Source organism: Strix uralensis, chromosome 11 (assembly GCF_047716275.1).
Source record: "Strix uralensis isolate ZFMK-TIS-50842 chromosome 11, bStrUra1, whole genome shotgun sequence".
Taxonomy (NCBI): Eukaryota; Metazoa; Chordata; class Aves; order Strigiformes; family Strigidae; genus Strix; species Strix uralensis.
In genome coordinates this window covers 5,524,631-5,812,988 of record NC_133982.1, presented here as the reverse complement: position 1 = coordinate 5,812,988, position 288,358 = coordinate 5,524,631, and the positions used below count along the sequence as shown (strand labels likewise).

The 288,358-nt window shown below is 40.2% G+C and overlaps 5 protein-coding genes across 12 annotated transcripts; 3 read left to right on the top strand and 2 right to left on the bottom strand.

The window, feature by feature from the left end:
* The first annotated feature begins 70,353 nt into the window (after positions 1-70,353).
* UBE2Q2 (ubiquitin conjugating enzyme E2 Q2) lies at positions 70,354-122,854 on the top strand. 4 transcript variants are annotated; one of them, XM_074880781.1, is made up of 13 exons: positions 70,359-70,817; positions 87,986-88,090; positions 95,398-95,502; positions 97,161-97,217; positions 99,321-99,461; positions 107,801-107,885; positions 113,158-113,218; positions 115,276-115,366; positions 115,685-115,743; positions 117,262-117,310; positions 118,224-118,319; positions 119,332-119,398; positions 121,181-122,854. In XM_074880781.1, exons 1-13 carry the CDS (start codon positions 70,632-70,634, stop codon positions 121,210-121,212), a joined length of 1,134 nt encoding a protein of 377 aa, XP_074736882.1. In that variant the 5' UTR covers positions 70,359-70,631; the 3' UTR covers positions 121,213-122,854. The 4 variants fall into 4 exon arrangements, with proteins under 4 accessions (XP_074736883.1, XP_074736884.1, XP_074736881.1 ...); XM_074880780.1 differs by lacking the exon at positions 119,332-119,398 and having other exon boundaries at positions 70,358-70,817; XM_074880782.1 differs by lacking the exons at positions 87,986-88,090; positions 119,332-119,398 and having other exon boundaries at positions 70,354-70,817.
* A 101-nt stretch (positions 122,855-122,955) lies between these two features.
* On the top strand, positions 122,956-130,378 carry FBXO22 (F-box protein 22). 3 transcript variants are annotated; one of them, XR_012630434.1, is made up of 8 exons: positions 122,956-123,144; positions 123,262-123,394; positions 123,641-123,728; positions 124,132-124,227; positions 125,239-125,403; positions 126,355-126,520; positions 126,655-126,786; positions 126,879-127,241. XR_012630434.1 is itself a non-coding variant. In XM_074880617.1 (7 exons), exons 1-7 carry the CDS (start codon positions 123,041-123,043, stop codon positions 128,159-128,161), a joined length of 1,182 nt encoding a protein of 393 aa, XP_074736718.1. In that variant the 5' UTR covers positions 122,956-123,040; the 3' UTR covers positions 128,162-130,378. The 3 variants fall into 3 exon arrangements, 2 of the variants coding, with proteins under 2 accessions (XP_074736718.1, XP_074736720.1); XM_074880617.1 differs by lacking the exons at positions 126,655-126,786; positions 126,879-127,241 and adding an exon at positions 127,732-130,378; XM_074880619.1 differs by having other exon boundaries at positions 126,655-127,241.
* A 2,498-nt stretch (positions 130,379-132,876) lies between these two features.
* On the bottom strand, positions 132,877-186,203 carry NRG4 (neuregulin 4). 3 transcript variants are annotated; one of them, XR_012630435.1, is made up of 9 exons: positions 186,084-186,203; positions 159,748-159,891; positions 155,290-155,354; positions 154,196-154,261; positions 150,034-150,127; positions 142,036-142,185; positions 137,502-137,581; positions 137,316-137,410; positions 132,877-133,997 (listed from the first exon to the last, which is right to left on the bottom strand). XR_012630435.1 is itself a non-coding variant. In XM_074880621.1 (8 exons), the coding sequence occupies exons 4-8, from the start codon at positions 154,203-154,205 to the stop codon at positions 137,394-137,396; spliced, it is 351 nt and encodes a 116-aa protein (XP_074736722.1). In that variant the 5' UTR covers positions 154,206-154,261; positions 155,290-155,354; positions 159,748-159,891; positions 186,084-186,200; the 3' UTR covers positions 137,160-137,393. The 3 variants fall into 3 exon arrangements, 2 of the variants coding, with proteins under 2 accessions (XP_074736722.1, XP_074736723.1); XM_074880621.1 differs by lacking the exon at positions 132,877-133,997 and having other exon boundaries at positions 137,160-137,410; positions 186,084-186,200; XM_074880622.1 differs by lacking the exons at positions 132,877-133,997; positions 155,290-155,354 and having other exon boundaries at positions 137,160-137,410; positions 186,084-186,200.
* TMEM266 (transmembrane protein 266) lies at positions 186,178-251,168 on the top strand. Its single transcript, XM_074880616.1, has 12 exons — positions 186,178-186,313; positions 187,507-187,607; positions 188,675-188,780; positions 190,987-191,175; positions 202,262-202,416; positions 208,919-208,992; positions 218,707-218,763; positions 220,551-220,689; positions 222,132-222,247; positions 231,909-232,095; positions 243,870-243,920; positions 248,337-251,168. The coding sequence occupies exons 3-12, from the start codon at positions 188,767-188,769 to the stop codon at positions 248,915-248,917; spliced, it is 1,563 nt and encodes a 520-aa protein (XP_074736717.1). The 5' UTR covers positions 186,178-186,313; positions 187,507-187,607; positions 188,675-188,766; the 3' UTR covers positions 248,918-251,168.
* ETFA (electron transfer flavoprotein subunit alpha) lies at positions 249,489-281,136 on the bottom strand. Its single transcript, XM_074880620.1, has 12 exons — positions 281,056-281,136; positions 275,084-275,233; positions 273,174-273,255; positions 272,992-273,074; positions 271,395-271,494; positions 270,112-270,222; positions 268,759-268,860; positions 267,897-267,965; positions 266,776-266,858; positions 254,163-254,228; positions 250,495-250,575; positions 249,489-249,591 (listed from the first exon to the last, which is right to left on the bottom strand). Exons 1-12 carry the CDS (start codon positions 281,092-281,094, stop codon positions 249,553-249,555), a joined length of 1,005 nt encoding a protein of 334 aa, XP_074736721.1. The 5' UTR covers positions 281,095-281,136; the 3' UTR covers positions 249,489-249,552.
* Between the last annotated feature and the right edge of the window lie 7,222 nt (positions 281,137-288,358).

Here is a 288,358-nt window from a genome sequence, read left to right as displayed (position 1 = left end):
AGTCACTGAACTGAAGATAGTCTGAGGTGGAATGCCTCCAGTGTCTGATTGCCACTGCTTTGCTTTCCTAGAGCTTTTAAAACATTCATATTCCTCTCTTGCTTAATCCCTCTACTTTAAATGATCACTTTCTGATACTGGGAGCAGGGGACCTGCAGTCATTTGAAATTCAGAGCTAGGTTGAGTATTTCTGCCTGCCCCTACCTCGGGTCATAGACATCTTCTAACTTGTTATGATTTTTTCTGTCTAAATACCATTTGGTTGAGGTTTCAGTTACTTCTAAGGGCAATTCATTTTTGTAACAACTGTCAGTGAGAGGTTATTTTTCACCTGAAGACAGCTACTGAATGCAAGCATTTGAGAGAAAGGTGAATCCTTTGTCATTAGAGCTGTGAGGTTTGTCCAAAGCACCACACACATCCTCTCAGCTCTCCTGGTGATCTGAGTTCCTTTAGTCCTTGCTTTTTAGAAGATTATGTGCCTACACTGCTGTCACCGAAACACAGAGCTAAAACAGTCTTAGAACATGAGATGAAAGGGGTTGGAAAGCAGTTTCTCCAGGGATCAGTTACACTGACTGAGAAAGGGGGAGAAACTTCCCAGAGAGTTTATAATGCTTGATTTTTTTATAAAGGCTAGATGTGTCAGGACAAAGAATTTAAAATGTCTTCAACATAAATGTTTTAATAAGAAAACGGAGCTAAAGACAGCTTAATCTAAGTTTTTCAACCATTTTGCATACAGGAATTTTAAGCATCCCCTCAAGAATACTTTTATGTCAGTAAAGACATACATACCGTAGAAGAGGATAGTGCTATACTGTTGATTTAACACTAGCTCTTTTCTTGTCCTTTTTATGGTATTGGAGAGGGGAGAAAACAAGTCTTCCTCAGGTGCAGTGGGTTTCAACACATTGACTGTGCAGGCAGTGGCTTTTACAGCTCCCATTTACATGGAGGGAAGGGAGAGAGGCTGCTCTGCACAGCTTCATCCCATGATGGTAAACGCTTCTTCCACAGGCCTGTGGCAGTAGAGGGATAATGTTCCCAAAGCCCAGGGTGTAAGTTTCTGCTTGGTGAGGTAACATTAAGGAGGGTATAAAGCGGATGAAAGAGTGTGCTGGTAGGTTGAGGAAACTATTTTTTTTTTTTCTGTGGCAAACATTGATGTGTTTTTTCGTTATTGAAACTGGATTTTGAAATTTGCAGAAAAATTGAAGTTCTTTTCTTTTTCTCTGTTAAAAAGCAAAAATGTTTTTGACTGAATCAGGTATCTTTAGCAGAATGGAAAGCTTTCAAAAGAGGTCATACTCCATCAGAAAAGTGTCTGCTGTTTATCAATCAGTGTAACTAACTTGTCTGGGTGTGAGTAGTACCTAGTGGTCTGTCCTTTCTGAATATGTGTCTAGCCTAGCAACATCCTGAGGTGGATTTCTTTCTGCTGTCTGTAAAAGTAGGTGAAAAATGTGAAGGAAAAAAATACCTAGGGCTTTAAAATAGGGGAGCCTTCCTATTTATATTTAAAATGTTTAAATTTAGTACTTTCTGTATTAAATTCAACTCTTTTGTAGACTGGAAAACTAAGGACCAGAGTGCAAGTGAAATGATTACTACAAATAATCAGGAGCAAGGTAGCATGGGACTTTCATTCTGGTTATTTTAAACTGGTTTGGACTTTCTGCACTTGTTCTTCCTACTGTAATTGAATAATTTGTAGTTTGGAGATAGGAAGCATAAGTGTGGTGTTTGTTAAAGACTTATCATCACCCTTCAATTTAAGATGTGAGAATAGCAAATAAAGAGGCCAAAGGCCTCTCATAGTTTCTCTAGCAATGCCAAGGGAAGCTAGCCTTGATAAAGTGTATCCTTCTAAGATTCAAAAACTTCTCTTTCAGATTAATCCCCTGGGATTAATTCTTGATTCTTACAGAAAAAGCTCTTTTTCTGATATGCAAAATTTATAATCCATTTATAATCAAACTGTCTTGTGTTTGCCTGAGGCTAGTGGTTCTTTCTGGCTTTGGACTACCAATGCTAAGATCAGGGAGGCTGTAGAAAGTGAGTGACCAGCACAGGAGAGCAAAATATGTGGATTAAAAATGGTACAAATATCTGTATTGAGAATGAAATTGGATTTTTGAAGCCAACAGAATTTCCCCTCTGCTCTCAAAGCAGAAGTGAGAAGTGTAGGCCTTTGTCAACTGGAGCCAAGGAGGAGAGAGAGAGAGAGGGAGAAGCTGTTCATTTGTGCACAGAGGCTTTAAAGAAGTGGCTTTGGGAAACTCATGTTGTATGGAACAGCTCTGCTTACAGAGGAATTATTCCAGATGTTCTGTGACCAAGTGGGTCTCTTGGTGAAACAGACAATTTTGGGGAAGGGTGGTCACAAGTGAGCACAGAATATGTGATACAGTAGCTTATTTTGACTTTTTTTTTTCCCTCCTTACATTCCTCTCTGGCTGACTGAAGTCAATTGCTGTGTGGTGGGTAGGGAGAAATATCACATTTCCCAGCTTTCCCAAGTTCTGCCTCTGCCACTTTGTACTCGGAGGACTCTCCTGGGTGATAGCTTACTTCCCACTACCCATCCTGTGTTTGCGTGGGTGCCTTTGCCAGGGACATGTCCAAAGCTGCAGAAGTAGGCTTGATCTGAGCACACACACCATTAGTGTGAAGTGCTGTTTATATTCCAGTTATTCTCTCCAAAGCACAGCTGAACTGAAAATGTCAGTCCAGCCCATTTGTCCTGACACTTGTGTAGTGTCTCAGCATAGGATAGTTGTGAGCCTGTAAGGAACTGCAGATCCCACAGGTCTCTTTTGTTGGTTTTTTTTTCCTTAGGCTTTGCCAAGCAATTATAATTGTCCCATTAAAGTTTATGCTGGCTTCAGTGCTCTTTTGTAAATTATCTTTAAGATGTTTCTTATTACCTTATTATGTGCGCTTGGAAAATACTTCAGCTAAAGCAGATGAGTATTTTATTAACATGATTCGTATCCAGACTGTTTTCAGGCAGCTGCCATAAGAAGAGATGGAATCTCAAAGAAAGTGGTACAGAGGATAAAAGACTTCCAGTTGGAAAGGTTATGCCTGATACTTCACTCTGTATTGCAGTTTTCACAAAAGACAGATTTGAACTAACTAGTAACCACAATGCAAAGCACAGAAATACTCTGGTGTGTTCCTAATCTTTATGAATGTTTGGTAAGTGCTGGAAACAATGCAGTACTTTCAAGTACATTTGAAGGGCTCTTTGTGCATGCAGTCAGTATTTCTGCAGTATTGTTTCCCCAGAAAGTTATTACTTGAGAAAGGAAACCTCATTATTTTGAGAGGTTTTTAACTGTATGAGGAAACTGAGGTGCAAAGAGGCTCAGGTGCCATCCTGACAGTCTTCTCTGCACAAACAGCTGCTCCAGGCACCTGCTCATAGCTACTGTGCCACCAGGAGCAGTTTGCAAGATGGGGATCTAAACGACTTTGCAATGTCTGCGAGTCAGACGGGTGTCTAAGGAGGCAGATTCCACAAAACTGTAGGCAAGCCAGCTTGTGAAGACATAAGAAGAGCATTTTTATAGCTAAGAGTTGTCAGCACAAAACTGAATACCAGAATGCCTGGGGGGATATGTGTGTGTATGCGTGGGAGCTTGTCTGGTGACTCTTCAAAGTATCTGAAAATTTACACAGTGCTTTGGCTGAGGTCTCACAATGAATCAAGGCCAGGCTCTCATTCCCCATGGTAGGTGTTTGGGTTTTTTTTAAATATAGAATAAGCCAGACTATTGTATTTGGGGTTAGCACCTGACTACATACAGTGTTAAATTGTGCCATACTCTAATTAGGGAGCTTCTACTGCCAAAGAACAACAAACCCCAGAAACTCAGGTACTTAGTTGCATTCTCTTTAGTGGCTTGGGTCATTCCAGAATTGCTTACAGTCACAAGTCAGAGTCAGGAACTTCAGAACTGCCTGAAAATGGAGTATAGTTTGCAAGGCTGTTTCTGGTACAGGTACAGTGGGATTTCTCTCCCCTGCTGATTGCCTGTCTGCAAAGATATTGAGGTGTTTAGAAGCCTTCTCTTCCGGTGAGAACGGCTTCAATAAGCTGTGAAGTTCTAAAGTTATTTGGGCCCAGTGGACAGGAATGTGATGTGTATATTTTCTCAGGACACAAGGATAGGAATATAAAGCATGAAGTCATCACCCACAGGAGTTAAGAAGATGGGCTTCTCTTTGTTGCTGTGACCCTGCTTTTACTTGCTTTTTACTCATAGGTTATGTTTTTTAATATTAGGACAGTACTTATATTGAATCTTATTTTCCCAACCCTTCCTGTTCCTCTCCTTTACATCTCTCAGCATTAGCTAAACTCAATGTGTTTGTGAATTAACTATCCACAGGACCCCTTTCACTGTTTAGTTTATAGACACATCCTTTCCTTCTCTCTCATCTTCTCTATCTTTACTTTTTTCACCTTTTTACTCTTCCTTTGCCTTTACCCACCTCCCTTTGCCTAACACTTCAGCTGTTTCTGCTCCCAGTTTTATCACACCAGTGGAGAACCAGCAAGTTGGCAATGCATGAAACCACTTCACTGATGGCTTTTAGTATGTTTGCCAGTAGCCAGCTGAAGAACTAAATGCTCTTAAGCCAGAAAGAGTCTAGTATCACTGAGCTCCTTATTACTATGAGATTCAAACCACCCACTCCTTTCCCTTGTGTCAGCTGGTCTGTTTCTTCTTACTCCGCTTACCAGCATTAGTGCTGGTTTTGTGCAGTTACTGGCTAGAGGAGACATAGGGTCAGTCTTGGTAGCTAAGCACGATCAGATGTTTTGTTAAGTACACCAGAAATCCAGAGCATGAGTTTAGCAGCAGACTGGAAGAGAAGATACGGGCTTCTGTGAACTCGGAGCTGAGCAACTGTAGGCTGTAGGTTTGTTGCACAGCATGTGGAGGACTTATTACCTGTGTATTCTTTATTATGTTATATGACAGCAACCCACAGAGGTGCAGCCTTTGGCCTAGGGCTCCCATTGTATGTGTGTGTTGTACAGAGGCAGAATAGAGTCTCAGCTTCTAGGAGTTGAGAACAGGTAAAAGAAGATGCCAAGAACAGGGTAACTGAGAGATAAAACTAGTGAGTCTGACTAGAGGTGGTTCAAGCACTGAGCAGGCACTGTGCTGGTGCAGAACTTAAGGGAGATGTTCTGTGGGAGCTCTTCACTTTCATTACTTGTAGATTTACAAGTGCTCTAAGGAGAGAGACTGGGTTCAGAAAGTAGCAGGTGCTGAAACTGGTAGCTGTCCACGTGAGGAAGGCTGGATTTCACTATTACTTAAACATTGATGATTTCTTCCCCCTCTGAGGTCAATTATGCTGATTCTGCAAACTCGGATCCTAACCTATGTAAAGTCTTCTTATTTTAGGGTCACCTTAATCAAGTGGGGTGAAAAATGTGTGCTGTAAGTCTGGCAATAAGATATTAGAATTTCTGGCTACTGGGTTGCTATTTATTGCAAGCATTATTGGTTTAAATAATTTTTTAAAAAATTCATGTGTGTTTTTATTTTTACTTCTACCACCATTTAGAAAACAATTTGGGTCCACATCAGGTTGCTGAAGGATACATTTTCTGATGAATGTAGCATAACAATAGTTGATCACTTTCGTAAGGCAAAAGACAAACAGCCCAGCTCCTGAGATGCGGCTCCAGGGCCAGCGTGTATTCTGGTAGAAAGATTGCTGTTATGGTACAGCTCACAGGGACGCAGTATTGAGCTGACTTCTGGTGCTTGTGTTGCAACTGACTCCTTGTGTTATGTGCCTCTGGGGGGGTCATGTCATGTGCTGCTCCTGTTTGGCTCATGATTGAGCAGTTTAATTTGGAGATATTTTTTTTTTTAAATCTTGCAGCAATTGAAAAATCAAGTTAATCTACCATTATAAAGTATGATTACCTGGCTGGGTTTTATTTCTGATAATTTAGTTAAGTCATCTAAATAACAGAAAGATGGGAACAGCCAAAAGGTGAGATGGTTCTTATCACTAATTTTTTGTTATATTCAGGAGTTTTGCCTTAGCAGCAGGAAAATAAGCCATTCCTCATAACTGAATCCAACAGTGAACAGAGTTGGTTCAGCTGGTTTCTTGATCTTTCATTAAGAGCATTTGGAGTAAGCCTGAGCCTTACTGAAGTTACTGGAGCTTGTTAGCAAGCAACCAGCAGTCAGAGAGGAGAGCCATGGAAAGAAATCTTGGTTTTGGCCAAGATCTAGATCATTGCGTGATGTTTCCTCGTGACTCTCCTCATGACTTCTCTTTTTGTATTGATGGTTCAGCAGGTGGTTTGGCTCTGTGGCACAAGCAGAGCATGCCCTGCACACAGAGCTTTGTATCTGAAGTCTGGGTTTGTTTAGGTTGGATCCATTCCTCATTCTTCTCCACATTTTCTCTGTGCTTGAACAAGTGACAGCTTCTTTCTGCTTCCTCACTGGGAAGCTGAGAGGATAAATGCCTTATAAAGCTGAGAAACTGTTAAATGCTGTGTTAATAGGGATCATATACATGCACTTAGGTAAACACACATCAGTAAAAATCCCCAGCTGCTGTTACAGTGGTTGTGTTACACCTTCCAATCCATATGAGGTGTTTTTGTTTGCACTTGCAGAAGGTGGCATAATAATGCAAAGTGGTACTGAGTCTCACAGTCATTTTGGAAGGGGAAGACTGCTATAGTGCAGTTGTGATTTACACTTCAGCAGGGTTGGCTTTTCTATCCCCAAAAAACCTGGAGCAGGTGATTGAGTTAATCTTATCTGTTTTTAGGAGTGGGCTGGGTGAGTTATGGTTACTTCCTCCATTTCTTAGTGAAAAGTCAAAGCTGTTCAACCAATTGCAGGTCCAGATCTAAAACCAAAGAGTAAGAAGACTGTAGAAGCATTTTTTTTCCCTGTTTCTCTGTGTTTTCCCCCTCCTCTTTCCCCTCTGCTCCTTCCACCTCCCTCTTCCCTTTTCCCAGTCTGATGCCTGTATAGGTCCTAAATTCAGTCCTCATAGATAACACAGCAAGGGCATTGCTGTATTATATTGCTAAATTACTCCTATTGTTTGTTCTTTGTCAATGTCTTGTATGACACATGGAGAAAGGAAAATGTTTAGAAAATAAGAATGTAAATCTGCCATAATTGCCAAATAATTAACGAGCAAGGTATGCCCATGACAACTAAGAGTTTACATATTATTACAGATTCCATATCAAGCATGTGGTGCCCCCTTTTCATGACAAATTAATGTGAACTATACCTATTCAGCTTGATTCATGTGTCAGTCTGAGCTTCACTCACCCAGGACATTCAGTTGCTTTAGAAGTACTTCTAAAAATTGCTTTGGTGGTGTCTGCTTCAGGCTAGATTTATGCAAAGGACATTTTCATTAGCCCAAAAGGAGCTGTTTATGGCAGCTGGAATATCAAGCCAATGAGATAAAGACTAAGATGCTTTGTATTTGAGGAGAATGGAAATCTCAACTCCCAAATGCAATGGGTTTACTGAAAGTTGGACAGAAGGTTTTGCCATCCCTTTTGAATCTGTTCTGCAGTGTGATTATTTTCTGACTCTTTAAGAGAAAATTCACAAATGTAGGCAGAGGAATAGAATAAAAAATCTGAATGCTGGACAGTACACTGTGGGAGTGTCAGCCCTGTGCAGCTGTGGGAGATTCAATAATTTAAGAGCCAAGTCGACATGGGCCGGAGAGCTCTGCTGGGGTCAGCTCTGTCCTGCGCTGGCTCAGAGAAGTGCCAGCTCTGCTCTGCGCAGGCCTGGAGTGGCAGCAAGGCTTTGAGGAGAAACAGGCCTTGGACGAGAGGTAAGAAACTGCCAGGCTGTGCTAAGGTGGGTGGAACTGTCTGATGGGAGAGAGGTTTGGTGACTGTCTAGTTGTTGATTTGCTTATTATGAAGTAAGAGCTTGGATGAGAGCATAAGTATGTATTACTGTAAGAAGAAAAAGAGAGGTTAAAGAAAATAAACAGCCCCTGTCCTGCAGAAGGAAAGAAGAACACTGTGACGTGGAATTATTTTGGCTGCTACAACTTACTACATCTTAGTACAACTTATTACATTACACCTTTCAATTATGATATTTTTGGATGCCTGCTCTGGTAAAGGCCAATTATTTTCCTGTATGTGATTGAGTCAAACTGGCAGAAAAGGGGTAAGAATGAATTCTAGTAAGGTGAGAATACTCAGTGAGTTATAGTATGCAGACCAGGCAAAGTGCATCTACAGGTAGAAGCTCCTGAGTCTGAATCTTCATGTAGTCAGCCTCCTATTAGGTTAATTAACATCTTATTCTATTTTGGCCATAATAATCAGATGGCCTTTACAGAAATTCAAAGTGAGGTTCGTTTCTTCTCTCCATCAGACATTTATCAGTTTATTACCAGTGTAGCCTGATAAAGGACTTGTGAGGATTGCAGTATTGACCACTTTCCTAGAGACACAGAAGAGACTTGCCCAAAAGTTGCACAGCAAGTCAGTGACTGAGGTAGGAGTGTGCTGCCCATGGCTCCGGTTAAAATCTTGTCATTCTGCTTATCTTTCTCACCTCACAGAGGGAGCATACAAGCAAGGTCTCTGTTTTGTGTATTGTTGGGTTTGTTCCTGCTGTGATAGGGAAAGAGAAGATTTTGTACTTCACTGTTGGTGTCCCTTTAGAGTCTCCTGCAGCTCTACAGAAGAAAGAGAAATTGAGGGGAAAATGCTTTCTGTCACTGCTGCTCAGAGTTGAAGAAGATGATTACTTCTCTCTTTGTGACTTCCAGAGCAGCAGTAGAACTCGCATTCAACATCATGACCTCTGAATAATACCTACATGCACACATTCTGGCAAATGTTTATTGATTTCAGACTCCACTCGTTTCTCCTGTGCTTGAAAGGCTTGTGTAGCTGGACACAGCAGGGACTATGTTCCTGCTGAGATCTCCTTCAAAGTCTATAGCAGCAGCATGTAGTGTCTTAAATCCCAAGCTGTCTCCTTTGGAGATAGACCTGCATAAGAAATCTGGGCAAGGCCATAATTTGGTTTACCTAGATCACTATAAATGAGGCTTTGAAGCCTGTCTTGCTGGGTTTGTCATCACATACTGTCTTTATTTTGGGTTCTGATGGAGGTGTATAATAAGAGAAATATTTTGGCATGTTTAACAGCTAGTGAGGTCATTCTCGGGAAGCATAGAGATGTACATGATATTGTTGTGTACACAGGAGGGTGAGATGACTGGGGAAGTAATTTTGGTTGTACTTAAGCAGTTTTTGGCAAGGGCTAGGTAAACATGAATTCATAGCTGAAAATAAAATCAAACCATCCCTTCCCTAGAAGCTTGTCTGGATTAATTTCTATGCCGTATTCTAACAGGATGAAGTCAGGGAAGCCTTTCTGCGCTTGTACGTGTTTTAAACACCACTCTTGTTAGACCCTTCTCTGTTTCTCCTGCCAACTGGCACGGCCTTTTTAAGTCATCACCATGCTATGCTTTGGGCAGAATTATCCTTGATATAATCTCACTGAGGTCAATGAAAAGATGAGTCTGGATTTCTGGAAATGCATTTTCTGCTCACCCTGCCTGTACTCATTTCTCCCCCTTGCCTTTGTCCATGACCTCACTCAAAAACAGTGTGGTTAATTCGGGAGTATTCTGGGACACTGGATTTGTGCAGCAGATGCCATGGAAGGCGCACAGTGCTGGATGGATTGTTTTCTCTAACTAATGTGTATGTTAAGTACTAGGCTAAATCCTTTTGGATTAGATAAGTGAGAGGAAGAGAGGCTATTTCTAGAGGGTATTTTCTTTCCATGCCCCTGATTTTTGTGTACTGATTTTGCTCTGAACTGGAATCGGCATGTTTGGCACATTTGATCTTTTCAATCTGTTCCAATTATAAAGATTTGAAGTAGCATCCAAAAAAAGTGCTGATTCCTTCAGGATGGCACTCAGCAGTCAGCACAGCACTTTGTCACAGCTCTGCTTGCCAGCATGCTGCATGCTATTTATATCTGTTCTTATCTTTCGCAAGTCCTGGCTGGAGGAGAAGCCCAGCAGACTGGGGTCTGCAGATAGACCTCACAGGAGCCCTGGTGCTCCCATTCACATGTCATGGGTCCTGCAATAGCAACAATGTCTTTCATAAAAATGCTCAGAGGTTCCTAAAACCAGCCACCTGGAACACCCAGGCCTTACTCCTTTGTGTGGTCTAAATACATTTTTCTGGTCCAAATATATTTTTTTAACTTTTTGCTATATGCAGACTCTTGCATATTTGAATCTTGCACCAATCTGAGAATAATCATGGAAGTCAAACATTATACCTACACTAGTGTTAAGTGTGCAGTAAGGGAGTGAGGCCCAGAAAATTCAAGACACTTCCCTTCAGACCTGTTTCAAGTACGCTAAGTCTTTGAAAATGCAGTGGCTGGAGCATATGTGCTATCCCTTTTGAGGCTTTTTGTGGGGAACAAGCAGTCTTGGATTAGATAAGAGATGAGACAAGTGGATGCACAGCAAGAGAGAGCTGTGAAGCTGGAGGAGGTGGAAATAGGGGCTGAAGGTAGAGAAGTTAGAAATCTGCCTGGGAGGGCTGTGCAGAGGTGCTGTTGCAAAATAACTGTGAGAAGAAGGCACCATGAGTGCAGGATCAGAAAATAGCTTATATAGACTGTGAAATAGAAAGATGGGGCTGGGGAGGCAGCTGTGAGACGACAGGTGGCCTGAGAATTGAGGAAGATGGGACTGAGCTCAAATGAGGGGAAGAAGGACATCTACAAGTAAATGTGGTAGTTAGGATCTCAGGATAAAATGATTGAAAACAATGTTGTGACTGTGAAGAGTGGGATTATCCTGCAGATGTGTCTTAGAAGTGGCATGTGTGGAAATAGACTTCATTTTACCTATAAAAGTCACCAAACTGAGAAGAATGAATGAGAGAGAAGACAAGATCAGCAGTGTGACCTGGGACTGTGAAGCAGAGAGAGGTGGGGCCTGGAAGGCAGATGCTCTGTGACACTGGGAAGGGGGTGTTGTGAACAGAGCAGGGACAAGGCCATAGGGACTTTGAAAGGGAGGGACTGGGGTTTGGAGTAGAGGCTAATCTACCTATCTAGAGGAAACAGTGTTTGACCCTTGTAAATGCAGTACTCAATGCGTGCTTTCCCCGTGGTGTTTCATAACAAATAGAACCTTTGCAGAAATGCCTTGAGATAATTTCAGTTCCCATGTTTCTTCTAGTTTTCTATTATTCTTTCTCTGATTTGCAATTCCAGCTGGATCAGCTTTCAACATGAGTGCCTAAAGTGACAAAATAGCTGCTAGGCTCACTTAACTGGGATTCTGCCTTTCCCCTTAGGAGGAGCCCCAGCCTTTTGCAAGAAGTAAGGACACATCAGAGCCCCAAATGTGCACTGGGGCTCCAGGCCAGTTCCACCTTTGCAAAAAGGAGCTTACTATAAACTGTAGGGTCTGTTACTGATTCTAACAGGGAGGAAGGAGTATCACGGCAAAGTCTCTTCTGTTACCTTTTTGACACTTCAATAAAATACCAGAACTACAATTCTAACTACACCCCTTTTTTAAAAAAAAAAAAAAAAAAACAACAAAAAACAAAACAACCCAGAAACAATTACTATTAGTGAGTAATAAATGATACAGGCTGGTGAATTTACTTTGTTAGGATGTTTAGCTCTCTTCTCTGTTTCTTCTGCCTTTGTAGGCAGTTCTGGCATGGTTGAACTTCAGCTTAACAGACACTTCAGCTGAAATGTGATGTGTACGCTGTACATCATCCTGCACTAGCTGCAGGATCAGGAATGAGTCTGTCCTCTCAACTTCAGTTCAGCTGAGGCTGGAAGCATTGTAAAAGCAACGTATTTGCCCTTGGAGAGGATGGAAGGTCCAGTTTGTACCATGCTTCACTGCTTGTTCTCAGCTGAGGCACAGCATTTGCTGACTGTGACTGTTTCATTTCACAGCTGCAGGGTGAGCATAGAAACAACAGTGCCTACATGAAGGAGCAGAGAAATGTAAGAGGGTAGGGGAAAAGCTGTTCCATACAAAGACATGGGCCAAAATCTCCAGAGAACATCATCCATCTCTAGTCTTTACCCCACACACTCAAATACACACATATGCACACATGCACAGACTGGGAGCCTTGATGCACAAATAAAAGGTACAAAAATCAATATGTTGCTGACATTAGGAAAATGTGCCTTTCGTGCTGGGATCAGCTCTAGAGTGTGTAGTGAGCAGAGCTGTTACTAATGCTTTGGAGCAGTAAAAAATTATTAATAATTAAATACATATGCCTTTTCCATTCCACTTTTCCTGAAATACATGCTATTATAGATCATGCTATCCCAGAGGCCATTAAGAAAATGGACACACTTAGTGTTGACATCCTTTTTAAAAAAAAAAAAAAAATTCAGTTTCTTTTACTCTTTCCTATCCCAGCAATGCTGGTAGAACTGTCATGCTGTCCTTATAAAAATTCTGAGATTGAAGATCTGACACCAAGAAAAATAATTTGTATCAAATAATGCTATCTCTCAGACTTTCACCTGTTTGCCAGAGCTCCCCACTGTCTGGATTGGAAAGTCTATTTCTGTATAGCAAATGCAGAATCAAAGCAAAGGGGTTTTGAAAGTTTTATATTCTCATGGTTTTGGGCTCCTGGCTTGCTCTGATAATGGAATTATTTAAGAAGTCACTGCTGCTTTTGGGATGTTAGGGCTTACAGGACATTGAATGAAAAGTCAATGAGTAGTGGAAATAGTGAAATTTACTCACTCTACAAATGCATTTAGGTAGTGGGACACTGTCCTCCTTTAAGATAATGGAAAGTGTTGCAAAAATAGAAGGTTCTGATTCCTAGAGTGATGTGTGCACCAGCCTGTCGATGAATTAGTGCAGGCCATTTATAACCATCAATGTAAAACGGTCACCAAAAAGTCCTCTCATGGATGATATGCACTTTTTGCTTATAGTGATATGTAGCAGGTAGTCTCTCAACGGAGAGGACTGTCTGTATAATATAGATCTTACCACCCTTCATAAGTACAGAAACCGATGAAGAAACTCAAGTGATTTGCCTCAAGCTCTCTCTGAAATGTGAAAATTGAAAGAGTTAATTCATAAATGAAGGACCAATAACTAAGGTTTTAGGACTAAGCACTGTAATTTTGTGTGGTATGAGATAAAAGAGCACAGAGGTGGATAAGGAACGGGAAGAGTTTCTCTGTCAGCTCTCAAGGCAGAGCAGGAAAAGCACAGTGGCAGCAGGAGATGAGTCATTTTGCAGGGAGGGACTTGCAATGGACTCTTTGCACATGGGGAGCTGGGAACAGTTGTAGTGTCTCCAAGGGCAATGGTTGAAAAGAATAGATTTAAAACCTGATCTACAGACCACAGAAATCACCATAATGATTTTATTTGGCTTCAGTTGTTTTCTCTTGTGCAGGGAGAGTTATTTCTTTCAGTAGCACCAATAACCTTAAGTGCTGCATTCCTGTATAATTGCAGGGGGACCTGGGTGCCTTCTGTGTCTGAAGTTCTTTTCAATGCAGTGTTTCCTGGTGCTAGGCAGTGAGGGCCAGGGGTATTTCTGTGGGCTCTCCTTGTCCATATATGAGCTCTCAGTGGGATGATATGACTGCTCTGCTGCCGCCTCTACACCAGCTCGGTCCTGCCGCATCCATGCAGTCATGGTGTGAGGGAGTGCGAGGGTGCAGCAGCTCATGCTGGGAGGGAGTGCTTAGCAAACACTGCTTACTCTGCGGCTGTACCCATGCAGGGAAACTAATTTGCTTCATCCTGAATTGAATTAATTGCTCTTTCTACAATAGTTGATTATTCTTTTTGAATCATTAGTTTTCTTAAACTTTGGGATTACAGACAACTTTTAGAATGCCAGACTTGGAGATAATAAAACGTAAAGTTGGATTTCATTATTTATTAGTTCTTCTGACACTTCTTTCTGTTATGACAGTCTTGAAGGTGTTCTCTCTGAACTAGTGTTAGTCCCACTTCAGCACATCTTTGTCCTCCAGACATATTTAGCAAACAGAGCATTTGATGTGCTGTCAAGACATGCTGTGACAGAAGAGCGGTTGGCAGGGTAGAGAGAGGTTAGCAGTGCTGCGGGGTGTTTGGGCAGAGCTGGGTTTGGATTCCATGTGACTGCCAAGTGCTCTGGGAAGTGCTGTCTAACGTGCCTTTTGTGAGAAACAGTGATAACTGCTTGGTAGTTTCTGCTAGGAGAGCTTAACTATATGCAGGGATTTAAAAATAAATAAATATTCAGTTTTATCTTTGTTAATCATAACTGCCCCAAAAACATAAGCAGGAGAAGGTGACTAGTAATTAACACATGGGTAAGAACAATCATGCTGGAGCAAACAAGGGTCCTTACACTCAAATACCTAATCTCTGATGATGGTTGGTAATGCATAAGATGCTTAGGGAAGAACATAAGAAACGGAATAGTACTCAAAATGCAGGTGTATCAGAGATTTCTGCAAGAGAAACTCATGTCTTCTGTTTTGCTTCAGCTTTTTAATAGTTCCAAACATATTTGCCTCTGAGTGTCTAACACTTTCACAAACCCTTTCATGATGACTCTCATATTACTTTCTTTAGGGATAGTAAGTAATCTCTTGATAAATATATATAGTTAGCATTGTTTTACCCTTGTGTGCGTTACTGTGTTTTAATATTGAATCTGAATGCTCATTCAGCGTTGTGGTATCTTTCTGAAACTCCTTGCAGTCACATTTAGATTTAATTACCCGAAATAACTTTGTATCTTTACCAAACCAATCAAGCAAGTTTCTTATTCAAGTCACTTAATTGTGTGACTGCAAGGCATTTTAGCTTTGAGAGAGACATTTCAAATGGATATATGTTTTGAATATAAATACAGATTTTCATGCTGATATTATTCTGCTAATGATGGCATAGCTTTGCTAACTATTTTTGCAGATTTAAATGTCTAAATAAAATGACCAAGGCTAAAGTCCAGGACTTTTAAAAATATGATTACACCTGTGGATAATGGGTAGGCAACCTCCTGTGTCCAGTATCAAATTTCACATGTGTGCACAGGGTCAACACAATCTACTTAGACTCCCTGTTCTTGTTAATGCAGTTCCTGCATTTAGAGAGGAATGCGTATTTCCCATGGAGATTAGGAAGCAATACTGAAAGAACATTTATTTAGATATTTAAAGTGTAGTCTTGATTTTACATCTTTAACTTTAGATGGCTATAGTTCAATATACTGAAGTAATTTAAATATTGTGGCAGTAAGTAGAGAATTGGTAATAGTTGATAATATAGTTGCTCTAGAATTATTTGCACTGATAAAATTGATTCCCAAAAAAGCAGTGCTGGGAGAGCAACCACAAATGAACTTCACAGGACAAGCTCGATATCTGAAAGTAGTTTTTAATCTTGTATGAATTTTAAAGCATAGCAAAGGCTTGATTAAATCATAAAGAAAGCAAAGTCTCCTTTCCATAAAGATGTAATAAAATAAGAGAGTAATAAAGCATTAATAATATAACTTTCCTTACAGACTACTGGCTTAAAATGGTTTCAGTAAGTATGAGCTGGGTGAAAAAGGCAAAATCTTTGGAGAATTAATTTCTTTAAAGGGAACTAGAGGTTCTTGCAGTAGAAAATAACAGATTTAAAAGGAAGCAAATTGAATGTAAAGGTGCCTCTCGTGGTCTATAGCCAACCGTAGCTGCTTTGGGATGCACAAACTATTTATCATGGGAGCAGCCATCAGTCAAGCCATTTTTCATGTGAAAGAATACACTCAAGACATCACACCTTTTACCTCAAACACTCCAGAGTTTGTTTGATATGAAGTACTTAGCCTTGCTGTGAATGAAGCCTACTGAATGTTTAATAGCTCATGTTGATAAAAACCTGCTTTGTTCTTCCCTGGTGGCAGCTGCATTGGAGGGCTGTATGCCTACTGTGGGGCTGCCCCTAGCTGCGCTGGCTGAGCAGGGCTGGTTGGTAGTTGTATGAGATTAGTTTGTGCCACTGTGTGTGTTCTTTGAAGCTGAAATTTGCATATACTATCTCTGGGGTTTCTTTTTGCATTGTAAGAGAAATATTTTTAATGAATAGCAAGAATGCGTTTCTTTAACCAGGGGTTTGCTTTTTGCACATGTAGCTGGTATGATCACAAGTGCAGATTTACCAAACAAACTTCAAAATTCTTCTAGAATATTTGGTAATTTCTCAAAAACAGACCTGGCTAAGCTGATGCCCTCTTCTTATAAATTCATCTGCTGACCTCTTCTACCTATGTTTTGGGATTATGAAAAATAGATGGCTAATATTTATAGGCATACACAGTATGCTGGAGCTTCCCTGCTAGAGTCTCTCAACACAGAGCCATCGTGCCTCAGTGCTGAGCAGCTCAAGGGCAGAAAATGCAGTGGGGTTGTGGCCTGAGAAAAACCAGGAAGGATTGTTTGAGACCATCAAGTTCTTAGTCACTTGATGTAAAAACAAATCAATTTCCTAGGATATGAAGTTAGTTCTGTAAGTCACTGTCTCTGCTTTGTCCTTTTCAATTACTTCATTTGAAAGTCAGTGGCTATTTAATAGGAGTTTTCAAAGGCTCCTTTCCAGTGCATCCCCAGGGAAAATGATTTGAGGGAAATGGAGAGAAGATGACTTGGCAGCACTAATTCACCATTAGCTACCAATTAGATTTGTGGATGGTCAATATCATACACAGAAATAATGCAGAATGACTTAGTTCTCTGCTTAATAATGCTGGCCTGCTTCCCTTTCTTGTTAGCCCACTTAAAAGCACTTAAAAGTAGAGAAGAGAGGAAGATACTAGCCAGCTCATTTTATGTTGGTTTTCTTTACCTTTGAATGCTTTACCTTATGAAGTGGGACTTGATTTTGCCTCCCAGATCCGGTGCAAATCACAGTCACCGCCTATCCAGGGGCCTTTTGACACAGGTGAGACAGGTGTGTTTTTTCTCAGACTGGTTTGTAGATGGTGCCTTCAGCAGTGAGGGCAGAGGGTGACAGGGAGCCAGAGAGGCCTCATTAGTGTTTATCCACAGGGATCTCACCTGAACTGTGGACTGCTGCTGTGTGTGCAAGACTGCAAGAAATTGAGCTTGCTTGACTGGAGAAAGCCATGATCTAGTAGTCAGTGTAAATAAGAACAGGATTAAATTATCACTGTGACATGATACTGGCCACAGTTCATTTTCAGGGCTAAGTCATACTCAGCTTCATGTCAGCTAACGCTCAGGACTGACATGCACTTGGCAGTGCTTTAAATTGCAAGAGATAAAACAGTTGTGACCCTTTGCCCTGCTTCTCTATGTGCCAGAGAGCTCAATGGGCCACAAATCAGCACCAGACGGGTTGTAATCTTTAGCATGGAATATCAGTGTGAGTCAAAATTGAATGCGGTTTATCTTAAAGTGCAAGGCTGAAGAAGGCAATGGTTTGGAAGTGGGATTGTGGGGAGTGGCAGTCCCCTCAGGCAGAGCAGGCAGCAGGGAAAGAAAATATATCAAGAGTGGCAGTTTAATCCACTGCTAATTGCATGCCATTTTATATTGCAGGCCAGAGAGTTTCAATAGGAAAAGAGGTTTCTTGCATATAGACTTACACTGTGTTTCTTAATTGAGAATAAAAAAGTGTTTCTTCCCTTCTACAGAAAAGGGTTTAGGGTTTTCAGCTGGCTGCAGTTCAAGAACATTTAATTCACATAATCTATTATAAAAGTTGTTACATGAGCTGTGCTTTATAGAGCTGTTGCACACAGGATTAAAACAAGTGTTTTACTGTTTGTAATTTTGCACATAAATATGAAAGAGCTGTCTTATTCGATCATCATATTCATACTACAATGACTCTCTTAATTTTCCATTTTCCCAGATGTGAAAATGACAATGTCAGAAAAGAGCAGACCCCCCCTGATTTTTACACGTGTGATAAGAAGCTGTGAGAAATGCAGTAATGTTGTTTTTTGCATTATTGGTCTGAATATTGGTCATTTGCCTAGTAGCTTTTCATGCAGCTGCTTGTATATTAGTCTGATTCATTGCAGTTTCTTTGTATACACTGTAAAGAGATGCTAGTTACTTAAGACATGCAGAGCAAAGGACATAAGGTAATTTCAGATAATTCAGCAGTTCCCTAATCCTGGTAACTTTATCCTTTCACAAATAAATGGTTTTAGCTTTTTACTATTTTTTCTTTATACCATATCTCTGGTTAAAAAAAATTAAAATATAAGTAGTAGAGAAAATAAAGAGACTTGAAAAAACTAAAACTTACTGAGGATGGAAAGATGTGTAATACATAAACAGTGGTGAATTTTACAAGAGTGAATACAAGTTTTCCAGGTATATTTGGAAGACCTTGGTTATAGAATGAAAGACTGCTTTTAATTCAGAAATTGCTTGTAAGGTGTTTAGTTTAATCCACACATGACCAGCTGAAGGAAGATTATGCAGTGAGTAATATCCTTTCAGGACTACTTGAACGAAGTCCCAGACACCTCTTGTAGAACTGACACAGATCTGCAGCATGATTTTGGGCACACTGCCTTAACCCCATCAGCTTACGTTTCCCCTCTGACCTTGGATATATCTTGTCTGTTTAGGATGCAGATGTATTTTAAGTCGGATTCCCTTTGATGAAGTGCTTGTGCTATGCAGTCATGATCTCTGCTTCTGAAATAATCTTTCATTAAATCTGCCTGGGTGAGGGGCCTCTCTGAGACCTCTTCTAATTTAGGAGCCATTTAAGACAAGCAGATCCTTTTTTTTCAGTGTCAATGATTTTTAATTGGAGCTGAATTTTCAATGCAATCAGAGAAATATTTTAATTTGCTTTGCACTGTTGTCTCCTCCTTATGGTGCATTAACATTGCTGGAGTAACTAATCTTCAAACAAGTTCCCCAGCCAGGAGCTCTGAACACTCCCCTAGCCCCTGCTATGAGGATGTTAGTGTCAAGAAGCCCCAGTGCTTTGCAGGGACTGTGGATCTGAGCTTCTGATCTTGTGAAGTGCTGAGTTACCCCAACCTGATTCTTAAGTCAGGCAGTAGCTGGATGGTGGGTTTTTTGGTTGTTTGGGGTTTTTTTTATTGTGAGTTCTTGGTTTGGGTTTCGGTTGGTTTTTGGGTGTGGGGTTCTTTTTTTTTTGTTGTTTTTGTAGTTTGTTTTCTCCCTGGGGATTTTAGGATTACTGTTACCTAACGAAATCCTAAAGGAATACTGAAAAAGATGACATTATTAGCCATGGTGGAAAGACATGTGCTGTACTGGGTTTGGTCAGGGGCTGTCAGAGGGGAAGAGAACTTGCTAATGAACAGTGAAAGGAAAAGCAAACAGAAGGTGCACTTTCCATTCTTAAAACTAGGTCAGTCTTCATTAGACAGCATTTTCATATGTCATGTAACAGATAAATCCCAGAGTTCGATACTTCTTTTCTGAATATAAATGGACTTGTGTTAGTTCTGTGAATGTGAGAGCCCACATTGAATTGTATTCTTATCTTAGCACTGATGTTTGCCCAGCTCCTGCAAATGCTGAATGTTAACTCTTTGGTGAAGTCTATGACTTGCCTTCAATTTGCTGTCTCAAGCACCGCAATCCTGATTAGGTTCTGCAACAAGCATGTGCAAATTGCTATGAGTGTTTCGAATGCCATTTTCATGCTTATAGCTCTTGGCTGCTAATCACTGTGCAGAAATGCTCTAACATTTAAATAGCTTTAGCAAAATTCACCAGAATTACTTGCTAAGAGCAAATTGCAACATTAAAGCTTCATTTCACTGAAGCTGCAGGCTTTTAAATGCCCACTCAGCTTTGACATGAACCCTTCAGATCTGAAGTTGCACCTGCTCCTAAGATGCAGACTTTTCATCATGTGCTAGTTTTGTTGATGTAGGCTACTTGAGAGTAACCCCTGGAGTGATTCTGAGGAGTAAAATGTCAGTAAGGCTTGGCATCCTTATGCTTTTAAGCCAGGAGCAATAGAGCTAGCATCTAATGTGTTTCTCTTCCTGTGTACTTGTTTGTTGTGGGGTGTTTTTTTTGTTTTGTGTATTTTGTTGTTTTTTTTTTTTTTTTTTTTTTAGCAGAGAAACCTATTTGTGGAAGTCCTGCTACTGTTTGTGCTGATCTCAGTTTGTGCTTTACTGACTTGTGAACACTGGACACATAACTGTAGCCTCTCTAGGTTTACTAAATGTAAAATGGGGAGGATCGTACCACATGGAAGAGCATTCAGATGCTAGTGGTTCTACTATATTTTAAAATGGCCAGTTGGAAAGAGCTTTGGAAAAATAGTTTCCATTTTATTGGATCTGTTTTGCCTTTAAGTGATAGCAGAAATAAAGAACTTGTCGTTTGCCCTCTTCAGTTTTCTATTTATTTGTACATTCTGTTTTTAAATGTAAATCTGTGAAGGCATTTAACAACTCTGTCATCCCATTTCATGTATAGATTAGCCTTGTTAATAAACCTTTAAGAAATATTCTAGAGCTTGGCAGAACAGTGAGAGCATGGCTTGTGAAGGGGGATGCTGGACATCTGAGTTCTGCCTGGTCCATTACCCTCTGACTTGTCAAGAGCAGTGTGGTGTTAGGGTGGGCACAATGCCATACCTTTCTCCCTCTCTCTGTTAGGCAGAATGGTTACTTAAAATCATTGTGTTCACCAAACAGATCAATACACTGGAAGTTAATTTACTGTCTCTGTTCTGCAGTGTTTATTATCTAACATTGTGGCAGGTTTTCTTGCGTATTTTTCTGTAACCAATATAGAAATTATTTTTGTATTCTTTGTACCAGATTGCACCTTTTTGCATGTGTACCTAATGATTGTTTTTCCTCCTTCCTTACTTATTTATAGCACCCTGACTTAAATTAGATCCCCGTAATTTTCATGTGGATCTCATGTGAGTGTAACTGAATTTTTGAGCATTTGTCTTGTGATAAGTAGTGTGTGTGGCTTACTTTGTGCTCATTTCACATGTGAAATGGAATTAAACTGTGCTGCTCCTGGTTCCTGTCACAGTCACCAAAGGTCTCAGAGAGGTAGTGTTGATTAAGTCAAAGTAAGAAGGTGAGCAGGAGGATGTCTACAAAAGGTGTCATGGAGCGGGTAAGGTGTCTCCCAAGAATGCCACAGCCCCTTAGTCCAGCCCCTGGGAGACACTTGGTGAATCTCCATCACCTGTGGAAGCCAAATCTGGTTCACAAAGAGGTTTTAGGAAAAATGGTTGTCTTTGTCTCCCAGAACATTCACAAACCCTAATAAAGCATAGCCAATGTTTTCATAGTCTCTTTCCTCCCAGAGTTTCAGAGTGTTTTGCAGACTGCTTTCAGTGACGTTTGGATCTGCATGATGAGGTGGTTCATGGTAATTATCTTTTCTCTTTATTTATTTTAAACTAATGGTAAAAATGAGGTCTAGATTATGCTCCAGAAGGCTTTGCATCTCCTCTCCTGGTCCCTTTGATCACATTTGTTCACTTACTAAAGAAAGAGCATGACTTTTATAAAAAAATTCCCACTCACAGGTTCAAATATTTCATTAATACCAATTAAAAACCTCAGAAACCAAATATATAGGCTTAATAAAATTTCCAGTTCCAAAATAGACTGCAGCTCTACATCAGCCTCTCACAGACCTGTACGGAAAAGACCACAAATAATTGAGTAGTAAATATATCTGGATTGGCTACTAGCATTAATAATAACTGTCCATAGTTAACAACCACCTTCAATATATAGTCCTTCAGTAACAGTTTGACAGCATGAATTACAGTGCTGTGATTCATGCTAGGTTTTCTGCTGGGGCCGTGGTTGAGAAGTAACTATGTACTACCCATAAATTACTGTTTTGTCATTCATTCCTTGCAGTGTCTTCCTGAAATATTTTACATTGTTATATTTGCAAAGGCACCACGTCTCAAAACAGCCACCTGAACATAAGTAATTCATTAAGTAGGGGAACACAGAAGCAGAAAGGAGTCTTCTTTTGATAGCCCAAGGCTGAAAACATTTGAGCACACGAAGGAGTTTTGTAATTGCAGCAGCACTTAGATGCCCCAGCTAGGAATCAGATGCTGCTGTGCTAGGCCTGTACTCACACACATAAAAAGTGACAACTCTTTCTTCAACTTTCTCCTTAGAACCATCAGGCTTTTGCTCACAGAGTTGGTGATGTTGCTTCAGGGCTTACCTTCCACCAGGTTCTTAGGGCCAGGGAAGGGAGAAGCACAAAAGCCCAGGCAGGTCCCTACTGATGAAGTTGTTGCTATTGTTATTACACTGGATTTGTCCAGGGCCAGTAGATTTCTTGATACTGTGCCAGAGGGAGATGGATGTTTCCTGTTCTCTTGAGTTTAAAATCTAAGTGCCACCTCTGTGAGCTGTACAGCCTTTTACTGATCAACTGATGCTTTCGGTTGTTTTTTGAAGACACACTAACAACAAATACCATTGCAGAATCTGATCCTTGCTAAGTAACCGGATACTAATGCACTGGAAGAGTCTGAGGAAAAGTTAATTTATGGGCATGATAGCTTGCTTTTTTATTTGGGGCTGATCTGAAAGCATTTTCCTGCGAAGTATTTGTCATGATGGATTTGAAGGAAGTAATGCTGGATTTGAATAAAGAGGTGACACCTAGTGCATGGAGTGTGGAAGGAAGTGAATGGTAAAAGGACAATTTTGGAAGAAAGCTGGAGGGGAAAGGCTGGTCAGAGCAGGTGCTGAGAGGAGACCCTTTTGTAGAAGAAAGGGGATAATAACTAAAAAAATGACCTATAGGCAGGCTCACAAAATAAAACAGAGGATGGAAAGTTTGAATTGTTGATAGAGGGAGCTGAGCCTTTATGCTTCTTGGTGCCTTTGAAAAATATCTTGCTTCATGAGTATCAGATTCCTTTCAGAAAGAACAATTCTGTTACCACCCAAAAGCCTCATCTGTGTCCTCAGTCTGCATTTGCTATGGTGCCATGGGAAGCCCTGGCTAATCCACCTGCTCGGTTCTTCACTGTCTCTCCAAAAGACCAGCCCTACAGTAGCAGTTGTCTTGCATTAGTCTTTGTCTACAACACGTTTCCTTTTGGCTCTGGGGCATTCCCCACAGCGTGGTAAATAATGTATCAGGACTGTCCATCTTCATCATAGCAGACACAGTGAAAACATGTTTGAGGAAACTGAAAACTTGCATTGCTTTCTCTGGATCTTGTCAAATTCTTCTGAGACTCACACATATGCTTATTTTTCTATGTGTGTGTAGTCATTAAAGCAGGATATCACATTCACCAGTATTTTTGGATATGAGGAATGGAGTTTCTTATGTTTCAACCTTCTTAGGAAAGGTCTAACCTGATTCCACCAACCTACTATTACTGTGTTGATTCCTGTGCAGTTCTGTAAGGTGAAAGCAGAGCAAGCAAAGGATGAATTTAAATCACAGAACTGTGAGGACCTTTCCTGGGCTTTTAAGAGCTTGCGAAGATATTTTCTCCAGTGCAATTCAGCTGAATTTTACGTATTATGTTAGCAAATAACTTACTCCTTCGTGACTCCAGTACTTGGAAATCACATCTTAGGGTCCTGCTCCAGTACATACTGATGTCCAGTTATTCCAGGGAGAACAGTTTATGCATGCAGAAAGCTTACCTAGACTAAGTTTATTTTTTAAAAAAAAAAAAAATAAAGTGCCAGACCATTTTTCCTTTTGTGTTAATGGCAAAATTTTAACTTTTGGAATATGAAGTTCTATCCCATCATATTAGGCTTTTTGGACCCCTTTCAAATGTTCTCAATTTGTCTATAACTAGGAATTTCTCAGGGGGAGGCCTCAAACTGGTGCTATGAGAAAGGGAAAATTATGAAAGAAAGCATCAGGTAATTTTGACTGGAGGGAGTTGATACCTACTAAATACACTGAATGTTTTAGAAAAAAGTTTATTAAAAATGTTTTCTGTTTAAGACCAACTGATTTCCACAGCAAATATTACTTGTAATACTTGAGCGAGTTGATCTATTTACTTGATTATTAGATCCCTGAGAATTTAGAACTAGTATATTTAGAACTAGTATGTTTAGAACTAGAATATTTTAGCCTCTCTTACCTGGTTTTTAGACTGAGATTGGGAGAAGAAAATAAACTTTTCAGATTTTTCAGTTCCTATTTCATTTTAAACTTTAAATTATAAAATAAAATGAGAAGAAAACATTTTTATGCACCTGCAGAAGAGACTACAGTTGTGCAGATATATTTATACTGAGCTTCTGAATTAATGTGCTCAATCAGCAGCCTCCCTCCCTTCCATGGTCAGTCAGCTGAAAACTTTTGTAATAAACATACATTGCTTGAACATATATTTTGCATTTAGTTCTAGCTCTTTTAATGAAGGTATAGTATTCTGAGCCCTTAACGTATGAAGTTTCTCAAATTAAATTTTAAATACTACTACTTTCAAAAAACATTCAGAAAATTCTGAACTTTGTATTATCGTGTAGTATCCTCACTATATTTTTTTAACAACATCCTTCATTTGAATTCCATTTGAATATGCTTTATTTGATGAATAATATAAATGAAGGTGCAGTATATGATATTAATTATACATGTCGGGAGAACTTGAAAAACTTAAGGATGGGGGGCCCTGCCCTATAACGCCACAGGGTCTGTTCAGCTGTGAGTAAACCAGAAGCTCTTGATCCAATATTGAGTGTAATCCTTGTTGTGCAGTGACCTCTACAGCTAGAGGGATGATAAAGGCTGCTTTTAAGCTGTCTGCTGGCCTGTGACTGGCACCTGCAAGTGCAACCCACATGTCAAAAGCAATCTGCCTAAATAGTGTAGAAAGACCCAAGGGGTTTCAAATAAAGTTAAACTTGTAACAACCTGTCCCCATTTTGTTACTGAATGACAATCATGAGATAGCTTACATGTGCTAATGACATCAGTGTTGTAAAAATACCACAGATACATTCTTGATAAAACCTGACAGAGGAAACCTAAAAATTTATAATGATGCAGAACTTCTGTATGTGCAATGTGGAGTTCAATATAGGCACAGTTATACCAGAAGCTTAGCTGTGGGTTGTTTTACTTGAAATTGTTTCTACTTATTACTGAATTTTCTTTGTTATGATTTCTTTCATTTCCTATGCAAAGATTCTAGGTCATGTCTTCTGGTGGGTATTAGTGCTGATGGTAGCAGAGATCTGTCAAATAGAAAATCAATTCACTGTGGCGTAGTGTCCACAGGTGATTGTTGTCATATATACTTGTTCTGTTACATACGCTATGACACAGTCTCAGGAATAGATTAAAATCAGAGCCCTGTTGCACTGAGTGTTGCTGTGCACACTGGGACATCGTCTCTGTTCCAAAGAGCATCCATTTGTGCTGCCCTACGTGGGTCACCTCTGCAAGATGGTCAGGGAGCAGCTTGGCCAACTAAAGCAGAAAGTCCGGTGCAAATAGTTTTGAATCCAGAGCTGGTGAACTGCATTGCAGTTGGTAACCTCAGCATTGTCCTCTCTCTCAAATATCAGGTTTGAAATTCCCCAGCATTACAAGGTTGTTGTAAATGAAACCAGTGAAGACTAACAAGAACTTCAAAGGTTTTAGCAGAATTTCTGGTATCTTTGAGTGAGGTGTGATTATATTAGGCTCATGGAATAAGCTTCTCTGTTCCAGGCTAACGTGATCGTATAGTTCCTGGTTGCAGCAGAAAGAGTATAAGGAGTGTTATAAGCAACCACTGCGCTAATGGTATGGCTCTTCTGTACCATGACTTCAAGCTTTTCTGTGTTCTCCTGGTCCACACACAAACCCCTCTGTCAAAAGGTTTGGTGATGCTTGGCCACAGATATGCTTGTCCAAATAGGTGTGTTGACTAAAACCTGATTTTTGCTTTCTCCTTTCTTGTTATCACGTACATTTTGCATGGTGCTAGTAGTACTTTGGTGCCTTTCCCCATTTCACCACAGCTAGAAAGGCAGGCAAGCTTTCTCACAATTCACATACAGTAGCATACTGGAATACAACAAAATGCAGGCCAGGCCTGCAGCAATCCTAACAGTGCACATAGCACAGAGTGTGTTGTAGGGCTCTCTGCTGTGGCTGCTTACACCTGGCTATAAGCTGATGTTCTCAGACATTTGTGCCTGTCAGACAACCTTAGCTGTGAGCAGCTGCTTCCTAACATCTTCCAAATCCCTTTGGAACAAAGCCTGGAAGTTTGGTAACAGAGACCCAAATGGCATTTAGAATGGCACTCCTGCTGTTTTGTGTTTCTCTCTTAATGATTAAAAAACAATCTTGATATGCTGTTAGTTAGCACTGACAGAGAAACAAGGAAATTGGCCTTCCCGTGAGATGTCTATTCATCAATTAAATATGAGATATCTCATTTTGCAGATTAAGTATCTAGAGTGTGTGACATGGTGTATGTTCTGGATCGTGTGCAATCAGTTGACAGAACAGAATGCTGGGTGGGCTCTGCCAAAAGGCTCCAGACTGCTCGGTTGCTTCCCCATGAGAAGGCTTATAAGTCTACTGATATACACAGGTTTATAGGATGATATGAGGTGAGCCTGGTTTTTGTCTTTCCAAAACCAGAAGCAATTACTGTTTCAACACAAACACTGATTGGTTTTTTGCTTCCAACAAACTTTGTGTAAAAACATGTCGTGAAAAATGAAAGTAGCAGCAAAATAGTGGAAATCAAAGCTGTTACCTGATATGCATCAAATGTTATCTACTTCTGCAGGGCTCCAAGGAAGCTCAGCACCTCTTAGTTTCAGGTCCCTCAATTTTTCATTCCCCAGAATGAAAAAACATATTTTTCACAGAGCAAATATAGCAAGCAAGCAAGAAGAGGGTCTGGTGAAGCAAATACTTGTTATAGTCAAGGGCTCAATTATGCATCAGTGGATTCAATTTATAGAGCAGAGAGCATCAGTCTTGGATGAAGTCAGTCTCCCACACAGAGCACTAAAGCATGCGCTGACAGAATGAATTAAATAGAGTGCTAGGCAGAAGTCACTCCTTCCAAAAGGTAATTTTATTCAGTCCTTCAGAAATTAGACTCCAGAAGTGGAATATTTACATCTTTTGTTTGAAATAACTTGGAATGTGTAGGGAAAAAAAAAAGAGCACATTTATTACTGGCTGGCTTGTTCTTGGGTGAAAACTTTTCTTTTGATACAGGCATAGTTTTCCAGAAGTAATCAAGTGAGAAAAAACCCCTGGTACACTTGGTTTACAGAATCTAAGCATCTCTGACTATCTCAGTGATAAATTTTTCCCAGATGTGTTTTGATACAAGTGAGCAGTTTGTGTGACATGTGGATAATGCAGGTAGTGTAAAATGCATATAGGACTAAAGAGTATCAAAAGCCATCTTCGTCTGCTTCTCTTAGTTACAGGACCAAGAAAACCTTCTTTGTGAGAAAGTGATGGAGTTCATCTCTGTGCTCTTGGTACTATATGCACTGCTTTAATGCGCAGAGGGTGTCATAAGAGATATAAAAGAACAGTGTTGAGGATCCAGAATGAGGCCAGTTGCATTCCTGTTTGCTTTTGTGTGCCAGTAAAAGCTTTTAGATGACTCTGGTCTGCCTACATATGAGCTTTGGAAATCAATAGACCTTATCCTCTGTTGTTGCAGACAACCAGATCTTAGTTCTCAAGTACTCATGTATGGGCTTGTACATCTGAACTGGTTAGGTTTGCTCCCATTACTCCTGTTGGAAGGAGGATTATCTTTCAGAACCACCCAACAGATTTGGAGGCTTTTGCTTTTCTATTGGAAAAAATTTTTTATAGAAGAAGAATGCATCAAGCAGTCAAAACTAGAAGATTTTTACTTCAAATGCAGAGGAGCAGAGCGTTGCGATCAAACTGTCTTGAGCCCTTATATTTGACTGAACCCTTGAAGTCCCATCTCAAGTCCTAGATGATGAAATGCTGGTTTACTGCCAAAAGAAGGGAAACAATATAATTTTATTTCTGTTGTGTTCTGCTAGGGAAGCTGCTATCAGTTCATGTTAGCTGACAGAGAGGTGAGCAGACACAGAGAGTTGTGGTGAAGGACTCTGTGTTCCGTCGCCTTTCACAAGCCTCACCCACCTAGATATAAAAGGCTTGGAGATGGTTTGGATCTTCGAAACACAGTGCTGCCTCTTCTTCTTTCCCCTACTTCATTCCATTAATGAGTTAGCAGCTCCACCTGAGGTTGGTGGACCCTGCAAAAATGTGTTGACATCAGACCTTATGTTGCTGTGGCCTGAGCAATCTCTTTGGCACATGATCTGAGGGTCAGGTTGATTGCAGTGAGCTGTACAGTGTGTTTTGCAGATATTTTTCACTCAGTTGTTGGCAGGGCCCCAGGCAGCTCACTCCATTGACTCTTTCACTTGCATTTCCAATTTTCTTTGCGTGAAGGCTCGATCTATCACAAGCAACCTTTCCACTGCCCATTAATTCTCACTGACTGGCTGATTGACTGGACTCCCATGCTGCATCACTTTGAAAGTTAATAGGATTACCAGAAATGCAAGAAACGGCTCACATGGTGATGTAAAAAAAAAAAAGGGGGGGAAAAAATGAGGTGAAAACCAATTTGTCAGGATTCATACAGTGAGTGAGTTCACCTCCTCTGAGTTATCCAAAATTGCATTTGACTGGTGGCAGCCTTAATGGACCAATTGTCATTTTGATTGACAACCCTACAGCAGAGTGTAATGAAGCTAGTATAAATTAAATGAAGACGCAATGACAGGGGTGGCTCAGGGCTGTCGTCAGGGTACATCCAGACTGCGTAGCAAGTGTGGGCCCAAGGCTGTGCTTGAGTCCAGCCCTGCCTGCGATTCCTCACTCCCTGCAAACAAGGCTCTGTGCTATCATGTATGAGACAGACTCAAGGCCACACTAGGAGGCACCATGGACTGAAATGCCTGCCTGCCTGCAGTGGTGAACAGGACAGATGCATCATGCCGGATGCACCGAGCACTGTGTATTTAGTCTGCTCTGCAAAGAGCATAACATCTCTGTGGAGTCCTGAGACAATGGCAGAGAGGACTGCAAGGCAAACTGAACATGTCTGCTCATATGATAATAGCCCAAGTCATAGGCTTTACACTGACAGCATAGAAGCACAATGAAAGGGTAAGGATTTACTAGGATAGAGGCCACTTTTTAGTCTAGACAACAGTCTAAAGCACTCTTGTGCCATGTTCTTATTGCCCCTAGACTAAAGAACTTAAAATCTGTGTAAAAGGCAGGTATGTTTTCCATTGCTTTTCTGATTGACATTTGCAGAATTGTAGTTTACATGCATTTTTTTAATTGGATACTGAGGAAGACTGGGCAGCAGAGAAGGCTTAAGTGTGTTCTACCTTGAGTTGAGAAGAATCTTACTTCCTGTTTCTCCCTGAACTTCCCTTCAATTCCTCCTTCTCCCAGTGTCCCATGTCTTCTTTTCCATCTCTAGAAAGAGCAGGCTTGGGTATGGTAGGCAAATCTCGTTACTGGTTCTCTCTAACTAGAGTGTCATGGAGAGTAAAGTATTTGAGATACTTTACTCTCTTGCTAACATTTCAGATATTCAGAATTTCCAAACATTTCCGCTTTCTTTTTCTAACTCTGTGTGCTGTAGTTCTCTATCAAGGCAAGAATTTCTTCAGAATCTGTTCTTCAACTGCTGAATTGGTATTGTCTTGTTTTTCTTCACTTGGGTTATAATCTTGTTTGAAGTGATTGCAGGGCTCGGTATTGCCTGAAAGTAATTTGAGTGTGGTACACAGTCCACATCAAACACTTCCCTGTGGCAAAAACAAGGGTGATTGTGTTCTTTTGGTAATATCAGCATTAAGGCCAAAGAATAAGGCTGAAGGACAGGATTGCTCATACCCCAAGAGGGATGTGTCTGTGGGGGGGGTTTGAAGAGAGCTCTTTGTGCAAGGGAGGTAGTTTCTTGTTGCCCTCCTTTGGGAACAAACAGAGGAAGTGTTTCCACTGCCTGCTTTTCCTCACAAAAACACTCAGCAGTTTAATTTTTGATAGAAGGGAGAAAAGACTGATTATTTCTTTCTCAACCTTTACTGTTGAGTGAAGTGTTCTCTCACGTTAATACTACTTTCTTTTTTGGGACAGGTTGACATCAGCTTTTATATCAGTGAGGCTGCTCTAATTCTTCCCTTCTGCTGATTTTGTGCAAACAGTTATGCATGATCCCTATGCTGTAAGTTGCTGCACCTCACTGCAACTCAAAAGGCAGTAGTACTTGTGAGATTTCCTATAGCCACATGAACAGAGCTGTTTCCAGATCAGTCTATTCATATAACACTACATGCCAGGCCCAGAGTGGCTGTAATCTTGTGAAAGTGTGTATCCTCACCTGTAATGAGAAAAGTGTTCGTGAGGGTGACAAGTGCAATTTTAAAATGAGGGTAACTACAACTTCCAGGACTGATAGTGGTAGCACATATTTTAGGAACCGAAGAGACCTCTCTGCACTCATAGGATTTTGTATCAGCAGAACAAAATCAGTGTATTGGTGTAAAAAAAAATATTGCTTTATGTTTTTACAAGTACATTTGTCTGATAAACTGATAGTTGTGCAATTCATAATTAATCTGGTTAAAATACAATCATGATTGCCTTTTTCAAATTAGCTTCCTGTACAGGAATAAGCCTTTCTAATTTAATCGTAGACATACACACTTGGGGACAGTTGCCTATATCTTAACAGGATAGCTAAAATGTCAAAACTTCTATGTATGAAAAAGGCTCGCACTCCATTTTGAAGTTTCTTCTTCTCTCTTTAATAGCAGCATAGCTAATCAAAGTAGTTCTTGCTGAGATTCCCACAGCCTGTCTTTTTCTCTCAGCTTTTTAAGCTAAAGGCATGGAGGTAAAAACAAACAAACCAACCAGCTCATCTGCAGGAATAGTAATAGGTCAGAAAACTATCATCTCTTACAATGCACAGCTCTCAGAGGAACTCTATTCTTTTCATTTATGAACAGGCAGAAAAGGATGTATTTAGAAAAAATGTGTCAGATGTTACCAAGTGAGAGAATCAAACACAGGTGCTGAAACTGAACTTCATTAATATATTTATTAGGGGAAGGAGAATGCATGCAAAAGTCTGTGTAGTTTCAGGGCAAAATGAGGTTTATATGGTTTCCTTTTGCACAGAAAAAAAGAGTAAGCATTTAGTCTCACCAAGAGAACAATAAAGACAAAAGAAAAGCTAAATCTCCAGGCAGGCAGATAGTGTGCATTTGCTCTCTGCAGATATGTGTATTGAGCTGACCAGGTTTTAAAGGTACTATTCAAAGAAAAAGGGCTACCACAGCTTTGCAGGTTGTTTGGGGTGATGCATTGCATTTACACATGGATTGAGGGGGATGAAAATTCATGTGGGTAAACCTAACTTTGGAAGGAAAAAAAAAAGAGTGATCCTTACAAACTGAAGTTAGTTATATACTCAAAACAATAGGTACTACTCCAAACCAAGCATGGAAACCACATGTGAGATTCAGAGACAGTCTAAAATTTGCATCTATATTGTGGACCAGACCTAAATGGTGAGTGTAAATATAATGTTGTACAGCGTGCATCTCTCTTGCAATCACAGCTGTGTTTGCAGTGCAGCAAAGATGTCAAATAAGCTGGCAGGTAGCAGTGCTGGTAATGCTAGTAGCTTGGCACAGCCCCTCCAACATGTCTACACTCAGCTACAAGCAGAATTATAATTGCTGTGTAGATACTCTGAATCAGCAGCTGCAACCAGCACACTGCAAACCCAATTTCAGTTGAACAGTGTTCTTTCCACTGCTCTATATTTAATTTAGTATCAAATTTATACTGTATTTAAGGACTAATTTCATTGACAAGACAGTCTATCTGAGGAACCTTCTTTCAGAGCAGTCAGAAAGAAAGACATATTAAGGAAAACGCTGATAAATAAGCATGTATTTAACCAGTGTGTCTAACCACTGTACCAGTCTTGAATTGGGTCACACTGTGATTTATGAATCATTTCTTGGATTTTTGTTTGCTTGGGCCCTTATAATTTGGAAACAATATGAGTCTACTTTTTTTTCAATAAACAGAAGAAAGGAAGTGAGAGCTCTGCTTTGCCTTCTACTTCCTTATGGAGGGCAAAGCAGCTGGTACTCTAACTGTATGCTGCTTATTGCAGAGCTGATTGTATTATGCCTGGGTGTGCAAGGCCTGCAAATTTTGTACCTGCAGAGCTTCCGATAATATTCTAATTTAGCAGCATTTTATGGTTTTTTTTGCCTTGTTGGCCTTCCACTGTCAACATACATTTTGTAAGAGGATTTTAAAAGGGTCTTTACATATTGCTTATAAAATATCTCCAAAGACTAGTAGAAAAACAGTTTGCCTTGCCAATGAATGTTGCCTCTATTAAGATAAAGTTTAATTGCTTTTAGAGCTGTCAGAGTGATTTCTCAGTGTCTGATTTATGGTGATGAATTATACTTTAAGTTGCTCTTTGTTATAAAAAACCACACATGTATACAGTGTTGAAACTTTTCTGAAACGGAAGGAGCATTATGTTGAGAAGTGAATTTGTGTTTTAATTATTTTTTGGGGGAAAAAAATGTCTTGGACAAATCTGTTTCCTGTCAAACACCGAGATTTTCCAAGATCACTCAAAAACTCTTTGCTCTCTTGAAAATAGGGCAACAGTGAAGAATCTTAAAGTAAAAAAAAATGGCACAGTAAAAGGTTTCCAGCTGTGACACATGCTAATAATATCTTTCATGGTTTTGAGCAGTTCCTTATGAGGTCCTGACTCATGTTATAAAACCATCCACTGGGAAGAATAGTACTCAGGTCTATAGCATTTATGAGCCATCTGAAAATCTGTGTCCAGTTCTGTACCCAGTTTAACTGAGCCACAGGGAGTGCTGGAAGATTTTAGCTCAGTAGATGACAGGTCCTAGGAAGCTTTCCTAGCACATTTGGAAAAGAAACTATTGGAGGCCAAAAAGCACTGAATGCCCCAGATGGACCTGGAGTGACTGGATCAGTTCCTGTTGGCTTGTCTAGTGGAAATAGTTGTTCTCAGGCAGATTGTTTTCCCTGCTGCTGGTTGAAATCCAGAACTTCACTCAGCTGGAAAGAGAACAGGTGAGATTCAAATGTGGCCTCATGGATTTACCCTGCAACAACTATCTATTTTTCTGGCAACATTTTAAAGCCCAAGGCATGGTAACTGCCTGCAGACTACAGCTTTGCTAGTGAACTTCCCCACAGCTGGTGTGTTTGCCATGGGAGCTCTTGTTCTCATTATGGCCCTTCTGGGTGTTGCCACGTCTGCTTCAGCAACACTTTACTAGATTGTGTTTCTGATCTTGGTTCACACCATGCAAGTCCAGGCTGTAAATTCAATGGAACTGTGCTGCATGTCTGCCTTTGTGAGCAAGATCCAGACACTGCCTGTAGTTTCTTGTAGATCAGCAAGCCTCGGATAGCAGCTACTAGCAGTTAACTGGCAGCCAGCTGCTCATGGAAGAGAGGAAAGAGTAGCAGAGCAATTCTAGAAATTCAAAAATAAAATTGTCCAAGGAGATACTGCTTTTTAAACACTTCAGAGGAGCAAGTAGCTGGATACCTGTCTCCTGGGAAATGCCGTTTCTGCTGCACTTGTGTCATTGGGGAAGGACAGAAAAGAACCTATCACCATCTTGGAGTCCATTCCTTTAACTGTTATTGTTTCCGTGTCCAGTACTTCTAAATGAGAGTGCAATATCTGCCTCTTCTTCCTAGAGCAGCTCCGTTTAGCAGTGTCTTCCTTTAGGGAGATTTTTATTGCCAAAATTTTCTATTTAGCTGTTTTCACTGTAGGTATCATGTAGAGCAGAAGTTTTTGCATATCCAGAGTGGGACTTGACATTTAGAATGTCAAGTTACACAAAGAAGAAAATGCCTAATTTGGTTTTTGCCTGCCCTGCTAGGGAAGTGTCTTTGTTAATTCTAGTAATTATTACATATTTTATTACAGTCAGTTGCATCTAATGTACTCTTTCCTGTTTTACTCCATAAGCTCTATAAAAGGGACAGGAGACTAAGTCTAGTCTTGTGCTTGAGTGGAAATTTTTTAGCGTGTGCATGTTCCCCCCCCGATCCCCCACTTTTTCTTTATCTGTGTTGAAACACTACTGACGTTCTCACTTATCAACAAAAATACTACTGTTGGCCTCACTGTGCACACAGGGTAGGAATGGTCTATGTCATCTCTTTCTTCCACAGTCTCTCTTGTTCTATTGTATCAAAATCTCCCTTTAGCTATAACCATCAGGCAAAACAGCACTAACAGCATTTTTGTATGGGTAATCTGTGGCCATGTCAGCTGAATGTGTCCTGATATGCTTCTCCGTGGCCCCAGTGACTCCTACAACTCTTTCCTCCTTGTTCTTGCCCTCCCTTTCTCACTTCAAAATGGGAAGCTTCAAAGCACTTAAACTGTATCTTCTGTGTACTAAGAAAAGGGTCAGGTTTTTTTAAGACCCATTAGTCCAAGAGCAGTGAGTCCTTACAGGCGAGAGGAGCTTTCTGGGAGACCTTCAATATATTAAATAAGCAGTGGTGATAGCGCCCTCAGGCTGTACCATGCAGAGTGAAGGATGGTAATACTATCAGCTGTGGTGTTTTATGTGTGAACCCCGTGTCAGGCCTCTGCCATCAAATTAGAAGAGAGATTGTTGTTCTTGGCTTCTCCAACTCCCTGCACACACATTCTCAGGCAGGAGCTGAGTGCCATGTGGTGCCTGAAATGAAAGCTGCAGCTTCTCTTAGACTTGGACCAGGCTGCTGGTTTCTGCAGTACTTCCCTCACAAGTTTCCATTCTTGAACATAAGGTCTGCTCTGAATTTACCATTCTGCTATACTGCAGTGTTACCAGAGACTTCACTGAAGTTGTTCCTGACTGCCATCACTTGAAGGCAGTGAGCTCAGTGGAACCAGAAGTAGCTCAGTAAGGTCATCAGGTTTGCTCCAGGATTCTGAGAACAGAACAACATGACCAGAACTCCTGACCATGATGATGCTTACCTGCTCTTTCTGTAGCTGCAGTGTTGACAGGCAAAGAGTCATTGTACTTTCTCTTATGCAGACTCGGTCCTGAGTCGTAGGTGTTGCTTCTCTCTGAAATACCTTCTTTTGCCAGAGGCAGCTGCCATAACCTATGTCTTTAACAGCTTGGGTAAATGACCTTGTCCCTGTTTTGCTCTTCCCCATATCCTGCTATTTCCCATTCTTTCCAGATTTGTGTTGCTGTCATCTTCTCTACTTCTATTCTGAATAGTCTGACAGAAGTTAAAGGAAATCGTTTTTCATTCTTATGTTTTTATTTAGCAGTTCCAGCTAATCTACAATAGAGCATTTGTGCATCAAAAATAGACAGGCAGGAGTATGAGCAATAAATAGCAATGCTCATTAATGCTATATATTTTCCTACCATGTGAATTCTTTCTCCTAATTATTTTTCCTTCTTCAGAGTCAATTAGTTTAATGTGGTAACAGGAATTTAAAATGGGGCTGCCAAGCCACATGTCTCTAGATCTCCATGGATTCCCAGCATGACATTTTGTTATGCACTGGGAAATGGCAGATGTGTAACACTGAAAACATTATTTAAACCTGTTCTGGTTTTATGTAGCTTTGGGCCAGGATCAGTTTAAAAAAATATGGGTTACCAATAACAGTACATATTTTGGGAGTTGTGGGAATGTACTTTCCTGTCCCTTCGACCTGCAAAGATTCCTGTATATTCTGGGGTCCAGATGCAAACAGGTCTATTTAACTTCCCAGGCCTGTTCATAGAGATAAGGATGAACATGGGAGTAAATCATGCAGGACTGGGACCTTAAACTTGAGTGGAACATGAGGATATAGCTGCTGTAGCACAATGTAACCTGGGCAGTGTTCTTGAGTATAGGGTGTGTGCTTTATAGAAAATTATGAAACATCTGTGATGCTCCTTGTAGCTCCATAGTATCAGGAGGCATTTCTGTATTAAAGGATATTTTTCCTAACCTTCTCCTGGCCTGGGTTCTAATAATCAGAATCTGGTATTGAGTATGGGGTTTTGAAAAGAAATACCACTCCCTCTGTAGATTGTTAGACCTGTGATACTGATAGATGTTATTATTTTGGCTCTGCTGCACTGTCAGCATACCACAGATTTTTGTCTGTATTGTGATCAAGATGTGCAGTGCCAGCTGAAACTGTTGGCAGCTGAATGGGATGCATTTGTGATTTTTGGCACTTGTACATGATGATTTGGGACTGGCTTTGAGCACTCCAGCTGACCATCTCAGTAAAATATTCAGCTGTGACATGATTTGCAATTTTAACCTTTCCATTAGATTTTTTTTTTTCTTCCCCCCCCCCCCCCGCCCCTTGGTTGAAATGAAGTAGCGACTGTTCAGGAAGCTCAGAGCTAGTGTCTGAAGCTATCTGGGATGTTAGAAGATAACACTGGATGTGATGACTTGCAGGATTTGTGATGAGGACTGTGCTTGAGTAACCTTGACAGCCGGGGAGCGCACTATTTAGTCTTCCATGTTAACTGTACAGAGACCTGTACAATGCTGGGACTTGCTGGGCTTTGGGCAGGAAATCTGTAAGGTTCAAAGTGCACCTCTGGCCTGCATGGTCATCCACAGTTGCACACTATGATGTGCATTGTACAAAGGCACCTTAATTTGTGTGGTACAGAATGAAATTCTCTCATATAGAAGGCTACCAGTCTCACCCTGACTTCAGTGGTTTGACTTTCTGCTACAACTCCAGCAGTGGTAGCGCACTGCTCTTTTTATGTATCACAGAATGTAAATACTTGTTTCCTTCCAAGTAATTTCTAAGGGATTTATTGACAAGCCCCTGTGCAGTAAGTTATTTAAGTCTGTGGTCTGTTTGAAGCATCTGTCTGCATACTTATGTGAAGCTGAATTTATCCTTGCATACCTTATTATGTCTTAAGCATATATATCCTATTCATATAGCAATTCCTTCCAGAGAGTTTGGAAGAGCAAATCATAGTTCTTGAATAATCATTCAAGCTTCAGTCATGTTTTCTATTTATATACCTGCTGCAGATGTTTTATCTGAAAATGCACAAAGCATTTTCTTAGCAACTTTCATGATGCTGTCCTTTCAGACCTTTACTGATGTTCTTTATTGATGGTGCTGCATCTGGGCATAAGTTTTTTTTATGGTTGGATGAAAGATAGTTATCTGGGCATTTGTCGTTTCAAACAAATCTTTTCTCTCCCTGTGATCAGTGGAGTGAATGTAGCTTTTAAAATCACCGCTTTGTGTTCACCACCTCCGCCCTTTATAGCATTTCAAATAACAGCTGGCCCAATTCTGCTATATTTGAGGCCAGCGGACAGTCCTGATGCATTAATTGGAATCTGGACTGAGACCAGAAAGAGGCATAAGAATCAGTTTTGTTTTGAGCTCTGTGCATCTAACTGCCCTCAGCAGTAGCAGTATCTATGCCTTAGCATGGGTTTATTTTTTTTTAAAAAGTTGCAATGCAGAATACATAAACAGATATAGAGTGTGCTTTGTCATATAATCATTTTGGACGATACTAGCACTGAAGAGGAGAGTAAGATTATTCCAAAGGTTAGTCAGAGGATGAAGTTTAAGCAAATGGAAAACTATGATGAATATCAGGGGAAAATAATCTGGCTATTGCAGGCAAGTGGAACAACGAGGAAATGGAAGGACTATTGATTGGGTTATTTCAAAAGGGGTAAGAAAAATATTTCATCAAGAACAATCTTTCCTTGGTTAAATCACCCAAGTGTTATTTGCCTTCTCAGATGGATGTAATTTGTAAATATAGCATTTGTTCCACCTGTGTTAGATACTGGTAAAAATGTTCACCCACTTTTGAAAAGTACTGAAGTTTGGACATATGCTTAGAACAAAACATCTGTTTAGAAGGTGTGTTGAATTGGGGTCTAAACCTTTAGGTGATCCCTGGGGAATTGTAAATGTTGTATTGCAGAGCATCCTTTCATAACAGTGCTTTGTATTCCCAACTACAAGCTCTGCTTGTTAGTGCTCTGCAGTGTTGTTAAGATGCACTCCTGCCTGTCTGGACTGGAATGTCATGACACAGGTAGTTCATATGCAGCCATATGTCACCTCACAAATGAGATCTGCTTTGTTCAGGTGTTATAATCTACTGCATAATAAACACTTAAATGCTAACACTAGGGCAGGCCAAAAACAATGAACTGCAAAAGTACTTGACTCACTTGATAGGCTTTATTGTTCATAATACACAGTATTAGTTTAAATTACAGTCTTTAATTCCTTATGTTATTTTGAAAAGCTGTAGAAGTTGTGTTAAAGCTGTCCCATTTTTCCTTGTGACTTCATTTTCAGAGGAAGCTGCCACATGTACTCTTGTTATAATTTCATGCTGAAAGATCATCAGTGGGTCTCTGCTGTATTGCACTAAAGTTGTTTTTCCATTGAAATCTTATATAATAATGGGATCCTAATGACTTTGCTAATAGACATCCAGGATGCAAATTGACTGTTTTTCAACTTTATAATATTTTTTAGAAGGAGCAACATAATAGAATCATCAAGAGGGTTTCAAAAAGTTCCTTCCCTGTTGTTTTTCTCTGGTAATGTAGTCTCCGACTACTTACATTTATAGCATGAGGTCACTGAGATAGTACTAGGAAACTAGATTTAGTGTCACTTTAAAAAAAACTGTGTATTTTATAGGTGGTGTAATTAGTGGAACAGTGGTCTAATCCTAAATGGAAATCCAAATGGCATTATGGGCACTCATGAAGTTTCAAGATTGTACAATTAATGATGATGGAGTTTCATTTTATCTTCTATACTTTGTAGTTGAAGCTGCAGGGTTGCAAGCAAGCATTAAAGTTCACTGAAAGAGATTTTCCCATGGGGAAAATGATTGATACTGATTAATCATCCAGAATTGACCCTAGCTGGGGTTTTTTAGGGCAAGTGCAAGGGTGATGGGTTGACGGTATGTTTAGGCAGAAGAACTATTAGAAAAACAACAATGGTTAAAGACCACTAGCAGTGACTAGGGCAAGTGTGGTGTCATAGAGGTTTTAGAACACCAATGCTGGATATGCCCATCATAAGCGTAGCTAAAGAAAATGTTTATCTGGCATGTATTGGGGCCAGGTACTCCTGTATATTGTGAGTCAGAGTAAGTCTCAAGTCCAGTTTATGCTTTCTCTGATTCATCATTTCTGTAAGGAGCTCTCACTCACAAACATTAAGTGATTCTTGAAGTTTCAACAGAAATCCCCTATAGCCATTTCTGTGCAAAAGCTGCGTGTTCATTCTCCTTGGAAGTCCATCCCTTACTGCTGTAAGGTTTTTATTTTTTCTCTCTTCTGATTCTACCTATTCAGCTTTGGCTCCCGGTGACTGAGAATAGCAACTACAAATGGTCTCTGGTCTTTGAAAGGCTATTCAGGTAGAAAAGAATTTGTGCTTTCCTTAGTTTCAGTGTCATTTGACTTTCCCACAGTTACAAGGATTTCCAGAGAAATTGTTTCTTCTGCTTCTCCCTGTGCCAAGGACTACAGAGGTGATATTTTTATCTTGGCTCAAATCTTTCTATTTATCTTGTGTTTAAAACTCATAAGAGAATTGCTAGTACTTCCTTCTGACTCCAGTGATACTGGCCTAAGGCCTGAGGCATGCTGAAGTCTGGCTAGTAAATATCCTAAACTTTGCTCATTAAATGCAGATCTCTCAGGCTGCCATCTCTTCAAGTCATAGAGTTACAAATTCCATTTTCTTGGCAGGAGATCACAGACCATTCTTTATGCTTCATTTATCTATTTTCTATACTGTTGCACAGAGGTTTGCCTTTGCATTTTCACCATCACTTCTATCTTGGCAAGCTTCCCCTGTTGCTGCTGGTGCCCTGATCCCAAATGCTGCTGTGTTCTGCATCACATGGCCAAACACAGTTTCTTAAATAGCTTTTACTCAGACTCCAATTTGGGACCTGGTAAGAAAACACAGATACCATAAGGGACTGAGCAAGGGATTCTGAGTTTGGATATCAAACTTACATTAATATCACTTCTGGCCACTTTTGTGAGTGGCCCAACAAACTTTTGATACTGCTTTGGCTATACGCTTCCCTCTTCCCCCAAATTCCCTACCTTGCAGCCTGCGTTCCTGTGGACCCTATGTCTGTCTTTCCTTTCCATCTTAGAACTCTGCCAGTGTCATTGCAGCACTAAGTGAAAGCACCTTTAAGTTAGTCAGCTTAAGAGCATGACATCTTCAAATGTCCCCCCTGTCATTCTTATTTATGTTGCCACGAAGGTGCACAGCTGAGTAGGCACCTAGGTACACAAACTAAACTGGGCAGTTCACTGTGGTTAATTCTCCCTTGTTGCTGGGCAAAAGCCATACACCACTGTTATGAGCAGGAATATTTCTCACTCATTTTTCTCAGGGGCTTTTTAGTGTGTGGATTTTGGAGACAGTAGATTTCATGTGCTAATATAATGTTGCACCCCCTTATAGTTGGGCTATGATTCTTCGCTCAGTGTGCTTCTGTAATGTTCCTCCTTCTGTGTCTGCTGCTGGTTGAATGAAGATTTCCTGCATCAGAGGGTTGGTAAGAGAATGGATGTATTCATTTTTGTGTTTCTGCAAGGCAGCATCTCCAAGAGAAATAAGAAAGCTTATGTTCTTTGAGTGGGCCCGGGGTATGGCTGTTGCCCTGTTGCTTTTTTGTATCAGGGACAACACTGGGAGAGAAGCTGGGACACAATTAGCCTTTCCCCTTGAGCCTAAATATCTGTAATGTCAGGATGCTTCTGCCTCAGTCCCTTGAAGCAGGCTGTCTCCAGGACCTGCCTTGGACCTGGGATCTTCTCAAGCCCCTCTCTGGACACAGCTGTAGCACTGGCTGCAGGTGGAGAGAAGTGACACAGTGTGGCTGGGCCTTTCAAACATTCTTTGCTTCTAGAGTTACAAGAAAAGCTTGATCATTAACTGAACAAATCATATTAAAAGGAGAGCTGGCTCTGAATGTTTTGATGAAAACTTTCTCATTGGAAAAGAATGACTATATCCGCATCTTACTGGAAACATGTCATTTTGTTCAAAATCTGTCAGGAGATTTCTGAGACACAAGACGGAAATTATTGTAAAAGCAAGCAATAATTAGGACATTAATTTTCAGACATGGGAAGTTTGGGTTCAAGACCTTAGTGTTTTAAGAGCAGATATTTAACCTTTCTCTGCAAGATTCCCAGTCTGAGCAACTACTTTTGAAATAAAAATGGTGATCTGAATGAGCATAATAGTCTTATCTGATTGTCTTGCTGTTTAAGTCGTGTAGTTTATAACCCAGTTATGCATTTCAGAACTGAATGAAGGGAAGTGATCTATCAGGAGCAATTTGTACAACACTTCAGAATCCATCTGAATCAAAGGATTCAGAATCAAAGGTTCAAGTTTCCCAGGTCTCACCTTCCCTTTTCTGCTGGTCTTTGTCATCAGAATCAGTAGAATCCCTTGGGACAGCATATGTTTACCTCCATGTGGTGTTAATTACATGTACTATATATAACATTTATTAATAAAAGTGCTTATTATTTAAATTTCTGAGTGAAAGACTTAACAAAGAGTGAGAATTAGGAAAATGTATGTACCTGGGGATTGGAACAAGATTTTTTCCCTTTCTTTGGAGAGGAGTAAAAAAAAAAATTATTTTTTTTTTCTCTTGGTTATTGTGAGATCCTCTTCCAAACACGGCAAAGAAACATTCTCCTTAATATTTTAGATAGGCAAAGGCTTGAATAATACTTGTAGCTAATATTTCTGAGGTTCATTTTATTAAAAATAAAATAAAACATCCACCTGTGCACTAAGCATATGCTTGCCTGACTGCATTCTTTTCTTGTTTTAAGCCTGGCTTATGAAAGAACAAAAATAGCATGTTCAGCAAGAACTCATGAGAGACTGACTTACCTGTGACCCTACTTCCACTTGTAAAGGTGCAACAATGTAAGTACCATAGCTGCTAAATTGCAGCAACACTAGCAATCCACGGGGTCTGTAGTATATTTGTGTTGTGGCTGTGCCTTTTCAACAAAGGGCTGAAACTGAAAACCATCATCGGAATCCATCCTGTATTAACCTCCCAATAAACTAGAGAGAAACTGTTTTGTCAGCCTGAGTTGATGCCTGCAGCACTAGATACCGAACCATTTAACTGCTTGCAAATGTCAGCAGTTCTAGCTTATCTCTTACAATGCTTCGCTGAATTTCAAACTACTGTCATGAAGTATGAAAATACTAATTTCTTTCCTATGTGAAGTAGGCCATCTGTGCATTGTTCAATGCAATACTATCTTCTCACTCTTTAGAACACTTAAATAGTGTCATAGATGAGTCATAAAATTGAGTTGGTCCACGCACTCTTATTATATAAAGTGTATTAGTATTCATGGTTTTCTTAATGTTCCTGCAGCCTAAAAAATAGACACGCATGAATTTCAGTTCAGATGCAATGTTAAAAAGTCTGCTGAGTTCACTTCTTGCACAGTGCTAGAGAAGCTGAGTGACAGTGTATGTGCATTAGATCTCGAAGAGATTGTGGATTCAGATGTGTTTATACTGCAGACTGCTCTGCAGCCTGTTACACAGCTCTGTAGGAGAGCACAGAGATGCCTGAGCAAGACATGGAATGAGAGGGGTCTTTCTCCTCAGGGAACATCAAACCAGACATAAATGTTGAATGGTAGGTGACAAAGTGAGCACCCACCAGGAACAGCACTGAATGGGGCAGCTTTTGGGGAGCAACTTCTAAGGAACCAAAGAGGCAGCAAAAACCACTGAGAAGCAAAGTTTCATCTCGGGTGCAGCCAAAGCTTTCATGGTCCAGTTCAGTTCTCTCCCAGCTTTGGGGATGGTGTGTCCTGGGTGCCAAAATAAACCTATCCCATAGGCCTATCCTAGCTTATGTGGCGTTGTGTACTGCTGTGGGCACCAAAGCTAGCTCATGGGAAGCTAGCTGAGAAAACTGCACTGCACCATGGCCTGCGCCATCAGTGTGCCCCATGAAACCAGTGCTGACCCAGCAGTAAGGGAGGTTGCTGTGCCCAGTTCAGAAACTTCTATATGCTTCTCTATCTGTAAAAATTAAGTGTGCTGATTCAGGGCAGTCCTGTGAGATGAGGCAGGTGCATGTAAAGAGCTGTGAATAAGCATAATGATGATAATGAGTATTGTCACTCTGCCGTTGCCCTGAAGAAACGAGGTGGAATGGAAGGGCAGTGTGAATTTTCCTGGAGGTAACATGAAGCTCATTCACCAAACTGCAGATGCAGCTTAGTTTGAGCCTTATGTGGCAGGGTGTTTTCTTTTGTATTCATATCTTGCACTTATCACAGGTATTCAGTGCCAAGAGGATTCATTCCTCTCTTTCAATTACTTTAGTATTTTCCTCTTGTTCATTCTGTTTAATCTCCCTCCACACACACTTTTGTTGTGCAAAACATCTATATATGTCTCTTCTACATAATAGAACATAGGTCATAATGGATATTTTTGCATGTGGAGCAAGGTGGTATGTTTTTGCACCCAAGTCAGTAAAGATTTTGTGTCCGTGGTTTAAAAAAAAAGAAAAGAAAAAGAAAAGATAGTTACCCTTAAGTTAGTGGATTGAGAACCAGGAAACTGGAATTGGTCCCTGACTTTCCCACTGTCACTGTGTGTGGCCATGGGAAATCTTGTCAATTTTTACACCTCACTTCTCCATCTGTAGCATGAGTATGATGCCACCTCCTTTGTTTCTGTCCTGTATGTAAACTTGAATCTAAGTGTTCAGATTTAGATACAGGTGACAGCCTAAATGAGAATTTCCAGGGGCTACTTAAAGTAAATTGTATTCCTCTGTTTTCTTCATGCTAGGATATTCACAAACAGTAAATGTGTATGAATAATGAGCTCAGCTAACATCGTTGAAGAATATATGGTATGTTGGCTCTTAGGGCTAAGAGTAGAGGTGGTTTATTGAGGGGAAGGAAAGGGGGTAGAACTGAGGTTTTATTGCCTCCTCCTGGCTGAAGAGTCAGAATCCAGACCAAGCTGGTCTGATTGACAGTAGGAATTTTTCTCATGCATGGAGCATTGAGGTGTGACATGCCCCTTTCTTCTACAGCTGAAACATGACTTAGGGCTCCTGCATATGGAAAGTACTTCTCATTAGCTACCGTCACCTCAAGTAAACAGTCTGACAGCTAACTTAAATATGAGTCTATTCTATTTTACACTCCTTGACTAGTATCTTATGAATGTTGTATCAAAGATGCCATCTGAGTACTCAGGATATTTATAACTTAAAGTTGGGTAAAATCATGAGAGATTTGATCTTGCCCAAGCTGGACTCCACCGGCTAGGTAGGCGTCATTCCCAGTTCACCCAGAGGAAAACAGCCACACAGAGTTTTATATACTACAATTGCACGAGGACTTTGTGTTCATTTTGCCTGAGGACAATTCAGTTTTAATCTCTTACTGTCTAAGCTCAAAATAAAAATAAAAATAGCAGTTCTAAATACCAGAGCTTCTATTGCAAAGTTGCTGAGCAAAGAGCTGTCATGTTACATTAAGAGCACAGTTACTGCAACTGATTACTTCATATATTATATTTGCCAGTCTGTCTCCTGTGTAATCATGAGGAATGCATTGACTTAGAATAGCTGCACATAAACAAGTTCTGAAAAAGTCTGGAGACAACTGAAAGTTTCTGTCATGATTGATAGTGTGGAAAAATATGCCAGAGCTATCAGAAAAATATTATCTTTTCATAATGTATTCCAAAACATATAGACCAGAATCGCAAGAATTCTTTTAAATATTTGGATAGAAAATTGACACAAGTAGTTACACTTGCTAGTGCTTAAGCTGGGGTCAATACACTTAGTCCAGGCAAATATCAATACATGGTATTGCCTGAAGTGCATTGCTGTGTTTTGTTGTAGACATGAGTTAAGAAAATAGCTGTTGAGGCTTGTTGTGGTCATGAAATACTGAATATTCCAATGGGACCATTCCATGTTTATTTCTTTTGAGAAAACTCAGAACTTAGCCTCTACAAAATATGTATTCCCTGGTTGTCCTACAGACTAAGGCACTTTGGCTTTGTCCAAAGCACTGAAGTATAAATATACTCACTGTCAGTTTCCTCCTATTTGGCTAGATAAAACCCAACCAACAATATTTTCAGTGACCTTGAGCAATTTGGAATTGCATCAGGAGAAAGAGCAACAGCTACTTAACGTGTACACATAAATCAATGTCAAGGTGCTCAGACACATAACTGTCCCTTTGAAACTCGGTGACTGACATTGATTCTCCTACAGGGTTTTGCCTTTAAAAAATCTTCTGATTTCTTTCTCTCTGCCATAATTCATTTTCCATCTTCTTTTTAGCTCATCAAGTCTTCTTACTGCCCCAAATTTTTTTTATTTGTCTCTTGTCACCTGTTGGCATTTCCATTTGTTAAAGGTTTTTAAGAAGGCTTGGTTGAGTTGTTTCAGCAAAGATTGGTTTTGCCAAAGATTAATTTTTTAAGAAAAAAAAAAAAGCTTTCTATTAATGCAGTTGTATTTCTGTCAAAAATGGAGGGGGGAAACACTCAATCTCACCTGTTTATAATTTGGCATTAAATAACTGTGGTTTGCAATGAAAACTCAAAACATTTCACAGGAAACCTTGTTTGTGTTTGGAAAACATGTAATAGAAATTTTTCTCTAGCTCTCCTTAATTTTGAATATTGCTAAATCTTTCCACCTTGCACTGCTTGCTAAACTGTCACTGCAAATATTCAGTGTACACCCTCCCTCCAGAAACACTGAATGGGGTCACAACAGGGTTTTTAGCTATTTCTCTGAGGAAGAATTGTGGTGCGGTAGCACTGTTGCATTAGCAGTTACAGAGGATCAGAAAAGAGCTCTAGGCCCATTCCTAAGCATGTGTTTTGTATGTATTCCAGATTAGCTGTGACCCAAAAGTTACCATTTAATGACCTTGTGGTTGCTTATCTGTTAGGCTATAACCATCATCCACCTCATAGCACCAATACATGTTACAGAGCTCTTCATCCAGAGGTGTCTAGACATCTCTTAGAGAAGCCTACTTGGTTTTACTCCTGTTCTGTACCAGGTAAAGCAGAGTTGCAGAGATGCTATAGTTTGTCCTGTATCTTGTGGTAGGTCAATGGCAGATGAGGCAACAAGAACCAGTATCTTCTCTGGTCTAGCAGCATGTGGGAGGTTCAAAACAGGGAAAAGAATATGAGGGTTATTGCAACATACAGTAAGCTGTGGAATTACTTCCGTAGGATTGCAGATGCCAAAGATTTCCATGAACAAATTTGTGGAAGAGGCATTCATACTTTCTAGGCACCACTAAATACCTTGAAACCAAGAAGTCTCTGAGCTGCAATCTGTAGAAGGGTATTTGGGGCTAGTAATTTCCATCTTGCTTTCTTCCCAGTGTATCTAGCTTGGTCACTGTGAGAGGCAGGATGCTAGGGCCAGAGGGATATTTAGACTGACTCTGTGTGGCTGGAGCTAGCATGTTCTCAGCTAGAAGGTGAGAAATGAATTAGTTTGTAAATGTAACTGTCTGATCTCTAAAGACTGCCCCCTGTAAAAAGGGCTGAGACACATCATCAGGTCAGTGTCACACAACATGATCTCCAGTTGCTTGGGCAGTACCTGCTCTGTGGGCAAATGTCAGGCTGCAGTTTTGAGTGCTGGCAGTCTGGCACCTTTCGTGAACACTAAATTAATTTTTAAAGTGAAAAAGAGCTGAACCACTGCCAAGAAGTTATGAGTCTTGGGAAGGTACAAGAGACTTGGGAGGAGGCTGCACAAAAAGAGCACTAAGTGGGAGATTCTTCCGGACAAGATCTGTGCTCTGAGCCGTATGTAACTGCACTGAACTGGAACGTGTTAAATGATTGATAGGAGATGTAGGCTGGCTCCAAGCAGCAGAGAGACCCCAGAGACTGGTAAATAATGAATAGAATTCTGCTCTTAGTGGTATGACTCATTGCTTGCTGTCTGTTTTAACCACCTGCTGTAAGGGCCAGAGGAAGACTGGGCAGTCCTTTAAACCTGGATTGCAAGAAAAAAACAGCTAGGTTTTGAACTCTCACTGCTACCTGGTCATTCCTTATCCACCTGGATGTAACAGATGCCAACAGCAGTTACTGGTAGAAGTATCCTGGGCTAGGAGGACAAATTCTGTCCTTCTGTGTTGTTTGGCAATGGAGGACCTGGATCCACAAGTTATTTGTCTTCCTTGTCTCTCCTAGAAACCAGGGAAGCAGAAAGGTGACAGTTGACACGAAGCTCTCCAGACCTGTCTCTCAGAGCTTCTGTTGGCAGGCAGTAGGGGCTTCCCTTTGTGCAAAAGCCCGGAAAAGTGCTGGGACAGAACCCTTCTGCCAAGGGAAAGCCCTTTGAATCACTGACCCAGATACCCAGCTGCTACATGTGGGTTGGTAGTGGCACTGGCAAAAACCTGATGCTTTGCCCCTTCGTTCTGTCCATTTGACCAGGCCCAAAACAGTCAAAAGTTAAGTCCTCAGTTTCCTCCCCCACCAACATTTAGATAACTAGGAGCCATTTCCACTTGTAATGTCACTGTCAAAGTTCATGCGAGTTCCACTGTCCAGTGTTAGGGGCAGCTCAAAGCTTCTTAGCAGTGTGTATAAAACCAAATTTTGTTGTAGCAACAGAATGGTGTTGCAGGATACCAAGACCAAGGAACAGGTTGCAGTGGTCCCTCTCTCATGCACCAGTGTCCTTTGCTTGCCCGTTTCTGGGTGTCTGTCTTCACTCACAAATGAGCAGGGTGAACAAATGCAGGTCCTCAGCAGCTTGGAGAGATTTTGATGCAAGTACCAACCATCAAATCATAGAGGAATATTGCAGATGGTGAGTGGAATTGGTCAACCTCTTTCCAAATCTGTCTGGAGCAGAGAAGAGGATAGTGAGAAAGATGAAACCTGTTCCTCTGGATGCTATTTTCTCCTACAGGGAGACCACTGTAGACTGGGCAATATATTTTTATTTTACAAGTGATTCAGCCAGAAATTGTGAAAAACAGCTTAGCAGACTATACTTCAGCTTATTATAAGTATAGAAAACCTAAGGCAGTATTTTGCAAACAATTTTTCCTATGTTTTGACTTCTAAAGACAGATTTAGGCACAGACCCACTGACCCGGTTGTCATAGCTGTGTTTTCACCTGTGATTAATTCGATCCACAGCTAATCATGTATGCCTGAAAACAGGATTTGACCTATTGCCTGAAATTCTTGAAAAGAGGTGGTAAGAAATGCCTGGTAATATGCTGGGAGAACATAACCGTGCTGCTTTGCATTTTCTTGTAGTAGGGAAGCTTTCTTTAAAAAAAAGGGATCAACTTCAGTAGTGTTGTAAACTTTCCTCTCCATTTTGAGAGTGCTTATTCAGACATATAACCAGAAGTTGTTCTGGATTAACTTTGACCTCAGATATATAAGATTTGTAGGTGATGTGGGATAAAAGTGAAGAGTAATAACGTAGTCGAATGTTTGTAATGTCATAGCACTGAGAGACCAGGCTCAGAACAGTCAAACAGAAGCCCAAGAGCTGCATGACTTTATTTGGGACATATTTATATCTATCTGTTTTGGGATCAGACTCTTGTTCATATTTCCTAGTATTGGCCTCTACAGCCTATGGCGGGGAGGTGTTTAGGCTTTTTTTTTTAAAGTGTGGTTCTCTGTTGCTCTATTTTCCTTTTTTACCCAGAAGCTATTGATTGTCTGCTTGTTGGTAGGAATGCCACTACTTTGCACCAACATCCTGCCTCTGTTTTCACATGCCAGACTGTTCCATATTTATAACCACCCCTCATCAATAAGTATTTTTCTCTGACGTATATCCACTTAATGAAAGGCATTGATAAGTTATTTCCCTGTTTAATCCTCTTTTCTTCTGCAAGAAATTTTCCTTCCTTCCTTTTTAAGAAGTTGTAAACAAAAATCCTTTGAGGTCATTGGGAAACTGGATCATTCCCTAGATCAGCCTCCACTATTTATTAGTTAGATCATTTCAGTGACTACACTGTCTGTCCTTGATCCACAACAGTGTGTGTCATATGTTAGTTGTCTGCCTCTTCTTAAGTGAATTTGATGATTGTAATGTGCGCTCTCATTTGCTTCTAGACATTCAGATAAGCAATCTTACTCATTATGAATTTTGCCCTTGACATGACCTTCTGACGGTACTTCTTGGGCCTTACCAGCTGAATGCTGTGGACAGTCTTGCAGAATAGCTCCGCTCTGCTTTCATGTTTTCTATTCTACTGCAGCTGTGTCTAGAAACCACACCTGTGATCTTGAATGTATTTATTGTAAGAAGAAGCCCTTGTTCTCCAGAGCTGGCAACCTAAATAAGTGAGACAGGTGACAGATGAAAATGAAATGGAGGCACCAGTAGGCTATGTGACTTACTTGACCTCATGTGGCTGTTGCAAGGTCCCACATGCAGGCCCTGTGACAAAACTGGAAAAATGATCCTGCTGTCTGGGTCCCCGTCTCTTTGGCACATCTTCTAGACCAGACAATCTCCCAAAGTATCAGGTAGTCAGATCTTACAAATAGTCTAACAGTGCAGTGTGGCTGTAAATCAAAACAGTGCAAACATTTGTCAACCCATGAAAAATTATCAGGAATAAGTTTATAATCAGTAGAGCCTTTGTGTCTTAAATGGGATTACTAGAGGTTTATACTGGCTTCTTTCAAGGGTAGCAGTGATTGAGAAATTGTGGAAATACCAGCGGTGATGCACTGACTTCTGTAAAGTACAAGATCATTCCCAGAGGGAGTGGTTACTGGGAAGGCAGCATTAAAGTTCCAGAAAGATGCCTGTGGCAATGAAACAGCCTGTCTGGGGATCAGCCACGCTGCTCCTGTTAATCAATAGGGTCTCAGCAAGAATGTTCTTTGACCAAAGTAGGAAACAATTGGACCATCACTCTCTTCAGGTTCCCAACTCTGTACCCAGCTATGCAAGGCAAGAACAAACAAGCACAGCTGGGAAAGGCAAAATCCACAAAAAGATGAAACAGCTCCTTTTAGAAAGGGGAACCTGAGGAGATTGCTATTTCTGCCAGCTTTTCCTTTGCCCAGTTACACAAGGCTCAAAGTTTTGGTTTTATGAGAGTATGCATAATATCAAGTCTATACTTTAGATATTGTGTTATTTATATTCTCATAGGTTCCCACCCCTAGAAACATGCTTTGACATCATCTGCTGAGAAGATTAATTTACAAAATAACTTTTTTACAATGCTGACTAAGACATAGCCAGCACCTGGTAAGAAATGGTGAGTTAAACTACTAGGGTGGTTTTTCCTTTGTTGTTGGGATCATAGGAGAAAGGGTACTATGGTAAGGAAACCAAAGAAAGTTGGCCAGAAAGAACTACAATATTGCTTTGGAGAGAGTTTTTCTAGATATTCAGCAGTGTTTTGTTAATGCACTAAGACCCAATACCTATTTTAAATCTAGTTGAAAGGCATTTTGTTACCCTCCCATTGATTTTGTATGCTATAAATTAGATCTAATATCAAACTAAACATTTGCAAATAAGTTCTTCTCAAAGGCTGTGATAAAGGCAGTTGGCACAAAACAACTCTGCATTTAAGGTATTGTTACCTGGATACCGCAGTAAGAGCGGATGCACCCAGTGCAAACTGCAAGGATGCACTCTCGTGGTAAAGAGGTGCTGTACAGGAAATAGGTGGAGTTGAAATAACCTTCTGCTTGTTAGGAAATCGAGTGCTTTCACACACAAATAGACTGAAGAGGTTATCAGCTATACTAGAGCATTTTCACTGCAGCAGCACTATACTGTATTAGTTCTCGGGTCGCTGAAACTTGTGTTTGCTCTGCTGGAGGGTGCATTTGTACTTCTGTTTTTCGGAACTTAGGGGCAGGTGCTATTCAGCATGCCTCCGTGTTTGCTCCCCATGTCAAATATTCATAGCTGCCTCCCAGCCAACTGTTTCTCTAGATGACTTACAGGAGGGGAGCTGTCAAAGGGCAAAAATCGGTGGAGACATAGCCAGCTGTCTCCCTGAGGCATGCTGCATGCTTTAGTGAGCCCTGCAAACCATGAAACTGTCCCTGCTGCCTTTTCTATGCTGACAATAGTAAAGCCCCACAGCTGAGGCTATGCAGGATTGTCTCCCACCCCTGCCTTACAATACTTTCAAGGTTTATTGGGGAGAGTGCCAGGAGAGGATGGCATGGGAAATGGCTGATGGCCAACACAGCTATGAAGCATTAATGTTAACCACTGAGCAGCAAAATCAGAGCTGGGGGTGGAAAACCTTATGGCTAAGAACTGATCAAGAATAACCACAGGTTGATTGTGGTGAGCCACTGGGGGACTTCGAGCCTGTGTTTTAAAGGTGCTTAGGTGCCTGCTGATATGGATGGAGTTTTGAACCTCCCCAGAGAAACCTACCTGGAGACTGTTTTCAGTTTTTCTTCTTGGCCTTTCTTCCTCCTCTGTAGCTCACAGCTGATCATGTGCTTTTTTCTCCCACTGATTACCTACCTTGTGTGTTCAAAGAGGGGGTTTTTTTAACTGTTTGCTAGTGTGTGATTGAAAAGTCTTTAGTACAAGTCTCCCATCTCATCTCTGCCATTTAGGGGCCCTATGCTACAAATACACATCTGTTACAAGAGTTTCCTTGTGGAGGAAGACAGGTGTATTTGCAGACTGTTTACGTAAGGTAGTGCTGCCAAAAAAACATTTGAAATGGTACGTAGTTAGGTCATTGGCATGGTGTTTTCCAAACATTTCTTACCACATTCTGCAAAAGAAGCAGTAGTCAATTGACAGCTAAATCAGTAATGTAAAAGGTTAATATCAAACAGATGTGAAGAACATTGTGGCAGTCTGCCAAGCAGTTGGCTTGATTATGAGTGTGACAGATGGATCCCAGGTACCAAAGCCAACATCTGATGTACAGAGGAAAACATAGTCTGTAACACTGCCTGCCTTGTCATATAATCTCCTTCTGAAGATAAGTGGCTCTGTCTAGCTTCCAAGAGACCCAAAGCTACCCTCGCAAAGTTAGTCAGAGCAGGACTTTCAACGACGCGCAATCAGGCAGCATCATCCCAAAGTGTCAGATGGGTTGAGGATGATCCAATGTAGCCAGAGCAGAGGAGAGAGCTTCCACTGGTTGTTGGACTTATTCTTCCACGGAGCTGGGCACCCTTTCACCTGTGTGGCCCTCAGTGTTCATGTGCATGACCAAATGATAGTGAGGGCAAGGGTCTGGCTGTGACTAACACTGAAGTCATTTGGATCTCTACAGATGGATAGAGTCCAGAAGGAGTAGAAGTGCCACTGAAGGTTGAGTAACTAACTGAAGTAGGTGACATTGAAGATCCCATTTTAACAGATAATGTGGAGCATTCACATAAAGCCCTTCTTATTTCGAGCATTTAATATATTAGCATGTATAAGATAGGGACATAGGGTTGATCAAGACAGATTTGAACAGTTTCCAGGATTTCTAGTTGAAAATGTGTTGGGAAAAGTGAAATAAATGGAATATTAAAAGGGGGAAGAAGTAATGGATAATTATTGAGTGTCACTGCTTCTCCAAACTATGAATTTTTCCCCTGTGAAAACGTGGCAGTTTAATCAAATGGAATAGATCAGCTTTGAAACATTAATGTGAACATATTTTCCTTTTACAACATTAAATTGTAACCATTGCCAGTGGATCTGCACTGGAAGCTGTACGTCAAACTGTGTCCTGTGCTACACTCAGATGGTAAAACTCTTCACCACAAGTCTGTGTGGCTATCATACAAAATTAATTCCCTGGTCCACGTAAGTCTGAGCCAAAGCAAATATTGGCAGAGTAAGGCTGTATGAACCTCAGGAAAAAAAGATTTCTAGATGCTTTTTCAGAATATAAAGCATGTTGTAGATTTTAAAGTACAAGTGAAATGATCAGAGACCTTTAGTCCCACACTGGAAATACCATGTGGTTTTCCCAAGATATTGAACAGGAAAATTGGTGTGATTTAAATTAATAGAAGCAGTTGTCTAGAAATAGTACTCTTTGCTTGAACTTTATAGTTCAGTTTATCTCAAGGTGTATTGCCTGAACTAACAGATCAGCTTGGTAGGAGAAGAAAAGAACCATGGCAACTCATAGGGATTATTTTTGCATGTCCAGATTTTTGGTCTCCTCTGGATGAACACTGAACCATAGCAGCTGCAGTGATTGAATATGAATGCTCCAGGTTTATCTGATTGTCACTGACTTCTTCTGTGGAGATATCTGCCAAAGAGCGTAGTGTTTGCACAGCCTTCTGAGAACCAACCATGATGTCAAGAATATTAAGAATTATTTTCTCCCTTCCTCTCCCAAAAGACTTTCAGTCCTTATTTCCTTTTTGTACTCATGTTTTACAGATTTTCAGAACATGTCAAATTTCCAGAGCAAACTGGATTTGGAGACCAAAAATATCCCTTTAATTAACCAGCTAAATCCACCATCTGTCCATGTGTCCCATTGAGTGGCACCTCCGCTGCTTTCAAGGCCAGCTCCAGCCCCGTGGGAGCTACTGAGTGGCTGGGAAGACAGGGTCCCACCATGGCTGGCTCAGCTGCAGTCAGCAGGCCACCGCCGGTGATTTTCTTTGAAAACTGTTCCTCTCACGCCATCTTCTGGTCAACTCTTTGGGATTAACTATACCTGGGTTTGAGAGATTCTCCTCCTAACCCTTCCCTGGCCTGCTGCCCACAAGTGAATCAAGATCATAAGATGGCCTTGTTTGGTGAAAGTATTACCATGCTCTTTCCTTCTTGTTCCTGTGGCTTTCCCCTGGCTTATGATGAACAGCAAACGTGATGCAGATGGCACTTGTTTATGAGTAAGTGTGTTGAAGCAAGCTGTTTGTATTAAACACCAAGTCTGCTCACAGATATAAGTATCACAGAAAATACTGTGAGCTCCATCCCCATCTAGATAGAAGCTCTACATGCACTGGACAGTTTCTTTCTTGAGGCAGGCTGATCTGTAAATGGTGACAAATATTAGCACCAAGGAGTTTAACGAGGTAATTTCTCCATAATTGCTCGCACTGAAGTGCTATGTAGCTTCATGTGACTCAGCTCTCAGACACAGCCTGTTGGATTAGACCAGTGCCTAGAGGAGCATCTTGAGCTGCTCGGAGAGAAAAGTTGAAAGTACTTTTCTTTGGAAAAGTACCTCTTTGGAGGGGTGCAGATCTTACCTTTGGGGACTGAAGCCCATAACTGATTAAACCAACAAAAGTAGAACTAAAGATCTGTAATTAGAGCTAATTACTAATTACTGGGAGAAAAAAACCCAAAGCCCTGGGTTTCTTCTTGTCTGGATAACTACATGGGTGTTTGGGGTTTTTTTTTCCATCCTAAAAAGGATAATGTTACCCAACTTTGTGTTTCTAAAACTGTAAGAACTAAGCAGAAGTTGTGTTGATCACTGTCTTCTTACACTCATTTAATCAATGTGGCCATGCATCATTTAATTAATAGAGATGAAATTGCGTTTCCTCAGCTGATTTTGAAATTGCCACAGACAAGTGGTAGTCTGAGAACTCATGCTCTTAACCTTTGTTACAGAAAGAGACTATGTCTTTTACAGCTAAATAGGGATAGTAAACTTGAAATGCAATCACTTTTTAAGAAAAGTTAGAGGAGTTCTTGGTACTACATTTTCCCCTGCCCCCAGCTGCTTCAAGTGGATTATAATCCCATTTTTCCTTTCTTTTTTTTTTCATGTTTTCCTTTTCTGTGTGGTGTGTGAAAAACCGACACAAACAGGGGAAACTGATTGATGGTCTTGGGGAAACAGTGAAACTGCAAAATGCTGCCAGGCACACAGAGCAAACTAACTAAAACAACAGGAAACAAGCAATTATTTTTAGGCAATATATGTTGTAATAGGAGCCAAAAGGATTCTGACAGATGTGTGATTTTTTTGAAACAAGAAGATGCTATCCCCGTCACAGATGAGGTTCTACTTCTTGATGCAAGGTTTAGTTTAAATGCTGCTTCTCACTTCACTATGACTGATGTGGTCCACTGGAAATTTCAAAACATCGGAGGGTGATGCAGCCTCCACAAAGTCTTTATTTGGAAGATGTAGCTATCTTTGGCTCACTTCCCTGGATGGGGACTGTAAGGCAGAGTTCTATGACTGAAGCAATGGAGAATTCACTGCCTCTGGGGACACTACCCTTTCAAAGTGTCTCTCATGCTGCTCATGGACCACAAAGCCTTTGTAAACAACCTCCAAAGGGATTTACAAACAAACAGACAAAACCTGGTGCTAACCACCTGGGCCAGCTGAGAGCTGGGTCTGTAGTAGCTATGGGGTCTCTTTGAGCTGTACCAGGACCAATAGGAATGGTGAAGTGCTATGGTGGCCAGAGTCATCAACCAGTTGGAGCCAGTGCAGAAAGCTCAGTGCTGTATCCCTGTCACCAACTGCTCCCCTGCAGCTGTTCCTGGCAGTGAGGAGCTGCTGCAGGGTCCATTCAGGAGCAGTCTGCCTCTGGGATCTGGGTGACCCTCCTTATCTGAAGAAGGCAGAAGAGACATTGGGCCTGAGCTGCAGTTCTGCAGCTTATGAATTTTGTTATGCAGGTACCGTCCTGGTGTGAAGAAAACTTCAGAAACCCAGCTTCAGGATATGTATTCTCAGCTAAGTCCCATCTGAGCTGTCTTAGCTGCATAAAACAAATTAGAAATTCAGACAGATGGGAACCCCTCAAAAAATATATGCTATTTTGTCTCCTAAAAGGATTTTGACAAGTTATTGAAAGCTATGCATCCTACTACCATCTTGGTCTGGTCTTTGAGGCATACTTCAAAATGAACTCATTAAAGTGTTGTGTTTCAACATGGGAAACTCAGAGTTGCCTTTTTGCATTTCTAGTGGTAACATCAGCAGCAGATAGCAGTGAACAGGTGAAAAGCTCTGTTTAGGTCAAGAAGCATTCACTGCCTAATCCTCATAATAGGCTATAAGCATGTGACAACTACTTCTAAGCTGAAAAAAAGGTATCTCTGTAGCTCCTCTAATGCATGTACAGTACCCATCAGTATTGCTTGGTACGTGGCTGCCTGGAGTTAACTTTCAGAGGAGACTCAGCAGTTGCATTTTGGCTGTGAAGTTCTCATGTAATGATGTAGGCATCAGGTAGGAGTGATTGCTTTTGCACAGGTATCTGCAGCTGCTAGAAAACCTACATCTACAGAATGCAGCAAATACAGGAAATCGAAGTGTTGGATTCAAAAAGGAGATTTGTGGATGAGTAAGTCTGAAGTTCAAGCATTTGCCTCATAGAAGGTTAACAAAGCTTTTAACGGACTTCGCAGTTTTAGTTGGGGTTTTTAATTGGAGTCAACCACAAAAACTCCACACCCCCTCAGAAACGTGTGTGGGCTTGTATTCCACACCGTCCTTCCCCTGAAGCAGGACAGGGAGAGGCTGACCTGAGAGATTTGTTTCTCCTGGACATGCAGTAAAGTTAGGCATTCAGAGAGATTTAGTATGGCTCCTGGGACTGTTTCTAATCTATCCCAGAGAACAGAGCAGGAACCTGATGATTGTAGCTACAGCTGCACCCTTTAAAGGAGAATGCAGTTCTCTGTTGCCCTGGGAGCTGCACAGTTGTCTGCACCTGCAGCAGAGTGAGTGGGGGCAATGCCACCGAAAAAGAACAGGGACACTACAGACCTAGTTCGTGTTAAATGATGACCTGCAGCTTAGTGTGGTGGTAAAATAGGCCCTTTTGATCATGTTACCAAGGCTATTCTGGGAGATGCTGTTCTGGCTGCTGCTGACCTGGAGTAAGAGCTTACTGTCTTTGGCTACCCTTCTCTCATCCCTCATGGTACACTGTGCTCTGCCAATGTAACTGCACATAGTCACTCCCTAACCTAGTTCTGTCAGAATGATGCAGGTTAGGTTAAGTATTTTTTTACATGGGAGAAGTAGCCTCAAGGCCAGGTTCCCTTGCTCAACTTCTATTACAATAATAGTATGTGACATTCATATTATGCTCTGCTCGAGTGTGTGTGATCAGCTCCTGATTGGACTTAATGCCTCTGTAAATAAAAGAAACACAGAACAAAAAGCAATGAGATTTTATAAGCAAATAATCCCTCAGAAATCTGGCTGGTTCCTGGAAGAGTTAACTCATTTAGAAACCTTTTAGTGTGCCATATTGATTACATGGATGTGTTCAGAGCAGCTGTGGATATTGCAGTAACAATGAACTGAGGCAGTTTATCAGTACATCAGTTATTTTACTGGTATAAAAAGAAGCTTTAATTGGACTAATGATGATAGGCTCAATCTTATGTTGAAGCTATCTGGCCATCACAAAATTATCTCTCAGTGAGCTCATCTGTTTTGCAAGGAAGAAACTCACAGTGTCATAGGATGGAAGATGTGCTGGCTATTTATAGTCACTGATTTTATTTGTAAGGAATATCATGACTTCACAAGTGCAGTGGCACTAATCTCCTTGGTAAAGCATTTATCCTAATCTAAAGGGAGCTGTTTGCTACAAAGCCAGCCATGTACTTAAAAGGGCCATTGAACAAATTTGCAACACTGGCTCTCATTTGCCTGTAAAAGCGGCAGGTGAATCAGCGTGTCCTGAATGCATAGCAGCCTGAGAGCCAGACGGCTCTCTGAAAATGAGAGGGTGAGAGAAGACAGTATTCCTACCCAAAATGGCTGCAACTAGCTGAGATGAATGGAGGCAACAGCGTACGAGCAGCTGGGAATGTGCTGCAGTCATCCGGCTGCTGGAGGTCTGCAGGTGTGGGTTTAATAGTTCTCAGTTAAAAAGCAGGCTGCTGTTATTACACCAAGGACAGTGAGAGTGTTTACTTCTTTGTGGGTATTTCCTACCCTGTTCCAAACTAGTCTAGGATAGCTTTTAGTACTAAGTAGTATGTATTTGCTGTTGGCACCTGCTCCTAAGGGATGAAAATACCTTCCTGGTTATGTTTGTAAAGATCACTGAGGTCTATGGAGGTAGCTGGAGGACATCTCCAAGAGATGTAACATGCTCTCAGAAGAGCCAAATGAAGAATGAGTTAATTGGAAAGCAAGGGTGGTGTGGAGTTTCTGCAGTCTTCGGGGCTGAGAGGAGCAGTGACCCAGCAGATCACTGCCGGGAGGGAGAAAGGAGGCTGTGGAGGTGAGACTTGCTTGTACTGGAGTTTTGTTAACAATTTCTCATGGGCATTCAAGTCTTCAACAGGATGTGGAGTCTACCCCATAGGACAGGTGGTGGGTGCAGGGAACAGTGCCAGGGCTGTGAGGGCTTTGAAGGGAGGGAGCCTGGGCTCACAGCACCTGCGCTGCCACTTTATCTGGCTCTTGGTTTCTTGCACTGCAGCTGCAGTATCCCTCAGCTATCAGCGAGCTCCTGGGCTGCAGCTATGCCTGAAAGGGTAGTGCAGCCCTGAGTCTGAATTGATTTTTTTTTTCTTTTTTTTTTTTTCCCCCCTCCCTGGAAGCTGCAGGAATAGAGAGGGGAGCAGTGTCCTTCACTCACTTTCAGCCTGGTCTGCTGAGGCCTTCCCTTTCTGGTCGTGGGCTCTGTGGTTCCACAAAGACAGGCAGATTGATACACAAGGTACGTACAGGGTAAGCTAGGACCACATCAGTTGAAAAGGCCAGATGTAACAGTGTTCCTTTAAATCATAATCCTTCATGTAATATCACACTTAGTTGTCATAGAGACCATGGCATCACTAAGACTTACAGCTCTTGATCCAGCAAAACAGTTGAGCATTTGCTTTTAATATAAAGTATGTGCTTAAATCCCAGTTATTTCTATGGCACTGTTTGTGTGCTTAGAACAAAGCCTAAACTTTAATTTTTTTCCTAGATGAGAGTGATGTGGCTCAGTAAAACTTTATGGTTGTTTTAGCTGGAAACAGTGTGCATGTTTCACAATCATCAAAACTGCCAGTGCAGGAATGGTCTAAAGAGAGTCCAAACAGAAGTTTTTAAAGAGAATATGTTGGAAGTTGAATGCTTGACATCACTGTCTCTGCTTCTGCAACCTGAAGAAGCATTAGAATAATGCTTTTCATAATTCCTTCCAGTACTTAGGACACTGGACATATTTTAATTCTATTGATTCTATGAAGAAAATAATGTTTTTAATGACTCTAGAAAATATGGAAGTTTGATCACAATTTCAGTCTAACACAAGCATTCATGCTCCCAAATTAAATAACTATTTTAGTATAGCTGCTCACATGGTATTTTGCATTTTTCTTTAAAGACTCAGTTTCTGGATTATGTATTTAAGAATTGCTGTTTTAATTTTAAGGTATGTTTTAGCACTCAAAGTGCCTGAGAAAAGTATGAAAATATCCTGATGTCTCCAAGAAAACAAACAAAAACTGGAGACAAATTAAGAAAATCCTACATGTATTGTAATTCAAAGATCTGGGGTTTTTAAAACATCTTTTAGTTGGGTCCATGATTTATGGCTCTTGGAATAGGTGTCAATGTTGAATATTCAGTTCCTGTTGCAAATCTGTTTGAAAGAGAACATGTAAGATTTTTCTCATTTACATTAACTACAGTCTTTTGTTCCCCAGATCATACTACAAACAAAATACTCGGGGTACCTGTTCAGTGACTAAATGTTGTCCTTCAGATAGAGCCTCATTCAAAGCTCACTGGACTTGGTGGGCAGGTGTCCACTGGAGCTCGATGGGCTGTTTACCAGAATTAGGGAGGTGGTTTAGTCTATATATTCCCAGCTTGTAATTCATATTTATTGGTCCCATGAGTTGTATGGAGTTGTTGCTATTGCTCTGGATGGCCAATTTGGGTAACAAGACAGTGAGAAGCATGAATTCAGTAACACCAGGTCCATTAAAAGTTAATGCTTTGACCAGTTTAAGCAGATGATAACTGGACCTACCCACAACTGTTACAGCTGTTCTGGAAAGTTACACAGTCACATCCTCTGTATCTGTGCCAAGGAGACCTGTTCTGCAGCTCTTCAACAGATGAAGGTGGTAGTAACTCCACAGTGAATTCAGTGCATTCATGATGTGTTCTGCCAGCAGAAAAACAGGAAGATCCCAAAGGCGTAAGCTTTTGTGGAAATGAAAGCAGAAGGTTAATAAATGCGGCTGAGTCACAATTCACTTGCAATTCAAAGAATGCTTGTGGACAAATCTTCCTGCTATTTAGTGAGCTCCACCAGCTGGTAAATGACTGTGTGTTTCTAAAAGCTCTTCTTGTAAAAAGTTAAAAAATTTGTGAATGGAAAAGGGGCTTGAAAATGTTACTGGCTCATCTCCTTGCCTGGAGAGGAAGGTATAAGCCTTTGTATAATTGCAAAGATAAATCAATGAATATGCTGTTGATTTTGCTGATTCTAGAGTACCTGACAAAAAGACAGAATCTCATCTGCAAGAACCTTTTATTAGATGGCATGATTAATGTGAAAAATGAATAAGAATTTATGGTCAGCCGTATTCGCTCACAAGGCCAACAGCCACACAGAGGCTAGTTCCCCAGATTAGTTGTTTGGGTTAATATTACTGTATAAATTTACTTAATTTAAATCCAGGTCAGATGTCAAGAAGCTGACAATAGGACAGGGAAAGGGAATAGTAAACCACTTTTCTCTCCTATGGGGCTTATGTTCAGCTTTGACACAGCTCACCTGAGTTGAAGAACTCGCACCGTTTCAGTGCATTTCCTGCAGTCCCTTGTAGGCGATGGATAAACTAGGATTGACTGTCCTGAATGCTTGAAAACAATTTCAGAGCATGGAAAAGGGCTGCTGCCTGCCTTTATCGGTATCTCTTATCTTCAAGGTTGTCGACATTACAGGGGCTTTTTTCTCTCGCTGAGCCTGTACCTGCTTCTCCTCCCACGTCAGTGCAGTCGGGCTGGCTGCACCGAAGGGCGCCGCTTGGCCCGGGAGAGCCCAGGAGCTGCAGGGACCAAAGTCCCTTTGGAGAACACTTGTGTTCAGTCTTCTTCCTGCAGGAAAATCGCTCGGCGCTAGGTGGTAGTGTGTGCCCGCTGAAAACTGCCGGGGTTGCTAACAGGACGTGACAGAAATCCTCGCTGAGCCCAGCCTTGTCAGGGCTGGCAATACTGTCAGGAGTGCAGGCGAAATTAAAACTGGGTTACCAGTGCGGCAAGACTTTGCTCTTTGAAACATCTGGGCCAGAGGAGGTTTCTAAGCAGTCTCTAATCAACATTTCTTTCCTACAGCTCACCTTATCCAGCTTGTCTTGCCACCATGAAATCACAGCCTTATCCCTTGACCTTGCCCATTGTGCCCACCTTGGGCCATCCTTGTCCTTTGGTGGCCACTCTTGGCAGCTCTTCTGCACTACGGCGTTGCTTCGGCATTGCTTCCTCAGAGATTTCTATAGTCTCTTACGTCACAGTGGCAGGAAGCTTTGAGCTAACATTCAGGTTGTGTTTTCTTGTTCCTGGTTTAGTTTTATTTTTCTTGTTTAAATCCCCATCTTCCTCTGTATATCAGTGCTAAATAGTCCCTCTCTTTACTTAGTGCTCGCAGCCTGCAGATACTAGGAACCAGAACACAAATGCAGGGCTGTGCAACTACCTGTACTGTTGGTTATATAATACAACCATGTGCTAATGCAGGAAGGGGATGATAAAGATCCTTTAACTCCTTCCCTCCAGCCCTGTTCCTCCCGTCCTGTCTCTGTGGGAAGCTAGTGTATCCTTATTTAACTATCCTTTAGTTAAAGTGCTTATATGAGACTGGTTCTTCAAGCCAGATAAATCTTCCTCAGCCAGGTAGGGGACAAGTTAAGACTCTTGTCTAGAGAAAAAAATCACCCCAGTGAGCATATTGCCACACGATGCATTCTTGTAGGTGTCACACAGATGCTGTGTTGTTCTGAGGTTGCTCTGTGTTGTGCCTGGAGCTAAAGTGAGTCCAAGTCACTTCTAGGATTGAGGGGTGTAAAGGAGGATCCTAATAGACATTGGCTGCATCTGAGAAGCCAGCTCTGGTGTTCAGTCCTCTTAAATTCCACTTCAGAAATCTGTCCTCCAAGTCCCACGCTTTGCTCTGATTTTTTGATAACTTTCTGCCAAGATCACAGTTGCAGTATTCTAGGTGCAGTTTTCCCTTCTGTGTTTATCAAGGAGCTTTCCATTCTTTATGAAATGATACTGGCAAACACCACTTAATGTTATACTGACCTTGCTGTTAACTGCTTCTTGAGCTTGTTGGACTGTTCAAATTTGATAGAAACATAGAGTAAAATATTACGTTCCACAAATTTTCTAAAAACCAGTGACTAACTAGAGGAAAGAAAGTGTTCGCCCATTTGGAAATATTGATAAGACCCCTGGTCTTACCCTGTCCACAAACCAGAGCTCATCTGCTCATACATAGAATATACTGGACAAAAAAACAGAATCTTATCTATAAAAATGTTTTTTTAAATAGACAGATTGAAGTAAAGAATACAATAGAATATACCAGGCAGGATAGATTCTGAAAGCAGCCACAGCATCTGCTCTGTCTCCCCTAGCCAAAACAGCCACGTGGCAAATGTGGGCGGAAATATGGAGAATCCTGTGGAAAGTAAGGGCTGTGGAGACATGGGAAGGAACTGGGAAAGGGTGAGGGGATTTATAGCATGAGACCAAGTGATAGGCAGTGTGATGGTGATATAAAAACATAATCTATAGGAAACCAGGATTCACTAGGTTTGTGGCTTATAGATGAAGGAGTTGGGTTTTTTTAATCATTTCTGATTTTTTGCACCTCTTAGAATTATTTCCTCGTCCTCATTGTTATTCAAAATGCCTCTTTGTATCATCTCATAATTTCATCAGTGATAGTCTCTTCTAGATCACTATGAAAGTCTCAATCTCAACTCTAACACAGCACTACCATGATCCATTTTAAACACACTAATTACCTTTCTCTGCTCAGTAATTTGCTATTTTTATTCCTTGTTCACAACTCTTAAGCCAATTCTCAAGCTATGTGGGTGCCATTATGTCAAGAAATGTGAATTGATGTTATATTCAGACTTTTGTGATTCAGTCTTTCAAATGTTTGCTTAAAGACAAGTATGTTGGTTCTGCTACTTCCCTTTTACTCACTGATGTTGTAAATCTATAGGAGGTTCCCTTCCTTATAAACTCCAAGGCAAATATAACTGCTTGTGAGTCTGTTATCCTTCATCTGTTTTAGTGTTTTTTTGTGCTTAGAATTTGTTTCTGGCAGAAAAAGAGTCAGACTTACAGAATGGTAATTCTGGGATCATTCTTTTCTGAGGTTTAATCTTGCCTTTGATTCTCTGAGACTGCTGTTTTCTGTGGCTTTTTCTCAGGCAACTCTTCATACTTCAAGTCATCTATATAATGGAAAAAATGTCTTATACTTTCTGTCCTTCTTTCACCCATAAAGATACGTGAGTTAGTTTTCCAGATGTACTTCACTACTTTTTTTTTTTTTTTTTCAGTGCTGTATCTTCCAAACTTGATTTTGTGTGTTTGGTATTTAAAAGTTACTAGATTGAGAGTATGTAAAAAATCCTACACCAGAGCTTGGTAGATCTTGACTAGTGGTCTATGGATCCGTGTGACCTCCAAATCAGAGAATGATTGAAAATCGCTCATCTAGGTCACCAGTATTTTAATTCTTGTGAGTACTGTGTGATCGCGGAAAAGCATAGCCTGTCCTGTTGTGGTGATAGTGGGAAAAAACTGCTTATGATGTGCACTAGGGAGCAACTTAAGATCTGAGATGAACTGATTCTCATACAACCTTCAGCATCAGCTCAAATGGATGTGCCACCTCTCATGCTGCTTCTCGAGGAACTGTGGGCCCTGAGCCTTCTTCCACCCCTCTGCTCCATGTCCCCTGTGAGCATTTGCAGCATAGAGGGGTGGACAACACCCAAAGTACTGGCTCTGACAGCTCCAATGGCACTTTGCCTGATCCCTTTGAGCAAGGGGGTGTTAGGATAGGATGGGACATGGCTAGACACAGTGGAGTTGTGACTATTTCAGTCCACAACAAGGCTGTGAACAGGGCTGCTGTAGAACTGGCCCCAGACTCAAGGTGTCTTTTCTCAGACGGCTGGGCTCTGTTGACAAACAGCACAAGCAGGACAAATCCCAGCACTGACACCAGCTCACTAGATAACTTCAATAAACTCTCTTCCAAGGCTGGGTCAGAAATGAAGTTAACTGAGTTACTGCAGTGCTAAATCGTGTTTGGGTTCTAAGATTGTCTATACACCCGGTTCTGCAATAACACTGCCTCCCAAAACGTGTCCGACTTCCCCACATATAAGATGAGGCTGCATCCTGTGCCTGTTTTGGTGTGACACTGGTGGGGTTAGGGTTTGTGCAGCACTTCAGACATTCTGTTGAGGGTTTGAACAGGGAGAGTACTGTCACAGGCACTGCTTTGTTCCCCAAAAATCTAAACTTACCTACAAAAAGTAATAAAAGTAAATGAGAAGCCCTGGATGGTACGGTTGCTGAGATGCGTTTGATTTGTTTTCCAGGCTAAGTGATGTGGTGATGTCTGGCTGTGCTTGCAGAATCTGAAACAATAACTCTGACCTACCCAGTTCATCTTGGTGCCTGCCAACTCAGATGCCCAGTGCTGATATTTAAATATAGACAAAGTTAACTATTTCACTGCCTATCAAAATGAAAAAGAAAGGGGATGAAGGAGCTGCATATTCAACTGTGATTAAGATTGCATCTCAGCACGGTGAGTACCTGACCTGGGGATCTGCCCATTTCCTTGCCTCCTGCTCCAGCCAGAGATGTGTTTAGCGGGACTGAACCTGGCATCTGACCTCTGCTCCTGTACATCCCTTTTAAGCTTTTGTGATGGCAAGGGAAGATAAGCTTGCTGAGCCCTCTAAGGCTTATGACCCTGTGTGGATCCCAAGGAAGGGGTGCAAGTCCTAGGGAGTCCAGGGAAGGTGAGTTATTGTGCTCTGAACAGTGTTCCATGCAGCAACCTCTTCCTTCGCCCAGCTGGTTTGGAAAAACAATATCAAGTTTTCCTTTTTTTTCTAGCTTGTTCTGATATTTTATTAAATGGCATGCCTCAGATATGGCTGCATGGTTCCTTATTGCTTTCATAGATGTGTGTTTCATCTGTTTTTAAGAAGCTATGTGAGCCATAAAGGAGAACACTAGGCATATTCCCTCACTGTGCATTTTAATGTACGCACAAGTTTAGTTTCTGATGTGTTTGTATGGTGGATTCTAATCCCTATCTGCAGTGTTGCAAGGCTTTGATTAACATGGCTTTGCTTTCCTGTGGCACCCTTCTGCTGATATATTAATTCCCACAATTTTCATATGGAACAAAAACATCATTTAACCTTGTTTTGCAGACGCTATTTAGCTTTTGACTGTTCTGAAATACATACTGTTCAGTAGTATATATAAATATAGCCAGAACTACAAATCCACAAGCAGGAAGGAAATCTTCACCAAAAGCTTATTGCTGTTTCCTGCATAGGATTACAGTGGCTGAGCAAAAACACCCTAAAGAAGGGACCTATTTGACTTAGTAGCTGACAGCCACAGGGATGGACTCAGAAGAATTGTAACTGAAAACTACTCTCTGACCATCCTGGGTAAAGCCAAGCTACTTTTTTTTTTTTTTAATTATTTTCTTAAAATGCTAAACTCATGGCCATAGTATTTGAGTGCCTGCGGGGACACCTCCTTGACCCCTATCCCTGAACATCTGGGCAACAGCATCGCTATCTGTCCAAAGCTGCTCTAGTATAGTTTGGTTTTAAAATGACATTCCTTAATTGTTAAAGCCTTTAAAAGTAAAGAGGTATTTGAGGGACTAAGCAATCCCATGTCCACTGCATGCCATGCTTCTTGAAACTGCATTGTCCAGCCATTTCATTTTATGCACTGCTGTATGTTTTTTTCTGAAATGCTTTGAAAGTTACTTCATTATTGAAGCAATGACTTTGATGCTGTGAGCTCAGAAGTTGATGTGAAAGCCTGGCTTTGGTGAGCAAGACAGCTTGGATTGTATCCTGGAAAAGCAGGATCCTCTTGAATCTTTCTGCCTTTGCTCAAAATTTCAGGGGAGGTTCCTGACTTATCCTCCTCTTTATGGGTATCAGGTATTATTTGTCTTTTCTAGTCTCAGGTTCTGCTGCTACTTGTGAAAAAGTTTAAGTGTCTGTTCTACTCCGGGATCAAGTATTATCAAACTGCATCATCCATCACAAAAACCAATTTACACTTCGTCCTATCTCGTTAACTTTATCATTTTCTTTCTCCTTCTGCTGGGGTTCAGGGTTAAAAAAGATCTGGGCCTTCCTTATTTATAAAATGGCAGTTCTTTCTTTGGTGCCTGCCATTTGTCTCAGGAAAATGGCATCAGAATTAAACAGAAAGACCCTTTCTAAGGGCTAGACTGTAAATGAGAGAAATGAGGTCAAAAAACAAAATCACAAACCATTCTCAGAGAAACAAATTAATCCTCTGCTAGGCACAGACATTCAGTTGAACATACAGGAGCTTCACTCAGGGGTAAAGCTGGAAATACAGCTGACCTGGAAAAGGCATTTACAGGAAGAAAAAGGACTAATATAAACTCAAATTCATCCGTGCTATGGAACATCCTTTCTTTAAGCCCCAAACAATTCTTGCTTTCATCAAAGCCTATTCATTCATTTGTCCAGAGGAGACCACGAAGATGATCAGGGGCCTGGAGAACCTCCCTTAAGAGGACAAACTGAGAGAGTTGGGATTGTTCAGCCTGGAGAAGAGAAAGCTCTGGGGAGACCTTATAGCAGCCTCCCAGAACCTAAAGAAGGCCTACAGGAAAGATGGAGAGGAACTTTTTACAAGGGCATGGACTGATAGGATAAGAGGTAATAGCTTTAAACTGAAAGAGGGTAGATTTAGTTCAGATGTAAGGAAGAAATTTTTCACTGTGAGAGTGTTGAGACACTGGCACAGGTTGCCCAGAGAAGCTGTGGCTGCCCCCTCCCTGGCAGTGTTCAAGGCCAGGTTGGACGGGGATTTGGACAACCTGGGCTAGTGGAAGGTGTCCCTGCCCATGGCAGGGGGGTGGGAACTAGATGATCTTTAAGGTCCCTTCCAACCCAAACCATTCTGTGAGTCTATGATTTCCGTCTTAATGGCTCATTCTGAACTTACCTTTCCTTCAGTTCCCTTTGCCCCTTGCTGCTGGCTTTTTATCTCGCTAGGGACATGCCTAGCTGATATGTTGGAGACAGAACTGGCAGCAAATGGTAATGGGAAAGAAAATTTTGGTCTAAACTGCCTCCTTTTTTCTTGTCAGTTCTACCCCAGAAAGCAATGAGGAATCTGCTGTTTTTTCTGAGAGATTCAGTTGAGGACTCTTACAAAAATTGTTATATTTAAATGAAAGTGAGGGAAAAGAAACAAAGAAGGTTATGAAAGTGTGTTATCTTCATAACAGAGAGGTTTGTCCAAAGTTCAGATCCCTGGAAGAGGAAATCTAGCTGTACGATAGATGGAGATAGGTTCCCATGATGCTGAAGATGTACTTGCAGGAAGAAAGGTAGAAAAAACTGGTGCTTACAGGCAATATAGATCAAGGGAACTTAAGAGCATCTAGTAATGACTAGAATATGACCCTGAGGGTCTTTACCAGGATTGATTTCCTTTATTACCCAGAGATGTCAGGTCTTCCCTTGTGTGCATTCATTTTGGTCTTTGGGAGACTCAGGATTTCCTGAGTCATCTTGTGACCAAAGTGAGATTCTTGTCAAAGTCCCATGGCAAGTCCATGAAGGAAAAAACAAGAATGAGTCAGATATGATGAACAACTCTTTACACCTCTGAAGCAGCCTCTGGATTCCAGAGAGTGAGGCAGCCCCAATGTGTTCTCAAGGTCTTATCACAGAAATGAATTCACAGGCAATGTCACAGCTTGCACAATGCCTACTAAATACAGAGAAGTGCAATAGAATTTAAAGGACTGGTGGCTGTGCAGCTGCGTGTTGCTTCTTGAAGCCTGCAACAAAAAGGCAGACTGAAGGAACTGGGGAAAGTTCTAGACCAGCCTTAAACAATGTATGGCTTGCAGGGCACACTTGGCCGATTAAGCAATTTGTTTGGCCTGCCAGATGGTCAGGAGAAACCATGTTTCGATCACTGGGTGCTTGAGAGGTTCTCCTGCCTTCCATGCTTGCCAGAAAAAATGGGGCGTCACAGTTAATGGAGGGGCAGAGGAGAGGGAAGGCAGATGAGAAGACAGGGAGGATGGAAGACCGGAGGTAGTGATAGATGCAGGTCTGGTAAAGTATGTCAAAAGGTGCAGTTTGAACTTGCTAAGCCTACCCACCTATCTGCTGCAGTGAGGTGTTCTAGGCCAAAATTCTATCGTATGAGGGAAAGAGGGCTGAGTCACCAAATTCATTCCTCCATTGTTTCATGCATCGCATCGTGTAATGCCTGACAAAGTCTGATTTGTTTAGTTTTGTCTCTGGTGTTCCCACAGAAAGGGTCTTCCAGGCCCTCCACTTCTAATAGGTATAGTCATAATTTTCTGCTGTTTAAGGGCAAATTAGCTATAAATATATTTAAATCTTCCCTTATCTCCCAAAGGTCTTTACCCTTCCTGTTGATGCATTGACAGACAAGTCATATTCACTTTGTCTTCACTTTGCAGGCCATACAGTCTGAGCCAACACACAGTCCAGCCCTTCTAGGAAAGCCGAGTTGCACACAAAGTATAATAGCAGCCTTTCAAATGATACCTGGAAAAAACAGGTCTTTCAACTTTCTGGACTTTCTGGTATCTTTCCTTCAGAGTATTTAACCAGCGTCAATTCTTCCTGGCTTCTTTTGTAGCAAAGTGTGTTCTTTGCAGCTCTCTTTGCTGGAAGGATAGGAGATTTCAAGCCCACAAATCAGTAAGACTTCCATATGCTTGGAGTTGGGCATGTGCATAACTGTTTTTCTGGATCAAGATTAGAGTTCTCACCACTTGACAAGATTCAGCTTGTGGTTTGTGAAGTGCTGCCAGTTTCTCTGGAATTAAAGATTTATATAAAATATCAATGTAAAAAAAAAAAAAGGCAAATCCCTATTCCAGGTTTGTGTGTGTGCATGTGTGTACTGCATTAATTAAAAGCTGGTTGGGAAATAAGAAGGATACTCTGCACCAGTATTACTTGTATCGATCGAGGTAATCTCTTTATGCCATGTGGGAGCTGATCTTTGTCAACTGTCTACAGACAAAACCAAGATGGAAAGAGACAAACAAAGGTGCAGAGCTAATTTTTCAGTGTCAGGAAGTGATAGAAATAGAGGCAGCATGTCTTGATCCCTGAATATAGTGAGTATTCACTTTACTCTGCTTTCATGCTTCGTAGTGCTTTTTCTGGAGGTAGAATGTTGTACAATTACAGAGGAACTTGAACGCAACACTAACAATTTTTCTTGGCCTCTGTACTGCTGCTTTCCAGCCTGCAAAGATCGACACCAGGTTTTATTTGTATTGATCCGTCAGAAATGCCGGGACAGGAATCCCCGGTTTGTGTTGGCTGACCTCTAGGAGTACTGGCGGACTGACAGGACGCCGAGATGACAAGCGCAAAGCCAAGCTGCAGTTTTTCTCAGCAGAAAAGAAGTGCGGTGAGGCAGGAAGACCGCGTGCCCTGTCGCAGGGCTGAGCAGGAGAAGAGGAGGAGACACACGGGTGAGCAGTCAGCGCGGCTGGGCACCGGGCTGCCGCGAGCGGGGCGCCGGCGGGCTCCGAGCGGCGGAGCCGAAGGCCGAGCCCGGGCCGGGGTCGGGGCGGGCGGGCAGAGCCCGGGCAGGGTGCCGCGGGGCCCGGGCCGCGGGGGCGGTCGCGGCGGCGACCGAGGGGGCTGGGGGCGGACGCGGGGAGGCGGGCGGCGGCCCCGGGGGAGGGGCAGGGGGCCGGCCCGGCCCTGCTGCGTGTGTCCCGGGAGCGGGGCCGGCCTAGCGGGAGGAGGGCAGGGCGAGGGCGGGGCGGCTGCCGGGCCTGGCCCAGCCCGCCGGGGAGGAAGGGGAAGGGAAGGGAGGAAGGGGGAGCGGGCTGCGCTGTTGCCCTTTTAAGCGAGCGCGGGGGTGCAGGAGGCTGGTACAAAGGCAGCTGCCGCCGCGCTCGCCGTCCCCCCGCCGGCTGGGGCTGCCCCGGCCTCCCCGCCCTCCCGCCATCTTCCGCCCCGCAGGCGCGGCCGGGGCCAGGGTCGGGCCGGGCTGAGGCGGAGGGAGGCGGCGGCAGAGCGGGCGAGGCGGCGCAGGCCCGGGCCCGGAGATGAGGCCAGGATGTCGGTGTCAGGGCTCAAGGCCGAGCTGAAGTTCCTCGAGTCCATCTTCGACAAGGACCACGAGCGCTTCCGCATCGTCTCCTGGAAGCTGGACGAGCTCCACTGCCAGTTCGTGCTCCTGCCGCCGCCGCCGGGCTCCAGCCCGCAGCCGCCGCCGCCGCTCACCATCCACTGCAACATCACGGTGCGGGGGCCGAGCGGGGCCGGGGGCGGCGGGGGGAGGGCCGGGGCACGGCCCGCCCTCGCCATTGTCTGCGGGGCGCGGGGAGGGGGCGCAGCCCCGCCGCGGGGGTGACTCAGCACCGGCGGGGGGCGGGGGGACACGACAGGGGCCTCCGCCCGCCGCGGGGGGCCGGGACCGGGGGGAGGGGGGGGCTCCGGGGCCCGCTCCCCGCCCCGAGGCTCTGCGTTTCCTCCCCACCGCGACCGTAACAAAAGTTAGGGAGCGGGCGCCCCCGGCCGCTCCTCCCCGCCGAGGCTGGGGCCCGGCAGCCCCTCCGGGGGGCTCCTCCGGGGAAGCGGCGGGTGCGGGGGAAGGACGTGGGGCCGTCGCGCCGCCAGCCGCCCCCTGCGTCGGGGCCGCGAGCCGGAACAAAGGGCAGCCGGGCCCGGGGCAGCGGGGAGAGAGCCCCCGGGTCGGCTCTCCGCCGCGGGGCCGTCCCCCGGGGCAGCGGCGGAGGGGTGGCGGGGGAGCAGAGGGAGGGGGGGCCCTGCCCGCCCGCCCGCCCCGTCCTTGCGGCGTCTCGGCGGGGCACGGGGAGCGTTTCCCCCCCTGCCCCGGGCGGTGGGAGCCCGGGAGGGAGGTGGGGGCGAGCGCTTTAGTGAGTGCGCCACACCGCCGCGGCCTGGAGCCGGGCGGCCCGCCCTGACCCGGGCGGGGAAACGCGGCACGGGCGGGCCTGGGTGGCGGCAGGGCCTTCCCCGGGGGTCAGCCCGGAGGCGCGGCGGGGGGGCCGCGGCGCTAGAAAGGACGGCGAAACTTTTCATTCGTGCTGTCATGGAGGGATAGCATAGCGCCTCTGGTCCCCTACCGAACAGCTGTTTATAGTTGTTTTATCGAAATAGTGGCACTTAAACTTGGGAAAGGGGCCCCGGGCAGCCTTGTCCAATCTGAGGACTTGTACTTGCGGTTTGCTTCGGGATTTCTCGTTTCTAAGCTTTGTTCCCCCTGCCCCCTGACTTAAATTCATTAAGGTTTGTTTGTTTTAAATGTGTGGGAAGGAAGCAGAATAAAATGGTCACTGTTTTGTGCCACGGTAAAAATCCTCTGTGTTTTAAAAAATTTAGGGCCTAAACTTGCCAAGGGATTTGAATATATCGGTGTCTGTGACTCATGTACAGGAAAGCGCTGGAGGTTCATTTTTGTCGGACTGGTTGTAGTTATAAGTGAGTTCAAATGCCTTATCAAGATTCAGAGGGTAAGAGTAGAGAATCAAAAAATTTTGCCTGGGTGAAAATGGGATTCGTATCTTTGGGTTTGAGGAAGCTCTGGAGCTTTTTTGTCTTTTGCCTATAAAAGGATGAAAGTTTCAAACAGATAGTGTAGAGGTAGAAATAGGTATCTAGGTGTAAATATTTGAGTACTGAAAGGTGAAAGTGTGCATGCAAACCAGGCAAATCCAGTAATGCTTGATTGGATCCTTATTTGCCTTAAAGTAACTTTATTAAATTAAAGGAGACTTGTTAAGAGGATCTTTCAGGTTTCACTGTTAATTGTCATGAGGAGTCAGTTTTGTGGTCGTGGGACAGGTGTTTGTTTTACCGGACACTTGTATATACTTGTAAGAGGTTAAGATGTTTTCTATGGTAAAATAAGCAAGATGTTTTGGTGTTCTTGTTTTCAGACATGATCTGTTAGATGATGGATTGTGTGACTTCCTTTAAATATTTTTTTATTCAGTAGAGAGTGTTTCATTGCTGAGAAGTCTGGCTCTTTGTTTCCACACAAGATGATCTAGTTCATAAGTCTCTCTCAAAAGAGTAAAATAAAAGATCTGATGATTGATTGTGCACCTTTAGTTGCCAGTTGAATTTGATGGGTTATTTCTTTGTCAAGGGACAGCTAACAGGGAAGCCAGTAGTGAGGCCACAAGTTTTTGGTGCCTAGGGTTTGTGCTGTGGTGTATGTCTACTTCTGAGGCTGCTTTTGACGTAGATGCTTTTGATAGTAATTCTTTCTTAACTTGCAAAGGAGTGTGCTCACTTACTTGCAGGCCTTTGGTGGAGGTGTGTCTCCGCAAGCAAGAAACAGGCTAAGGTCACTCTTGGCATTTTTATGTTATTAATGAGGAAACAGTGCCTGCAATCTGCTATTACAGTCTCTCGCCCTAAAGGTCAAGACGTCTTTCACATGCCATTAGAATTGTGGTATTATGAGCTTGCAAAAAGAACAGGAAAAGAGCTGTTTCAAACCTTAGAGCTGAGACTTCTGCTTTGAAAAAAAAGGCTGTGTCTGAGCTTCTTCAAACTTCTGTTTCACAGTTGTCTGCGAATAGGTTGGTGCTTTCCAATGTTGACTAATTTTTGGCTGAGGTAGGTGGTTATTTTCCCTATCTGTTAAAAATAAATGGGAGAGGGCAACCTGAAATACAGAGGTGGCTCTCTTCAAACAAGTGGGCAGAAGATGACAGAGCCAAACAGAGAAAGCTGACCTCTGGGCTTCTGTCCTAGTTTTTTGACACAAGTGTTAGAGCTCTTAAGTGTGACAAAAGTGTTTTTTCTCCCCACTGAATTGAATCTCTTGGCTCTGACTCCTAATTGACTCTTGTTTTTTTCTGTAGGTAAACTAGAAAGATATAAGTCTTGTTTACTGTGCTTCAGTGGATCTGCAGGTACTGTGGGAAGTAGAACTTCAAATGGCAGTAGTAGCATACAAAAGCTAGTAAGGCTATAAAGTTGTTGGTAAATATGTTTTCTTGGGGAGACTCACCCTCTGCATCAGAAGCTGCTATCTTAGTGCTCTGGATTTGCAGCGCGAATACGTAACTTCAGCTGTTTGCTTCTTCTAACCAGTTTAGCTCCTACAGTACTCATCAAGCCAGGCCATTTCCCTTGTTCAACTAAAGCTTACAGTAAATTGTACATCTGGAGGCTCAAGAATCCTGTTAAGGGGAAGAGTAAGCACAAAGCTCAATAATAACTTTTTTTCTTCGTGGTTCTGTTTACCTCAATACTTTACCTAAAGTGAAAGCTGTCCAGCAGTGTGTACAGATGCTGAAGTTACTGGATGGAGGAAAATCTGGTAGGGAAGGAAGCTTCCAGTAGCTTCTGCACTAAGTCTGAAAAGAGACCTGATAACTAAGTTGCTCTGATCTTCACAATGGATCTCTTTCTTTTCTTCAGTCTAGAGAGAGAAGGCAGAGGAAAGAGAAAACATTCTTCTGGAGAGGTGAGGGAGAGTGTCTGCTTAGGAACTGCATGGATCTCCCAAAGTTTTCTAGACTAAATTCCACAGTTTGATTAGAAGCCTGCCCTGGAACTTCTCGCAGAGATGACTTTCTGGTTGTCTGCAGTATGAGTTTGTAGAACTGTCAAAGTTAAGCATTTGCTGCAGCATCCTAGGAATGGTCTACCTGTGATACTAAGCAATGCTTGAAATGAAAGCAAGATACATTTTTACTTGATAGTTGTTCTGTTTCGTAAAGTGACAGGCAAGCTTTGTCCAAGTCTGTCCTTCATTATTTCTGGTAGTCACTGATATTGGAACTTAAATAGTTAATCAGATTATTTTAAGAGAGACACTTTAGGGTGGAGTCATCCCTGTCAGAAACATTGCTGCTTATTCCTGAGAACTGTCTAATTATTGAACTTGTTCAGGCTGTGTACCTTCACATTCCCATTTTGTTATGCCAACAGCAGTGTCTCTGTTCTGGAGTTTTATTTCTGTTTTTCTCAGATTTCCTTTTTATTTAGCAGCAGTATTCTAATTAAGTTCAATGAAGTAGTGTCTTTTACAAAGTATATGTATTTATCCTGGTCCTGTTCTGCATGTTTTTTGAAATTACTTAGAGGAGTGTGTTTAGTGATCATGACTTCAGGTAAGTGTCTTCCACGCAATTCATAGTTTCAGTGTGCTACCTTATGAGACTTAAATCATAGTATTCCGAAGTGTATGTTAGAATTATTCAATCTTTTCCTAGTTATTACAACAAAAAGGACTGATATGAACTGCTGTAAAACATAGCGTATTTTTTAATATAATCTCTTTGGAGATAAACTGGATATTAATATCTCTCCACCCATACACAAAACTACTACTGAAATTCTGTGTCCTCAGGTAGCACTTCAGGTAGAATGGGGTTTGCACCAGGTCTGAGTGGGAGCAAATTTTGCCCCAAACAGCTACTGGGCTCTGATGTGCAGTGATATCCTTCATACATTAACAATTCAATTCAGGTGATATGGCTGAATCTAGTATACTCTTGCTTCTCTGCTGGAAAGAAGTATCTTCTGCTTTTGCTGAAAAATACCCTGCTGCTAAATCGGAGTTAGAAGCTGCTATGAAAGACTTGAAAACGTTACTGTCTACAGATAACTGCAACTGATGGGAGAAGACTTTATTTTCCCTTCTAAACTAGAATGGATGAAAAGAGATTACCTGTGAAGCTTTTGACAAGTTGGGTATATACAGAAAGTGAGTGTATTTGCACATACAGTAGTCCTTCAAAGGGAGAAGATTTTAATATTAAACACACTCCTAGCTAATGCCTAGACAGCTGATAACCTTTTAAAAAGGTTATTTGTTTGTACACAGAACTAACCACATAATGAACGAGGCATTCAGTTCAAACCACAGATACCTTTTTTTTTTTTAAGATCACTAGACATTCTGTAGTGAGGTTGAGACCTTTGTCTTGCAGCATATGAATACCAGGACTAATCAAAGCATACACAGCTTTATCTTGATAATACGTACTTTTCTAGCTAGAATTGGATGTACTTGGTGTTTTAAAAAAGGCACTCATGTAACTATTATGAACCCTAACTTACGCAGTAGAAATTGAGGAGTTTGGTGGTGTTTTATGTAGCAAAAATAGAATATTGCAAAAAAGAGTAGGAGAAATCTTTTGTGTCTGGAAGATATAGGGCCTTACTTTCCGACACCACAACTTAGTTGTGCTGTGTGTGTGAAAGGCTGTAACAAGTACTTCAGGACTTTGCAGGCAGTTGTTCTGTGCCCTCTATAATGTATGAAGTGTTCCTAAAATATCCTAGAAAGCCGTAGTGGTGGGCTTCAAATATAAACACTGGCTTATGTTGAGGTTTTAGTGTACAGGAAATTGCACTTATTTCAGATGGGTTACTCATGTGAGTTAATGATATAATAATTTCAGAAGTGGGACTGGTTTGGTCCTCAAAAGAGCTCTCCCTGCACTTTGATAATTAAAAGAAGTTTATAAAAATAATTGTATTCTTTTTGCTCAGCATCCTTCCTCATGTTAACTGTTCAGGAGGTTTTTGTAAAGGACTGAAAGATACCTGGTAATTTTTGTATGTTTCTTCATATTCACTAATGTTTAAGAGATTAATTTAGAGCAGGGCTACTGTGTAACAGGCATTTCATGGTATGTGATGGATTCCTTTGTGTGCCAATGATACTTAACTTTGTGTCAAAATTGGAGGACTGGTAGTTGGTATTACAGAGACCTTTCTTATGCTACAAGAAGCAAGAGTATGTACCGCTAGTCTTGATTGGGGAGGGGAGGCAGACGTGCTAAGACACTGGCTTTTCTGTCAAAGCTTTTTATCAATGAAATTAGAAAAAGAAGGGAGTAGTGTAGAAAGTATTCTATTCTGGAAAATAAGGTTGCACTTGAAATTCATGTGGCATTCTGTCTACAATGGAACTCTGTAAAATCAGAAGTTATTAACGGAGTTGATCAAGTGTGTTCCCAAAAAAAGAGTAACTTCATTCTGTTAGATTAACTCAGACTAGAATGAATCTGCAGGGTTTTTTTCTGTGTTATGTCAGGGGATATTGTGTATTGATGACATGCTGGTATCCTCAGCATGAATTAACTGCAATTGCTAGGAAGAGCAAAGTGTGATTGTGTCCTGTGCACTCTGTAATCCTGCTGTTGCTTGCAGACCAGTAAAGGCTATGTGCCTTGTGAGGTGGCCAAAATTGAGTTTACTGGATTAAGGACCTGACTGGCATGTAAAAATTCTTTACTGGGTTATTGTTAATCTGGATCATTTCCCAGTCTGGTTCACTGCGTGGCTGCACAAACAGCTGTACCGTCACAACAGAGGGCATAGGAATGAGTGAGTGCTGGGGAAGACTGCTGAAGCCAGCATTGCTGACAGAGCTGCTTGCCAAGTGCTGGCTGAGTCCTCAGTGGCACTTGGGATTGCTCCGTATGGAATACCTGAGTCGGCATCAGCCCGGTGGGCCTTCGTGAGCGTCTGGTTGTTACAGTGACAGCTAAATAGAGACAACTGGACCAGACTAACTGGAAGTAGTTTGTTTGTTTACTTGTAAAATTAAATTCCTTTCAGGAGAATGGAAGATACGAAGATGGAAACAGTTCTCTAAATAGTGTTACTAAAAAAAAAAGGCAAAACTTCTGGATAGGAGCAAATGTTTGTAGAAGCTGATTAACAGAAATAACTACCATTTTAGTTATGCCTCGTTGTGGCCTACTGTTCAGTACTGTCAGGTTGTTTGTGTAGTTTTGAAAGGTTGTAAAAGCCTGAATTCCTGGCTGAAGTTAATTTTTTTCTTTTTTTTTTTCTTTAGAATATGAATGATAATATGCCATTTTTAAGACACATGATAGTTCATGATTTAGGAAGCATTCCACTGTATTTCTTCAGCTGCAAGCTCTGTAGAAGTGAAAATGACCTGTCACCAGCTCATAGAAGACAACTGGAAAATTAAATGACTGATTGTAGTAAGGGCGGGCTATTTAACATTTAGATCTTGAAGCTAATATGGTCAGAATAGTTCTCAGTTGATCTTTGCTGGAAACAAGCATACCAGTTAGTGTATGACTTACTGATTTCTCGCTTCCAGCTGTAATCTTTAAGTGTGGCATTAAAATAATAACCTTATGTGTTTTGTTTCTTTTTTGTTATGCATACAAGGCATCCTGGTGTATCCAGTACTGCAGAGCAGTTAGTGCATGATTTCTTGAGACTTAGTTTGGACTGTGTTCTCCTTTTTCCCAGATCTCTAAGTTTTTAACACCTCTGAGAGAAAGAAGAGTTCAGTATGGTTGCAGATCTTGCAATAGCTTTGTCAGAGATCTTGCAATAGCTTCTTCAGTGTGTATTCAGAAAGGAACATAAGCTCTGTCAGAACTTGTATAGTGGCATTAGAAAAAATTAAAGCGTTCCTGTGCAGTGGTGTTCAAGATACCACAGGCTTCCTTGAATTTTTGAAGTAGGAAATAACTGTGGTAAGAGTGTGGTATTTAACTTATTAACGGTAAACACTGGTTGAACTCTGTGGTACTGAAATTTGGGGAGGGACGGGGGGGGGGGACACACGGACGGGACGATGACCAAGTTCCATCTAAATGGCTCTAATCTGAAGGATAGTGACTAAGCAGCACTCAGGGCAGCTGTGTATGTGTTGCTGTGAGGGGAGAGCTTGGGAACCAGGTGGGTGGTGGCTGGGAGTGCTACTCAGGTGCTAAGAGCATAGAGCAGCAGGACCTCTGTTAGCAGTGGGTGAGAATGAAAAATCCTTCTATCTGTGGATGTGTCTGGGGCACAGCAAATATGTAAAGGGAAAAGGCAGAAAAGAGGAAAGTTGTTTTCAGAGAGGGGCAAAGGGTACAGTGCCTTTGGAGGGGGGGTGGTGAATGATTTGAACATTTGGAAGATGTAAATTCCTGAGGGTAAAGAGAATGAAGAGGAGGAGGGGGAAGCCTGGATTTTTGGGTGACAGCAGAAGTGACATCAGACTTTACATGCTGTGGAGTAACTGTATAAGTGATAAAGTCAAGAGCAGGTCTGCTAAGAAACTTATTTTTCAAGTTAACTCGGGGAGAGTGTGACATGTTGCAACTTATTTATAACCCCTTCTTCAGTTCTAGCCGTATTAGAAGCCATTTCTTGCTGCTGTGGCTCTGTGACACTAATGTTGATGATACCTTTTCTGAATGTACTTATCTGTATAGTTGCAGAAGTAGGTAATTAATAACTCTTGATGGTTAGAACGAGTTGCTAGTTTGTTTCAAGTAACCAGACTTCCTTCAGGAATTTGGGCACATACTGTGCTGCTGGTAAAGAAAGAGTATTGGAGAATCAAGATTTGCAAAATACCTTTCTCTTTAGCGCATGTGTCTAGCTGCTTATTAGATAAACCATTGCCAGCTTGAGTGCATGTGTAATGCATGCATTAAAGAAGAGAACCCCTTGTGGCTGAGGGCTCCAAAACAACCATCCTCTGACAACTGTCAAGATGAGAGTACAAGCACACAGTGGGGTTTTTGTGTGCGAGGAGCAATATAGGTTGATCTGGCTGCTGTGAGGTGCTGTGAGAAAACTCTGAGTTCTAGTCTCAGCTCTACAGCCTCCTTCCTGATAAGGAAAGTCTTCAGCAATGCTGTGTTCTTTGCTCAATTTTCAGTGTGGATGATCTGTAACTTTGTTTCTGTTAATAGTATTGGCAAGGAAATGTTCCTCAGCTCACTTAACTGGGTTGGCCCTTAACAACAGTTTTCATTTTCAGAGACTGCACACTGCTCTTGAACAACTGTCATTTGCTATGCTGTTAGCTAGACCATGCTTAGTGTTAATTTAGGAGTTGTGTTTGAACATGAACATTTGGTGATTTTACTTGGGGTCCATATGAAAGTGTTAAGAGTTCATCTTTTTTGTGAATTTCTTTGAATGGATAGATGGCATGCTGCATTATGACAATGACCTGGAGAACAAAATGTTGCTTCCCAGTGAAGATCAATAACTATGTTTTTATCAGAAAGGTGCCTTTTTTGCTTTTATGCTCAAAGTTTGTATTTTAATTCTGTGTAGTTGTGTTATACTCAACAACAGATAGCCTGCTGCCTTTTGTTTGGTAAGGGGAGTAGATGAGGTTGTGGCAACTGATAAGAGAGTCTGATAAACCTGTTTTTTCCAAGAGTAATGTGCAGTTTCACATATTGGAAACAACAGTTGGGACATTTTGTGTAAATTAAATAGTTCAAAGAATGGCTGTAAAAACTTGTCTGAAAGAACTTGACCGTAAGAAGTGTAGGACCTATGTTGCCATATCTTCATCCATGTTTGTGACCATTTGAAGTGGTGTTTTGTGCCTTTGTTACTTTGGTTGTGTGTGTTTTGTCTTATTCTAAGGTAATGACATTTGAGCAGTGAGAGATTTAAATGTGTGTATCTGCATAGAGACATGGAAGTAAAACAGAGAAGTATCTTAGATTATTTAACTTGAAATTATTGGCCTCTTGTATGTGCCTGTTTGAAAGCATCATTTGCTTAAGTCTTTTCCAGGATTTTTTTCTTCTTAAAATGTTATTTTCTGTCTTAGGTGTATCTAAAGTAAAAAAGTTGAAGATTCTGTAACAATTTCAAGAGAATTCTATGGGCCTGGGTTGAACAAATGAATTTTTGCAGGTGAAGCTGCAAATTACAAGCTGCTTGGGTTTTGGAATAATTTTTACACGAGTGAACTGCCATTGAAATACTGTCCCTGTTCATACTTACTTAGCTATGCTGTGGTCACCATCTTATGAACATTGGCACTTGCAGATGCTGCTGAATTTATATGTTGCAAAAAGTGTTCCATGCTCTAGGCTTTCAGTTAATTTAAAAACATGCTGTAGTCCCTGTGCACTTGTACAGAAAGTGGCTGTAGAAGGTGCAAAGTTGCAGACTGTTGCACGTATGTCTCTAAAAGCCTGATGTACAGGAGGGGAACTGCTTTGCTCTGCCCAAGAGGATGTCTGTTGTGAAGACAAAAGTAATGTCCATAGCTGTTCTGTATGCTTTTAACAGAAACGTTTCCTTGTGGTTACTTTTGTGGTAGATTTCTGCAATCAGCAGAACTTGCTTTACAGAGAACTATATTTTTGTTTGGGACAATTTGTGATTGTAGAGTGAATTTTACAGGCACCTGTAGAGCTGTGGTTTGTTATACTCTTTCTGTTCTGTGAGGCACATGCCTTTGACCCTGCCTTCTCTAACACGGCTGTATTTAATAACATAAATAATTCTAAACCAAGATACTCTGCTACACTTGCCTCATTCCCTGGAGAGCGTGCGGGAGACGAAAACCTTGACCCTGTTAGTTGTGTTGTTTTAATGCGCTCCTGAAGGTATTCAGCTCTGCAGTGATGAGCGTATTGGCAGAACCTACATAGAACAGGATTATGAGATTCTTTCAGCGACCTCCTGTAAAGGTGCAAGATGATAAAGCTCTTGCAATCTCCAGGGGTCCAACCAAAGCGTGTCACTTCACCTGGGATTGTCTTGTATAGGCTCTAGCTGTCAAGACAGTCATTAAACTTGAGGGTAGAATTGCAGTACTTTTCTATGTTTGAGAGATACATGTATTTTAGTCAGTTGAACTTGGTGCCTTACCAAATGCATGAGTTTTAACAAGTGTTCTCACTGAACTGACCACGTCAGGCTTTGATTTCAGGAGGAGCTTAAGAAAATTAAAGCTGATACAAACTTGCTTTCTGTTGTATAGAAACACTTAAAGATCTCCCTCTAACTGATCTCTAGTGAATAAAGATGCCCTTCTGTTTATATGCATTGAGCAGGTTAATAATGTGTGGTATACAATCTTAAAATTCAAAAGGAAAAGCAGTTTGAAGTTTTTCCCTTGCTCAGTAGAGGTGAGTAAAATTAACTTTGCTTCCTCCCTACTCACAATATTAAATTTTATTTGTAAATCCCCTACTGCATGCACTTTTCTTATCTTTTAGAACTCTGGATCACTCAACTGTTAGATTCTTAATGAAATGACAGTTCTTTCATATGTAAAAGTGCAAATTTTTACTTGAACTTGGAAATTAAATGTTAGAATATTTGTAATATGTTCAATAACTCAGTCTGTACAACAGCAAACGATAACATCTGGATATTTGAAAATACAAATTTTGGGGGTTTTATTAACTTGAGGTTTCTGGGAAATAGTTTTATTTGGATTGTTTCCAATGAAGTTTCAAAAAACCTGAGTTGAAAGTGACCCTTCATGCTTTCTTTTTTAATTATAAAGAATGGGATGGGAGGGCAGGTGACAATCTGCTGACTTTGAAAGGTTCTTAGCCTGTAGATTTCACAGGCACTCAAGTACCTAGTGGTAGAAAATGCTTACCTGCATTGTAAGCTGCCTTTGAAACGTTTGGCCCCTCGTAATGGGAAGCAGTCTGTCAGTTGTGTAATCACAACTAATACTCTTAAGAAGCTCTAAGTACTAGTGTTTTATGGTAATCAAGCTAAACTTGTAAGAATATCTTCTTAAGTCCTGGTATCTTTGTTAATATTAAGTCTGGGGTTTTTTTTTTCCTTTCCTCTAAAGGCATATTAGCACAGGTGAAAAATTCATGAGTAATGAATGACTAACAATTCCAAATAATATGTGCTAAATTGTAGCTAATTGTGTAGTTTAATCTTCAGTATTTTTTTGAATGCTTGTGTAAGATATGTATATGATCCCTAAACAGTGGGACTTGATTTTATTTTTTTAAATATAGTTCTGCTATTTAATTCAAATGAACAAATTTGGTAGCATCAAGATGTCTGCTGAGGGAAAGCCATTTATGATTTGAGGTCAGTTACCTGATGTGTGTTTATAGCTGCAAATGTATTCACCTTGAAAAGCCCTCTGAAATGGCTTGTTACATTAGGATTTACTTACTTCATTACCAAGATTTGTGTGAGCTAGAATGGTCTCTTGCTAGCCTTCTCAACACAATTAAGCTGTTTAAAAGATCTGGGGGTTTGATGTTCTGTTGTTCAGAAGTAAACAGGGGTGGACAAAGAAATTTGGGGACTCAGAAGATGAAAGGTAGAAGTGCTCTTATAAAAATCAGCTAAGTTTAGTTGTGTAAGAAGAACAGAACTAGGTTCTGTCGATTATAGAGATTTTGCAAAAACTTAGAAAAGAAATAGAGTTGGTTGAATTTTGTTCAGCCAGTATGCTAAGGAGTTATAAAAAAACCCCTTTTCTAATCTAAGATGATCTAGAAATTAAAGAAAATTAAGAACTGTCAGCATGTAATTGCAATTTTAAATCATAATGCTGAAGATGTATGTTTAAACGTGTTTTCCTACTATTTGTCCATGACAAAATGGCTGTTGTGTACAAGGAGACATGGCTACTCTTATCACCTCATAGCAAGCTGTGTGTACAGGTTGTTCTAATCTTAGGAATGTGAGCAAGATGTGTTGTTTTAATTTAGCAACTTCACAATTTCAACAGTATTATAGTGATTTAGAAATAGCTCCTATAAAAATCTCTTGCATCAAAATTGCATCGCTGTAGCTTTACAGAACAGGATAAAGATTGTATAACACTGCGAGTAAAACAGCCTTATTGTTAAGGATGAGAAAGCTTAGATAAGATATACTTAGATGACAGATTTCTACCCAGGAAGAGCTGTCTTTATATGTTCCTGGTATCTTCTGTCACTTTTTCCCTTTTTTTTTTTTGTGGTAAGCAAAATTGTTAGTAAAATATAAGTAGACCCTCTTACAGAGGATGCAACAGAATGTCTGAACAGTGAGATCCCGTGTTTATTCTTCTCATACGCTGTGGTTTTCCTAAATGATCTGATAGGTTTTGAAATTGTTCCAGTGCCAGGAGTGCGGGGCTTTATTCTCTTTGTATTTTGTATGTTTATTAGTAGGCTAAATTCTTTTGCTGCATTCTGTTACAGAAGCTACAGAAGCGTTTGTGTTGACAAAGCTCCCAATCTGTCCTGGTGTTAATACAAAGACTCTCTAGAAGCGATGATCCCATGAATTGTAATTGTATCTGGGTTGGCTGTAAACATTCAGCCTTTGTCCTCAGGCCTCAGTACATGCTAGGTGTGATGTCATCTCAGCCTGTAGTGTCTTACTGAGCAATTGCATTAGCTTTTCAAGCTGTACAGCGTGCATTAGCTTGTGAAAGCTGCCCAAATCTAAGCATTGTAGCCTTTGCTTTTACTTGTAGAGAGCAGGGAAATGTCGTGTTATAGCAGTTGCATAAAAGATCTCAAACACTTAGTATGGGTGATACCTGTGCAGCTAAATAGATTATACAAAACCACTGTACGTCAGCTTTGTAGTGAAAGGCCCAAAATAATGTTGTTTTTTAGCCACTGAGAATTAATAGTAAAATAGCTGCTATTCTAGGGTTCCTCTTGTGAAATGTTGTCTTTGTATTTGGGAAGCTTGTGTTCCTTACATGAGTTAACCACTCAAATCCATCTCTTCTCTCTATAGGATGCAGATATGGAAGAAAAAGCTGGCTTAATTCTCTCAGCAGAATTAGTTCATGTGGAGTTCAGTAGTTTGACCTTACAAACCACAAGCTTAGTCTTTCATTGCATGCTATGGTGTTACAAACTCATGAGCTTGTTTATAGCTCAAGATCAGAATGTTTGAAGTTTGTGTGTGAATTCTGTATTTAAAAATACGGTGACTCATATCCGCGTGAAACTCAGCTGTTCCAAAAATACGTATTACTTACAGATCTAGAGAAACTTAGTGCCATTTATGTTTTTAAGTTAAATGAACATATTTATTGGTAAGTCTGAAGAATTAAAAAGTGTTGCAGCAAACTGGAAGGTTGATTGAACTTGTATTTTAATATTAAGCATCTGTTGTGAAAAAGTTGGAATATGCAATTAAATATCCATATTCCAGAAGTCCAAAATTTGAAATATTTTCTGATACAGATGAGTGAGTATACTCGCACAGTATTTAAGAAAAGCCTTTCTGGTAAATGCATTGTTCCCATTCACATTTCAAAAGCTAAAGCAGACTAAAAATTTGAATATTTAATCAATTTTAGGGTATAATAATTCATATGTGCTATACACTAATCATGCAGGCAGTATCAAATCCTAGTATGTTTTCTCCTGTACAGCAGGGCCTACTTTCATTGCAAAATATGGAAAGAGCAAAACATAAGGACTGTCATTCAGTGCAGAAGGCATCAGCACATTCAAGTAGCCACTGTAACGTATTTAAACACATAGTGGGATTGCTTGATCTTCAGATCTGCACTATTAGTCGTGTCCCTGCCTGACAAAGGATTTGCTGCAAGTTTTTTGGAAGAGATTTTTGTATAGGCTGCCCAGACTGGGAATAGATACTGATTGCAACCAGCAAATGTCCTACTGTGGGTTTGTTCATTAAATCCTTCATTATTAAATCCTGCTGGTGGAGAAAGGAGAAACAGAATTGTCAGAAAAGAATATAGGTAGTGAAGAGTTGAGCTTCATTCTGTAAGCAGTCTTCAGATTCCAGATATGGTTTACAAGTGTGGACTGACAGATGTTTATCTTATATAAATCACTGCAATTAATAGACTTGCTTAGACCTGGACTAACACAATTAACAAATGCTTGATCAAAAAAAAAAAAAGGCTAAAAATACCTGTTAGGAGAATGTGCATACACAGCCCAAATGTTGGCTGTATCTGGAGAATATTTTTATTCTAATGAATCTGAGGATTTTAAGAAGCAGATGGCTCAATGAATCTTGGAACGGATTTTGCTTGTTCTTTGTATTTGCTGATGGGAATGTTGGCGTAATCTAAAGTCACAGTAGTAGTGTTTACCCTATTGCCTTTCTCTTAACTTAATGAGCTGGCCAGAGAAGTTCAGGTCTCAAAAATAGCTGGTTCAAACAAGTCTTCAGGCAATAGGGCCAGTGTCTCCCTTCTGATGTTCCCTACTGTGCATAAAGATCCAGTGTTGCAGTGTGAAAGTCTTGATGTAAGAATAATGCACAATTGCCAGAGACTTTAGAGGCAGGTTGAATGAAAAATGTCTGGGAGGTTATCAGTACAAAACCTGGAATATCTTTAATAAAGTGTAGCTCCTTAAAAAATAGTTTGGGAACCCAGGAGCAGCTGAGAATTCAACCATGTTTCTCCAGCAGTGATAGTGGTTAGTCTTTCAAGAGTGTCTTAAACTGAGGAGAAAATAGACTTTTCCAAGGTACTGTATTTAGTAAAGGAAGAAAGTGATTAAATCACATGTAATTACTTATCTGTTTGTCTTCCTTAGCCTTAAAATCTGGGCAAGCTGAGTACTGGACTTTCTTGACAGACATTTGAGATGTTAGGCCTTAGTTAATCAAGAATTAGATGTTCTAAGGTCTCTGCTTTGTGTATGGTATACTTCAGAGTGAAGCTGAAGGATGTAAACAGTTTGTCTTTTCATAAAGATGCTAGGAGTATCATGTATTCTAAGGTATTTTTAGCTGTGATTTTTAAGAAAATAAATATAAACTTAGGAGGGGATTGAGCTTGTTTAAAAATAAGTTTATGCAAAGGTTTCAGTTTACAGGTGGGAATTTTAGACCTCTGGAGCTAGAACTTCCTGGAGTGTGCTGCCAGGTGGGAACTTTGCTGTGATAGTCTTGTTTTGCCAAAGCTGATGCCCTTTGTCTAATCACACGCATTCTTTGATGAGGTTCAGCACTTCAGCTGGAAGGTTGATTAGAAAGTAAGCTTTATATTACTAAAAGACAATTCTAACATGCTTATATATTTCTCCAGTTTACAAATGGATCGTATTCTGCATTCTAATAAACCCAGTATCTATGAAATGACAGAAGCTAATTTAAATAAGGAAGGTCTGTTTTTTTTCTTACGGGACTTGTACTTTGAGAGCTTGCTTAGGCTAAGTTTGCTTGACCAGACAGTATCACTAACAGACAGGTATGATGTCTTCCTTCTCTGAAAGTTGGTACTGTTGTCTTGAAAACTATAAAGCCAAAAATACCCAATGCAGTCAAGAAAGGGTGTAAATTTGTAAGCATAGTGCACATTTTGGAGTCACCTATTAAAGTAGCAGTAGGAACCTTGACTCTTTAAGTATTGAAGAATGAAGCATGATTTGTTGTCTCTGGAATGAGAAATACGGAATTTTAAACTGCAGTGAGTAAATTTATACTGCAGCAAGAGGAATGAATGAAAATTCCCTCATATTATTTTGTAACACCTGGGGATATGAAGATAATATCTGGGTGATAAAACTGAGGTTCAGTAATTTGTCCTCAACTACTAGAATTTAATTGAATGGGTGAGAAGTGGAGAATGCCTCAAACAACTAAAACAAAACAAGAAAATCCAAACATGCCAGTGATACGGAGAGACGCCTACTGCTGAGTTGGAAGCTATGTGATTTCCACCATCCTCACAATGTTACCAAACCTGTGTTAGGAAAAAATTGGAATTGCTTTTTGAAACATCTAAACAAGAGGCAAAGGACTTCACCTTTCTGTAGCAAGGCTCTTCCTAGCACATTTTGAAGGGCTGCATGCTGTGGCAGCTTAGTGACAGAAAAATCGCTTGTCATGGATTGTATGAGCAGTTGTGGGCCACATCTGTTCTGTATGTTGTATGTGCCCTAACCATGGCTTGTTCTGGAAAATCGAGCACACTTCTGTGAACCCATTTGATCTCTGTCACTAGGATGTGTTTGTGCATCTGCCTAACAACTGTAGGACTCTATTGATGGAAGAACGTTATTCTGTAAGCCTTCTTGATAGGGTTGTATGCAATATATTGTTTGAGAAATCTTTCAGCAGTGAAAAGTCCTCTGTGAGCCGGGGTGGTTCAAAGATAAAATGCAGATTTTTGGCATTGTGATCTGCCTAACTTAACTTGTCCTCCCAGGCAGGAGATTTGAGCCATGTTGCTTCAGTCTGAGGGCCAGTGCTAGAACAGTTTGAATAATCCTATTTGAGGAGAAAATCTGAAGACTCCAGGTTTTGTTGTTTTCACAGCTTAAATTTGGAAGAATCTGTATTTTTATGTTAAATTGGCATCAATACAGTTTTATTCTTTGACATGTACTACTTGTGATTACATTTTTTGGTAACGATCACCTGTACTGCATTTCTAGTTTTCTCCCTCCTGCTCCACCTGCCCCAGGGTTTTAAACTTTTCAACACTGTTTCTTATGTATGTCCATCATCTAATCAAGATAAAAATAGGATGAAATACTAGAAGAACCAGCTGACTGGATTTCTTACAACTTCTTTTGTGTTGCCTAAAAATGCTGTATTAAAAGCTTCTATGTTACCTGGCTTAGAAAGTAAGATAAAAGGTGATGTTAATACTGTGATGTGAAATTTTTGGGGTGAATGAGTTTTAAAAGCTTTATGGGTTTTTTGTTTATTTATTTGTTGGGTCTTTTGTGTTGTTTTTTTTAACAGGAGTCTTACCCCTCTTCATCACCAATATGGTTTGTAGAATCAGATGACCCAAACCTGACTTCAGTCTTAGAGCGTTTAGAAGATATTAAGAAGAGCAATACTCTGGTGAGCCAAGTGTTTTGGTTGTTTTGGGTGTTTATTTAGCTTTGTCACATTAACAAGCAATTTAATTAGCTCAGTTTGGGGGTTATATGGGGGGATTTGTAAACACAAGTTTATCATCCAAAAAACATATGAACCTTCTAGTACTTAAAGGGGGCCTACAGGAAAGATGGGGAAGGACTCTTATCAGGGAGTGCAGGGATAGGACGAGGGGTAATGGTTTTAAACTGAAAGAGGGTAGATTTAAATTAGATATAAGGAAGAATTCTGGTCTTCACTGTGAGGGTAGAGAGACACTGGCACAGGTTGCCCAGAGAAGCTGTGGCTGCCCCCTCCCTGGCAGTGTTCAAGGCCAGGTTGGACGGGGATTTGGGCAACCTGGGCTAGTGGAAGGTGTCCCTGCCCATGGCAGGGGGTTGGAACTGGATGGTCTTTAAGGTCCCTTCCAACCCAAACCATTCTATGATTCTATGAAAAGTAGTTCAAAAGATTTGGGGCAAGGAGGGGAAGATTACTTAAATGCTTGCTTTTTGAAAGAAGTTAAGTTTCAGCCCCAATAATTACAGTTTAAAGTTTTCTGAAAATAATTAAACAGTGAAATGCATGAGAACCTAAAACTACTTAAGAAACCAGCTCTTCCAGAGTTTTCTTTGCACAGAGATCAATTACAGAGGCAAAAGCTTTCTGTTCTTGAGAATGTGTGTTCTCCAAAACATGGCTACAATGGTAACTGATACAAAGAATTCCTGGTTTCATTGAAGACAACTTGACCTGATTAGCTTCTGGTTCATCAGAATGTTCCTTAGATAGTGGTAAGTTTGAACAGTGTTGTGAGTTTGGATGATTGCTATTTAAAGAAAATTGTTGCACAGTTTCTAATGGTGGTTTTGTATTTCAGTAAACTATCAGGCATTATATCTTACTTGAGTACTCTGTTGGTGTAGTGATAGGAGCTCTCTGTGTGCGTGTGTGTGTATATATATATAAAAATTAACTTCTCATTTTATATAGGAAAGTAAGTGTCCTTGAATATTCCTTGGAGATAAGTTTCAGTACAAATATACTTTTTTCCATACTGAGCAGTATTGTGGCCTACTGACAAATTCAGTTGTTCCTCTCCAAATTCAGCTTGATGGATATTAAATAGCCCTTAAGAATGATCTTTATTAACAGATTATTTTAACATTTTTTTGTTTGTTTTTGTATACAGGAACACGTGCATGCACATCATACATACAAAACAAATCAGTCTGCAGAATACTGCTTATTGCATGGATTATATGCTGGCCTTAGTATTTGCCTGGTTTGTGAAAACTGGGAATGTTCTTTCTCATGAAATCACTTACCTGTAATATTTACTGGGATAATGTTAAGCATATTCAACCTTAAATAAGGATGTGTAAATTTTTTTTTCTAAAGAGTATTTAAGATGCATTTGACTTCTAGCAGAAATAATTAGAAAACTAACAAGCAAGTGAGAGTCTTTATGGGCCTTGCCATAATTAAAAACAAAGGGGCATTTGCAGAGGAGCATTACTGTTTTAATGTATTATGTTGGATCTCATTACAGGAGACACACCTATCTGTTGTGTATTTTCTTTTTAAAACCTAAACTTTAGACTAAACTGCATTGAGAAGAATGTTACAGATCTCCTAGTCTTTGTGATTTCTGCCTAGAAAGACGTACAACAGTATAGTAGCAGGAAATATGGCCAAATCAACTTTTTTCTTAAATACACTTTTCAGAAGGTTCTCCAGCTTGAAACTGGCGTGACTAGTAGCTTCAGACTAAAGGTTTTAAACAAGGTATTTCCTATGTTTAACTACCTACAGATTTGCTTGCAATAGGGTAGAAAGACTTATTGCAAACATTCATAGGATTTGCTGTCGTGAATTGCATATGCACAGAGACTGCTCATGTACATTGTAAGAAAACAGCTTCTGATATCAAGATTGTACTTGCCCATGTAAAAGCTGATGGGTTGATGTAATAGACACCTGTGGATGGCCCGTTGGTTTCTCAGGAATCCACCCTACATCATGTTATGCCAAGGTGAAGACAGATGGGAGTGGTTGAAGAGACAAATACTTGCACTACAAAGTCTGATTTCTCTGTTTTGCTCAAAAGGCTTGGTTTTGTGGGTTTTGGGTTTCTTTTTTCTCCGTACAACTTCTCCCTGTGCAACTCCCTCCCTCCCCTTCAAGGTCATTGGAGCAACACACACAGACTTCTTGGAATAGGGTAGGAAGGGATAAGGAACTACTTATAGAAATACAGAGATTTCTGATTTATCACGCTGTCTCCTAATAACTCAGTTCAATTTAGACTTTTAGAATGTTTCAAAGCAGTTTTCATTTAATTTATTGCAGCTAAAGTATCATTTGTGCCGTGTTGCTCTAAAGTCATAAAGTTATTGGAACAGTCAAATTTTGAATGGGAAATTGCATTGGACTCTTCCAGGAGCTCAGCTGAGCACAGTGAACGTCTGCTAAAAGCACTGCTAGCACGTGTACCCTGATTTAGTGTTCTTTGGTATTACTCTGCCCTTTCTACTTGCTTTGTAACTTTTGCCAGGTGTCAGCTATTTGTGAAACTGAAGAACATGCTCTTCAGGCATAGAAGTTTGACAGGGATATATATATATAGATATAGATATAGATATGGAAGCCTGGTCATTTGACATGGTAAAAGGAAAACTCTTTTACTATGTTAAAATCATGCACATGTTTACTGGAAAATTTTCTGTGGTTCTGAAACTGTGTTACTTACCTTGGCATCACCATGGTGCTATTTGCTATGAAAATTTGTCAAAACACTAAAAATGTTGAAAGATTGTAAAAAACATGATCAGCATAGGTATCATTAGGTTTGGAGTCTTACTGAGCAAGTTCCAGTCAGCAGATGAAGGGGCTGCAGAATTCTCTGTGACCCCTAGTGTCTCCTGAGTTTTTTCAGATCCTGAAAATCAGCATCACATTAGACTTGGAGGTACTTGCAACTGACAGCTGCCTTCTAGTGGCTGTGCCATGCAAAAGAGACATCCTCCAATTTCACTGTTCTGTTTAATATAATGGAAGTTATCCTTGCAAGTCTGAAGTCTCAAACCTTACTTCCTGGATTATTAAATACAACTGCACATGATTTGGAGGTTTGCTTTTTAAAGACAATAGTGAAATGGACTTAAATTCAGATGGGCAGTTCTAATTCTCACACTCTCCAAACCTTGAAGGCTTAAATTTGTTTGGAAGACATCAAAAGTGTAGGATTTCTGGCATAAGTATGTGTACAGCATGGATAAGCTGCTGTCCCTAAGCACACTGCTTCTGTATTAAGAATTTAGCTTTAGTCCCACGTGATGGTATTTCAGGAAGGAATGTTGGCTCTTGCAAACTACCAGTGTGGCAGCAACTAATTTTGTACTGGGGGTCATGGAGGCAAAATGCAGGAAGAAGCTTTACTTTATATTCTGAAACTGTCCAAGGCTGCTGGATGTGCATGAGGCTAGTTACTATCACAGACTACCTGATAGCTAAGTAGTGGTCACACTCCAAATGACAGTTATTTCTTCCCTCTGTTTCCTCTTGTATTCTTCTTCAGCAGTTTTCTTCAGTGGTAGGCTAAGATTTATTGATTAGTTTATTTTTATATAGATGTAGTGTGTATATATAAGTAGATAGATACATATAGAAAAATAAGTATGTGTATACTTACACTATACTTCGTAAGTCCATGTTTCTTGGTAATCAGAAAACAAGGTGCTTCATAGTAAACCCAGCAGTATATTAATACCATTAAAGGTATCCTAAAATTGTTAATACTTACAGCAGTAGAAAGATCTCTTCATGCATAAAAAGGCCTCCTAATGTAGGATAAGTTTCAGAGAAATTGTTCTAAACTGTTTTCAGATTTGTAAGATGTTAATACAGAAAACGTAAAATTCTAAGAGGTGTTTTTGTGTTCTAAAACGGCATTATGGTATCCATAAGAGCTACCAAGTTCTTGGAACTCCTGAAGCATTAAAAGTTCTATTACAGATATATATATTACATTTTTATGTTTTGTTGTCATTTTTATATTAATTATAATCAATATCATTAGTTTATAAATTTGTCACTTGAGCATTTACCTTATACAGGCTATTTATATTGCTCCTTTAATACCCTGTGGATTTTGCATTCTAGTTGCTGCTTAGTTTCTGCTTTAGGCAATTTGTATTTCAGAGAAACTATTAGTATACTGTTAGCCCACTTTTCTTCAGCAGCAGCAGCAAAGTGTGTGTTAAGCATTCATTTTACATTAGCCAAGCATGTGAAGTTAGCCTGGAAATACATTTAAATTATTAATACATGGCAGAAATCTGCTATCCCTTTCGATACAGTCTATTCATGTACCACTAACACATACCAAATCATGCTAGGCCCTGCTTATAGCAGGGGCTTGGATCAGATGACTTCCAGACGTGCCTTTCAGCCCAAATTATCCTATGATTTTTCTTACGTATGTGCAGATTGTAAGGTATAATGGTGATGGTGATCCATGGCAGAAGGATCAAGGGTATGAAATGAATTCCCGTGGAGGAAAAGCATAACAATAAGGAGAAGGGTTGTAGAGATGGGGTCTGCTTCTCGCTCTGCCACCACCTTTGCAGGTTGTAGAAACTGATGTCAAGTAAAACAACTTAGCTATAAAAATGAAACTGCAGTTTGACAGTTGCATTAAGCTAACCCCAAAGTGTAGACTGCTGCCAAAGAAGGGGGTCCTTGCCCTCAGCTGCACATTCCTGCCTCCCCCTTTATGGTGAAATTTGGTGCTTATGTGCTGAAGCACATCAGTAATTGATCTGCCACGAAGTTTGTAAGCTGCTGCATGGTTGTGTGATCTCTGGTGCCAGTGCATATGAGAAGGTGAAAATGTGCTGCTGGAGGCAGGAAGACACCTCTTCAGGCACAGCCAGTGTGTAATTTGGTCCAGGTTGTTCAGGAGCTTGTTGCTTTGAGAGTGCTTGTGTACCTCGCAGTGGTGCTGTGTTCAGAAGGAAGTGAGAGAAGCTTGCAATGTGTTAGGTCCTGGCTGCAAAGATTCCTTCTGAATTTCAATTCAGGTGACAGGACTTTTTATGGAATAGAGGAAGCAGGGCAGGAGCAGTTCTTAACCCTCTTCTCAGCTCTTACTGTTTCTTTCTGTGAGACACATCTAATACTTGTGTTCATCTGCTTTTCAAAGCTTTGGACCAGCCAAATGCCAGTGCTGGTATTCTTCCCCTGCCATTTAGATTTTTTTGTATGCTTCACAACACATGTAAACAGATTACTGGCTTGCCTAGCTTTACATAGCTATGTGAGAAAAATGACAATTCCTGAAATTTTATAGTTTCTGCTCCAACTCTCCATGAGAGCGCAGAGAAAAATTTTCTCAACAAAATGTGTAGTGGTGCAGCTTTAAGCATCTTATATGTGTTGAGAACAATAATTCTAAGACCTGTGATTCTATCTACCAACTAATTTATTGATTTATTAACCTGCTTTCTGCCTGCTAAGAGATTTCCTGATGTTTCAGATACCCAGGAAGGTTCAAACAGGTGTAGAGTCTTAACACTGCTGAGAAATGTGGTTGTTACAGAAAGCTTGTGGCAACATAAACTATTACATCTGAGGTATATACTCACAAGAAATGTGTTGCTGATACACCAGTTCTTTTGGTATCATCTGCTTTATTTTTGAGTTGAGGATGACTGTCACGAATGATGCAGAAACAGCAAAAGTGGTGTGATAGGAGAGAACATTGTAATTCTCGTAATGCAGGCTGGTATGTCAGTTCATGGCCTCCAATGAGTAAATAACGTTTCTATTGAACGTTGAATTCTACTGGAGAAGGAAAAAGCACCAAAGCTTTCAAGTAGCATAAGGGCAACATTTACTTATCACTGCTAGTGATATGGGCTTGGAAACGAGTTCTTAACCCTGGAGAGGCTGAATTTTCACTTGCAGTAAGGTAAGAGCATTTACACTGGCCAATAGCAAGGCTTTAGACATGTAGAGCATTTTGGGGTGACTAGATTTTTCTTAGATACTTTATTGTGTATTTTAAGAAATACAGTACACAAACACCAAGTAGTGTTGTAGAGGTATTATTCTTTTGGGATAATACAATCTATGCTGTACCTTGGGTGAGGCCACATTGCCTGAGTCTCCCTCCTTTATGGATAGGTACTTAAAGGGGAGTGGGGGTTGCCACTCTTAAGTGTAACTACTAGTAGTGCTGAAGGATATGTGTACAGAAATGGCTATCTTGCGTGCTAACTTCTACAAGTGGCAAGACAAGCTTCCTTTGGTATCTGGAAAAAAAGTCCATTCATGGATGTGTAATTTTTGCAAGCTTCATCTAGGGTATTATTCTGCAAATAATGAAGTGTTGACCATTTTGCAAACATATTGTGCAGTCCTGACACAGCTATGCAAAGACCTTGAAAAGTGAGGAAATGCAGTAGTACAGTCTTTTGTGGTCTTGGCCTTAACTCGGAGGAATCTGAGGCTGCCTAGAGAAAGTTAACAGCTATGGAACTCTACTTAATTAGCATGGTGATCAAGAGGCAAACTTAATGTTCCTCTGTTTCTGCAGAACTAAATTTATTTTCTGGTTAGCGTTACACTGAATGAAAGGTGTTCCATATTTTAGAGTTAACAGAACACAGTCAATGTAACGCTGAAAGTTGGAAACAGAAATCAGTGATAGTAACAGGTTGTGCCTCAACCTGATACAAGATATGGCAAGCAGACTACTTGGGCTCTAGCTCAGAGCTTGGCTAGTTTCTGTGCCTTGTATAGTGTGTGTCTTGCTTCTGGTGCCTCACTTGTGTGCCCTAGAAAGTGATTCAGAATGTGGAAAATCAGATTGTTCCTCCTTGGTTTTTTGAAGACATGGTCTTTAACCTAGGAAACTGGAATGGACTACCTTGTCTCATGGAATATGACCATTTGATTATTCCTTAGTGATTTGTGGCTGGGGCACCTATGCCGGGAATGGATGATGCTGCCAGAGCAGATTATTCTTTTGCTCATGTTTTTTTGCGCTTGACATGAAGATGAATGGGAGCCATCTTTAATTTGCCATGTCCTTGGTTTCTCATTGTGAGGATTTTATTACAATGACTACGGAGAAAAAGAGGCGTCTTTAAAATTTATTCCAATGAGTGCAGGTTTAAACGCTATACACTGACTGAAAGGTCAGTACCAACATATGAAGAAAATTCAAAATATATTGTTCTGTGCTTTGGTTTAAATGCATGTTTCCATGTTTTCTTTTTTTATAGCTTCTTCAACAGCTGAAGCGATTAATATGTGACCTCTGCAGATTATATAATCTTCCTCAGCATCCAGATGTTGAAATGTTAGATCAGCCGTTACCAGCTGGACAGGTAAATTAAAATACTGTGGACACTTTCTTACGGCAATGAAGGCGTTGTTTTTTTCAAATCCAAGCAACGTGATGGTGGGAATGATTAAACCTTGACTGAGATATGAAGTACTGTTGCTTTATGGTGTTCTCAATCTGAATTTTGTTTGCAGAATCCATTTAATAATAGTGTGATAATATTACACGATTTACTTTGGAGCTCCTGTATCATTGAAAGGTGTATATGTGATACCAGTCCTGTCAGTTTAATTCCCCCCTAAATGTTGTTCAAGCCAATCGCTGTGCATTCCTAGTGCTTCCCAAATTTTCATTTTTCCCAAAATGTAAATGTGATTAAACACTGTTTGCTTTTTGTTGAAGAGTATATGTTTTACAGTGTGCACTTGGATGAACCTCTGTTGATGTTTTCTTTCCTCTTCAATCCCTTGCAGAGACATGGGATATCAAGACCATATGCTACTTTGGGTAGGGAGTATCTTGAGGTGCCTTGTTTACTTTTTGTGCACTTGACAAATTAGGAGTTGTGAAGGGCTGTGGAATGTTCTGGTTAACTAAAATGTTTTGTATTGTGCTGAAAACAGAACTGGTAAGACAGTAACTGTTCATTTTTGTATTTTTAATAAGATTATGATGCCTTCTTTTGCTTATACATGTTAAGATGACATGCTTTCTAAAAACTCCTGTAGTGTAAACAGATGGTTTTCCTGTGGTGACAGTACTATAGTAATGACAAATAACTTGCTTAATTTTGGTCACGTGCCAAACTGTAATCCTATAGGTCTTTTCTCTCAGCCACCCACATAGCAGTGCAACTGTAAGGCAATAGGCCTGTGATATTAGGAAGCAGCTTCATTTGAAGAGCCTTGCTTATGCTCTGAAACTAAAAAACAAACTTGTGGAAGTTTTCTTAGCCAGAAATGTCAGATAATTTGTGGGTTAAGTAGGAGTGGCCTTAGTAAGTCAGGCTGAAGATCCATCTAGTCCCCTGCATTGTTTACAGCAGTGGCATTCCTTCTTTGCCAAAGGGAGAGTAAGCAGAGGGTAAGTGTATCAGAATGCTCCTGAGTCTTTATGCAGCTCAAACTTACTGAGCTTGAAGTGGTATCCTGAAATTGAAAGCCATGAAAAATGAGCTCAATATATTGTTCCGGTATTTTATCAAATAATCTAACAACAGTGGCTATATGATGACAGTAGTTGTTGCATAGAAGTTCTAGGTAGTGAGACAAAAATCCATTAAGTTTTAGAGGTCTAGAGTTTTTTCTTTTTAGATGTCTAGCACGTATATGGATTCTGGTCAGAGCTATGATCTGATTTCATGGTGAAGAGATCATGAGTTATAACCTGCTTGACTTTGTTTATGGCATTTGTCACTGTCCCAGAATAGGATATCCTTATCTGAATCTTAAGTTTCAACTTAGAACTTAATGTGAAATTAATTGTGACACTCTGTTTCTTTGCTTCATGCAAAAACCTCTTCACTGTTGTACTCCAGAAAAGCATCTTTGTATGTCTGTCACGTTAAACTTCAGTCCTCTGCAGACCTTGATAAGTGTAACTTTCATATATACTGCTTTCTCTTTTGATAGTAGACTTCCTGGTTTTGAAAGAAAGGAACATGTGCACAACTTATGCAGAAACCTCATTGTTGTATTGCAGAATGGGACAACCGAAGAAGTTACATCAGAGGAGGAGGAAGAAGAAGATATGGGTGAAGTATGTGTATATATGAGATTGCTGTCCTAATCTACTAGAATTCTGGCATTGTGCTCTGCAGTGGCTGGCTAGTTATTAAACCAGACTGTAAAATGTAGTCTCCCTAAAGTTCAGTAGAAAAGATAATTAAAAATTTGGATGGTTACCTTAATGTCAGCTTTCACTTCAACCACAAAACTGGTGAGATTTTCTTAAACCTGGATTTCAGCTGTGAGCTTACTTGGGTACGGAGAATTGTACATCTGTTTGTGCTTTAGTCAAACAGTACATAACACTGTGTGCCAAATCAGTAAGTTCACATTGTTAACTCCTATTTCAAGCAGCATATGAACTGGCTCTGATATGCTTGAAAGTGCCTCCCAAATTGAAGCTGACTGGCTAAGAGTAAATTAGTCTGCTGATTCATTAAACAGGGGAGCTAGTTTTTAACTACAATACATTGAAGGAAATGGAAGGACATCCAAAACAGACACGCTAAACTTTAAGGGGTTTATGTCACTGTCTGGCAACATGGTGCTTCTTTTAATGAGATTTTTATTGTGTGAGAACCACCCCTTTCAATTACTTGTACTGCGCGTTAGAATAGCTCTAAGATGCTTGCTTTTTAAACCACTATAGTAGCCTTGTTATAAGAGAACTGACTACTTCAGATTTAGATTTTTAATGAAGGAGTGTAGTGAGAATGAACAACTCCTATTCTGAATAAAAGGTCTTCCTTTAGAAAAGATCTAAATGTTACCCATATTCTGGAGTTAATTTGAAGCAGCCTATCTTATACCATACTTAGCCTGATCCAGACCACATTTGTTGGAGACACAGTTTCTGTAAAGGTAGTATGTATTCTCCAATATCCTGCTGCCACAAGGCTGTTGTTGCTTGTGGACTTGTAAGTAGCCCCTAATACTCTGTTCAGGTTACTTAGACAAAAAAATTGTCACGTCTGTCATTATTTATAAACTGTCAGGTGGCATAGTGAGTGTGGCACTGGTATCACCAACTTGTAATCTAGTCCAATTTCTAAAGTGAAAAGCAGCTCACTGTTCCTAGGGCTGTATCATTATTTTGAGAAACATGAGCATTTTAAAGAATACTCGATCTAAAATCTGTTACAGTCAGAGGAAACAGTATTGTCAAAGGCACCAGATAGGTGTTTTTTCTACTATGTAAGACATCCTTGAATTTGCATTTATGGCCAGGTTTTCCTGCCATGCAAACAGATGGTGCATAAAGAGTAGCCACAGGTGTGGTGGAGCACTGCATATTGGAGCATTCTGATAGTTGTGTGCTCATAGCTTGCTGGTGTGGCTGCTGTAGTGCTTCCTTTTTCATCTCAAGGCATTTACATCCTTCCCCTCCTCTCCACAAATAGCACTTGAATCGCCTTACAGGCAGTTGTCTTAAGTTCAGAGTGCTCCTCTGCAACAGGAGAATCCCGTCTCAGAATACAGAGGGGAGGATTTTTCAGTGTCTTAGTCTAGAACTCAAAACTGAAATGTTGGCTTGTGTGATCAGAATACTTGACTACATAATTTTGTCTCATCCTAATTCCAAGTTACTGCATCTAATCTTTAGCTGAAATGTTCACCTTGAGTAAAAGTACATGTAGCTTTCTAATACATAACTTTCTTGAAGGGTTGCTGTAGCCCTGCCGGATATGTTGGTCATTGTTTGCCAGAAGTGTAATATAGCTAGGATTCTAATTGAAAAGACTCTGCAATTAGAAACATCTTGGAGACACTCTAATGTTGGGTACTCTTGGATTCTCAAGCCCTGTTCAGAATGCCTTAACTTCTTGTTTTCTACCTACTTCAATGGGCTAATTCACTAGAATCTTAACTTCTTGTGGAGGTTTTATTGTGCTTGTTTCTGTGACCAGAAGCATGTTGTGAAATGTGGTCTCATTTGTATTGTGAAGGCTCCCTACACTTCCAGTGAATACTGTTGGCTGAGAGAGTGAAGTTAGAGCAAAATAGAAATGGCATCCAACAGTCACTAATACATAGTGCTGTGCAGTATGCGACTGTATCCCTAAATGCCCTTGGAGAGGGTTTCGTTGAACGAAGAGCACAGTTAAGTTACAGTGAATTTTCCTCTATCCTGTAGGACATTGAAGATCTGGATCACTATGATATGAAGGAGGAGGAACCAGTTGATGGGAAGAAATCTGAGGATGAAGGCATTGAAAAAGAGAACCTTGCAATCTTAGAAAAAATCAGAAAAAATCAAAGGCAAGATCACTTAAATGTGAGTTAATGATTTATGTTTTTTCTCTGTAATATTTCTGGCTGTACAATAGAAATGGTTTTCAGCAAATAAAGCCTACTGCTATGCACCTAGACATAAATTAGCGTGTAGCTGATTTCCAGCACATGTAAGACAAACATCTCAAGTTATGGGACCTAAATAGCTCTTTTTTTGGTGAAGTTTGAATAGGCTAGCTAGGATTCCAAGGTCATTTAGTAAATAGACTCATCTTTCATCAAAATCTTTGGCACAGGAAGTTAGTTGTCAGCCCACATCCCACAGAGGCACAGAAACTGCTTCAAAGCACTCTCATCCTGGGAGAATGCTATCATAATTTGTTTTGTCAAACTGGGTTGGGGTATTCTTGGCATTTTAGATGAAGAAACATCTTTTAGTTTTCTCACTAGAGTCAACTCTTACATGCAAATCCAGGTTTCACACTTGTTAATGATATTTAACTGCTTATCCAATTTACAGAGGTATCTATTTGGTTGTCCCTCTGTCTCTTTCTTGATGCCTTTGTTACAAATAGTAGTCCTCCTTGCAGAATCAGCAGAAAGCATCTAGGTTATAAGCATGACTTTTGTTGCTGAGCCCTTATTAAAATAAAGCCGTATACAAAACAGACTGCATTAAAATTCATGGGTGACTTAACATACTTAGTAAACCCAGGAATTTGTGCTTTAAATCCATTTTATGCATGAGTTTGTTTTTCAGTAATATCTACACCATGTGGAAATTACTGAAGGGTGTTGGGGTTTTTTGCCAGACATAAAGCAAGGGGCCTTCAGCAGCTCTGCAGCTTTATTATCACAGTTTTCTGAGTGATCCTGCCAGCAGGCAGTTGTAAAAAAACTGTTTGTTCTCCAGAGGCTTAGAAGTGTTTTGTCACAAGTGCCAAGTTTCAGAGAACCTTCTACTTCTCAAAGGTGCATGTAGGAGGGAATGATGATGTCACACAACCTTAATTTTATTTAGCCTGGCTTCCAAAGAAATCAAACTTTTGTTTCACAGAGGCTTAAAATGTGTAATGCTTTTGTTCATGACCAGTTTCAACCAAAAGTAAGGGTTCTAAAATTTTCGTAAGTCACCTGTACAGAAGGAAGGTGCTTGAACTGGTGCCTGCTACTGTGTGAGCTCGTAAGGTTTTTTTATATGTTGTTTGGCAAGTCAGCAGACACGTACATCGTGTCCAGGCACAAGATGTGCTATTTCTTATTAAGCTAATAGCTGAGGACGTGAGCAGTAGTTAGGTACCGGGGAGGGAACTGTATTTAGGGAAGGCATAAGATTTAGGAATTGGTATGTAGGGAACACATGGATTTTTGCCCAAGGAACCAGCTTTGTTCTAGTTCAAGAAAAATCTTGATGATCTTTCCAGTAAATATTTTCTAAAAAGCCTAAATTATATTTAAATTATATTAGATTCAAGAGAATTGCTGTTGTAAACCTCTTTTGATTTGTAGTGAGAACTATATATATTCGAAGGGCTCAGCACTAACCAAGCCAATCCACTTTTAATATTGGATGCACTCCTGGTAGATCTAGTTACAAGAATTTTGGGAAAAGGCTCCTTTAGTTATCAGAATCTTGACTATTTCTTGTCATGAATTACTGGCCCTGAATAACTTTATCTAGTTTAGAAAAAAAATTCTTCCTCTTAGTTACTGACACTTGAACATGGAAAAGAGTTTCAGTTTGTAGCCATCTGCTTTGCAAAGGAAACAAAATAGAAATGCTTCTGTCAGAGTTCAACTACAAGTCTTCTGCTCCTGTCCCAGTGCTGTTCCAATATGACTTGAGTGCAAAGCTGTCAAAAATACCTTAGACTTATGTTCTGCTGAAATAGGCAGCATGAGATAGCTGGCTAGAGGAGACTGCTCTGTGATTTGTGTATGAATTCAATAGTTACCTATCAGGTGGTCTGAAGGAACGTGTATGGTAGTGATCACCTGTTTAAAAACAAAACAACCCAAAACCAACAAAAAATCGAACGACAAAGCCAACCAGCCAAAAAAAACCCACCCCCAAACAAAAAGAAACCCAAACCTGATCGGTATTTCGGTATTTCAAAGCAGGTAAACATAAGGCGCCGAACTGCTTTTGCTGTATAATCAAGTCTGGTTTAAGACTTGACTAATCGTAAATACAGTGGTCAGTTATTGGTTTTGTTTAAACTCAAATGTTTGTTCAGAGTTTGAGAAGATGCTTATTGAGATTCTGTATATTTATTTATAATTCAGACCTGCTGGTAAAGACTTCTTAATTGTTAAGAAAAAATAAATCCTCTTGCAGCCATAAAGGCATGGTCTGCTTTACCATCATTTAAAGATCTGGTAGAACTGAAGAAAGGTTTTTGTAATGCCAACATTCTTCCTTGGTGCGGACAGCCTCTTAAACCTGCCGATTTTCTTTTGCTATCTGTTCTTTCCCATTTGGCAAATACTGCCTTTCCTATTGCTTTTTCTGTCCACATCTAGTAGAGCTGAAACGAACACTGCTGGTTTTTTGTTTGACAACAGCAGATTCAACTTACATAATAGCTGTTTCTCATGCCAAGACACTCTCGTTGACGCTGGTGCATAAACAAGGTCAGCTGAGTACAGGGAACAGGGTATTCAACTGCTGCTGAGGAACTGTGGTATTTTTGTGGGTCACCAGAAATAGCTGTGCTGCTTAAATAATTTCTCAAAGGATTTGTGAGGGTTTACTTTTAAGTGCTTGAGAACTGGAAACTATAGCTGCACTACTGACCTAGGAAGGAGCTAACCTAGTAGCACTTAAATGCCCCTTTATGCTGCCAAAACATGGGACTTTTAATAGAACCTGTTAAATATGATCTAAGATAGCAGAAGTTTGCTCAGTATCCTAACATAAAGCAAAATGTAAATCTGTACAGCCCTTCATAGTGGGTTTTCTTAAAGGACAGTGTGAGTTTCACAAACTTAAATGTAGTGGCTAAACATAGTTTAGTTTTCACACAAACCACACAACACTTTGTATACTTTCTCTTGGTATACTTTGTTTTCTCAACAGATGAAAGTAAAATAAAGCCATGCCACTTGCATGCTTGTTGTTGGATGAGAGAACATGAAGCCTAATGTAGGGCTTTGACTAGTGCCCGATGCAACCAGAAGATTTTCAGTTCCTTTACGTGTTCTTTGGCCCAAATCCATGAGTCATCCTCTCTCCCCTTGGCTGAAATACAGGTTGAAGTTATGAATCATGCTAAAGGTTTTCCCATAGGAAAAGAGTGCATGCAGTCCCATTCTCACATATTACTAACAGGTTAAAGACATTTTTCTGCTGCTTAAGACTTTTGTCATAGGAGTTTGTAGGGTTTGTGTGTTTTATACAAGTTAAGAATACATATCTACTAATTTTGTAAATGAGTTCTCTTCCTTGGCAGTATCCCTAATCTTACTCTTCTTGCCGGCATCAGGAAATAAGTTTGGCTTGCGGTACGGTATGTAACTTGGAGAAAGAATTAATTCTCCTCTTAACATTGTAATAACTTTAAAGAACCACTTGCTTACTGGGAGTAAAAAAAAGTCTTTGAACTGGAATCATTAACTTCAAATATTTAACAACTTGCTGCTGCTTGCTTTTCAGAGGTCTCTCCCAACATAGTCATTTTAGAGATTAATGCTTTTCTTATTAAGATAATGCTATTAGCTTTTTCCATTTCCTGCTGAGGAGTTTATGCACTTTCCTTTAGAAGCCTCAAATGTCTCCACTTTCATCTTCAGATTTTATGAAGTGTAAGGTGTCATTTCCATTTTCAGTCTAATCCTTGAAGTAAGTATGAATCTACTTTAACTTCCATGAATGAATGTACTTCCACACAAATACTGAAAAAGTTCAGTAACAATAAACTTGTATTTGTTAGCTCTTTTTGGGTCACTTCACATTTTGGTTTTTTATCTTGGAGGAGTTTCCATTTTTTGTGTTTTGTTTTAGCAGGTAAGTTTTGGTCTTGTGGCTGAATTATCTGAAATGTATTGTGAATGAGGTGATTTACTGTACTGTTTTGATGTGTGACAGTATTTTTGTATTCAGACAGAAAACAGACAATCCAGTCTTTGGATTTAAACTGCAGTGAACTGCATCTCCTACCTCAGATAACCCCTTTAAGGAGCAGACTGTGGTTATCTTTTGAGGAATGGAAGGTGTGTGTGTGTGGGGGGGAAATCTCCGAAGGAGAAAAGCTGAGGCTGCAAAACTTCATATCTCTGGAGACTTAGTGCAGCAGACAGCTAGGGCAGTGGCATGTGCTGTGCTCATTTCTGCACGTTTAGGTGTGCCCTACTGACTTGTGAATGCAGAAACTCAGTTCTGAAGCCCTAGTGGTTTTAGAAGTTGCTTAACTGTTGTATAAAATATTTTACTCAGATTTATACATTCACACTAAAATGCTAGTGAAGGATAGAAACACTTCTGAAAAATACAATGCCTACACTGACTTGGACCAAAGTTTTCATGTTTCTGCCAGTGGCAGAAGCACATCCTTAGGGGGAAGAGTTTGAGAACAGGACAAGCTTGTAGTGATGCGTCTCATGAATATTTTTCATGTCCAACAGTTTTGGCTCTGGGAATTCCTGTACCAGGTGTTTCTGTTATTTGCAACTCTCAGCAATTGGCATGTTGTTCACATAGATGTTTACTTCCTGTGGCAGGGATTTCTCCAGTTTAGCTACTCATTGTTCTGGAGAACCATGAGTATCCTGGTACAGGAGAGGATGATCAAGTGAGACTTTTTGTGGCTATTTGATTACTTAATAGGAAAAAGCCACTTGGAGCTTGTCTGGCAGCTCTGTTAACTTCTTCAGTTTACAGATCAAATGGCTATGTGTCTCTGCCTTTGACATCAACCCCACATGACAGATACCTGTCAGATCCCATGACGGACCAGTTATTTCTAAGGCAGTTGTGACTGTAAGTCTTGATCTCACAACTGGAGAAATGGGAGCTCTATCTCTCTTGGAGTGGTAAGTCCCACTTTTCCGCAAGGATACTCAGTTATTTATCTCTGAATTCAGTCTTTGAAATTATAAATTGCATATAGCTAGTTATTATTGAAAGTTAAAGTTTTTAATTTTAGTGCCATGATAGTCAAAACTGAACTCACTGCTCTGCTATATCACGCAATGGTGTGATGCAAGTAGGACTCTCTTCTAAAATGCATTTTAACAATAGTTATAAAACCCAAAAGTGACACCAGAATGAAAGCTTTGTGTTTCAGAGTGGTGTTTGGCGTATAGCAGTTAATCTCTGCGGGCTTCCTCTTCAGATTCCTCCAAGGGTAGTTCAGAGCACGTCAGGTAAACTCCTGTGCTAAACTTCTTAGGTTAAGCTTGCTAGCCTCTTTCTCTTGGTCACAGATTACTGGTTTGCAGTCTATCGATTCTTCAGAGTAGCAAGTCTAACTATATTTAATACTGCTGTATAAGGAGTGGGCAGACCAACTGGAAGCTCCTAGGAAACAAGGGTGAAAAACACTGTTACAGACATACAAAGTCTACCAAGGCTAGCTTACACACACTAAAACTAACCTTTTTCCTTTTTTTAAATACCACTTCAGTTTATCAGCAGTTATAATGGCACTCAGGAATATATGGATGTGTTATGCTGTGGTTTTTAAATTACTACAGTACAGAAGGTACTTAAATTTTCATATGCAAAGGTGAGCTTCCAACATTGTATACAGAATTCAGTGGCTTAATTTGGAAATAAAGATGCAATGAGGAAACTAGTTTTCCACTGGATGTCTTTAGAATCTAAGTTGTTCTTGAATTGCCTGTATTTAGAGGTTGACATTCCAGGAAGAATGTAACAAAAATCCTTCTTTCAGTAAGAAATACAGGAGATGAGGCAAGGGTATTGCATGGCTCTGCATGCAAAGCTTCTCTGTGAAGTTTCTTTCCTCTGGACTCAACACATTCATGAGTCTCAACCTTAACACTCACAGTACAGGTCTGAAAAACCGCAGCAATTGTACAGAGAATGGTGGTTAACACTGCGTTGTGTTAACTTTTAAAATGTATGTTAACTTTTTAAGTGTAATGCTTCCTTTTTCAGCTAATCTGCAAATAGTGGATATAAGTAGTAGTAATCTGCAAATAATGTATATAAACAACCACTTTTTTCCCATAAAACTTCATTCACTTGCTGTTAAAGGAAGAAAAATCCCTTCTTTGTCTGATACTGCTCTATAGACATGGGCTTCAGTGAATTGAGAAATGACTTGTCTGGAGCCCTATCCTTATGTAGCTTTTGTTTCATCAGAGGAAAGGAGTTGCCTTTTATTTGCATATTTAATTACAAAGTACATTCTTCATACCGGTCCGTTAAGAAAAACTAGTGGAATTTCAGTAACCTGCATAATTAAATCCAGTGAAATATGGAAATGAATAGCCTGCAAGATTAATCTACAGATTATAGTGTGAAGCTAAGCATATTATATGATGCTGCTGAACAGAGAACACAAAGGAGTATGTGGAGGCTTTAGTATCAAGTAACTATTACTGATATGTAAGACTTATTAAGAAATAATTTGATCCTACAATTTAAGACCTTGTAGAATATATAATATCACTGTTGACTTCAGACAAACAGGGATGATGTTTCAGGTATTAGACGATGGTCATAGCTGCTTCAGATTCCTCTAGAAATACTTCTCTGATACTTCTGTCCAAAAAGGATCTGTCTGTAGATGTTTATAAGGTCTGAAAGGAAACTGAAAAAACAAATCTCTTCAAATTTTTAGATGGAGTAGAAAAACAGACCTATAAACTCAGTACTCATATAGAGAGGCTGAACTTAACTTTGTTCGGGGGGAGTCTTTTTTTGTGTTTGGGGTTTTTTTGGGGAGTGGTCGTCCCCCCCGGCCCCAAGCATACTTATGAGTGACATGTATTAGCCTGTATTTCAGTGGGAGTGACTGAAGTCCAAGCAGCAGCAGAGATCTGCGCAGGCCTCATGAAATAATCTACCTTTGGGAGACTGACTGCTGGTGAAAGTCAGAGTTTCACAGGGCTGGTGTTCAGGGTGATAGGTACCTTACCTCATTTGAAGTCCTCATTCCTTTTCCATATTTTAAATCTTGTAGCACTAATTTTTATCTCTGTTTTCCAAAAATCTCGAATATAAAATGGTGTTTCAGGTGGAATATATAAGCAGGGTAATTGTGTAACATCTAAAGTTTAGTATCAAAATCTTTCCTGCTAGCTTTGGCATGGAATTGAAGAGGGTAATCTAGGTGCTTTGGGTGATCATGTTATTCTAAATAAGTACTTCAGTTTTGTAAGAGGAGAAAGTTCTGTCCTCACTTCAAAGCTCAGAAAATTGGGGCAAAATTTTATACCAAGGTCACAGAACTGTCAATGTTGGGAATGTGTGCAGAATACATGCAGTGCAGCAGTTGTTGATATAAATAGATGTCAGTTACTTGATAACTGGTGTGTTCGTTAGTTTGTCAATAACTGGTGGTTTTTAGGGCCAGTCATATTTTATATGCATGTCTCTTAAAGGTCTTTTTGTTTAGCTTTAGTACTGTATCACAGGCTGAAATATCAGGTTCAGAAATGGTATGCTGAGTTTTCTATCACTTTGAGATGCTGAGTAATACAGAACTGAGCTCTAAAAGAACAGAAGAGATTTCTGCCCTGATTGCATAAACCACAAGAACTATGACAAATCACAACAAAACATTTAGTACTTTAAGATTTACTTACTTTAGTCTTCCCCTGTGTAGGTATTGATTTTTTTCACTCTATTGCAAATAATAGTGTTGCGTTTGTTCTGCATTTTTAAAATAATTCTCTTGGTCTTCCTTCATCCAGAAGCTGCTGTTCTATAGTGGATACTTCCTAACTCCTGTACCTTTTTTCATAACCAAATGCAAATATACTTCTGAGAAAACAGTAAAACCTTACGTGCAGAATCTTGTTCTTAGGATTAGTCTTACTCTTCCTTTCAGTGCATAAGAGCAGAAGGTAAAAGGAAATATTTCCCTATTAGAAATGTACTGTGGATGCATCTTGGAAATCAAAAGAGATTAAACTCCTTTACAGAAAAATGTCTGTTATACTTTGATTAAAAGTTTGTATCACCTATGCCAGGTAGTAGTATATATTAATGTGCTGCTTTAGAGGGAGTGTCTTGTTTCTTTTGAGTAGTCTTTGCTCACTAGAATATGTAACTTGTCAAAAACCTAATGGTAATATAGAAATTAATATATTCTTAATACTTGCTAGTTAGTGTAACTTTGTAATGGAAATAAAGCTGTTTGATGTAAATGCTACTTTTCACTTATTTGGAGTAATTTTTGTTTGTTTCAGGGTGCAGTCTCTGGGTCAGTTCAGGCTTCAGATCGACTTATGAAAGAACTCAGGGATATATATAGATCACAGAGTTATAAAACAGGTAAAATGCTTCTCATTTCCCTTAAAATACACTTTAAAAGAATTATCTTGGCAAATACTTCCTGCTAATCCCACTGTGTTTTGTTGTCATATGTATGTATATATGTGAGTGTGTATGCATGTGTATGTGTGTACATATATATATAAAAAAATACATAGATAGATACATTGTATATAATCTCATTCCATAAAATAGTGTATTTGTGGAGAAAAAGGAAGTCAGGATATACATCCTCTAAAATGTTCTTCCTTTTTGTTATGCAAAGCTTCATACGAGAATTAACAGGATTGGTGTAACTAGGAGAATGCTCTTGGGGTGGATGACTACAAAGAACAACTCAAGATTACTCCTGTGGGACTTCTTGAGTTTTCAGAACTACCTGAAATGCAGCTATCCAGGTATATAGGGCAAAAGCTTTCACCACTACCAGCGGGTAGTACTGCTCACAAGAATATGCTTGTTGTAGAGGGATTTGTGTGTAACAGCAGAAGGTTTTGTTATTATATAGGATTTAACCTTAATCATACTGCTGTTACTTTTATTATTTTGTGATGGTGTTAATCTGATTCTGAGCTCTGTGTATTCCTTGGAATAAGGATACAAATGGCAATAGAAAACAAGCTTGTCTTTTAAATTTGTTTGAATAACAGACGGTGATTAGCTTTAGCTAGGTAGGTGGTTGGCTGTTTTATTTGCTCTATATGAGGGCTGTATCTGAACTAGGTCAGCAAAGGAATCAGTATATTGTCTGAGTGTTACCATACAAGAAATAGAAATTACATAGATTTGAGGCAAGTTGTATTCCTGTAGGTCAGCCGAGTAGAGATCGCCCATCACTGCAGCCAGGTATGAGGACCTGGTGCAAGCCAGGATGCGAACAGGAGGAATGCCCGATTAGAAAGTCAGTCTAAACTTTAATCCTCTCTCCATTATTTTTCTGAACTTCTTCCCTAGTTTATTTCTAGTGGGCTTAAATTTCACTCAGTGGCTATGGCATTGTAATTAGTGTGTAAAAGGACAGAGTTGAAGAGAATAGGCTCCTGTTTTGATTTCCCATATTTACCTTTTAGGTAAATAGTTTTATGTGCTGAAGTACTGTGGACAGTGCTAAAATGTCTGAAGTATATATTTGATTAGGTAACCTAGTGTTGATCTAACATAGCCTACTTCTTTTAGACTTTATTGCAACTGAATGCTTGCTAGTATGCCCTAATCACCATCTATCCAGTAAAGAGTTAGATTAGAGGGTCTAAGGAAGAGCCTAGAAATAGATGTGTCATGAGGGATGCTTCACTGGCCGTGTATGATCTTTAGGATTGTTTTTGTGGTTGGAACAAAGATTGGGAATAACAAATCTACTTGACTATAAAGGCTGTATGGTGCTTAATCACATAATGGTACTGCTGGAGGCACAACAAGGAGCCCCTATAATAGGTGTAGTTTCAGGTGAGGATTTGGGTTGCTTAATAATGCCATTTCTTGGCTTTAGGTTAATAACAAGTCTTAACTAGTTGCAGAAGACTGAACTCATAATGTAGGAAAACATACTCTAAATGATGAGGAAAAGTAAATCTTGCTAAACTAAAGAAAGTTGAGAATCAAAAGGGTGAGTATAGTAACTTATTAGCTTGTGACTCAGGAATATGTAAAAAGATTGCAACTGGATGCCTCCTGTTGATCTCTAAAATAAGTTTATGAAGTAAAGTGTCAAGTGGATGTTGACAATATAAAACTGTGGCAATCCTGCTTTGGATCACTGTCCTACTGATACATTTATTAAATTTTGCCAGTAAACGATGCTGTTTGTTATAAAACTTACCTAGATGAATTCCTTATGGCTTCATTTAGTCTTAGGACTTGAGTGAATTTAAATATCAGTTCCTCTCTGCACAAAACTCCTGCTTTTATAGCCTACTTCTGTCTTCAGTTGTTAGATAACTGTCACCATGTGAGCAGGTGCATGGTTAGATAATTGGCTGCTTTTTTTTTTTAATTTAATCTTTGTTAGGAGTACTTGCTCCATGGTCCATTTTTCCCTTAATTTAATTTCTTATTATTAACCAACAAAGGGAAACATTGTGAAACTTAAAGGTTCTGGTAACTATTGTAAGGTAATTTACCACTGTCTTCATTTTTTGTAATATAAGCCAGAAAATCTAAGGCTGCTTTTTAGTTGCATAAGGATCTCTTTATTTAGTGTATGTGAGGTTACAAGTTTTCAGGACTGACAGTAGGACAACACTGGGAATTCTGAAGTGAGTAATACTTTTAGTAATAGTCCTTTAAATTTTTTCTTTCCTGTTAAACTATTAAAAAATAGCATTAAAAAACACTGTCAGGACTTCAACTATGGGTGTATATTCAAGGTAGTATCCTTGTTTAGAATGAAGTTCCTTTTAGAGATTGAAATACTACTGTTGGAGGTCAAGCAAAGGATGACTACAAGCTTGCTGTCAACAGGAAAGTTGCTTATCTACCTGGAAAATCTAGGTGAAGAACTACCCTTAAAAACTAACAGAAAACCATTTTCTTATGAGCTAACAGAAGCAAAAAATACTCCAGCAATTTTAGATATTCTGCTGTAAATTAGAGTTTCATAACCTGTTTTTATAACAGGAGTCACAAGTTCGCCAAACCAAGGTGATCTCATTTCCAAATATGAAGTTGGAGATTTGCTTAGTTCATAAGGGAGGATTCACAAAGGTCTTAACATAATTTGGGGGGATAGAGAGGAACAAAGAATTTGGAGATATTAAATGAAATCTTCTCATATCTTTAGCGGTTGTATTGTTCATATATAGTGACTTCAACTCACTGCTTTTATCCAAAGGCTGTATGGTGCATTTACTTCTAGTTGCAATAAAGTTGCTATAAGTAAGACATTGCCTCTGTTTTGGAAGGAGTTAGGTTTTGTTCTACCTTTTCATCTCTTTAATTTTTTGCTTTGTTCATGGTTCTGTGTGCTTGCTTTTACTTCATCACCTCTATGGATGGCCTCTTAGAGGAGTAAAACAAAAAATCTCCTGTGTCTGTGAGGGGAACCTACCTTGATACCCTTCCCTACCTTATGGACCTCTCACAAACTGGTACCAATCAGATAAATTCTTCCTGACGATAATTTTTTTCCTCTTACTGCCTAAATTAAGAAAAAAGCATATGAACTGGTTCCAAATAATGCCTCTTGACTATTAAAGAAAATCAAACAAAACCCCCCTCAGCTTTGGATAGTGTTGTTAAGAAGCTTCTGTATCAAGACAGCAAGCAACCCTAATGCTGCTGATGTTCACGAGGACGTACAGATACTATTCAGCTCAAAATTTGGGTGCTTGAAAGGTTGATTAAGTAGTTTGCGGTTCTGTTAAGGCTCATTCTTGCCAGTCCTGAACTGTGCACATCTCTGAAGAATCCTCTTACAACTTCTGGTTTAAGTACAGTACAGCTCTTAAGACCAGCTTTGGGGAAGCTATAATATAAACATGTGGACCTTGGAGCTGAAGGACTGGTACATGAATTCTGGGTAAGAGCAGGACTTCTAGGGTGATGAAGGAATGCAGGAATAGGGCTAGAGGCTTAGTGAATAAACAAGCTGATGGAAGTTCTCTTGTGATCTTCCATTATTTAGGATATTGTCAGAATCCTTACTGTAGCTTGTTCTGTTATCTGTAACAACTATTTTATGCTCGTGTTAGGTGCCAAAGCTGTAATAGTGAGAAGCTGCTTCTTCCAGACTTCACTCCCTTTTTGGATGTAGGTGGAAGAAGATATTCTGGATACAGTGGTGGAATAGATGCCTCGTTAATGGGAGTTGACAATGAGCAGAGTTCGGAATGTCAGCTTTTTTGTTGTTACATCAGAGCAGTACAAATTGAAATTCTTGTAATTCATGACTTCCGTTTATACTAAGGGCAAGTCAGAAAATAGTGTCCTTGGACCTGGGAAATTGGAAAAAGGCTTTAGTAGCTCCTTCTGTTCATCCTCAAACACAGATGTGTGGTGTGTCTGATTTAGCTGCTGATTAAAAGAGACACTGAGAGCACAGTGAGTAAGTTTTCAGACCTATTTTGTTGTCCTAGACTTAGAAAAATTTGAAATCATGATCTTGGCTGCAGTGCCACCTTGTTCGTGGCACTTGCATAAGGAGAAACAAGCATGATTTCTTTACCTTGTTTACTGAGTTTTGGAATGCTTTAGAAATAAAAGTGTCTGGACAGCTTGAAATGTCATCTGTACTCCCAAGTACTAATGCTTAGAAGTTTCAACTGCAAGATAATGTATTCTAGAATAATAAAACTCAGAAATGAATACTGTAATTCCTTGGAGAGAATGTGGTCACTGCAGTCTATTGGTTGTATAGCCTTCAGAAATCCTAGGCAGATTCCTGATTTGCGTATGTCTTCCAAATAATTCTGTCAGCAACAGATACGCTGTTAAATATTAGCCCAGGTATCAAGTTTAATCATAGTTGTTTAGTGTATATGCATGAATAGTCTGTGGGGGAAGAGATAAGACTTTGGAACATCACTGATACCATTTTCTAAATCTTGTCTGATGGTTAAAGATTTATTGCGTTTTCCTAGGCTGCTTGTGAACTTCTGCAGAGAGGAAGCTTGAGTATGCAAGAAAATGGAAGATAATCTTTCATCCTTCCCTTTGATTGAAATGCATAACTATTGTTTAATGTGCTTGAAACAAATAGACTGCTGAAAATCACCAGCTGGCTTTCAGAGAGAACTATTGTTTTGGTGCATCTGCCTGGCACCTTTGGTTGGCTGTTGGGAATGGGCTTCATCCAATGCAGTATCTTCTCTTTTGGGGTTTTTAGCCCATACACTGTCCAGTGTCCTGTCCTGGTCTGCCAATACTGACGAGAACCTATGAAATATACTGCTGCATACTCACACTGTGTTAAGTGTTTTAAAATCGTGTTGGTTGTGTACTGGGTGTAAAAAATACTGAGTACTAAGCAAACTGGAGTTGTAGCTGTGAAAAGTTTGAAGGGGAACTGGGAGGGGGGACAAGTGGTTAGGTGTCAGAAAATCATTTTGATTCATGTAGAATTTTTTTTTTATAGAAGTGAAAGAACTTTTTTTCCTTGCAGTTGCTCAGAAGTGCTTCTGCTGTTGGAGGAAGGATGTGCCTCAGTATCTCAGTAATCTTATCTATTGCTTACATCTACTGACAGTGTTTGTACTTAAAAGCAAAGAATGTTTTTGCTAAGTTTTACCTTGTTAAGCTTTTAGTGCATAATTAATTCTATCTAATATTTCTGCAGGGATATATTCAGTGGAACTGGTAAATGACAGCTTGTATGAATGGCACGTTAAGCTTCTAAAGTAAGTTATTAAAGTTTTTATATGTTCTGAAGAATCTATTTTATTATTGATGCACAGAATCTTACTTCTGATAAATGAGACTCTCTAGCCAGAGCATATAAAATAGTGTGTGGTAGCTACAATTCTGATATACAGAAATGTGCACAGAGATTGAACTGTAGTAATTGAGCTGGCAAAACCCTAAACCCTCTTTGCACAGCCAACAGAATACATATTACCTAACTTTCATTACTGTTCTATTCTCTTTCCAAAACTACTCCAGAATATGAATGATTTTTTTTTTTGGTCTAGAGTTTTTGTCTGGGTGGTTTTATTTTGGTTTTGTTTGTTTTTAATTTCAAGAAAATGCAACTTCTAGTTTCATTCAAGATACAAGAAGGAACAGAGCTGTCTTAGTGTCAGTAGTTCTTTGTTTCTACAGTTGAGCAGACACATAGGACTGAAACTTTTAGGTATAACATAATTATGACTTATATAAGTACATAACTTGTCTTCTCTTATGTACTGCTTTTCACTGTGTGTACCAGATGGTAATTCATCTTCTTGTGTCCATAGTCCAATAACTTTAATTCTGGAGGTATTATACTGAAATTATTCCTGGTAGCGGGATCATCTGCCATCATCCTACAAGATAACCTGTAGGAAGGAAAAGCCTATCCAAAGTAGGCTGAGTGGCTGCAAAAGGTGGCAATGGATGAAAGAACTTCCATCAGTTCAGATATACCATGGTGAATAAGTATAAGGACATAAACTGTTTTAGCACAGTAGTTGACCTGCCTGTAGGAATTGTTGCCTTGTCCTAGTGGTAAGACTTCTCACCAGCTGCTGAAACACAGTTTTGTTTCCTTCTTAGTGTAATCATAGGCATGTGAATGTTTAGAAGATGAAAATGGCAGGAATGACGTATGTCAGAAAAACCTGTGCCATATTACAGGAGGCCTTGTCTGTCAAGTGCTTCTGTAACAAAGTGCTCAAACCACTGTGCAGTGATGTGAAACCTCTTTTCAAGTGCTGTGAACAGGTCTGATTTTCTGCCTTCAAGAAAGAGAAAATGAAATGCATGCAGCAAATGGCTTCCAGAATGACTAAGAGAAGATAAGAAGTATTGTGTTTGTTTATCCCAGCAAAAAGTGTTTGAAAACAAATGAACTGTGTGCAGACTAGCTGAGGGGGTAAATGTCAGAGAGAAAAGAGCCCATTTGAATAAGGAACGGTATTGTTCCTAGAATTAAGTAACTCTGATCTGGCCTAGTACAAGCTATGGCTGAAAATGATAGGTTTCTAAGCTTTGGGAGATTTTTTTTCTGAAACAACATCCCATTGGTAGGTTGGGGACAAACTGCCCAAGTAGTTCTGAAATGGGATCTGATAAGTTTTTGTGATTTCACCTGTAGCAGCGGATTGGATTTAATAGCCTATCAGTCCCTTTAACGTATGCTTTTGGCTTGCTGCAGGTATTTTTTGACTAGTCTCTTTTAAAAGCTGCTGAGGTGTCAGAGTCTGGGTGGGATTAACCCAGTAGTGTCTGAATTAATGTCTAGGCTGCTCACCACCGGCATTTTGCAATAAACAGTTGCTGAAATTCTGCTGAGCAGAAGCTGCTGGCTTTAATACTTCTGCTGATGCAGATTACTTTTTAACAGCTGATACAGAACTAGGATCGTATATTCCATAAAGGATTCACTAACTGTGTACTGAAAACTAGATCACTGCAGTCTTCCTGTTAGTTCAGCCCCCTCCATCTTCTTGAAACATACGTTTTTGGTGAACTGCAGAGGATTTAAATTGCTGTTTTCAAATGAACAGGTTATGTTGCACTAACTAGGTTCAAATAACACTTGATAGTATTGGGAATGTAGTGCGTTGCAGCAAGATTTCATGCTGATCTCATGGCAGAGTATTTACTTGGTAAAGGCAGCAAGAGTTTTCTACAGTTCACCTGAAATTCCAGTTTGTAAACTACAAATACATAAAGGAGCTCTTTAAGAGTAATTACTATTTACAGGTAGTAAAAATATTAATTTCATCCAGGGTCTCCCCCGCTGCTTCTTTTGTAGGGTTGATCCTGATAGCCCACTGCATAGTGATCTTCAGGTCTTAAAAGAAAAAGAAGGTGTAGAATACATTTTACTCAACTTCTCTTTTAAGGTATGTGTCTGTGGGAAGAAATGCTGGAGTTAAATTTGTAGTTTACTGTAGAAAGTTACTGAAATGACCCTCAGCTGTTACTTGGGTAAAGGTGGAGCTGTAGCATTAGGAAAAAAAAAAAAGCATCTTTTTAAGTTTGGCACTAAAGCTTCCCAAAAATGGCTTTTTAGCCAGTACTGTGGAAAAGTGATTTTTACAGAACTGAAAAATTTTACTGCTTTAAAGCTGATTTGCCAAATAAGGCTACTGAAATACTTTCTGATTAGGAAAACAGTATCACAGTATAGTTCTTAACCTGTTTTTTGTTATGCCTTTCAGGATAACTTCCCTTTTGATCCTCCCTTTGTGCGAGTGGTATCTCCTGTGCTCACAGGAGGGTAGGTTTGAGTTGCCTTACAGAAATTTTGCTTTGTGGTAAAAATGTTACAACTTGACATTGGTTGATTGGGTTTGCAGGGAACATTTTGAGGCTACCATGAGACTTCAAGAAATTTCCCCTAAACATATACATGAGCTGCTGTAGACCTTGAGTTTGGTGAAGAGCTCAAAGTATGATGTGGAGACTTGCTTCTCAAGTTTTATGAGCTAATAGTAGGCAAACAGCTGGGTGCAATTCTTTGAATTGCTTAGTTTGTGTCTAGCTTTGAAAAACTCTGTGCCTGCCATAATGTTTAAGAACTGGCTTCTTTGTGGATGGTTAACATCGCTGTTACTTCTTCCGTTGTGTAGGATGTTTTGAGTTGGTGCTTTGAAGGGATCTTGATCCCTGTGTTGCCTTAAACTTGCTGTATAGTCTTACCTCTTGCTGGTATAGACTCTCTCTTGCTGGTAACACTGCCTTAAAGCTTTTGTCCCAAAACTCATCAAATGCTAATCCAAAAATACTAAATTTAATCGACACCATGCTCCAAAAGTCATCTAAAATGTGTTTGAAGTGCTGTCCGTGACACAGAAACTTGTATATATCCGTGGAGAGAAGATTAAATTCACCTTCTATTATACCTGTACATTTGAAAATGCAGTCTGCGATAGCTGGTGCTGATTCTGATTTGATTTTAATAGCTGCATGTCTTTTTAGCATTCAAGTAATAGTGCAGTTTAATAGTGTTGATGAGGGGTTGCTGCGACTGAAAAAGTAAACAAGCAGTTCCAGACACCAGAAAACTCATTTGGATTCTGGTTTTGTTGTACTTGGACTTCTTTGTAGAATGAAAGAAAGAATGGCCCAGAAAATTTTCAGTTGTCTGTTCCCTATGAATGTCATACAGATACATGTTGTTTGAATGACTTGATCGTAGGGGAGACTACATTTTTGGAGTGGTAAATTCTACTTCCTCAGTCCAGGTTTTGTGATGACCAGGCATTCTGACTGACAGTCCAGTCAGCACAATGCATGATGAAGTGTTACGGAAATTAGAAAGTGGTTTATAGGAAAAGAGCAAGTGAAGGTCTGTTTTATCTTATTTGTCTATATCTTTGATTTATAGGTGCACCCACATTGTTAGGAATTGTGTTAAATTTCTTTACAGAAGTGAATTTGTTTGGGTTTTTTACAACTACCTGTCAGTACAATGTATATGTAGTGTAGCCATAAAAAGCAACCTTCCTTTTTTCATGGTCTGTGTAAGGAGTTGTGCAGACTAGCTTGACCACTGATTTTAACTAAGTGTAGAGCAAAGAAAAATTTTTTTTTTTGGTCTCACAATGCTAATCTTCTGTGCATAAGTATAATATGGCTAACTAGTTACAGTATATCATTGATTAAAGGGCATTTCAGCTTTATGTGAACAAAAAATTTAACAAACTAGCTTGTAAGAGCTTAAAGTGCTGTGAACAGTTTCATTTTTTTACTAACTGCTGATGTCAAATATATTTTCTTCCACATTTGTTTTTAGGTATGTCCTAGGTGGAGGTGCATTATGCATGGAACTTCTTACTAAACAGGTGAACACAGGCTCTGTTATCTGGACAACAGCAAAGCATGCTTTAAAATAATGAAAATAGGTGTTTCCCCTGAGTTTGAAGAATCCCTGTGTGGAATACATTATGCACTCCAAAGGGAACATGGTGGAATAAACCTCAGTCCCACAAGATTTGCCTTGCTGATCTTGTGTGAGATCTTTTCTGTGTGTGATCTTTTCTGCCTTGGATGGCTTACAAGAGGTCTGAGGAAGAGGCAAGAAGTGAGAGCACATCAACTTTGAATTCTCCAAATTTCTGAGAGGAAGCCAGTGTAAAGAGTGGAGCAAGACACTTTTTTTTTTTCTTTTCCAGAAGCCTCTGCACAAAGCTCTGGAGAAGTGAGGAACACAGAAGATTCTAGCCATAGATTACATTTGTGTAGACAGAGTGATTGGTTTTCTTTTTAAAATAAGTAAATGAATGAACTAACTATTTGCAGGCTCTGGCAGAAACTTTTGTGAACCCTGGAAGGTAAAGCAATGCCAGAGACAAGACATTTTCATGGGAGCAGAATTGTCACAGCTCACTCAATGGCTTCATTAGATAGCAGTCTTTTCTACTTACAGGAAGTTGTAATTTCTGTTGTGACATTGCTGGAAATGTGTAAATGCTGTAATAATACAGCTCTTCTTGTTTTTCTGTCTTGCTGTATTTTGGAAATGTGTGATTCAGCCTTTTAATTTTTTCCTACAAGTTCTTAGTACTAATACTGTGTATCACTTTCCAGATTTTCTCTGGAAAATAAAAGTTGTTAACTGAAAACAAGTAGTTAAAACGAAAACTGTAGTGCAGGGAAAAAAAAAAAAATCCCAAAGCACACATTCCAAAATAGATTTGCAAGGTGAGCACAAGAAGCAAGTACATGTTATATAGAAATATTTCCTTCCTCCTCCAGGGCTGGAGCAGTGCCTATTCAATAGAATCAGTCATCATGCAGATCAATGCCACTTTAGTCAAAGGAAAAGCCAGAGTACAGTTTGGAGCCAATAAGGTAAATGCGCTGTGTATTTCACACAGATTACTGATAGGCTTCCCTTTCTTTGCTGACTTGTGTAGAAGATGCTTAATGACAGAATTGTCATTGCAAATATATTTGCATTTTGATTTATCTTGATGTCTGGTGCATGTATGAGTATCTTATTGGCAGTTAACTATGAGTTTGTTAGGAAATGATGAATGTATGAGGAGGATTAAAACTTTGGGATGGGCAGGGTGTGCAAGTAGTTAGACTTGTACTATCCCTGTACTGGCAAGGAGGGGAGGAAGGAGGGTTCAGAATTGGGAATTGGGAGGATTTGGAAATTCTGGCTCTGAGAAGGGCTGTACATAACTGCCTGACTGCTGGGATCACATATGCTAATGTTAAGAATTTCTTGTCTTGCTGGACTAAACACCTACAAAGTTTCATGAGAGGGTGAAAAATAATACCATGCAAATACTTCTGAGCTAACCATTCAGCATTAATCAAAATCATAATTCAGTTCAAGTGTGCGTGCTGGTAATGGACTGTGACTTTAAAAGACTTTGAAGTACTAAATGCTGGTTTCAAAGGATGTTTAAATATTTAAGTCAATGAGATTTGTCACTTGGATGCCAGTTTTTAAGTACCAATTCAAGGATAGCGAACTAGGTAAGATGTAAAAGTTTGTGATCGCAGATTCTAGCCTGGTAGCTGGTCAGCTGAGCAAGACAGTTACAGTGCGGATTGCCTGAAGCCTGCCGTTCTGGTTTGCATGCACTTCTGACTTACCTCAGGTTCTCAACCCTCTGACAGAGGAGCCTTTCCAGCAGCAGGGGCGTACAAATTACTGTCATTATAAAGGAGGAGAAATAAGAAAATAAGGTATAATTGTCTTAAAAATCTTGTACTTCAAAGCCAGGAGTGTTGTAACATTGTGCACGGTTTTTATTTGTAAGCCTGCTGTAGAGTTTCTTTGTAAAACTGTTTTTAAGTCTGGTGTGTCTAGATGCAGGGGTTTTATGTTAGTTTTTTCTCCTTTCAGAATCAATATAATCTAGCAAGAGCACAGCAGTCCTATAAGTCACTAGTACAAATACATGAGAAAAATGGTATGTATATTCTTGCAACTTTGTTCTTGTCTGCACAACAACCTGGGAATTGATAAACTTGCAGTAAAACTTGAAGTGCCAGAGTGTCTTCTGTTGTCTTGGGAAGACCATAAATGGTGTTTCCTTTTTCTCATCTTGCACTAGGCAGACAATAGTGCTTAAAGTAACTTGACTAACAATCATTGCAACTTTTCCAGCTTACATGAATGTTCCATGTGTTCTGACTGTCTTTTGAAAGGTAGTTCAATTTCATTTTTTGCCAGTTGATCTAGGAACTTTATTGTTACTGTAGCTTTTAAAGTGTCTTTATTTGTTGGTGAAGTACCTGCTGGAAGTTTGCCTCTTCCCCTGAAAGGCTTTGTTTCAGTGTGGCAAGACCTTAGTAGTAGTAACCATTAAGGAAGAGATAAAGCAAGAAGAAAGACCAGAGACTAAAAACCACAGAAAGTCCAAGTGAAGTGTGCTGGCTGGAAAACTGTGCAAGAGAAATGAGACACACGTTTTTTTACCCTGTTTAAAGTCAGTTAATGGTCTCTCAGCTGCATAAAACAAGTATTGAAGTGCGTCTGGTATAATTGCATTTGTTGTGCCAGGATGAGAAGACTACAAATGACCTGAGGCTTTAAAAGGTTTAAGTGGCTTACATGTTATGTAAAAGTAGTCAGCAGAATTGGTACCCTGGTCTTATGATGAGGGAGTTAGTCCCAGTTACTACTTCCGTGATGTTCTTTGATCACAGTTGGACAGGGTGTCCTCTGGGAATTCATGGGGCTGTGAACATGAGCGCGTGTTTCAGTGTGACTCCAGTGAGCACCTTGGTTTCCCTACCTCTAAAACTGAACATAATGCCTTCTCTGCTACTGGGAGGAAGATTAAAGATAACGACTTTAAAATGCTTTCCAATTTTATGATATTTTGATCTTGCCATTAACTGAGTCTTTTGCTTTTTTAGTTTGCTACAAAAGCCAGCATGTTTACTTCTAGCTATGTGCTAGCTTTGACTACAGTGATTACTGCTGCGTCAGGAGCTGTACACAAAGCATTCACAGCATTTATTGCTGCTGCCAAAGGTGTCTTTAACTTATAGCTGCTACCTGTTCTCTGGGACAACATAAATAGGCCCTTTATTCACTGTACAAAAATTTAGAGGAATTTTTACAGTAGTGGCTGGGGGAATTAAGATTGGATATCTGGAGGTGGCTAGAAAAACTATGCGCACTTGGTCAGGTATTATTCAACTACTAAATGTGCCAGATCCTATCGAGACAAGTTACTCAACTGACATTTCTGAACCTATTCCTACAGCAAGATTTGCAGAAGTAGGATAAACCGTTCGGATGCTTGTGCATGCCTAACTCTTCAGTACGCAGGATGGGATTTGTATACAAGTATCCCAGTGTAGTCATGTGTGTATGTGTGTGCATTAAGCGGCTTGAAGACTTGGGGGTTCTACCTCGATTCCATTTGGTTTTGTTAAAGCAATGTTCCTCCTTGACCAGCTTCCTCTCTTGATGTCCAGCTTGTCTGACTCAGGATAGCCATAAAAAACCCCAAACTTTGAAGCATTTAGTTTTCACACCCAAATCCTGGATGTGTCACATGCTTTATCTCCTACTGCAGACCACTAGAGTTTAGGGCACTGGGTCTGGCTGAGCTGGCCTGCTTTAAGAGGGAAGGAAGGAGCCAGATTAGGCTTCAGTCTCCCACAACTTGAGAATAAAATGGTAAGATTGTTTTGGTGTAGCAATGTCGGTACCTAACACATTTCTCTGTTCTCCCTAGGCTGGTACACTCCTCCAAAAGAAGATGGCTAACATTGAGGACTCTTGTATACCTGGACCAATGTCAACAAAACAAGCTCTTTTTTATGTTTTCCAACACACAGACTCAAGCTATGAGTGCCCCTATAACAGCTGTACTGAAGACTTTAGCTATTAGATAAGTTAGTGGATAATCTGTCAACTGACACGTAAAGTATAAGTTACAGCCTTACCATTCCGCTCTTCTTAGGTATCTGGACTGAGCAGTTTGGGCCTTTACCATATTTGTTCTTATGGATTAAGCATTTGGGCCACGCCCTCCCTTCTCCCTTTTTTTATTTGAAAGCATAAGCTCCCTACAGCAGGCTATCGAGTTACTAAAGATCATTCAATAGGAGTGAGTTGTTCACACACTTTTGTGTATTTCTTACCTTTTGCAAAATGCAGACTGCAGAGACTTGCGTTGTATCGTTTCATTTAAAGCCAAGAAGTTTAATACATTGTTTAATACTGTTTTAGGAAATGTCAGGTCTTGCAAATCACAGTAGTTTTTCTGGTTGAAAATGACAGCATTTGTAGTATTTCCAAATTAATGATATAGGAAAAACACATGTATGTTAAGTCATTAAACATTTTTCATGGCTGTATGAGAATATGAACTGTTTCTTGGAAAAGATGCTCTTTTTTTAGATTATGTTAATTTTTTGTTTTGGTTTGTTTTTTTTGTCTTTTTTGTTTGTTTGTTTTAAGCAAAGCAAGGCTGTGCCAATAAAACCTTGTAACTAGTCACTTCCACTGGGGCATCAGAACTTGCTGGGCTGTTCCTGCTACTTGTTGGCTCAACCTCCTTAACAAGAAGAGCCGCAGTATGAAGCTTGAAGTTATTTAAAATACTAAAAACCTTTTTAGGTGTTCCATTTTATTAACGGGTTGTTGCAATCATTTGTAAACTAATGAACTTATAAAGTGATTGGCACAAATCGAGATGAAAATCCTTGAATGAAAAATTTTTATATAAAAGCTACAGTAAAGTACAAAAACACATCATCTGATTCAGAGGTTTAAGAAATGTTGCCATAGTCATGACCGTGGTTTTGTTATTGAAAGACTGATGGGAACTGTTCTTTCTTTATTAGGAAATGAATCTGGGTCTGTGTAATTACACTATGTTTCATTGCCTTACCTAAATCGATTCTGTTTTGGTTGTAGTGCTAGTCATTAGGCCTTTGCACCCCTCTGGGGCTGAGCTAAGGGTGTGTACCATGGATTAAGCACTTTTTAGAAGCGCAGAAGCATGTTTTTGTTATGGTTTTTTAGTTGACTATCCGATTTGTGCTCTTTTCTCTATCAGGCACCCACGGGTCCTTGTGCATTTGCTTCTAGATCCAGTTTTTAGCTCGAAAGAAACGCGGGGAGAGGTTTGGCACTGCTCCCCGTCCGTATCGTTTCCAATGTGCGGTGGGTGACTTCCCAGCCTTTCTGCTTGCGTGGTTGTCCCGCTGTGGGGCCGGGGGGCGGCGGGGGCTGCAGCCTGCGCGCCGCGCTGCCTCCGCGCCCCCCCCGCCGCCGCGCAGGCAGGCCGGCCCCTTCGGCGCATGCTTTGGTTTGGGTTCCATTTCTCATTGCGGAGTTACTTGGCAATGTACAGTAATTTGTAAACTTGCATCAAGTTTATGAATAAAAACCATTTTACGAAGCTGGCTGTGTCCGTGCTGGGGCGCTGGGCGGGGGGGGGGAGCGGGTGAGACCTCCCCGCCGCCAGGGGGCGCGAGCGGGGCTGTCCGGGCCGGCCCCGCCGCCGCGTGACCGGAAGGCGGCCCCGGGAGCGTCGGCGCGCGGGTGACGCAGAGCGGCGACGCCGCGGCGGGGTCTCGGCGGGGCCATGGAGGCTGCGGCGAAGGGCGGCCTCGTCCTCGGCAACCTGGCCGAGGTGGTGGAGCGCGTCCTCGGCTTCCTGCCCACCAAGGCGCTGCTGCGCGCCGCCTGGTAAGGGGCGGGGCCGCGGGGGTGGGCGCCGTCGGGGCGGTCGGCTCCGGTTCCGAGGCGGCGGCGCCGGGGGCCGGGGCGGCCCCGCCGACGCGTGGTGTCCGCGGTGTGTTGCAGCGTGTGCCGGCTGTGGAGGGAGTGCGCGCGGCGGATCCTGCGGGCGCGGCAGCGCGTCGCCTGGGTGTCGGCGCTGGAGCCGGGCCCCGCCGAGAGCCACGCGCTGGTGCGCGCGCTGGCCCGCGAGCTGGAGGTGGGTGCGCGCGGCGCCTCAGGCCCGGCGGCGTTGGCGGGAGGGACCGGCCCGGCGGGACGCGGGGTCGGGGCCTTCGCGCTCCTGTGGGGAGGTTGGGCGGGGGGGGGCGGTGCTCACGGCACAGCGCAGCGGGGAGCGGTTTTCCGCGGCCGCTCCTCCCGCTCCGGAGCCGGGAGCCGCCCCCTGGGACGGGGCGCCGGGGCAGCGGCCCCGCAGTACCGCCCTTCTCCCGTCTGTTCACAGAAGGTGCACGTGCTGCCGCAGACCGTGCTCTATATAGCTGACGCGGAGACGTTCAGCGGGCACGAGGAGTGTCACGAGCAGAAGAAAGGTAAAGGGAAACCTCCGCCCTACTCTCGCCCGCTTCAGGACGTGCCGGGGGTGTAAGCACGGCGCTAGGAGGGAACTCTCTGAATATGAATTCCAGGGGAAAGTAAATCTTTGGCAGAAATCATGACCTCATAGTTTTACCTTTGTGATATAAGACACAGCTCGTAGGTGCATGTTACTTTACACAGACCAGTTCCTTTCCCGCCCTCCAGAGGGTACTGGCTCCGTTTGCCAGCGGTGCTGTGCTCTTACCAGTCGTAGGGATTTGCTGCGTTGCTAACAGGGCAGCCACTGATGGGCAGCACTGGTTAAATGGTATGGGATAGACTGCTGGGCTTGTTGCAGTACTGTGCAGAGCAACTAATTTTTACTTCTCTCTGCCTTTTTTCTTCTTTTTTTAACAGCCAGGAAAAGAAACAGTAAAGAAACAGCAATTGCACTTGAAAAATTGTTGCCAAAGCGATGTCAGGTTCTTGGACTGGTCACCCCAGGGATTGTAGGTAGGAGGAAAACGTGTGATTTTGTGAGAGATCAGTTTGAAGGCATCTAAGTGTATTGTGCATCTATTCCAGTGCCTGTTTATCACAATTTCGTATGTTTTTGAAAGCATAGTCCTGCAGACTGACAGGAGAGTTCTCACAGCAATTATCATGTTTTCCCACCTTGTTCAACACTAGCTTAAATTTTAAGGAGTTCGTAGTGTCTCTGCTAAGTCATGTGGAGCTTAAATTCTTACTTCATGTGATGCAGTTATAGTTAAAGGGGTTGATTTAATTGAGCAGACAGCTTACTGCAGTTTCTCCTAGCACCTAATGTAATGAATATTTCTTAGATTTATCTGTATTTTTCAGAGTCATGTTGTGACTAATTGTACAGGACATTCTCAGTATGTACCTGTTTGTTATGGTCTAGCAGGAGGCACATGCAATAGCTATGGAAAATTCCCTTGGTGGTCTTTTTCTAGCACTTCACTTTTTTATCATTAGAAAACTTTTTCCTTAAATTCTTCCACAGCATAAGTAGTGTATTTTGATTGTTGTCACTATTGTAATTCAATAATACACTCCCAATATTTGTGTCAGTTTGCTTTATACTGTCATCATGTTTGTATAACACTTTTCCCTGTTTCATTTGTTGTCCTTAAAAATCTTGATTATGTTTGCGGACCTGCAGAAGTTGGCAGGAAGGCTTGAGACAGCTGTATTGCACAGTGCTTGTTTTCCAGCTGACTTACATTTGATGTGGCTGGAGGAAATGCCTAAATATATCCATGTCTCCTTGTCCAAAGTGACTTCAGCATGATCTGTAGCCAGCAGGACTCCTACGTGCTTCGTCTTACCCAAACATCAACAACAAAATCACACCAGCAATCAATTAGATATGTTGTTAGGGGAATGAACTGTCATGTTTTACATCACCTAAGCTGTTCTGCCTCTTTTAACCTGTGTTACAGGGTAGATGAAAGTATTAGAATTACTGAACACAAGATGTCTGGCTTTGTATCTTTGTAGTTACTCCTATGGGTTCAAGCAGCAATCAGCCTCAAGAAATTGAAGAGGGCGAAGCTGGGTTTGCTCTGTTGTTTCCCAAAATCGATGGGGTAAAGATTCATACCTTCCATTTTTCAAAAGACTTGAAGAACAGGGTCTTTGATGAAAGTAAATTTGCTGAAGCAGGTATGTCCTTGTTCTCCCCTTTATTTGGGTTTTTGTGAAGTGTTGTGCTGCTCTTTTAGGCGCCAGCATGGAAGCGACAGCTTCTGTGCTAACTCCACTCAAAGAGCATGCAGCAGCTGGTAATTATGCATCTCTGTTCTTCCCATTCTCTGGAGTATTACATTATCCTGAGTATCGATCTCAGATTACCTCAGTTAGGTTCCAAGCTGTTCAGAGGGAGCTGTTAAGTTTTGAGCAACTCTAATTGGTTAAAAGTAAAGATAAATGAGTTTGTGCCATTGGGAGTGATTCTCATCACTGCAGTTTAGAAACTTGTGGGGAGGAGCTGCTTTTCTTCTCCAAAATAACTTTGCATTTAGATCCTAAGTCAGGCGTTGTAGCGAGGAGGGGTAGAACAGAAGATGGCACGTTTCAATAAATAGAGTTTACATTCTTCATGTTGTGACCTCAGCAGAGTAGATCACTTACAAAGAGTAATTTAATGAGGGTTTCTTGAGTCTTCTAGGACCCTGGGAGTTTCTGCCTTGGAATAAGCAGCCTGCTGATGTCTGTAATGTATTTGATTTTCAGGTAAAGCTATTTACTGCCTTGTGGTCCTTGTTGAATAACCTGTATGCTCAGTTCTTGTCTGTAAAAGGACAATTAAGACTGCCAAGTAAAACTGAAGGGCTGTGGTAAAACTCAGGTGCTCTGCTAAAGAAGTGGAAAGCTGGAGGATGCAGATGCAGTTGTCTTTTCTCTGCTAGGCTCTTTTCAGAAATTCTCACTTACATGGGGAATGCAGCCCAGCTCCTGAATGCCTGGGCAACTTGGGTCTTGTTTTCCCAACTGCAGCAGTGGAAAGCCATTACTGAAGGTGTGGTGTATTATTTGAGGAGAGACTAGGATGGCTGGACTGCAGGGGTCAGGATTTAAACGTAAGAGGATTGGTGTTTGGGTTTTTGTTTGTAGGTCTGAAGAATAACCCAGATCTCCGGGTGGTTCTTCTGTTTGGCTACAACTCCTGGAAGTCTGGAGCGACTCGATTTCTTCATCAAATAGTCAATCCTTTGAATGAGAAAAGTATCATCCTGGCTGGGGGACAAGTGGAGAGCTTTACATCACTGACCTCTGAGAAGTAGGTACCTTTTTCAAGGCAAATTGTAAAGAAGATTTAAAATGGGAGAAACATCAAAGAAGCCATAGCCTTTTAGTTATGTCATATTAGGAATGCCCATTAATAGTAATAAAATGATAATTTTTTTTTTTAAGATAATAAAGTCCAACACAGGGATTTAGCCAGAAAAGCTGGAAGCTTTGTGTGACTGTGGTATGACCTGGATTCTGGAAACCCAGCTAGGAGAAACCCAGTGCGATGAAGATTTCCAGCTTCAGATACCCTGTGTGTGTTTATTGCCATCTGTGTTTACTCTGGCTTGCAGATAAATTATCACTTGTTGTGATAGAGACCATTTATGTGAACGTTTTGTTTCTAGGTCAGCCTCGTTTGGTTCACATTACAGAGCAGTAGCTGAACACACAAATAGGCCAGGCCTGTGCCCCAGGAGCACCCCTAACACACTGCTGCTGCTGAAGGACATGGCACTCCCAGGACAGGGCTAGATCTCACCTGGGTTACACCCCTTCCCTCCTCCAGGATCCCTGCAGGGCAGGGCTGCCGTGCTGTGCAGCGAGCAGGGAGGGCCCCTTGTGCCCTCGGACTGGCGGGTGCTGGTGCGTCCTCACGAGGGCCCTGTGCTGGGGAGCGCAGTGCAGACACTGCCGTGGGCTCCTCATGCCACTGTGGGTCTGGGCTCCATAGTAATACCAACGTTTTTCTTGTATCTGAGGTGTGCCAGCTGCACTATTGCTCCAGATAAGAGAGTTGACCATACAGTAAATTATTTTTAATAAAGCATGAGTAGGTAAGTACTGAAAGCAATGCGTCCTGGCCAGCCAAGGAGACTTAAAGCAACGTGACTCTGAAGCCATTATTGATTGCTGCCCTGGTTTGAGATGTAAATGCTGAGTATCTTTGCTTGTCTTAAGTTTAACTAATAGTTTAGTTGGAATTACAGAGTGGTGACATACACTAACTGCTGAATTTGGCACGCATTTGAAAGGTAGGCTTATGCTTAATCCTTGGTAATGGATATGAAAGTTTTTCCTTGCGAAAAGTTGCTAAAAAATGTTGCTAAAATTTGAAGGCTTTGGTTTGTTTTTTAACAAATGTGTAGCTTTCAGGATGTTGGTCTGCTTTGAAATCTGCTTCTGGCACAGGAGCAGTTTATTCAGGCTGGCGGTGGTCTCCCTGGAACGTTCTCTAACGTGGTGCCTGTTGCCTTTCAGTAAGAGCGCGCAGCCCGGCGATGCCTGCGGTGTGGTCGGGCTGGCTTTCAGCGGTCCCCAGATCCAGAGTGCCACTGTTTTGTTAGACCAGGACGTAGCTGATGAGAGGACAGCAGAAGCCGCCATGCAGCGTCTCAAAGCAGCAAACATCCCCGAGCGTAACACCATTGGCTTCATGTTTGCATGTGTTGGCAGAGGATATCGGCATTATAAAACCAAAAGGAATATGGAAGCAGATGCATTTAGGAAGTTTTTTCCAAACGTTCCCCTCTTTGGCTTTTTTGGACATGGGGAAATAGGATGTGATCGAATAGTTACTGGGAATTTCGTATTAAGAGAATGTAATGACATAAAGGATGACCTGCTTCATGGTTACACTACCGTTATGACTCTTATTCATCTTGGTTCAACTAAAGCAAACCAAGCGTAAATGTTTTTAATGCTTCAGTGAGCTGTTTGTTTCATTCCAGAAAGCTGAGAAGTCTGGAAGAGCGGACATCTTGCAATCAAAGCCCCTTCCAAAACATAAACATCATTTTGGTAATATTATCAAATCTTGTAGTTGGAATAGAGTTTAATGTAATAGCTACGAGAAAGCTTTGCATTTTGTGTAATCCCCTGTACACTTCAGAATTGCAGGTAAATGATATTTGATGGAATTCTGCAATTGAAGAAAGCCTCTTTCTTCCAAAATGAGAATGGTTTGCACAGATGGCAGTTGGAGTCCAAATATCAATGTGTAGAAAGAAACAGTACTTTGATGCACTCTATTTATGTATGTAAAACAGTCTAGAAAAACTACTGATGCACACTGAAATACTGATGCATAAAATCCACCATTTCCTGGATTTTATTTCAAGAGATGCACAACCTGCCCAGGCTTGAGTCCTATTTACAGAACCAAATGGTTTTACTAGATAAAATGAATTGAGGGAAAAATAACAAAGTGCTCATTAAATAAAGATGAAAAATACGCAAAAGTACCTTGCCTTCTATTCTTAGAGAAAAAGCTCTGATTTAAAGAGTCTAGTCACAAGCTCAGCTTGTCTCACCCTCTTGAACTGAATTTCAGTTGTCTTAAACAGCTGGTTTGGAATAATATCTGATACTTTGTGTGTACCAGCAGTTTCAGTCTTTGTGTATTTAAGTTTACACAATCGAAATGCACTAGTTGCCTTTTCCTTTAGATTCTCTTGTAGCATGATGCTCTCTGTTAAAAACTTTTTAAATCCAGAGGGCTAAAAATTAAGACTTCCTGGTATCTTTAAAAAGTTCCTTGACAAAGCTTTTTCTCTTTTTAGTTTGAAATTGTGGGCCACACGAGATCTGGCTGTGTTCTATTTATGTAGAGCCTTTAAACAAGACTTGTGCTTTTGCATGTTTTTCCCATGCTTTCACATCAGTCACCTGTTTTGATTGCTGCAGCTGGAATGCAGTATTGCAAAGTTGAAGTAAGTAAATTCAGCATAGTCTCAGTATTGCTAATAATATATTTGCTCCCTTTCAAATACTTTTTTCCCTTTTATTTTCACTTAGTAATAGAATGACAAGAAAATAAATTAATTTTGCACCATTTCACCACACTTCTAAATGCCAAAGCAGGCAGCTGGCCTGTTCTTGGTGTAGTAAAAAAAATACTTAGCTGTCTGTTGTACAACAAAATAATGATATTTTGCTTGAAATGTACCAGCCAAGACTACAGTTGGCACCTTTTGACCCATGTCTAGTTAAAACCTTTCCTAAACTTGGCCTAACGAGCTAAGGTAAAGGCAACAGTGTCCTGAGGGTTAACTGTTGTTTCAGTGGGTGCTGAGCACAGGCAGGCTTTCCCATGGCTGTGTCTGTGATGGGTTTTTTTAATTAGAAGACAGTGGATGAGCTGTGAACTCCCAGTGGCCTTCTAGGGATAGGAGATTAGTAAGCGTGGGTGTGACTTGGAAAATGTTTTGTTACTGCATTTAGAAGGAAAGGTATTTGGAAATGGAGTATGCTTGAATTTTAAGAGAAGCCTCTCAGTGGGAGGTGGGTACCTGTTTTTTCAGCATAACGGGAATGTCATGTTTGACCCTTTCTGTCTGCATAAGCTGCATTTAACAGGAAGCAAAGAAAATGTTTCATTTCTGTAGCACAGACAGGATTCCTGTAGCTGTTAGCAAGAGTTAGGGCTAGTCAGCATCACTACTAGCATAAGCCCACGAACTGTAACTGACGTTTTGCTGTAGTAGAAGTAGATGGAGTATGATCAACCACGCGCCCTGAACAACAGTGCAAACATGCCCAGAAGTGTCCGAAGACGCAGCTGGTGAGCTCCAGCGAAGGTGCAGCAAAACGGGAGAGTGCTTTGAAGGGGCTAATCATCAGCAAGGTCCCATAGCTGCCCAGTCCTGCAGCTGAGGACACTTAAGAGGTAAACGTAGTACAGAAAAGACACTGGGGGAGGAACCCCAAGAGCCTGCACCAGAGTCCAGGATCATCTCCAACCTCAGGGAGTGGGGATGAGCCCAGAGGACCCCAGAACTGTGCACTGCATGGCTGGAACTGCTATGCTGTCCCCCAGACCATGTCATGTCTTCCAAGTGATGGGGAAGTGGTGTAATTGATAAAATTGCAACATCTGTGATTAAAGTGTTTTGCTATCCAAATTCAATTTGCCTCCACACTCATTTGCTCTTCAACCGTGACAACTCCTGAGAGAAGCCAAAATGTATTTGCTTAAAAAGTGCATGTACCAAAAGGCAGAGCTTGTTCTTAATTGACAGGAAGTTTTGCAGTGCAATAATTTATATCCCTGTAACTCAAAAAATAACTACGAGGTTTTAAAGTGGACAAAATAAGTTAAATGAATATTCAGCAATTGAGGCAAATGTGAATAGCAGGACTGCTCTAAAGATAATTATCTGCAGTTACAGTGCTGATGGTAATATGTTTCCAGCAAGAGAATATAATCCCTGAGTGACCACATCTGGATTTTGGTTTTGTTAAGAAAAAAAGAAAACCTTCAAAGTCACAAGACCTGCAGGGAGGAGTGATGGTTTTGCTCACAAAAGGTAAAAGACATTATTTTTTCCCATGTTTTGAATATGAATAATGTTTCATTGCACATTTTTTCGTAATGCATCTTTCAATTAAGTGAACTGTGGGTTTCAAAAATACAAAAAACAGGCAAGGAGTGTGATGTGTAGCCTCGTACTTGCACAACCAAAACAGCAATTACCAAACAAAGCTATTACTATAATATTCTAAAACTACTAATCCAAGAATCCCCTCATTATACGATGTTTTTATAACGTACAGTTGTAAGAAAGCCAGAATCATTAGATAAAGCCAAATTATGCTGTGGCACAACTGTACTGCCAGAAGGCAATTTCAGTTAAAAACTGAAGAAAACTGTAAAGATAGTGAACTTGGGTTTTGTTACTCTCGGTGTCAGATTTGGTTTGGCCCAAGTTAATACTGGAACAAGCCTTATTTTAAGAAATGACTGAGTCATACTGAATCATGGCCCCTTGGCAGGGAACAGTAAACCAAGATACGTAAATGATGCACCCAAACTGACTTTCAGCATGCAGCAGAGAAGGCTGATAAGAATGTTAAACCTCAGACTGATTTTTGAAAAAAAAAAAAAGGGATTACATACAATTCTTAGTTAATTTTTATGAAGTCTACCTCAAAACTCAGTGTCATTACACCCTCTTAGTTTATTTTTGTCTTTCTGAAAACGGAGAACTTTCTATTAGAAGTAATTGTAGTGGTGTTCATTAGCTTTCATGTAAGACAGTAACTTTGGTATTGACTGAAGTTTTCTGAACCCCTAATGTCTGGCCAAATGAGAGAAGAAACATTTGCCGTTCAGATGCCTATTTTATGATACAGAAAAATAACGTTTGAGGTCTGGAAGTTTGCATAGTTAGAAGTTGCAAAGATAGTAAACATGTAAATTTCAGTGGTCTTTTATAGGGTCTTTTATATTATAATCTCTGAGCACTCTGCAGACATTAAGAAACTAATTATTTCCCCCACTGTCTGATTATTTTTCTTGATTATATTGTGGGGAAGATTTTTTTTTTTACTGCATGAGTCTGTGGTGGATCTCTAAAATATATTCCATCTTAATACAGCAGTTGTATTTTGTGCACACAAAAGCAGGCAAGATAAACTAATTATAAAGTTTCTTACTTGAGATTTTTCCTCTTCCTAAGCCCATTTCTCAGCCAGACACAGGCTCCAGAAGAGGCTGTTTCAGAGTGGCTCTGGATTAGCCATGACGGTGTTCTATCTAGGAATGTGTCTCCCGAATTACAGGCTCAAAGGTGTGCGGCAAGGTAAACTGAGCTCACTTCTGGTGGTGGTGTGCCTTGGTCCTGTAGCAGTTTTAGGTCAAACAGATACAAGTTCAAACATTGTAGGACCCTTGTACTGATTATTTTATGCCTACCAGTACTTCGTAACCATGTAGGGTATTTTTCTAAACAGACAACATGTAGCTACAGTGAAAAACTGGAAACTTTTTTTTCAGAGGAAAGGCATAAGACAGGTTTGGATTATTTGGAAATTATATTACCTGGATGCTTATGTTAGAATCATTAGCAGAGAAAGCTAACTGGAATTTTTTTTCCAGTGCTTTGATAATTTAGGAGCAAAAATTTTATTCTCAAATCAATGGGATTTGTGCTTCTAAATGCTTTTTAAAAACAATTTATAATTTGCCATCATTACATTTCACAGCTAGATCCTCACTGAGATTAGCAGGTAGCACAAACTTCTCAAAATAAATGTTTGAGTGATTCACATCACTGAATCAGTGGCAGTCATGTCACCTTTTCAAGATAAATTTTCACAGCTATAAGAGTTAGAAACAGCTTTTTTAAAATAAGCTCTTCTTAGCCGAGTTGTCAGTATGGCAGTAGTGAGAGCAAACACTAATCCCCTCAAAACAAGAACTCTCCTAGAATCTCCAGAACTGGTGAAAGTGACTGAAGAGTTTGAAGCAGCAGCAAATTCTGCGATGGAGAACATACAAAATAGACTCAAATTACAAAGCCCTATTAAAAAATGTCACCAGTGGATGCTCAGCTATATTTTTCCAGCCCATCATTTGCCTGTACAAAAGTTGTAGTCAAAATATCATTACTTACATTGAGAGGATATTTTGAAAACAGTCTCTTTTAATGTACACTGGAAAAGCATGTTTAAATGTTACACAACCTGACATAGAGGTGAATTTAGAAGTGTTAGAAATTGGTGGTAGTTTTAATTTGGGGGATGAAAACAGCAATGTCTCCTTATTTCAGGTTCTACAGCTGCAGGTTCTGTTTACACACCCTTAGCTAGCTATAGAAATAATTCCTGGTGAAAGGTTTTGTGGAGTATCAGTCTCAACCGTGGAACTGAGTGGAAACCTGCCTATCAGTATTTGGTACTTTGCTATCAAGAAATTGATCTCTCGCATTACATACAGATTATGTTGAACAGGTTACAATCACAAGAAGAGCAAGAACGGACTTTGGATAAACACAAACAGATAATGTTACATACAATAATGAAAAAGGTTTTGTTGGTTTTTTAAACATCTTTAGGCATGCCCATGTTTGGGTTTTTCTGTTTGCGCATTTCCCCCCAAAGTTCAGGAAATACTGCAGTATTTTCTTGAAAGAAGCACTTTTTTCACTAATCTTAACCACAAAAAGTAAATAATTTATGTCTTGATTCTTTTGATTATTCCATATAATCTGAGATATAGGAATATTCCATCTCTTCATTTAAGTATATAAATGTCAGCAAAAGGCATTATAACTGGGAGGTACAGTGAACATAGGCATCCTGGTAATCTAAGTAACATTGCCAGAGAATCACAACACAATTTAGTTCTATTTTTTTTCCCAAACTTATAAAGATACATCTTCATTAATATCCCTGGGTTTGAATATGGTCATAGTACAAGTGAAAACTCTTATCCAAACTAATCCAGAGTCTTCTCAGTTTTTACTGGAACTAGCTTGATGTCCGTTAAATCTGAAAGGGTGCTAGATACCAAAGGAACATAACGGAGGGGGTTGTTTTGGTTTTTAATGTAGAAGAGTTGGGTGTCCCATGTTAAATCCATAGCCACCTTTGGCTAAAGTTCTCCCTCTCCCTGGGCAGTCCCTTCTAGGGACCTGTCTCCTGATACAGAATTTGCTGAACACGTAACAGGATTTTGTAGCCTTTCAGGTAAGCTCACTGCTTTCCCATTCTGCATGGCCTCTGGTCAGTTCAGTAGCTCCTAGCTGGAACACACAACAGAAAGCAATGGCACAGACACCATTTCTATTGTGATAAGTCCTCTCCCCCGTTTCTTCTTCCCATTTTCAAATAACTGAGTCATACTATTGGAGCCCCTCTACTGCTCTTCAGAAATGCAAGGCCAGGAGGAAAATACTTTTTTTTTTTTTTTTAGTGCAGTAAATTGTGAAGGGGTCACACAACATTGAAGGTACCTTTAAAATGGCAGGGGCTACCAAGTGGACTTCCCATTGGTCAGCCCCCTTAATAGTTAACAATATAAATCCAAAGGCTATGCAGCCCAGAGAAATCTTGTTTTCTTTGAACAGCCATTTCTCCTTCTCCTTTCATTGTACATTGCCCCAGTGCTTGTTTGGGCTACTAATGAAAAAAATTGTATGCTTAGTAATATAAGCAACCTCTTACTTAGGTCTATAAAGAGATTTTCTGCTAATGGCTGGCATTTCGTTCTGCAAGTGAGCAAAAGGTTTTTGCAACACATTATGAAGAGAACTTTACTACAAGATTCTGGAAGGAAAACATGATCCTCAGGTATAAAAGAATTTTTGCAATAACACTATAATAAATTGTTGTGTAATCATATTAGTGGAGGTTCCTAGGAAATGAGTCTTTTCTGATTTTCTTTCCTCTATAACCTTTCAACTGGTGGAGGGGTAATTTGAAAGACATTAGATCTTATGTTTCATGAAAGCAGGAGTCAAGTGGAGAAGAGAGACCTTATTACCCATCCCTGTGTATACATGGAACACTTCTTTAGACTCCAGTGACTCCAACCACAAGATCTGATCCTTTGGAACGAGTGTTTCCTTAGCTTTATTGCTCACAGGACTACTTGCATAATTTTTTAAAACAAATTAAATTATATGTAATGCTGGCTACCCTGTACTTTCTGTGGCATTTGACCACCTTAAAATGAATTTGTAGCCTGATCTCATTTTGACCTGAACATCATATTCACAAAGCTTGTGAATTGAAATAATTAATTTTAGCAGCTGAAATGTTCTCAGATGCAATGGGTTTGAAGCAGTCTGACTCACTAATAGGATTTCCTTCAAAGATAACATTGTTTCATAAATCAACTTGTTTGCATTTAAACATGGTTTTGGTTTATTCATCCTCACATTTTGTACACATTGTTTCCCGAATAATGCAAACAGAATAGCTAACAGTGAATAACTATTCCATGTCTGTCTAGAAAGCTGAGAAGGTTCTAAGAAGAGTACAACTTCAGTCCATTCATTTCTTACATCTTCCATTAATATTTCCTTCCTCAATTTCCACTTAAGATGACCACAAGCCATTTCCTTCTTCAATGGAAATAGTATACCAAACTTTAACATTATTAGGTCTGAATGTTGCGTGATCAATAACACATGGAAGTTATCTAACAGTAGTTGTCTCTGACTAATTTTCACTGAGGCTGTGCGAAGTACTTTAGGTAATACTGATTCTAGTGTAGCTGTCAGTACTGCTACAAAGCTCCTAAGCTCTGTATTTAACAGTGGTGTGTCCCTGTGTGATGAAAAATCACTTTGCTCTTTCCTAGCCTTTAAAACAAGATTATCAGCTTCCTTCAGAGTATCTGCTAAAGGTTTGAAGTCCAGAAAATAACATGTAAGATCAGTTAATTTAGGGAGAAAGTGATCTTTTAGTGCTTTATATAACTTAATCTCTGGATCAGGTCCTCTACTTGATTTGGTGCCCTCAGATTCTCCCTTCAGATGCTGAGCTTTAACTTGGACTCTAACTTCTCTGACATGAGTCCTCAGAAAGTAAGGTATTTTTCTGTTTTGTTTTCTAGTAGCTATTACAATACAGTTTTCTCTTTGACTTCTTACCTTATATGCTGTAACAGCAAGTCTTTTCTTCTCTGTCTTGCTGTACTTTTGTCTACACTGATATAAAATGCACACTATTTTTTCTGACACTACAGCATGTAGTAGACACCCTAGGAATAAAAGCTTATTCAACATTTTCTTTGCCCCTATATTTTTATACACCTCCAGATTGTTTATTTCAGAGATAAGATATCTGTGTTCTGCATTTCCTCCTCTTTCAATTCCTGAAGTTTTCTCAATTAATTTTCTCTTCAGTACAACCTTATAAATCCCATATAATGAGCTGCTAGGTAATGTGGCATTATGGAAACATATCTGATTTTTGCTGTTTTCAACCTCCAGTGCTAGAAATGAGTTGAAAAGAGAATTGTTCAGTTCACATTTTCTATGCCTCTGTCTAACCAGACTGCTTCTCTGTGTTGTCAAGGCAGAAAGAGAGATGGACCATGTCATTTGGCCTCTCTTTGTCTGAGTAAGAGAATCCTGTAAGGAACCAGACAGTGATATATAATATACTGGTGTGATGAACAAATGGTTATGTGAATAAAACAAATAAATCTCTAGAGAGGGAAGCACTTGGCAGCACAAGACACCTGCCTGGATAAAATTTCGTGTCAAGAATGGACGTGATAAGTAAAATTCCTGACTTCTATTATCTGAAATACCAACTGGAAAATTTAAGGTAAGGTTTAAATCTCCCTCAGTAGTGAGATGTTCAGAAAAAAACAAGACAAAAATAAAACCATCAAAGAAGGTGTCTTGCTTAATATTAGGGATGTATACCAAACAAAGGGTAAATACTCTACCTAGTAAACTTCTTTTAAACATTACCAATCTCTCTTACTAATGTTTTCTTTTAATTTGAATTAAAATCTTGTGCCAGGAAGCTGGTCAATATGCTAGCAGTGGTACCTCATCCTCACGTTGTCTTACTATTAATTTAATAAAAAAAAAAGGCAGTATTAGCTGGAGAAAGGTACTTTTTTTTTTTTTCCCATACATCTGGTAAGTGTATCTGAAACAAGCCAAATTCTGGGGACATGTATCACAGGTATAAATTTTAAAACTATTGAATCAAGACAGTCCTCAACTCTGGGGCAATCCTGTGGAAAAGGATAATCCTGTCAAAAATTCATAGTATTACCTCATGCTAAAAACCCTGTGATTATCTCATATTCTCTGTGCAGTGAAAAAAAAAAAAAAAGATTCAGTCTCATTTCCCGTGCAGTAAAAAAATTCTCATGCTTCTACCTCTGCATTATTGAAAACAGTAACTTGTCATGAAAAATCTCACAAAATTCAAACATATAGTGATTATAGTGATCTCTGTATAATTTGACACACCTTTAAAAATACATAGAAACTCTAATAAGTGCAACCGTTTCTCTTTATGTCTTAGTTGCAGTCTTCTCCAACACATAAGTAAGCCTCCTATTTCAGTCTGTCTTCTCTCATCTTGCTTACCACATCATCCTCTACAACTACTGTATTCTTAGGGTTGCTCTGCATGTTGTTTTCTCACCATTCTTCCACTCTAATGCTTTACTCTATTATTATTTCTGAAAAATAAACAAAACACATGCTTTGAATTAAAACTTCCTCCCCTGTCTTCCTTATGGAGCCCAGTCATTTAACTTTAAATGTACTCACTGTTGCAGCCATTGCTGCTTGTAGTTTCAACCAGGTTGGCACCACACTCTGAAGAACTTGTCCTTGGAATAGAAGCTTTCCTGACCATAAGAAACAAAAGACAGACAACAGGGAGGGGAAAAAGGGAAAAACAAACCACACACAGAATGAAAAAAGTTATCAGTGAAAAAGTTATCAGAAAAGAGACAAATCAATTGAATGATGCTTCCCCTGAAAAAAAGTGACATGGATCTTCTGCAATTATTTTCTAATTAACACTCAACATTTTTGATAAGCATGTATTTGAGGGAGAAGAACAGAGATCAGAGGCAGGAACAGCACTCAGAACTACATGGCTTCTCTCCTGAAGTTAATGTTTGTTTGATTTCTCAGGTCTTTATTTAAGCAATTAGTAGATATCACCAAGTTTAAATTATCATTAACTCTGTTAGCATTTGGAAGTGAAATATCAATAATGTGATATTTTCCACACTTTCTTGAGAAACAGATCTTTTAAATAGAGCTGACCTCTTTCCCTTTCTTTTAATAGTAATTAGGCATCTGCTCTCCTGAGAAGAGTTATGAGCTATTCTTCTTTCTGTCCAGTTTGTGTCCTGTGGTGATATAACTCCTCCACAAAATCTGTTGTCTTGGACAGCTTAAATGGCTTTATTCCTAGACCCTGTTGTTTTGGCTGGCTGAGTTCCTGTTCATCCTTATACACTTACCTTACAGGTAAATTGGCATCTCAACATGGACTTATAAAAAAGTAGAGAAATCAACTGCAGATTTATTTTAGTTTTCCCTCACGTTTTCTCTGTTCCTCCAAGCTGTGTGCATGGCATTCAGGCCTCAATATTGTTTTTAAATAAAAGCTGGCTTATGTGGAATCTATACTAATCAGCTACCTTTCTTCTTCTTCCAGTAACCCTTGTACAGTATGTTTCTGAAGAAAGGTGGCCAGATGGACCTGTACCGATAGGTGAATTGCTTGTAGCAAAATATGCCATTTGTTACCTCAGTAACAATGTAATGGCAAGGATTTTTGCATACTTTCCTGTTTTCCCCGGGTCAAAATGACAGGCTTTATCAGTACCATTTTTTGGCGGGGTGTGTGTGTGTTTGTTTCAAGATAGAGAGCGGCTAGATCTGGCTTTGCTCTGCCTCCATGGACTCTGCTCTGCTAACAGGTTACGCAGTTCCTGGGCCTAAAGCTGCACACAAGCCTGCTCCAATCCAAGACAGTTTTTCAGTGCTAAATAGCAAATCGCTCTCATGAAATCAGTTCTGATTTTAAAAATATATATATATGGATAAGTTTTACATTCACAATGTAAATATTTTACTGTCTTCACTAAAGTACAATTGTTGGCATGGTGCCATATCTTCTAGTGAATCCCAATAGTTAGGAATAGCAATAGTTTTATGTGGTGAGCTTTTACAGGAATGTAGCAAACAGAACTGAGCATGCTCTTTAAAGATCAGGATTCCTCCTTTGACAGAGAAGCGATGTTTATTGCCTGTGAAACAAGATATTCCTGGAGAAAACTTGATAAAGTAACAGGAAGCTAATGAACTGGTTTTCACACTACTTTTGGGTGTGGACAGTACTGTTTTATGAATTCCCACTACACGATATAAAATTGTTTTACAACTCATCCTTGAGGAGACATAAAAGCATAGTCTTTTCTTTGCAACAACATTCCTCATCATTTTTTCAGAAAGTAAATTAAAGCTACTCACTTTACTCCCTAAATAATTATATTCTATCAACCTGAGCCTCACTAAGATAGCTCACTACAGTAGCCTTTCCTTCAGCAGGTTCCAGCAACAGTGGGAGGTTTAACCCTAGCCTACTGTGCATCTTCTCCAGTTTTAAGTTGCTTTTGTTCATCACCAGTCCTTGACCACTTCTCCCTCTTACTTTCACTGTTACTTATGGTTTGGTTTTATAAGCAAAGCAATGAAATCCTTTCTCTCCACCCTTGTATCCTGAATGGATTTGTTTGTAGGAGCCTGAAATCCTCTTGCACATGCCTGGTCCCGAAATCTGCCCCAAGCAGCCTGAAAGGAAGAAAACTTGGAAAGGAAGAGGGGGTACAAGTGATGACAGGGACAAGAAAATAGGGCACTGATTTCCTACATTCTAAAAGATATGATGTATAATTTTAGGGATTTTTTCTGTATCCAAAATTGCAATTAATATCTCCTCTTCTGCATCCCTCCAGATTGCATTGCTGTTTATACTAAAACTACACTAGAATCCTCTGGTGAAAGAGCCACAGAAATGCTTACTACCACACAATATGGGGGGAAAAACTGCTTTCTGATTCTGGATCAAACATATTTGTTTAATAAAGTGTAATAGTGAAAACTTGATAGCACAATATTTCTCTTAAAATTTGAAATTTAATATGTCTTGTCAAGAGGACAAATCAGGGATGATGCAAACTCTCAGCTAACCCTTACAAGCCCCTCCCTCTTCCACCCTCTTCCAGAATGTTATGATACAGGTTGTAGATCAAATTTGGGAAAAAATAAAGACAGCTGCTTGCAATAATCCTTGTTTATACAGCTGAAAAGAGGGGAGTAGATTAAAGTATCCACTTGAGACTCCTCTTATATGTTGGTCACTTCAGTCAAGAGATAAGGACTTTTAGATGTGAAGTGTTTCTTTTATAGATGAGTTCTTCAGCAGATGATTGTGCTACATCAGCCTCTGAAGTGTAAAGGTACGACAAGACAATTTTTAGCCAATTACATTCTTTAGTATAAAGAAGTTGATCATGTTTTTATGAGATTTCCCAAGCTAGTCTGGTATGTAAGATAGGTTCAAGGGCAACTATGTTAAGACTGATTTGCTGTCCTTGTTATTTTTCTAATAAAGATGCCCTACTACTTGTTCTGCCAGTTAGGTAAAGCTTGTAAATTCATTTCCTATACAGAAACAGAGTAGTTGAGGTTCATCTTCCAGCTGTCTAATAAAATATTTGCACAGACCTGTCACTGCTGTTCTAAACTGCTGTACGTTGCAATGCAAGACTCTGACCATAGAACTCAGTAGGCTGTTGTCTCCAGCTTTTTCCTAATTTTACTGTATGCAAGGGGAAGGGGATCTTTTAACTGATTACTCTGAATTCTCTGCTCTCTGAAGACTTCTTTTCTCTTCTCAGAAACAAGCTTTGCTTCTAAAGAAATACTCTCCGTACCTCTGTGAGACTTGAATGAATTTTTCTTTAGTTAGGTAAAGCTGTATTTCAATTCTAATAACTTCATAGTAATCTGCAAATGTTCTTTAGTGAACAACTGCTGTGACATTCCACTGCTAAAACAGGATTACTTTAACTAAAATTACTAAGGTGGGGGGTATCCTCTGCAAGTTTTTTTTTTAATACAAACTCTGTTTTAGCAAATGCTATCTCTTCTAAATATATTCAGCTATGGGAAAAACTGGCATTCAGTGGGTTTCCATGACAGCAGCTGAGGTAAAACTAGACCAGCTATTCCAAAGGTCGCTCACTGAAAGGCACTGATCAGAGAGGTTGATTTGGCAATGTGATTATGGAGAGCAAAGAACAGAATTGCAAGAACCTTAGGCTATCATACCCAAGTAGAAATGCAGCATAGGAGAAGGAGGAAGAGGCTGCAAGTCTGTGATGGCTAAGAATTACAGGGGCTAGTAAGCTGACTCATAAAGGCATAAATACATATTAACAGTATATAACAAAATGAGCTCTTACAGAAAGTGCTATACTCTAAAAAAAAGAGGGGACATGGGAGGTTGACTTGCATACATAAATGCAGAGAGTAAGTTGGTTTGGGTTTGGTATAAATGTACTGATATACTGTACTAATATAAATACAGCATCAAATAGTTGACTTATTCCCAGTGATTGCTTTTGTGTTTTCATTTGAAGTCCTAATATGCCTAAAATGCTACTAAAACCAAACCTGCAGCACTTGCTGTCTAGCACTGACATCTTCATGATACTCAAACATGGATCATCCTGGATGAATGAGTTATCCCTCTGATTTATTCTAGATGTTGGTTAATGAACATCTACCTGGGATTATTCTTGAATTTGATTCTTTCCTTAGTTTTCCTTTTTAAACCAGGAGCTGTAAAGGAATTGGGAGCTATTGGCACCCGTTGGCTTGGCTGCCAATTCAATGCAGTGGAACAGTTGATCCCTAAGCACTTTAGTAATTTGCTTCTACTTCTCAATCTTTGGACAACATAAGGATTGACTAATGTTTTAAAATGTTAGCACTAACTCCAGGTAGACTGTACAATCTCTTAGAAGTGGGTGTACTACATGTATTTGTTACAAAGCAACTATAAGTAATAGCTTAGAAAAGACATTGAGAAAACTACAAGCCAGGAAGTAAAATAGTACAAGCAACAAGTTGAGACATCCACATTAATTATGCTGAATAACCATACAAACCTTATGGATAATTCATTACATACTTTTACATTCAAATAATTAGTACATGATTACCAGAAGAAATTTCTACTTGATTAAATAGCTTCAGCACTCTGAAGCACTTTTACCTGCAAAGGAAGTAGAATGCTCCAATTACAAGAACTCCTAGAAGAAGAAGTGAAGCCAAGAAAGCTGCAAACAGGTCACCTTTTGTTTGGGACTTGATGCTGGGCAGCAAAACTTCCTCACAACGGGCTCCTGTGTAATTCTCAATACACCTGGGAAACCAAGTTTTATTCAGATTAGATGGTAACTTGTCATCTAATATGAAAAGCACAAAGGCTTCTGGTCTTAAGTGGGGAGGGAAGTTGTTATGACGTAATTCAAGCTTTATGTTTGCTTCACAGCAAGTTTTCTTATGGAATTTCCACTCGCCTTGTATCTCCTGAACAAAGGGAATTGGGCATGTTGGGCATCAAGTTTACATTCTGATCCATACTGCTTTAACATATTAAACCATATATTTCTTCATAGATTAAATGGATTAGCAATATACTTCACAATGGTGTACTCTGCAGTTAAATCTGCCTCCTCCACTGGCAGATTTAATGAATTAAATCCACCTCTTCAGTGTTAACTCTGTCATCCTACTGGTTCTCACACAGTAGTCATGATTTCTTTTTCCCCTTTCATGTAACTTTCTAGCTTTCTTTGTTGAAGAGATAGTACTGTCAGCTAAGTAGATCAAGGAAACAGGAATTTACTGAGGCACACTACACCTTAAATTGCAGAAGTAGGTTATGCAGTGTAATAATTTGTGCCAGAACATGTTACATGCTTGGTGACTGACCCTCTCTTGGAGAGATCTAGATAGAAGTCTTCTCTACTATGCTTATTTTATGTATTGAGCTTCTGAAAACTTCTTCTGAAGAAAGGATTAAAATATTTTATTAAATAAAATGAATGGCTTAGTAATTCATATTGAGTCAAAAATAGGTTGAAGCTAAACTAATCTTCCTTTGTTCTATATTTTGCACTTATTCTGCTAAATTTTCTTAAGGAATTTATTGCATTACAGAAAATGGAAAGCACTTCATTCAATAACTACGTTCTGCATGTATCTTTTATGTATGTAAATTTGCTTCTCTATATTTGTATTACTAAAGATCTTGCTCCTTCTTGCTATTTCTGGCACTGAAGTCATAATAATCTGTGACATAAGCAATTTCAGGCTCCAGCTGAGAAAAATGGGCTGAACTCCGTAACATACTTGAAGTTCTCAACTGCCATTGGCAGCTGCAAGGTATAATTTCAGATGAGGGATAAGAAGGCGGAGTGGGGAGGAACTGCCAAAAAAGAAAGATGTCTAGCATATCTAAATAAGACAAATGGATCACTGTGAGCATACCAACATGCATGCTTGATGTGAGTCCCAGCACTGCTTTCTGTAGATTATGGACCACTATTTCAGTACTACCGGTCTAAACTACTGCACAAGGAATTACTACCATTTCTTTAAATTCTTTGCCTTTGAAAATAAAACAGAATATTTAGACAGTAGAAAAAAATTAATTATCATGTATTAAAGCTGTGCAACTGATCAAACAGCCACCATTTACTAGGGACAATGTGAGACTTTTCAAAGTTACTATGTTTGACTGCTGGGAGAAGGAAGGGTAGGCAGACTGCTCTGATTGCTTGAGATAATGTTCCAGATATTTACTGTAAGTATAGTGGTATTTCAGTGGCCTATTTCTGAAATACTGTAGAATACTTTAAGAATAGAAGTGTCATTTGAGTGGGGCATTGTTCTCTAGCAAGTGAAAAGAGAAATGCTTTGAAGAGCTGAATAGAATAACAGGGATAGAAAATGGAATATAAAATTCATAGAAGTATTCTTGAATACCAATGAAAACCAGAAGGCTAAAATGATACAGGAAGAAAAAATAAATAGGGTTTGGCATCAAATTAAGGCTTGTGGAAAAGTTCTAGAGAATGAGCGTAAAGGGAGTAAGTCAGTAGCCTAAAGAGAAAAATGAAGCAGGAGGAAGAAAAAATAGTCCTTCTAGCTGAAGAGAATTGCATATAGGATTAGGTAAAAGGCTAGGGTTAGAGAACTGTTGTGATACAGTAGAGTTGGCACGAACAGTGCATGGAAGCCATATTTGTGTTCTGCGAAAGACCATGGAAAAAAAATTGGGAATGTGATGACAGTGCAGCAAAAAGGTCACTGAGATTGTAGCCAATTTCTACTAAACAGAACCAGATGCTTAAGGTAGTCACAAGTCTTCAAGAGGGAAAGGAGCCAGAAGGCCTAAGACTGTAAAGGGAAAACTAGCCAGTATGAATCCAAGGTTATAGCAAAGGGGAAAAGACCTACACTAAAAAATTTAAACATCCTGTATGCTGAACCTATTAATTCTTCCTGGATGTAACAAAACCAAATTTTAGAAACATGTTTTCTGTGACTTGCCAGTTTGATAGTATCTGTTTAACTGTGTGCAATGGATTAGGGATTACAAAACTGCCCATGTACTTTCTCTAGGCTGACCTGTTGACACACTTGTTGAAAGTGATTCCATGCTATGTAGAAAATACTGTCGTGTAACCTAAAAATGATGGAGGTGTTCATAGAAACAGGAAAACTGAGATGAGGTATCTCTTGCTTACATTTAAATAAACAAAATTATAGCTAATGTCACCCTAGCAACAGGCTCTGCTACAGTTAGGGCATTTCTGAAAATCCAGATGTTGAGCTATTGGCTTGCACAAGCTTTTATCATTAATTTTTCATCAGTGCTGATGTACAAACAGGTGAAGGACTATGTTAAATACAGAAGCAACTGATGCTTTAGGGCAACCAAGAGAGGGAAACGTTTCTACTCTAAGTCCTTTCCTAAAATTGGTGGGAAAGAAGCTAAGCAGACTTCAGTAATTAGCAGTGGAACTCACTCAGATCTGCTTATCCTGTTGCATTAGCAGTGCTCTACTAATTTCAGTGGAGTTACATACACAGTGACTGCAAGCAAGACAGAAAAGGAGGAGTTTCTAACAAGCATGCGGGCTATGAACATAATCCAGACTGATGGTATCTATATAGTGTCTCCTAGAGGTAGTCAGTCTTATACAGACAGACCTTACACAGCCTTAAAAGTCAGTAGCAACTCGTAGTTTATCTTGTTTATAATGAATGCCTAAAAGTAGAGTACAAGTTAAGCATGACGTACTTGCAGTTGTTAATATGTAGGCAACTGTGCTTCTGCACTTGAATGAATAAGTGAGTGCAAAAGACAGAGAAGCCTGCTTCTAGGCTATAGTAAGAGGGAGTTGCACTAAGTCTTGTGGTCATTAGGCCAGGTGTTGCTGTTGTACATCATCTGCATGCCGTTAGCCTGCCGTTTCAGCACATGCTGTCTGTTGGCTTTAAAAGGTTGTACTATGTAGCATTCCAAAGTTGATTTTTAAAATGCAAAAAAGGTCTTTCCTTCTCTAAGAAATTAGAATTTCTAGTTCAATCAGAGTTGAAGGACAACAGCCTTCAAATGTCTGAGGAAAAGCTGTGAGACTAGAAACTCCCATTTTCAGATAGCATCCAGATTTCAGCTTTCCTAGGTGCCTGCACACGCATGCACACACGCCCACGCCTCTTGTCAGATGAGATGAGCCAGCCTTAACTGTTGTATACAAACTTACTACAGGAGCTGTGCTGGAGACAAAACCCTAACATAATGTATGTTAAGAAATATAAGTAAAGAAATCCACAGAATCTTCCAACATAGGCTGTTAATCAAACCTACCCATATCAGCATCAATACAAGGTGGAAGGAAATTGACTGCACTGGATGTCAGGAGATGACCAGCAGGTCTGCAATTATATTGATCCTTTGCAATCTAATCTGTAACTAAAATATAAGCATAATAGCCCTCCAGTAACACAAGGCATTACTGCTGTCTTGTTTGCAGATGCAGTTCATGAGACAGTGCAAGTCCGATTTAGGAAAGAAGGTAAGGTTTCTTTCTCTTCCAGACTCTAAGGTGGGCATCATAAGCAAGTATCTGACAGACTTTAAAGATGGAAATAGGATTTGAGTCAAATATGTACACAGACTCCCATTGCTTAGTATTCTACTATAAGAGTCTTGACTTTAGATTTCATTTAGTCTTCCTTTAGGAAAAACCTGGGTGCTTCTTGGTATAAAAACTACTTGCATGTAAATAAAAAGCAAGCTCTAAGCAGAAAAAGACAGCTGAAAAATTATCTGCTCGTCAATGCAATTCAGACTACATGGCTGATAGCTTCAAAATCACCATAATCTTCAGTCTGTAGCAGGCTCCCAAAAGTTGTCCTAATCCATACACAAAGGCATCTAGTAAGTATGAAAAAGAATTTAAAGCCAAAGTGAATGAGCAATGGCAAAGTTAACTGAAAGCCCTAAGCAGCTTTTTTAAAAGTTTTGTGTTCAGAGGAGTTTCAAAACTGTTACTCTGAAGCTGTATTCATATACATAGTAAAGTAAAATTCATGCTACTACTGGAAGTCATAAGAAAGTTGAAAGAATGGGTTATTTTCCCCTAGAACTCACTTAGCTATGTGTTTATATGGCAAGCTTTACCATACCTTGCACTGATATTAATTCTCATCACTAATACTTAGCAAGCATATAGGATAATGTTGCATGTCCCATTAAATCTTAATTATTGATTTTTTGGGACTATATTTTTGGTTTGTATTTTAACTTTTGTTCCTGCCTTTCAAGCTAAAATCAGAATAGAAAAATACTAGTTGGCTGCTTTCTTTTCAGAAGAGCCTGGAGTATGCCAAAGTATAGTTTTGGAGGCAGAGAAAGAAGAAAAGCCCAGATGAGTGGGAAGCCCTTCACTGGCAACTTGCAGTGTGTATATTCTGAAGGCTTACAGCACAGCAAGTATATCACTCGTGGGGACGTTTGAAAAAGGTAATGAAGGACCCATCTCAGATAAAGAGCCAGACAAAAGATGGGGTGTACACAAAGTGATAGAAGGAATTTGCATGAGATTTACTGAATTAGTATAGGAAAGGTGGAGGAGAGATTGCATTAGGGTAGAAGCAAAGGAAGGGGAAAGTAGAGATATCCTTTAACCATACACAGGAGTTTCAGGGAGGAGATTTCCAAGGTCTGCCTCTGTCCCTTGCAGTACTTAGCCTGAATGCACTGCCCTCTGTAGAAAATAATCCCTTCCTCAAAAGGAGAGCACTCACTATTAATTTCTGTGTGTACTGCCCTCAGAAGCAGAAGAGCTGTGTTTGTGTGGTCGTATACCATCTGTATTTTGTCTGACATACAGAAAGAAGACTCTCAGAAATCTGCCATGTGTAAGACAAAAGGGAAGTACCAGAGCTTCCCCTCAGACAACAAAATCTTCACTTAATTCTGCACTGTGTTAATTAATGATTATGGGACAGCTGTGCATCAGGTGCTGAGGCAAACAGCTTTCAGCCTCATGTTTTATAATACACCTGAGGCAGCTGCTTTTCCATCCTTCTCCATTCTGCTGCGTGTTTATTTAGTACATTTGAGCATTCCTGGGTTTGAAGCTCATCTTGTTTATGATGACAGGTGCACCTTTTGCTGCTGAGAACATTAACTCATTGTTAGGAAAGGAATGAGGGAAGATGGCAGCTGAGCAACTTCATGTTTTAACACACATCAGCTGTATTTAAAATCTGCTAATGTTGCACAGGGGACGGGGGTCAACTAATGTTTCTATTAAATCTCTACCTTGTATATATACCCATTTCTGAATGGTAAAAATAACTGAAATTCCAAGAGTAAATAGTGGCTCTTACTTTGTTACCATGCTACAAAATACGTATTTCTAGAGAATTATGCCATTTTCCTAGTTACATTGTGAAATTATGTCTAATGGTGTTGCATCAGGTAATCTGCACTAACTTTGCACACTTTAGCACAACACATTTGTGTAAAAAAGTAGCATGTCAAGGCAAATGTGTTTTAAGGTATTTTTACAGTTTGTTCTTGCTCCATTTCCCCCTTTTAATCAATGCTGTATAATGATCATTTCAGCCTTTGATTCTAAAACTGATTCAATTTTTCTGTTGGTGGGAGGTGATCATTTGAGAACACTTGGAAGATTTAGGTGGGATTTGGCAGAAACCTGCATCAAAGAAACTTCGCGCAACTGTGTGATGATGCCAGTCTTGAAGCACCAAATATTTTTCTGAATTCTGCTGAATAGTGATGCATTTTTTTCTGTTGTTTCTATTCGCATCACCGCTGATTACTAAGATATCTGTGTGTAAACAAAACCTTTCTCATCTATAATTAGCCTTCTCTGACTGATTAAGGAACATGCTTAGAATGAGGACATGCTTAAATAGAATGCTGCTATTTAAACCATATAACTTCATAATCAACCACTAGATACAGAAGAAAAATACTTGATAATTTAAATGCAATAAGATTGCTTGAGTATAACAAAAATGCTCTTAAGATGTTACTTTTCTGCTTCAGCAGGTTATAAAATCCTCTAGTACCTGAATTACAAATTACTTCATTTGGAGCCCTTTTAAAGTGGAAATTATCTACGCTGACTAGTTTGTGCTCCTGGAGAATGAATTGTTCTGAGTATTTGTTACTTTATATTTACAGTTATTGCATCAAACACACCTTCCTCATTACATAGTCTAGCAATAGTTGAGAGGGTGCTTTGAAATTGTATAACTGATACTGTTTAGTCTCACTGTTCTTTTTTCATTTAAGTATTTTAATATCAATAATATGGGATTCCTTCTAGAAGAAAAATGCATATTTCAACATGTTTTACTTTTTGTGTGTGTAGTATTCATTTCACATTGCATAAGTTTGCAAGGTTTAGCAGTTAGAATAAATCATCATCATACAGCACTTCTGAGCTTTATCCTCACTTATGGATCTGATTCATTGCATGACATTGGACAATATGCTTAATGACAGTGATATGCTGTCCATGTTTTTCAGTGAGCATTTACCACAAAATTGCCTCTTCTCTCTTCGTCTACTAGATGAGTTTAAATGTTTAAATTGAACCGTCCCAAACAAAATAAATAAATAAACTTTAATTAGGCATCTTAGAAAATACTCTGTTTCCTTCTTCAACTATTTCATCCAGTTATCATTAGTTATAGCTCAAGACTGAAGAGGGAGCAGAAGTTGCCACAGAATTAAACAAGGTAATGCCCTTAAGTGTAGGTAATACGTGTCTGAATGCCTATTATTATGTTAAGTAAACCCATTAAATTAACCATAATGGATTTTGATGAACAATAACTCGGAATTAGTAAATGCAGAACCGTGAAGAATTAGAATTTAATTTAGCATCTTCTCATGTCTTGGTAAATGAGAAAATAAAAGGATAGGGCGGTATTTATGCAGGAAACATATCCCCATGCAAAAATAGGAAGTGCTTCTTTTCCACTGTGCTACATGGGCTTCAAAAAGAAGAATGGTCCTGTAAACAAATGGTGTAAGAAGTATCTATATTTGCTGCCTTGATGTTTCTTTATCAAGTGGTCTTTGGCTGTCATTTAAAGCTGCTCTTTGAGTATTCAGTGAGATTCAGAGAACATAGTAAGTCTTGAATTACATTCTTTTTTTCCCCCTTAAAGGATTATATTCCATTTTGAGCCTCCTCATTTTGTTCGGGTCAGGCCATTTTGTTATAAGAATTTTTGCAATATAATTCATCTGGAAGAAAAACTGGAAATGTACTTTGTGTTTCTGAATGCCTTTCCTACAGTCTATATTCCAAGAGCCAAAGGGTATTTTGTTCCTTTCTGTATTGTAATGAGGGGAGGAAATATGGCTCTAAATATAGATATCATCCTGAATGCATACGTAACAGTGCTGTTGCACCTGTCAAACAATTATACACCAAGTATAGCTGTTTATTTTTCTCATATTGTCATGTCTCCGCAAGGTAGATAAGTAATCTGAGCATGAATTACTGAATGAGGAACAGCCGTAGGTAATAGGTACTTTCTTTTATATAACATTTTAACAGTAATTTCTTAAGGAAGCAAAATGGAGAAATAGTCCATAGACAGCTACTGTCCAATACTTAAACACACAAACTTTAGTTTCACTGACCTGCAGAATGGACTGGATACAGTAGGAATCATATAACAAATCCCTCCATTTAGACAAAAAGATCCGTAAGTGGTGCCACAGAGTTCTTCATGATCTTAAAAATAAGACCAAAACAAACACAGGGAAAAATAGACACTTCTGTATTTTTATCAATAAAAGGGTATCTTAAGTATACTTTTGGGGAGCGGCTTCCTTAAAAAAACCCCACAACAATAACAAAAAACAAAACCAAAAACCACCAAAACAAACCACTACACACAAACAAAACCACCCTATGAACAAATAAGGTATCAGTGTTGCCTTGCAGGCCAGCAACGTACAGCACTATCTACCTTGCAGAATTGTTTCATGTAACAATATGCAAAAAGATCACAAATTTATCACCATATCGGACATGAAGCACCTAAATTATATGAATAAATGCAAAATTTCTCTTGCAGTGAGAGGAACTTACTTCATTTGCCTTTCGTGACCACAAACTGTACTGAGTACAGTGATTTCACGTGGTGACCTATATGAAGTCTGGTTTGTCCTGTTCCAGTGGCTTAACTGGCTTCTGTGAGAGAATCGGAGTCAGTACAGGTAAACCCAGAACAGTGTCAGGTGTGGAGCAGGACATTCTAAGACTGCTCCAGGCTCTATTAAGAGCTGAATCATAGCGCAGTTGGACACCACCAGGTTTTCCCACCCCAATTCTTAACAACCAATAGAGGAGCTAGCCTATGAAGTGTCACTTCTGTAGAAGACTGCCTGTTACAGTGTCATTTCCACGGATCTCAAAAAGGCTAACTCAGTAGGCTTCTTACATGAATTGTTAGTGTGTTCAACACAAGTAGGCATTCTAATAAAACCCCAAATACAGGATACTAATGTTGGCACTCATAGTAGCAGTTGTCTATTTTATGATTAAAAAGAGTATCTAACTGTACCATTTCACTCTTTTTGAAAGCAGTTTCAATTTGGAAGTTGAACTGCATATATTTATGATACATTTAATGCATCAGTAACTAATTTTTATATATATATACATATATGTTTTTATACATTTCTTTAATCTTATGAAACCACACTATTTCAATCAAAAGAAAAATAGACCAGTGTTCTGATATCACAAGCGTGAGAATCATGTGTTACCTCACACTTTAGGTGTTGTTTTTGTTGTTACTTCTCCCAGAAGTTCTGAAAATAAGAATTCTGCTGTCTCACTATCTATGTATAGAAGACATGTTCTATACAAAATATAGTGTTGTTTAAGAGGAATCAAGATTTTAATTTTCTTGTTTGTCCTTCAGGAAAAAGAGCTAGGGGTCCCCTTTATTCCTGCAGAAAAAAGTGAGAAGTGTGGCCATAAGAGATTCTACCCTAGAGGAAGCTTCTACAGCTTTGTATATAAAATAAACCTGACTTTTCTAAGAGTTGCAGAAAAGCTTAGCTACTTCTAACTCTGCAACAAAAACATCATGCATCCTGTGATACTAGACCATCACTAAAAATTCCACCCTCCCATCTTTTCATACATTCTTCCATTTCTACGACAATATATTGATGTAGAAGTGTGAGTAAAGTCCTTATATTATTTTAAGACAAAGTCAGTTATACCACAGAGCTCAACAGGAATTCAGTTTCATGTTCATGTTATCAGAGTGCTAGCATCCAAATGGTAACTGGACCTTTTTGCACGTGTGCAGATAAATTAGGGAGCTGGAGGAGGAGGGAGGTAAGTCTGGAAAGATTGTTCATGTTTGACCTTGCTGCAGTGGCTCAGGACGTGGCATAACAGAAATGTGTGTTCTGTCCTACTTTGTTATAAGTTAAATGGACTTATAATTTTACCTCTGAAGTGTTCTGTGCTTGACAATTCATTTACTGCAAGTTCACTATTAAAAGACTTTTAAAATTATTTTGCATAGGCAACAGTATAATTGCAATAGGAATGGTAACAGAAAAAAACAAGGAGGTTTTTAAATAAGAACTACAAATTATGATTTTTGTCTATTCAAACATAACAGTGGAACTTCTGTGACAGTGTAATTAAATTGAAGGCTACATCCTTCTTTAAATGAAGAGAGGGTATTGAATACATGAACAGTGGATCAGGATAGCTATACAATTGTAAGAATCAAGAGGAAAAAAGCAAAACTCTCAACTTTGACCTGCTCTCAACTCTATTAAGCATGTTAGGGAGTTAAATGTTGTTGGAAAAGCGAGACGATAGAAGGTAGGCCCCACAGAAAAATCCCTTCAGACAGCTTGTGGAAAGCCTTCAAAGAAATTCTCATGAGAATTAATGAGAACTTGTTAACCTCCTTAAAATCATGCCTTATGGTTCTCGTTCTTTTCTTCATCTTTATGCAGAAATAGGCCTGTCTCACATTGGCATAGTGGTAGAAGAAGAAGAAAACTAAATGCCTGAAGTCATTCAGGTCTCAGAACATTTGGGAGAATGATTCTCTCACTGTTATGGTGTGATCTGTGTATTAAGAACCAGCTCTGCAGCCCAACTAGACATTTTTGTTCTGGTAAAATACCTCAGGCACTCTGTCTTAGGCCTATTAGAGAAGAGTGAGAGAGGTGGAGAGAGAGAACAAAAAGTGCCTAGGAAGCCTTCGAAGCCTTTTTGATTGTAATTACAGACAATTTCTCTATAGGCTATTTCCTTCTAGAGCTAGACTTCTTTTCAGTGCTAAGGGAAAAATGGTAACCTTAATTTTTACCAGTAATGAGACATTTGAAGAAACCTCTGTGTCCATGTAGATCAGGTGTCCCATTTTCCATCCAATTGTGCTTTTCATTTGTTCTATTTTGTGTATTAATACTTTGCTACTACTTATTGGAAGTACCAGAGCAATACAGTATCAAGTAGATGACAGAATTATGAAGGGGAATAAAAGACAATTCAGGATGCTCTAACACTAAAAAAATGTTGGTAATTACTAGTAGTAGTGGGGTTTGCTACAATACAGAAATATATATTATTGTACTTGATCCCATATACCACTCGATACTGAAATGCAGTAGTTTGGATCAAATTTGAAAGCTACACCTCTGTATTTATAGACAGGAAAGTATGAAAGCAACAGTTTATCCCTTTAAATTTATAGTGAGTGATGGGAAAGAGCATACTGGAGTATCAGAAGGGGTTCAATACAAGCCAACACCCAATTACATTAGCATTGGTGAATGTGTTACGATTTTTCATTAGGGAAGTCAATACATTATATTAATCTAAAAATGCAAATTGTATGCTTTGAAAGTCAAATGTATACTACATTCAGACTACCATAATCAAGATAGAAAAGTTTAACAAGTGATGCGATGATGGGCAATTAAAAAAAATACAGAAGATTTATCTTTTCAATTAATACAACTGTAGAAACTCTATCAACATATGTTCTACATTATATATATATACGTATTTTGATATATCCTTCTATGTGAGAGATTAAATAAAGAGAAATAGCACACAAAAGTTACTTTTAAAAAAAAGACGGGTTCTGGTGGGAGGAGAAGTGAAGAGGAATGAAACAAGATTGTTCTTTGTAATGCTAGATGCTGAATACTCAAAACTGGCAGGGGTAATAGCAGCCTCTAAATGCACTGATTCTCAATTATTCTGTTTAAGGATATGCATGAAAACCTGTCCCTAAACTATCTTGTCTGTTTGCATTTAAACTTTTGTAGCCTGACTGTCCTATCTATTGAAAAGAAAAACAAATAAAGGCTCAACATCACCTTAACCCCCGAAGAACTGAGCCAGCCTTGATAATCCACATGTTGACTCGGCTGTCTTGCCTAATCCAGAGGCTAAAATACTACAGACTGTCTAATCCTGACGTCTGCTAAAACAAAAGAAGGAAGGGGGAGGAGTGGGATATGTTGACAGAAGATAAAGGGGCTGATGCATGCTTCCTCACTTATAAGCAACTTTGGACTGTATGCTAATCAATCATGAACTGTGAAATATTAGGATTGGTCAAAGCAAACATCTCCTTAGGGAATTTGTACCACTGACTGGTGATCTCTAGTTTGTTGACTAGGAAGTGATGACAGCCCTACAGAGCAGTCGTGACAATCCCAATGGCAGCTGTTGAAATCAATGCAAATTTAATGAATTCTAATTATATATGTATACACATCCAAGTAAAGACTTGGAGGAAATTACCTGTTCGCATATTATTCCGACAACAATTTTTATTCTTGGTCAGAGGCTATTCTTCTAAAACGGCACCTAAAGACAAACATGTAAATTTAACACGTCATTTTTAATCCTAGCAACTTTTATTCCATGAAGAAATAGCTATTGGAATGCATCTTTCAGTGTTGCTGCTAAGACATTTGTTGCACTTTCACAGTTATATACTGTTATACTGTATGTGAGTTCCATTAATTCACAGTTAATGGCAAACATTCAAGTCTACTGTCAAGTTCAGTGAACTCCTAAGGGCAGCCTACAGAGTAAAACCAAATTCACACTAAAGCACGTTTAAACAATGAATACTTTTTGCAAACTGCCGTGCTTATTCAGAATAGTAATACCTGATGGTTTGAGGCAATCTAAATTATTTTTTCTGGCTAGCTAATTAAATTGACGTTTGTACCTTGAAAGACAGTGCATACAACTGAACCAGTCCTCAGGCTGGTAATTATTCAGTCAGGTAAGATCTTGGTGGTAGAATTATGGCATTCCACAAACAAGAACTTCCAATTTGTAATTTCTCAGAGAGAATGTGTGTGTTTCACCTGAGTGTTTCTCATGTCTGGAAGTCAGGTGAAATTAGTAATATAGGCAGTGAATTTAGCAGAACTCAGTAAGGTCAAGACTTGTACAGTTATTTTTAAAATAGGAATAGAAACTCTCTGTCTGGACAGAAACCAATCTTCACTTGACATTGCTAAAGGGAAACTTGTTCTGTAGACATGCCAAGTCTATAACCATCTAATGTTGCTATATTCTTTTTTCTTGTAAGGTATAGTCAAGGTTTACCTTACTAAATAGGTTACTGAACAAGCCTAACATGATAGATCTCATTTTTTACTGTTTGCTCTTTTTTTCTTAATTATACATTAAAGTGTACATAGAGTAAATATTTAAGCAAACTGTCCTATATTGGAAGAAAGACTTTTTCCCATTAAATGATCAAATAAAATAAATTATCAACTTTACCAGAAATAATTGCCTATACTTCAGCTTTTAGTAATAGAAAGGCAACTTTCTGTAGAGGCCCATTTCAAAAGGTATAATGCATTAGTACTTACTGTATAAGCAGACAGTTCTGTTTTTCATGGGACCTCAGATGGCTTCTGTAGCTCTTTTAAGTGTCCTGTCCATACAAGAAAATCTGAAATGGCAGTTCCCTGTGATACTGGGCTGTAACAGCAAGGTCCCCACCCAAAGGCTGTCCTCTTGGGCTGTCTCACAGATACGCAACTTTGCTTACTTTGTGTACACAACCAAGTACAATTAGCATAGCACGTGGCACAAAGAAACGAACCAACATGATTCACTTCAGAACTAAAATCCTGGCTTTAAAAGAAATAAATCATCCTGGAGATGGTTATTTTTAGCAGTCAAGATCTGGATTCTGTATGTGCTGTTAAAAAGGCTTCAAATTTACATAAAGTGTAACGTGGGTGAGGTTACAACAAAGACAAACATGCATACAGAGGCCAAGTACAGAATAGGGTAACACCCCATTATGCTCACAGAATCACTTGCATATTTTTCTAGGGTTACCGGTACTACAATTTATTGCTGAATTCAAAACATTCACCTAATGTAGTATAGATAAATTGCATCATAAAAAATATTACTGCAGCAGTCAAAAATCTGATTTAAATTTGTATTTTATTGGAGCAAGCAGTCCTTTTTAATTTACTCCACCTTTTTTCAGAATGTTCCACAAAATTGTATAATATCCAATAGCTTTCATAACAGAAAATATAAATAGAATATATAACCTAAATTTCAGACTAGCTCCTTTACCAGATTTAATTAGGATATGGGTCCTCGAACAGACAAAATAACTTGATTTTGCTACTACGAAAAGGAGATCTTGCATCTCCTTTCCTTCATCTTACTGTCAGTATGCATCTCACTATCGCTCGCGCTGCTACTAGTGTAGGCTGAACTTTTTCAGGAGATGCTTAAATCCAATGATCTAGCAGAAAATTCGGAGGAAGCTGACAGTTTTCTACTGCATCAGTGTGTTAAACAAATGTGCTACGCAACTCATCAGCTGTTTGGACTAGGACTAATTGTTACCTGTACTACAAATTGTTTATAAGCCAACTGCAGAGAACAAGACAGTTTGAAGAGGCTATGGGGCTAATTGTTTATTTTTAAACTTTGTTGCCTGCAGATTCAAGGAAACGGAGTGGCGAAGGAAAGGGGTGGAAATACTTCCTAAACAATCTAAGAGGATGTATGTGTGTATGCATAATTCTATTCTTTAAGTTCTGATAATAAGTATCACAATTCGGGTCTAAAGATCACTTTCAAAAGAGATGTTGCTGACAGCATTCACAGTTGTGGCTTTTTTTTTTTAAGACTGAAAAGTAAATCATTAGGTAGTCATGTATTTATAAGTAAATGTTTTTCTCTGGGGCGTTCATGCACGCTGAACAAAAGTTAAAGTATGTATCAGTGTCCTAAAAAGAATGATTTGGACTCTCTATCTCATTAGAAAAGTAGGCTGATATATTGTAAAGAAAATTAAATGCTATAGCAGAAATTGTTGCTAAACTTGATTCTAACTTGCTTCTATTTATCTGTGAACTGAACTGGTACTAGAAACACAAAAGATCATTCGTGCATGTACCTAAAACTTTCCAAACTCAATGTCTTCCTTTAAGACACAGCTGTAGCCTGTGCTCACAGAAACTAAGAATCCAACTCTATAAATGCTCAAATGTTTATCTTGCATGCATCTCAGGAGATCATGAAAGACTACTTTGTGTATCAAGTTAGAGTATTTTAATCTGAAATTTAAAATACAGCCTATTTTGCTCTGTGCCAGCTTGTTGAAAAAACTTCTGATCAGTTCTACCCTTTTCCCCACGTCTTTGTCATCTAAACTGATATTAACAATACATTGTTTGGAAGATTACAGTTCATACATTAAAGTTAGGTCACCTGTGTATACTGATATATACTGATACTATTTTAACCTCTTCAATTACTTGGAAGTCCTGGACATCTTTATTTTCATAGTCTGAATCAGTTAACAAGGGCTTCAGTTTAGGAAAGGATTTAAACCACGTGTTTAGAGTTAACCATATCCTAAATCACCAAGTTAAAGCATGGTCAAGTACTTTGCTGAATGAAGCATGAACTCTGTGTATGCATGTGTCACACTGAATGCTGCAAATGTGATGGAAATACTGTCTGCAGCAGAGAAACCACAGATTAAAGTGAGCCACACAAGAAAATTCATATGCCCTTGTGCTTCTTGGGCACTAAAACACTAGGGGAAAAAATACAGGTTTCTCTTTTTTGGGAACTCCTAGTGTATTTCTGGGCAAATTGAGCGCTCGGCCACAAAACTGCAATGGGTTCAGCTCTTTAGCAAAAATAGATGGTAATATCTGGCCGTACTGGAGGCTGGCTGGAACAAGTACTTTCAACTCATTAGATTTGTCTTTAAATGAACCTGTGTGCTTTACTCCCCATATGCTTAAAACAGAATCCTTATTGCCACTTATTTTTCTGTACTTTTAATGGCTAACTACTCTAAGCATGCATGAGATTCAGTATCCCCAGAAGATGATAACTGGAAGTCTTAATGAGCATTGGCAGATAAAAAGAGAGCACTGAATAATGATTTGGGGTTTGGTTTATGGCTCTTTGCTATTCAAACATTCTTAAAATTAATCTCTGTATAAACTCTCTCCCAAATTAAAGATCATTTCAGTCACATGGCTATTTCAAATATACATTTTTTGTTCATTTAGATTAAGTTGCACCTTATGGCTGTCTTCAAGAATGGGATTTTACTGCATTAGGCATTCTTTTTTAAAATCCAAAAGAGGTAAAATCTCATTCTGCCCCAATACTGAGCTCAAATATTTGTGTCGTGAAAACACTGAAGGGGAAAAAATTTAAAAATTGCACTATCTGCTTAGACGGCTAATTAAACATAAATTTCCTCCTGAGATGTGTCCTTGATATCTATCAAGCAGTTAGTAGTCTACACCTCTTATTTTCTCCAAGAGCCAGGAACTGTCCTGAAGTCTTGGTAAAAGGAGTCTGGTTATTTTCTTATCTAGATGATAACTTCTAATACCCTTCCCATATGAAGCTCATAACCGATTTTAGCACAGAAAATCATCAGGCATCAGAAAAAAATCCATCAAACTGCCTGAAACAATTGGAGATCTCAATAAGGAAGAATTCAAGTCGAGATATTACAACAAATTTGTATAAGAACAGTGTGTAACTCAAATCTACACACCGAAAGTTTCTTTTAAGATGGGATAGCCACAATGTGAAGGAACTCTAACAAAAGACAGAAGCGAGGGCAGATGCCAAATAGCACACAAGTCTCAACATGCTTGTGATTGACAGGTGAATTTTTTGAACACTTGTTCAAAACTCTCTCCTCTACAGTTTTCTCAAATGACAACAAATGAGTGAGTCCTCTTGTTTTAGGCATACCTACAGCAAAAATTTAGGTTTATATTTTGATTTTATCCACTGAAGTATCTGGGATTGATTATATACTAAGCCAGCTGGTAAAACTGTTGTCATGATGTTGAAATCACAATTTAAAACATTAAATTTAAGGGAAAACTTTCCATTCCTAAAATTTCATAAGTTGTTTGCAACCAACTGCAAATTCCCATCTGAAACCCCAGTTCTACTGTATGAGATATTAATACAGAAGTTGGCAAAGCTACATTTCAGCTGAGGCTTCTGTCAAATGTAACTACTATAGTCATACTACATACTTGTAATTTTGAGATAGAGATTCCAGTCTCGAGCTTGTGGGTGCTTATGTGGGGGAATTAATAAATTTTAGAAGACACTTGCAGTAAAATAATCACTATCAAGATTGGAAAAAGAAACCTGACAATGCTATCCTTTCATTCTGGTGCTTACTGATTTCTTCTATGGTACTTTACTCCCAAATTTCATCCCTAAACTCTCTAAGAATTAATCAACTGAAATGTAATACAACTTAAAAGGTTCTCACTGCATGATTAATTTCATTCATATCCTTGTGGTAGATATAGTGTCCCTCAGAATGTCAGCTCTCAGATGTCAGTAATCTCAGACCCAAAGATCAGAACTCAAAAAATCTGTATTACAAACTGGCATACAAGGAGACAGTTTAGCACATGGGCATTTAATAAAATAGACCAATATCACTTAAATAATTTTGAGATACTAAAAAATATGTATCATAACAGTTTAGATATTTATGTTTACATAGTAGTCATCAAGAAGCTAATGTAACTGGTCTTCATAACACTCATTTTTGACTTTTTAAGCTAAACATTATCCAGACAGTAATAGCTGCTGCCAGCGCCAGCTATTCCACAGCAGCTCAGCATATGGGAGGAAACTGTTAAAACGTGAATTTCAATCTGTTTTTATTTTGCCCATTTAAAAGATGTTCTTAACCTTGGGGTTTTTTTACTTCCTTTTTTTTTTTTTTTTTTTTTTGCATTTAATTTTGTATTGAGTTAATTTGTTCTACTTAAACCACAGCTTACCACGGCAAATGGGTATTCTTAACTCTGCTGGTGTAATCTTTCTCAGACATGCATAGGACAATCTGCTGAATCAACGTAATCTCTAATCTGCATCGTGTAATCTTGCAGTTGCTCTCTCCGAACGCAGTTATGTAATCCCGGTGTCTATAAAAACAACACAAAACACAAAAAGAACAGGCAGAACTTTAAGAATAACGTTCTGTCAAAGCCCCGGCACGCCTCTCGGGGCGGCCGCCCCGACAGCAACCAGCCCCCGCCGCCACCGGGCTGGAGCGGCCCCTCACCCTGGGGCCCTCTCACCCCGCGGCCGCTCACCCCGGAGCTCCCACCTGCCCGCCCTGTGCCGGGGGTCGGCGATGGCGACACGGCGGCTCCTGCCGTGAGGGGACCTCCTGGGGGCGGAGGGCGGGGGAGCCGCCCCTCCCCTGCCCGCCCCGCCCCGCCCCTCGCGCCTCACCTTCCCCAGCCCGTAGTACTCCAGCGCCCGCCGTTCGCCGCCACTATTGGGTCGGCGGCGCCCACGTGACGCGGGGCGAGCACGCGCGCGCGCCCCCTTTAAACCGCCTCCTCCTCCCCCCGTCCCTCCCGCCAACCGACCCGAGCGCCGGCCCGCTGTTTCCTAGGCGACCCGGGAGGAAGGGAGGGCGCGCGCGGCTCGCGCGCAGGCATTCCCCCTCCCCCCTCCTCCCGCCGCTGCCGGTTCCGCGCGAGGCGCGCGCCGGGCCGTTGGCGGAGCGGCGCTGCGCGGGTGCCAGCGTCGCGGGCAGCAGGTATGTGCCGTGCCCCGGCGCGGCCGTGCGCGGCGCTGGGGACCCCCCTCTCCGCCTCCCGGCGCCGCCGTACGCCGTGCCGCCGCGGCGGGCCAGCCCCCCGGGGGCGGGCAGGGCGGCCCGGCGGGGTCCCCGCGCCGCGCTGGTGCGGCCGCGCTGGCGGACGGGGCGCGGGGAGCCCCTCCGCGGTGGAGAAAGTTTGGCGGCGGGCGCCGCCTTCCGCCAACTTCCCGGCGGCGGGGCCGGAGGAGGAGGGGGGGGTCTTGGGGCGCCCAGCCGCGGGCCGGCCTGCCGGGGAGGCGGGGCGGGGGGGGCGGTGAGACCGGAGCACCCTCCCGTGGGGTCAGTCAGGCCGCGGGCGGAGCGGCCCGGGCCGGGGGGGCTGTGGGGGGTGTGTTCGGGCCGTATCCGCCTGTGGCGCGGGGCCGCGGCCGGTGCGGCGTTGCTCCCTCAGAGGAGGGGGCCCAGGGGGTTACGCGGGGCGGGGGGGCTCTGGCAGCGGGCGGGCGCCTCCCGCCCCGCAGCCCCCCGCCACCGCTTCCCGGCGGCGTCCCCCGCGGGTCCTGAGCCCCAGGACGGGCGCGGGTGGCCAACTTCTGGCGTGCTGTTCCCGAATGCAAATAACCCCAGTAATGCCTTAGCGTAAAAGTCGCTTTTATTCTCATTTTGCGTGAAAACCCGCCTAACGGGTAATACCTCTGCGATACGGCCACTTGAACAATTTCTTCATTGAGTGTTATAAATCTATAAGATGCTGCAGCTGTTTTTGGAAACTCTCTGTTCTAGAGTAGCATCATTGTTAGCCACAACAAGAAAAGGAACAGTAGTTTCTTTTTTGAAGTTGAAATCCGTTTAGACTGCGCCTGACAAGGGAGTTTTTGGTATGCCTTCCATAAAAATGTAATAAACTTATTAGGCCTTTTTTGTTACGTCTATAGAGGTGAAATCTTTAAATTGTGAGGATTGATGTGCTGTAGCAGGATAGCACGTCACAGTAACTTTACTGAAGGAAAATAGTACATGAACATGCGTGGTTTCTACGTTTGTTAGTATGCTGAAGTTAGGAAAAGGATCTGTTAAATGTGTCTTCAGCAAAATTTCTTGGTTCTTACATGTGGGTTTGAGAGCAAACCAGCGTAGGGGCTCTATATTAAATAGCGCATGCACCTGACACGGTTGTAACAGCTGCAAAAGATTGTGTATATAAAAGGAGTAAAATGAGTAATGATGTAGGGCTATTTTACAGCTGTGAATGCAATCAGCAGAGAGGGCTCATTTGTCTGAGCACAGGGCACCTGTCATGTTATGGGCATACAGCTGGAAATTGCTGTTTTGTGATGTGGCTGTCAGGAATCCTCGTATTTTTTTGCAAGACTTATTACTGGAATTTGCACAAAGAAGGGTAAGCAACCTGTGTATATTTAATGTGCTGTAAAACATTATTACCTGAGAATGAATTGAGTGAAACAATATTGTTTCTGGTAGTTCCTGTGAAGATGCTGCAAGTTCCTGCAGGACACTTGTAAAAGGGTTATTAATAGCATGGCCATATTAGAGGAGGATTATAAATTAGACCATACAGTAGTAGCACATAAGTGCTTTGCAACAAGATATTATGATTAACGTTATGCAGCAATTATCTTGTATGGGAAAAGCTGTTACTTGATCTTGTGAACAAGATGTGTATTGTGAGGCAGAGAAGGAAAGGAATACTCCTCATTTACAGAGGATGCAGAATAAGAAGCAGGTGTATACTGCTTCCAACGTGTTATGGTTCCTAAACGCTGTGAAGAGTGTGCTTACAGTCATTGACTATGGGTAAAGAGCCCACATTCCTGAAGCAATGCATATGCGTACTCATTCCTGTATGTTTCTGAACAAAGTGGAGTTTTTGCAGCTCTGTCCTGATGCTACCCGTTGGATCGCAAAATTGACTTGTCTTTGTTTAGTGCAAGGTGGGGTTTTTGCCTGAAGGGTGGAAAGAAGTGTAAGTTGTACAAAAAGTGGTTGTGGTTAGCAGGTAGTAACTACGCTAAAGACAACAGTGGGCAAAGAGAGTGTGTAAAAAGAGCACGCATCAGCTATTCTAGCTTCAGAACTGAAGTAGGAGGTGAGATGAAGATCTTAACTCCAACCAGTTTATGAAAAGGTCAGTAAGAAAATTAAGATGTGAGCTGTGTAAGCTTGCAGTGCAAGTACTAGTGCAAGCCTGCTACTCAGCTGAAATAATTTCAGACTGTGACTGACAGCATAAATGCAGAACATAATGCACAGTGTAGCTGTTTTCGCTATCACTGTGTCTGTTCCCAAAGGTTAGTTAGGTGTATGCGTGGTTCAGTTCTGAAGGCGCTCTGTAGAAGGTGCGTACAGCTCATTATACTGCCTCTCTCCTGGCCCTAGGGTGCTGTTGTGCTATTACTCCAGCTTGGGTTCAGTGGTGACTCCCTGAAACCTGGCTACCTAGCAGCTTGCTGTTTCGTTTCTGATGGTCTATACGCTGCAGTTTCTGACTCTGCAGTAATATTGCATCACAGATTACTTTTAGCACAAAGGGACAGAACTAGCAAAACCTCGAGCATGATCAAGAGCATGCTTTCAGTGTTACTGCATGTGATTACATCCAAATTAGGAGGATAAACTGCATTGCCCTACAAGATCCTGACATGACTAAAATTTACCTATAATATATCATCAGTATTCATTTAAATTAGTTGCATTACCTGGCAATAGAATAACAATTAACTGAATTGTGTTATGTAGTATAAAACTGTCTGCATACCTCAACAAATGGGATGTTATGTCAGTATAGTGGTGCCCAACTCATCTGCTTCCTGGACAGGGGGATTATTTAACAGACAAAATACTTTATCCTTACAAACACTGCAGAACCAATGTTGACAGAGTGAGCTGGAGTCCTTTCTGCCTTGTGCGTTATCATCAAAAGTGTCAACTAAGTGCTATTTGCAGAATCTTCATTGTTAGTTGGTATGTGAGAGGAAGACTGTGATTAGATTCCTTCTCTTCCTCTCCTTGCTGGTTCTAGCCTGATACTGTGTGCTGCTGAAACTTGTTTGCCATGCTCTCATTAGGTTTAATAATGTGAGGGGTAAGTCTGGAATCGGGGGGGGGGGGGGGATGGGGAGTTTGGGATTTTTTGACTTGAAAAAAAATTCCAAACTCTGTCAATTCTTTTAGAAGTATTTTTAGTAGTGTAGGTGGTTATGAGCATACTTGGTGAAATTCCATCTTCAAGAGAAAAATAATAAAAGTTTGTTTGTTATCACTGTGGGGTAGAACTTAGCCATTGTGCATTCTTTGGCTCTAGAGGCTCCTGCCTAAGGTGAATCAAAAGCTTTTTTCTACCAAATTTATAGATAGTACACTGGGGACAAAGGCTGGGTGAAAGACAGTGGAAGGTTTACTTCAGTTTCTCTGTCATGTTTCAGGCCACATAATTGCTGGGTTTAGGATTTGGTTTGACAAGAGTGATGTATTAGGGTTTAATTCTTAATTTAGTTATACAGTCACAATGAACTCTACATCCATGTAATCCTGTTGAAATCACTGGGTTTGCATGAATATAATGGAAGACAGGCCTTCTTGTAAACTCAAGTAGCAATGGAGGTTTTCTAATGATACTTTTGTCATTAGCTAAGCATTATGAAATGCAATATTGGCTTATTTCTTGCTTCATTCAAAATCATAATGTTTTCAGATTGAAGAGGTTCTCCCTCTGTCTCACTTTCATTTTATCTTGTCTAGGGTTCAGTGTTGCTTTGGTACATTTCAGCTGTAAGACTTTCTTCGTGGCAGTTACTGTATCGTGTACCATGTGCAGCTATAGCATTACACACAAATGAAGCTACATTTTGAAATGTGTGTTCAAATATTTTGGTTACAAAGTCAGACCTGTGAGTGAGAAGCTGTCTGATTTAGGGCTGTGCAGATGTAGTTCTGTGTTGTGAGCCACCCTGTTAACTGAATGAGACGATGATTTGCAGGAAAAGTAGTATGTGATCTTAACAGTTAAGAAGAGGATTAATGCAAATGGGGCTTAAGTCATACGCTGTTTTAAATATGATGCTTCCTAATTTTCAAGAGCTTAACTTTCAATCCGAATAGCCTTCCTGCAAATTAGTTTCTAACATGGAACATCTTAGTGTTGTGGCTTTTACCTTTTTTTTAAAAAAACCCAATATTACATGGAGGTATAAACTTCCCTTGTTGACCTTAACAAATCCCTAAGTGGGATTTGAGCCTTCGGTAGTGATTTCTAATTCAGGTAATTGCCTTGCGTGGTAAGGTTCTTACTTGGTGAATGAGGAAGGACCTTGTGGTTCTGCGCTTTGTCTAGGGAAACAACTGGTAAAGTCTGACCTATTTCATCCTCCTTTCTGCTGTCTGTCCTGCCACTCCGCTTTTTTGCTTCAGCAACCTGTGAGTGCTCCATAGCATGCTGCTACTCCTCTGTCAGACATGCAAGCTGCCCAGCCCTTGAGTACATGGGGTTCATGTCCATTTTTTTTTTTTTTAGGCCACCAAATACTTGATTAAGGAAAGCAAGCAGGCATAGAAATCAGTTCAGTTTAACTTGAATGGATTGCCATAAGACAAAGAACATCTCTGCTGTTCCAGGGAACTTCAAAGTCTGCCTGCAAATGAGGCAAGTGTCAGAGCTTCTCAAAAAGTTGCAAAAGTCTTTGTAGTGGAAAGTGTTATGTGTCTGATATTGAAGTGTGCCTACCAGCTTTTTCCACTAATAGAAAATGAAAATTCGTATATAAAAATAGAAAAATACAAATTTTATTGAAGATGGTGAGACTTTTGCTGTTGAATTACTTTAGTATTTTGCCTGAAATACTTTTTGTTCGAGTCTATCAATTTCTTATAGAAAAGTACACCATTTGGACTACCAGTGAATTTAGCTGATGGTACAAATTTAAAGAAAGCTCTTAAAGTAAACCAAAGAGCTCCTGTCTGTAATAATTAAAGTTAACAAATGTTCGGGATGTAAACATGAGGCATGTGGTATGTCTCGGCTAGCAAGCAGACTGTTATTTTTCTCTGTGTATAATAGCTGCCTGGGTTTTACAACCCACACCTAGTAAATAATTATGTTCTTATCTGGAATTATAATATTAGACAGCTTTGAAAGCAACTTTTTAACAGGAAATTGATATACGGGTCAAGGTTCACATGTTAACTTGCATAAGTGTCCAAAAAAAAAAACCCCAACAACCTCAAAGATTTTTCTTGCACATATTTACTGTTTTTCTTCTGTTAGCAGCTGCCACCTCCAGAAATCTGAATGCTCTTTTTTCTGTTTGGTCTTAAGAAGGTCTTTCTGAGCAGGGAGCAGTAGTGTAATTAAATAGATATGTTTAACTTTGAAAGGTGTTATTTTTAGGACTAGCTCAAAAGGTCAGGTAATCCTTGGAGACGTTATAGTATGGCCAGATTGTCTGCTCCAACTGAAAGAGCAATGCAAGACATAGGTAGCATGAAGGTTTACTTAAAAGTTTTTGACACGTTATTTCTGGGCAAAAAGAAATTCGGAGGAGGTTGCAGAGTGGGCACAGCTTCTGAGCCTCTCGGCTCTTGATGCTGCATTGGAAAGTGTCAGCTTCAGAGAGGCTGACCCTATGGAGTGATGTCTTTGTTCCCTTCCCTTCACTTTATTAGGGCCATGGTGATGCTGGGTTTTTTTTGCCATGCTTGTACAATGGCTCTTCTTAGGAATGCAACATGGCTGGATGTAGCACAGATATGTACCTGCCTGACAAGGACTATGCTGGAGACAACAGCTGTTCCCTAGCTACCCCCTAATCGTTGCCTTTGCTTCCCTGCAATCCAGATCCTAAGGAACAAGGAATAGAGAAGTTTGTGTACGCTTCTGATAGGAAAGTGTGTGTTCATGAATTAATGGGCATACTGCAGAGATACGTCTCTCCGCTCTCCTTCCTTTTTTTCTGATTCATATTTGCTCACTTTTCCACCTTTCAGCAAAGGGGAGCATATGGTGGTGTGCTGTCCATCTGGTTGCCACTTACTGTGAAATCATTATGCAGGCAAACTTGGCCCCATCCTGAATTTCTTATGTAGGTAAAACTGTTAATACAATGACAGCTGAAGTGTTTATTCTGAACTGTAACTGGGAATTAAGCACAGAGAGCAAACACAAAGGGTGCTTTCTGAATATTTTCAATCTTCTCCTACATTAAAAAAATACTTGTACTATGCTAGTATTTAACGCAAAAAAGACTGGGACTTTCATTGTGCTGTGGACTGTTCAAGTATGGATAAAAGACAAGTCCTGTCCCAGAGGATTTGCAATCTAAATATATTTTAGCAAGAACATTGTGAATGGTGATAGATGCATAGGAAAACCTTAGTTATATAGGTAATACTGTATATATGTCATTAAAAATTCTGTTGACATTTTTGTATCCTAGCACAAACTTGTAACATAGTCTCTTTAAATGCATAGCAGATACTAAATTCATTGTTCATTAATAGTTTATTTTTTAAAGTGATTAAGTGTGACACTTAAGAATCTTTCTTAACTTAGGTCTTGTGCATTTTGGGTATATCCAGATCCTTCTGTTTATCTACGTATCAAGGATCAACACTGGCAAAGAGAAGTCTTATTGCCTTTGGCAGCGTGAACATGTGTATATTTTTGTTGTCAGATTTCACATTACTAATATTGAAATCATAATAACCTAACTTTCTTCTAGTTATCTAATGGTGTACCACTGAAAAAATAGTTAGGCTATATTTATACTATAATGTTCAGAGATTTTACCTGCAGAAGTACCTCCAAAAGTACATTTTACATTAAATTTCTTTTGTAAGTATGACAGCTAACTTTTGTACATTGTCTTTTTTGTCAGTCAGTAGTTTGTTTTTCATGTAGCCACATGGAAAAGCCCTTATTTTTTTAGACTGGAAGAGGTGGTTATAAAACCAGAAAGTGGGAGAGTCAGAAGCAAGTAATTTATCGGAAACAGTCTTCCTTGCTCTTTAGATCAGGGATCCTCACTTTTGATCGTTACATGCATATTTATTATGTAAGACAGTGCTGCAGTGACCACACTGTGATACGAAAGTGCTTGCAGACCGGTAAGAATACTTTTGGCTTTGGGGAGGAGAGTGGATAGAGTATGTTCACTGTGTTCTTTAAAGTTTTTACTTTGTTTTGAACAAAAGTGCAGTCAAGTTCTTAACACAGCATTGGGGTTTTTTTGCCTTTTTTCCTGCAAGAGTCAATTCAACATACTGTAGATAGCTTTCTAGAAAGCTTTTGTCCTGTACTAAAACAGACAATGAGAAAGAAGTTCATTGTAAGTTTTCCAAGAAAATGTGAGTTTGAGACTTGCTCCACATGAACTGTTTTTGAATGATATTCTGTGCATTAGTATATGTTCTCAGTACTTTTAAATGGAAATCCAACCCTCAGTACACAGCTGTGAAACTAGGCTGACAGTGAGAATACTGAGTAGGTTTTGGGAGAAGGAAATATTTGATGGCTTCTATTACAGTCTCATGAGAGCTGTGGCCTACCTATTGGTGACCTATAGCTGAATATCTGTAGTAGTAGCGTCACTGAGGACAGCCAGCTCTGCTGTCTGAAACTGGTGTAGGGTCTGTTAAATCGCTGCTGAGCTGCGTCTTGCGCTACTTTGTTGAGAGACTTGTTCTCTGGGGAATTTTTTTCCAATTTAAAAGGACAAAAAAAAAGGCACAGGAAAAACCTGAAGGTTTGCTTTTAGCCCCCAAATCAGAGAACTTCAGAGACTAGTTAGTGTGTAGTGGTTGGGTTTTTTAAATGCATGGTGTTGTATGACTTGTATTGAAGTCTTCTGAAATATATTACTTAAATATTCAGGAGTTTGTTGAAGGATAAATCTGTGATGGATGTAACTGTGACATGCTTAGATTAATGGATATTTTCACCAACTTGGCTTCCCGTCATTGTTTTCTAATGTGAAAATGAGGAAAGGATTCCTTTAGTAGTATGCTTCTTGTGAGACAGAAATAACTGATAACGCAGTTTCTCTATGGTTTTAGAAGTCAGGATCAGATAACCATAGTGACTTGAGACTAACATTAGAAAAAGTTTAGATTTAGTTAAAGATACTAAAGATCTTTAGTTTAAAGATACTGACCATCTTCATCTATTACTTTTCTGTAGAAAAAGAAGTAATTGTTGTGCAGGTAAAATAACATGGTTCTAGTTAAGCAAGAGACTATAACAGTTATCCTGAAGTGCTGCTTTTAGGCTGGTACCAGGCTTCATATCCTGACAGAAAGTAGAGGAGTTTCGATGTGTAAATGAAGGTATTATTTGAAATGCTGGGAAGGCCTGGAGTGCCAGGCAAAGGATTCCCTCAACAGACAGGAATAGGAGCTCAGAGACTCTTAGAAGCCTTTGACTATTGAGCTACATACTGTCCAGTTGTAAGGTGCTTTTTGTTTTTTTTTTTTAATTACATTCTCTTTTGATTAAAAATGCTCATCAGCAGCTTCCTTGTACTTTTCTGAAACTTGGGAGCTATGGAAAGAAACTTGGTCCTTTTTCCTTTAGTGGCTGGATGTTGCACCCCATCTGAATGCACTGTTTCAGTCTGAAGATTAGGTAGGCTTGTTGCTTTTGAAGAACTTCTTTCAGTCTAAGATCATTTCCCTTTTTGCGGGGGGAAGGGAAGGGACAGGACTGCAGTCAAAGTAACTGGTAGCCTGCCAAGGCCTGAATAGGAAAGCACTGGATACAGTGAGCTAGCAAACAAAGACTAATTGGTTATTTGTTTGATACATTTGGAAATGCAGCCAATTCTCAGAGTGCCTAGGTGACTGGCATCAGCTAGTATCTGACTGATATTTGCTGGGTTAAATGAAGAAAGTATATTATCTAATGAGAAATGATGCACATCCTCATCTAAAACACTGTTAACTAGCACTTTCACAGACTGCCTTGGTGGAGAGATTTCACAGACTGAGTGAACATGTGAAGTGAGCTTTCTTCTGCTTCATGCCTTCAAATAAGGATTATGGTACATGAGACAAATTGGCTGGGAAATACAGGCTTGCACAGTTCATTTTGTCAAGAGAGAGGACTTCATGCCCTAGTGCCTGTGTATTTCACAGGCTTTAAAAATCTCTTTAAAACATACTTGCTTTTTGTTGTTGGCTGTGGGGAACAGGAGCTTTTGTCTCCAGGTAGTGTCTAATGTAATGAAATACTTGATTATGATGCTACCATAAAGCAATGCAGAGTGTTTTATCATAGAATGAAGATAGAAAAAGGGAAGGCCAGTGTTCAAAATATTAAAGTATAAAATGAAGAATTTGGTATTGGAGGAAAGATAGGTGGTGGTGCCCTAGAAGGACATCTGATCTTGGGGCTGTGTACTAGTTTTGTTTAAATGGTTTAACAAAGCACTTCAGTCTGAAATAGACTGTTTTTCTATTAGTTTCACTGGGTATATAAAGCATACTGCATGAACAGTGTTTGGCAGGAGAGGAGCATAACGTATTCGAAACCTTTAATTATATGCTGTAGGCAGCTCTGTCTAGGTCAAGATGACACCATATTATCAAATAACATATTATAGGCATTCAGGACTTGCACAGTAGCTTGATTATTCATTGAATAATTGGTCTTTGTTAAGCAGATAATGGCACTGTTTGCATTCAGAGCCTAGGTTTGAAGTATATGACATACAATATTTGTATTATAAATCATCTGTTATCTAGCTGATGTAAGAACTTAAATAGAACAGAGTTCAGTAAAAGCTTTTACAACAGTAAAGACTGCCTGTTCTGCCATGCATGTCACACTTCTTACTGTATGCTACCAGCAGTTCTGAAAGTGTTGCAGAGATTTTTTTGGTTTATTGAATTTAGTTTTGTATGGGTATTTGTCCACAGCAACAGTTAGGACCATACAGACTGTTTAAACATAGACTGTATTAAAAACCAAAACAAACAAAAATGCCCTGAAGAGTAAAACAGTTTAGAAGCTTCCCAAACTGCTTGAGGACAGAAAGGGAGGAAACTAAATGGTGAAGAAGAACAAGTGTATGATTAAGACACGCAAGTAGGAGTTACAAGAGAAGAGGCATGTCTTTCTCTGTCACATACTGAACCTTATTTTACTTATCTATAGAAGAGAAGGTATTTCTACCTTGTGAATAATTGCTTAGGCTTTTTTAATGCTTTAAAATCCCAAGGTGGAATAGGAAATTATTGACTGCAGTGTCAATAGCTGATAATTTTTGCAAGTATGTCAGAGTATGATCAAAGGTAAGTTTGCAGATTCCTCTGGGCACTCACTTATGTAAGCTCATGCTTGGAGGTAACTATCAGCTTGGTAAAATCCTCTATTCCTTCAGTACTCTGCTTTAGAGGGGCTGGGGAACAGGTGATGGTGAATGGACCTTTTTCCTCTAGATTTCATCCTGCTTAAGACAGGCATCTTAGTTTCTTATTCCCAAGAAGGAGTTTAAAAGAAAAGCAATAAGGTGATAAAATTATTGCCTTAAAGGGCAACAAAAGTGGTCAAACCCACTCAAAGTAATGGTTTTATTGTATCAAGTGCAGCATATTCAGTTAATCAAAACACGTGTTTTATACCTGTGACTGTTTAGCCTGCAGAAGATCAGGCTGCCTTGCAGTAGAGAAGTTGTATTTTCAGTATGAGCTATATACCCATTTGAGCTGTGATCAGCACTCTTTGCCTTCCCTAAGGAGATGGCAGTGATTGTAGCATTTATCATACATAAAGGAATCTGTCTTGCTGTATATAGCTGCCAAAAGACATGTGAAAAATAGGGACAAAGAAGGCAGTGTCCATGATCTCAGTAACCCCTCAGACAACAAAACTAAGGAAATCACTTCCCCACTTCTCACCCGAACCCCATATTTAGCCAGAGCAATAGTTATGTGTTAGGCTGATTTGGTAGCATGTCTGTAAAGGAATCTGCTAGCAGAATGTTGCCTGAAATGCTGGGTATAGTGGTCTGTACATGAAGCTGTTCACCTGTGCTTCGAAGACCTGAACGTCTAGGTGAAAACAAATTCTTGTTCACTTCTCAAATTGAATACACAGATTAATGTGGCTTACCTTAAAAATGATTAATTAAAAATGAAGTGAAATGATGGGCAAGAGTTTGAATTGTCAGTGTTCAAGGGAAAAAATCCAAATGCATACCAGTGTTGTAGTAAGAGCAGGGAGTTTGAATTATTTAGGATTGAAAAAAGCCCAGAATGTAATGCGTGTTCTGCTACCATCAAGCAGCCTTTTGACTGGAGCAGAGACATGAAACCAAGGGCAAAAGTTCTCCTATTTAGGGAAGGAAAGATGGAGCAGACTGAAATGGCAGAGCACTTTTCCAAGGAGAAACACTGAATGTTTCAACTTTTGCTTTAGTCCTCTCCTTTATAACACGTAGCAAAGATGATGGATCGGTGATTCTGACTTGGCAAAATTAAGGCTGCTTTCTGGGAAATGCAGCAAAACAGCCTCAGAGGCTGCTCTGGGGATGCTTACAGATTTGCGCTTCTATGAGGAGTATGTGCCTTTGCAAGGGAAGGAGAAAGAAAGGACTTGCAAAGCCAAGATCAAAATAAAAAATGATATCTAAAGGTGCTGTACATGACCTGTTTTTCAATTCTCTGCTATGGGCAAGGAAGCTACATGGTACTTAATTTCTAATGACTTTGCTTGTATCAGGCTAAGCATTCTCTTCCTTACACCCACAAAGGACTGAACTATAAGGATTCTTGTGATTCGAGCAAGGAGAGAGATATATGTAGCAACAGCTACTGAAATCTACATGCTGGACCTAGATGCTCCCCTTCTTGCCTATAATGGCATTTGGTGTCAAGTTGCTAATTGTTAATTTAATGTCCAAATGAAAAGATGGATGAAGATGTGGGTATGTCCGTAGCGGAGTATGTGTATCCCTTATACAAGGCAGATGACAGTGTTGTATCCAAGCTTAGATTTTTATCAGTTTTGAGATCGTTTTGTGTTTGTTTTAGTGCATGGATAAATGCATGTTTAAACTAGTTCTTATCTTTTCCCCAAGGTGTAGATTTGCATTTTTATAAGAATTTATAACTGGAGGAGGAAACCTTTCAGGCATGAGTATTTAATAAATTAAGATGTAGTAGGACTGTTCACTGTTGCAGTCTATTTGCCTAAAATATCCTACCAGGTTTTTCCTTAATTAAGCAGGTAAGATCTCTTGCTCTTCCCCATTTTGCACAAGTTTCAACACAATACCCACTGAAAGTACGTAGGTCAGGTTGGAAAAAGTGTGTTTGCCTTGTGGAATTTTTGTCATTATCTAGAGTGTATGTATGTACATGTGGATCCTGTAATTTTTGTGCCTTCAGAGCTCTCATTAAGGTCATCCTGCTGCAGAGGTTCAAGTTTGATTCATACTTTACACCAGGTTGTCTGTGGGACAACCTCTCATCCCATTGATTTGCTGTGATATTTTTATGCTAACAGTAGCAAAAGGAGAAAATGTTTAAGGAGAAATATTTTGAGGATTGTAGATGTACTTTTCACCTTTTGAACACTGGTACAGCAGAGGGGAGAAAAGTCAGCATAATGTGACCAACCATCTCTGAGCTGTCAGTGGAGCGCAGTTTGAGAACATCTGGACTGTAAAATGCACTTCTTGAACTTTCATTGATTGGTTCCTTGGGCTGTCAGCCATGAAGTATATTTTTAGATACTTGCAGCAAATCTTATTCCATGTGAAAGAATGCCAGATCCATAGTTTGTCAGCTGCTGTTTTTCAGTAAGTAGGGAAAAAGGATTTTGGTTAAAGTTAAATAGTCAATTTGCTGCTGCATTGCAGACTGCAGTTTGTACAGCTCTACCCGAGTTAGCTTTAAACTAGGCAGCCTAGCAACTAGTATCAAAGTCCAGCTGCAGCAGTGCTAGCTCAGCATGAGAGCATGAGCTGCTATAATCCTTCTCACTAATCTGAAGAGGAAAACTCTTGGCCTGGACACAGTAAAGCAATCTTTTCTTTTAGTAAGCCATTTCCTCTAAAAGCAGAGAGGGGAAAAATGTGTTTTTAATTTTTATGGCTTATGTTTACCTTTTTTTTTTTTTTTTACAAGAACAAAGGGAGGCATAGTAATTTAATGGAAAATGAATGGGTTGTCTCCTTACACCAGTGAAAGTTTGATGCATCTACAATGATGTATCACACTATAACATGGGTATTCCCTGGGACTTTTGAAATGGGGCGTGCTCTTGTTGAAAGTAGGAGAAATTAGTTCTGCCCTATAAATGTGTGCTCTGTCTGCCATCTGCAGCAGCACACAAGTTAGTGGTAAAATGCTTTAAAAGTGTACAGCTGCCTGAACTGATCTAAAGCCATTGATTGTCTTGCTCCCATAGGAGTCAGAAGTGTTCTGCTCTTGGATGAGGGTGCACTGTATTTTGGCCTGTCTGTGCTTAGATTATTTTTCTAGTCTTTGGATGCTGCCTAACATGTCTCTGAGTATTCTCTGAAGTTCATTACACTTGGTTTGGTCACCTCTCTGTGGTGTGCTTAGTAGCAGAGTGTTTCTGTATTACCAGCTGTTAAAGGGTAATGTGCATTAAAAAACCCTGCTTGTTAATGGAATATTTTTTCAAAAACTTGTTTATCTTTGATTCAAGACAGAAGTTTCCCCTGTCCTGAAGCATTCCCTGTTTCTCATGCTAGCTATCCTTCAATTTTTCCTAAAAGATCCAATGTTCAGTATCACAGTAAGTATGATAGGTCTGTTAAACCAACCTATATTTATAAACTAGTATATACTTGTTCAAAATTGTGTGATCTTACTCCTGCAAACACTGTCTCAGATTAAGTACTTTTGATCAGGGTTTATGTCACTTTAAAAAAACACCTTCTAAAGTACCTAATGTGTCTCGAAATAGCATGCAAATATCAAAAGTATGGGCCAATTTTTCTTGTCCTGAAAGACTGTTCATTTCTAGGACCTTAAAAATCATACAATTCTGATTGTCACCTTGGTATCTTTCCTGCCTCAATCTTGCAGTGAAGTTTGCAGTGGATGCCTTTGACAACTCTCACTGAGAACAGGTGCTTGATACCATCTGAAAGCTTTCTATCCTGTATTTATCAAATGCTGTAAACTCAACAGGTCATGCACTGTCAATTGTCGATATCGTGTTTGAAATCAGTATATTGAGAAAGAGAAGGATAACACAAGAGAATAACAGTTTTATTAAAGACCAGTGTTTTGGAGCTATGAAGATTAGAAATGAATGATCACAAGATATTGCCTCTTTATTATTGGCCTTTGCAGCAAGCAGTTTATCTCATTTCTACTGCTTGTTTTCACAGTGTCAAGTGCAGTAAATCTCTGGCTTGAGGCCATATGATCTTAATTCCTTGCAGATATTCTTGTTTTATTAGAGAATTTATATTGCTTTTGCATTTTTATATTTGATTCAAATAAGACTTTTGCAAAAATTAATTATTTTGGTTTAGATTTTATATATGTATTTTAAAAACTCGACAACCTATACTTATAATACTGGAGGCTTTTCTTTTGCGAAGTGGCATTTTGCACTGAGTGTCAGACCAAAAGTCAGAAATATGAGTTCTAATTCAGACTCTGGCACCTATTTGCATGTGGTCTTGGACTTTGGGTTTAGTTAGGTAGTATGTACTCGTTAATTTACTTAAATTTTATTGAAAGTGCTAGTGAGTCTTTGGCTGGAGATTGATATGTTATTTAGCAGATAGTGATTGGGTTGGAGGAGTGTTAGTGCAATGTTGATGTAAAAGCATTTCTGAAAAATTTCCAACAGTTTGACCGGCTCTTCAAGTTTTTAATCCAGAAGCCAATACAGATTCTTTGCTCTCATCTGCCTGTCTTTGGACACATTTTTCTGAGTTTCCTACCTCTTAGAAATGTTAATGACTACCCTGGTAGAGTGGGTTTTTTATGTTAATAAAGGTGAATTGATAAATCTTAACAAAAGTCTGTGTTTGCAGATGTAACACACAGTTCAGTTTCAAGCAGGTGGCTGGCAGGTGGTTTAAGAGCAAGAATGTGTTTTATTTATAACTTAGCATTTGTTTAGTGGCTTGCATTGCAGTATGGATCCCTTGCATAACATTGCTTGAAAAGCATCCTTTTATCTGATCAGTGTATTAGACAGGACCTCCTTATTGGATGTGGGTCATGGGACTTGAAGTACTAAATAAGATACTGCTAAAATAGAGCTGTGGAGGGTGGCAGGATGACTGCTACGTTGGGTCACACAGTAGTGGCCAAAGCCTTTCTATCTGTGTGGTGCCAAGAGGCAGAATGCCCTTAACTTGCTCTGGTGGATGTTTAGGAATCGCAGCACAGAATGTTGAACGATAACAAAGAATTTTTTGTGGACCAGTGTGATTGGGTTGTCCTGTTTTTTTGTGATCTTCTGTTTTAAAGAAAATAGTAAACAAAGCTTTTTCAAATACATCTGCTTTATCTGTTTCCTGGACTGAATTCCAGGGTAGCAGTCTGTTGCATAAACGTGCCCATCGTACTACATGTCTCCAGTAGACGCTGCCATGTGTAATACAGTAATTTTCTGTGAACACTTATATCTCCTTTAATACATGTTTGTTATAATTATTTAATACACAGGCAAAAGCAACTAGTCTGATTCAGCATTAGTGCCAGGCATTTTAAAGAATAACTTTTCTCAGTCAGTTCGTCTCCCCAACTTTTTTCATCTGTAAATAAGCAACTATGGCTCTATATTTAACGAGCAGCCTAGGAATTAACGTACATGACTTTTAGTTGGAAACACATGTGAAGTTTTTATATACTATTTGTTTCTTCCTGTTTCGCAATGATTTGTTAAGTATTGAGTAGAACAATTACTGAAAGTTTACTTTTGGAATTGCCAGGGAAGCTGAAGCCGGGTCCCTGTCGGTGCAACATTTCCTGTACTTTCTTGCTGCATTGTCAGTGACAGCAGAAGCCTCATTGGGCTGTGCAGCACCTCTGGGGTTCTTGGTGCCACTTCAGGAAGACCAGGTTTGAGGTGAGGGTCTCTGCATTGTTGTTAGATTGATAAGGCAAAGCAACTGATGACTGTATTTTATCACTGTGCTGTCTTGAGTTTTATGATCAAAACTTCTCTAAGGCAGGGAAGTTTTTTGGTTTTGTTTGGGTTTTTTTCCCTCCCCTCTCCTTGAAGGGAGAACGGTGGTCCAGGAAGTCAGTCACTATGAAAGCACTTAGGCACCTGAAGTAGCATGCAGGCACTGAAGTCCAAACAGGTGAAGCAGCATCACAGAATTAGCACTTCTGTTTGAACCACAGCATTAATTTTATCTGCCTCTAACATACTGAAATATTGTTCTTGTTGTTCAGTGTTTCTCACTAATGTTCTGCTGGGGTCTTAGTTGATTAACATGGTCAACTGTGAAGATGCTCAGTTTTACCATGTGTCTTTAAGACCCTGATTCAAATTACACTGCAGAAGCCTGTGAGGGAATACAGAAGTAGATTTTAAATCTGAATCCCAGAGTATCATCCTCATTGCTTTACAGCATGGATTTCTTAGTATGTTAGCAGTAGCACCAAATTCGTGTGCCACAGTTCTGTGCTCACAGAAAGATTAATTTCCTAGTGAAGAGTAAACTTTGTGAGCCCTTAGCAATTGAGAATTTAATCTCAAGCTTCTCTGTGATACTGATGCTATCAGTGGAAGTTGACGGTTTTCTACTTTAAAACAAAGTGAGTTCATGTGTGGATGTTCCTACACTCTTCTCTGAAATTTATTCAGTAGTTTGTGGTGCCTTCCATTTACTCATGTGACAATAGTATTAGTCCTCTGTTCTTGCAGAGTTTGAGATGAGGGTTGGGCAGGGATGGTGATGTTCTGTATTCTTGAAGGGGGAAAAAGATCAGTTTAGCATTTTTACTTTCCACGTGTGATGTATTATATGACCAGTAGCTGAATGCATTTTAATATATGAATAAGCAAATAGCTTCATCCTGCAGGAAGAATTCTGCATGCCTGTGCAGGGAAAATGCTTTTCAACATTTTCAGAAACTATTCCTCTTGCATACCTCAGTGATCCTTCTTGTATACCATACAAAACTAATGAATTGATTACCTCTAGTAAAAAAATTCTGAAAACCTAATGCTTACATTAAAGTTCTACCCCCCCAAAAAAAATCAATAAAATGTTTTTGTTGCTTTTTTCTAAGTAGAAAAACTAGAGCTTCAAAGTTCTAAAGCATATATGTAGGTACAGATAGTGCCTGAAATTATTATTTTTAAATGGACATAATATTTTTTTGAAGCTCAAAACCACCTACTTTAAATGCACAATATAAGGTAGAAGTAAAGGTGTACTTGTTCATGAGGTATGTAGAGGGCAGATTTAGATTAGATATGAGGAAGAAGCTCTTCACTGTGAGGGTGGTGAGACACAGGTTGCCCAGAGGAGCTGTGGCTGCCCCCTCCCTGGCAGTGTTCAAGGCCAGGTTGGACGGGGCTTTGGGCAACCTGGGCTAGTGGAAGGTGTCCCTGCCCATGGGGTTGGAACTAGATGATCTTTAAGGTCCCTTCCAACCCAAACCGTTCTATGAGTCTGTATTATTTGTAGTTGTATGTTGAACCAGACCTTGGAGGTGTTGGCTTTTTGCTGTATGAATTCTTCACCAGACCATATGCTGGGATTTGGCTGCAACAGGTGTCAAACCAGATCCCATCCCTTCTCTCTCTGGGCACTTTGTTGCTGTGCTGCTTTTCACAGAATCATCTAGTCCAACCCTCCTGCAGTGAGCAGGGACATCTTCAACTAGATGAACTTTTGCAGAGACCTTTCAAGTTTCTGCTTTTTCTTTCCCCTTTATACTTCTAAAAAAAAAAAAAATTATGCTAGCCCCTGCACTGTAGTTGTAGTTACTTCTTGCTGCAGGACAAAGAGCGAGCACTTCCCATCCCGTTTCCCTGTGCAGTGGGAAGAATTGTTCTCCTACCTGTGCAGTTCACAGCAGACAGTCTAGGCAGGCTCCAAACTTACACTGGCTGTCATGTCTTCCAGACCTCACGTACAAGTAAGGGGGCAAGGTACAGGCTTGGCTACTAAATGTGGCAATTACTGGCCGGTTGACATGTCTGCATTAGGTGGGCTGCTTCCTCCAGATTGTATGTAGGACTGTCAGGGCTGGGTCTGCTTTACTCACAGCTTGGGCTGAGTCCCTCACCATCAGTATTTTGTGGCAGAAACTTGGCCTAGAATATGTAGTAGGTGCATTCCATCACCTGCTGAGGGAGCTAGGGTTTATACAGTTAAATGCACTAGCTGTACATCAAAATAATGACTATCAGTATGCTGCGTGCTATGATAAGGCACTTAACCACAGTGGCCAGGAAAGATTTTTCTAGCCACGAACAGTACAACTATTGTGTCTGCACGCACTGTGTGAAATAACTTTCCTCTGAAGTACTAAACAGGATGCGAATTCAAGAATTTTATTAGCTGTTTGCTTTTGCAGAGTGAGGTTTACCCTGTATGCATCACCAAGATGAATTACTGCAACTATTTGTAAATTTGCAATCAAAACAGCTGGGCTATTTGTTTCCAAAAGCTAAACTACAAAGCATAGTGCTGTTTGGGAGAAGAGCAATGTATTTCACATCAATGGGCTAATTATTATATAGTTGTATAGCAAGATACACAGTAAAGCCATAAATTCATGTAAATTTATTGCATTTTGTCTGGAAAGTCGCCCATAATACTTATCAGGAATGACAGAACATAGATATTTCTCAAAAACATATTTGTAGTATAGTTGGTTCTTAGAATGAAATCTTTATTTCCAGATGCTGTTTTTGACTTGTCTAATAGCTTGGCTGGATTTAGTACCTGTCTACGTAGGTTTGTTTTGATTCTGTACTGCTTATTATGTGAGACACAGAATTGGTCTGATGAACTTTCTTCTCAGTTTCCTTCTTATATAGAAATATAATATTTACAGGCCTAACAGCCATAATTGGTAAGATGCATTGAAATCCTCAGCTCCAAGAGATTTAATAAATGCCAAGAATTTCTCATGAGGTTTTCTTTGTACTTTCCCCCATTCTTATTGTAGTGTTGCAAATCTTTTGTATTTTGGTTGACATTAACTCCTCTAGAAAATTAGAGATACTTTTAAAGTTTTCTAAAGGTATTTCAATCCAGAATCTATTAGGCCTAGGATTTTAAAGAAAATTAATAGCTTGAGGAAGAGTCGGAAGGCTGAAGTCTAATGGCTGAAGGGCAATCTTCAAGTTACATTAACCTAAGGGTATGGACAGATACTTAAGCTTGTGTTCATTAGAAGGTTAACCTCCAAGTAAGATGAGCAGCACATATTGTGGATGGAAATTAAAATGTAGTGAGTCTTAACCATTTTCATGGCAGACATGGGGTGATCCTACTACTTTCACATGACTAAGTGTCCCCTAAGACAGATTGACAGTGTCACCCTTCTGAATTGAGATATACATTGAACTGAGGGACATCTCAAAGCAGGCTGACTCAAGTATTTGTGTTACTCTGTCACTAGTGTTAAAAGCCTGAGTGAAATTCCAGCTCTGTCCAAGGAAATTTTGCTGTTGATTTCAAATGGGCTTGTATTTTTACCTCAGAAGCCATTAGCAGACTACGAAAATTAAGTGCATGTGTGATTAACTCAAATATGATGAGAGAAATCCTGCCGGGTATCTATAAAGAACTAAAACCATTCATTATAGCATGTTGAAAAGTGTATGTATTTTTTTCTTTACTATTCTAAAGAGTGACTGGACCTATCTTGCTGGTTTGAAAACAAAAGACGTGGCTGCAGGTTTCTGGTTAGTGGCTTTTCACTGCAGTTCCAGGGAATCAGAAAAAGAACTAGAAGCAAAATCCAAAAATTGACTCTTGACAGATGCAAGCAAACCAAACTTCTTTGAAACTAAATGGGTACTTGACTTGCTTCCAATAGTAATAATTTGGTTTAATATGACTTGGTGAGGTTAGTGTCATCCACAAACATTTAAAATTCAGAAATGGAATTGTTGTTAGCCAAGCAAATACAAACCCAACTTTGGGTTTCGAATTTAATATTTTAATATTTAATCCAAAGAAGATGGGAATTATTTTTTTCTTTTGAGAACCAGTATTTTTGGCACAAAAAAATCTTGGTTGGGTTGGGAGGGAGTTACGAAATTTGTCCAAATGATCTTCTAACCTTGTGCTGGCTGAGCCCGGAGTCATTTAGTTTCCCAGACTGGAAAAAACCACATGTTTTCAGTCCAGTGCAGCTGTTGATGCCAGGCTTGTTCCTATCAACATGTGCAGTGGTACATCACAAAAGCTAACTAATACTGAGCTTTCCAAATGTGAACCCAGAAGCAGTATCAACATAGCATCCTGCTGGAGCTATTTATGAAAGCCCATGGTCTCTGTTAGTATCCTTGTGCTGGGCTGTAAGGAGAGATCATCTCGCTAGGAGCCACGCCTGGTCTAAATGGTGCTGCTTTGTATGTGTAGATATGACCTCACTTGTCAAATGACAGTACCATCTCCAGCAGTTGGAGACCTAAGCAGATGTTGAGATGTGCTGTAAGATAGTGTAAGCTGGCAGCCTTGTGCCTAATGCTCATGTGAAACACCAACCGTATTTTTGTGGATTCTTCTTATTAAGCAGGCCCAAACATTGAAAACTAGACAAATCTGTAAAGGGACCTTTTAAATATGCAATTGCTCTTTTGTGTTTATTTTCTCCATTCAAGAGCCCTATAGTGTGGGGATTTTTTCCTTCTACTTTAACTGCATGGGGAAGCTGTAGAGAACAACTGTTAGGATCACCAATTTATTACAGCTAAATGAGGGGCAGTTTGTAAACTGGTAAGGTGAGTGGCAAGCTTGGGGTTACTGCAGAGTAAGAGATCAAATGAATAATCTGTTTGCTGAATGAATGCATGTTCTTTATTAAGGAGCTATGAGCAAGCTTTCTATTTGGGTAGCCTTGACAGTTCATCCAGTTTTTTGAGATGCCATATTGCTCCTGTTATTTGCCATAGTGTTAAAATTTGTCAAGCAGAAGGCCATCAGTCCAGAGAAGTACCTTTTCTTTGAGCCATGACATCTTCAGAATTAACTACATTGTGGATTGCTGCAGTACCTGCTGGACATGTGCCTTTTCTGCAAAGTTGGTAGTGTATCAGACCAACTGAATTTCAACAGTGCCAGTATGCACTGTGTAGTATGAACTGGAACGAGAGCCCAAAGGAGCTGTCAGGGCAGCACTGGTATGTGTTGAAAGCATATTCATGCTGGATTGTTTGCATGTCACAAGACCTTGCTCGTAGACCTGCTATGTAGCCCCTGTGCTCTCTGCAGTTTCTGGGTGAAGAGATAGAGGGAAGGAGCATGAGTGGAGGCTTTTCATAACCATCCCAAACAGAGCAGCTTCTCCTGTTTCTGTCTGAAAGTACCATCTGCAAGCTCCTTGGAAGAGGGTGGACTTGACTGGGCTCTCCTGGGAGTTTGTATTGGTCTAGGCCTCCTCTAAAGGCTTTCTTGCAGCTAGAGTTTTTTGTCCTGTAGTCCAAATCTGCAGTACCAAAAAGGTTAAGATTTGACCAATGATCGTGATGCATTTGTGGAGAGGTTATGGTTGTGCACAAGATTATTTTTCTCTTTTTTGGCCTGTCTAAACTTCTCTGTAGAAAGTATGAGCTATATTTATGAATAATTTAGTTACATGATTACATGTTCTTTTTTTCCCCAAACAGCATTCTGCTTAATTTCAGCATACAGGATGATACCACAAGGGGATAGAATTATGGCTGCATGAGCAAGTCCAAATCTGCTGTTTCCTAATTTCCGAATGCCTGATTTTTTCCAATCTAAATACTTTTCCTGTGATAGAGGATTTTTTTCCTTTTTGATGTGATGTATTTAAAAAACTGTACTGTAGATCCCTCCATAAAAAAGATGCAAAATTCAACATCCCTTTTTCCTTGAAATAAAAAGCTCGTATCTCTTGTACCCCTTTCCTTTTTCTGGTTACTGCATGGGAATGTTGAAGACATGAATGAAATGGGGAATCTGCAGTGTTAAAATATGTATCAAATGTACTAGTTAAGGAAGTTAATTTGCTGTTTGTTTTCTGTGTGGCATCTCTGCATTCATAATCTTTTGACAGATCAATTATTTTTTTAAAATTAAATAAAGGAAGTATTCTTTATACAGTCATATAAAGAAATACTTTATCAAACTCTTGTCTTAAAAGTGGAATTAGGGAGGGTCAGTTTAATCAAAAGACATTTTAATTTTTTCTCACAATTAACCTGTTCCCCCATTAGGGGGAAAAAAGATAAAACAACTTTGTTCAGTCTGAAGCGAAGCGAAGAAGCCTCTCCTGCACAAGGTTTTCAGGGTTTCCCCTTCAGAAGTGCAGGTTGCTGGATTTCTGAAGAAAAGAGTTTTTACATACACGACCAATAACACACTCTGAATGCAGATGTGTGGAGCTGGTTAAAATTCTCACAGAGAGGTTAAAACAAAAACGGTTGTCAGAATTATCAGGTTGTTATCCCAGGAAGCCTAGTTTCAGTTCTTGGAGAAATGCAACTTGCACCAGTCGAGATGAGTGATCATGTCATGGTCATGCTTGTCCTCAGTGTGGTATCAGTGGTGTTAATCACACAAGAAATTTGTCTAGTCTAATTCACAAGAACTAAATGTAGGTACCCCTAAATCACACTTCCCCTTTCTCTTTGAAAGCTTCTGGGGTAATGTCTGGTTAGGTGTTTTTCCCTGCTCCTAGTTCAAATTATTCCCTCTTGCCCTTTCTCTGTTTTTCTGGATAGCTCCATGACCTCCTTAGGAGTGCCCAGTAGGAACTGTAACAGCCATCATTTGCATTGGAGCTTTAGACTGCATAAAAATTTTAATTTATAGACTGATATAAAACCAACTTTTTTTGCATAAAGGAAACAAAATTCCTTTATGTACTAAATTCAGAAGAAAAAGCTCCAGTGTGATGCAGAAGAAAAAACCCACACAGAAGCCCTTTTCATTTGCACCCCTTCCTGTTGCCAGTGACCAGAGCTCAACACTGTCTTTGATTTGAGTATTTCTGATCTTAAGTATTTCTCTACCATGCTGTTTGTTTCTATGGCTGTGCCCACAGTGCACTGTCCTATCCTCTCAGTTTTGCTGACATTACTATTTCTGGAGCTGTACTGTGCCTATATCAGGGAAGCCATCCTGCTTTTTTTTTAAAAAAAAAAGTGCAGGAAAAGAAAAATAACTTTTTTGTTGTTGATTGAAATTCCAAATCAGTTTCCTGATCCAGCTCACTGTAATGGCCTGTGTGCAGGTGCATGGCTCTGGCATGGGCAGAGGAAGGAGCAGAAACTGGGTAAGAATGCCTAAAACCTGCATTGTGGCCCACAGCAGTGTTTCCTCAAGTGGGGCCTGTTGCATTTACTGTTAATGCAAACTGTTAGCCTGTCCGTGTGTCTAAGCTGCTATTTGGGGGGCTATGTGGAAAAATCTTTAGTTAGAACATGTCAGAGCTTGGTCTTGTTGATACTTGTAAGAACATAAACTCATATGTTTCAGTCAGTGTCTGTATTTTGTACAGAAGTTTACAGTTTCATGATAATACTCCTCAGAACATGAGCAAGTCCAATTAACAGCTCCGAACTATGTGGTCTTGACTTCAGCTCAGCTAAACGGGGTGCAAGTTAGTAGAGACTTTGGTGTGAAAGGCTTAAATTAAACCATCTTCCTACTCCCCACCCACTGTAGTGGGGCCACAACATTGCGGCATGTATTTTGTAAGACTGTATTTAAACTGATGCTAAAAGTCATGGTTTTCACGCACAAGTGGTGTACAGCTTTTTTTTTAAGGCTGCTCTTGGAGTTTTGGTTTGGTTTTTGTTCTTTTTTCTTTTAGCTTAGAGTGTATGTACACACATGTGCTAAACTTTAACATGTTTTCCAAACTGTTCTATGCTTTGTGTTGTTTAAGCTGGACTTTATCTCCTTATTAGCAAGCTACAGTGAAGGTGTGGTGACTGACAATGGAAGGTTGATCTAAACATTAACCAATTAACTCAGACAGGATGTGTGCTGGGCAAGGCAGCAGCATGAACCTTTGCTCAACTATAGCGCATGACCCCACTTCTCAACCTGCGTGGTTCTGAGCCTAACCCATGAACTGTGAAGCATTGCCAGTGTCCCCACAGAGGAGGGGGTGAAAGAAATCATAAACAAAGGGTACCTTGAAAAAGCTTTGAGGAACTCCGGCCTGTGTAATACCTGTGCAAAGAACAGAGGAAAGCTGAGGGACTTCAATGCAAATACAGCACCTTTTAAGCACTTTGGAGGTCTTGCCTCAGAAAGAGCTCAGTGCAACTGAGTAACTGGGTGCAACTTCCTTCACCTACTGCAGATAGGTGAAGAGCTGAGTCAGCTTTGCTGAGATTTGAACTGTGATCCTACACATTTTAAGATGGGCTACTAGTCCACAAACTTGACTTTATACAGAAAACTATTAAGAAATATGCTTCCCATCAGATTACACTGACCTCAGTACATACAAGACAGTACGGCAGTCAGTCCAGTGAATGTTCCTGGGTTTTATACCACTTCAAAGCTTGCACTAGAAACTTTTTGGGACAATTCTTTCCTTTCTGTCATATCTCCTTTATAAACTAAGTCTGTTTAAGTTGGGAAACTCTGTTCCTTCTACAGCAATCTCACCTTGAAAACACACCACAAAACAAATAGAATTGCTGAACTCTCACAAAATGGGCATTGCTCATACTCACATGGCAACTCAGCATGCACCGTGTGCTGTCTCATCTCAGTTCCAAGAAGTGAAAAAAACCTCACTGGAGCTGTTAACTAATTGCCTCAGATGAGACTGTGAGAGATGAGGATTTTTTTGTCTACTGAACACTGAGTGGAATAGGTGTGGAAAGGTCTGTATGGAAAAATTTCCATTCTGGTGGTAGATGGAATACCCAAAAGTTGACCTCTGCCCCCTCCCCATCTCTGTTGGTAAGGAGGAGAGCCACATGATTGCTCTTTGCCTACTCTATATCCTATAGGAATATAAGTGAGAGATAAGTTCAGAAGAATAAAATCTCCCTGCTGTTCCTTGTTGCTTTTAAACACCACTCAGTTGTACAGAAATTTCCTGTGGAAGTTGGGAGTGTTTTATGCTGCTGTAAAAGTTGTGGTTTTTTAAGGAAGTTTTAACAGGTAGATGAGGTGGAATGGATGGAAAGAATAAGTTTCTGCAAAATATTAGTATATGTTAAGACATTTGTGTTTCTTGCATAAAGCGTAGAAAGAAGCATCAATCACAGCTGTCACTTTAGGATATAGATATACACAACCTATTAATGTCCATTTTGAAGGTTTCAGTTGAGCCGCCCTCCTATTGTACATATTAACTACTTGTCTTTTTAATTAATTAAATCAGCTAATACATTAGGCATCTGCACCAGAAATTACTCACTTTTTGCCACTTTTTCTCTCCGGAAGGCTCCACTGAGTCCTTTGGAGACTTGACTCCCTCTATCTCCTTTCAGGTCTCCTCCCACGTTACTCGTCTCACCTTTGTGAGCGCCTTATATCAAGGTAACGAACCCTTCAGCTAAGGCAAGTTGGACTCTGCTCCCTGGGGAGCCATCAGAGCTGTCAGAAGAGCTTGCTGTCCGACTGCAAGTTGCTCCTTCAGTCCTGGTGGTGAGCAAACTATCTGTAGAGCTGCCAACTCCAGTAGCAGAGAGCAGGTTTGGCCTATTGATGTTGCCACTGGTCAGATCTGGTTGAGTTGTAAAACAAAGTTCTGTGTGAATGTAAGCATATTTCTAGCTTTAGGAAAAAAAAGAGTCTGATTTTTATATTCTGGAGTGGCAAATATTTCATATTCATGTCCTATGTGAAAGAACTGCAGTGTTGCTGGCCCCACTGTTATGACTTAAGTTCTCTCAAAATCTGGAGATCACTGTAAAAAAATAAGGATTTTTTTTAAAAATCTAGCTACACATTTTTTGTCATTGTTTTGTTTTTTAAGCCTCTTTTGGGAGGGAGGTTGCGAGTATTAGCACTGTGCTGTCTCCCAAATAAATGGTGAATTTTTTTACTATGTTAAGAAATTCCCCTATCTACATCTGTCTGCCTGTTCTCCGAGGCCAGTTTCCGTCAGTTTTATTCCCATTTCCTAAATTGCTTGTATCCCCATTTACCTTATACTCTCCAGGCCTGCAAATGCAGTTATAGCAGGATTCTCAATGTCCTCGGTCTCACAAGACAGCTGACATGGTACCTCATACCTTCACCATTTTCTCAGGCTAAGTGCTTAGAACAATTGGTCTGGGTAAAATTTTTCATTAAAAATTGTTTTTTTGAAAAATGTTGTAAAATGTCAACCCCAAATGAGATTTTAGAGCACTAATATTGCAAAACAAGGCTGATATTTATATTTTAGTTTTGTTGCGCTGGTAGGTGTAACAATTGCTATCATAAAGCTGTTGTAGGTACAGATTCACCAAATCCCTTCAGGGTGTGATTTAAACATGAGTAATATTAGGCAAATGCTTTAGTATTGTGCTGCCTTAGGGATATAACAAATAAAATAATTCAAGGGCTACGAAGGCCAGGGAGGAGACTCCCCCTGATATCAAATGGATGTTGAATCAAGTCTCTGCTGTATTAGGGAAAGTTTATCTGAAAAAAGTTTGCTTCTTACACTGACTTTAGAAGTATTACAAGGTTATAGATAAATGGAGTGTGTATTTTTCTAAATTATGTGTATTTTTCTGTTTTAAAGTCGGTCTTGTTTCTTTTCTTCATATGAATAATTAAATTGCTTTTGGCTGACTTACCTACCTGAGAAGGATGATCACAGTGTAGACCCTTTCTTTTTGCATACCCAGGCACATTATCTGAAAAATCTGAGAATGTATTGACTACGTTTTACATTATTATAAGGTTACGGGATGTGAAATAAAGCCTTGGAAATGGCTCTACAGAAGATGTAAGTTCAATTTTACTATCTGGTATCAAGTGGTGGTTAAGAGTCACACTGTTGCTACATTATGTCTCTGCTGCAAATACGTGACTGATACTAACAATTCAGCCTGTAAGTGACTCCAGGATAAAGTTTAGTATTAAGAACCATTTTTCATTATCATTAAATTTTTTTTGGTGTTATTGTCAGCAATATTCTAATTTGCCAATGACTATTTCTGTTTAATTAAAGTAAGAGTATGTTTTTATGTTACTTTTAAAAATTATTTAGCATATAATCTTGACAGTAGCTTTACAAAATCTCTCATGATATCTTTTTCTCAGAATTTATGTTTCTTGGTATTCTCCAGTTTATGTTTTTCCAGCTATCAAAACCTGTGTATCAGTAGGTTTCATTCTCACAAGTTTCATTCATTTGTTCTCTTCCATTTTGGTTGCCATGCATTGGTCCAGGATACAATACAAATGGAGGTTTTGCCACAAGCAAATGTGGCACCTTTTCCAAGTGGGTTTTGTTGGTCAAAATATCATCTTGATAACAACCCATCTAGAATGTTTGACAACATGAATTAACTCTTGGAAGAGACTTTCAGAAGTAGTAAAGGGAGTCAGGAACACAGTTCAGATTGGAAAATGGGAGAACAAAACCCCAAGCTTTGTTGACAAAGCTAATGCTTGTTTCTATAAAGTATATTAAATTGTAAAAAGAAAGATAAAAAAATCAGTTGGCTTCCAACAGAATTTGTGCTCCTGAAGCCATGAGCTTTCTTTGAAAATCTGCTTCCCTCTCTGATCTTGGTTATCTTTCTCAACAATCTAGTGGTTTAAAGCAAGACCTGTGTTCTTATGGAAGTATATATGTGAGCAGGTGTCCATGTGTAAAAGTAAATCCACTGTAACTACAGCTTCCATAATATGGAGGAATTCACGTGGAATAAAACCAGGTTCCTTTTCAAAAGAAATCACGGGGGAAATAAAATTATTAGGCAAACTTGCAACATGACAACAAATATCAGTGCAGCCCTTTGGAGTTCTTCGACTGTGTTTCAGATAACGTTCTATTGCTTCTCACAGAGACCTAATCTTGGAAGGCTAGAACTTCTGTGCAGAGCAGCTGGAATTAGTTAAATACTGGAACCACTGCTGATTTGGTTGCATCATCCAACATGACCAATCCTCAGTAAGTACCACGTGAGGATAGTTATAACCTATTTTAAATAGAAGGAAACCAGTTGCTACCTGTAGGAGAATGATGTGACATCAAGAGGGTTCTATCAGTATTACTGGAAGGAAAAGTTGATATTTTGAGAAGGAGTAGTAAGATTTGGTCAGTTGTTTAAAGAGTGTGAGTTAACAGAAAAACCATGAATGCTGTAAGCATGTCTGATGTGATATTAACGGCTAGTGGCTGAGAACTCATATGTCATATTATTTTCAGACCCTTTTTTCTTTCCTGCCACCAAATCTGTTTTAAAGCTCTTTGGCAACACTAGTCTGTTGGTTTGTTTGCTTTTCTATTCAGTCAAATTAAACAACATCTGTCATTTAGTCTAAGAGTACAGAAGGTAAATAGTATTGGGCGAAGGAAGGCTGCACCAATCCAGTTTCCTATTTCCTTTGTAATACTGGAAATTGGAGCATTGTATGCTCTTCCATGCAAAACTGAACCAGCTTGGACTTGTTAAGGTAAATGTCCACAGGATGGCACTAATGGTGAAAGCCAAAGAAAGGAAATTCTTGCTAAAATTAGCTCTTACCTCTGGGCTTCTGATTTCAGATTGTTTACAGAGAAATATACAGTTCTGTTGGAAATGAACAGATCTCATTACTTTCTGTTCTTAGTTAGACAAAGAATAAAATAAAATAAGCCTTTAGGTTGGTCAAATAGTACTTCCTTTTACCTCTACTTTCTGCCATAGGATGACACAGTTGCAGCCTTTCTCTGCCAAATGCTTGACATAAACCAGCATTTGCGGATTTTTAAAATTACTTTCTCGTGTAATGCTGGCAGCAGTTAGCTCCTTTTAATTTAGGAGTAATGTTTTCCGTCTGAGAGGGTTAGTCTAATGGTGAGGCTCTGACCAATAGGATCTTGCTCTATCTCTTCAACATAGAATTTTAGTTCCTTCACCTACATCCTATGTCCTTAGACTTACAAGATATATGAGTTAAGAACTCTTCTAGTTGTTTTTTTTTTTTTCTGGAAAAAAATGAACTGTTATGGAGGTTGCTTGAATAGCTGGAAGATTATTAAAATCTTCTTTAAAACACAATCACCAATGCAACTTTTGCAGTCAAATAACAGGGGGAAGTTGGGTCCCTAAGGAAAAAGGATATTTTCACACCTGCTGTTGAAAACCTCTGACAAGTAGCCTAAGATTTCTTCAGAAGTTGGCAAGCTCCCCTTGATGAAAGCTAAAGAAGTTTATGCTTGCATCTGCTCTGAATCAAATGGAGCAAGCAGCTTTCACTGGGTACTACAGAGGATCAATACCTGCTGGGGCTTGACGTGCAAGCTCTCTCCCACAACGAAGTCATCCTTCGCATACACTAGATAATATGCTAACTGACAAAAGCTTGGGTTTCTAGATAAGTAGTATATTGTTATAAATGTGGAAGACATATACATAGTCAGACTCTGGTTTTACCTGCATGGAGTTCCCATTAATGTTAGTGGGGCGGTAGAAGAATGAATGTTCAGATTTAGAAGCCGTACTAAGGATAGGTTAGATAATCTTTATAGAGGAGTCCATAATTCTTCTGAATCATTGTTCTCCTTTCAGAATTATTTTGAAATAACTTGTAACAGAATGTTCCTTTCTAGTTGAATGAAACAAAGTTGCCGTCTACCAAAACTATCTGAATATTGACCCACAGTGGAAGAGGGGTCAAACTGCATCCGTTAATTAACAGTTGATTTGTATATAATGATTAATAAGCTTAGCTATTCATTGCTCACTGATCTAAGTGACAAAGCAGTGAGTTTTTAGTTGGCATAGTTACATGCCTTCTTTCTGTTTTGCACAAATACTTTGCTTTTGGGTTCATGCATTGTTTCCATATTTGTTTGTTTATAACGTATCGATTTATATTTAGTGCTTTTGAAGCAGATTCAGCAGAGTGAAATGCTGTTCTCCTTTGTCTGTGAGGTTTCTGTTGATTGCAGTGGGATCTATGAAAGGCAAGTTTGGAGAGATTTGGTCTGTCCCCTCAGTGAAGACACTTCCCGCAATGACCTTGCACAGGTCTTTTAAGTTGCTGGCTTTTTATGATTCTGTGAAGTTCTTGTCTCTAACTTATTTTTACTTGCTTGCTTATTTATTTATTTCTATTTATATGTGTATGTAGAGAGAGAGTGTTTTTTATTTTGCTTATCACATTTTCAGGCCTACAATAGAAGGCGGTGTTTCAGAAGTTGAGATAATTTCACAACAAGTGGAAGAAGAGACCAAAAGCATTGCTCCTGTACAGCTTGTTAATTTTGCTTATCGAGATCTACCTTTAGCTGCACTTGATCTGTCTGTAGCTGGGTCCCAGCTTTTGTCAAATTTGGATGAGGAGTACCAAAGAGAAGGGTAAGTACAAAGGACGTAATTTTGTTTTATAGTTTTAGATTATAGGAATTTCATGGCCTGTAAAAAAAAAAAAAACCAAAACCTTGAGCTGGAGAAGTGCAACTGGTTGTCCTCAAATTCTTTTAAAAACCATTGTCACAGGATGGAAATGATCTTTCCTAATACAACTAATCTGTGCTGGTTTGGGGCTCTTTGTAATTTTAAGTGATTCATAGCTTCTATTTAGCCACAGTCTGGAAGCCTTCTGTTAGGGAAAACTAGAGCAAGCATGGAGCCCATCAGACAAGCAGAATGGCCTGGTGAAAGCTCTTTTTGAAAGGTGTTTCAGGAGGGTTTCAGGATGACAGAGTTTGCTACTGTGATTCTTGTACATCTCCTGACTGAGAGTTAATGACTTAGTACTGCTGATTCCTGGACAGATTGTGTGCTTTTCACAGAATAATTTGAATTGCATAGTTTGCTTATGTGAGAGCTTTGTTTTTGATAATGTATACATGTATTGCTCCTGTTTTTGTAGAACAACTGTTGCAGTTTTTTTGGAATAAAAGATCTTAATCAGTTCATAACATTTGCCCAAACGTGACCCAGTGTCAGATTAGGTAGCATTGTTGTCCTACAGGACATTAGAAGTTGTTCTTATGCCTGGTTCAGGTTTGGAGTGGCGGTAGGTGGACTGCTATACTAAATTTTTTATGAAAGATTTGGGTCAACTGGAGAGAATCCAGAGGAAGGCAGTGAGAATGATTATAGGCTCAGAAAACCTGCCATGGAGTACTGATTGAAATAACCATGTTTCACGTGAAGAAGAGACTTTCAGGGGAGCTTATAAGAGACTTCAGTGAGTAAGAGAACAGTCTGTTATTGATCTCCATGATGTTTAGGACAAGAAGTAAAAAGCTTGAATTGCAGCAAAGAAAGGAATAATGAGGGTAGCGAAGTGCTGGGGTAGACTACTGGTGTGTATGGGGAGAAGGGGAATAGAGTTGCAATTGCTAGATATATTTAAGACTACGCATTTGTCAGGAATGATAACACTACAGTTTAACATCCCTTGGGACAGAGATTAGGTGAGCACTTGTGCCTAGCCCCTCTGATTCTGTGATTACTGTTCCCTTGTGTGTTGCACTGAATGTATGTATACTCTGTCAGTAAGATCCATCTAAAAGCACTTCACAGTAAGTCATATAGAGCTCTCATTGATGAAGACATTAAAAGGCTTTATATAATCCTCCATTTATTAACAGCTCAATGTGTTTTAACCTGTGCTCTGAAATCAGCAGAGAGACCTGCTTGATCTCTGCTCAGCAGGTATTCTGTATGGTAGTCAGGAAGCAGTATGTGGGGAAGGCTCTTGCCTTTAATTTCTTTCCAAATTGGACTTTATGAGATGTCTCCAGAAAGTTGTTACTCCAAACAAGGGGAAATACATTTCAAGTAGGTTATATAAGTATGGTACAACTGTAACATAAAATACCCTGCGTAGCAAAAGAGGCACTTGAAAATTAATTTGAGTGTGCAGGTGTAACCCTCAGGCTATTTTGGTGCTGAGTAAATACCAGTTTAGTTCAAATATGCATTTTTATATATTTTTATGATCTGAAACTCAATTCTTCACTGTGCCAAAGTGCACAGATCTCTCATTGTAACTATTTGAGCAGCTCTGCAGTCTTAAGCATGGAAATAGACTTATCATTCTTTTCCTCAGCAGAGATCTCTTCCTTCACACAGAGTTCTTTTGTAGCTTTATCAGTCTAAACGGAAATAAGCAGGTGCCATCCGGACCTCCCAGCTGTAGAGTGGATTCTCTGAAGAAAATTCATAGCTTTAGTTTGTATGTCTTAATGCATTTTGGCCAAGTATGTTCAGCTGAGTCCCAGGACTGCATCTGCCTTGTGGGAATGGTGGCTTCTTCCTTTCAGAAGCACTGATCGCAACTGATGCCTTGTGAAATTTAGCAGCAGAGCTGAGCTCAGGAAGCCTAGCAGCAAAAGTAAAATACTGTCCCCATACCACCTCATGACTTGGGTTGGGAATATGTCTGGTTTTGTGAATGTGGTATAATTTCTTTTTCATGGCCTTGTTAGATGTGACTGGCTTCCGCCTGAGTAAGAAGGAGAGAGATAGAGTGGGTCAGATCAGTTTGGTACAGAAACTGTCAGCTACATCTCCCTTGTGTATAAAGAGAGGATATGGGAAGGGCAGCACAGGAGGTGGAAGAAAATGTCTTAAGTCTCGGTAGTTTCTGCCAGCATCCATATTTGTAACTGTGACGCTCTGTTACCCCAATGCTGCTGCACAGGTTGCAGGGGGAGATACCAGAAGATACTGCTAATGCCAGAAAGTACTAAAAGGTGGTGTAGGACTCATCTTCCTCTCCCTGGCAGTCTGCCTTTGTCACAGACTCCAAGTGTTACCTTCAGTATACTTTTCCCCAAGAATTTCAGGGAAGGTGCCAACCTGTATGACCTGCACATGTTCTGTATGGCTCTGTTGTTCTAGATCTGTAGCTGATCTTGGCAAGTTTTAGTTGTTCTAACTGCAAGGCTCTGCAGCAGGAAGGTCTGGCACATCCCTGTGCTTGGAAAACGTTGGGTGGCTGTTACAAGCTGCCATCTGTCCATGACCTTGTGATTTTCAACATAATTGTCCACAATCCCTGGTTCCTGATGTGGGTTGTCACTAGTAAGTCTCCATCTCCGTGCACAAAGCAACAAGAGACACAGGAGACTAGAGATGAATGAGTGGGCTATAAAGGAGTCTTATGATTTAAGGGTTTGGTTGTGTGCACCCCGAGGCTTTCCTCTAACTTTCCTTCTTTAAGGCCAGAAGGTGTTCAGGGTCCAAGCACAAATGCAAATTTAGCCTGCTTGCTAATTAGGGGAACTTTTTGTTTTGTCTGAGAGAGTGTTTCTCTCAATAAACCCAGTATTAATAGGCAACCAGGAACAGGTGCATCGTAGGTCATCCCTCTCTGTGGGCCTGGAAACTCAGATGGCATCAGACTACCTACCCCTCCCATGAGAAATGAAAAAAAAATAAAAGGAAAAGCAAAAAGAAAGGAGAATTACGGTCTGTCTTTTGTTAGACCATATGAAAATTGACAGCCCCATGGCTTTAAAGACACTGGAATAAAAATCCTATTTTGTGCAGTTTGACGAGTCTTTGCTCTATCATATCAAATGCTCAGGGTAGTCAGTTCCTGTTGTCAGTGTTGTTGAAGGAAGTTAGTGGACAGTTGTCGTGATTTGAGCTTTGTCAGAAATTTAGTTTACAATGCTGATACACATGCTAAGCAAGAAAGGAAGGACTGCATATTAGACAGCACATTAAGCCTGTCCCTGAAATACACCTGTAAGTAGTGAAAGGGTAATCAGGCAAGAAAAACTGTTCCACTCTACCAGAAACCCTCAATAAAACACAAAATGTGTTGACTTCTAATGTGGGTTAAGAAAAAATTCTTTTTCCTCTGTAGACTTCTCAAACAGGGAAAGTACAAAGAATTTACATGATGGAAGTTGGTTAAGTTGAATGGAATCTGCACTGTAAATATTCTCACTCATTATAAATCATGTGGGTGGGCTGGCATTGCCTTCTTTGCACGGAAGAGAAGTAAGGTTCCTGTGGTCTCCACATGTGGGATAGGAGGGATTCCTGCATCTGGCTTGCTTCCTAGCTGCAGTGAGGCTGATGTGCCTGGTGTTAATAGAGCTATGGGTCTTACCCTTCAGAAAAAGGGAATTTTCTGATAAATGCCAATAATATGTAACTAAAACATTTTGAGTTTTATGTGACTATAGCAATCTCTATTTATAAAGCTATATCTCTTCTACCCTGTGTGGCTTGGTTCTCAGAACCAATATGAGTGTGATGTTTATTTTGTTAGTTGTTAGTCTCACTGATACGCCCTGCAGTTAACTTGTTAGAATCATCCTTAGATAACACTGTGTGCTCTGTACTCCATGCCTAGACATTGAAGAAAGGATTGAGGCATAGGCTGGAGACATGCCAAGGAGAACATATAGTGTACACTTCTAACATATCTGTAACAGATTAGCTGATACTCATGTACAAAAAGTAGCATCAAAGTTGCCCATTTTCTTCATGTCTGTGAATTTATTGGAGAGGCTGTGTCTGCATTGAACTTGATTTGCATAAAAAGAATATATGAATGTTTCTTTAAGGAAACTAAGCACCCAGGAAGCTAGGAGATTTTTAAATGTTAACATTAGCTTTAAGTGCCACTCTTAATTTCTCCTTTTCCAATCAAGTATTCTGTTTTCCAAAAAATACTTTCTCTCTTCTATTTTTGCATCAAGGACCAATAAAAATGATGGGGAGTAGTTGGAAAATTGACAACATGCAGAACATGGTACATGTGTGCTAGAGACAAGTGGGGATAGGGGAAAGCTCTCCTTCCTGTATTTTCCTTAAGTTCCAGTTAGGAGGTATCATTCACGATAAATCATAAAAGAATTTACAGACGGTTGCACAACCAGCTGTATTTTTTTGTGAATATGCAGTTAGGCAGTGAGCCTGTCTGTCGATAAAGATCTGTGTTTAATGGGGGTAGGAAGCAAGGGGAGAGAGATACACCAACTTTAAATTATTTGTTGTATTTGTTTTGAATTTTTATATGTTAAACACATTTGAAACATGAAGGTGCTTCAAATATTGTGTTTTACTTCAACAGCTGTAAAGGTTGGGAGTTCGTACAGTTAATGTGACTCACTTGACATTAGCTGTAAGTAGTCACGTTGTTGTAATTCAATAATTTATGATCATCTGTTCATGGCCTTAGATTTGTTTGGTCGCAGCTAGAAAGTGCATTAAACAGTAGGAATATCTGAAAAAAGAAAACTATAGGAAGGGATAGAGAGGGAGATAAAAAGGGAGGGAAACCAAAACTGCACAGAGCTTTACAGAGATTCAGAAATTAACACTGGAAAGTCGTGAGCTTTTAATTTTAAATTGGTTGCAAGCCTTCACTGATAAATGCATTCACCCATCCTGGGAGAAGGATGTCTGTTCCTTCAGTCTGTCTTCTGTAATTGCACCAAGTAGATGCCATTATTTCTGGTTTTCATATTCATCTTTCAGTTTTTATTTTGATCTCTTTGAGGTATTTTACTTGAGTTTTCTACAAAGCCTAAAGATGCTTTAACTAAAAGAACTTGAATGGAGCAAGTTATAACATTTCTCTTGTTTTCTGCTTTTCTTGTCTATGCCTGGCAGCATAATTAAAAACCAGTCCCTTTTCAGAAAAGTTCTTTGCGCCTCATGCAGATCCTGGAGCACATGACGTTGATAGATGGTTAATAATGAGGTCCAAGCTCGAGATAAAGTGCAAAGGTTTTGGAGGGCAGAACTGTTTCATGTAGCGAGCAAGCTCCTTGTATTTACAAGTGTGACTTTTAATTTATTTTTAGCTGCCAGCCACAGTCTGAGTCCAGAAGGATGGTGCAAAATCTTAACAGCAAAATACAGTGAATGAGACTGTAGTGCTGATTTGTTCTTTGTGCAGTACTACATCACTGCTACTCTCTGTGCTCTGGTCCAAAACTAAGACCTGCACTGCAGCAGAAAATGAACATTCAGCACGACAGAACCTGTGAGGTGACCTGCTCTTCACTAAAGAATGCATGAAATTTTGGGCTATGTTACAGGGATGTTCAGTGATTTAGAAACTTAGTTTCCTGCACAGATCCTTTTAAGTGTTTATCTTTGTAGATGTTGTTTTCCAGAATAGCTCATTATTGTGCTTATCCTAGTACCTAAATCTTTTGAGTGTGTCCCAGTAATGTCTTTTATCAGTAACACCGATTGGTAGAGGGAGCGCTACTGTAAGTAAAAAAAAAAAAAAAAAAAAGATTTGATTTTCTAGCTCAGTGATTTTCAGACTTTTTTGATTTGTAGATCTTTCTGTATTTTTCCAACAGAACTTGCTTTTCCCAGGTACTTTTTGTGGGTAGAAGTGTAGTAGTTGTAGCCCACAGAGCGCTGTTTGCAAAGCTATTGGAGAGTATAAATGACATGGGTCTAATTCATCTGGCTTAACACTGGAATTAATTGTCTAAATTGGAGAAGGCATGGCTTGGTGCAAAAACTGAAGGATGGATAGGCAATAGGACAAAGGGGAAATGTGTAAAAGAGGAATATTAGTCTGGAAGGAGAGTCTGTGAAAATGTCAAGTAAATGCTGAGCAGCAGTCTAAAAGCAAATCAGATGTTAGGATTCATTAGGAAAAGCAGTAGAGAATAAAAGAGGGGCGGGCCATTGTTGTGCCTCTCCGTATATCCAAGCTTTGTCCACGTCTTCAGCATGAACGTAGTTCTGGTCCCTGTCAAAAAGGATATGGTAGATATGAAAGAACTGGAAAAGATTCAAAGAAAAAATGTGATCAAAGATGTGATACAACTTCCATTGGAGATTACTATGTAAGCTAGGACTCTTCAATCTGGAAAAGAGAAGGCTGATGCGAGATTTGATTGAGATTACAAAATCTGTGACACAGAGAGGTTACAATAAAGTTTGAAACACACACACCCAACCTCCCAATAGAGGTGCTAGGGTACATTAATAGATTAAGGCCACGTTCAAAAGAAACAAAGAGGTTGCTCTTTGCACAGAGGGCAGTAGATGTGTGGAACTACTTTCTAAAGGATGCATGGCTGCTAATAGCTTATCTAGCCTTAAGGGGAAGTTGGACAAGTTTGTGGAAGAGAAATTCATTGGAGGTTACTAAGTAGAATCCAAGAAACCACATCTGTCTCAGGAAGTCACCAAGTTGAAAATAGTTGGATGCTGTGGGAGTTTTAAGGGGAGGTGTTACATGTTTGCTGTGTTCTTATTCATCTTGAGATGTCTGCTCGTGGCCACTGTTGGATACAGGGATACCAAGGTTTTGTTCTGACCTAATACGGCTGTTCTTATGTTTCTTAAAGGTTGTTTTTGAGCATGATGTTAATATTTTGCGAAAGACCTTAGCATAAAAAGGAAAAGCCTAATAAGCAATTTTCTAATGAGAAGAGTAATATACCAGGTAATCACAGGATGTCTGTGAGCAAATGGTGTGATATACACCTATAAAGAAGGCATGAATGATCCTAGAAAGCATAAAGTACTTCAAATAGAGCTGAGAAGCATTTGTGTAATTAAACCTATTCCAGAATATTATGTACTGCTCTAGTTGTCTGTATTCACATGCAGAAGGGACCACTAGGACAGAGAAACTGAGTGCTTTACAAAAAGCATAGGCTTTAATTAAATTACATGAGTGGATGTGCCATTGCTGTGTATAAATGCATCATGGACAAAATGCCAGCAAGGGAAAAGAACTAATCAAGCTAAAGAACAATACTGGCACAAAAGCAAATATGTATAAACTGGCCATGTGTGAGTTTAGGCAGAAAACTGGGGGAATCTTTCATGCCATTTGAGCAACAGAGTTTTGCATCAGTCTCCCAAGAAATGTCATGGGGTTTGAAATAGTAAAACTTAGGGGGGAAAAAAAAGCATGAGGGTGCTCTCAATAGTTAAACTTCTGTAGTTAAACTAAGCTTGTAAGAGAAGTTCAGGCAAGGGGTGCAGAGATCTGTCTGTTCCTTGGAGTTGCTCAGGGCTTCCAGCGCTCCTGTGGCCTGCTGTGAGGCTCTGCTGTCTGTTTTGTCTCAGCCAGATTTTGTATTGTTACTTCGCCTTTCTGTGTTCCTGTCACTTCCTGACCATGGGCTTTCTGCTCCTTCAGATAGTGATTTGGATCTCGTCCATCCTTCTGTTTTCTGATCATAGCCATCTTGTGAGATGCAAACACTTGCTGTTTAGCAAAAAAAAAAAAAAAAAAAAAGACAGGGTAAGGTATAATGCGGATTTTGGGGTATTTGTTTACAAGACCAGAAAATAGAAACAGTGACAGCTGTTAACAGCTTGAACAAATTGTTTGTAGTGGTTCCTTACCAAATAAATATGTTAAACCTTTCCCAGTTTTGCCTTATGTTCTTTTTTTCCAAGCTGTTTATTAATAAAGCTAGCAGTGATGATGACAGATTGGTTTTCCACAAAGCCATGTGTGAAAGTATCTTTAAAAAGAATTACCCCTGGTATAGTTGCACTAAATATATTTTAATGTCTCATGACAAAATTTTACAGCCCTATATAACCATCAACCAAGAAGTTCCCATGCTAGTACGTTGATTTACTTCATCCAGGGATCGTAAGAAAGGTATATAGTATTCCTGTTATAGAGATGGCGTAACTGAGATACCTAATGAACCTGTTTGAAGTCACACAGTAAAGTTGTCTAATGTCATACTTTACTGGTATCCATATAGGGCATGGCATCCACAGACAACACAGTCAGGACACCAAAAGTACTGAATGAAATAGGGCACTTTTTCTTATCGTTCCTTTTATTACTTATGTCCATCCTTTACAAGATGTGAGAATTAAAAAAAAACCCCAAACCAACCAGAAACCATAAAACAACATCTCACAGCAAAATCAGGACTCTACTATACAGGAGTGTAGAAGTAGCAGGGAATGAGCTAGCTAAGCAGCATCCAGGAATGAAACCATTCGGTGTTCCTTTTAGAGCACAACGTGGTTGTTAATGTCAGTGGGTTCAGAGGACTTGGAGGAGGTCTGGAAAGAGGTCTGCTAGGCAACGATGTGAAGATGCTAATAACTGTCCATTCACAGGACAAGGGTTGAAGAAATGCGCTTTGGTGTAATAAATTAAGATATGAAACTGGAGGTGGTTTTTCAGTGCTTAAATTGCAAACACTTCTGTGTTTCTGCAATCAGTTTATATATTTTTGATACATAGGTGTAAACATGCAGATGATCTGCACTTGACCTCTTATGTTGATTGCTTTTCCAATCTTAAACTGATAGTTTCATTCAGAAGCTTTTTGGAATCAGTGGAGTATTAGCGCTGCACAGACAGAGTAACTCCACATTCTTTAGCATTCTCTAAGTAATTATTAGCTTGAATAATGATTATCGTGGTTATATGTAATGTGTGCTGAGTATCACAGTTGATTTATTCTTACTGGTACATTTGGTATATTTGAAAATCTCCACTACATAGAGCTTCTACAGGCACGTACTTAGGCCCTCTACTGATCATTTTGAGAATAGGAAAGAGGAAAACTGCCCTGCAATGTTAAATGCGGGCAAAACAAGTCCTTTTGGAAAAGGGAAGATAAACGTAGGAAGAGAATAGAACTAAAAACTGTTCTATTTAACAGGGCCATTCCCTAGCGTTATTTTTAGAAAGATTTAAAAACCAAAACCCAAAATAACAGTTGCAGTAAAGACAAGTTATACTGTTTTGAGATGATGTAAAATAAAATCCACTAAAAGATCAAGTTTGCAAAGAGGTCCTGTCCCAATGCCTTTTCTTCCTTATGTTTTAAAAATACCTGTTTAAAATGTAGTGCATTCTGTATTCAGGCTAGAACCGTAACAGAGTTAAACTAAGGGCAAGTTCCTGATAGTAACACTTGTCAAATCTCTGAAGTTTTAAGAGTCAATTGAGGAGGCCTTTTAAGGTCAGGTAATCAGGCAACCTGAGTACAAGTGTTTAGTTGATATGCTTAATTCTGAGAAGCTGCTTGAAAGTGTCAAGTCTTTGAGCACTGCTTATCATCACTTTCTCCCTCATTTTTGAGTGTGGAGATGTCAGGGAATGTTTTGTGATGTTTTTCCAAGTGTTTACTTTTGACATGAGTTATTGAGTCTAGAGCTATTTATTTGGAATTGATCAGTGTCATCATATCTTCTTGTATACCATTGATTTCTGTGTATTGATATTTTGGTTCAGACAGTGCAGTTACTGCACCACACTTCTGTATGCTTGCAGTTCCTTAAACCCTAGTTAATAAATCATGTCAGCTCTTTATTAGCTAATGTGTATGTACAGTGCTTTGAAAATATGAAGTGCCAGGCAAGCATCAGAACTTTCAGAGGTGGGCCAGTGCACGAACATTATGAAACACTATGATGAGAAATGATATGGTACTGTATCAAGTTGAAACTATGGGGGGATTTTAGGAGAAAAGTAGTAGCAGGATGGGCTTTATGCTTCTGAAGTCTATGCTGCTGTTTTTCCTATTACAAATATTTTCAAAAGAAAAAAAATACTTTTTTTAATAACCCACTTGAAAATGTGTATCTGCATTAGCACAATACTAGTGCAACATTTACTGATTCATCAACTTCATTCCAGAGTTCTGGTCCTTGTAGCCTCCTCACAGCTCCCTTCATGGTGCCTAAACCTTCTTTTTCCTCCAAAACAAGGTGATCTCATCTATACTAGGTTTGGGAGCAGTCCCTGGTGAATGCTGTCCCCAAAACTGCTACCCCAAACTCTGGGAAAGTCCTTTTTGGCCTGGTCTACAAACAGATTGGTGGGAGACAAATAGACAAACTAGACAGCCTTGGCCAGTGCCTTGACACTTTGCCAGGCTGTGTATATTTGCTAGTATAGGTATAGCTGTGGAGTCGCTGAGCTTATTCTTCAGTGTTTTCCAGATTCCTATTGCTCTTTTCCATGATGTCATGGACTGATTGTTGCAAACTAAATTTGGCAGATCTTGTCTGATTCGTCTCGTACTAGAACAGGGATAAAGGTTCATGACCATAAAATTCAATGGTAGAGAAATTCTTAAAAAACATCATTAGCTTCTAACCTAATAGCAGAGTCCTGCTATGCCTTGGTACTCACAGATGTGTGAATGCAGCATGTGCATCAAAATAAAAACACATGAAAAATAGTAAGACAGGAAGAAAGCAGAAAAGTATGTATGTAATTAGGGCTGCGTTAGTGCATTGGAAGGCACTTGAACGCTGGTATGCTCCAGAGGGTTGGAGAGACACACAAGACCCCCAGGATGAAGTTTTTTCATGAAGTGTTTTTCTTGGTAAATAAACCAATAAAAGTGAGTTTTGCAAAGTCTTTGTACGTTACTGCTGAGTGTATCCATAACAGCAGAACTTGTAATTTTGAGTTCACTGCTCTTTAGCTCTCTTCCTTTTTCACTTCTTTTCTTTTCTTTTCTTGTTTCTCCTCTTAATTTTATTTCCTTAGATCTAACTGGCTAAAACCGTGCTGTGGGAGACGAGCAGCTGTGTGGCAGGTATTTTTGCTCAGTGCAAGTCTCAACAGTTTCCTGGTAGCCTGTGTAGTATTGGTGGTGATTCTTCTGACTCTGGAACTCCTAATAGATATAAAGCTTCTCCAGTGTGAGTAGGAGGATTTTTTTTTTTTTTTAAATTCTGATGAAATTAAGGCTTAACTTGCTGGGAGGTTTTTGAAGGGGGGAGGATGGTGGGGATTTGTTTTTTCCTACCATTTAAATGGTTACTAGGATAGGTAAGAAATGTGGTTTTGTGGAACCCTGGTATAGTGAAGTCAGTCTCTTCCTTATTTTGCTGACCAGATTCAGTATAGGAAAAATTTTCAAAGGATACAAGCAGAGTGTACATGCAGGGATCTGCACATATTGTCATTAGTACTTGAAGAGGTCTGTCCTTTACAAACACACTCTGTATACACAGAAAAAAGATCATTTGTGCATCATTAATCTCTGATACTTTTCACATGCATGTGGATAGATGGAAGTGATGAACTTGCTAGGGTATTTGGTGCTGTCTCTATTATTACTTCTACTGAGGTGGGTAGAAATTGAAATTATGGTTTTCTATCTTGTAATGCACTGAAATGATGCAGATTTTGATTCTACTTTGCTAACACACTGGGAGTCAAATAATAGCTTAAATGGAGTTTTGCTTTATCTGAATTCACTCTACACAGGTTCCACAATGGAAATTTTAATGCTGTTGTTTTGCTTCCTAATTCTTTTTTTTCCCCTACTGCTCTTTTCCTCCATTCCCCCCTTCTCTTTTTTTTTTTTTTTGCTTTATGATACAAAGCTGACATGAATGCAAATACCTGCTACATCTTTCCCTATGCTAAATGTTGAAGAGCAGCCTCTTAACATCTCCATGCAATCTCAGATATGTTGAAACGACAGTGATGGGGTTCAGACAATCCCAAAAATGCAAGAATACGTAACATGAAAGAGTTAACGGTCTGGTATCTTCTACGGCAACCGGGCAAAGGAACTTTTTATTCTGTTGAAGTCCTTTTATTTTTGTGATTTGTCAATTGATATTAGTGGAGTTAGATTTCACGGTAAAGATTTAGGTATTGCAATTGTATTAAGAATAATTTAGGAGACTTTATTGATAACCGCAGCCATTTTATAAACCCTATAAGATGAATAAATGACTAAGCTGTCTTTCCACACTGTTGTCCACCATTTACACCCCTGTCCATGCTGCACACCCTATTCTGAGTATGGTTGATCCATTATAGTTGTAGTTTTCAGTTGTCTCTGGTGACTTACCAATTCTGGCTGAGGAAGCCTAGAATTTGGACAAGTCTGCTGCTCTCAATAAATGTTGCGAATGCTAATTATGGGTGTCAGTCCTTAAAAATTGAATGAGGAAGAAGCTTTCAACAATATTTATTGAGGTGCCACATCTTCCTGTTTATGTAGAGAATTGTCACTTCCTGTAGAACCAAAGAGTTTAAAAACTGTTTCTGTTGATTTCTTTTAGATTTTTACATTTTGGAGGCTTTCCTCTGGAAGCACCTGCTTTCTTACTGTTTGTTTTCTGAAGAATCTTCTAAAGAAGGCTTTATTTTAGAGATCATTCCTCCTCTGTGTCTAGTACATATGATATTCTTAAAAGCTCTGCAGCTTACAACTAGTGCATGACCTATAGGTGTTTGGTTGAGCCGGGTGATTTCACTGTTCAGAGGCTGCCCCTACCTGTATGGATTGGTTCGGCACCTGAGAAAGGACCCATTCCACTCTGTTGCTACTTTGCATTTTAACTAATGATTTAACACATCAGGCTTCTTGCCTTTGTTAAGTTGAATACCTTCGATTTTGTTTTAAATCAGATAAAGGCTATCTTGGTGGGGCTGATACAAGTATTGCAGTTAAGTCATATGAGGAATGTGTGTCACTTACCTTAAGGTTTTAAAAAGCCATTAGGCCATAATTATGTTTTTCAAAAATGTAATTAGAGTTTTAAATGATTCCTTATTCTATATGAAATCAACCAATGCATTAGGATATGTTATGGCACACTGCTGCCAATTTCATTCATAGTAACAACTGCTAATCCACATTATAAAATGTAATTACTTAGGAAGCCTTCTGGTTTTTTCATTTTTTTTTTAAATGGTGTTTTCTTTGGCTGTGACATTTTGAGAGCATCATTTTCCTCTCATACTTTTAGTGCAGTCTTTGGTTGCACTGTGCACTTCTCCCATACACAAAACTGCCAGTGATGGAGACCACATTTGCAAATGTGTAGGTCACACACATGAAAAGGACAGAGACCTTTTAGGGTATTTCAGCACAAAGCATATTCATACCAGAATTAGAAACCCCAGAAAGCAGGAGACATATAATAGGTCTTTTATTATAGGTCTCTGTCCTATAATCGGCTTTTTTAGTCCTATCTTCAAAGCTCTTCACGTGCATTAACAAAATAATGTCTCAAAACTTTGTGATGTTTTGCAAATGTAGAAATAGATGTATATTAAGTCACTTGCACCTTGTTTCAAAAAAAGAGGGTCGTGGCAGCTTCCAAGCCCCACTCCTCAGAAATATGCCACTTTGTCTTCAGTAGTTTTGAGGGAAAGCAACTCAGGATACCTTAGTACTGCCCTCCTTCCACAATCAGCTGCAGCAGGTGTGCCTGTAAAAGGCATCAGGCCTTCCTGAAGTGAAGCTGAAGACCTCCACTCCTGTCCATTTGGTTGCTGGATCAGGGCCCTGTCTGAGTACACGCATAGCTGTGCAAAGAAAATGCACATTGCAGTACAGCAGTGCCTCTGTAAGAATGGGTTCAGGGCTTGTCCAAACCATGCAGCGAGCATCTGCTGTCTGCTCCTTGCAGAAGCAGTGTAGTTTGTATCTGCCAGGAAATCATCATCAAGAACAACATTCCCCAAAAGCAAGTGCTGGTAGTACGAGCTTCTACCAATGGCCACTCAGGGTTTGTCAGGATGTATTCTTCATCCCTTCCCTCCTGGATATACATTTTGAGGAGATGTAGAATTGAGGGAAAGGGGGAGGAAGTAGGCTGAGGTTGGCTGTGCTCCACATTTTATACCGAACCATCATCTTCATGACTAAAAAGCATCTGGATTTGCATTCCTCAGGGGTCAGTGGTGTTCCTCAGGGGTCGGTGTTGGGACCGGCACTGTTTAACATCTTTGTCGGTGACATGGACAGTGGGATGGAGTGCACCCGCAGCAGGTTTGTCAACAAAGGGATCCGTCCAGAGAGACCTGGACAGGCTGGAGAGGTGGGCCCATGCAAACCTCATGAAGCTCAGCGAGGCCAAGTGCAAGGTCCTGCCCATGGGTCAGGGCAATCCCAAGCACAAATCCAGGCTGGGCCATGAGTGGATTGAGAGCAGCCCCAAGGAGAAGGACTTGGGGGGATTAGTGGATGGAAAACTGACTGTGAGCCAGCAACGTGCACTCACAGCCCAGAAAGCCAACGGTACCCTGGGCTGCATCCAGAGAAGTGTGGTCAGCAGGTACAGGGAGGGGATTCTCCCCCTCTACTCTGCTCTCATGAGACCTGCCCCTGCAGTGCTGGGTCCAGCTCTGGGGCCTCCAGCATCAGAAGGACACGGACCTGCTTGAGCAGATCCAGAGGAGGCCACAAAGATGATCGAGAGGCTGGAGCACCTCCCCTATAAGGACAGGCTGAGAGAGTTGGGCTTGTTCAGCCTGGAGAACAGATGGCTCTGGGGAGACCTTACAGAAGCCTTCCAGTACTTAAAGGTGGCTACAGGAAACGTGGGGAGGGACTTTTTGCAAGGGCATGGAATGGTGGGACAAGGGGTAATGGTTTTAAACTGAGAGAGGGTAGATTTAGATTAGATATAAAGAAGAAATGCTTCACTGTGAGGGTGGTGAGACACTGGCACAGGTTGCCCAGAGGAGCTGTGGCTGCCCCCTCCCTGGAAGAGTTCAAGGCCAGGTTGGACGGGGCTGTGAGCAACCTGGGCTAGTGGAAGGTGTCCCTGCCCATGGCAGGGGGACTGGAACTAGATGATCTTTAAGGCCCCTTCCAACCCAAACCATTCTATGATTCACTTATTCGCCATAGCACCAGACAAGCAAAATGTGAAGTAAAGCAGAACTTTTTGGCTTTTAGCTACAATTTTGGGAAAAAAAGTCTACAAGTACAACAGATGTGAAAGTCTGTTCCAGATGAAAGTAGAAGCTGAATAGCTTAGGTGCTTTGTTTCAAACTGGATCCCAGTGATGTATCCAAATCATCACAGGGCAGGGATGAACACCTCCTGGAGAAGACCCTTCTCCTGTTTTTGTAGCTTTTCACTGCGTTTTTGAAAGGGAGTGTTTCAGAAGAGGCAAAGTCAGATTCAGTGTACGGGCTAGTGATTTAGTCTTTGTCTTAGTGATTTGTCTTGTACAAAAGCTTCTTGCTTGGAAGGCTTTTTCAAATTTAATGTTTTGCTGGCAATTTAATTGCACGCTGGCTGGCAGTGTGTCCAGCACAGTGCTACAGTTAGTGCAGCATCAGAAATTGATTTTCTTTCCAAATTCGTGGTTGCTGTATCTTTTTTGTCCACTAAGGGGCAGCTGGAGCCTTGTATGTCAATCGACAGCTGTTTGAAAAATAGCTTACAAATAGCTTACAAATGGTTTCCATTTCTTGTTCTTTATGCCACTCTATAAAGACAGTGTCTTGGGAAAGTTAAATATATTATATTTTGCCCATTTGTTTCTTTAACTAGTTCTTCTGTTGCACCACAGCAAACCCTCTCTCATCAAGCCCCAGATGAACCTCAGCTCTGAGAGTTCCAGTGGCAGCCCACACAGTTTTCTTTGCATCCTGATTTCCTGATCCCCTTCCCTTTTTGATCAGTTTTAATTTTAAAATAAGATGCTTTATTTAGCACATGCCCTATATGTTCTTGGGACTTAGTTAATTCTGTCACAGTCTCGCATCTCTATGCTCAGTCATCAATTGCCTTAAACTTTGCTGTTACTCAGCAATTCTTTGAAACTGCAAGACCACACAGACTATTTTAATCTGTCTGGGATGGTAGACTCGCAAATACCCTGAAATAAAGAGACTATTTTTTCTCTTCATTCCCTTATTCCAAGCTTGAGAGCATGTGTGTGACCTTCGGAGTAGGTGTTGCTAGCAGTTCAGATACTGGACCCTTTCACCTTTCTGCTTTGTTTTGTCAGCAATGAAGGGAACTTTGATCACAGAATTTCAGTTGAACTTACTTATTAAGTAATCCTCCAGATTTCAAGATACTCATTTAAACCTGTAAAGATAACCCATATCATAGAGCTTCATATGTAGTCTTGCAGCAAACTCATGTGTCTAAATTTATTTCATTTAGCTTATAAGTAAAATAAGTTGAATCAAATGAAAATGTGATTAATGCCAGTGAGTGTCCATGCAAGGCTTTAGTACTCTGTAAAATCATACTTTTAATGAATTCAGATAAGTTTTCCTGAGTATTCCTGCCGGTCAGTTCCTGAAAGGACTTTTGTTCAGTCATTCCACTTTGCAAGTGGAATAACTGCCTCAACAATCTGCATGCATAAAGAGTACCTATACGGGAAGGTAGTGTGTAGAATCCAGAATTTCATAAATTACCATTTTAACTTACCCTTTACAGACTTCTTTTCATGGAGGAGTTTGAAATGCAGTGAACATAAGTGATTTTAATGGTCACTGTCTTTCTGAAATAAAGTGCTTACAAAGGAAATTGTGTGTCTTAACCAATTACTTAAACGGGAATTTGATTTCATTTACTGTAACTTTCTTGTGTGTTCTCATAGCAACTTGCTTAAAGACAAAACTACCCATGACAGCCACGTTTCCTGAAATAGATTGTACAAAAACATTGTTGTACAAATTCAATTGCTGATACTTCACAAACTCCTTAAAATATATTAAGATTTGATCTTATTAACAATTAACAATGACATTGGTTCTTTCTGTTGCTTTTCTCACTATGGTTTTCCTAGAGTCAAACTTGACTCTGAGAGGAATGGGATCCTAAGCCAGTTGTGGCTGTTCATGCCACATCTGGAGAGCTGTACAAAAGTCTACCTACCTAGGTTATTTCTTTAGATGATAGAACTGTTATTTTGAAGCCCAGTTTGAGCACTAGTTTTTAGGTACCTGTTCCAGACAATTACCGATCTTCTGAGCCAAACTGTCAAAGGCTGAATACAAGGAATAACGTGGGGGTAGGAGAGCATTCCGTTTCCTTACAGAATTCTAACTCTGCATTTTTAGGTATACAGGATTTAGTCACACATCTCGTACTAAAGCAGTGCATGGAGTGAGAACATGGAGCAGTGACAGAGCATCAAAGACCTAAAACGTGTATGTTGTTGCTTACCAGCAGTCTCATCTGTAAAAGCTCCAATGAACAGCTGCTGCGGGTGCTAACATGCTGGCCTGAATTAGGCTGAGCAGCTGACAGGGCTGGAGCTCCATGTCCCATTACATCCCATCCTCTTTCTGGTACTTCCATTACAAAATGTAAGAAAGAAAGCTTTACCCATATGTAAGTTGTAGCAGTACTAATTGTATTAAATGTAAGTTGCATTCTGCTACTATAATGATGCTTCATTGTATTGTGTTAATTGCAGTTTCAAGTGCTTCACAGTTTGCAGGAGTAATTCACTGGATCAGCCTAGTCATCCTGTCTGTTTTCTTTTCAGAGGTATGTATAATCAAAGTCTTTCACCACATACAGAACTGCAAAGTATTTTTATGCTGTCACTGGTATTAGCAGGAGTTTAACAGTAATTTGACTGTGAATAAATGTACTTAAAAAAAAAGTTAACAGTTGCCACTCCTACTCAGCAAACTAAAAAATCTTCTTTAGATTAGCACTGTTTGTCAGTTGCCTCAAATTGATGAGGAAACATGGAAGATACTGTCTTACAAATTATCATTGGAAAACTACAAAAAGAAATAATAATCTCCAAATCACTACAGGTACAGGACAAGACTAGTTTCATCCATTTGTTCTCACAGAAATCTTATCAGTGTCACTAGGTATAAGGTATAGGAATAAGATATATCCTTCAGGAATAAAGATCCACAGGGGTTTTTGACAAAGAGAACTGTTTTAAGAATGGAGTTCTCTTCTTACAATTTATGTAGGTAGTTTAGATGTTCTAGGCTGCTCCATACAGACGCAGTAAGAGAATGAAACAAATGGTGAATTTCTTTGCAAAAATTTGTATGAATGGAAAAAGCTGTAGCTGTGATAAAACAAATTACCAAATTGAGATAATCTTTTACAGTTTTCAACTTTATTCCAAGAAGTTGTCATTGATATTGAAACATTTAGACTATTCCTGAAATACTCCAAAATATTTTTAAGGCTATGTTTTCAGGTCATAGTGTGTTACTTGTCACAAAGGAACATTTTATGTTTAAGTTGGGAGACAGCTTGGATTTAAATATTTAGAAATATTTTTTCTGGTTCCATAGGAGAAAATACCATCCAAACAGATGTTACAGTCTTCACTCTGTGGTAAATTTAGGTAAAGGTTACAAAAAAAAAGTTAAAAACCAAGGAGCTGTGATATCTGCAAATGATTTGATAGATCACTTGTGTTGAATTCGTACTTGTGTATTATACCACTGCTTATTTCCATGGTTCTATTAATGAAACACATTTCTTTACATATATCGCTTTGTATTTCTGCCCATAACAGGGATTTTCTAGCTGGTGTTGCCAGACTGTCAGGGGTACTTTCTGAAAGGATTCCTTGATAACAGGCAGGGATCTCAAGACTGCTTTGTATCCTACCCTTCTGGTGCTGCAGTTACGCACATAGATAAGATTACTATCCCCATCCTTTGACAGTTATTGTGGGTTGTAGGATACATGTAAACTGACTAAAAAAAAAAAAATCTCTAGACAATTAAAAAATTTTGCAGTCTCTTTCCTTTGTGAGTTGCACATCCTAATTCTCAAAGACTCAGGTTTGCTATATGGAGTCCATTCCCTGTAAAGAAATACTTTCCCCTACCCCAGAACTTTTTTTCCATTGGATATTAGCACCCTGAAGCTCCCTGTAGTCCTGAGCTTCCCAACAGGATCAGTCTGTAACTCTGCTGCTAGCAGCATGGCTGCACATGCACTCTTGCCTGATCTTCATCGCTTTCTGGAGCTTGTTTCACAAGAAACTTCTGTGGGCCTCAATTTCCTTCTGCTGGAGTGTAATCTCAAGTTCTGTTTTCATTCACTTGTACCACCAACCACTCTCCTCAAACCCTGACGCAGTGCCTTGCTCCTGCGTCCCTTCTATAGTTCAGTTCATATGCCGGCAGTTTTTGGTTGGTTGATTGTGGCAGTTCAGACAGATCCTCAAGGCCAGTATTTGTCTGTCTCAAGGAAGAAATTAGTTGTTTCAGTTCTACTGAGACAGAGTACCCGCAGAAGTGGATGAACTGGTTCAGGAGTGTTTTGCAGGAAAATAATAACAGAAATACTTCACAGAGCCAAAACTGGTTGCCTGACTCACCATCCTCATTTTGGATCATTGGCTTTTCTTGTCTCTCTCTAGTAGGCATTTGGAACTACTTCCTTTGTCTGTTCTCATTTTTTGTAAACTTCTTATCATTCACTTTATTATCTGTTTCGGTCTTCCAAAGTATTATCTTCCTTCACCTATTTGATTATGGTTTGAATTTGCACCAAACTAAAATGAGACCACAAGGCAGCCATGTAAAGTGCACAGAGAAGGGTAGATTTTTGGATATTGGTTCATCTGGCAGTTCAGAGTCCTTGACTGGGTTAAAGCAACAGAGGTGGCTCCACAAAGCAACTGGATGTGCTTCAAAAGCCGCAGATCTGGAAGAGAATGAAGAGTGTACCTTTCCTACTGGGTTTGCTGGGGTTGGCCTTGTACCAGGTTGGTTTAATGAGCAACAGCACATCTGTTTGCGTTGAAATGCGTCTCATCAGAGGAAAAACAGAGGGTTTAATTTTTTTTTCTCGTCCAAATCAAAAACTTTGATTTTTTTTTTTTCAAGAGGTTACAAAACATTGCAAAAATTGCAGATCACATTATTTTTTATTTCATCCATCTTCATTTTATTTACTCTTTTGGTGCCTTTAGGACATTTTTTGCCCTCTGATTCCCAATACCATGAGTCAGCTGTCTTTGATTGGAATTATTTGTTGAGAAGATCATGTGTTATAGTGAGTTTTTGCAGTCTGTGACTATTCGTGCCAGGATGATTTTCCAGAGATGTGAGCAGGTTTAATTAGTTTGCTTGGATATAACAGGCAACTGCTGAGGATTGATTAGTCCTTCAGTCAGTGCCTTTTTTCTCAAAGTCAGGGTTTCTGGTGTTCAGAAAGGGTTGCTACCGTGGCAAGTACCATGTTCTAAGTTTGGATTTACTGTTTATTCTGTAGTTTGGTTCCCATTTGTTGTAAGTGTGAATATACAATTCTTCAGAGAGGCCTCAACTCAGACTTAGAGAACAAATAATACAAAGTTGTAAAATACTTGTTAAAAACCAGAAGACTTTCTGCACAAAATCTGAATGCTTTGGAAAAATATGACTGATTAAAAGCTGGTGCTATAAAGGCATTGCAAGTAATTACAGTCCCCTCATGTTGGAGTTAAACAGGCACTGGCTTTCTGCTTGGTTAAAATGAAAGGGACGAACATGCCAGCAGCTGGCAAATGCCAGCAGAACAGCTGCCAACAAAATTAAGTAGCTACTTTCACAGCATCTTCCTGCTCTCTCTACACTTGTGTTATAGCCACAAGCCTTAAAGGAATTTATTGCACTCTGTTAATTTCATATTTTCTGTCACTGTCTGTGACTTCCCAACATTGAAATATCCTTATTCAAGCGAAGTGCACATCAGCTCTTTTTGCTTTTTTCCAAGTATTTGAACAGGATTTACTAGTGGTGTTGATTGTGTATGTTTGTCTCTGTTTACATACATCACTATGATTTGTCTGTGCACCAAATGTTACCCAGATGTTAAGACAGAAGAGAAGAGAAAGACACTGGGGGGGAAACCCCAGTACCAACAGCAAGGCAAGGCCGGGGTTACACCCTATCAAGAGGGCAAATTCAGCCTTGGTAATAGTTGGCTGAGAAAAGGAAGATGGGGCATGTCACAGTGTTTTGGTAAGTGGATTGGAGTCTGCTTGTGTTTTAATAGTCTTCTCACATTGCCACAAATATTTGATTCTGTAGCTGTTCTTCAGTTCTGCTTTTCCACTAAGATTGATGAGACTGTGTGCAAGAATCGAGTTTTGATATTAGTTGTTTGCATTGCTCTGTATGTGCTTCAGTCAGCCAAGCACTCAGGCATTCTGCTAGCTTTCAGCACTTGAGTGTTTCCCTGGGAGTAACCAAGTCTTCTGATGTGCTTAGAGTTAGGCAATCACAGAATTGTGACTTTTTTCCTGCATCTGTGTCCAAGAAATGAGTTCTCAAATTGAGGAGAGTAAGTCTGGGGTCCTAGCTGATAAAGAATTTGTTTCATTAGCTGTGGCTCACAAGTGCATTTTCACTTCTAGGAGGGAAAAAAAACCCAAGACTTTTCTCATCCTTTATGTTAAAAGGAAGTGTTTGTAGTAGTCTGACACTTTACTCTTTGTTAATAGCAATCCTTGGAAGGAATAAAACATCCTAAGGGAGACCCTACTATTAGGGTTCTGTTAAAAACGAAAAACATCCCAAATGACAGAACTAAGAGAAAATAATGTTTTTCCCATATAGATTTTTCATAACAAATTCATAACTTTATATTAGAAATTAGTTGTGTTACTTTTTTCGTGAGCTTCAAACAGCTGAGCAGAAAGATAATAGTCTTCTAGTAATTCTATAATTCTTCCATAAGCTGCGGCTTTTTTTCTGGATGTTTACTTTCATTCCATGTCCACGCAACTTTTCTCATGGTGCACAAATGCACTGCATTGCTGGCTGTGAATGTTTTAATTTTTAAGGAAGTTGATTAGGGAGAATCTAGGAACAAAGATATGGATTTTATATACTAGTATAGTTCATAAAGGTAAATTCAAGCTTCCTTCTTTGCCAGTGTGTAAAAAAGTAAATATTTAATATACTGTGAAATTTCTTTTCTAACCACTTTTCTTGCTTCACAAAAAGGTAGTTACTGGGAAAATGGTCTTGTAGAGATCTAGGAATTAAGCTAGACACCTTCCTGAAATGCCAGTCTGCCCATTTCGTTTCCAAGAATATACCTGACTTATACGGTGTGCTCTATCAGTGCTTCATCTGTGCTTCCATCTCTTGATAGTGACAGTCCAGCACTTTCTACACAGTGCATTTCAAAGATAAGAATTAGCACTGGTGTAATGATGCCCAGAGGGAACTTCTGATGCAGGGTTGCTGAAGACCAATTTTCTATCCAATCTGCATTTACCTTATGGTAGTATGCTGCATCTCTAGTAAGCCATTTCTATTCCTGAAAAGCCCTTTCAAATCTATTCAGAGTTGTCAGTTTAAAATTCATTATTTTTCTCTGTATTCTAAGAAAAAATATTATGGGAGAACTTAAGAACAAGTAGAACTGCAGTGTTTATGCAAAGGTGCATTTGAATGCTATATGATATCATAATAGTATTAGTGGTAGTCAGTGAAAAATAATATACTGTGTTTGTCTATTAGTGTCACCAAGCTTTTGCAGTGAATTATTTCTATGTGACTACATGTGCTGATAGAGTCACAGCAAGTTACAGGGTACAGTACGTGGGGAGTGTTTTGTACTGAGTAATATGTGAGATGAGGTCAGTAGTTACATGTTTCCTTTCGCAGCCTTGATTGAAGAGAAACCACATGAGGAGGATGCCTGTGCACTGGAAACAGAAGGACATCTCAGTTTAAAGATGCTAACATGTTCCTCCACGCTCCAGTGGCCTGGAGATAGCATGCACTAGAACAGCTAATTGCAGTATCTCAGGACAAGCACACCAGAAGATGGCAAAAGAAGAGTCTTTTACATAGTGAATGAGCTATGACCTCTGTGAAGTGACCCAAACCAGAGAGATTATAAATTACAGATTTTGGGTACAAGGTGTTCTTTCTGGGAAAGATTTCAGTAAATATTTGGTCTTAGGAGTTATATCCAAAAGACAGAAGCTTAATCTTCAGAGATTCTGTATAAGCCAGAGGTAAAGACCCTCTGTAACAAATAGATTAGTTTTTTGGCAGTGGAAGGAAGGAAGGAAGGGCTCTTCTAAAGACACCCTTTCCACCCCACTCCATCCTGTCTCTCTCTTGCACAATCGCTACCCTATTTGAAATGCAGAGTTGCTCTACTGTGCTGTCAGCTAAACCTGGTGGGCCAGCTTCACCTCCTGTGCAGCCTCCTTTTGATTTCTTTACACTACGGATGAATTTGGCACAGTGAGTCACTGAGTAGTAAATTGTATGTTAACTGTGCAAGCAAAAAAGTATTTAAAATTACCTAATGTACATTGCAGTCAGCTGACAAATGTAGCTAGCTCATGCAGATTGTGGGAATTCATACGGCTGGCTCAGCAAAGGACTTGGCCAGGTTTCCCTACAAAATTAGAGAAAACCCACAGCATCACACAATTCTTCATAAACTTCACTGCAGATGGTTAATGTGCAAACAACTGTGTGTCACCAAGGGACACTGTCAACTTTGAAATTACATTTCTGTAATTCTGAAAAATGGTTTAAAAGTTTACTTTTACCTGGGTTTACTCCAACTTAAAGAATTTAACAGAAGTGTTCAGTTATTTACCTTTTATTGGTCCACTGGACAGACTTTTATCTAATAATTTAGCTTTTCTCAGAAAACAAAAATTGTATTTCTGATATAACTAAAAAAATATATATGTTAGGGACTTTCTATTTAAAATATTTCCAGTCAAGAAATGTTAAGCATTCCTTTTCAAGTACAAAAAACCCAAGCTGGCAGTGGCCTTTAACAGAAAAGCACTCACACTGGTATTTATTGTTTGCTTTCAAATATGTGTGTCCAAAAATGCAGAATGCCTGTAGTGTAATGCAAAACTATGTGTGTGCATTTGCTACAGTGCTGAAAAATGCCTGCACATCAGTAGGAAACAGAAGCGCTGCTCCATTTTTTCCCTATTTCTTGTAGATACTTGCGTATACAAATGGTAGAGTTGTGACTAACATTTATGTTTTGTCTGTGATGAATGTTACAGTTGCAATTCTCTTTTAATTCGTATGCATTTTTCAGTTTGGTCCATATACAGTGCGTAGGAAGTTTCCTGGATTATTAATTTCTGTCTCTGTTTTTTTCAGATGCTTCTACAGGTTCTCATTTTTTAAGTTCTGTACAGAGAAAGTGCACAATCAAATGCAATATGTATTTGTTTGAAAGATATTTTGGATTGTTTAGGAAAAATACTAAAATGTTATTTATAAGTAACACCAATGCTTTCATTTCAGTCAAAGTATTTATTACATTGAGGGAGATTTGCCCAGTGAAGTCCAAATTTGCTTGGTTCAGACTCCTCTGAGTAAGAGTTATGGCAGCAGCAGGGGATGTGATCTCGTGCTTTGTACAGAGGGAGAGCAGAGAAAGCTAAACCTCGTTTGGAGTTGCCACTAGTGAAGACTGGCCAGTGGGAGTAAGTGTATGGCACTTGAGTCTCCAGATGCACGCAGGCTGTGACTCACTCATGGTACTTCCTTGGGGTGCCCAGTTTCCCCAGGGCACCAAGGAAAAGCTGCCTTGCATGGCTTTTGTCACTTCAGTGATGATGTGAGGTTTTTTGCTAAGAGTGACAATGCTGGTGCATAGCTTTAAGACCTTCCATACAGACCAAATGTTTTTAAAGCTTAACCCTCAGTCGTGACCAGTTTGTTCTGAAGAGTGCCTCTCTCAGCTGGGGAGCTGGGTTCATGCTGCCCTCACACTCACTCTTCGTACAGTGTGTCTGCCCTAGTTGAGAGCAAAGATGCTAATCACCAAGGCATTTTTTTCTGAGAAGGAGACCTATCTTCTAAAGGTAGCACCAACCATTACTGAATTAAATGTCTGCCGAGTAGACTTCCAGTCATTGATGACTTGTGCTGATTCACCTCAGCAGACTGAAAATGAAAACATTTGTGCTAGCTTCCAGCCCTTGGAATTGCTCAGACCCATTAATATGACAGTAGCACTGTCTGATTTAAACACTGCAGTGAGGAATTAAAAGGGCAGAAAGGAAAATCCTTTTTTATGTTCCCTCAACAGCCCCATGTTAAATCATATTTAGGGTTGTGAGACAGTGTTTCTATTCTCTTTGTGAAGATATGCCTTATTATTTCAGTGAAAATACCTTTGTGCTCATCTGTCCAAAGGAAGAAAGGTTTTCACCACCAGTTACTGTAAAGGTGTTAAGTGTTCAGCCATCCTTTAGTTAGTTGCTCATCGACCTAGCACTTCATAAATGCTGCCTAAGCATAGAAGAAAATGAGGCAGATTTCTCCATGCTGTCACCAGGCTTGCTGTAGGAAGGGTGGCATCCCAAGCTTTAAAAAAGGTGCTGCTTTTCCTCATGTGTTTACTGATGGCTGCCTGCTGTGGAACTTGCTGTGGTGGACCCCAGATTAACTAATATGGCTGAATTTACAGGCTCATAAGTAACTGGTACTTAAGCATTTTGTGCAGCTTCTCAATGGGGAGCAAAGGAGGTGCTTACAGATGAGCTGGGATGCTTTTCTCTGAAAGTATTCTGCTCAGAGCCTGCGTTGAGGCTGCAGGGAGTACACGGCAGCATGTGTACTTACAGCTTGTGCTTACATCACGTCATGCTGGTGAATCTGTAGTCATTAAAGGATTTGAGGAGCTGCTGTTGTGCATCTCTTCCTCCACATATAAACCATGAACATACAGGTTAATAAGGAAATTGCTGTGAGCCTTATTCCTAGGCTGCATTTGTAAAATGCTTTGGAAGTCAAATGTTCTTTTTAGGAGTACAGACCAGCAGCATTAACAATTCTTGGTGTCTACATAGAGTCTCATAATTTTTTGTAGAGGAAAGAGCGTGCTGCATTTTCTCTTACGGCTAGCGGCTCCCTTTCTCAGCCAGACGTGGCCAGTGTTTCCCATACGCCATTTCTGAGTAAGCGTTGGCTGGTTCACTTTCCTGCTCACTGGTGGCATGAGGCTGGTGTCTGAAAGCACCGTATCTCCCACAGCAATGTCTACCTCTGCAAAACAGGATTAAGTGCCAAGATAGAGCTCAGCGCAGTCATCCTGGGCCAAGTGAGGCAATTGGGCTCATGGGGTTTGGCAAAACCACGCATAGGAACAGTACTGAAAAATCCAGTGTTGTTCTGCAGCTAGTTAGTGCTGGTATGTTTGGCATAAATTCAGAGTTGGTTGGGGTTTAATATATTTGTATTTGTAATGAAGAGGAACTACATATTTTCATCACAGTAATTTACTTTTTTTCTGCACAGTTCTTGGCATGGTCACCCCTCACAAATAGGCCTGCTGAGCTCTCTGTCATTAGTACCGTTCTTTAGTGTAGAAAGTACCATTCTGATCTTCTTTGCGAGGCACACAGCCGCAGTTAGGCTCTTCATGTCTGTAGTGTCTGTCAAAATCTGACTTTGATGTTGCTATTGGCAGAAAACATCCCTACCAGTTACGCTTTTATGTGAATTCAATTCCAGTCATTAGTTGGCTGATTGATTTCTTTTTTTTAAGGTTTTTTTTATTGCGTCTTCTGAAAGCTGGGTTAAAAATTAGGAAAGATGCCATTGGATTTTTTTTAATGGGAATTCACCATTGGTTCATTCTGTGTTCTTTCTTTATTCCTCTTTTCTAGCCACTGGTGCTACTTATAGCTGTTTTGCTCCATAGAGGAGGATCACAGAGATATTTTTCTCCCTTATCCTATGACTTCTGGGCCGTGTACTCCAGAGTGGGAGAATTAAGAGCCTCTGCTCTTCAGATTGATGAAATGTCAGTATCTTTAGGCATCAAGAGGGAGCAGTGCCTCTTTTATTTTCTTAGAAAATAGTAAACACTGGCATATCAAAGATGGAAAGAAAAGAGAATCTTCCCCCATTCCAACTGAGGGGGCCCCACAGTGGATCTTATATAGGCTTGGGTCAGGGGAGTGAAGTGGGGAGGGTTGGTAATCTCACAAGTCTAAAAGTGAAATTTTAGGAGGATGGAAACACCGATGAACATTTGAACTGTGAACTTGTTTATGGAAGTTTTACTGAGTCAATACAGTGGTTGGAAAGCAATACCTGCTCTTATAATACAGAAGTGTAGCTATTTCTAGATCCTCATTATTATTCAGAAGAAATGCATAATGCTTAAATAAGACAAAAAATGATCCCCTAAGTAGATAAAGGGCTAAATGTTTATCTAAAATTACAATAACATTCATCATCTTTTTTTCCCCCCAATCTATTTTACTAGACTATTTTGAGGATTGTGGTCCTTGGCATATGGGATTACATTGAAAACAAAATAGAGGTAAGCACTCTTACTCATCGTACTGTTTTCCAGGCAGACACAGTAAGAATATTAACTGCTTTGGGTAGCTTTGTTATAGATCTGATGCAATATACTATCGTTTAACTCAGATAAATATCCACGTTCTTTTCACTGTATGCATGTATACATAGCTGTATGATGCAGTCCCTTTTGTGGTGAGATTCAGAAGAGTGTCATATTTGGAAATATTTTATTAAGGGAGGGCTTGTGGCATTTTTCCTTTGTATCTATCTGTTTTGTTGTTAGAGCTATGCTAGTCTAACTGTTGATACTGCTACCCTGAGATAATGAGCAATATGAGTGAAGATTGCCTTGTGGAGAGTGACTTGTGTAACCCCATTCCCGTAATCAAGTTGAAATTAGAACTGGTTGAAAAATTTTGTGTAGTTTTCTGATAGAAAATACTGGTTTGGCAAACCCCCCAATCTTATTGTGAAATTATTTTTAAATTAAATTGAGTTACAATAAACACTGTAATTTGTACCTCAAATTAAAAATGAGGTAGAATGTGTACTGTTGCAGAGGCAGTTAAGGAAATACATGTGTTATAAATAACACATAATCCCAGTCTGAGCAGAAATCTTGACATCAGGAAAATTAAAAGCTCTTTATTGATGATGTCTGATAAACTAATACTGCACAGGATGCACCAGAAGAAAATCTGGGTTTTCTCAGAGCTCAAGTGAGTCTAGAGGCTTGCACGTTTTTGTAATAAAGTTGTAAATATTTTAACTTGTTTTGCTAAAAAACTGAAGTGAAACTTAAATTATTGATTCAGAGATTCTTATTATTAAAGCTAAATGCAGTGATTTCTGATAATTCATTTTAGTAATTTGGAATGGAGTGATATTGTTCACTGCCCATCAAATGGTGGCAGTAAGAAGTGTTTCTTTTCAGTACACTGAATTGTTATGCTCAATCCTGAATGTATAGTGCTTATAAAATCGATGTCCTGCCTCCTTATTCAAACCATTAATCAATGGTTTTTGGCAGCTGGGAAGGGTCTCAGTAGGGATGAGAATGTGGTATTCTGTTCTATCCTGCTAGGCGAGTGTAAGGCAGACACAACACTGTTGCCAGTTTGCTCTGAAATGTATTTGCTTACGCATTTCTGTCTAATACTTTGCATAGTTGCCTTTTCTGATCTAATCCCAATGCAACCAATGTCATACAAATCATTCTGAATAGTCCCAGTTGTCAAAATCCTTGAAAACCTAGCTGCCCAATAAAGGTGAGAGCAGGGAGTCTTTCTGTCTTGATGCACAGCCGTTCCCACACACGTTGTGTAGTCAGGACGTGGCCAAGAGCCATCAAGTCTCTTTGCTCCATCTTTTTCTACTTGTCTTCTTGATCTCTTCATTTAGACAGTAAGATCTATGGGCAGGGACTGTATCCTTTTTTGGGATGACATTATGCCAAGTAGTAGGTAATAAATACGAGTGATAATAAAACTCTTTAGCTGTAATAGCATTTAGGCTATCACTTCTGCTTGGGGATTCTGGCCAGTATTTCTAAATACCTTTCTCTCTCCCTGCCCTCCCACCACAGTTTATCTCTCCTCACCTCATAAAATGCACTAAGGAATTCTGTTGTGCTACCTAAAAAGCATGCAGCCTTTCTGTGGCTTGGCCACCTCTCCTGTCCCTTTCAAATATGTACCATAATTGCATTTCTTTTGGGCAAAGTGGGAGCACTTCAAGACCCCAAGCAGGAATGGCAAGGTTACAATCTTGAGGAAGGGTTTGAAAAAACTGATTTCTCTCTAGGTGTTTGATGGTGCTGTCATAATCTTGTCCTTGGCACCAATGGTGGCCTCAACAGTGGCTAATGGCCCCAGCAGCCCATGGGATGCTATCAGCCTTATTATCACACTACGAATATGGAGAGTGAAGAGGATCATTGATGGTGAGTGGTGATTCAGTTTGTGACTCCAAGACTTACCTGGCAGGCTGGAAAAAAAGAGAATTTAAAAATACGGAAAGATTGCTTGCCACCATCGTTCTCCTTCCTCTTACATTTTAAAAGCACTGAACAGAGTTGTGACTCCCATAGAGGAGAGTAGGTCTCAAGTTCATGGCTGTATCTCCTGTTCCCTAGGAGCCTTTATAATTGATTGGTTTGTTTTTCTGTTAGGCACCTTCACCTCCCCTATCCTGTAAAGCAAATGCCCTGACCTCCTTCCTGTCTCTTGCCACCAGATGTCGTTCCTGATTCTGCAGAATAATTGCTTCCAATCTGCTTTTCTGATATTTGCTGCACCCTCCCCATTTCCATACAGCTAGCTCTGTCTTGGGGCTTTCTTTTCCAAAATCTTGTCTGTAATACAATTTTTATGTCAGATTCCAGGAGCATTTTCTTACCATAGGGGTTCCATGCTGAAGGTGCTCTCTGCAATGCTGGTGTGCTGTACAGCGTAATAATGAAGCGTGTATCGGTATTGTTTTGCACAGAGCTCTGCGGGGAGGCACTGGGGGGGGGATAAGAAAGCCCTAGCAAGTCAAGGTTGCAAAGAGCAACTTTGCAGACTACCTGGAAGCAAGGGCTTTAGGATAGGCTACTTTGTGTTCAACTGTTGCAGGCATTTCAGGTTACAGGGAAAAGAGATGGTAGAGGGATAAATGAAGGGTCACTTTGCTCATGTGTGAAAGAGTCCAGTTGTTATTTTGGGGAAAGGTCATAGCCCTCTGATTGAAGTGTACAAGAAAAGTTCAGGGTCTTGTGTAGCTTCAGAAAACATCAAGAATTGCAATATGCATTGAACAGCTTTGCTGATCAGTCTGAGTTTGTCATAGTTATGACAGGAGCAAAGTTTCCAGAGGCGTTTGGAAGGCCTATTGAAAACTGGGCTGTAGCTTGAAAAGCAAGAGAAGATAAATGCCTTTTTGTTTTTTAAAATATCCTTCCTAGTCTGCTGTTTCCATTAAGGACTTATTTCTTGCCACAAAGTCTAGGAATTAAATGCTTAGGGCTCTGGAAGAGTTCTTTTCCTAAGGGAGCCGTGCTGTTCAGGTTTTAGAGGGGATGGGCCTAACTCTAACCAGAAAATCCTCCTACCCAGCAATTCAGGAAATCTGTGGTACCCACTGTAAAAGATCTGTATTAGTGCAGCAAAAGCTGGGAAGAGTGTGCAGGATGCGTTTCAGCTCAGCCAGGTAAATGGAGGTCTGACAAGACAAGATCTAGACCCTGCTGATGACATGCATTTCACATGTTAGAAATCCTTCCGCAGGAGAAATACTCCAGTGCTATTTCTATAAGAAATACTCTAGTGCTCTACATGCAAGTGAAAGGGGTAACATTCTTTGGCCTGTAAAGGGTTACTTTAAGTGCTTATTTGTGTTTTCCAGCATATGTCCTTCCAGTGAAAGTGGAGATGGAGATGATGATTCAGCAATATGAGAAGGCAAAGGTTATTCAAGATGAGCAGCTGGAAAGACTAACCCAGATCTGCCAAGAACAAGGGGTAAAGTTCAGTTATGTCTTTATTTACGCATAGCTTGTCATGGCAAATGAAATGGTTCATGTACTTTGCTGCAAGCTAAGGTTTGAGAAGTATCACTAGGACTCCTGTTGTAAGGTGACGGGTCTCAGTGTTAAGGAAGTGTTAGCTGCAGCCAGGATGTTGTCAGCATGCTGTTTGTCAAACAGCAGTTGTCTCCCTCTGCTGCTGTGCTTGTGTTTTTTAAGGTGAGGAAAACAAATGTGAGGAATAGAAAAAGAATACTTCCAGTAGGTCATTTATTGAATGAGTACAGATAGCTTGACATGATACTAAGAACATGCAAAAGTCATTGCCATTGTTGGAGACTGCAGCTATATTAGGGCCGTATTCCTAGGAAAAGTATATGCAGTTGAAAGCTAATGAATCTCCCTGCTTTAAATGCAGAAGGCAGCTTCCCTGTAGGTCAGTCAGAGACTCTTTTGGCAGACTCAAAATGTTGCAGCAGAAGGTTCTAGTTGCTGGAAACAAGTAAAGATTTAAGACTCTTCCCAGGCCCCCAAATGTTCAGTGATTCAGCCTTGAGGTAAGGGGAGGTGAAGCTTAAAATATCTCAAATTAATATATTTACATGGAAAAGGTGTAAAACCACTGTTTGGGGAATGAGCTATGAGTTTTTGCAGTTTGTCTCATGCAAATGAGTTCTTGAATAACCTCCTTTAAAGTAGGAACCAGGGATGTATGTTGAGGTCCAGGCATTCAGGTGACCATCAAACCACCACAGAATGATCCCCCAAGTGACTCACTCTTGTTTCAGTTGTAAGGGTAACTATGAGGTGTCCAAATAAATCCTGGAGATTTTTAGCTTCAGCTCCCACTCCCCACTTGTGATTAGGTGATTTTCAAATACAAAATGAGGAGACCTGTAAGTCTGAATGGCTCAGTCAGAAAGTTGAAGGGCCTGAGCAGACAGGAGGAGAAGCAACTTGTCCCAGAACAGACCAACTGCCCAAAAGCTGCATAATCTGAAGCAGGGATTTAGCTGCCCATCTTTTACCAAGGAACCTAAAATACTGGTGAAACCATCAGTATTTAGACTTTTTTATGACTTTTTAGACTTAGTTCTAGGTCTCCTGTATCTCAGCCTAGGATTCTGCATTGAAGTCTTGGTAGTGTTAGGCTGCCTTGTCTGTGGGATGAATTTGGAAGACTGTTGACAGTGTGTGTCATTTCATAACACTGTTTTTGAGAGTCTCTCACGTTAACAATAACAAGTTTCAAAACCTTAGGCTTGACTCTTGCCAAAAATTAGTTACTTCCAACTATGTAAGTATCTTCAGTGCTAAAACTGCAGTTCTCTTCATGACAACTTTGCACAATGATATTGATTCATGCTTCTGTCATGGTTGTGAAACAGAGAAATGAAATATACCCCATTTTACAGGGGAGACATTATCATTTGACCAAATGCACTAGGCAAATCTGTGATTTCTTGAGTCCTGTTGCAGTATTTTGTCTGTCAGACCATGCTATTAGGCTAAAGTTCTTGACAGTCATAAAGTTGAAAACGTTCATTTTTAGGAAATATATAGCCAGATAACACTCCCAATCTCAACACAATTTTCAGTGTTACTATTTCATAGTCTTTGAGTAAAGGTGGGCTCATTACCCCAAGTGGGTTCAGGAGCAGCTTTTAATGCTCTCCATTCTGATACATGTACTTCTCATCTGCATGCCTGGCTTGCAAAATGCCTTAACATAGTAGCCCTAATCTGAGTTTTGATGGTTACAGCATAGCTGTATATCACGCACAAAGAAATACTGCATTGGTAGATGAGTAAATCTGTGAAAACGGAGCAGGTTCATTCCTAGCTTTCAAGTGTCATCAGCTATGGAAAAATATGGACTATAGAAAAATGACAGCATACTAATCCCTCTTATTTTAGTGTCCCGACTTCCTGCCAAACAAATGTCTCAGCTGTATAATATGAGGTAAATGTACTAATTTGCTACAGTTAGCAACATAAGACATTGACAGAAGTACTACATCCTTCCTTTGTAAATTATTAGCTTCATAATTCAGTCAAGAACAAGTTGTCAACATTATAATATTCACATTAACATTGTGTACAGTATCTGGTGGGAAAAATGTCTCCTAATGGTATTTAATGTCTAAAATTCTGCCAGGTTTTTGCTTTTTCACTTGATCATCTTTCCTGACCTTTTTAAAGGATTGCTCATTTGTGGAGTTTAAGTGTGCATGTCTGTGTTTGTGAGTGAAGGTTTCCCTGCAGTAGTCTGGCTGTTCTCAAATCTGGAGCACCGCCAGGGAGGGATTCCAGTTTGCCTTGTCTGTGGGGTGCCACCTCTGGCATGGGCAGGTGGGATAGCTGGGAGCAGCCCGTAGGGGTTGACCTGCCTCAGGTAGGTGCTGGGGCACACCAGTGCCAGCCCAGGTAGGAAGAATGGGCAAGCCACCATGGTTACCTACATCCCAGCAGTGGATGTAGATACCGATTCATCCTGAGGCTGCATCTTTGTGACCACACTGATGATTTGCATTTATTTAATAATTATTGACAGGGCTGAAAACATTCCTGTTAGAAAGATTTCCCAGCACTTCTTTTTCTGAGATCCTGTGTTCAGTTTCCTACAGCTTTGCCACTTGTCAGGCAATTGGGATTAAAATTCTCAAGGTCTAGCATTTTCTGCAGACAAAATTAGTTTGAAAGTTTCAGACAAAATATTCGTTATTTCTGAAGAGGAACTGGAAAAAAGAAATAGCCTGCTTTGTTCAGGATTTAAAAAAAAGTAATTGGTGGCCAGTTCTCTGAGAAGTCCAATGCCTTCCTGTTTTGATGCTGGTACTTAACACTTGACAGGCAAAAATGGAGTTCTTGCTTTAAAAAAATAAAAGCAGGAAAGATGCAACCTCCCTTCATCTTACTTTATGAATTCTATTTCTTTTGTCAGTTGTATATTTTTTTGGCCAGTGATAGAGTATCTAGGTACTATAAAGTACATTTCCATTCCTGAATGACATTGGAGATGTACTTTTGCAAACATAAAAACTCTTTCCAGATGTTGATTTTTGGCTAGCCATACATCTGAAAACCAGAATATATTTTATAAATTATAGTTGCATGGACCACCACTTTGTTCTCTGTAGTATCCCACTGAAACTGTTTGAATAGTTTGCTGTTTTATTTATTCTCCCTTGGCCAAGAAGGAAGTCATTAAAAGGGAATGGAGCATGAGGGCAGTCGAGGCAGAAAATACTGAAAGGGCTGAGATGGCTGTACAGGACTTCACAAAACCTGAGAAACATTAACAATCACAGTAATGGGGGTTTCTAAAAGTGGGTAAAGGTAAAAGGTAAAAACGTCTCACTGCAATTACTGTCAAAAATATGAACAAGACTATATTGCTGATGGTATTGTTTTATCAGAAGAAGTTAAGTTGCAAAACAAAGTTCCAAAGTTCTATTAACAATGCAAATTCCAGTCAAGGAAGATTGCTTTTTTTCCTCTGGAGTCACCTGAATCACAATTTCCTTTTCTGATAATAGATCTACTTACATGATCTTTTCTGCTTAACTTTTTCATAGGAGTCATTCAGCTGAGTACAGTCCAGCCATGACTGTGTATTCAGCCTTATCACAAGAGCTCCTTTTCTGTCAGCTCCTATAGAATTGGGTTTTTCATCATTCTCAAAGCTGCAACAACTATGGAAGCTATAATTTCTTTTTTATCTTGGGATATAATTTGTACAACAGCTGCTGGTTTAATGACAGGGCTATTTAGCTGGTAAAATTACCTCTCGGAGAAATAACTTATGTTATCCTTTTGCAATAATTTTAATTTATTTCTAACTACCAGTCATTTTCTTGGTGAATGGAAGGCAGCCAAGGTCATCCCATGTTTCATTCTGCCTGTAAATCATTAGTTTGCAACTGTCTCCTGATCTTTATTGTTACCAACAATGGCTAAACTAATGGAAATAAACATTGGATTGTATCCCAGTGGCAGATGAGTTTTAGGGCAGGGCATTCTGTACAGACAGCACTAATAGAATTGAGCAAAGTTATTGCTCCTGCATTAGACACAAGTAAGCTTCTGGCTAAAATGTTCATTGATCTCTCTGAATCTATGTCAATCATACTCTGTGGCTACACCATTAAACAGAAGTACTATATGATTCACTGGTAAGTCCCTTTTTGAGTCTTACATGCATGTTGTAAAATATCAGATAGGCTGGGTCACATGTTTTATACAACCAGGCATGTAAACTGAGATGGTATGTAGAGCACTGTCATTTTACCTGCTTATAAATAATCACCTAATGCATTCTTTGAGTGAGGAAGTGCACAGGTGTGCCCCATAGTTCTTTCTGGTTTGTTTCCTGCCAAAATATTGCTAAGTTTGTGCCACAAGAGGACATGTAACAAATTTTGAAAACACTAAGTAAATTTACCATCCATGAACTCTATGCCTGAAAATCTAGTTACTCATTCTTATGAGATGGTCTGTATCTCCCTTTTTCTTGGTAATAAGTGTATTTTCACATTAGCCACATGTATTACACCTTTATTGATGTCTTCAGCTCCCTCATGGGAGGGTGTAGCCAAGCTCGTCTCAGAGGTGCACAGTGACAGTACATAAGCTTGGAATGTGCAAAATTCCTATTGAATATAAGAACAAACATTTCACTGGGAGAATGGTCAGGCACTGTAGCAGACTTCTGGGAAGGCTGTGGTATATATGACCTTGGAGATAATCAAAACTTGACAGGACAGTTGCTTTTAGCAACCTGAGCTAAATGGACTTGCTTTAAGTGGGGTGCTGGTCTATGTGACCCTCACAGGTCCATTTCAGCCTAGGTCTTGCTGTGATTCTATGAAGTTTTCAAATATATTTTTTCCATTGCAAAGTATGTTAGGAACTTACTGATAAAGGAACCGACCAGAAGCTACCAAAGTATATGTAATTAGAGATAATGAATATTTAGGTGTCCTGGTAAATGATGCCAGTAGCAGTCTCTAGTGCAGTTGGTAATTACCTTGAGTCAGGAGATGGTTCACCTTAGTCTCCTTGATCACAACAAGTTATCTTCCCCACAACAGCGTTATTTGCCCACTGGCTCTCTGTGGGATTTCCGAGGTTCTTAATACAGAGCTGATACCTATGAGTAAGTCTTAATTTAAACAAATCAAAGCATGTATATAATTTTATATGCTTTTTTTCACACACACCACCCCCCCCCCTTATGCTATGCATAATAGGCATCCTTCCTTACAGGCTGAAGGAAGGATGGTCTACCTGAAAATATGAAACAGGGTTTCTCAGTACAGCTCTCATGCAGTACTCTGTATTAGAGTGGCTCAGGTCTACATTCAGATAGCTACATCAGCTCCTACTGCAAATAGAAATTTCATATGTTTAACTTGGCCTAGAATTTTTACTTTAAAAGACTGTTATATTTTATACCTTTTAATGATTTATTTAACCTGCCCTGGACTGCATGACATGCAGCCAGAGCAATCTCATTACCTCTTTTACACATTAGAACTGCCCGAGGTCAGTGTTCAATATGATGTTCAATAGATATAAGCACCTACAACATAATTTGCTCATGCAGTCTCTCATAATACCTGTAAGGAACACCCACTTCTCTTAGACTTAACCTTTGGTTTTAGTGGGTTGTTTTTAGTGGCTAAAACTGGATTCCGGCTTCGACAATATCTTGGGATAGTTTTTAAGTTATAGTTTGAAACAATATTTAAGAGTGATCTCCTGGGTAGATGCATGCCTTCTGTGAGGAAAAAATATCTGTTTCTTGTTTAACTTTTCCTAGATACTTTATTGAATGTCCTTTCATTTTCTGAAATCAATCCTTATGATAAATGGTGATTTTTTTTTTTTTTTTTTTCCATCCCACCCAGTCCCTTTTTGAACATACTAGAGACTTAGAGTTTGGGTTTGCATTTGGAGGCAGCATATTGTGTTGGGTTTTGGCTGTGTCTTATGCTGTGTCTGTGACAGTTACGGTTCTGCATCTCTGTGGAACGTGTATGGATCACTTTGCATCAGTAACAGTGAATGTGGGAGTGAGTTTACATGAGAAGAGGGTATTCGTTACAGTGAATACCCTCTTCTCTGTCAATAAAAAAATTACAGCTACACAATAGTATTTAATTCTAGCTTTCCACTGTTGTAATGACTACAAAGACTTCAGGGCAAACATGAATGTGACCTGGAAGCTGACCATCTGAGGTAATGGAAAAGTGGGAGAGTCTCTGTTAACCAAAGCTGCAACTGTGTGATTTTGTAGGCACCATCAGTTTGTGCTGTTACCTTTCTGAACATCTCTGTGTGCTGTTATTCACCTTGCAGATGATGCTGTGCTGCTTTACTGTGCCTAGGAATTCAATCCTGATATCTGCTCTTGACAGTCTCGTGTTCAGTTTGGATTTTAGACCAGCTGAACTAGCTCAGTGTTAAGAGCTGAAAGGAAGACAAGCATGTGGATTGTGTTTGCAGCTAGCAATAAAAGAGGGTTCATATATCACTTAAAAAGTTGCAAGTCCTGCATATACGCTTCTCATCCTCAGGCAGTGGATGAGGGAAGCGTTGCATGAGCCAAGACATCAGGTCTAGGTTTCAGTTTCTGCTAGAACGTGACATTTGTGCCATCTTCATAAGCAGGTGCTTCGTCTGCTGCGGGAGGCCCAATATGTATTTCTGTCTTTCAAACATAAGATGGCAGCAAAGCCCCTCCTGGTTTTGACGTTGCCAGCAGTACTAGCTGTTCACCTCTGTAACCGTGGTAGTAATTTTCTCTGTGGATTCTGTCAGATTGCTGTCTGTGTGGTTGGGATTCAACCAAGATAGTAATTCCCCCATATAAATAGGAAATAAAGAATTGTTTGGACAAAGTGTAGTTGTCCAGCGTGGTGATCCCAGTAATGGTTGCAGACTGCTACTTGGTCCAGCATGTCTAGCTGGGTAGTTCATAGCTTGTTGGCAGAGCCGTATTAAACAATAAAATTTATGAACTCATCTATTAAAAACTGGATGGTGACTGGGCATGGAAATTTTAAAGATATGGCAATAATCTGTGGATATTTGGAAATGCTTACTTTATTGATTGAAACATGTAAGCGGTCATCAGAAAGTCTGTCTCTTCCCTCATTTTTGCTGTAGGTTCACTGGAGCAGGAGAGATCACCTCCTTTTTCACATCTGTGAAATGCAGTAATTCCCTTCAAGCTTTTGATTGTTAGAAGGTTCAGCCAATCTTTGTAAATGCTTAAGCTGGTTAAACTGGGCGTGATGCAGAAATACAATTGTTGAGATGTCATTTAGGTAGTTTTATCTATTTGTGTTATAAAATACTTGCCAAATTTTTTCACTTCCATGAAAAAAGAAATTATATCCTGCCTCTTGGCCAGAGTTAATCATTTTAGTGGCAGTATTTCTTTTTCTGACACAAAGGAATGATTTTGAAGGATGAAATGTGAAATGTAGAAAACCAGCAATGATGCCTAATTCTTATTGCCTTTTCGTTTGAGCTAGGCAAGTAGATATGGTTAGGCAATCGTTTTTTTTAAAAAATCACCAGATTTATTTTTTGCCTATCATGTTTGACTGCATTTCTTCCTTTAAACCAAGGGAGTGTTTGAAAGGGTATCTTTTTCCCATTAAAGATGAATGTAAGATATTTTGAGATTTCTTTTTTTTTTTTTTTAATGTGAAGGATAAACCTGAAATTCTCTGTGTTGTAAATTTGGACTCCAAACAGTCTTTTCATGGCTTAATGACACATTCATACAGCCACCTCTGGTATGGCATGGGCACCTGAAGCCTCAGGAAGCTTATGGCTGGCTGGGAGAAGTGTTAGCGCTACCAGTTTGTACTTCTTCCTAGCTGATAGGTTAACACAAAAACCACCATCTGGGATCTGCCATGGAGGTTTCATTGAAGGAATCAAGGAGCAGGGCTGTATTTTGATATTTGCTGATACTACCCAACTCCTCTGACTGCCACTGCCGGAGGATCTTTGGTTAAGACCAATGAGCATTTCGTGCAGCCAGCTGTCTGCAGCTGCCAGACCTCTGTCCGCTGACTTCAAGGCCGAGAAAAAGCTGTGTGCTTTGTTAGATCCCTGTATTAGGTGGTTTGAATGTGATCTGGAAAGCTTAAACTGCCCTTTTGCTCTCTAGATTTGAGTCTTGCAGTGGGCCTTCCAGTTACTGTAGTTCCTTCCCTTATGCTCTGGAAAGCTGATAGTCTCCAGATGTGGCAAACTGGAATCCCTTTTTCTTTCCTCTTTTTTTCTTTCTAAAATCTGCGGAAACTCTGCCTTGTTTCCCCTCCAGTTGTTTTACACAGCTTGGAGGAACTGCTGGTGCTCTCCGGTGTGCCTGGGATTTGTGCCGTGTCCGATGTGGACCACGGTGGAACAAACTAGGTCTGCTGATGGATTCCAAAATCTGACAGCAAAGTAGATTTGAGTCAGCATCTGAGAGGCAAGAGCCAGAACCAGATTAATGTAGCCTACATGCTGTTACACACCAGTTTTCAAGCATCGAGGTGCTAATTCCATCTCTGTTGTAAATGCGGAGTGACAGGTGCAGTGTGGCCCGCCGTAGCATCATGCTCTCGGATGGCTTTTCAGGCCTTGAACTATGGGAGGCCCAGCAATGCTAAATTTTAAATGCCTTAGCCTATTACTCGCCTCATTTGCTTTTCCCTCTCAGACTCTCTATAATTAGACATGACTTGGTCACTGCTGTACCACTGATCTTAAAAGGAGTTTAAAAAAAAAGCAGCTCTGCCATGCAGCCCTGTAGCTGTGCTGGATGGCAGAGGGGGAGGACAGTGGGATTTTGTAGTGCTTATATAAGGGTTTAGAGGGTCTCTGCAGCCTCCCCAGAAGAATTATTTTCCTTCTTGCATTGTGGAAGACTTGTGGCTGTCAAACATAAGAGAAATATGCTGTGTCCATCAATAGGATTGTACCTGGTAGTTTCTGTCACTTTGTTAGGTGTCTGCTTTATAACACCAGTTATGAGGCAAATCTCCACCTGACTGCAAAAAGTTTTTAACTGCTGTGGCTCATATATTTGAGGGGAGTGGCCAGAAAAGTGACAACCTTCCGCACGGTTTTCTGCCCACTGTTGAGTACAGAAGATTTCAAGCTGGAAGAGGACTGTGGTGTCCCTCCCCCTTGCCCAGTTAGTAGGGGAGGATCATTCTGGGTACTGCTTAGAGAACCTCCCTCCACAGAAATCATCATTACATCATTACAAAGTCTAGCAGGTTAGAGATGTTTGTCATGAATCCCTAAATGCCTGTTAAGAGCAGTCTTCTATAAAGATTTCATTTGATGTCGCTGTTAGATCTGTTAAAAATTGTCCAAAATCATATCTTCAGGATGCACACATGTACAAAATAGACCAGCACAAGGCAGTCATTATTTTTAGATTATGTGAACAATGGTCCAGTTCACATGGGCTTTGGGAGAGCATCAGCAGCTTGGACTGTCATCCCAGCTCAACCACACTGTATTTGCTGTCACCAGTCTGTAGTGGTTTAGTGATAAAATGAGTAATAAGTCCCCAGCTGTAGGATATAGACTTCTGGCCATGCTTATATGACATCAGTATGTGGTGTTTTTTCCTCTAGTTTGAAATCAGGCAGCTGAGGGCCCACCTTGCTCAGCAGGATTTGGACCTGGCTGCAGAGAGAGAGGCTGCGCTACAGGTCCCACATGTACTGAACAAACAGAGCAGCAACCGGTACAAGGTGGTAGCAACTGAAGATTCCGATGATGAAGCCACCGAGAACATCACTGAGTTGCAACCTCCACGAGGTGAGTGCTGCCTGTGTGCTGCTACCTGCTGGCACAGCTGATCCCTTACATGGAGTTACTGAACCCACTAAATAATTCCACTCTACCAGTGCATTGGTTACTTTCCCTGGAGACTGCATTTTCCCATTTTTGCAAAGAGTCTGCTTTGAAGTGGCAGGAGCTGTTGTATTTACGAACAGATTCTGAACAGAGCCAATAAAATGACTCAGGAAGAAAATGACTATGATGTGCCTTCCCAGTGTCCTCATGATTATATCCATCAAACACTAAAGAAGCAGCAGCCAAATCAGAATTGGCAAAAGGATAATCACTTAGAGGTAAAAGCAGGGAAATTGAGAACATTTCAAAACAGTTTTGGTCTTCGGCCACTTTCATTTCTGTGGTTTAGAGAGGACCCATGCATTAACTGTGAAGTTTGCCTTGCCTAGAGGCTGTGCTCTCACCAGATTGCTTAAAGCTGCCAGCGCTGGACAGCCCTGCTGTGCTTGGGCGGGGCAGCTCTGGTGCCAGAAGAGGAGTGATGCGCTGTGTAGGCAGCTCCTGCTCGGATGTCTAAGTGCCACGTGACTATGGTCAAGAGCAGTCCATATCTGTGAGCTGTCTGTCAGGCAGGTCTGTGGTTCAGGGGAATATCAACAGTTGTAGTTACTTGGATCCATCGTTATCACACAAGTGCTAGACTGGAAGTATTTTTGGAAAAGATACAGCTCTCTTTCCTGGGATCCCCCAACCCTTACAATGGAGTGCAGAATGTGTCCTGATCTCAGTACCATTTAATGTAATACTCCAGAGGAGACAGCACTTTCTACCTTAGTGATACATTAGTCTTCTGTGGACATCTTAGCTTGATTATTTTAGTAGATGAGCAGTATGTGAATATGTCTGAATTAGAGGTTTGCATGGTATCTTTATTTTGGTCAAACTCCTTAGAATTCAAGGCACAGAAGTATTTTAATCCATAGGTTTAATAGAAGAAGCTCACCAGACATTTTCAAATGATAATCCACTCCACTCTCTACACAGTCATAAAAGCATGTAGAAATTGTTTTTGTTTTTTCCTCTTTATAATATCGAAGCGCTAGCCACAGTTCAGCCATTAATTATTCCTGATTTGAAATTGTGTTTAAAAGCAGTTGAGCAGACTGCCCCCTAAAATGCATTTCTGCCTTTTTTATAGTATTTCAGAGGTTTCCCCAGTGGATATATTATAATTTATGCATGTGTTCCTTGAGGGTTACATTTGGAACTGGAGTGTTGTGCACATTATAAGGAGGCTTGCTGAAATTTTAGAGCTGTGGAGATTCATCTAAAAATTCTTCTGTCCAAGGTATTCTTTTGAACATCCAGGTTAACACAATCACTTATTATTTGTGTCTACCTGTAAAATGCTGGCCACACGTGCATCAAAGTAGACACACAATCTTCAGGATTGATTTCTATGTTCAGTTAGGTTACCTGATTAGAGAGCTTCATGCTTTTCACTGAAAAAAGATGCTCAGCTAACAAGAAAACGTAAGAAAACACATTACGTATCAGGTAAGTTTTGTTTTATTTAAACATGCATATTGAGTATACAGAATTAATTTCTGATTCCCAGAAGTCATCTAAAAATACTGGAGGAGATATTTTTTTGTGCATTGTATCACATATTACATAAAAAAACCTTTGTAGATGCATTGAGTGCTTGTCTTCAGAAGCTAAATTCGGGTTACTCTATTTGAACAATCATCCTTTATGTTGAATGAGGCAGGAGTTGGACAGAAAAAAATTTCCTGTGGTCTTATAGCAATGGACACTCATCTGTGGTAGTCTACCATCACAGTGGACTGCCAACAAGGGGCCCAGTTAAGATTGCATGGGAAACCACAAGCCCAGCAATAATGTTCAGTGCTTTACTTCACAATCCAGGTAACAGTCAATTGAGGAAGAGGATTTTGCATGTAATTTCCTGGATTAGTTTGCAAAGGAAAGAAGTAAGCAAGCTACCAAGCACTAGCAGTGCTGGCTTAGAGATTACTACAGGACTTCAGAACCTCAACTAACAGCTTGAGAAGGCAGCTACCCCTGGGGATGAAAGATCATGAGCCAGCCCTACCTGGTTCTTCTCCCTCCCCACCTCAACTTGGTCTGTCTTCTGCAGCTCTCCCAGCACCAACCTGCACTCCCGTTAATACGCTGACTGTTGCTGCAGCAGCTTTCACCACTATCACTTTGGCATGCCACCAGCATTTTCTTCATCTACCCCATGGCCGTTGTGACCAATACATGTATCAGCAAAACCTGAATGTGGCATGTCAGCTGCATTTTGTGCCCATTTGCACAGTGTGGAAGGGGTGTAGGATCTCCCATCTCCCCACCTGCTCAGGCATGTGAAATAAATACACTCCTGAGACATGGCTCTGCACAGCACAGACGATTGAGATGTTTCCTGTAGGTCATTTCTGTATCCTCCTGCTTCTCACGTGCTGTGGTTACACTGGCTGTGCTATCTTCAGGGCTTTCCCCACCACTTGCTCTGCCTGGAACTGTAAGCCACCAGTGTTTTAGCTCCTGACTTTTGGGTCAAGGGTTATGTTTTGCAAGTTATACTCTGTGTCAGACCACATTAGGAATTGCTTTGCACCCATTTTCTCTAAGCTGTGTTTTTTCCTCCTTAAAGATTCCAGGGTGATGACTGCAGTTAATCATTCTGTGTGCCACATGGCATTTGTGACCTTTGAAAAATATCTGCAGTTGCCTATTACACTGACTAGTTGGAAGAGAAATAAGGGACCAGGTTGCTAATACTGTTAAAATAAAAGCTACAGTTCAACGCCGCAGTTCAGCTGTTAAGCAAAACAGGCTCTGATGAGCTGTTCTCTTATGCTCTGGCAGAACATTAGCTATATAACATTATATATAACATTAGCTATATAGCTACATATAACAGCTGAGGGTAGGGTATGGCATGGAATGCATGTGCTTGTGCCAAACTTAACTTTGTCAGCCGTCAAAAAGTCACTGTCTTTGGAGAGCCCCAAATTCTGCCAAACCAGCAAGCTTGAGTTGGCTAGAGAACATACTGCACAAAAAATTGGGATATTCCATCTCAAGCTAATCGTATTTCCCCCATCTATATTGAACAATGGAAACATTGAGTGCAGAATACTTTACCACGAAGGGGTTATGGAATAAGAAAGCACTGAGACTTTTTACTCATTTCCCTACCTGGGAGTTTTATGGGATAGTGCATAAGTTAAAGCTCCTCAGGGGAAGCTGTAAGCTTGTACTCTTGTATTTACACTGGATTTTCTGCAACCATTTACTACAGCCTTCAGTAAAGTAAGTCAGGTAAGCCCAGCATCACATGGTACATGCAGCATCTCAGGGAATTTGTGTAGAGACACACACTGTGGCCTGCACCAGGAGAGTATTCTATGTGCTGGCTGATCTGGTAGCTTTCAGTACATGTTTTCACCTAGCTTTTCTTTCTGCAGATCTCTTTCTTTTTGTATCTGAAGTGGTGCCTTAATTGGTAGTACAAGACTGGGAGAGGCAAGAGCTCTAGGCAGATGGTCAGTGGGCTCTGAAAGTGTCCTGTAACTCTCCAGCTAATATTTCATGCCTCTTCTTGAAGGACCACTTCTTGAGGCCGTACAGCTGTAAACTGTTTGTGGCCTGGTTGGTCCTGTGCTAATTCTCTGAATAATGAGCTGGTTGCTGCCTCACATGCATCTATCCTCCCCAGAGCAGTTCACCAAGAGACCTCCTAACACTGTAGGAATAACTCTGTGGACCATGTATGGCTATATGGTATTTTCTAATTAATTTGGCTAAGAAGCAGGAAATTTTTAAACTTTCACTTGCTTGGAAGTGAGGTTTTATTTGTCTTGCCAAAAAATTGATCTCCAAAGCAGACAAACATGCAGGCTAAAACACGGGTTTCAGCATGCATGTCAAAGGGCACCATTATCCACACCAGGAAAGATGATGGACTCAAGAGAAGGGCAGGACTCAGGAGCCGTAAACACAGGGCAAAACTGTGACATTTGCTGCACTGTGAGCGCTTTACTTACCTTCTCTGCCTCGGTTTGTAAAGAGCTTAGGGTGAAAGCTGTTGCATGTGAATGCACAGCAGCATCGCTAATGATTTTCGGGACCATTGTGGTCAGCCTTTCTTCTAAGAGCAAGGGAAATAGCCTAAGTGCTGTCATCTCCTTTCTTCTTCTCGGAGATGGTTACCATTTGACGTAATGGCAAATATTATCCTATCTGTTCGTCTCTATAAAGGAAGTTTTTTCCCTTACTGAGTTCTTACTTTGTACAGTATATAACTGCTCATGGTCAGAATAACATCTAATGTTTTCTGCTCCTGCACAAATCATTTTTAGTGTTTGGTATACAAAGTTCCAGGCTTCAGGGAATGCCAGGTTCACAGTGTCCTATATAGCCATTAATACTTCCTTCCAAAATTTATTATTCTTTAATCTCTCCCATAATATATGAATTAGTGTCCCTAGTGGAAATTCCTCATTTTCCTGCATATATCATTTCAGTTTTTGAAATTCTACAGTACTGCCATAGTTTTAAGATTAATATGCCACCTTTCTATTCCTTTGAGCAACAACCGGATCCTAGCTCTGTTACTTCACATTGGAGAAAACTTATTTTAGCTGTTCTGAGTCAAATTTCCATTTTTATGGGGTTGACAGTAAGTCTTTTGCTTTGAGGGACTGCTGCAATTTATTGTGCTTGGAGAAAAGTAAAGCTTGCTCTCCCCAGAGGTACCCACTGTTTTGTGAGAAAAGTGGGATATTGGGAAGGGAATGTGAAAAATTCTGGAGCTTCAGAGGGCTTCCCTTAAGATTATTCATTAGCTTTGTGAGAAGGCAAAGCAGGGCACCGGAAAGGATTTTGTCAGTTGTTCCTTGCAAGGTAGTCTGAGCTGGTGGAACACTTTTAAACTCTAAGCCAGTTTCTTTCATCATCATCTGTTAGTGCTCTAAGAACGCCCCGTTACTGTAGGACAATAGATAAAAAGTAGTTTAAGGTTATTTTCAAACATTGAGATGTATCTATACTTTGAAGCCTACTCCACGAAATGGTTATATCTTAAGTGCACTCCACTTCCTGGTTAAGCTCCATGTATCTCTGTGGAAGAGTGAGGATTTGGCTTCTCTGTAGATGCCTCTTCCAGGCTTTGTGGTTCTCTGTGCATTGATCATCCAGGCAGGAATCAAAGGAATTAAACCTTAAGCAACACTTACATCAATGTGTATGTAGTTAGTGAAGTTAGGCTCTTAAATTTCATATTCACCAAATGGGTGGGGTAGAAACTTTTCACTTCCAGAGGTGGTGAGCATACAGTCACGCGTGTGAGGTTGAAGTTGTCTCCCATCATTAATGTGAAGAAGTGTGAAGACATTGCTGACAGGTAAAGGAACACAGAACTGGAACGTTTTCCACTGTCCAAGCATGCAGCCCCTTTCACAACAATCTCTTTCATAAACAGATTGTGCTCCATGTGACAGCAGTGATGTATTTTGCTCTCCGCTGCCATTATAACACTGTTCCAGCATCTCACTCTTTTAAATTATTGGAATTATTTTCCTAATTCTCAGTCAACATTTATTTGTTGCCAGTAACAATTTGTTCTTGAATCCTTTTGCTTCAATTATTCTTCTCTTTCCCTAATGTTTACCCAGGAAGTTATTGTTTTGTTGGTAGCCATATTCTTTGTCGACCTTTGTTTTTCTACACTCAACAAATGTGGTCATTTTGCAGAGACAGACCCAAGTTCCTCTGTGTTTGCTTCAGACTGACTGTAACAAGCCAACTCAGATGTGGATCTGCTGATCCATATTCATAGAGAACAAGATTGGAAGGAGCATTGAGAGGTCCCCCAGGCCATCCTCCAAAGCCAAAGGCCATCCCCAAAGCCACCAGGCATGCTGACACACAGATGTGTTGCATCTGAGCCATGCTCAGCTCAGCACACACTGCTCTTGTAGCATGATCTGCTAAAGCGAGGGCCAAAGCCACCCAATTTGTTGTCAGTTAAGCGTTTTGGTTTTCTGTCCCGATTTTTCTGTCCCAGCAGTATCTGCTGATAATGGAGCCTGTTCCATATCCCAGGATTTCCTTCTGCACGACTTCCATCTCAGGTTGATTTCTGACTTAAAAACCAGACTGAATCTGTTGTTCTTATCTGTGCAAGCTAATTTCGACAGTTCCTCTCTAGGTGGATTATCCACGTGCTCAGGCATCCATCCAACCTCTGCAGGGACTGGATATCCGTGTGAATGGAACAGTCGTGTGAGTGCTGCGGCTTGGTCTCATGTTGCAATCTGCCTTCATATGAAAAGCAGGGGAAGTCTCCTGGAAAGTGCCAGCTGGCTGTTCATGTTTCCTGTTGGCGCAAACTTTCCACGTTGCTAGAGGGAAAGGGAGAGAGACCTTCTAGGGCCAGCAAAGCAAAGGGGAAAAAACTCTGCTCAGGTCATCTTGCACGAGACCACAAGGGTGAACTAGACAGTACAGCACAGCCTAGGGAGCATGCATATGCCTTAATGACTGAATTCACAAGTGAGCAGTGAGCTGTGCTTGGACTGCTGAGGAGGTTAGGTCTGGCTGAGAGTTTGGTGATGGTGAAGTTGAGATGGCCACGGTCAGACAGATCTGGATTGCCAGAGATTGCATGGCAATCTGCAGGGGGGAAGGTTGCTGCTTTCAGAAACACCTATAGATGTCTTTTTTTATGTACATTCTGTCTTCCTTTCTTACTGCACTACACCGTCATACTAAAGCGTATCTTAGTGGGTTCTACTGCAAAGTGTATTTTATGCTACTTTTCTTTCCCAAATGCTTCTAAGTGGTAGTGGTACTTTAAGGAGAGGACGCCAGTGTCAGATAGCAGTGATGGAGATAAAAGATCTGCTTCTTTAGAAACCTCCTAGTAAAGATTGCTTTCTGGAAGAAAGTCAGGGTAAGATATTACTCTACTCTGATGATTCACATTCTCAGTGGGAGGTTACACAGCAGAAAAAATAACCTTCCAGCTGAGAAAATTCAGCTTTGAGAGAGAGAAGGCAGGGATTATAGAACTAAAAAGAGAGAGCTGCCTTGGGTGGAATGTCATTTATGTATTTCACCAAATTTATTAGGTTTTTATAGGGCCAGGAGAGAGAGATTACAACATTGTCTCTTGGGTCAGATGAGATTATATGGGACTGTACTCTAAATAGTTTATTACTCCCTGAACCATTTTAGTGTGTGTTCTAAGTCTTGCAGGAAAAAAACAGGCAGATAATTTGAAAACCTTCATCTGACAAAATCCAGTAGCTGTCAGATCCTGACCATGTTTTTTCAGTAACAGATTTGGGTAGCAGATTAAGAGATGGGATTTACTTCTTCTTGATCTGACTTTACTGTGCTTACAGCCTTGCAGAAGTGGTTGGTTGGAGTGTCAGGGAAGGCTGTTTTGGTTTTACATGAGATAGGTAGGAGTCTGAGCAGCCTTCCCAACCAGACATTCCCTTCTGTCTAGTGAAAAGGCCTGATCACGTTGGAGTCAGCCCTGCTGTCTGTTCGTGGTCCCACGTTACTCTGGTGCCTCACCTCTTACACTTACACGGTTGCCATCTTCCACTAGCAGGCGAAGCAGTTCCAGGTGTCTTGTTTTGTCATGCTGTTTTGGCAGTCATTCACACCCCACACTAACTTGAGCAAATAATGCTTGTGGACCGTAAAGAACAGCCTGTTTCTGCTTGTTCCTTCTCCTGCCCAGCAAAACCTTCTCTCAGCCAAATTCCTCTACAGTGCTGCTGCGTATCTTAGTGCTTCCCGTCGCTCTCGCTTTCCAGGGAGGATTGTAGAACCATCCTTGTTCACCACAGGTTAGGATGGCTTTTCACATGAGGAAGAGCTGCCTCACTCTTCCTATTCTACCTTTTCAACTCACAATTATTGGATCTTTGTCACCAGATTTGTCACCACATTTCCTGGGCGTGAAGGCTTTTATTCATTACATGTGGTACGTGGGGACATGGTTTATTGGTGGACTTGGCAGTGTTAAGTTTATGGTTGGACTCTATGATCTTAAAGGTCTTTTCCAACCCAAATGATTCTATGATTCCTCCTGGTGTACGTAGCAAGAGGATCCCCATCACCATCCACAGACCTTTTTCTGAGGTTGCCATTTCCAGGGGAAATAAGAGGGAAATGCTTTTTCTTTCTACTTACTGCCAGTTCCTTAATTTACTGTAAATACCATTTGGGCATCATTATAGCTAAGGACTTTTAAATTGAAAGTTTCTCTCCTAGAAATGGGAAGTGCAGCTAACATTGCTATGTATTTGAAGAGATGGGTTTATTTCTAGGAAAGGAGGAAAATTAAGTCTTCTGGATCCTGAAAATTCTAAGCTGTCAGAAATAAGAAAAATTAAAAAAAAAATGGGGAAACTGTGAAGAATGAAGTATTTCTTAAGAAAACTCCCTTTCTGGAGCTGAAACTAAAATACACTGACAGCAGAAAACACTTATGTAGAATTCAAATAACATAAGCAATCTGCCCTTCTTGTAAAAGCTGGTCTCCCCTACTTGCTCATACAAACTTCCTGCAGGCCACCAGCTGCAAATGTAGTTGTACTCCTGATCCCATCTGACTGCACATACTGAGCAGTAGGGACTTCATCTCACTCTAAATCACCATAAAGCACTTAAGCAGGGTTCTACAGTAATGTGCAGTACTGTACTTTTTATTTATGTTTTATATGCACAAATAGTTGCTTTCAGTTGTGTATTTGTGGCATTTTTTTGAACTCCCTGCTTTCAGCAATGTAGAATATAATGAGAGATAACTGGAATTGTTTACAGCCTTTTATGCCCAAAGTAGCTGAGACTCCCATATGACTTAAGATGAGTTTGTTAATTGACAGTTTGCTTTAATATAATGATTCCAAAACTTCATCTGTTGTTGAAATATTTATTCTGCTGTTGTTATTCCATGACTCTTTATTGGTTTTATTCATAAGAAACTATTCAAGGTAAAAAATATATGTGTGTGTTTTATATTTTACATACATATTTATACATATATATTTTATTTATAGATAGATAAGCAATGTAAAACAATGACATTAATAAGGCCATCACAGCATAACATTAAAGTAGGCAGCTCTCCCAATCTGGTGTGCACACACGGTCACACACACAGCCAGGACAACCAGTGGTTTTCCTCACCCACCGCTCAAAGGGATATGAGTGCATTTCAGGGTTTCCTTTTGAGGTGTTTGGCATGGGCCTTGGCTGATAGAAAGAGTAGTCTAGATCTCTTTGCTAAACTGGTTTGAAAGCAACTGATCGGTTTGAAAACAGTGCCCTGGCACATTCTGTGAGTTGACAGACAGGTGGCCAGGGCAGCAAATGTATGCAGTCCTAAAGAAGGCTTGATCTGAGCCTTGCCATAAGACAGGAAAAGCAGATGATAACTTTTCCAAGTTGTTTTCTGTCTTCAGTGCAAAGCATCTTGGCATTTGGGGCAGACATTAATGCGAGTACCCCAGTCCCCCGGGCATTGCACTGACTGTGGCTGCGTGCTTTTGCTAGGTGATCAGGAGGGGCGACCCACGTGCAGAACATGCCCTCGTCCAGGCCAAACCATAGTTCTGTTTTCCTCATTTCTCTGCTTAGAATTAGACTCTAAGCTAAATATGCTGGAAGTGCATTAGCGAAAGTACAGATATGCAGGCTTTTTCTGACTGTAGCTGAAGGTTCCATGCCTGAACAAGAACCAGTATCTATATGGGCTGGCAGGTTTGGTGGCATTCAGAAGATAAATTATGCATGATTGAAATGAAATGTATTTTAGTAGCAGATAGTGGAAAAGCCTTGCAATGTATTCCTAATTCAGCAGCATTGCCTTGAGCTACTCTGAGGCCTCTTTTTTAAACTCAGACATTAGCACAAAGCACACCTCTGACTGCAGGCATTTAAAGATCAACAAGGGCCAAAAAAGCTTTTAAGATGCAATGAAACCAGGAAAACAACCATGTTGCCTTTCAGTGTCAGGTTAGATTGCCTTCTTATGAGTGCAGCTATTTCAGGTACAGAGTGCTTGGTGGTTTGGGTCTTGTTGTGTGGAGAAAGTGTTCCCCAGAAAACATCTGTTTCTTTCACCTGCAAACCGCAGTGTGCTGTGAAAAGGCAGGACTGTAGCCACAGAGACCCAGGGGGATGAAGGAAATCTGGCTCAAAGGGATGAGCATGGTTTTCTGAGACATGGTATCAAAAAGAGCACTTAAAAGAGAGAATGCTTTTAGAGCACAGCTACACCGCAAATTGGGCAGGTCAGGCTGCTTGTAAGCTTGAAATTCTTCCTGGGCTGCAGATACTGTGTTCTTAGCAGCAATATTTGTGTTCTGCTCAGAACTGCAACAGGACAAATTCGTTATTTTGTTTTTCAGCGACTGTAAAACGCTCTGCTTTTCTGTAAGATCACAGGAAATCCCACTGTCATCTGCAGCATCTAAAATCTGTACATGCAGTATAGCTGCTGCTTTCCCTTTTATGGTCTTCATTTTTATTTTACCATTATTGCAGTTCAGATGTAGCTCTCATGTACATACTACAAGTGTAGTACTACACCTCTGACTTGTAAAAATCTTTATAGTGTATTTTAAGCCAACAGATAGTGTAATGTTATATATTACATTTGTATATGTAATATACAACAAAATAACACTATTCATTCTGAATGAAACAAAGAAGGCATTATTCTAGAAGTAGGGATTTACACATTAAAATTACATGGATTTACAACTGCTAGAGAGCTGGCTTGTCAGGCTCTCTTTTTTTGTTTCCCACAGCAGCACTTGTGCTGAGCTGGAGAGGCATTTCCACTTGTTTTGGTAAACTCGGGTGGCTTTTATTGGTCATGTCATCCAAGACAGAACAGGGGAAGTTCTAGCTGTTCTTCTGGAAACATACAGGATATTGTTTCTGCTTTTTTTTAAGTCAACTACTTTCCACAGGAACAAGTTAAAAACATGAAAAGGAATGAGAGAGTGCAGAAACACAGGGAAGCTGCTCAGGAGCAATGGTTATGTCGTTGCTGTTCAGCGTGGCAACAGCATAGGTCTCAGGAGGGGACTGCAAATGAAAATGAGAAGCAGTATTGGGCCCACATGAAAAAAAATATTGAAAGAGAATAGAAATGTCCCTATAGGAGAAATGAAACCTGCCCTCCCAGTACCCCTACCTGGAGAACTCCTTGGCAGAACAGGGGACGGCTGCAGCCTGGTAGGGCGCAGGGTGCTTGGCGGTGACCATTACTGTGAGCGAGAAGGCAGCTCGGGTCACAGGCGGTACGGCAGTGGAGGGTAACCCTGTGGAAGGAGCTCACTCGGTGGTGTAACTGTACAGCATGAGTAGGTCTGTGCTGCTGCCCTCGGCTCAGCCTGTCAGGACGAACACGAGCTTTACCTTTGTGCTATATGCAGGAGGGGAGGGCCCTGCTGCCCAGAGAAAGGCCAGCGTTACACTTGTCTTGACCGTGGAGCTTGTTTTCTTCGGAATGCAGAGTGCCTCATTCCCAGGCTGGTGCCCTAAAGAACCGCAAGGAATGGTAACCCCTGTTTTGGCTGCAGCCACAGGGTGGATGGGGGGTGTAGTGTGTCACCAAATCACACCTGGTCTTCTGGCCTAAAAATACACAGAAAGTGGTGCCCTGGGCGGTCACAGGGTGGAATTTCAATCAAATGAATGGTCTTCTAATGGCTGCCTTTTTTTTCTTTCAGAGGATGACATGAATAATTACATCAGTCGTTACTACAATGAGCCTAGCAGTGGTAAGTTCTGCTTGAAAATGTAAATGTGAACTGTATTTTTGCATTGCACTGTGTGCTGTAAACCAGGTGAGACTGAATAGTGGTGTCGAAATGAGACCCGCCATGGCACCTCTTGGTTTGCTCCGTGGAAGTCTGTACCAAAGTAGTTAATTCTCTAAAGGTCGAAGGGCCCCAAGGTTGCTCCTGCCGAAGGCGCTCGTGATAGCTGGAGCTGTGGGAGAGGTGAGTTCCCCGTGCTGGGCTGCCCCAGCCCGCAGCGCGGTTCAGGTGGAGCTGGGAATGAACAGCCTGGGTGAAGTCACTGCAGGGAGCAGGAGCGGGGGGTGAGCTCAGCCCAGCGCCTGCTGGGGACCTTTCGGAGAGGTTCAGTGTAAGGCCTCAACCGCAGGCACAGGCTGTCACCCGGGCTCAGCTCCAGACCGATGGCCCCTGGCACCGAGGGCTCCTGGTGCACGGGCAGGGCTGGGGCGGTGGCCCGGGCTGCCTGGCCCAGGGCTGCCCTTGCCGGGAGGAGGCTGAACAGGCAAAGGCCAGGGCAAGCCAGGCTGGGCAGGGGGTGGTGTATGCACACACCCCCCCCTTATGTATATGCAATCTCATGGCTATATTAAAAAAAAGTGTGTATATCTATATAGGGATGTGTCTGTGTATATACATACATATTGTGTACATAAAATTGTGTGTATATATGCATATAAAACTGTAATGTATTCTATATGTATATCCCATGTATATACAAATGCAGATAAACATACATATACAGACATAAGTAAAAATTTGTTTGTACATATATGTGTGTAATGTATGTATATGTACGTACATATATGTATCTCCAAACATACATACATCCCCATATATATGAAAAGATTTATATACATATAAAGGTATGTGTGAATGTGCATATACCTATATATGTATATGACTTTTATATACATACAAAGATGTGTGTGAGAGGCAGTGTCCATGTATATACACAGATATGTTATCTAAATACATATATTAAAATCTATAAAAATATATAGAGATATATGTAAAGGGGTAGGGGTGTGTCTATGTATCTATATCCCCATATGTACATACACACATGGAGATGCACACATATATATGGATGTATATGTAACATAAGGATAAATGTGTCTATGGTTGTAAAAATATATGTGTATATTGTATTATATACGTATATGCTTGTAGATACATCCCAACATTGATATACGTGGGGAGATAGATATGCTTATTACAGGTATCTTCTGATTTTTGTCATGCATATGAGATGTGTGTGACAATGTCGGTACATATATATTTTGTATGTATTCTGTATTATTTAAAATATGAATGTCAGTATGTGTGTAGATACAGGTATAGTGTCTTGTGTATATCCCCGTATATATACAGGGATATATATAAAGATATGTATATGTGCATATGTAGATATAATGTATTATATCTATATCCACATATACATGGGGAGATATATGTTTATATGTAATGATATGTCTGTATGTGTGCATAGGTATAAAGACACATAAAGGGATGCGTGTATAATTGCATATACATAGATATGTTGCTACATATAAATTTATATTAAAAGGTGTGTGACTATACTACAGCACATAAAAGCTATTTATGTGTGTGTGTATGCAGACAGATACCAAGACAGGTATTTATATTTTTTATATGTGTAAATATATATATATGTGGGTGGGTATGTGAGAGCCTGTGTATGTACATATATAGTTTATATATGATATTTTGGAAAATACATGAGTGTATATATACATATACATGTATTATATATACTAAATGTGTGTACACATATAGGTATAATGTATTATAAATGGGGAAACTTCCCTACACACACAGACATTCTCTCTATAAACATGGATAAATTTTTAAAGATATGTATTAAATTCTGTATATATGTGTGAGAAAGACTGTGTATCTATACACACGTTAAGTTATATGTATCTATAAAAAATGTGTGTGCATACACGTATACAGTGTTATTTTTATTTACGTATATCTATCTCTGTATATACATCCTCATTATATACATGGCTATATATACAGATGTATGATTCTATACATAGGTGTATGCATGTTTAAGAAGATAAATGTAAAGGAGGGGAAGGTGTGAGTGACCATGTGTCTGTGTATGTATATACAGACAATTTTATATGTGTATGTGTTCACAGATAGTTTATATCCCTATATATACATTCACCATGTATACACACAGAGATATACATGTATATAAATGTAAGCATTATATATACATTATGTAATATATATGGGGCAGATATACATTCCCCATATCTATATGGCTAAATCTATATACAAAGATCAGGTATACATAAAATGGGGGGACTGTGTATATATACCTATGTATTTTATATAATATGTATGTGCATGTGTACATATATAGGTACAGGTATATGGTATTATTTATAGCTGTACATCGCTCTGTATACATCACCATAATATACATGGAGATACATAAAAAGGTGTATCTGTGTGTGTGTATACATACAATTTTATATGTGTAATAGGTATTACATATAATATGGATGTGTATGTGTGCTCAAATACAGGTATAAGGTATTATATAGGTATATCCCTATATATACATTGCCTGTGTATATACACAGTGAGAAATACATTTATTTAAAGGTAAGTATATGTGTGTGAGAGTGTGTGTAGTCTATTTAAAGACAGATCATTATATGTATTTAAAGGGGGACTATGTATGCTATAGTATATGTATCAAATGTCTGTGTGTGCATATGTATACTGTGTTATACATGGTCCTAACCTCCCCCATATCTATTTAGATTTATCTATATATGAATGTGTATATAAAACATGTGAGACTCTGTAGACATACACACGTATATTGTATAGAATATGTGCACACAGAGTATTATTTATGGATGTATAGCCCTCTATATTCATTCCCGTTATACACATGGCAATGTATATAAAGATGTGTGTATCTACAGCTATATAAAAATTTTCTGTATATGTGTAGGTAAATGTATGATTACAATGGGCTCATATATACACACATGCATTTCCCATATCTATATAGCTAAAGCTATATATAAAGATCAGGTGTCTGTAAAATAGGGGGGGGGGGGGGTGTGTGTGAGAGAGAGGGACTGTGTATATACACCTATGGATTTTATATAGTATGTATGTGCATGTGTACATATATAGGTATTATATGTAGCTATATATATCCCTTTATATAATTCCCTTCATATACTAGGAGAGCTATAAAAGGTGTGTATCTATACGTGTGTGTGTATAATCTCAAAGCGGTATAAATAAAGGGGTGTGTTCATATATAGGTTTGATGTATTATCTATGTATACCCTATTATATACATTCTCCATGTATATACACAGAGAGTGAGCAATACATAACTATTTATATATAAAGGTAAGCATAGGTGTGTGTGAGAGAATGTGTAAAGATAGTTATTTAAAGGGGGGGACTGTGTGTGTGTGTAGTACATATATAGGTATAATGTATTAGATATGGGACCTGTATATATAGATAAATCTATGTATAAAGATCATGTGTATCTAAAATGGGGGGGTGTGGGAGACTGTGTATAGACACACACATACATACATAGAGGTATATGGTATTATTTATAGTTGTGTATCCCCCTATATATGTTGTTATAAATAAAAGCTATGCTCTATAACTAAAGAGGGGGTGTACATGTGTAAGTGTATGTATATTCCTCCCTCTGTGTCCATTCCTGATACATACACACACATATTTATATAGAACAGGGATGTGTGAGTGTATGCCCTTTGATGATCAGTAATTATATGTATTTAAAGATGGGGACTGTGTACTATAGTGTGTCTATCTCAAATGTCTTTGTGTCTGTATATCAGTATTAATGTATTATATGTGGAGCTCCATGTGTGTACATATATGTAATATATAGATGTGTGCAATACTATTTATATTAATAGCCCTCTCTATACACCCTCATTATATACATGGATATATAAAAGATGTGTGTATCTAGACATGGGGAGAGATATATATATGTATTTTAAAAGCTATATAAATAAAGGGTGTGGGGGTGTGCAGGGAATGTGTTTGTGTAGAGCTAGATTTATCTATCACTTTATGTACATTCTTTCTCTCTTTCCATAAACAGACAGTATACATATTTATAAAAGGGGGGGGTGTGTAAAGTTAGAGAATATGTAATGAGAGCTGTATCTCTCCATAAAGATGTATATACAAAAGGTGAGATAAATAAAGGGGGGCTGGCGTACACAGCTATTTTACACATGCGTGAGGTGGGTCCCTCAGCAGCTGTACAGGGGGTGTCAGGGTCAGGGCCCCCCCAGCCGGGCTTTCAGCAGCCTCTCTCTGCTCTCTTCCCTGCAGACAGCGGTGGCCCCGAGGCCGCCATCTGTGTGGTCACCACTGCCGCCATCGATGTCCATCGCCCCAACGTCTCCTCCGACCTCTTCACCGGGGAGGTGCCGCTGCGCCTGGGCAGCACGGGGACCTCTGCCAGCACCACGTCGGGCAGCGCCTCGCGTTCCACCGCCAGCTCAGGCACCCAGGCCTGCAGCGAGAGCAGCCGGACGCTGGGCTCCTCACCGGACTGCAGCACGGCCTGCGAGGCAGCAGCAGAGGCTGGGGCCAGCCCTGTGCCCGCACGGCAGCGAGCGGCCCAGGCAGCGGTGCAGGAGCTGCTCTCCTCCCTGTCGGAAGAGGCCTGCCTGGCGCAGAAGGGGCTGGATCCTGTCAACCTGAAGCTGCCCAGCCCCGCGGGCTCTGTGGGGGCCAGCCCTGACCTGGGCCACCGGCTCAGCGTCTACAACCGCAGGAACCAGGAGAGTCTCGATGTCTTCCAGCTCAAGCCGCTCATCGACTGCCCCCAGGCTGCCCCTGTGATTGACGAGAAGTATGGGGCGCTGGGGCCCCCGGAGCCCCGGCTGGGCAGGGTTCCCGAGGCCTAGGGACAGCCTGGGGAAACAGGGACATGCTCACTGGGCCGGGTGACAAGGCTGCCGCAGGCACGGTGGCAGTGCTGGAGGCACCCTGTGCCAGCTCCTGCAACGGCCGCCAGCCTGGGGCCGACTGAGCCAGCACCATCTCTGCCTGCCAGCGCCTGGGGGGCACCAGCACTGGGCCTGCTGCCACGGCCTCTGGGGCACAATGGACCTTTCCGCAGTCTTAGGCCACCATGGACTCACCACGCGCAGGGGGACAGACAGACTGTGGCCCTGTCCTGGGGTCAGCCCGAGGGTGCCTGGGAGCATCACAGACCAGGGCTGGCACAGCCTCATGGTGCCCAGGGCAGGGCAGAGCTGCAGGACAGCTTGGGCCCAGCCTGGCCCCCCACCCTCACCCTACCAGGGGCTGAGCGGCTGGGAGGGGCCTGAGGATGGGAATAAACACTGACAGACATATGTGGCTTTCTGCCTTCTATCCCTCTTTCGTCCCCTTCCCATCCTTCCACCCACCCCCCCACATTATGTGTCATCCCATTGCCCACCAAAAAAACCCAACACCACAGTGACCCCCACCTTTTTCCAGTACAGTCCTTTATTTGCCCTCATTCCAACTGCAGTGCAGGGTCCATCACCATCGCTCACTTCTTCTTCAGCAGCTCCGTCATCTCTGGCACCGCCTGCGAACACCAGTGCTGGGGTAGCACATGCTCTCCCTCTGACCCCCCCAAACTCTCACTGTGCAGCACCCCACCCCCCAATTGCACTCCCTGCCCTCCCACCCCTCATGCCCAAGCACACCACTCCAGGGGCTGTGGGTCACCCCAGCTCACAGCACTCCCCACTTCTCTCCTGCTGAATAAAGCCTCTTAATTATTTAAGAGCGTTACATTTCCATTAGGTGGAAATAATGCATTCGTACAAAATTTATTAAGGAAATTGTCTACATGGTGTTTCTTCAGAATGTGACTTTGTCTCTGGCTTACGGAAAGGCCCGTGCTCACCGCTGAGCCAGCGGGCATTAGTTCAGGAATGGCATTAAGTGCTGGCAGAGTTTCTGCCCACGCCTCTCTGCAGAGCCACGACAGGCTCCTGCCCGTCACACGTGCGGCCGGCGCACAGGCACTCGCACACACGAGCTGCAGGCGCCAGGACAGGGGCTGGCTCACAGCACCGTCCTCCCGGAGAGAACTGCCAGTGAGTCCCTCAGGGGCGTCTGGAAGGCAGCAAGCCCAGGCAAAAATCAGAATGCCTCCTGCCACCTCTGAACTTTCATACTTTATGAAACTTCTTAAAAATACCTGTAAGCACCTACGTGCAGTTATTTCTCAGAATGGTTCAGGAAACAGAGTCAAGCTGCCTGTGACACCCCCTCCCCCCAACAAACACACCTGACAGCTTCTACTTGCAGGGACTGAATTTTGAGCATGAAAATAATGAAATCATAAAGCAAATTCTTTAACAAAACAACCCAAAGCGAACACCCTCACACAGATGTCTTTAACACTTCCTAGATTACATCATCTAAGCGCTCATTAGATCTCTGAAACAGCTACCCAGCACATCTCCAAGTTTAGCCTCACCTGAAATAAGTCAGCCACCAGGCCGTAGTCTGCCACTTGGAAAATTGGAGCTTCTGGATCCTTGTTAATAGCAACAATGGTCTGCAAGCAACAGTAAAGCACCATGTGAATATAGATATTGATTAACGTCTAGGGCTGGATTACAGTGACAGGCCTCACCCAAGAACCATGGGCTAAATTCTCCCCAAGCCCCTGGAAGCACAAGATATGGATTGCAGGATTTAACAAACATTTTTTTCTTTCCACCTCAAAAACCAACCAAACAAAAACAAAGGCAACACCACCCCAAAACTGCCTTCCCTGCTCACTGCATACATCGGGGCTATCCTCCCCTGTTGAAAAGAGCCTAGAAAAAAAATTGCTACAAAGGATTATCTGCAAGATCTAAGCCATACTGTTACAGAAATAATGCAGAGCAGCATTCAAAATAAATACAATAAAGCCATACCTAAAGGCCTCTGTACCTACTTACTATGGGACATATCATTTAGTTTGTCACACAGTAGAAAAACACAAACGATCAAAATCCCAACACAACAGTCCAGAAAATGTCTGTCTTGGTTTAAACTCTGCCCTACAGGTAAATCATTCTGTAAATGTCTGTCCTAGCAGCCAGCAAAATAAGCATGGGTGTCCACATCAAATCTCCAACAGGATAGGGAGCACTCCATAAAGGATGGAAAAAAAAAAAGACAACAGCTCCTAAAACAGGCCTTACACCAAGCAGGGGTCCAAACAGCAGCACTCTGATAGTGCCTGCCCCCCTCTGCTGCCACTGTGAGTGCTGATTTGGGATAACAGGACTCCTCAGGCCAGCTCTAACCCAACAGCTATGTGATGCACATACCTGCCCTTCCCAGGGAGCCACAGCTCACATCTCTTTCACTCCCTCCACTGAGGGAGTACTTGTCCAACAAAATTAATGGCTCACTAGTATACACACCTAGTGGCAGTAACTCAAAAGTTTTCAAATCCTGCATTTTTAGGCCCACAGAAATATTTTTTTCTTCACAGGTCATTTGCATCCTGTGACTCACTATACAGAATGACCACATCATGTATGTGAGAAGGAAGTCCCTACAGCAGAGCGCTGCTGCTGCCCTCTTGCCAGCTCCTAAGCAAAGACCTGCAAGTATTCCTGTAATGCTTTCCCTGAAACATTTTTCCCCAAGTTTGACTGTTTTTATTTGTTACCCCATTTGCAAATGCAAGCCTCCACTGACAGTTCGACAGTGCAAAACCCAGGCTTGTGATATCCGAGGCTGTTAGCTCAATAAAGACTTTAACTGTACTCTGAGGCCTTACCACGCTTTGCAGAACCATTCACAGGGGCATGAGGCCACGGGCTAACGCTGAGCGCCAGCTGAGGCCAGCAGTTAGGGACACCTTGGAGGCTGCTGGCTCTGTCCTTATGCCAGAAATAATGAACACCAGTTGCTTGCAAAACTGTCTTAAGCTTTAGTTTGGCAGTCTCATCCTTCCTCTGTCTCCATTAGCTGAAGTAACTTCTTAGTAAGATCTAGTCCTCTACCTCATCACTAAATCAGACTTCCCGTGGCAAGAAGCAAAAGCATCACCTTCTTTGCAACAGAACATTGCAGGTTAAATCTCTTAGGAAGAAAAGATCCTGTAACCACCTCATGAGGCAATTAAAAATAAGGAATGAAAGCAACAATTCTCCAGGTCGCCTCAAAAGCTGCATTTTCTACCTTGCTGTAAAAGGACAAATAAATTATACATTTCGCTTTGTAGAAAGCATCTGACTCCTTTGGAAAACGTATCCTGAAGTATACAAGTTCACAATGCCAGGTAATTCACAGTGCTGAGGGAAGACAGGGGACACCCCAGAGAGTTCCCATGGCTGCATAATTCTTCACGTTTGCAAAAGTTGGATCTTTTCAGTAACTACAACACCCATATGCTTTGGCTAAAAGTAAAGCAGAACACACTTCAAACACAAATAAATAAAACTGAATTTTACAATACATTTGTTTACACTATAAAAAAACTAAGATATAAAGGAGAAATATAGCTGTTAAGTATGCAGCTCATATCGGCAAACTTTGTATGTCCTTATTGTCTATAAAAGAACATCTCAAAATATCAAACATGGCATTGGAAAAGCCAAAAACCAGAGAGTTTGCTGTTACAGTACAGGACAATATTGCTGCTCAATATTTTTTTATCAAAGGCAATTCTGGTACTTAAAGTAATAGCCTCCCAGTATTGCTGGTAGTCTTAACTCAGATAAGGCAGGAGATAAATACAAACACGGTCAGATCAAGTTTTAAGCAGCTTTAAATACACAGTTCTCAATGGCTGATACTAATTCCACCCACCCATCTTCTCCCTCACCCAAAAGCACAGTTGGAGACTAAATGTCTCGAAACAAAGACACTGTGGACCATCAGCTACTAGCAGAGCCCAGAGGGAGCCGGGGAAGCACCACACCAGCGCTGCTCTCGCAGGCTCTCCCGCGCCTGGCTGTCCCTGCTGTCTCCCCTGGGGCTGCACTGTGACTAGAAGAGACTGCGGCAACACCGCTCCACTAAGCCCAGTGAGAATACACTGCTACAGATACTATTGCTCGCTCTTCTCAGCAGTGACCTTCATATCCCTGCCCATCACTCACCCTTAATTTCTAATTTTGGTTGGTTTTTCTCCACTGTGTAAACTAATGCTAACACCACTTGAGTCCCTGATTTTAGAAGGCTGAGGCCCCAAAACGGTGCTGTATCCCAAACCCAGCTTACATGTTTTTCTAAAAAAAAAAAAAAAAAAAAATTTAAATAAAATTTGCAAAAGAACTAAATTGTAAGAAAGCACAGATCATCCTAGCACACAGGCTGGCTTGTGAGGACAGTGACCAGTCACATACACTCACTAGTCTGTCACTGGTTAAACACAAGGATCTGCCTGTAAAGTTTTGCAAACCTGTTCCTCAATTTTGTAAGCTATTCAAAGTTCTGGGTTTGGTTTCTGCCAGAAATCATAATACGTTCATTCCTTGGAAATAGAAAAGAAATATATATCCTTTTTCTAAAATTACTTGCGGGGAGGCAGGACAACCTACAGTTCTTGATGTTTGTCATTTGATAGTATGATTCAGCAGGTAACTCTGTTCCTCTTTGCAAACACCGCACCGTGGACCAAACGCAGTTCCAATTTTGGATTATTTGCTTTGGCAACTAATGAGTTAAACCTTTTAAATTTTACTGCCGTTTTAGAATAGGTTTCCATTTGAATGGCTAAATGCAGGAATGTCAGAGACATCTTTTACTTTATGGAATAGTAAGTTCATAATTCAAATTGCACATTGTTATGCATGAATTAATATGTCATACTCTGAAATAAACGCAAATGGAACTATTGTATAGAATTCAGGCATATGTGGGTTTGGTTTTTTTTAAATAAACAAAGTCAATTAGCTGCTTCCACTTGCCACTTTGGGTTGTAGAGCAACGGTTTTTCTACTGTGTTAGATGTTTTGCCACAATACCTTCTCTTAGCAAGGCTTAGAGGGCTAGCATGTTTTAAAGAAGCAGACAAACTGACAATTTTAACGTTAAAAAAAATTGGAAGGCTGGCTAAAGTACTGCTGTAAAAGCAAGGAAGTCAACTCCTCTCCTTCCTCAAAAATCTCTTCTAGCACATCCATCTTTATATACCTTGCTGTCTTTCATCCCAGCCAAGTGTTGGATTGCTCCAGATATTCCCACGGCAATATAAAGTTCCTAGAAGAAAACAAAAATGAGACATTTTTGGTACCCATGACACAGTTTCGGTCAGCTCTCACAAACCTTACTCAAAATCAATTACATGCAGTAGTTTTCACATTACAGTAGTTTTCAATATTAAAGGCAGCTGATGATTGGTTCCCTTCCCCACTTGGGGACGCAATGTAACTGTAAAAGGAGAATCCCAAAGGACCATCTGGCAAAGACAGATGAGAAGAGAAAAAAAAAAAAAAAAAAAAAAAAAGATCTACATCAAACATAAGACACTGCTCAGCTAGAGGACAGGGCAGTCAACGTTACTCATGACCCTGGAGACTCCCAACACAAATATTAAGCAAGATAACCAACAAATGGGTAATGCAGTTGCCTAAAGAGAAAACCTAAGCTTTTTTGTTTGAAGCCTCTAGGATCCTTTAAATAAGCTGAAATTCAGGTGTTTAAACCTTTTAAAAGTTTCCTATATGGCAGGATAAAACATTTCAGATACTGAAGTGGGCTAGTGCATATACACTTGTAGTGATAGTTTCTATTCTTTACCCCGCCCCTCAATGCTCAGATGCCCTCAAGCTTTTCTTCCCCCGTTCAGTATGGACTCCCTCACAGGAGAGTAAAGAAGTGCTTCCCAGGTAGGCACCAACATGCAGTAGATCTTTACATTTTGGGGCTTGCAATCTAGCATCTCCAAAGAGACTTACAGTCAAAATAGATGAAAATTTATAGGCAAATAGATCTATATCGAGGGGTTTAATTCACAACAGAAAAGTATTTTTTTTCCCTCGGGCTGAAAGTCATCCAGACTATAATCTATCCAAAACCAAGTATATTTTCAGCTCCGTGCCAGTTTTCCCACCACAAGTCCAAGTAGCAGTCAAACCTGTACTGTTTAGCTACCTAATTTTACAGAAGAAAAACAAAGGCAGTACTTTTCACCAACTCATTCAGTAAGAGGAAACTGTAACATGAAAAACTGGTTAGGGGATCACCTGTCAAAACCAATTAGAAGGTAGTATTTATGCATGCTTAGAAATGATGCAACCTCGAATACTAACAGAATTTCTCTTAACAATACCAAGGTTAGTCCATATTTAAGAACATACAAATCTAATTCAAGAAATTATTTGGGGGGCCAGGGAGGGTAAGAGGGTCAACAAATCATACCCGTGTGCAACTGAAGATGTGCATTACAGTTAAGTGGCTTTTAACATGACAGAACAAAGCACAGCTGTGGAACAGGCACAGACCTACAGAAGAGGCTGGCAAATGAAGGTGTTCAAATACGGACACCATGCAGACTGCTTTTTCTGTACAGGCCTGATAGTCATTATATCAATTAAAGAAAAAAAAAGATGATTGCTTTCTGATGTTTCTGCAGCTACAGATTTCACCTATTACACTGTTTTTTGAATAGGAATAGATAAATAAGATTTATGAAGCTTTTCTACACTTTTCTACAAAAGCTCTCCCCTGTAAAAATTGAAGGGGAGGGAAAACAGAGCAGGAACAAAGTATTTCCTATTAAAAAGGCTTGCTTTGAAATTGAAACACAGAATCTAGTCTGTATTTCCACAAAAACACACAGCTGTTGAAGACACTCAGAAATTTCTTAGCCTAAATAGCTTTTTACTGAGTAGATTACTACTGGAGGTCAATCCATTTTTACCACAGCTGCAATGTAATATAATATTGTCCATATAAGAACTCATGGTTAGAATGCAGTATTTTAATTATAGCAAATAAAAAACCCAGATGTTACAGGAGAAATTATTCTAACATCATATAGTCTTTAATAGAAGCTCTTTTTAAAAACACATTACTGTAATTTGATTTTTTTTAGAGCAATTCATTAAGTGCCAGTCATCTAGACTACCAGATACTCTTATCAGTCTGTTTAACTTTGTGAAGTTCAGACTTTGGAAAGAATCCAGCTAACCAGGAGCCAGATGCCTATGTATATATTCTATTAAGAGCCAGATGCCTATGTATATAGCCTATTAAAATATCTAGGAAAAGACAAGGATGTTTCATTAAAAGTACATTTGTAAATCACCAGGCTTGTCTAAAAAGCCTTTATTATGCATCCAAGCCATGCCCTTCTAGGTTATGCACTTTTGGCTCTCTGGCTAAGGTAGTTCCATTCAGTAGGCTGTAACACAGTAGATCACTTCAGTAATGTTTTCATACAAAGAACACAGGACAGCATGTGTCTTATCAATAGTTCCATACTGTAAAATAGATTTGCCTGCTAAAATATTAGTTCAAATCTATTCTACAATTTAGTAGGGGGGCCACAAAGGACCCACAAGGTCTGAATGATAAAGATTCAAGATTGTTCAGTGCTCTCCAAGGAGAGAATTCAACTGGTCATCCAGAGAGGTCATAAAAGACTCAGAAATTTGGATCTCTAAGTTATTTTCAGGCTAGTACCCGTGTTTTGATGTTTTCCCCAAAATCATTAACTTCTATCGTGCCTTTTACTGAGCCCTATCATTTCTACTGTGTCAGGGTTCAAGAGTTCCAAGTCAGGACTGTAGCCCCAAGCACTATGAAGTGAGGGAGGAAAACAGAAAGCAGATGGGTACCACAGAGCAGCGTCGCTTCCAACTGCGTTATGCGACGTGCCTGCCATGGCAGCAGAGAGCACGTTAAGGTCTGGAAGGAGATCTCAGCTCTTCAGAGCTCATCTACGCAGGAGAACCACGCCAAGGCACAAAACAGCATGAATCAGAGTCTGGATCGCACCTCTCAGGTGTTAACTAAGATGGCTTTACACCAACTTCAAGTTCCCGCTTTTTGGATCCCTGGAAGCTGCTCTAATTACTGCTGTGGGGTGGCTGATCCACAGCCTACAATTACAGGCACTTACATCGAAGTCCAGGACACGGAGTGGCGTTTATCAACTCCCTGGTGCTTGTGCACAGGCAGGTTTTCACTGAAGGGCTGCTGCCAGCGCTGTACCACATGAGAACGGTGTAACAAAACAGCACTCAGATTCTGTACCAAGGGGCTCACTGCACTAAAGTCCCAAAAGCAAGTCAAGGAAAGCAAAAGTTTTGGTGGTATAAGGGCAGGGTGTCAGTTTAGACAATTAATTGTCTTGCCTCACAGAATCCTAATTTCACACAGGAAATAATTACTGTACATATGTGACAGCCACGCCACAAATCTTTATTTTTTATGAAGTGGACAGCGGACATCAACACAGGGGAAGGGACACCAGAGAAGAGAGCTCACAGTAAGAAAGAGCACCGTGCAGCACGGGGAGCTGAACAAACCGAAGAGCTTAAGAGCATACAAAGCAGAGGGCAGGGAGGCACAATCAGGAAGTACTTAAAGATGCACTTTTGCAGAAAGGGCTTGGTATGTCAGCAATGGGAATGTGTGAAGGTGGGAGCTTCCCATCAGGCTTCTTATAAGGGCTACAGCAGCAGCCAGAGCTGATTCTGCCAGCAAACCGGCACAAAGGCCAAGAATGTTTTAATTGGTCCTGCCACACAATATCCCACAAGACAATATCCCACAAGGAGCCAGGACCCTGAGAGAGACCTCAAAGTTTGTAAGCACAGATTTGCATCACAACAACCCTAAAAAGCAACAGAATTCCCAAGTCCCAGATTTATCCTATTCAAAGGCAAGATTCCGAATCAAGAATCCAACTTACATTTGCTTTTCAGAGTATTAACCTAGCCTTGTACTGTTTTTTCAGCAAACATGACCATGGTATGCCTTGTAGAGAGAGTCATTGTACGCTAATCATTAAAATGAAAAAATCCCCCTCAGACATCTCCTAAAGTCCTATTTCTGTTTTAAATGTACCCAACTTACATATTAGCATCAAGTCCATGAGACCACGTACAACTGGCTTCAGAATCCATGTAGCCAGTTACATGCCATTTGGATAAATGTCACAAGAGCGCTATACGTAGATGATTACAATTACCAATATACCAATGCAGTTATTTTCCTGTGCATACTGACTCTTTCAATTACTTATAGAATAATCTGTGGCATATAATATTACTTCATCTTTACCTATGAGAATATTTAAAAATGCCTTAGGCTGCCCTGGGGCAGTTAAGGTACATTTGCTTACGAGAACCACAAGAACAGTTTTTAGTTGCAACTGCTGCTATAAGAGACTACTGTGCATCCACAGGTGCAACACAAGATGAGGTAGTTACTTTACAAGCATGCCGTCAGCTACTATTGATTTTTATGCCAATTTTTGAATTACGCTGAAAACCTTCAGTGTACATCAATTTATCATCCTACCAGTGGCATGCTTTTAAACAGGCTAGTTTAATAAACCTCTCTGGCACACATACTCTTTTTAAAGGCAGCTCTGATATTTTATTTGCTTTGCAAGAGTGAAAGGACAATGAAATTAGAAAGAAATCTTTGTAATGAAAATTGCTTCATACAAGAAACTCCTTCCAATTACAAGCTATTAACCCAATAAAATATTTGCTGGCTTGACGCTAGTTCATATATATTACACTGTATATCAAACAATTATCCAGCATGTACTACTTTGATGCAGTTGAATATGTTCCGTTCAAGAAGCACATTACTAAACTATATCCCAACCACAGTTCTTTTTCACTTTAAGAACCTTTGATCAGCCAAGCTATGTAATTACTCTTAAGCGTGGTTAGGGTGTCTGCTGGAGTGCAGGGCCATACAGCAATTTTTTTTCTCTCTCTAGGGAAAAGCACATCAATTGCTTTCAGCTAAATGCACTTACATATGAATATTTTAGTACAATTTAATGTTTCTGCACCAACCCCAAAGGAGCAGAGCATCAATTTGTGAACATAGTTTTCTTGGAGTTAAAAGCTACACTGGATAATGCAGGATGAAAGGGGTTGTCAATCCTTAGCTTTTTAGCAAGTCAGAGAAAGGTACTCTGTAAATTCAGTCCCAGCTGCATACAAACAGCTCTCTAAAGTTTGCCACTATAAAGCTACTTTTCAACAATAGTGAATTATCAGAGGAGATATTCCGAAACCAATTTCCCAAGCACGGTCAGTTTTCCCAATGCTACTCCCATCTGCTAGCTACCTAAAAGCCTGAACCATTTATACAATGAAAAGTGTACCTGCTGGTCTGTTAATAAAACCCACAAATGTAATGTACAAATAACACATTCCTACAAAGAAGCTAGCTGAAGTTAGGAGAAATTAAGTAATGTACCATGTGTTTGAATAGACAAACTTTAGTATCTCGATGCCCTCTTGTATGTGTAAGAAATTAGGAAGTAACGAAGATCTTATCAATAAGCAAGGAGTAGAACACTTCTAAAGTGAGAACAATCAAGATGACAGGAGTGACACCTCTCATGAAGCTAAGGGAAGTAGTTCATTCTGTTGTTCATAATTTTAGGTAAGAACCAGAGAACAAAAATGAACAGAGATACCAGAATAAAATATGCCTTGTTTCACTCTCCCAACACTTCCCCACAGCAAAGTGAAGGGAAGCAAAACCTACCAGATACGCTAACCTAAGCAAGCAAATGATCCTTAAGAAAGCGGTGGGAAGTAACACTGAAGAAGAGTTAGTATCCACTTATTATGCAATGAAACCATGACTCATTCGTGCATTTTAGAGAAAACAAAACCAAGACTAGGTGAAGTTCGCTTTGCTATCACATACAAAGAAATACAAAATATAGGAATAATGTAAACAATGTGATACTGCCTTTCTCCCTTCCTGCTACTCCCAAAGCAAGAAGATGACTACTAAGTGCCAGAGCCACTCACTGCAGTGAAAGGGACTGCCTAGCAACATCCTGGGGCATATACAAGCTCAGAAAGCATCCCATCCTCCTGTAAAAGAAGTGGAGCAACAGGAACTCCACTGCTCTGAAGATCCTTCTGCTCCTTCATGTGTTTCTTGTGCCAGGAAATGCTTCCTTGCCATTCAGCTTTCCTTCTCCTGTTCCTAATTTCACCCCACTCCTGCGTTTTCTACCTAACACCTTGTTTCTGTTCTTCCATGGCTTTCGTGCCTTTCAACTGAACCAACATCTCACTTGAACGTGCCTCTTTTTCCCTCACTATTACTGTCAGTTCCCGACAGTTGTAAATCTGCCTCCCTTTTGAAATTCCTGCAATCCATTACACCCAGAGAGACCTCCTGGTATGAAATCAAAGCTTAAGCACTGAAGCTAAGCAGGTCAGCAAGTTTAGTCCCGGTGATCATACCAGAACAACACTGAATTCCTATCTGTCTTCCCCACCTGAGGTTTCTCAGCACATGCAATACCCAAATGCATCTGCCTTCTGGGCAATTATATCACATTTCCAGCACAATCATTTAATCCAGTGTCAATTATTACTACATCATATATTTCCTAACCTCTGCCCTCCTGAGTTTTCCATCTCAGTTTCTTGTCGCCTGTTAGTATTTTGTGCCCATTGTTGAAAGTAACAAGTAACAAGACGGCAGCATCTGAAAATAAGGAGTTCTGCCTGGCTGCACTTTCCCTGCTGGATGGACCCTCTGTACTGTACCCTTCTCAAGAAGAAAACCTCGCAATAAAGTCTGAGATGGTGAAGGTGAGGCTTTCTAGCCATGGTTCACTGATGGCTAACCCCAGATGGACACCCCGAGTCCTACGACTGTGAAATACATCTTCCCTGTTGCCAGCTAGGAAAACCTAGAAAGGAATCTAAAGAAGTTATAGAACAGGACTCTGAAAAAACAGACACTTCAATAGAGGAAAAGAAAAGAAAATAAAAGAGAGTGAACATTTAAACTCTGAGGAGATTAAACTAGAAGGATGCTTTTCAGGCAGCAGCAGGTCCCTCACAAGGTCAGAGGATAACAAAATAAAGAGTCTGAAATGACACATACTTTCTGAAAAAAAGCAGCTCTTGGGGACACTGAGGTTTTGTTTGTTTTCTGGGGGGAAAAAATTGAGAGCAAGATAATCCCAGTACAACCCCATCTTCCTTCAAAAGCCAGAGAGCATATAATTAGAATAGGACACAAGGGAAAACTTGGGAGACCCATGGGAACAATTTGGGTGTCCAAACGTAGGTGCCTAGTGTCATTGTAGACAGGGTAGGATTTCCCACCTGAATCATAGATCCCACTCCAGAAGGAAGTCTCCCATTTCCACACAGGCAGTCCTGTGGATGTACTTTTTATACCTCAGATAGCTAAAGCGGCATTAGACACCTATTTGTAGACATTCAGTCATCCCCTATATGCCCCTTCCTCGCAAATTTGTACTGCAAAGGTCACAGTTCAAAAACTAGAAGCTACTTAAGGCTTAGAGCAGTTGCTTTCCTTTTCTCACAACAGTCAGAATTTTTGGTTTTTTTCAGTATTAGACAAATTACACAAGCTCATGAGAAAGATTACGTACTTCTTTGCATGTCAGAAATGTCGCTAGTTTATACCTAGGGTAAGGAAGACTAATACTGAACTCATACATGAAGCATTCATGTTCCATTTATAGAAGTTTTGTTTTAAATATCTGAAAAACATTATTTACCTTCTTTCTTCTCCTCCCCCCTTTTGTTCTTGTTTGTTTGTTTTTTTTTTTTTTGGTAAAGAAGCTAGAAAGAACTGGGAAGATTTTTACTGTGAAAACTAACCCCTGACTATTTGAAATTTCTCATCTAAAAATAGCAGTTACTCTGGGGTGGTGGTGGGAGGCTTGATTTGTGCAGGGAATTTAGTATTTTCTAACTGAATATACTTCACTAATACTTAACAGTAGGCACTCATGGGAAGGCTATTTTTATCCAAAACCAACTAATTTGATCATTCTTACAAGGGCTTTTTTCTTAAACAGAAACTACATACAGTGCTTAATCCAAGAACCGCGTTTCATTTTTCTGCAGAACACCTGCATATAAGAAATACTGGAAAACAACTGGCTTCTAATCTAAAAAAAAAAACCCCAAACTCCTAAAATGGTTGTCAGTGATTAAAGACATTGAATATACTAAATTACTTTTTTAATTAGGAAGGTAACAATTTATACTTTAATATACCCACTTATGCCTATAAATTTCCTTCCTTCCACCTCATCAAATAATACAAATCAGCCTTCTCTTACATAAGACAGAATGTTCAAACAGGAGCTGCAATCACCTGAAATCAACAGGTAAAAAAAGCTACTAACAGAAACAAAAATAGTACACCAAACATTTTAACAACTGGAACAAAATTATACGCAAAACACGTTTACCAAAGATCCAGTCAAAAACCAACAAAATGCATAAATTCCAACATGAACAAAAGCTCGAAGTTTAGAGATCCAAGGCTATTTTGGAAGTGTAGATGCACTCTGTATAGAACTAATTCTCAAACAGAAAGAAGGTGGAATTTGTACTCCTTAATTAACTTCATTCTTTCATTACTTAAGCAAAACAAACTACAATGGTTTCTTGACTGGCAGTTTGTTCATGTATTACTACATCAGCATTTCAGGAAAGGTGCTGTGGCTGTGAGGTTCTCATGTCCTCTGATGCACTGGGTGGGCTGCACTCTTAAAAACTGAAGACAGTCATGGAATTACTGAAGGACCAATGACCAAAATTACCCTTCCTTCACCAAATCCTCAATCCCAGGCACAAGGGAAGAAATAAGCAGATCTGTTTCCGCACCTCGATTACTGTGTCCAGTTTTGGGCCCTTCACTACAAAAAGGCCATTGAATGACTCGAGCGTGTCCAGAGAAGGGCAACGGAGCTGGTGCAGGGTCTGGAGCACAGGTCTGATGGGGAGCGGCTGAGGGAACTGGGGGGGTTTAGTCTGGAGAGGAGGAGGCTGAGGGGAGACCTCATTGCCCTCTACAGCTATCTGAAAGGAGGTTGCAGAGAGCTGGGGATGAGTCTCTTTAACCAAGTAATAAGTGATAGGACAAGAGGGAATGGCCTCAAGTTGCGCCAGGGAAGGTTTAGACTAGATGTCAGGAAGTATTTCTTTACAGAATGGGTTATTAGGCAGTGGAATGGATTGCCCAGGGAGGTGGTAGAGTCCCCATCCCTGGAGGTGTTTAAGAGTAGGGCCGACATAGCGCTGAGAGATATGGTGTAGATGGGAACTGGCAGTGTTAGGTTAATGGTTGGACTTGATGATCTTCAAGGTCCTTTCCAACCTAGTTGATTCTGTGATTCTGTGTTAGATTATTACCTGCTTGCTTACCCAATGATCAGCACAGAAACACTCCCCAGCAGTCATACACAAAAAGTAGCAGTAGAAGCGCCTCCCCTCTTCCTGAGCTTGGAACTAACTCTCCTCCCTCTGTATTCTCAAAAATGACCCAATTCTAGAGTCCTTTAAAAACAATGCATTCCAATCCTCCACTGAGACTGGGCAAGAGACTATTAATAGAAGAGTAAGAGCATACGCTAAGATACTTTCCCATCAGAAACTAACAGCTGCACAGGAGAGCAAGTATGTCTCAAACTCCAGCAGTTTCTTGTATCCAGGATTATTCTCCTGCTTAAAACCCACACGCCCAGGAGGGCACACACCATGTCAACAGGAGTTCAACACTAAACACAAAACTCAGGTCTCAGCTAATATAACTAACCAACATACAAAGCTGCTTGGCAGTTTTCCAGATAAAACATCATGAGCTCTGCCTGAACCAGTGATATCAAGCATACCTCACAGGAAGCAGTCATCTTCTAGAAGACTGTTAAAATAGCCCATATAATCTTGATCTGATCAAGAAAGTTCAGTTCTACTCCTCCTTTAGGTGAATGCTATCTTCTACTGCACAGAATAATTTTCTAGCTGAAGCACCAAAAAGACAGTGAAGTAGAATTAGGAATGTGAAGGTAAGAATTCGCGCTTTAAACTGCCTCATATTTAAGATACCTATCCAGCACACTGAAAAATTAATTCCTCTAGTCAGCAACTCTGAGGGCTTAGTATCAATTCAACTTGCACTTTCACTACAATTAACATAAAATATTTTCTATACTTCTAAGCCACTGTATGCTGTCCTCACACATATTTTAAGATCCAGAATAGCTGAACAATTTACAAGAAGAGGCATATAATTCTCAGTACTCTACCTAACTCACTACTTAATAAGTAGTTGTTGTTAAGAAGGGAGATGAGAGAGAAATGCATCAACCTGCTGACAAAAAGATGTAGCACCATGCAGTTGTGCCAGTCAGGATTGTTTATTGACACCATAGTTAAATATTCATTAGTCAGTCCTGACTAATGGCTATTTTAACAGTGCTCTAGAAGATGACAATGATGACATTGATGTGATCCTATGATGTGGCTGTATGTTCTTCATGACTTCCACATGTTGCTATGAGCCATCTGTGGCAAGTTATAGCACTGTATCTTCATCAAAAACTAGCTTTTTTTGTTTCAACATAATTGTTTATATGCCCTTGACTCTGGAAAGAATGTTCATTGTTGAGCATCAAGACACAAAACCAGAGCTGAGCTGTCTTCAAATCAGCATTCTCCACTTCATTAATGGGTATCTAGGCAGTGAAGAACTAAGGATGGTCAGTCTCATTTCGTGCCCTTTCAAAATACGGTTACATGCCACTCAACTGACTCCCTGGTTTTCAAAGGTTTGGGTACGCAACAACCAGCTAAAGATTGCCTCCTCATGACAATCGACTCTGCCATCTTTGGAACCTGCAATTTCCATACATGTTACAGTTGCACTTACTGAATTAGTGTTGATTAGCTGACTGAGACCTACAGCTGCAATATGTTGGACCTTATGCCTATTATGTGATCAAAAGAAAGTGCATTATATTTAAATACAGATGTTCCCTGAGCAAAGAGGAAGTATTACGCTGGGGGCTACAGCTGTCCTGTACTATGTCCAAAAAACTAACAATTACATATTGTTAGTTATTACATATTTATGCACAAAAGAAAATTACCACCAGAAAGAAGAGTTGGGGTTGCATTTCTAATCTGTAAAGCCTCACAATTTCCTTGAATAGCAGAGGTTAGTATCACTGCTATCAAGATTTTGGAAGGACACAATATGCAAGCAGATGGACCTTAAGTCTTATCAATAGGTCTATTTCTCAGAATCTGTCTTTTGTAGCAGCTGGTTATCATAGACTTACACATTAAACACTGGTGTGCCTAGAAATAGCTCCACTTAGCCCTCCAGGGCTATCATCATAAGGCCTCTGATGAGGACTTTAAAAAACCAGCAGCAAACATCTCTATCCACATTTCAAGACAGAACAACTCGGAAGCATGAAGTATCTTGTTCAAGAAAACCCATCAGTCAGAACTGACAACAGATTCCAGGAATCACAAGTTCCTGTCCTTGGTATCTTCAAATACTGCTCTATCCTGCTGGACGTATTGCTGGAAAAATAACGGTCATGGTTTGAAGTTCTCAAATTTGCAGCTCTTCATTGTACAAAGGCAAAACATTTCAGATCTCATCAAGGCTTTGGATATGTACAGCTTTTCAGTATTATTTAATTTATTGTGATTTGGTAAATGCAGCAGTTGAAATATGACAGGTTTCTCTACTAAGTTCCAGCTCACTCTCCCTTTCTGGCCTCATCAAACCAACATGTAAAAAGTTGCTCTCTGGTGTCTTCTGTTGCCATACACACTCAAAGAGAACTGCTTACTGAAAGGCTAAATGTTTACTCGATTATGTAGTTCAAAGCGTACATCTGACAGACTGCCATACCTGCCCATGTTCTCAGTAACAACTCCCCGCTCACGTCCATGATCATCACATCTCAGTACGTGCTAGCGCACATTCTACCTACACTGAGATGAGCTACATCTGTACCTTCCTATTTACAAACACTCAAGTGTGCTTTATCTATCTAAAACTTTCCCTGCAATTCCCCAGGTCATAAGGAAGAACGAAAGTAGTTTCAGACTTCTACGTGACAGAAAGGCCCCACCGCTAGATCCAAAAAGACACAGGGATAGGAATCAGTCCCCCGTTGTATCACGATGCGTAGCAGAAAAGATGTGCAGCAGGTTATTTCCCAACATTGTCACAGTATGCCCTTTCTGGTATTTCACTCTATGGCAGCAGTTGATTATTTGTCTCTTATTTTTCTTGCACTTTCATCTCTTATAAAAATTTTGCTTAGAATGTAATACAATAATCCAATTACGGTTACCAAAACGTAAAAAAAAAAATCATCACCTGTAAAAAGAAACAAAAACCAAAACCACCACATTTCCCAGAGATCAAGCCACATATTAATATAATTTCAAGTATTATATTGGCAACGACATCTTTTAGCATATCAATGATGGCTGTTAGAAAACTAAAAAGGTTCAGCATGGGCAACTATGAAAACACCAGCATGCAAAAACCTCTGACAAAACTGTCTGCAGAACACTTCCGATTGACCCAAAGTAGAGATTTACATCACAGCTTGCTGCTGTAGTTTTGCAAACGCACGCTCAAGTGACAACAGCACAATGGGCACGCTAAGATTTTTCTGTTAGGCTCAGTATTAAGACTTAGCTAATTTCTAAGCATTTACTTTGAATGAAATGCATGCTAGAAAACATCACAGCTCTTTTATGAAAGATATTTCCATACTTACTGGTGCTACTATTTTGCCCGTCTGTCCAACTTGCATGTCATTAGGAACAAAGCCAGCATCAACAGCTGCACGGGAAGCTCCAACTAGTTGAAAGAAAATATTTTCAATGTTTTCTTTTAAAATATTAGCGAGCCAAATTTCTATCACCATAAAAGCACACGTATTTTACTGAAGAGTCCCACACTCTAAGGGCACGTATTTAGAAACTTCCCTCTTAAAAGCTCTTATAGTAATCCCTCTCTATACCACTGGCTGAAACTTCCAAATACTAAGTGCTAATGCACTTCATAAGCAACAGGAAATCCTTACTCCCAGCACCAAAGGGCCATATATTTAAAACCAAGGATTTCAGTCTGGCATACTTCCATTATTTTCTCTTGTTGCTTTGTCAAAAGAGGATTTTCCCATAAATGTCTTCCCATAATGTTCCTCCAAGTTTGAATAGAACACATGTGCCATCTTATATTGCTGTGGAGCTCAAAAGTCAGGCATAGTAAAGAAAAATATCAAAGTAAACTTGAAAAGGCCACATGGACATTTAGTTAGTGAAGCCACCAATTTAAAAACAAAGCCATTCATGTAAAACTATACATTTATTATTACATGTGGAATCTAAAACTAATGTAGTTAAAATGTTGATGTTCCTCCTCCCCCCCCACCCTTTACTTAAAATATTTTGCTGAAACACTGTACATGGTCAGTGTTCTCCTGTTAATGCAAAAGCATAGCAAAAAGACAGTGCCGCTCAAACTCTGAGAACTGTGAAAGGGATTCTGTAAAGGAATAGAATTTAAGAATGTAGAAAGAAAATATCAGCTCTTCAAAGTGAGCCAAGACCATTTTTTAATTTATACAACTTCACTTTTTGTTTGTGAGCTTGTGTTGTGGAGATTTGAGGAGAGGGAATATTACAGTTCAGTATTTTGCTTCATACATGGGCATTTAAATACACAGTTGACCACAAGGACAAGACAAAACTTTATCTATGACTAAACTAACAAGATTTTAAGAATTTATTTGGTAGAGACATGCAAATAAAGACTTAAGATGAATAGTGTTTTTAATGTAACCTTTAAAAATATAATAACCAGGGTGAAAAAACAGGAAGAAAACAAGTTTACCTGCAGCATGCAATTGATCCGCAAGATCATATAACAACTTAAAATTTTCACCACTTTTCAGGCCTCTCCCTTAAAAGTTAATAACAAAAAAAAATTTAAAAGGAGAACATAATACGGTTTAAGATTTTTTGATTGCCTACATAAACTTTCTGTATGAGTATTTGCATTTGCAAAGGCACAAATACACACTTGCGTAGAGTATTTTTGGATATATTACTAAACAGTATTTAATATTTGGCAATTTAGCTTTTGTCTTTGTGACTAATACGATTTCATGTATAAAGCAACACCACTCTGTCTAGTTTACTTTCTGCACACAGCACCATCAGGATCATTCTCTGAAATCAGGGAAACAGGATTTTTTTTTTTACTAATTTGTGCTCCCTCTGCTGGCTTTAGGTACGAAACTCTGTAGTGGGATAATTTTTTAGCCATAGGCATACAGTAATAATCACAGTCCATCACTTTATACCTGAAAGCAGAATACAAACATAATGATTTTTAAAATCATTAAAGCCATTACATAATAACGTTTGGACTGCCTGTAACGATTAGCAGTACTTTTAAACATGACAGATTTGTATCTAAAACCACTTCATATTGCTATAATTTTAAAGGGAGTCACCAAATAGGACAATGTTCTTAAAAAGCCTGCTAGCATATGTTAAACTCATGTTTTGCCTCTTCATGAAACACATATGTTGGGTGCCTTCCCACTGGCCCCTATGCCATATTTCAGAATTACATCATAATATTTTTTTTTTAATGGATCACATTATAGTATTCTGCTACAGATATTATTTAATCAAGATGTACCATTACTTAAATGCAACGTAACACACTTCTAATATTCTCTACTTACCACCCGATACAACCACTTTTGCACTGGTAAGCTCTGGTCGATCGCTTTTTGTCAACTTCTGCTCAATCCATTCAGATAGACCAACAGGCGGCGGAGGGGTTACTACATTCATCGGGTGAAGAAAAACATCCGCAAAGCAAAGGATAAAGTGTGTATTTTCAGCTTTTTAAATATGAGCTTAAACTTAATGCAAAAGTTCATTCTATAAACAATTCTACCACCAGCTTTTAACTACTATCAGTAATTGCTCTATGGTGGTGAGTTACAAGCCTCTTTCATTAGTTGTGTTTAAGTAACCTATAGTACAAGCTGCACTAAAAGGAAGAGCTGTTGTATAAGTAATACATTGGTATCAACCCAGCATAATAACTGTGGTCGTTATTAAAAGATTCTTATTAAAACAGGCACACAAGCCAATTCAGTACTATAATATGCTAATCTTAAGTATCAAGTAGCATTTGTTTCCTAACATCCACAGACGTTAGGAAATACAGGATGGTTGGGGGGCAGGTACTAAGCCACCCAGAAGAGTACGAGGACTGGGACACACACACATGCAGCACATTACTAATGATTGCCTCTGCTGGCTTTACAGCACAGTCATAAAAAGGCCCACAGCGAAAAACAGTAGAGGTGATCAAACACTGAACAGGTTGCCCAGAGTGGCTGTGAAGTCTCTGTCTGTGGAGATACTCAAAGCCTGACTGGACACAGTCCTGGGCAACCTGCTCCGGGGGCGCTGGACTAGATGATCTCAAAAGGTCCCTTCCAAGCTCGACTACTTAGTAGAGAAATCCAGTCACAGAATCACAATCAAAGCTACACTGGCTTCACTAAAATAGTAATTTAAACTGATTTAGTTAAAACTGATCTAAAACGACAACTGGGTGTTCTCAAATCAATTTAAACTGCTACTAATTTAGCTAGACACTGTAATGACCTCTCTCAATTGAAATACGACCGATTAAATCAAAACTGTGAATAGTCAGCCACTTTTATTTTTGCTCAATCTTGCTTTGAAAACCAATCTGGCTGTTCAAACAGCTGGAGCTTTAAATAAGGAAAAGTTTCAAGATTGCAGTGGCAGAGATTTAAGCAGCGAGTGAAACCGGCACAGATTCCAGCACAGATAATCTCTATTTCTGGCCACAGAAAAAGCTGCAAGTGAGCAGATAATCCGCATCTTCCCTTATCAGACATCACTAAAAAGTGCAAATACTCATATTAAAAGCATAAAGCTATGATTATGACAATGTTTGCTTTGACAAATACTTCTGAAAAAAATCATCACCATGCAGTGAGCAAAATCAACTCTATTACATAAAACCACAAAATACCTGAACAAATACTCACACTTTTCTAAACTGGCACTACCACCACTTGTTGGTGCAGCCTCAAAAGAAGTTCCCCGTACAGTAAATACTTTAATCGCTTCATCACATTGCACAGTGCAAAGAATATTTCCTAAAAAAAGAGGTCACATTATATTTCTAAAGAAGGTAATAGCAGACATACCATGCTTTTTAAAATACAAATAAACTTAACTAGAATAGGCAATATTCAGAAAGTTACTTCCCAAAACTGCAGTTTTAGATGACTAAAACTTGAAACCTAGGCACTTAATAAACGTAGATCACAAATATTTTAATTTGCTTTTTAGTTCCATGTTTCTGAAGTATGATAACAAATCCTCTATTTTTAAAGTATACAGAGCATTCAGACCATCTCTATAAATGAGCTTTTAAATTTCAGCGGGGGGAACCAACTTTGAAAGTGTCATTCTTAAACATAAAGGGTCTATAATTCAAAGTAGATCTTTTATTCTGTGCTGCATGAATTCACCAGAAGACAATGAGGCCTGCCCGAATTATCTGTGGGATCGTGTTTCTCTCAATAATATATAATATAAGGTATTTATTTCACACTGGAGGCTGCAGGGAACACTAAGAGAAAAATGCTGCAACACCAGCTATTCATAAACAAAGTCATCTTGAAACTGTGAATTACTGGAAAGCAACTTAAAAGTGCAACACAAAACCTCATTCTGGTAACGTAACTCAAAATGTAATACCACGTTGGTACACATGGTACAATCTTGTACAGTAAAATTAAGAAACAGAAGCTAATGAGCCTATATCTAAATTAAAACAGTGTCAGACAAGCATTAGAGAAACAAGACTGAAAAAAGAATTGAAAATTAAGTCAATTAAATATTATAAACAATTAGTTCAATGTCTTCATAATTAGGAAAAATAACCCTGTGATATCTTAAATCAGAACTAATGCTAGTCATATTAAATAAAGCTGGACAATTAACTTAACGTCTTACGTTTTACAAAATCTGATCAGAAGTACATTAACAAAGAAATGCAGTACGTATAAACGAGATTACCAAATTCTTTTAATTAGTGATAGACCTGTTTTCTAACTGACAGTACCAAAATTGTTGGGATTACTTGCTTGCTCACACATGAAGCATCATGTCGATGTTTCATTTTTATGAACCACAGCAATTCAGATTGTAAAGTGCAAATTCCTATCATATTCCAAGGTTCTAACAACAGGATTATGTAGAAAAGTTATCAGTATTGGGTCCTTTATTGCACAAATACGACATACCTTTTGTGACTACCCACCTGCATAGATAGTTCTCACAAAAGTGTCTGGTGACTGAATTTCAATAATGTCAGAAACAGGAGCAACATCAAGTTTGCCCGCCACTCTGGGAATAAGATTCTAGAAGTTAAAGATGAGAAGTTAGCAAAGTAAATGCTAAGTAAGATGCACACGGTCAGTAAAAGAACGCCTGCTGTCCCGATTTTAACTTCACATAATGGTGCCTGCAAGCAAAAAGGCACATACAACTGTAAGATTTTTGTAGGGCTACTCATGTAGCTTTAGCAGTCAAATAAAATCCCATTACTGTAATAACATTAGACATTTTATGAGACTTACCGTAAGTAAACCCTTAATTCAATATCTTAAATTAGGAGGCTTATTTGCTTCAATAGTTTAAAACTGAATATAGATGCAATTTACTCAGAAAATTGACAATTATGGATTGCTGAGCTCTTAGCACTTCAACCAAAAAAAAAAAAAGCATTTTTGGAAGCTAGTTACCAGAGACAATAGGAAAAAAACCACCCTGCACTCTCCTCCACAAAAGCCAAAAAATTATTATTTTAAAAAATTAACATTAGAATATCTATTCGCCTTTGACTCTAGAAAATTACTTAGCACCTTTAGGAATGAGAAGAAGGATAAAAAGAGCAACATAAATCATAAAGAAATTAATGATAGCAATAGTTTTGCTTGCTTTTTGTTCCACTCCTAATCCGGTACAACACAAAGGGCCCAGTTCTGAAATCTTTACTCACATTAAGCACTCAAAAATGGAAGTATAAGCTTTAAAATAAAAGCTATTACCCTTTACTAAGACACTGCAGATCAAAAATAAAAAGAAAAAATAAAATAAAAAACTCTAAAACTTCAGGCATGTAAAGATTTCTCTCAGCAAAATTACAAGTATACAGATCGATATTGATTGGAAGTGAAAGTAGTCAGATGGAAGGCTGATGCCATTATTCATCCCACATCGGCAAGATTTCTGAAGTATCCTTTTTCTCTAATTTAGCTGCACCACAACATTGACCAGATTGTTAGTGCTGAGGCTCTCTGTGTACTTAAAAGCACACTCCTTAAAAAGCAAGTTGTGAAAAACTGTATTTTCATTAAAAAACACCTTGGCTAGGACTTGGATCTGTGTTATTTATATATATTCACAGACATTTCAATGTACATGACTAACATCAGAGATGCAATTCCCCCCTCCAAAAAAGATTTGCTTCCAGTAGTTCTGCACACTTTAATTTCAACATACAAATCATACATTTTTCATCTCAATTTACTGTCCTTTTCCTTACAGTTTTTATAATGCTTTCAGATCACTTGATCTATCGTGTGTTATTGTACATTTTGCCTTATGTACATTGAACTAGCTGGTTACCACTAAATATTTCTTCTACACTGTTCCTTTGTCCAAACCAGCCCATAATAAAACTCAGACATGAATCAGTGTTTCTAACTAATGACCTCTTAAGCGAACTACTGTAACATTTTTGGAAAACTCAAAACTGTCCACAGCTGATCTCTCTCAGACCTTTGATTCACACTCTTACATACAACAGTGTCTCTTTTCTACAAGAAATTTTTGATACACTTTGATCTACTTACCTTCCCAAAGGCAGATGCTCCAGCGCAAATGTGGGTGTAATTAAATTTTTTATGGGTTTCCAAAATCAAGGGAGTCAGCTCCTCTGAGGATAAAAATACATTGCTCAAAATTTACAGCTATCTTATTTTCAATCACAAATATAAATACCATTTTTTTGTCAATAGGCAAGAGCAACTCTCACCTGCTAGAAATCCCTTGTATACATCGTGCTGAGCCACCAGAACTTTTGCAACACCCTGCACTTTGCTGAGTTCTTGTGCCACCTATGATTACAAATGAATTATTATTAGTTTGTATTATAACAGGCACCACGAACAAACAACATGACAGAGTCCCTGCTGCAAAAAACTCACAGCCTATAGATTAGTGAAATCTGGAACACAAAAGTATGTGAATCTCAAAATCAGAACTAATCTGATGGAACAAAATGCAGCTCTTCTGACTCAGAGCATAGTGCCCTATGGGATAATGAAAATGAATTTTGTAAATAAGAAAACTACAAAGCAAATCAAACATAGGAAAGCTTGCTTCCTGTATGCAGGATTACACAATGATTTACTACAACAGCCGATAGCAATCACACTTGAGGATTATTGCTCAGTATTCTGATATAATCATCAAGAAACCAATCCTACTTTCTTTTAAATCGTTCAACATCTACCACACAAGCATACAATGCAAATACAAATGTACAGCAATGTTATGATCTTTGTCCAAAATTTAGGAGTAATCCTTTGTTTGCAGCTGACTCTTTGCCTTCTGACATGATGTATATTTTCAATTCTATATTTATGCATTTTTTCCTTTAAATTTGCAGAAGTGAAGTCTAAATGATAAAAGGGTTGTTGCAGATCAGAGAGAATAGGACTGACAGCAGTGTCTGGAGACCACATGCATCGTCCCAGAACTAGTGTAGTTTTACTGAGTTTGCTGAGTATCAGTTTGCCCTCAAAAATTAGCAAGAGGAAATAATTTTTGTTTATTCTTTGTTTATTTTGTTATAGCTCTACAGAATATCTGTTTGAGTAACTGGCTCTTTTGTCCTATCAATACAGATTCTTACAAAGAAACTTAAAAAAACCCCATTCATTTTTTGTAAACTGCTTTTTCCCAGCATGACATACATTACCAAACAGACACCATATACTTAGTATTAAAAAATGAACAAACCAACCATTCCCCATCATTTTTCTACTATGCAAGTGCCAAAGAATAAGCAACTCAAAGGCAGACATATCAGGCAAACTTTTTTTTTTCCATTTTTCTGATCTAAATATTTGCTTCGAGGTCTTCACCTCAAACACCTGGGCCTCAGTTTAGAATAGCCACTGAGGTTTCCTCATCTCTTTGTGAATTAGCTGCCCTAAGTATGCCTCCTGCACGAGATGCTACAGATCGCTTTCAGAATTCATAAACAATAGCCTAGTACGAAAAATACTAGGCATAATTATTTGTACTTTTACTGTTCAGACAAGAGTACATCACACTGGAATAAAAGTGTCACTAATATACTAACTATATTGCCTAGATTTTGCACATAGAAGTTAGACTAACAGTACAACAGCTAACACACAAAAAACTTTTTTTAGATGTGAGCTATACGATAAAGTCAAGAAGCACTGATTTCAGAATTTTAGGTTGCAAGCCCATTCTCGCTACGCTGCTGGTAGTTGACTAGTAAAAGCAAGATGCTCAGAAGCCCTGTTTGTCACTGTGCTGTTTCATTTCCACTGGTTTCCATTTGAATGCGTGCAAACTTCCTTCCAAATTCTCAGCACCACAGTATTTGTCTTTCAAACTTTACAGGGAAATAGTCTTTTAAAAGAAGTTAATTGTCCTTTAGTCCTATAAAAATTTGCTTGCTTAAGCTTATAACAACTGATACGGATATTCTCCCTTGTGAAATGAAATCTATACCCGTATTTTCATTTCAGAAGAGCAGCAGTTCAAGTGCAGGACATTTCCTGCAGATTAGCAATTCCTGGCCCAGTTCTTCCTCACTACATATTATTTCTCAGGCTGACCAAGATGCTACCAAGTCTTGTTTCCCTGCATTCATTATTTCATTCATATGAAAATAGCTTTTCCTACCTTGTCACAGCTGGTACCAGCTACTAAGCAAGAAACTTCACCTCCAAGACGTTTTGCCGCAGTGATAGTATTTAGTGTAATGGGTGTAAGAGTCTCATTGTTGTGTTCTGCTATGACTAATGTACTCTGAAACCTCCGGAGCAGCGATGCCTTTGAAGAGAGAGAGACAGACAGGAGTTTGGTACTTAGCATTTAAGTAAAAAACTGTTCCTAAGAGCTTCCAATGCTTTACAAAAAGTTATCAATTATACGCTACTGTCAAACAAAACAGGCTGAATTTAGATAACTTTTATTAAGTAAGGCAGAATACATAAGGTGTTAAAAAAAAAAAGGTGTAAACTTGCTTGACTTCAGCACATCTATTACATGCTGTGCTTACAGTAAAACCTCCACAGGAAAATACAGAACAATACTAAGAAAAACTTTTTAATACATTACATTTGAGCTCAGTTGATCAATTTAACTAAGTACCTTAATCAGTGAAGGTTAGACCAGCAAGACTAAGACACAAGGAACTCAAGGATAGCAAATAAATATTTACTTCTTGTATTTTGGGGGTTGTTGTTTTGTTTGTTTTTTTTTTTTTTTTTTTTATTATAGGTTTTAGCCAAAATCTAGCTACAGAAGACACTTTTTAAATCAGCTACGTATAAAGGCAAAACTGTATACAGTGGTAGGATGACAATTAAGCAGCAAGGACTCAGAGCCTGAAAACACACTAATAGAACTGTTGATAATTATTGGATTCATACTTTTCTATATTCCATTAAAACATTTGGCACTTGACCAGTTAGACTACCACCACAATTTAATGGTCCTCAAATAGTAACTTTGATTCAACATCCACACTCAGATTTTAACTCCTAAAGCAAAAATGGAGGAAAGAAGAGGGGAAAAAAGTCAGGCAAAGAATTGCCATGAAACCAAATCAAAATATTCTAAGCTCTGAGACTTTCCTCTCTAAATTTCAGGTGAACCTGGAAAAAGCATTATTCCTCCATGACTAATTCTAGTTTAGGGGAAGGGTTTGGGGGGGGAACAGAAATACTATCCTTCAAGTCTTTGTTTATCCTACATAAAGCCTAGATCAAGACTCGAGTTATGATCAATGTAATATGGAACACACGGAAAACAAAATATATTCGTTAATATGACCAAGGCACAAATACTAACACAATGCTAAAGACTGCACAGACAAATAATACTTTTTTTAAACATATATTCTGACCCCATCTCCCCTCACACCAACTATGCACTCACCCACCACTTAAACTAGAAAAGAAAGCTTCAGAAAATCAGAGTGGCTAAAATTTGGATATGAACTTCAACCCCACAAAGCCTACCAACATGCTAAACCTCACACAGAGAAAGCAAATCCCGAGGACTTCCCTGAAGCTAATCACAGTGTAAAAATATAAATACAAAGATATGGTTTTGCAGAATCAGAATCGTAATTTGACATTTTGATTAAAACAATAAGGATTCTTGTAAAAATGCACTGCACTTCACCTTTTATGCTTAAGGTTACTTGTTATGATTAAAAATTCCAAGATCATTTGAAGCCAATTGCCAGTAACAAAATATTTATTGCCAATATAGATCAGACACCATATTTTTGATTATGTTTCATACATCATTTGCAATAAAAGTTATGAGATTTTAGTCACCGTTTGAAGAATAAATCCATGCTTTTGTGGCAAAAAGCCCACTTTTCCAATGATTTATAGTTGTGTTGCAGGGTAAAGTGGACCATGCTCCTGAAAGATTCTCAAGTTTTCAGATTTCCAAAGAGAGCCGCATGCATTTTAAACATGCACTTAATTCTGACTATACGATGATCTTTTCCCTAAATAAGTACTGCACCACCAGAGGAGCTCTATATCACTGTGTCAAACAATTCTAGAATAAAGTGAGAAATAATTTTTTTAGCCAAAAAGAGTAAGAGCAATGGTTGCTGCTTGAGCAGACTGGATATTACAGCATTGACTAGATATTATTTCTAAACTGATGATCCCACATTATATATTTGTGGGAACTGCACATGAGAAGGTCACTTCATGCCTACATGCATGACATTTCTGAACACAAAGACAAGACCAGATTTAAAATAAATTAAAAGTCACATTCTAGATCTTGGGTAAAAATCCAGGATGACAAATAAGATTCCTGCATGAGTCTGAATTTTAATATACTAACATGTATAAAATCTTTTTTTTTTTAAATTAAACAAAACCAAAACAAAAACAAACTGATTTTTGGTTGTTGTAATAAAGATTCTGCAGTAAAACCAGAGGGTAATTCATCCACTCACATATGAGCCTGAAAACTGAGAATCTGCAATGAGTCAATGAATAGGACAGGTAGTTAATTTGATGAAGTAACTTGTCCAGCTGTGTGTGTGCAAGAACAGCCCATTATTCCACTGACATAATTTCTCCACCTGTACTTAGGCAGGATGTCTAGTTTGAAGCCTAGATAAAAAAGGAAGGTTGAGTATAAACCTAACCAGCTGACAGCAAGGATAAAAAGCACAAGAAATAAGAGTCACAGAACAACCAAACTATTGAAAACAATGCCTTGAGAGGGAACAGCACTCAGCACTTGTGCCACAGAAGGTTCCTGGTGAAAACCAAACTCTGGAAAATGAGGCTATCCAAAGAAATCAATTACAGTTAAACATCCTACAAACTTGAACAATCAAGTGGCTTCTCAAGCATGCCAATAGATTATGAACACATCTGCTAGCAACCAGCAGAACTGGAAATTTACTTCACCTAGGTTTAGATATAAATCAAAGCTAGGCACCTATGTTCCTCCTACAGCAGAAACATCTACATTTCCTCTCTGGTGGAAACTCCAGACAGTGAGTCAGTTTATACTAAAACAAACATTTAGGAAGGAAAACCGCCTGGAGTTTCCAACTCCCCCCACCCCTCCAGCATTTACTGTAGAGCAAATCTGGTCTCTGACTTCCAGATGTCTCAAAATTGGTGAGATTAACCTAGATGTGCAGTAGGCACCAATTAAGATGAATCTCTCATCTCAAGTTTCCTCAAAGCGTCTTTTTGCTCCCAACCTGAGAAACTCAGCGATGTTTCCCAAGCAGAATGTGAAAAATTTAAGCATAATACCTGAATTTCTAGACTTCAGACAAAACAACTGAGACTACTCACTGCTACCATCCCAGCCAAACGTTAGAAATCTGGACATGCCCAGCACCCGTGCATAGATAAACCCACGTATGGGGCCAACACCCCATACATCCAAAGTGCTCATTCGGTTTGCACAGGTGATCTGCTCTTCACAGCAACGCCAACACAAACTGAACATATGTTGGTCTTTCAGCACATAGACAGGTCATGAGCAGGCCCAGCACTTCTTAAACACGGATTTGCTGCTTATATGCTACAAAACGTGTATTAACAGCTGGAAAATCCCAGACTAAAATGTGGTAAATCCTTGCTTGCTGCTTGGTGAAGCCGGTGAGCAGAGAGGTATCACTGGCTGCCTGTTGTGATGCAGGAATTATGTAATCGGCTCTGCAAGTAACACTGTGGCAGACACAGGAACAAAAAGATGAGAAGGTCAAAAAGTCTTTCCAGGAAATGCAAGAGCTACAGCAGGCTTACTCTACACGGCCCCATGCCCCAAATATGCACGAATATGAAATAGGCTCTTAGAAACTTCACTGAGGAAACTGAGGTTTGCCTCCCGACCTCTTCGGAGGAACTACTGGAACTTTTAGGAACTAAACTGCAACAGAAATTTCACAAGGCAAAAGCACCTAATACCTGGACCCACAAAGGTATCTCTAGAGTGTATTTTCTTAGCTGTAAAAGCAAGCTGGCCAGAAATTAAAATTTTAAAACTGCTTAGTAGGAATGATGTCTCTCACAAACACCCATTATCACTGGGCAAAATTCCCAAGAACTGACTCCAGGAACTAGGAATTGGGGTATTACTAAAGATAATGGCTACATTCCTGCACAGCAAAACAATGCCCAATTCCATTTATAGAGTCTTGTAGCTGCAAAACTTAAGAAGAAAAAATATTTGGGAAGCTCACAGAGAGGAGGGTGCTCTAGGAATGAAGCTTATACTTCTAGAACCTCCACACACATCTAGCTACAGAAGAGGTCTAAGAGACAGCTATTTAACACCAGGACACACTAACTAGAAAAACAACACTAAAGGCCCCTGAACTGAAAAACTGCAGCAAAGAACAGCAAAATAAATACAGAAAACATTTACAAAAAGGATGTATTTAGGAATCACAAAAAATATTTAAAATTACAAAGAACTTGAAGCAGCAATAGAAAGACGTAATAAACTTCTCCAGATATATCCCATGCAAACCATTAATAAAAACCAAAGCAACAAAGCTGTTCTGAAATACAGACAACACTACTGGAAGCGAACTCGCTACGTGGCTTATTTGCACCTCTGCACCAATTTTTTGCGTACTTGCTGTCTCATATTCCTCCTCAGTCCCCCCATCTTTAAGTTACACAACTCCAGTCTTTCCCTGCTGCTAATACTTCAGGTCTCTCAAATCCTGTTTTACTCTATTCACTCTCGAACTGCGTGAGCATTAGCAGTGCTGGAGTTTGCTTTGCCTCTCTTGCAGACTACATTGTTACCCACACACTGAAGATGCACACAATGTTTTATTGGCTTTATTTTATAAATCTGTAAGTTTAGATGCATATGGCTGAAAAAAAAGGAGCTGACCTCATGTTTCCAGGACACGAAACTGAATTGTGCAGTGATTGTGAGTCAAGTATTATTTACGTAGCAGTACCACACGTTCTAGGAGCTCCTGAGATCAAGACCTTTGCTCTGCAGCCTAACAATAACTGAAAGATGTCCATGATTACAACAGTTATCATTTTTAGATTAAATCATGTGTTGTCCTGATCTACCTTTACTCTTCTTTTAAGCCATTCTTAGTACCTGAAACCGATTAATACATCCATCGTTCCTATTTTAGAGCTGTACAGAACTGTAATACCCGTAAAAGCCTTGGAGAGCTCAAAAAGAAACTTGTGAGATTTCAAGCTCTTTTAGAAGGGCTATTTACACACAGTGCTAGTGGAGGGATTGTCTCTCCAAGTGCACACTTCGAGATGGAACAGACATTCAGGGACATTTCATGAATCATCTACTCCAATTAACCTTGAGTTCACCTAGTCGTTAAATTTGGTAACACAACAACCATGACAACCAAGCAGCAAACGGCCTCCAAAAGCCCAGCACTCCTCCCAGCTGAGCAGTATGAAGGTCAATATGGAAAAGCAACAAGTGTTTCACATTAGCTCCGTCCGCAGATTGTGAGTTAAAGCAATCACATTTCTGCACAGCTGAGCTCATTTGACCGAGAAACGCTGTGCTAACCTCTCAAAACCCCAGAAAGCCTCTCCCTGAGCAACTAACGTCTTTCTAAGAGTTTGCAGTAACAAACTCCAGAAGTCGCTTCCAGCTCTAAGGAAAGCACTCGTGTTCCTCAGTCCTGTACGAGGGTGGAAGAGAGCGAGCGCTCCGAGAAATTTAAGGCTTCCCTTGAGACTACGGTAGTTCTTCATATAGGGCAACAGTCCTCAACTCCTGCCTACAGTGAGCGCTGTAAAGCGCTTCTTAAACACCCGGCATTCACTCAGAAACTTTAACAGCCACGGTGTGGGAGAGAAGCGGAGTCCAGCGGAAGAGTTCGGCCCCGGCGGCGCCTGCTGCTCGCCCCCAGACACCCCCTCAGCCACCGCTGCCGGGCGGGCCGACGGCGGAGCTCGGCCCCGCGCCCCGCCCCACCCCACCTTTGCCCCACTGGGCACGGGCCCGCACGGCCGGGCGGCGGGAAGGCAACCGGCCCCTCAGCGCCGGGCGCCGCGGCGGAGCTCCCTCCCCCCGCCGCCCTCCGCCCCGGCCGAAGGGGCGCGCGCGCTTCCCGCCCGCCCCGCCCGCACTCGCTCACTCACCGCCCGCCTCAGGCGCTGCGCCGCGACCGCCCGCAACATGGCTCCGCCGCGCCGGCCCCGCGCCGCTCTCGCGAGAGCCGCGCCCCGCCCCGCCGCTTCATTGGCGGAGCGGCGGACCAATGGGGGGCGGCGGAGCGGGCCTCGCGCCGCCGGCCCGGGGGCGCGCGCCGCGGCGGGGCCGTCGGTTATTGCGGGCGGCGGAGAACGGGGACACGGCAGCGCCGGAACCGCCGGGGCGGGGCGCGGCTCGGCAGCTCTCGGCGCGGTCCCGCCACGGCCCGGCAGCTCGTCCTCACGGCCCGGGCGCGAGCAGAAGGCAGAGCGAAGCTGCCGCCGCTGTCGGGGTGCACGTACGGCTCCGGCGGAGCACCTCGAGGGGAGACGGGCCCCCGTCCGCCTCGCAGCGCGTACGGCTCCCCGCCCAACCGGCCTGGTCACCCACACCAGCCTCCTCCGGCCTTCCTTTTACCCCTGCCCTGTTTCCACAAAGAGTTAAAGCCCTTAAAAGGGAAGAAAACAACAGGAAGCGGCGTTTTGTCTGCAAATGCCTATGATCCAGACCAGATCCTACCCCAAGCCAATAAAAATGTGCCTTGCGAAGAAAAAAAGAAGAGAAAAGTCTTCATTTGCGGCTGTGGAGCCAGCAGAAGCCTGGGAGGCCACAGCCAGCGCGGGCAGGCTCCCGGCCCTGGGGGCACGCCCAGGCCTAGGGCTGCCCACCACCCCCCTCCCCACGGCCCCACATGGCAGAGCAAAGGTAACGTGGGGATGGAGCGTGTGGCGCACAGGAGAGGCCAGACCTCACGGCACTTCCCAAACATCGCGACCCACCAGTTGTCCAAACAGCCTGACAGCTTCACAGACCAGTCAGGTAACACCAGCCCAGGACGGCATCCCCTCGCCGGGGTGGATTTACAGCTGCCTCACCCCACCCCTGCGCTCGGCCCCACAGCAGCATTGGAGAATAGCTCAGTTGCTCTGAATAATTTATAGAACTTTTTATTATTCTGATTTCCCAAAACCAAAGCAAGACATTTTGTGCCTGCCCCTTCCATGGCACCAGGGTACCCCAGGGACCAGGCTGGATGCTGGTTTTTTCCATACCTCCAGATCTTTTTCCAGGTGGCATTGGAGAGGGATTTAAAAATCAATGAAACAAAATGTTTCAGGCCAAATTCACTGCTAAATCATGTGCTGTGGCTCTCTGAAAACCTGGTGTCCCAGAGAAGCTGTCAGGAGCTGCCACGCTGAAGTAACCAGTCCGCCAGCCCAGGAGCCCCAAGTACACATGGATTTTGGGATGTTTCTGACTGACTTCCCATCCCGGAAATCGCTAGATAGCAAGCCACGAATGCAGTTTCTTTCTTTCTTCCCATCCTGAAGTGGTTTAGAGAAAAAACAAACAAACCCTGAATAATTATGGCCATCGGACCGTTCTTCCAAGAATAAGCAGTGATCTGCAGCATGTCAGTGATTCGTTCTGCATTTCTGAGGCACCCTGCAGAAAAGCAGAAGGCAAATTGATCAGAAAGGCTCTTCGGCTTGGCACGGGATCACCTCTAACATTTATTCTGCCACATGATTTTTATATCAGATGCCAAAAAGTACTACCGCTTTACAGCAAAAGCTAACCAGGTCCAGCAGTGCAAGCATCTGAATGGACAATTTACTTTGTCTCAAATCTCAAATGCCTCTGTAATAGAAGAAAAGCAGCTGTACTGCATATTTCAGCTTCTGAGCCCAGGAGCACTACCTAAACTCCCCAAGCCCTGAGGGAGGGCTGTGGAGGTAAGAGCTGAAGGAAGTCACAAACCTCCTGCAGGGCCTGTGCCTGATTATACAGATTAAAGTAGCTCCAGGGCTGCTCTAACTTCTGCCCAGGCCTGGTTTTGCCCTTCCACCAGTCCCCCAAAAATGAAGAAAACAGAATGAGTATTTGGGGCTGCCTGTGCATCTTCTGGATTGAGCAAATGATCGGGTGAAAAAAATACAAAATTGTTTTCATGAAGATGAGGGGAAGGATGATTTTGCTGGTCACAGGACCCCGAGATGGGTTTGAGAAGTGGATAAATAATTGAAGCAGCTCTTTACTGCCCGTTTGAGAGATGGTTAAGGTGCAGCATAACTCTTCAGAAATACGAAGTTTTATACAATATAGAAATCCCTATCTGCACCTTGGGTAATCCAACAAAAGGAACAACAAAAGCAAAATAAGGATACAAAAGAACGTTATCCTGGGCATCCTTAATTCAGCCATTATGTCTTTTTAATTAATTACAGTGTTTTACTCATTAAAAAGCGTGGCACACAATTTCATAATCCTATTTTAAGATCTAAAACTGAGCTTCCAACATGCACATCTCATGGGGATGAAATCTTTAATAAAAAGAAACCACCCATGTACACATAAAAACTGAAAGCACAAAAATAAACAAACCAATTTCGAGTTCATTTTTTAATACCTCAGACCAAAACCAAGAGTGAGCTACTATCAGAATTGCCCTAATTGCATCACAGCTCAGAATAAATTGATCCTTTCACTATGTATCTGGTTTAATAGCATATATCATATTTTCACAAGCAGAGTGACACCGCCACCCTTTAGGTCAGATTTCAAGGTGTAGTGTCACCATTCCAGAGATGTGACAGGCTTTTTATTGTGTTTTCTGTTTATAATTTTGATTCAAAACCTCAGCAACACTTCAGATGCACATAATCCTTATTGAAACTGGCTTGATGCGGATTACACCCTGAAGCACAAAGGAAGTCTTTATCACTTATGGCCAGTGTTTTAGGAGCTTATAACTGTAATCAGGTAGGGATTATATCAGCATGATCCATATTAGCTGAACCATGGCAAAAAGCTTTTTTCTATTTGACCTTCCCACCTAGGGCATGACAATAATAGAAATGGTAAAACATACAACAGGTGCCGCTGGAGGTAAAGTCACTGTCCACTGCAAGCAGAGGATAGTGCTTTGTATTTTGAAAGAAAAATTAGTCATTAATTAGTGGAAGCAGATCCCTGTGTGGTGCATTGTTATCCAGGATTATTTCATTAGGATCTGCTGACCCAATTTCTGAATTGGAAAGGGAATTACATTTTTTCACACTATTGTGAGGGGGGAAATAAATAAAAAGAAATCAATAACACAGATGACTCAAACTTTTAAAAATATGGTTGCAAACAAGAGCAGGTATTTGTATTGGTATCTCTACAAAAGCCAAATTAAATGAGAACCATCACAAATATGTAATCATGTCTCCACTAGAATCGGATTTTAGTTCCCTTCAAATACATAATTCCTAATTAAAACATATGGAATCCAGCTAATACAGCCTCATGACTAAGGGATTTACTGAAGGGCAGGAATTTTTTTATTACTGCTATGATGGTCCCCTCTGTCACGGGTCATCCTTAGCTTATTCCTCCTGCAATCACCTGGGGATAGCTGACTCAGATAAATTAAAAGAGCTTCATTTGGGAAGCTTCTCCAACACACGAAAGGATTCGCCTCCTAATCTGTCAAAATCCAATAACGTTAAAGCAACTGCAACCTGCTTACGGCTCGGCGGGGCTCTCTGAGCCGATGGGCAGGACCTGCGGCCCAGCACCGGACGGCAGCAGCAAGGAGGGACAGGACAAAAACCCACCTCAGAAGCAGCAGGAGAGATCTCTGCTGGTGAAATATTTTGTGCCAGAGCGCTGCAAGCTCACGTGACCCAAGTGATTCAGCCACCCCAGGATATTGCCCATCCCCATGCACTCACCCCTTCCCCACAGCCACAAATACAGGGCCCTCCTCACAACGTGGGACGTGTCTCCCCAGGGTTCTGCTCTCCGCTCCTCACTGGCACAGAAATACATCTCAGCATGTCTGCCATTCGAGTTCCTTTATAATAAAACACCACCACAGGTGTGCTTAATGCTCTGCCCAGATCATTTTACAACCACTCACCTGTGTGTCTCGGATCAGCAGCTTGTCTCTCATGGGGCTTTACAGCAGCCCTCTGGAAGGGGACAACGCCATGAGCCCTGTTTCCAAAGTGGGGGACAGAGGAGTGAGCTCCCCCAAAGCTGCCCCATAGCAGGGACAACCCTTCTACTGATACTGAGCCTATGGAGCCACCAGAGCCAGGTGTTTTCCCTTTTTTACAAACTCCTCTCACTTGCTAATCATTTCCATGTGCCAATCAAGTAACAAGGGAGTCAGGGAGCAAGGTCACATCACATTTGCTGCATAGTCCTAGAGAATGAGATCACCGGAGGAGTTAAAAAAGCCCCTTCTTATGAGGTCACGGGCGAAAAGGCACCCTTGTAACCTCCTGAAATCAAAGGCTCAGGTTCCCCTGGAAGGCAGCTAGTCCTGCCCAGGAGTGGCAGAGGACGAGGGAAGCGGTGCAGGTGGAGAGACATCCCAGCGCAGACACCTGCAACGGGCATTTCGCAACCTGCCGCCCTCCTCCAGCATGCAGCTTGCCTTGTCGCTAATGGGAGATGCATGTAAAATTCTCTGTTGGGTTATAGCAGCATTATTTTTTAAACAGGTAGCTGCTCTTTCTGCCCGTTACGCTGCTGGAGAGGAATCCAGATGCCACTGTATTCCCGCTCGTGCCAGCCCAAGCCACTCCTGCAGAGGCAGGGACAGCCAGCGCGTGAAATCACCCCAGAGGAACGGCCCTTTCCATGCCTGCAAGCACGTCAGGGAAAGTTGCTTTTTCCTTTTTTCCTTCAGTTTCAGCTCAGTGAATAACACTTTAGTGTAAGCACAGCAGCTGCAGTGGGCCTCTGTTTTCAGTGTTTTGGGACCTGCTTGGGTTTTGATATTTTTATTACAAAGCCCGTTGAGAGAGGAGCACTTTCTGATGAAGTTACCTGCAGCTTATGCTACCTGGTGACAAAGGCTAATGCACTTCCCGCTTCCCCTGTCACAAAGTCTAAGATGCTATAACTTACCCGTTGCCTTTAATCCCGCAGATAATAGCATAATGAGATCCAGTGGCTGGGGGCTGAACCTAAAATATAACCTTAATTTGCCATTTCAGTGAAAGTAGTTAACAAGCAGGATGGCTTCTCAGGGAGCGGGGCAGCCTCTCCCGCACTGGCAGGCTACATCAAGACCAGATGCATCTCTGGGAGACATGACTGAGGTCAACCATAAATTAACAGGCTCACTGCGAGGGGAAAAAATAATAATACTGGGTCCAATTGCATGGTCTGGTATGAAGGAGGCCAGATGAGATGGGCCAACGAGTCCTTTCTGCGCCCATGAACTCTCTGAATCCTTCTTATCCGGAGGGGAAAAAATGGCAAGGGCTCCCTTTGCCATTTTACCATGGCTGACTCTTAATCAATAGCAGGCTGGCAGTAGCTCTTGTGCAATACCACTTTCCCCAGAGCTGGGCCCTCTTCCCCTGCAATGCTCCCAACCCCTGCTGGTCTCAGAAGAATTGAGCCCAAAGCTCCACATAGCAATTCAAATGCATCACCAGACATTAGGCCACCGGGTTAACCACTGTTTAATTTCGTCACATTTGTTTGTGAGTTATGTACGTGCCTTTCTTTTGTCAACATCTCCTTTTAGAAAGGATATTGATTTTGTTTTCAAAGGCTCTCGAAAATAAAATGAATGACTACATTCTAAGGAAGAGTCATTTTCTCAACAGCTGTAAATAATTTATTGTTCGCAACCCACCCAGATCAAAAGATACTTCATCAACTGATGTGGCAAAATCTGGTGCAAGCTGCATTTCTATTATCTCAGATCCAATTAACCATTTGGAGCAGACTAAAACATAACTAGATCAATCCAGAATCAGATTAATATCCAATCCATAATCACATTAATCACAATCTGTCCATAATTAGCCATCAGATAATCCCATTGGACAGGAGGTGACATGCAGTATCCCATTATCTCATTAATTATCTATTTTCAGTATCAGACATTGTCCCCAAACACAAGGAAATGTTTTTTAAAGAAAAAATGGACAGAGAATTCTCCTTTTGCTACATCCTCCCCATGGAAGCCCCCCAATGGTTCGACGTTGGAGTTTTACAACATTTCTTTGTTTTCACATGTTCTGTTAGAACCAAGAGCTGGTTTGTTGAGAGATGTCGTCTTTTTAAATAAAATATGATTATCTTAGGAAGATGGATAAATAAAACATTTGTTTCATGTGAACAAGTTTATGAAAGAAAAGAAAACCCTTCATCAAAGGTTTTAATGGTAACATGATAACAATAGCTTTGCAATGCTAAATCTTATTGCAGATGGTTCCTGTCCTTTTTTGTAATGTAAGTGAAATTGTGTTCCATCTGTTTTAATTTTATAATGGACTTAATCCATGGCTGGCTCTGAAAGAATCAGCATTTACTGCCTTTGCAATCTGCTGCAAACAAAAAAATTATTACCGTTTCCCCTTTCTAGAGGGAACTTGTATTTCTGTTTGGGAGCAAAAACTAAAGAGTTGCTCCGTAGAGAGTGGGAAGCTCTGTTAGATGGCCTCACCCCGCGGCCAGGCAGCCCCTGCCAGCTCTCGCACCAAACCCAACCGGAATTGCCGCGAAAGCGATCGGAAACTCTGGACATGGGTGGAGGGGAGCAAGGAGTGATCGGTGTGGCAGGAGAGATTGCATTTGGTTTTGACTAGCAAACACTTCCAGCAGTTCCAAGCAACCTGAAAGTGGTTTTCCAGAGGTCCCTCCTGACCTGAATTATTCTGTGATTTTATGATGTGCTTTCCCTTAACCCCCCTCAACTGAACCAACAATTAACCTGTTTGTAAAACGCGGTGGTATTGGGCTGGTTTTATACCTCTTGCCATTACCTGTAGTCGTTTAAAAGTTTTTCATATATCACCTAGAGGAGGTTCAGGGCTTTCAGCATTTCCCTGGCAAGTCCTTTTTGGGGGGGTTTCTACTAAACTGCCTGTGCAGCACTGCCCACCCCATTCCTACCTGCCTGGTCACGAAACGAGTCCGGTCCCACCGTCCTCACCTGGTGTCAGCGCGCTGCTCTGTGCTGACACAGGTGTGCCTGCAGCGTGGCTTTGTGCCGGTTTGGAAAAGTCTGGCTGGCTCAGCTGTAACCTTTCTTATTCCTAAACTGGTGGGAGGTTTGGGAGAGCAGAGAGGACCCTGCCCTCGAGTGAGAAAAGGGTGATGCAACAGGGAGCATCCCTGCCAAGCTGCTGTATTCTTAGACATGTCTCATTCTCCTATCACTCTGACATTTTATTTTTGCATTTTATTATTAACACATGCAGATACTGACTCACTCAGGACTCCGTGGATTCCGGC

What these genes read in the sequence shown, in the direction of transcription:
- UBE2Q2 (XM_074880780.1), top strand. Translation starts at nt 70,632, where the DNA reads ATGTCGGTGTCAGGGCTCAAGGCCGAGCTGAAGTTCCTCGAGTCCATC. An exon ending in CCATCCACTGCAACATCACG is followed by an intron (nt 70,818 to 87,985) that starts GTGCGGGGGCCG and finishes TTTTTTTAACAG; the next exon opens with GAGTCTTACCCCTCTTCATC. An exon ending in TACTCAACTTCTCTTTTAAG is followed by an intron (nt 115,367 to 115,684) that starts GTATGTGTCTGT and finishes TATGCCTTTCAG; the next exon opens with GATAACTTCCCTTTTGATCC.
- FBXO22 (XM_074880617.1), top strand. Translation starts at nt 123,041, where the DNA reads ATGGAGGCTGCGGCGAAGGGCGGCCTCGTCCTCGGCAACCTGGCCGAG. An exon ending in CGCTGGCCCGCGAGCTGGAG is followed by an intron (nt 123,395 to 123,640) that starts GTGGGTGCGCGC and finishes GTCTGTTCACAG; the next exon opens with AAGGTGCACGTGCTGCCGCA. An exon ending in ACATCACTGACCTCTGAGAA is followed by an intron (nt 126,521 to 127,731) that starts GTAGGTACCTTT and finishes GTTGCCTTTCAG; the next exon opens with TAAGAGCGCGCAGCCCGGCG.
- NRG4 (XM_074880621.1), bottom strand. An exon ending in GTATCCAGTCCATTCTGCAG is followed by an intron (nt 142,186 to 150,033) that starts GTCAGTGAAACT and finishes TTGGTTTCCCAG; the next exon opens with GTGTATTGAGAATTACACAG. An exon ending in GCATTCTACTTCCTTTGCAG is followed by an intron (nt 137,582 to 142,035) that starts GTAAAAGTGCTT and finishes TCTTATGGTCAG; the next exon opens with GAAAGCTTCTATTCCAAGGA.
- TMEM266 (XM_074880616.1), top strand. An exon ending in AGATCTGCCAAGAACAAGGG is followed by an intron (nt 222,248 to 231,908) that starts GTAAAGTTCAGT and finishes TTTTTCCTCTAG; the next exon opens with TTTGAAATCAGGCAGCTGAG. An exon ending in CTACAATGAGCCTAGCAGTG is followed by an intron (nt 243,921 to 248,336) that starts GTAAGTTCTGCT and finishes TCTTCCCTGCAG; the next exon opens with ACAGCGGTGGCCCCGAGGCC.
- ETFA (XM_074880620.1), bottom strand. Translation starts at nt 281,094, where the DNA reads ATGTTGCGGGCGGTCGCGGCGCAGCGCCTGAGGCGGGCG. An exon ending in TAGTGCCAGTTTAGAAAAGT is followed by an intron (nt 268,861 to 270,111) that starts GTGAGTATTTGT and finishes CGATGAATGTAG; the next exon opens with TAACCCCTCCGCCGCCTGTT. An exon ending in AAAAGTGGTTGTATCGGGTG is followed by an intron (nt 267,966 to 268,758) that starts GTAAGTAGAGAA and finishes TTAACTTTTAAG; the next exon opens with GGAGAGGCCTGAAAAGTGGT.